This window comes from Hypanus sabinus, chromosome 22 (assembly GCF_030144855.1).
Source record: "Hypanus sabinus isolate sHypSab1 chromosome 22, sHypSab1.hap1, whole genome shotgun sequence".
In the NCBI taxonomy this organism is placed as follows: Eukaryota; Metazoa; Chordata; class Chondrichthyes; order Myliobatiformes; family Dasyatidae; genus Hypanus; species Hypanus sabinus.
In genome coordinates, this window is record NC_082727.1 from 11,262,734 (window position 1) to 11,546,983 (window position 284,250).

General features: G+C 44.5%; 2 protein-coding genes across 5 annotated transcripts; one reads left to right on the forward strand and one right to left on the reverse strand.

Moving 5' to 3' along the window:
• Nucleotides 1-88,222: 88,222 nt before the first annotated feature.
• Nucleotides 88,223-114,105, reverse strand: arl3b (ADP ribosylation factor like GTPase 3b). The gene is made up of 6 exons (XM_059947047.1): nucleotides 113,957-114,105; nucleotides 101,523-101,666; nucleotides 95,577-95,693; nucleotides 93,895-93,945; nucleotides 91,923-92,108; nucleotides 88,223-89,831 (listed from the first exon to the last, which is right to left on the reverse strand). The coding sequence occupies exons 1-6, from the start codon at nucleotides 113,957-113,959 to the stop codon at nucleotides 89,784-89,786; spliced, it is 549 nt and encodes a 182-aa protein (XP_059803030.1). The 5' UTR covers nucleotides 113,960-114,105; the 3' UTR covers nucleotides 88,223-89,783.
• Nucleotides 114,106-114,228: 123 nt separating this feature from the next.
• Nucleotides 114,229-240,146, forward strand: sfxn2 (sideroflexin 2). Of its 4 annotated transcripts, none has more exons than XM_059947050.1 (12): nucleotides 114,229-114,342; nucleotides 132,382-132,561; nucleotides 142,465-142,635; nucleotides 148,977-149,075; nucleotides 153,829-153,904; nucleotides 178,578-178,663; nucleotides 181,469-181,529; nucleotides 188,506-188,572; nucleotides 204,963-205,012; nucleotides 211,954-212,003; nucleotides 236,866-236,913; nucleotides 239,316-240,146. In XM_059947050.1, the coding sequence occupies exons 2-12, from the start codon at nucleotides 132,392-132,394 to the stop codon at nucleotides 239,413-239,415; spliced, it is 978 nt and encodes a 325-aa protein (XP_059803033.1). In that variant the 5' UTR covers nucleotides 114,229-114,342; nucleotides 132,382-132,391; the 3' UTR covers nucleotides 239,416-240,146. The 4 variants fall into 4 exon arrangements, 3 of the variants coding, with proteins under 3 accessions (XP_059803033.1, XP_059803032.1, XP_059803031.1); XM_059947049.1 differs by having other exon boundaries at nucleotides 114,247-114,364; XM_059947048.1 differs by lacking the exon at nucleotides 114,229-114,342 and adding an exon at nucleotides 130,164-131,089.
• The last annotated feature ends 44,104 nt before the right edge of the window (nucleotides 240,147-284,250 follow it).

Consider the following 284,250-nt stretch of genomic DNA (forward strand, 5'->3'; position numbering starts at 1 on the left):
TGGTAGTTTGCCTCCCTGGTGCCAGGGTCCAGGATGTTTCAGATCGCGTCTGAGATACCCTGAAGTGGGAGGGTGAGGAGCCAGAGGTCGTGGTACAGATAGGTACCAATGACATAGGTAGGAAAAGGGAAGAGGTCCTGAAAAAAGACTACAGGGAGTTGGGAAGGAAGTTGAGAAGCAGGACCGCAAAGGTAGTAATCTCGGGATTACTGCCTGTGCCACGCGACAGTGAGAATAGGAATAGAATGAGGTGGAGGATAAATGCGTGGCTGAGGGATTGGAGCAGGGGGCAGGGATTCAGATTTCTGGATCATTGGGACCTCTTTAGGGGCAGGTGTGACCTGTACAAAAAGGACAGGTTGCACTTGTATCCCAGGGGGACCAATATCCTGGCAGGGAGGTTTGCTAAGGCTACTGGGGAAAGTTTAGACTAGAATTGTTGGGGGTGGGGAACCAAACTGAAGAGACTGGGGAAGAGGAGGATGGCTCACAAATAGAGAAAGCTTGCAGACAGTGTGAGAGGGAATATAGACAGGTGAACGAGAAGGGACGCACTCAGACCGAATGCTTGAGATGTGTCTATTTTAACACAAGGAGTGTTGTGAACAAAGCGGATGAGCTTAGAGCGTGGATCAGGACTTGGAGATATGATGTGGTGGCCATTACAGAGATTTAGATGGCTCAGGGACAGGAATGGTTACTTCAAGTGCTGGGTTTTAGATGTATCAGAAAGGACAGGGAGGGAGGCAAAAGAGGTGGGGGTGTGGCACTGTTGATCAGAGATAGTGTCACGGCTGCAGAAAAGGAGGAGGTCATGGAGGGATTGTCTATGGAGTCTCTGTGAGTGGAAATTAGGAACAGGAAGGGGTCAATAACTTTACTGGGTGATTTTTATAGGCCGCCCAATAGTAACAAAGATATCGAGGAGCAGGTAGGAGAACAGATCCTGGAAAGGTGTAATAATAACACAGTTGTTGTGATGGGAGATTTTAATTTCCCAAATATTGATTGGCATCTCCCTAGAGCAAGGGGATTAGATGGGGTGGAGTTGGTTTGGTATGTTCAGGAAGGTTTCCTGACACAATATGTAGATAAGCCTACAAGAAGAGAGACTGTACTCAATCTGGTATTGGGAAATGAACCTGGTCAGGTGTCTGATCTCTCAGTGGGAGAGCATTTTGGAGATAGTGATCATAATTCTATCTCTTTTACCATAGCACTGGAGAGGGATAGGAACAGACAAGTTAGAAAAGCGTTTAATTGGAGTAAAGGGAATTATGAGGCTATTAGACAGGAAATTGGAAGCTTAAATTGGAAACAGATGTTCTCAGGGAAAAGTACAGAAGAAATGTGGCAAAAGTTCAGGGGATACTTGCGTAGGGTTCTGCATAGGTACATTCCAATGAGACAGAGAAAGGATGGTAGGGTACAGGAACTGTGGTGTACAAAGGCTGTAATAAATCTAGTCAAGAAGAAAAGAAAAGCTTACAAAAGGTTCGGAGAGCTAGGTAATGTTAGAGATCTAGAAGATTATAAAGCTACAAGGAAGGAGCTTAAGGATTAAATTAGGAGAGCCAGAGGGGCCATGAGAAGGCCTTGGTGGGCAGAATTAAGGAAAACCCCAAGGCATTCTACGAGTATGTGAAGAGCAAGAGGATAAGACGTGAAAGAGAATAGGATCAATCAAGTGTGACAGTGGAAAAGTGTGTATGGAACCGAAGGAAATAGCAGAGGTACTTAATGAATTCTTTACTTCAGTATTCACTATGGAAAAGGATTTTGGTGATTGTAGTGATGACTTGCAGCAGACTGAAAAGCTTGAGCATGTAGATATTAAGAAAGAGGATGTGCTGGAGCTTTTGGAAAACATCAAGTTGGATAAGTCGCTGGGACCGGATGAGATGTACCCCAGGCTACTGTGGGAGGCAAGGGAGGAGATTGCTGAGCCTCTGGCAATGATCTTTGTATCATCAATAGGGATGAGAGAGGTTCCTGAGGATTGGAGGGTGGCGGATGTTGTTCCTTTATTCAAGAAAGGGTGAAGAGATGGCCCAGGAAATTTTGGCCAGTGAGTCTTACCTCAGTGGTTGGTAAGTTGGTGGAGAAGATCCTGAGAGGCAGGATTTATGAACATTTGGAGAGGTATAATATGATTAGGAACAGTCAGCATGGCTTTGTCAAAGGCTGGTCGTGCCTTACGAGCCTGATTGAATTTTTTGAGCATGTGACTAAACACACTGATGAAGGAAGAGCAGTAGATATAGTGACTATGGATTTCAGCAAGGCATTTCATAAGGTATCCCATACAAGGCTTTTTGAGAAAGTAAGGAGGCATGGGATAATGTTGCAGCTATATAGGACCCTGGTGAAATCCCACTTGGAGTGCTGTGCTCAGTTCTGGTCGCCTCACTACAGGAAGGATGTGGAAGCCATAGAAAGAGTGCAGAGGAGATTTGCAAGGATGCTGCCTGGATTGGGGAGCATGCCTTAAGAGAATAGGTTGAGAGAACTTGGCCTTTTCTCCTTGGAGCGGAGGAGGATGAGAGGTGACCTGATCAAGGTGTACAAGGTGTTGAGAGGCATTGATCATGTGGATAGTCAGAGGCTTTTTCCCAGGGCTGAAGCGGCTGCCACAAGAGGACACAGGTTTAAGGTGCTGGGGAGTAGGTACAGAGGAGATGTCAGGGGTAAGTTTTTTACTCAGAGAGTGATGAGTACATGGAATGGGCTGCTGGAAATGGTGATGGAGGCGGATACGATAGGGTCTTTTAAGAGGCTTTTGGATAGGTACATGGAACTTAGAAAAATAGAGGGCTATGGGTAAGCCTAGTAATTCCTAAGGTAGGGACACGTTCGGCACAACTTTGTGGGCCAAAGGGCCTGTATTGTGCTGTAAGTTTTCTAGGTTTCTATGTTCCTACTAGTCACTGGCAGCCAACCAGAAAAGGCCCCGGTTAATCCCACTCGCTGCCCCCTGCCTGTCAGCCATTCCTCTATCCATGCCAGTATGTTTCCTGTACCACCATAAGATTTTACCTTATTCAGCAGCCTCACGTGTGGCACCTTATCAGATGCCTTCTGAAGATCCATTGCCCACCCTGCTTGTTCCTTCCTCAAAACTTCCCTTTACAGAAGCCGTCCTGAGTTTGACGTATTTTATCATTATTCTCCAAGCACCCCAAAACCTCATCCTTAATAATAGACTCCAACACGCCTCCAACCTCCGAGGTCAGGCTGACTGGCCTATGATTTTCTTCCTTTTGCCTTTCCCCCTTCTTCAAGAGTGGAGTGACATTTACAACCTTCCAGTCCTGTGGGAGCTTGCCAGAATCAAGTGATCCTTGAAAGATGATGACATCCAGATGGAGGGGTTCCATAACGATCGACGTCACCCTCTTGAGGCTCTCCGGGCTGGGAAATGCAAGAAATTATTTGGGTTTGGAAGGTGGTGAGCCAGGCTGGAAGTACAAAGGGAGAACTCCTGGGCAGAGGGACTGCAGGTCTCCAAGAATAAAGGGGGTATCTGGAATTCCCTGTTACCGAGGGTGGTGGAGGCCTGATCATTGGGTATATCAAAGGTAAAGATAGGAAATCAAGTGCTGTGGGCAGCTGCTCAGAAGAGGAAATGAAGATGGCAGGGAACGATGGTGGGGCAGGCTTGAGTGGGCTGGCATTCTACTCCTGAACCTATTGTGATACACACAAAATGCTAGGGAAGCTCAGCAGGTCAGGCAGCAGTTATGGAGAGGGATGAACTGTCAATGTTCTGCGTTTTAGCATCGATTTCTCCATTCCTCAACAGATGCGCCAACATTTTGAGAGTTTTACTCCAGTTTTCCAGCATCTGCAGGATCTCCTGTGTTCATCATTTCCTGCCCCTGTTGTGTCCCTGAGTTCAGTGAAACCTCAGCTCAAGACTAACTAAGGAATTGCAAATCCTCCACAGACTTTGATTCTGGCCAGATTATAAAGGTGATGTGGATATGCTTTGGTCAGAGTTTCAGTCGGCATATAAGGACTCAGTCCTCGGTTTGTCACTTTGGACTGGACAGCTATAATTAACTCAGCACACTATTCCCATGTGTGTTACATGAACCGGTACATCCAGAAATTATTTTTCACGCTGGAGTGAATCCAAGGCTCTTTTCCATGTAGGTCAGGTGAAACCAGCACAATCATCATGCCAACACACCGCTAGAAAAGGTAACCGATCACATTTTGAGTTCTGTTTCCCACTCAGAGAGGGAGAAAAGGGAGATTTAATGTGTCTTTAGAATTGAACAAGTTTCCTCTGTCAGTCTCTGTAAAATGTGGTGTGTCCGGCCCAAGAGATTGGGGCTATTTCATCTGAACGATAAATGCATTTTACCTGCCCGCTAGGGAATAAATGCATGTCATAGCTGCCACGATGAGGGATAACCCAGTTGTAATTAATGGCTTTGCCATAAATAAGATGGAAGTCCTGGATGTGGTGAAAAGAAAGCTTTGTTTCAAATGAATCCCTGGGTACTTGTGGAGTTTATTCCATGCTTGCGGAGAGTTGACTCATTGTGAGGGGCACTTGATGTGATAAGAGTCTAATCTAATCTTGTGAAAAAAAAAACTTTGTGGACGGCATCGGGAAAATAGGATGGAGGAAGAAAAACAAGGTTAGAAGCGGAGAACTGCACAGAAAGAAACCATAGGAACTTTTTTCTGTGCCAGGAAGCCAAGCCATTGTGAGACTTTCATATTCATGGGACGTTCGAGCAACATTAAAACACAGGATCAAATTTTCTCAACTCCCACCACTATTGAAGTGAGGCCTTCGTTTTTTCTGTTACCATGCCTTATGCTCATATGGATTTGGAGCCAGTGCCTACTCTGAGCCAGGGTCCCTGGCACTGTAAGCTGGCTGACTGGCTGGCATGCGTGGCTGGGATCCCTATTATACAATTACAAAGGCTGCAGGAAGGTGCATATTTCTCACATACCTCCACGCTGGAGTAAAAGCATGTGAGGTGAAACCCATGAGATTAGCTAGTTGAGCCTCACGACCATGCCTTAGGGCGGGCATCCCATTAATAACTCAATAAGACACCGTTTATTTAACAAGGGCTATTAAAACAAAAACTTCACACCAATTTGAAAGTCTCTTCCCCCAGGTACTTCATCCGAGCAACCACTCTAGTTAGCCCCAGCCCCTTGTTCCCCACCTATTCACCCCCTTCCTCCCATCACTGTACTCTAAACTCTTCAAACCACTCCTTACAATGCTGTTTATACTATAAATACATGCTGGTATTGATGTATTTAGGCACACTTTATCTGCACTTTAACCTCTAACTTTATGTTTGATAATTCTTTATACTTTATTACTGCCGAATGTTGTTTTTTATTACGGGTCACAGCAAATCCCAAATCCCTGTAAGTGGACGCAGCGAATAAGGTTGATTCTTGATCCTTTACCAGTGAGAGGGGAGAAGGATGAAAAACGTGTAAGAAAATAAGTGTTAATGAGACACAAGAGAAAATATTTTGTTAACATTCGATCACCCCATTTGATCTTACACGTGACGATAGTGTGTAACTTTATCTTCCAATCACGTGAGGACCTATCCTGAGCCCAAAACATTGATAAAATTACGAAGGAGGCACAGCACTTCATTAGGAGTTTAACCAGATTTGGGATGTCACCAAAGACTCTTGCATATTTCCATAGATGTAAGGGGGAGACCATCCTGACCAGTTCCATCGCAGCCTGGTATCCAAAGAGGGTTGTGCACTCAACCAGCACCATCACAGTCACAGTCACTTTAGGAGGTGGAGACTCACGAAGGCACCATCCATCACGAAGGGTCCTTATCATCTGGAGTATACCCTCTTCTTACTACTGCCATTGGGGAGGAGATACAGGAGCCTGAAGACCCACACTCAAGTGATTCAGGGACAGCTTTCTCCCCCCGTCATCAAATTCCTGACCATCAACGCTATCTCATAATTTCTCTTTCTTTGCACTATTTATTTATTTAGCAGCTTATAGTAATGATGTCTTTACACGGTACCGCCGTGTCACATGCTGAGGTTTATTTTCACTGGACAGTGAGAAACACCTTCAGGAGCATGCCAGACAGATTGCTCCATACGTAAGTTTCCTCCCTGCCGATCCAATCTCTTCCCACGTCTCAAGGACATGGTTGGCCGCTATAATTGTCTCTCGTATGCGGTAAAGCAGTGGAGAATGGGGGCGGAGATGATGGGAATGAGGGGGAGTACGATGGGAGTTGTGTAGGATTAGTACTAACGGGTGGCTGATGACCAGTGTGGAAACAAGACAAAGGACCAACCTGATGACTCTGCTACGATAGTAAAGAACTAGATAGCTGAGTTTTGTTGTAAATTCCACATGGAGTCACTCAGTATAGTCCCTTCAGCCCAACTCGTCTATACTGTACTGATCTAGAAACATTATCCAGGCTAGACCCTTTTCCATGTGGTTGGTCAATCTTCCAGTCAAGATGGTTTTTGCATACAACTGCCAGCGTCTGCTGGATTGACCGTGAAACAATATATTTCACTTCTTTTACGTTTGTTTTTCATCTCGGATGTGATTCTGGAACTGTTGGAGCCGGTGATTTGCAGTTTGGAGATGGTTTGGGTGTTTCAGCGCTCTGCAGTCTCAGAGATTCCAGGAGGCGGAGGCAGCTTGCGCAAACCTCACTGCAAGACTGCGGGGGGGGGGGGTACCCAATGTTCGGCCCCATTTTACTGATTAAAGCTTCCATTGTTTGCTGATTAAAGTGACAAGGGAGATTGAAACATCGAGGTGGATGTGGAATGTGAGCACCGGCTGCCTGCCTTTTGATCACTGGTGGGATCACTCTGATATCGGAGAGGGGAGACTGCCTTTTGATCACTGGTGGGATCGCTCTGCTACGGGAGAGGGGAGACTGCATTTTGATCACTGGTGGGATCACTCTGCTACGGAGAGGGGAGACTGCCTTTTGATCACTGGTGGGATCACTCTGATATCGGAGAGGGGAGACTGCCTTTTGATCACTGGTGGGATCACTCTGCTACGGTGAGGGGAGCCTGCCTTTTGATCACTGGTGGGATCGCTCTGCTACGGGAGAGGGGAGACTGCCTTTTGATCACTGGTGGGATCACTCTACTACGGGAGAGGGGATTCCTCTGCTGTCAGAGAGGGGAGACTGCCTTTTGATCACTGGTGGGATCGCTCTGCTACGGAGAGGGGAGACTGCCTTTTGATCACTGGTGGGATCGCTCTGCTACGGGAGAGGGGAGACTGCCTTTTGATCACTGGTGGGATCGCTCTGCTACGGAGAGGGGAGACTGCCTTTTGATCACTGGTGGGATCACTCTACTACGGGAGAGGGGATTCCTCTGCTGTCAGAGAGGGGAGACTGCCTTTTGATCACTGGTGGGATCGCTCTGCTACGGAGAGGGGAGACTGCCTTTTGATCACTGGTGGGATCGCTCTGCTACGGGAGAGGGGAGACTGCCTTTTGATCACTGGTGGGATCGCTCTGCTACGGAGAGGGGAGACTGCCTTTTGATCACTGGTGGGATCGCTCTGCTATGGAGAGGGGAGACTGCCTTTTGATCACTGGTGGGATCGCTCTGCTATGGAGAGGGGAGACTGCCTTTTGATCACTGGTGGGATCACTCTGCTACGGAGAGCGGAGACTGCCTTTTGATCACTGGTGGGATCGCTCTGCTACGGGAGAGGGGATTCCTCTGCTGACAGAGAGGGGAGACTGCCCTGTGATCACTGGTGGGATCGCTCTGCTACGCAGAGGGGATTCCTCTGCTGTCAGAGAGGGGAGACTGCCTTTTGATCACTGGTGGGATCGCTCTGCTACGGAGAGGGGAGACTGCCTTTTGATCACTGGTGGGATCGCTCTGCTACGGGAGAGGGGAGACTGCATTTTGATCGCTGGTGGGATCACTCTGCTATGGAGAGGGGAGACTACCTTTTGATCACTGGGGGATCACTCTGCTGCTGGAGAGGGGAGACTGCCTTTTGATCACTGGTGGGATCGCTCTGCTATGGAGAGGGGAGACTGCCTTTTGATCACTGGTGGGATCGCTCTGCTATGGAGAGGGGAGACTGCCTTTTGATCACTGGTGGGATCACTCTGCTACGGAGAGCGGAGACTGCCTTTTGATCACTGGTGGGATCACTCTACTACGGGAGAGGGGATTCCTCTGCTGTCAGAGAGGGGAGACTGCCTTTTGATCACTGGTGGGATCGCTCTGCTACGGAGAGGGGAGACTGCCTTTTGATCACTGGTGGGATCGCTCTGCTACGGGAGAGGGGAGACTGCCTTTTGATCACTGGTGGGATCGCTCTGCTACGGAGAGGGGAGACTGCCTTTTGATCACTGGTGGGATCGCTCTGCTATGGAGAGGGGAGACTGCCTTTTGATCACTGGTGGGATCACTCTGCTATGGAGAGGGGAGACTACCTTTTGATCACTGGTGGGATCACTCTGCTACGGAGAGCGGAGACTGCCTTTTGATCACTGGTGGGATCGCTCTGCTACGGGAGAGGGGATTCCTCTGCTGACAGAGAGGGGAGACTGCCCTGTGATCACTGGTGGGATCGCTCTGCTACGCAGAGGGGATTCCTCTGCTGTCAGAGAGGGGAGACTGCCTTTTGATCACTGGTGGGATCGCTCTGCTACGGAGAGGGGAGACTGCCTTTTGATCACTGGTGGGATCGCTCTGCTATGGAGAGGGGAGACTGCCTTTTGATCACTGGTGGGATCGCTCTGCTACGGAGAGGGGAGACTGCCTTTTGATCACTGGTGGGATCACTCTACTACGGGAGAGGGGATTCCTCTGCTGTCAGAGAGGGGAGACTGCCTTTTGATCACTGGTGGGATCGCTCTGCTACGGAGAGGGGAGACTGCCTTTTGATCACTGGTGGGATCGCTCTGCTACGGGAGAGGGGAGACTGCCTTTTGATCACTGGTGGGATCGCTCTGCTACGGAGAGGGGAGACTGCCTTTTGATCACTGGTGGGATCGCTCTGCTATGGAGAGGGGAGACTGCCTTTTGATCACTGGTGGGATCGCTCTGCTATGGAGAGGGGAGACTGCCTTTTGATCACTGGTGGGATCACTCTGCTACGGAGAGCGGAGACTGCCTTTTGATCACTGGTGGGATCGCTCTGCTATGGGAGAGGGGATTCCTCTGCTGACAGAGAGGGGAGACTGCCCTGTGATCACTGGTGGGATCGCTCTGCTACGCAGAGGGGATTCCTCTGCTGTCAGAGAGGGGAGACTGCCTTTTGATCACTGGTGGGATCGCTCTGCTACGGAGAGGGGAGACTGCCTTTTGATCACTGGTGGGATCGCTCTGCTACGGGAGAGGGGAGACTGCATTTTGATCGCTGGTGGGATCACTCTGCTATGGAGAGGGGAGACTACCTTTTGATCACTGGGGGATCACTCTGCTGCTGGAGAGGGGAGACTGCCTTTTGATCACTGGTGGGATCGCTCTGCTACGGGAGAGGGGAGACTGCCTTTTGATCACTGGTGGGATCGCTCTGCTACGGAGAGGGGAGACTGCCTTTTGATCACTGGTGGGATCACTCTACTACGGGAGAGGGGATTCCTCTGCTGTCGGAGAGGGGAGACTGCCTTTTGATCACTGGTGGGATCGCTCTGCTACGGAGAGGGGAGACTGCCTTTTGATCACTGGTGGGATCGCTCTGCTACGGGAGAGGGGAGACTGCCTTTTGATCACTGGTGGGATCGCTCTGCTACGGAGAGGGGAGACTGCCTTTTGATCACTGGTGGGATCGCTCTGCTATGGAGAGGGGAGACTGCCTTTTGATCACTGGTGGGATCACTCTGATACGGAGAGGGGAGACTGCCTTGTGATCTCTGGTGGGATCGCTCTGCTATGGAGAGGGGAGACTGCCTTTTGATCACTGGTGGGATCGCTCTGCTATGGAGAGGGGAGACTGCCTTTTGATCACTGGTGGGATCACTCTGCTACGGAGAGCGGAGACTGCCTTTTGATCACTGGTGGGATCGCTCTGCTACGGGAGAGGGGATTCCTCTGCTGACAGAGAGGGGAGACTGCCTTTTGATCACTGGTGGGATCGCTCTGCTACGCAGAGGGGATTCCTCTGCTGTCAGAGAGGGGAGACTGCCTTTTGATCACTGGTGGGATCGCTCTGCTACGCAGAGGGGATTCCTCTGCTGTCAGAGAGGGGAGACTGCCTTTTGATCACTGGTGGGATCGCTCTGCTACGGAGAGGGGAGACTACCTTTTGATCACTGGGGGATCACTCTGCTGCTGGAGAGGGGAGACTGCATTTTGATCGCTGGTGGGATCACTCTGCTATGGAGAGGGGAGACTACCTTTTGATCACTGGGGGATCACTCTGCTACGGAGAGGGGAGTGCCTTTTGATCACTGGTGGGATCGCTCTGCTACGGGAGAGGGGAGACTGCATTTTGATCACTGGTGGGATCACTCTGCTACGGAGAGGGGAGACTGCCTTTTGATCACTGGTGGGATCGCTCTGCTACGGAGAGGGGAGACTGCCTTTTGATCACTGGTGGGATCGCTCTGCTACGGAGAGGGGAGACTGCATTTTGATCACTGGTGGGATCACTCTGCTACGGAGAGGGGAGACTGCCTTTTGATCACTGGTGGGATTGCTCTGCTATGGAGAGGGGAGACTGCCTTTTGGTCGCTGGTGGGATCGCTCTGCTACGGGAGAGGGGAGACTGCATTTTGATTGCTGGTGGGATCGCTCTGCTACGGGAGAGGGGAGACTGCATTTTGATTGCTGGTGGGATCGCTCTGCTACGGAGAGGGGAGCCTGCCTTTTGATCGCTGGTGGGATCGCTCTGCTACGGAGAGGGGAGCCTGCCTTTTGGTCGCTGGTGGGATCGCTCTGCTATCGGAGAGGGGAGACTGCCTTTTGGTCGCTGGTGGGATTTCTCTGCTGTCAGAGAGGGGAGACTGCCCTGTGATCACTGGGGGATCGCTCTGTGTTTTTACCCAATCTTCTTGTTCTTTTATGTGTGGGGAGGGGGATTTGGGGGTCAATGTACCTGTTCCGTTTTTGTTTGGTTTTTTTGTGAGGGGGGGAGGGATTTGGGAGTCGATGTACCTGTTCCGTTTTTGTTTGGTTTTTTTGTGAGGGGGGGAGGGATTTGGGAGTCGATGTACCTGTTCCGTTTTTGTTTGGTTTTTTTGTGAGGGGGGAGGGATTTGGGAGTCGATGTACCTGTTCCGTTTTTGTTTGTTTTTTTTGTGGGGGTGGAGGAATTTGGGGGTCAGTGTACCTGTTCCATTTTTGTTTGTTTTTTTGTGAGGGGAGAAGGGATTTGGGGGGGGGGGCAATGACCGTCCTGCCGTCCTTTCCTTTCTTGTTTTCTTGGCTATCTGGAGAAGAAGAATTTCAGAGTGGTATACTTTGATAACAAGTGAACCTGTCTTAAACCAGGGGTTCTCACCCTTTTTTATGCCATGAACCCCTACCATTAACTGAGGGGTCCATGGAGCCCAGGTTGGGAACCTCTCCTTTGTGAAGGATCCTGTGATGGTGGGATTAAACTCAGGTCTCGTGGCGACTGCCACGATGAGGAACATCTCTTTTCCTGTTCCATCACTGGTGAAGTGGTGATGACCTCATGAGCTGTGCAATTTGACCCCAATTTTTTATTGGTTGCCGCTAGTCAATTAGCCAATCAACTATTTCATTAGCCAGAGGTGGTGATTATGTGGAATTCATTGCCACAGACAGCTGTGGAGGCCAAGTCATTGGGTATTTTTAAAGAAGTAGGTGACTGGTTCTTGATTAGTTAGGACATCAAAGGTTACAGGGAGAAAGCAGGAGAATGGTTTTGAGAGGGATAATAAATCAGCCATGATTGAGTATTGTGGCAGGCCGAACAGCCTAACTCTGTTACTATGTCTTATGGTCATATAGATTTAGGCCGAGGGCCTCCTCTGAGCCAGGGCCTCTGGTATTTGAAGCTGGGCTGGCATGCATGGGTGGGGTATTTTATTACCCTGTTCCCCATTATAAAAGCGTAAATGATGCGATCTGTAGGAAGGTGCATTTTTCAAATGTTCATGGGGAGATCGTACTGGAGACGAGAGCTGGAATTGGATCGGATTCAGTAGCTTGAACTGACAATTGGAAGGACTACTTGGCCACGGACCTGTCCTTGAAAGTTGATTTATGAACCCCAGGAAGGCAGAATAGCAAGTACTTCCAGCAGATTTGAACAAGTAAAATCTCCAGCTGCTTTACACGCCTGTTACCAGATAAATATTGATACTGCACCGTGTAAGGAGATTCAGGAGCCAAGAATCTGCCTGCAAGGAGGAAGCACGGTACAAAAGAACTGGGAGGGGAATTCTGAATCTTGACAGCTGCATCCACATCCAGCAATGTTAGAGTGACGAGAACGGGACTCGGGAATGGATTGCAAAGAGGACGATACCTCAGTGGAGCAAAAGGACATGCTGAAGGAACTCAGCAGGTCAGGCAGTGTCTATGGAGGAGAACAAACAGTTGACAGTTTAGGCTGAGACCCTTCATCAGGGCTGCTGATAGCAACAGAGGGGGAGCAGTGAGAGAGGGTCCCACTGAACTCCTGTTGAAGATGAAGATTTAAACATTTTCAGGGTAGGCATACCTTCGCAGTGGAGCAGCAGTCCTGATGAAGCCTGAAACATCGATTCCTCTCCATAGATGCTGCCTGACTTGCTGAGTTCCTCCAGTATTTTGTTTATGTTGCTCAGGTTTAAAACAAAAACTTCACACCATCTTAAAAGCTTCTTCCCCCATTCAGATAATCTGATCAACCATTTTAGTTAGCCCCGCCCCCTCTATCAATTACCTCAGTCACTGCATTCACTGTTAACACTTTAAACCACTGTTTACATTGTAAACACATGCTGGTATTTATGCACATTTTATTCCATATCCGGACTTTAACTAACTTTAATTTTATATAATTCTTTATCATTGTTTGAAATTGCTGATTTTTGTTGCCGCTCTGACCAATGCACCGCAGCAGATTCCTGACACAGGTAAATGTGTATGGCAAATCAGCATGTGCAGAATCCCTTGAGTTTCAGATAAGGGGATTTCGAGTAGCATGCACAGAGAAGGACCCAAACACAAGGATGTTCTGAGAGTACAGATAGATTTTGTTAGTAATGCATATTTTGCAGGAATGAATTAAAAACAAGCCATGGCCAGCAGCTGGTGAACAGCTGTCGACTGCCCAGCCCTTGGACAGAAATCTCTTCTCAGCTTGTCAGCACCTGACTTTACTTCCATAGTTATCAGAAGGGCTGGCAGGCGGCTGCACTCCGTCACGGGCAGGGGAGGGGAGTGCAGGACTGGGTGGGACACTGGCCCAGCTGCCCTGGAGCCAACATTCGGATCTAAACCCTACCGCAGGAGAATGTACATCCATTTAAATAAACAGACTCCAACATCAGCAACTGGCAAAAGTTCAAAGTTCAGAGCAGGTTATTATTGAAGTACGTATATGTCACCAAATTCAACCCCGAGGTTCATTTTATTGCAAACATTTACAGGGAAATAAAGAAACAATAAAATTTATGAAAGAGACTATACGTAATGAAGACTGACTCAAACAATAGCGAAATGGCCTACAGGGAAGAAGTCATCTCTCTGACACAGTGGTATCAAGAAAACAACCTCTCCCTCAATGTTGCAAAAACAAAGGAGCTGGTTGTGGAATACAGGAGGAATGGAGACGGGCTAACCCCTATTGACATCAATGGATTTGGGGTTGAGAGGGTAAACAGCTTCAAGTTCCTCAGCACCCACATCACCGAGGACCTCACGTGGTCTGTACACACCAGCTGTGTGGTGAAAAAGGCACAACAGCACCTCTTTCACCTCAGACGGTTGAGGAAGTTTGGTCTGGGCCCCCAAATCCTAAGAAATTTCTCCAGGAGCACGATTGAGAGCATCCTGTTAGGCTGCATCACTGCCTGGTATGGGAACTGTACCTCCCTTAATCACAGGACTCTGCAGACAGTGGTGCAGACAGCCCAGCACATCTGTAGATGTGAACTTCCCATGAGTCAGGACATTTACAAGGACAAGTGTGTACAAAGGGCCCAAAAGATCATTGGGGACCCAAGTCACCCCAACTACAAACTATTCCAGCTGCTACCATCCAGGAAGCGGTACCCCAGCATAAAAGCCGGGATCAACAGGCTCTGGGACAGCTTCTTCCACCAGGCCATCAGTTGATCTGAGTGTATTTCTATGTTATATTGACTGTTCTATTTATTATAAATTACTATGATTGCATATTGCACATTTAGACGGAGACGTAACACAAAGATTTTTACTCCTCGTATGCGTGAAGGATGTGAGAAATAAAGTCAACTCAATTCAACTTGCATATTGGTCATTTACACATTGCTTGTTTGTCTGTCTTTGATTGTGTGTAGTTTTAATTGATTCTATTGTGTTTCTTTGTTCTACTGTGAACGCCTGCGTGGAAACAGATCTCAGGGTGGTCTATTTTGATAATAGATTTACTTCAAAATTTCAACTTTGAAAAGCAACTTATGTCCAAAGGAATGACAGGGGAATGGTGTTGAGAGGGATAGTAAATCAGCCATGATGGAATGGCGGAGCTGATTCAATGGGCCGAATGGCCTAAATCTACTCCTATGTCATAGTCTTAAAAGAAGGTAAGTTTTGCAGATTGTGTGAAATTGAAACCGTTGCTGATACCATTGCTGTGGAGAAAATGAGGGGCATAATTTTAGGGTGATTGGAGGATGGCAGAAGTAGGTTTTTTACACAGACAGTGGTGAGTAGAACTCAGTACTGCGGTGGTGATACATTAGGGACATTTAAGAGACTCATATAGGCACATGGGTGAAGGTAAAAATGGAGGGCTATGTTGGAGGGAATGGTTACATTGATCCTAGAGAAGGTTAAAAGGTCGACATTGTGGGCCGAAGGGCCTATACTGTTCTATGTTTTATGCTCTAAAACGAAATGCCAGTTGCCACAGTGGAGAGATGGTGCAATTTTTCAACACATCGACAAGAAATCTTTCTTTATTTGGAGATGCAACAAAGTAACAGGCCCTTCTGGCCCACTCTGTCCATTTGCACCTTGTCACCAATTAACCTACACCTTTGGAATGTGGGTGGGATCCGGAGCACCCGGACGAAACCCACGTGGTCATGGTGAGAGCGGCGGATCTGTACCCACGTTGTGGGCGCAGTAATAGCAATACACTAATGGCTCCAGTACTGTGCCGTCAGAAAGGACAGCATCTGATAACTGATCCCCAGTCTTTCCATGTGACAGGCAGGGATACTAACCACTATACTAATGTTGTCTCTTAACCACCCTCTGAAAAGGCCTAGCAAACTTCTTGGTTCTCTCAAACTTTGTGAGACTAAATTTGGAGTATTGTGTGCAGTTTTGGTCACCGAATTACAGGAAGGATATTAATAAAGTTGAAAGAGTACAGAGAAGGTTTACAAGGATGTTGCCGGGACTTGAGAAACTGAGTTACATAGAAAGGTTGAATAGGTTAGGACTTTATTCCCTGGAGTGCAGAAGAATGAGGGGAGATTTGATAGAGGTATATAAAATTATGATGGGTATAGATAGAATGAATGCAAGCAGGCTTTTTCCACTGAGGCTAGGGGAGAAAAAAAACAGGACATGGGTTAAGGGTGAAGGGGGAAATGTTTAAAAGGAACATTAGGGAGGGGCTTCTTCACACAGAGAGTGGTGGGAGTGTGGAATGAGCTGCCAGATGAAGTGGTGAATGCGGGCTCACTTTTAACATTTAAGAAAAACTTGGACAGGTACATGGATGAGAGGTGTATGGAGGGATATGGGCCAGGTGCAGGTCAGTGGGACTAGGCAGAAAAATGGTTCGGCACAGCCAAGAAGGGCCAAAAGGCCTGTTTCTGTGCTGTAATGTTCTATGGTTCTATGGTTAAAATAGCCTAGCAAACTTCTTGGTTGAAAGATAATTGGAGATGAAGAATAAATCTTGGCCTTGCCAGCAGTTCCCATATCCTGCGAATGAAGAAAGTGAAACCAATTGTTGGTTGTTAATAGCTGTCCCAGCATCCTTTGTCTGAAACTTTATTTCCAGCTTGTCTGATCGATCTGTTCTTCTGAAGACATTAAACTATTTACATTAAAAATATCTTAATTTGGTGATTGTGATTGCAGATTGTGAGGAGGAACGTTTTTGTTTTCTTTAATCTTCCTGCCCATTTGTGCAAATCCCCTTCCAGCCATTTCTGATTGCAAAGTAAAAATACACAGGACGGGGTGAGGCCATTCCACCCATCAAAGTTATGATGGCTCTGAAAGAGAGTTCATCAGTTATTTCCATTCTCCCTTCCCCAATGGGCTTGGATATTTTCCTTGGAAAAGTGACCTGATTTCTGACACATTCCACAGTCTGCATTTCTCTGTGTTCCCTGCGAGCTTGCCGCCAGACTGCACTCTCTCTGTCGCTACTACTCTATTCTCGGCATTACGTTCCCTTTTTACACCACAATGGCGCTGTGCTGGGGCCGCTTCTTTTTGTCAATGCCTTGGATGATGGAATTGATGGCTTTGTGACAAAGTTTGCGGATGATAGGTCGAGGGGCAGGCATTTTTGAGGAAGCTGTGAGGCGACAGAAGGACTTGGACTGATTAGGAGAATTGGGAAAGAAGTGGCAGATGGAATAGAGAGTCGGGCAGTGAACAGTCACACACTTTGGTAGAAGAAATGAAAGGGTGGACTATTTTCTAAGTGAAGAGAAAATGCAAAATTCTGAGCTGCAAAGGGACTTGGGAGTCCTTGTTCATGATTCCCTAAAGGTTAATTTGCAGGTTGTGTCTGTGGTGAGGAAGGCAAATGCAATGTTGGTATTCTTTTCAAGAGGATTAGAATGTAAAAGCAAGGATGTAATGTTGAGACTTTATAAATCACTGGTGAGGCTTCACTCGGAGTATTGTGAGTGGGTTTGGGCCCCTCATCTTAGAAAGGATGTGCTGATGTTGGAGAGGGTTCAAAGGAGGTTCATGAAAATGATTGCAGGATTGAATGGCTTGTCATATGAAGAGTGTTTGATGGCTCTGGGCCAGTGGGGTGACCTCATTGAAACCTATTGAATGGTGATAGAGTGGATGTGGAGAGGATGTTTCTTATGGTGGGAGAGTCTAAGACCAGGGGACACAGTGTTAGAATAGAAGGGCATCATTTTAGGACGGAGATGAGAAGGAATTTCTTCCGTGAGAAGTTGGTGAATCTATGGAATTCATTGCCACGGGCAGCTGTGGAGGCCGAATCACTGGGTACAGTTAGGGCAGAGGATGGTAGATTCTTGGTTAGTCAGGGCTTGAAGAGATTCGGGGAGAAGGCAGGAGAATGAGGCTGAGAGGAAAATTGGATCAGCCACGATGAAATGGTGGAGCAGACTCAAAGGGCCAAATGGTCTAATTCTGCACCTATATCTTATGGGTTTATGGATACAGAGAGCAAGCAAAGAGAAATACTTCACAGTGTCTCGATATGTGTGACAACATAAACCAATACCAGGTATAACCCCGTTGTCTCAGGGAATCTCTGCAGTGCAAGTAGGTCAACAAATTATGAAGCAAAATCCTGATGCAGAGTCTTAGCCCAAAATGTCGCCAGTGGCTCCAGTAGTGGGATGCCCCAGCACATCCTTATGTCATGTTGATTGTTAACGCAAACAATGCGTTCAGCTAAGTTTCAACATGCATGCTATGTTATTAATAAATTAAAGAATTTGAATTATAATCCATAGATGATGTTCCCACGACAATTTGTCTGTGTCGATCAAGATTTTCATTTCTCTTTTGTCTCATTAGAAGGAAAGGTTGCCGCTATGTAGAAATTGTTCAGTATGTAGGACACTCCCACACACCAACACGTCACACTCCCACACACAGACACATCACACTCCCACACACCAACACGTTACACTCCCACACACAGACACATCACACTCCCACACACCGACACGTCACACTCCCACACACCGACACATCACACTCCCACACACAGACACATCACACTCCCACACACCGACACATCACACTCCCACACACAGACACGTCACACTCCCACACACAGACACATCACACTCCCACACACAGACACATCACACTCCCACACACCGACACGTCACACTCCCACACACCGACACGTCACACTCCCACACACAGACACGTCACACTCCCATACACAGACACGTCACACTCCCACACACCGACACATCACACTCCCACACACAGACACATCACACTCCCACACACCGACACATCACACTCCCACACACAGACACATCACACTCCCACACACCGACACGTCACACTCCCACACACCGACACGTCACACTCCCACACACAGACACGTCACACTCCCACACACAAACACGTCACACTCCCACACACCGACACGTCACACTCCCACACACAGACACGTCACACTCCCACACACCGACACGTCACACTCCCACACACCGACACGTCACACTCCCACACACCGACACGTCACACTCCCACACACAGACACGTCACACTCCCACACACAGACACGTCACACTCCCACACACAGACACGTCACACTCCCACACACAGACACGTCACACTCCCACACACCGACACGTCACACTCCCACACACCGACACGTCACACTCCCACACACAGACACGTCACAGTCCCACACACCGACACGTCACACTCCCACACACAGACACGTCACACTCCCACACACCGACACGTCACACTCCCACACACAGACATCACACTCCCACACACAGACATCACACTCCCACACACATACACGTCACACTCCCACACACAGACACATCACACTCCCACACACATACACGTCACACTCCCACACACCGACACGTCACACTCCCACACACAGACACATCACACTCCCACACACATACACGTCACACTCCCACACACCGACACGTCACACTCCCACACACAGACACATCACACTCCCACACACAGACATCACACTCCCACACACATACACGTCACACTCCCACACACAGACATCACACTCCCACACACATACACGTCACACTCCCACACACAGACACATCACACTCCCACACACAGACATCACACTCCCACACACATACACGTCACACTCCCACACACAGACATCACACTCCCACACACAGACACGTCACACTCCCACACACAGACATCACACTCCCACACACAGACATCACACTCCCACACACAGACACGTCACACTCCCACACACAGACATGACACTCCCACACACTGACACATCACACTCCCACACACTGACACATCACACTCCCACACACAGACACATCACACTCCCACACACTGACACATCACACTCCCACACACAGACACATCACACTCCCACACACAGACACGTCACACTCCCACACACCGACACGTCACAATCCCACACACAGACACATCACACTCCCACACACAGACATCACACTCCCACACACATACACGTCACACTCCCACACACAGACATCACACTCCCACACACAGACACGTCACACTCCCACACACAGACATGACACTCCCACACACTGACACATCACACTCCCACACACAGACACATCACACTCCCACACACAGACACATCACACTCCCACACACAGACACATCACACTCCCACACACCGACACGTCACACTCCCACACACCGACACGTCACACTCCCACACACAGACACGTCACACTCCCACACACCGACACGTCACACTCCCACACACAAACACGTCACACTCCCACACACCGACACGTCACACTCCCACACACAGACACGTCACACTCCCACACACCGACACGTCACACTCCCACACACCGACACGTCACACTCCCACACACAGACACGTCACACTCCCACACACCGACACGTCACACTCCCACACACAGACACGTCACACTCCCACACACAGACACATCACACTCCCACACACAGACACGTCACACTCCCACACACAGACACGTCACACTCCCACACACCGACACATCACACTCCCACACACCGACACGTCACACTCCCACACACAGACACGTCACAGTCCCACACACCGACACGTCACACTCCCACACACAGACACGTCACACTCCCACACACCGACACGTCACACTCCCACACACAGACATCACACTCCCACACACAGACATCACACTCCCACACACATACACGTCACACTCCCACACACCGACACGTCACACTCCCACACACAGACACATCACACTCCCACACACATACACGTCACACTCCCACACACCGACACGTCACACTCCCACACACAGACACATCACACTCCCACACACAGACATCACACTCCCACACACATACACGTCACACTCCCACACACAGACATCACACTCCCACACACAGACACGTCACACTCCCACACACAGACATCACACTCCCACACACAGACATCACACTCCCACACACAGACACGTCACACTCCCACACACAGACATGACACTCCCACACACTGACACATCACACTCCCACACACTGACACATCACACTCCCACACACAGACATCACACTCCCACACACAGACACGTCACACTCCCACACACTGACACATCACACTCCCACACACTGACACATCACACTCCCACACACAGACACATCACACTCCCACACACTGACACATCACACTCCCACACACAGACACATCACACTCCCACACACAGACACGTCACACTCCCACACACCGACACGTCACAATCCCACACACAGACACATCACACTCCCACACACAGACATCACACTCCCACACACATACACGTCACACTCCCACACACAGACATCACACTCCCACACACAGACACGTCACACTCCCACACACAGACATGACACTCCCACACACTGACACATCACACTCCCACACACAGACACATCACACTCCCACACACAGACACGTCACACTCCCACACACCGACACGTCACACTCCCACACACAGACACATCACACTCCCACACACCGACACGTCACACTCCCACACACAGACACGTCACAGTCCCACACACCGACACGTCACACTCCCACACACAGACACATCACACTCCCACACACCGACACGTCACACTCCCACACACAGACATCACACTCCCACACACAGACACATCACACTCCCAAACACTGACACGTCACACTCCCACACACAGACACTTCACACTCCCACACACCGACACATCACACTCCCACACACCGACACGTCACACTCCCACACACAGACATCACACTCCCACACATAGACACGTCACACTCCCACACACCGACACATCACACTCCCACACACAGACATCACACTCCCACACACAGACACGTCACACTCCCACAGACAGACACGTCACACTCCCACACACAGACACGTCACACTCCCACACACCGACACATCACACTCCCACACACAGACACATCACACTCCCACAGACAGACACGTCACACTCCCACACACAGACACGTCACACTCCCACACACCGACACATCACACTCCCACACACAGGCATCACACTCCCACAGACAGACACGTCACACTCCCACACACAGACACGTCACACTCCCACACACCGACACATCACACTCCCACACACAGACACATCACACTCCCACACACAGACACGTCACACTCCCACACACAGACACATCACACTCCCACACACAGACACGTCACACTCCCACACACCGACACATCACACTCCCACACACAGACACATCACACTCCCACACACAGACACGTCACACTCCCACAGACAGACACATCACACTCCCACACACAGACACGTCACACTCCCACACACCGACACATCACACTCCCACACACAGACACATCACACTCCCACACACAGACATGCCATACTCCCACACAGTTGCTACACTCCCACACACAGACATGTCAAAGATGCTGCCTCACACTTGTATCCAATATTTTCCACTTTAATTTCATGTTTACAACATTTGCATTTTACTCATTTTCATGCTGTAGAAAAGGGAATCAGATGATGAAGATATTCTGCACCAGGGACAGTTACTCTAGAGCAGGGGCCCCCAACTTTTATTTATGCCGTGGACCCCTACTATTGGGAACCCCTGTGCGACTCCCCAAACAGGTCCTTTACCCCCACTTAAAGGAATGTCAGTGATCCCCTGGTGGGCAAAGGAGATGCTTCAAATATAACATCAAAATTGGCCTGAAGAAATTCGACACTACATCTGAAAACTTTGCAGTCGATCAATACAGTCGAGGAAATCTGTTCAAGAGGGAGCTGCCCTACATGAGAACGGAAAGCAGAGCCAGCACCTACTCTTGTCCACACTGCACCAGAACGTGTGGGTGCTGGTTCAGCCTCCACACAACCTGAAGACCCACCAATAGACAACCCCTGAGGAGAACATTACACTCAACTCCAACCACTACACTGTTTAGTTGTAAAGTGTTCAACCTAGTTAACAAATTATCATTATTCTCTGGCATCCATTGTTCACATCTGGATGCATTACTGGTCAACTTGTTGTGTAGCTAACCTTGACGTGCTGAAGATCAAATCATTTATACATAAATACCAGAATGTACTTACAATGTAAACAGCATTATAACAAGTGGTTTCACATATTTGCAGTGCAGCAACTGATGTAAGATAGAGGAGGTGGCAGGTCGACTAGAGTGCTTGATAAAATTAATTGACTTTGGGAAGGAACTTAGTGTGAAGTTTTCATTTTAAACTTGAGCAATACAAAATGCTGGAGGGACTCAGCAGGTTGAGCAGGACCTATGGAGAGGAATAAACAGTCGATGTTTTGGGTCAAGACCGTTGATCAGGAATGGAAAGGCAGGGAGAAGAAGCCACACTAAGAATCACAGGAGTTTCTGCAGATCACAAAACAAGAGAAAATCTACAGATGCTGGAAATCCAAGGAACACACAAAAAATGCTGGAGGAGCTCAGCAGGCCAGGCTGCATCTATGGAAAAGAGTAAAGAGACAACATTTTGGGCCGAGACCCTTCGGCAGGTCTGATAGAAAAAAAATATGAGGAGTCAGCTTCTATGGAGGGGAATAAACAATCGCTGTTTTGGGCTGATGACGTCTCACCGATGGAGAAATGAAAGGATTCTGCAAAGTTCTTTCAGTAGTTTACGTGCTATAACTGAATAAGAATGTGAGGGAAGGGGGCAGGAGAGCAAGCTGATAGGTGATAGGTGAGGCCAGGTGAGGGGGAAGGTGGGTGAGGGGGGTGGGTGGAGGAGTACAAGCTGATAGGTGATAGGTGAGACCAGGTGAGGGGGAAGGTGGGTGAGGGGTGGGTGGAGGAGTACAAGCTGATAGGTGAGGCCAGGTGAGGGGGAAGGTGGGTGAGGGGGTGGGTGGAGTACAAGCTGATAGGTGAGGCCAGGTGAGGGGGAAGGTGGGTGAGGGGGTGGGTGGAGGAGTACAAGCTGATAGGTGAGGCCAGGTGAGGGGGAAGGTGGGTGAGGGGGTGGGTGGAGGAGTACAAGCTGATAGGTGATAGGTGAGGCCAGGTGAGGGGGAAGGTGGGTGAGGGGGTGGGTGGAGGAGTACAAGCTGATAGGTGAGGCCAGGTGAGGGGGAAGGTGGGTGAGGGGGTGGGTGGAGGAGTACAAGCTGATAGGTGATAGGTGAGGCCAGGTGAGGGGGAAGGTGGGTGAGGGGGTGGGTGGAGGAGTACAAGCTGATAGGTGATAGGTGAGGCCAGGTGAGGGGGAAGGTGGGTGAGGGGGTGGGTGGAGGAGTACAAGCTGATAGGTGATAGGTGAGGCCAGGTGAGGGGGAAGGTGGGTGAGGGGGTGGGTGGAGGAGTACAAGCTGATAGGTGATAGGTGAGACCAGGTGAGGGGGAAGGTGGGTGAGGGGGTGGGTGGAGGAGTACAAGCTGATAGGTGATAGGTGAGACCAGGTGAGGGGGAAGGTGGGTGAGGGGTGGGTGGAGGAGTACAAGCTGATAGGTGAGGCCAGGTGAGGGGGAAGGTGGGTGAGGGGGTGGGTGGAGGAGTACAAGCTGATAGGTGAGGCCAGGTGAGGGGGAAGGTGGGTGAGGGGGTGGGTGGAGGAGTACAAGCTGATAGGTGAGGCCAGGTGAGGGGGAAGGTGGGTGAGGGGGTGGGTGGAGGAGTACAAGCTGATAGGTGATAGGTGAGGCCAGGTGAGGGGGAAGGTGGGTGAGGGGGTGGGTGGAGGAGTACAAGCTGATAGGTGATAGGTGAGACCAGGTGAGGGGGAAGGTGGGTGAAGGGGTGGGAGGAGTACAAGCTGATAGGTGAGGCCAGGTGAGGGGGAAGGTGGGTGAGGGGGTGGGTGGAGGAGTACAAGCTGATAGGTGATAGGTGAGGCCAGGTGAGGGGGAAGGTGGGTGAGGGGGTGGGTGGAGGAATACAAGCTGATAGGTAAGGCCAGGTGAGGGGGAAGGTGGGTGAGGGGTGGGTGGAGGAGTACAAGCTGATAGGTGATAGGTGAGGCCAGGTGAGGGGGAAGGTGGGTGAGGGGGTGGAGGAGTACAAGCTGATAGGTGAGGCCAGGTGAGGGGGAAGGTGGGTGAGGGGGTGGGTGGAGTACAAGCTGATAGGTGATAAGTGAGACCAGGTGAGGGGGAAGGTGATAGGTGGGAGAGGGGAATGAAGTGAGAAGCTGGGAGAGGAGAGGTGGAAGAGATGAAGTCTGAAGAAGACAGAATCTGATAGGAGAGGCCAGTGGACCATTGAAGAAAGGGAAGGAGGTGAACCACAGGGAAATGATGGACAGATAGAGAGAAGGGGTGAGAGGGTAGCCAGATGGGGGGTATGAAAAAAAAGAGAAGGGAGAAACTACCAGAAGTTAGAGGAATCGATATTCCTGCAATTAGGTTGGAGGCTACCAGTACTCCTCCTCCAAGGTGAATTTGGCCTAATCATGGCAGTAGAGAAGGCCATGGACAGACATGTCAGAATGGGAGTGGGAAATTGACTTGAGTGATACAGAACAATACAAGCTCTTCGGCCCGACAAGCCCATGCTGACCACAGTATCAGTATTAAAGAGCCGGAAGTGTGGGGTATGAAGTTATGCAAAGCATGGATGCGCAACGGTATCCGTGTCTGTGTAATGGTTAGCACCAGCGATTGGATGATCAGGGTTCAAGTCCTGCTTCTGTCTGTGAGGAGTCTGTACATTTTCCCCCTGATCGCCTGGGTTTCCTCCTGGTGCTCTGATTTCCTCCCACATTCCAAAAACACAAGGTTAGGGTTGGCAAGTTTGGGTCACGCTACAGTGACACCAGAAGTGTGGTGGAACTTGCGGACTGCCCCCAGCACATCCTTGGATGGGATGGGTCGTTGACACAAACGACACATTTCACTGAATGCTTGGATTTTTCAATGTACATGTGACAAACAAAACTAACCTTTAACCTTTGAAGAAACGTCACACTGTGGAACAAAAGGAGTTACAATTAAACAGAAAATGCATTACAGAAGCACGTCATTCACCCAGTCAGCCATTACAGCCTCATTCTGTCTTTCCTCGAGTTAAGCCAGGTTTACCGTCGTGTACACAAATACGCCAAGCCACAGCCACGTTAATTGCTTGAACACAGTGTTGTAAGACCTCAGGCGTCTGTACCTCCTTCTCAACAGAAGTGGCAAGAAGACAGAGCGGCTGTGATAGTTGCCACCCTCTTGAGGCAGTGTCTCACGTCGGTGGCGGGGAGGGCTGTGCCTGTGGTGTCCTCTACTCTCTGAAGCCCCTGTACTCCTGTATATTGGAATTGCCATGAAGATACCGGTCAGAATACTCTTACCCAGAGCACGGGACTGCAAGAGGCTGCAGAGGGTTGTAGTCTCAGTCAGTTCCACCGTGGATACAACCCTGCCCATCACTGAGGACGTCTTTAAGAGGCCGTGCCTCAAGAAGGTGTGGTCCATCACTATCGACCCTCCCCATTCAGGGCATGTTCTTTTCTCATTACCATCATTGGCGAACGGCACAGGAGACTGAAGATCCTCACTCGACAATTCAACAGCCACCATTTTTCTGAATAGTCTTGTTATTCCCCTGTCTGCACCATTAATTTATATTTTAATAATATTTATGTCCTTTCATTGTACTGTTGCCGCAAAACTGTACGTTTCATGATATAAACGTCAGTGATAATAAACCTGATTTTAATTCCGTTTCTAAAAGTTGGCTCCAAAGTCGAGAACAAAATAATCTTTCTAAGATCGTGCACCAAGTCCAGGAGGGAAGCTGGCGAAGGGGGAAGTGAGAAAGAGTGGCGAGGAGGGTGGAATTTTGCCTGGCGTCCTGGCGGCTCTCGGCAGTTGTTCACCACACAGCTGTTCCTCTTTGCAAATGAACACCAGTTGTTGGTCAAAAGCTCTGGGCGGCTACAGAATCCATGGTACACGCATTGTACCTTCAAATGCAATGATGCACAAAGGAATTATTTCAAGATTTTGGCATTAGGGAAGAATTTCATCTAAATATTTCATAGTAGGAGCAAGGACCCAAGGGATCTCTGAAGGAATCTCAGAAAGTCTGAAGGGTTGTCAGTTTTATTTTGTGCACCTGTCCTCGATCCCTGTATTCTTCTATATTTGTCAATGAAGTGCTGTGTTATTTTTGTTGATGCACATATGGTTAGGGAATGAGTGAACACTGCATTAGTATTGTCATGTCTTTAGAATATCAAAACCAGAGAGAATATTGGAATGACTCACCAAGAAGGAATCAGGAATGACAGTGTTTAAGATATTAAAAATTAAGTCCAGATGAAGGGTCTTGATCCAAAACTTGCCCATTTCCTTCCATAGATGCTGTATGACCCATTGAGATCCTCCAGTGCTTTGTGTGTTGCTGGTACAGACTGACCATTTGGCACAGGCAATTAGAACAAGTTTCTGTACAGAGTGAAATCATCTCTGAGCTGATCTTCCATCTTGTGGAATTTAATTTCTGAATACTTAGAGATTGGACTGACACAGGGGTAAACAAGTCACCGCTTGACACCCCAAAGTGGATCCATTGCCTACAGGGCGGAGGTGAGGAATCTGATGGAAAAGCACAGAACATAGAGAAGTACAGGCCCTTTGGCCCACAATGTTGTGCTGACCTTGTAATCTCCTCCAGGATCAATCTAACCTTTCTTTCCTATATGATTTTTGTCATCCATGTTCCTGTGTTCAGCCTCCATTCCCACCCCCAGCAGTCAGCCCCAGGCTCCCACCACTCTCCATATAAAAAAAATCCCATCTCTGATAAATTGATTCCAAACTTCTCTCCCCTCACTTAAACAGATGTCTGTGGTATTGGCCATTGCCACCCTGGGGAAATGGAAATGGCTCACTACTCTGTCTAAGCTTCTTATAATCTTGTACACCTCTATTAATAGACAATAGACAATAGGTGCAGAAGTAGACCATTCGGCCCTTCGAGCCTGCACCGCCATTTTGAGATAATGGCTGATCATCTATTATCAATACTCAGTTCCTGCCTTGTCCCCATATCCCTTGATTCCCCTATCCAAAAGATACCTATCTAGATCCTTCTTGAAAGCATCCAGAGAATTGGCCTCCACTACCTTCTGAGGCAGTGCATTCCAGACCCCCACAACTCTCTGGGAGAAGAAGTTTTTCCTTAACTCTGTCCTAAATGATCTACCCTTTATTCTCAAACCATGCCCTCTGGTACTGGACTCTCCCAGCATCTGGAACATATTTCCTGCCTCTATCTTTTCCAATCCCTTAATAATCTTATATGTTTCAATCAGATCCCCTCTCAATCTCCTTAATTCCAGTGTGTACAAGTCCAGTCTCTCTAACCTCTCTGTGTAAGACAGTCCAGACATCCCAGGAATTAACCTCGTGAATCTACGCTGCACTTCCTCTACAGCCAGGATGTCCTTCCTTAACCCTGGAGACCAAAACTGTACACAATACTCCAGGTGTGGTCTCACCAGGGCTCTGTACAAATGCAAGAGGATTTCCTTGTTCTTGTACTCAATTCCCTTTGTAATAAAGGCCAACATTCCATTAGCCTTCTTCACTGCCTGCTGCACTTGCTCATTCACCTTCAGTGACTGATGAACAAGGAATCCTAGATCTCTTTGTATTTCTCCCTTACCTAACTCTACACAATTCAGATAATAATCTGCCTTCCTGTTCTTACTCCCAAAGTGGATAACCTCACACTTATTCACATTAAACATCATCTGCCAAGTATTTGCCCACTCACCCAGCCTATCCAAGTCACCCTGAATTCTCCTAACATCCTCATCACATGTCACACTGCCACCCAGCTTAGTATCATCAGCAAATTTGCTGATGTTATTCTCAATGCCTTCATCCAAATCGTTGACGTAAATTGTAAACAGCTGTGGTCCCAATACTGAGCCCTGTGGCACCCCACTAGTCACCACCTGCCATTCCAAGAAACACCCATTCACCGCTACCCTTTGCTTTCTAGCTGCCAACCAGTTTTCTATCCATGTCAATGTCTTCCCCCCGGTGCCATGAGCTTTGATTTTACCCACCAATCTCCTATGTGGGACCTTATCAAATGCCTTCTGAAAATCGAGGTACACTACATCCACTGGATCTCCCCCGTTTAACTTCCTGGTTACATCCGCGAAAAACTCCAACAGATTAGTCAAGCATGATTTGCCCTTGGTAAATCCATGCTGGCTTGGCCCAATCCTATCGCTGCTATCTAGATATGCCACTATTTCATCTTTAATAATGGACTCTAGCATCTTCCCCACCACCGATATCAGGCTGACAGGTCGATAGTTCTCTGTTTTCTCCCTCCCTCCTTTCTTAAAAAGTGGGATAACATTAGCCATTCTCCAATCCTCAGGAACTGATCCTGAATCTAAGGAACATTGGAAAATGATTACTAATGCATCCGCAATTTCCAGGGCCACCTCCTTTAGTACCCTAGGATGCAGACCATCTGGACCTGGGGATTTGTCAGCCTTCAGTCCCATCAGTCTATTCATCACCGTTTCCTTCCTAATGTCAATCTGTTCCATTTCCTCTGTTACCCTATGTCCTTGGCCCATCCATACATCTGGGAAATTGCTTGTGTCTTCCTTGGTGAAAACAGATCTAAAGTACTCATTAAATTCTTCTGACATTTCTCTGTTTCCCATAACAATTTCACCCAATTCATTCTTCAAGGGCCCAACATTGTTCTTAACTAACTTCTTTCTCTTCACATACCTAAAAAAGCTTTTGCTATCCTCCTTTATATTCCTGGCTAGCTTGCGTTCGTACCTCATTTTTTCTCCCTGTATTGCCTTTTTAGTTAAGTTCTGTTGTTCCTTAAAAATTTCCCAATCATCTGTCCTCCCACTCACCTTAGCTCTGTCATACTTCCTTTTTTTTAATGCTATGCAATCTCTGACTTCCTTTGTCAACAACTGTGGCCCCTTTCCCCCCTTTGAATCCTTCCTTCTCTGGGGGATGAAATGATTTTGCACCTTGTGCATTATTCCCAAGAATACCTGCCATTGCTGTTCCACTGTCTTTTCTGCTAGGCTATCTGTCCAGTTAACTTTGGCCAGCTCCTCCCTCACGGCTCCATAGTTTCCCCTGTTCAACTGCAACACTGACACCTCCGAGCTGCCCTTATCCTTCTCAAATTGTAGATAAAAACTTATCATATTATGATCACTACCTCCTAATGGCTTCTTTACTTCAAGATCGCTTATCAAATCCTGTTCATTACATAACACTAAATCCAGAATAGTCTTGTCCCTGGTCGGCTCTCGTACAAGCTATTCCAAGAATGCATCCCGTAGGCACTCTACAAACTCCCTATCCTGTGGTCCAGCACCAACTTGATTCTCCCAGTTCACCTGCATGTTGAAATCCCCCATAACTACTGCGACATTACCTTTGCCACATGCCAATGTTAACTCCCTATTCAACTTGCACCCAATATCCATGCTACTGTTTGGTGGCCAGTAGACAACACCCATTTGGGTCCTTTTGCCCTTACTGTTCCTCAGTTCTATCCACACAGACTCTACTTCTCCTGACCCTATGTCCCCCCTTGCAAAGGACTGAATCTCATTTGTCACCAGCAGGGCCACTCCACCCCCTCTGCCCACATTTTTGTCCCTACAATAGCTCGTATACCCTTGTACATTCATTTCCCAGGTCTGATCTCCCTGCAGCCATGTCTCCGTTATCCCAACAACATCATAGTTACCCATTCGCACCTGAGCTTCAAGTTCATCTGCCTTATTTCTGACACTTCGTGCATTCAGATATAGAATTTTTAGCCCATTTCTCCTCTCTCTGTTTGAATTGTTGCCTATTGTGCTTAACCCAGCACCCCAAACTCCCATCGGGCTATACACCCCTAGAATTTTGTTGTCCTTCCTAAATTTACTTATTCTTTCAACACATTTAACTCCATGTTCTGTCAGACCATCCCTCTGTACATGTGTCCTCCTTATCACTTGTTCCGCCTCACCTTTCTCTACTACACACTTAATATTCCGGAACCGTGTAGTCCCCACCTGTCCTTTATTCTTCCTCTCGCTATCCTCTCTCGCATTCTGGATCCCCGCCCCCTGCAAATTTAGTTTAAATCACCCCCCCCCCCCCCCCCGAGCAGCACTAGCAAACTTCCCTGCAAGAATGTTAGTACCGCTGTAGTTCAGGTGTAAACCATCCCTTCGGAACAGATCCCACCTTCCCTGAAACAAAGCCCAATTATCTAAAAACCTGAAGCCCTCCGTCCTGCACCATCCTCTCAGCCACGTATTAATCTGTATAATCTTTCTGTTCCTTGCCTCACTCGCACGTGGCACAGGTAGAAATCCTGAGATTGTTACCCTGGAGGTCCTGCTCTTCAGCTTCGCACCTAACTCCCTGAACTCCCTACGCAGGACCCCCTCACTCATCCTACCCACGTCATTGGTCCCTACATGGACCACAACATCTGGATTCTTGCCCCTCTCGAGAATAACCTGCACCCGATCTGAGATGTCTCAGACCCCAGCACCAGGGAAGCAACACACCATCCGAGACTCCCGATCTTCCCCACAAAATCTCCTATCCGCCCCCCTGACTATAGAATCCCCTATCACTACCGGTCTCTTCTCTTCCCTCCTCCCCTTCCTAGTCGAGGGTCCAACCTCAGTGCCAGAGACAGGACCACGGCAACTTGTTCCTGGTAGGTCATCCCCACCTCTTACCTTCCTTCACTCCAAGGGGAAAATCCTCAGCTCATTCAACCTTCCTTCATAAGGTGTACTACAGACAGCATCCTAGTAAATCTCCTCTAAAGCTTCCACATCCTTCCTGTAGCTAGATCTGAAGACGATACTCTTAAGTGTGGTCTAAATAGAGTCTTTTTGCAGCTGTGACATTACTTCAGGGACTAGAGTCTTATAGAAATGCAACATTACAAGAATATTGCCTGGATTGGGGAGCATGCCTTATGAGAATAGGTTGAGTGAACTCGGCCTTTTCTCCCCGGAGTGATGGAGGATGAGAGGTGACCTGATAGAGGTGTACAAGATGATGAGAGGCATTGATCATATGGATAGTCAGAGGCTTTTTCCCAGGGCTGAAATGGCTAACATGAGAGGGAACAGTTTTAAGGTGCTTGTAAGCAGGTACAGAGATGTCAGGGGTAAGTTTTTTACTCAGAGAGTGGTGAGTGTGGGGAATGGGCTGCTGGAAATGGTGGTGGAGGCGGATACGATAGGGCCTTTTAAGAGACTTTTGGATAGGTCCATGGAGTTTAGTAAAACAGGGAGCTTTAGGTGAGCCTAGTAATTTCTAAGGTAGGGACATGTTCGGCACAACTTTGTGGGCGAAGGGCCTGTGTTTGCTGTGGGTTTTCTATGTTTCTATTACCTTGCAGTTAGAGTTGCCAGCTTCAACAATGCAAGAGGCTTGAAGCTGCCCAGACAAAGGAAGCTGCCTGACTGACTTCCCTTCCGCCATCTGAAGCATTCGCTCTTTCTGCTGATGATCAACATGACGAACAGGAGACACAACAGGTGAGATTGTGTCACACCTGCTACGGAAACACTGACGCCCAGGAACGGAAATGTCTACAGAAGTGGTGGTTTCAGCTGAGTCCATCACAGGTAACGCCCCCCTCCCCATTACTGAGAGCATCTACAAGAAACCAGCTTCCATTATCAAAGACCCGCCGTCATCCAGACCATGCTCTCTTCTCACTACTACCATCAGGTTGGTAGTCCCAGGCTGAGGAACAGTTATTACCCTGCAACGATCAGGATAGGGTAAACCAGAGGGGGTAACTCCTGAACTGGTGTGGTTGACTTCACTCACCGTATTGCTGGACTGACTGCACGACCTATAGACTCGCTCTCGGGGACTCTACAACTCAATATTATTTATTTATTTTTATTATTTGCACGATTTGTCTTCCTTTGTACATTGGTTGTTTATCAACCTTTGCTATTTATCGTTTTTCATAAATTCTGTTGTATTTCTTTACTTCCCTGTAAATGCCTACAAGGAAACAAGTGACTTTGATAACAAGTTTATTTTGAACTTTGAACGTTGAACAAGCCACAGTGTGCAGCATCATTGGCAGTTCCTCGTCCCGGCCATTCCGAACCCGTGGCCTTTGCCACAGAGAAGGGACATGGGCCGAAAGCTCACTGTCACCACCAGCTGTCAGCTCCCCTGCAGACCGACCACCACCTCGACCTGGAAACCGAGATCCAGGAAACATTCCCAATTCAACAGCACTGTGGGAACACCTTCAAGACTCAAGGTTGCTTATTGTCTTCAGAACACAAGCGTAAAGGGTAACAAAACAATTGTTACTCGGGATCCAGTGCAACACGAGAAAAAGCACAACAAGCATGAGAAAACACAATAATTATGGATATAAAAGCAATCCTGTAAAAGAAATGTACAAGTAACCTGTGAGTGTGGTTCTACAGGCCAAAAGCATAGACTGATTGGACATAAAATGGTGCAGTGTTCTAGAGGGCAACTTCTCAAAGGCATTTAGAGCTGCTAAGATAATCAAAGGCCCAAATATAATTAATATATGGAGCTCTTCGACTCTACGAACTCCCCTTGTTATTCTCTCTTCTTCCTCCTTCCATCTCCCAGAAGATACAAGGGGCTGAAAACGAGCACCACCAGGGCGAAGGGCAGCTTCTACCCCACTGTTACAGGAATTGTGAATGGACATGAAGATGGACTCTACGCCCCTGCGCCTTATCGCCTGCCTGCACCCCACTTCCTCTCTACCTGTAACTGTGCTCTGAAACCTGTTCTTGTTTTCCCTTGCACTACCTCAAAGTACTTACGTTTCTGAATGGGAGGCACGCCAGGTTTTCCACTAAGTCTTGGCCCATGGGACAATGATAAACCCACTGCCATTAACACTCACACCCACCCAAATTAGTTAAAATAAGAACAGGGACGGAAAGAGGAATATTGACCTAGTGTGGTCCTCCAAGAAAAGCTGAGGAAGGAAGGCAGTGGCAGGGGTAAAAGAGGAGTGCAGGGTGACCATTCCAGTCCTGGTCCATACAGAGAGTTATAAAGAAAGAGCAGAGGACTGGGATTTCTTTTCTCTGGTTGAGGCAAGTACAATAACAACATTTAAAAGACTCTTGAACAGATAAAGATGAAAGAAAGATTAGCCATTTTCTGTCATCACCAAAGGGATCTTCCCACCCAACGTATCTGACTTCCCCCCTCCCCCCCGCTTTCCACAGCAAACACTGCTCCCATGATTCCCTTGTCCACTCACCCCTCCCAGCAGTTATCCCTGCTACACCTGCCCATTCACCTCCTCCCTCACCTCCATTCAGGGCCCCAAACCATCCTTCCAAGTGAGGCAACACGTCACTTCCTAATCCGCTGGGGCCCGGTGCTCCCGATGTGGATTCACCTGCATTGCTGAGACCCGTTGTAAATCGTGGGACCACTTCGTTGAGTGCGTCTGCACCATCTGCCAAAAGCAGAACTTCCCAGTGGCTAAACATTTTAATTCTGATTCCCATTCCCCATTTTGTCATGTTGGTCCATGGCCTCCTCTGGTGTCAAGATGAAGCCACCCGCAGGGTGGAGGAGCAACACCTTGTATTCCATCTGGGGACCTTCCAACTTAATGGCCTGAGTATTGATTTCTCCTTCTGGTAAAAAAAATCCCTCGTCCCCCCATCTTCTTCTATTCCTCACTCTGGCCCCTTTCTGTGTCTTCTCACCTGCCCATCACTTCCCCTGTGTCCCCTCCTCCTCCCTTTCTCCTGTGGTCCACTCTCCTCTCCTATCAGATTGCTTCCTCTGCAGTCCTCGACCTTTCCCACCCACCTGGCTTCACCTGTCACCTTCCAGTGAGCCTCCTTCCCTTCACCACCTTCTCATTCCACCGTCTTCCCAGTCCTGGAAAAGGGTTTCCGCCCAAAACATCCGCTGTTTAATCCTGTCTGATTTGCTGAGTTCCTTCTGTACTTTATGTGTGTTGCTCAAGAAAGTTTAGTTTTATTTGTCACATGTACACCGAAACATACAGTGAAATGCATCGTTCGTGTCATCCACTGACAAAGTCGGAGAATGTGCTGGGGGAAGCCCGACACTAACATCGCATGTGCACAGCTTACTAGCCCTGACTGGTGCAGCTTTGGCGTGTGGAAGGAAAACTGAGTGATTTATTTATTTGTTAGTTTGTTTGATTATTATCTATCTCAGCATTACATGCTGTGTTGTATGACATCATCATTACATGCCATGTTGTATGACATCATCGTTACATGCCATGTCATATGACATCATCGTTACATGCTGCATCATACAACCATTGCCTTCTTCGGGGCGGTGTCTTTACAAGGCAGGTGACCCCAGCCTTTATCAATACTCTTCAGAGATTGTCTGCCTGGTGTCAGTGGTCGCATAACCAGGACTGTGATCTGCACCGGCTGCTCATACAACCATCCACTGCCTCACTGCCTACTCCTACGGCTTCACATGGCCCTGATCAGGGGGCTAAGCAGGAGCTACACCCTGCCCGAGGGTGACCTGCAGGCTAGTGGAGGGAAGGAGCACCTCACACCTCCTTTGGTAGAGACGTATCTCCACCCCGACACCCAAATCTATCTTAATTATTTACGTATCTATTTATTTGTTTGATTATTTATTTATGTGCAATTTTTGTTACATATTTCACTGTACTACTGCCATGAAACAACAAATTTCATTGCTTATGCTAATGATATTGAGCCTGATTCTGATTCTGAAAATGCTTTAAAAATATTTTTTCCTTGAAACCCTCTGTGGCTGGGAAAGACACAATCCACCCAGCATTCTGTGGCTGCAACCTTTTACTTGCTTTTTTCAGTTAAAGGAGAAAGTCTTGATACCTTAGCACTTTACCTCTCCCCGAGTGATCTGTCGTTAAGATTGCTGTCTCCCGGGAGACAGGCGTACATCATGCTCTCTGCGATACACAACTGCTTCCCCTGCCGAGATCCTGAGGTCAGCAGGCTAAGTGCAAATCAAGATCACTTTTAAAAAAGGAAACTGTCTTCCAATCATTGCTCTTCACATCCTTTGGCCTCCAGCTCTAGTCAACCGCGACTCTGGAATCACAAATCCATATCACAAGGGGCAAAGGAATGGAAATTGGTTGGAGTTCTCCAGCACCGTGGACCTCCTGCACACTCAAAGGGAAGTTTAGTGGTGGGGTGGAGCTTGGTCCAAGGATTTGAGTAAGTTTTTTCACGCGCAGGCCTCTGATACCTGCGTGGCAGGAGTGAGGCCCTCTTGCCTCTGTGTGTCCTCTTACAGCCACCCCCAGGACAATATGATCCATGTTCTCTTACAATGCTCCAAAAGCACACACAGCTTCACTTGGGAGTGGCAGAGGCTGAGGGGAGATCGGGTAGAGATTTATAAGATTATGAGAGGCATAGTTAGGGTAGATAGCTGATATCTTTTACACAGGGTAAGAAAGTCTAATACCCAGAGGGTGTGCGTTTAAGGCGAGAAGGGATACGTTCAAAGGAGATGTGTGGAGCATGTAGTCTTTTTACAGAGAGAGTGGCAGGTGCCTAGAAGGTGCTGCCAGGGCTGGTGATGAAGACAGCTATGATGTAGGCATTCAAGAGGCTCTTTGATAGGCACATGAGTGTGCAGGAAATAGAGGGATATGGACATTGTGTAGGCAGAAGAGAGTAGTTAAGCATTTGTTTACTAATTTAATTAGTTCAGTACAACACTGTGGACCAAAGGACTTGTTCCTGTGCTATTGTGTTCTATGTTCTGAAGACCATAAGACATAGGAGCAGAATCAGGCCATTTGGCCCATCGAGTCTGCTCCACCATTTCATCGTGGCTGATCCATTTCCCTCTCTGCCCCAATCTCCTGCCTTCTCCAAGAATCCCTTTATGCCCTGAGTAATCAAGAATCTATCAACCTCTGCCTTAAATGAGACCAGTAGTTTCTTCCTGTGCATCCCTGATACAGAAATCTGAGTGGGATCTCAAGAACATCCCATGCCAGGATGTGCCTAGTCAAATTTCCTGACTGCCCCTGAATTGACCCAAAAATGGCCACAATTACTGAATATTCCTGGTTCAATGTATTCTCAAACCAGCAGCACTGTTCTATGAATCAATGTTGAGGCCAAGGCTTATTTTTCTATAAATAAGATTTGTTGTTGAATGTAAACTATTAAAAATTCATTTAAAAGTTTTGTTAAAAATATGCTTGAGTCAGCGAGAATCCAAACCCTATAATCTAATTATTTGTTCAATGAGAATTTTTGATGCCTTCAGGGGCCGTCATCTTTTGCTGCCGTGCTCTTGCTGGTAATGGTCACAGAGAATAATTTCGAAGATGAATGGTGTAGCTTTGAATAGTTCAGTGGCAGGAATCACTTTGCATGTTTTTTTTCACTCAGTCCCTAGTCAAAACATGATCAGTGCATTCTTCTTTTCCTCATCCACTGTGTAAGCAGTCACTTAAATTACCACAGGACTCTGGAGCCCTGTGAGAAGGCAAGGCGGCACTTCTATTTTGTTAGAAGTTTCTGTAGATTCAGCATGTCATCTAAAACTGATGCAAGGTGGAAAGTATTCCAGTATGGAAACATCAATACCCAAGAACAGAAAAGTCTGCAAAAACTGATGGATACAGCCTAAACCATCACATCCTCCCCACCACTGAGCACATCCGCAAGAAGCTCTTCCTCAACAAGGGCACATCCAGCATTAGGGACCCCCACCACCCAGTCCACACTCTCTTCATCAGGAAGAAGGTACAAGAGCCCCAGGAGTCACACCACCAGCTTCAGGAACAGTTACTACCTCTTGACTCAGGCTCTTGAACCAGTGGGGATAACTTCACTTGCTCCATCGTTGAACTGTCCGCACAATCTATAGACTCACTTTCTAAGGACTCGTCATCTCATCTTCTCAATAGTTATTTCTTCTTCTTGTTTATTTTATTTCGTATTTGCACAGTTTGCTATCTTTTGCACACTGGTTGCTTGTCCATCCTGTTGGGTGAGGTCTTTCATTGATTTTATTGTGTTTCCTGGATTTACTGAGTACGCCCACAAGAAAGCAAATCCCAAGTTTGTACATGGTGACGTCTATGAACTTCGATGATAAATTGACTCTGGACTTTGAGCTTTAAAAACCAATGATACTTTGAACTTAGTCAAGTAATGTCATCCGGGCGATGTTGCTTTCTCATTGTCACCATTGGGCAGGAGGTATGGGAGCCTTAGTTCCTACACTCCCAGGTTCAGGAACAATACCTGCACTATTACCCTGCCACCACCAGGCTGCTGAACCAACGCGGATGACTTCTCTTTCCTCAGGGATGAACTGATTCCACAACCCATGGACTCACTTTCACAGACCCTACAATTCATGTTCTCAGTGTTATTTATTTATATATTTTAAAAATGATTATTGGCACAATATTCCCTCTTTTTCACACTGGATGTTTGACAGTGTTTGTTATGTAAAGTTTTCATACAGGTATGACCTTGGATATCGTTGGGGGTGCGGGAATGACCTAGAAGAGGAAAGTCACAGTAGCCTGGTCTCCGGCATTGGGGAAAGGAAGAGGCGAGCTGTGGTGATAGGGGACTCGTTAGTTAGGGGAACAGAAAAGAGGTTCTCCGAACAAGAACATATTGCCTCCTGGGTGCCAGGGTTCAGAGCATCTTGGATTAAGTCCCCAACGTTCTTTTGTGGGAGGCTGAGCAGCCAGAGATCTGGTCCCAGTAACATGGGTAGGAAGAAAGACAAGGTTCTGCAAAGTGAGTTCAGGGAGATAGGTGCTACATGTCAGGACACTGGAGCAGGGATCCAATCGCAGACCCAGTACTGTGCACACAATGAGATTAATTAACAAATTTAAACCAGAGTTTCAATGGGACTGGAGCCAGAGTGCCAGAATAGATAGTGGAGGAGTTGTGGAGACATGTTGTTAAGACCTCAATGTCAGGAACCAACAGGTTGAGCATGGTGTGACTAGCGTCCTGAGCTGCGTACGTTTCAATGCAAGAGGTGCAGTATTGTAAGAAAGGTGGGTGAACTCAGGGCATGGATCAACTCCTGGAGTTACGATATTGTAGCCATTAGTGAGACCTGGCTGCAGGAGGGACAGGACTAGCAGCTCAATAATCTGGTGTTCTGTTGTTTTAGACATGACAGAGTGGGAGGGATTAAAGGAGGAAGGGTGGTGTTACTAGTCAGGGAAAATGTTATGGCAGTCATCAGCCAGGACAGACTGGAGAGCTCGTCTAGTGAGGCTTTACGAGTGGAACTGAGGAACGAGAATGGTACAAACACATTAATTATAGACCTCCCAACAGTCCGCAAGATTCGGAGGAACAAATATGTAGGGACATTGCAGACTGTTGCAAGAAACATATGGTCATTATTGTAGGCAATTTTAACCTTCCACGTATTGACTGGTACTCCCATACTGTCAAAGGACTAGATGGGGAAGAGTTTGTAAAAGAGTTCCTTAACCAATACACAGAGTTCCCAATGAGAGAGTGTGCGATATTTGTCTGCTGTTAGGGAATGAGACAGAAGATTGTCTAGGGGAACACTTTTCACCTAGTGATCATAATGCCATTAGTTTCAAAGTAAATATAGAAAAAGATAGGTCTGGTCAAGGGTTGAGATTCTAAATTGGAGAAAGGCCAATTTTGATTGTATCTGGCGAGTGTGGATTGAGGCAGGCTGTTTTCTGGCAAAAGTGTACTTGGTAAGTGGGAAGCCTTCAGAAGTGAAATTTTGAGTGTACAAAACTTGTACGTGCCCATCAGAATTAAAGGTAAAGATTATAGGTTTAGAGAACTTTGGTTTTCAAGAAGTTTTGAGGCCCTAGTTAAGAAAAAAAAGGAGGTGAATAGCAGGTCTAGGCAGGTAGGAATAAATGAGGTACTTATGGAGTATAAGAAACGCAAGCAAACGCATAATAAAGAAATCAGGAGGGCTAAAAGAAAGCATGAGATTGTCCCAACAGACAAGGTGAAGGAGAATCTTAAGTGATTCTACAAATATGTTAGGAGTAAAAGGGTTGCAAGGGTCAAAACTGGTCTTCTGCAAGACCAGAATTGTAATCTAAGCATAGAGACAAAGGAGATGGGGAGATCTTAAATAGATTTTTTGCATCTGTAGTTACTCAGGAGATGAGCACAGAGCTGCAGCAGTGAGGCAAAGCAGCAGCAAGGTCCTGGATCCTGCACGGATTACAGAAGCTGAGGCGTTTGCTGCCAAGTCGCAAATTAGGGTGAATAAATTCCCAGGGCCTGGCAAGGACTTCCTCAGACCATGTGGGAGGCAAGTGCATAAATCGCTGGGGCCCTCGCAGAGATACTTAAATCATTTTAAGCAACAGGTGAGGTACCGGAGGATTGGAGGATAGCTAATGTTGTTCAGCTGTTTAAGAAAGATTCTACCTCGAAAAAATTAATTATTCAGTTCTCAATTCGGATCTAAAGTTCCATAAGGTCTGGGGACCTTTTATCGAGTACTTTCATAACCTTCCTCTTGACTAGGGTTTTTTTTCTTTTCAGTCCCTTGCTTTCAGCTCCTTTTTTTTCCCGGTAGAAGGCATTATTACCCTCTATTGCTGAGTGTATTCACAGTCTGGGAGCTTGGCTGTCCTGACTTATACTCTCTATATTGTGTTGTGGTTGGTCTGGAGTTGCTGTTGTTTTCTCTTGTGTTGTGGGGCTTGGGGAGGACACTAAGCTTACTTGTCTTTAATTTAGGTGCTTTTTTTTTGCTAAATTCTCTTCCTTTGTAGCATATTGTTATTGTATGCTTAATTTTGCACTGTTTTAATGTTCCTCATTGGGATTTGGGGTTTTTAATTTGTAAAATGTTTTGAAAAACTAATTTAAAAAATTTTTTTTAAAAAAAAGATTCTAAAAATAAACCAGGAAATTATAGCCTGGTGAGTCTGACGTCAGCTGCAGGAAAGTTTCGGGAAGGTATTCCAAAGGAAAGGATATATGAATACTTGGATAGACAGGGATTGATTAGGATGTCAGCTTGGCTTTGTGTGTGGTAGGCCATCTCTACCAATCTTATAGAATTTTTCAAGCAAGTTACAAAGAAGGTTGATGAAGGCAAGGCAGTGGATGTTGTCTATATGGACTTTAGCAAGACATTTGACAAGGTCCCACATGGGAAGTTGGGCTAGAAGGTTCAGCTTCTTGGCAGTCAGGATGAAATAGTAAATTGGATTAGACATTGTCTTTGTGGGAGAAGTCAGAGAGTGGTAGTAGATGGTTGCCTCTCTGACTGGAGGCCTGGAACTAGTGAATTGCTGCAGGGATCGGTGCTGGGTCCATCGTTGTTTGTCATCTATATCAATGTTCTGGATGATAATATGATGAACTGGATCAGCAAATCTGAGATGACACCAGAGTTGGGAGTGTAATAGACTGCGAGGAAGACTATCAGAGCTTGCAGCGGGATCTGGACCAGCTGGAAAAATGGCAGATGGAATTTAATGTGGATAATTGTGAGGTTTTGCACATTGGTATGACCAGCCAGGGTAGGTTTCACACAGTGAGTGGTAGGGCACTGAGGCATGCAGCAGAACAAAGAAATCTGGGAATGCAGGTTCATAATTCATTGACAATGGCACCCCATGTAGTTAGGGCCATAAAGAGAGTTTTTGGCACATTGGCCTTCATAAATCAAAGTACTGAATACAAGAGATGGGATGTTATGTTGAAGTTGTATAAGATGTTGGTGAGGGCTAATTTGGAGTATTGTGTGCAGTTTTAGTCACCGACCTACAGAAAAGATGTAAATAAGATTAAAAGAGTGCAGAGGAAACTTACAAGGATATTGCCAAACTTGAGGATCTGACATTTTGAATAGGTTAGGGCTTTACTCATTGGAACATAGAAGATGGAGGGGAGATTTGATAGAGGTATACAAAATTATGAGGGTATAGATAGGGTAAACGCAAGCAGGATTTTTGCACTGAGGTTTGGTGGGACTACAATCAGAGGTCACTGGTTAAGGGTGTAATGTGAGAAGTTTAAGGGGCAAATGAGGAGAAACATCTTCACTCAAGAGGGTCGTGAGAGTGTGGAACAAGCTGCCAACACAAGTGGTACATGTGAGCTCGATTTCAATGTTTAAGAATATCTTGGATAAGTACATGGATGAGAAGGATATGGAGTGCTATGGTCTGGGTCCACGTCATTGGGACATGGTAGTTTTAACGGCTTGGCATGGACTAGACGGGCCAAAGGGCCTGTTTCTTTGCTGTACTTTTCTATGACTCTATAAATTCTATTGTACTTCTTTATTTTCCTGTAAATGCCTGCAAGAAAATGAATCTCAGGTTAGTACATAGCGGCATATATGCACTTGGTTCATAAATTCACTTGGTACTTTGCACTTTCAACTTGCCGTGCTGGCTGTGTAGATGTCTCTTATTTGGATTAATTGCTAAAGTACTTTGATCAGAAACTTACAATCAATTGATCCACGGTCAATACTTTGACTCTAACTTCCCGGCACCCTGAAGCACTTGTCTGGATCCTGGCAATTACTTCCCACTGAGATCTAATCTGACCCGACCACCGGACCAGAGAGAGACATCAGCTCTACCTATCACATGTACGCTGAGGCATAGAACAAAATGCGACAATCAACACAGTGCAAGGGTGTGCGAGGGGTGGGGGGCAGCCCGCAAGAGAGTAAACCCTTCATCAGGACTGGAATGAAGTGTTTATGGCTTCTGCCGCCTTTCTTTCCAGTCCTGATGAAGGTTGTCAGCCAAAACTTCGTCTCTTTATCCCTCCTCAAAGATGCTGCCCGACCTGCTGAGTCCCTCCAGTATTCTGAATCTGTTATTCTGCATTGCTGTGGTTTTACCATGTTCGAGCTCGGTGCACTTTGTAATGATCTAATCTGTATGCTGGACGGGCTTTTCAATGCATCTCAGTACATGTGACAATAATAAACCAATTGCAATGCTATTTCATGTTCAGACACTCTCTGGTATTAGTCCCTGGGCTAGAATCAGTCCCACACACAGCAACTGTTAGGAATGAGAGAAGAGAAACAGGATCTTGGCAAGTATATGCCCTGGGTGATGGAGATAAACTGGAAAAGCATCCACATCCAAGTCCCAATAACCAGCAGCACAGAACAGTTGACAGGAGACTGCAGATGCTGGAAACCGGAGCCAAGAACAGTCTGCTGGAGGAATGCAGTGGGTCAAGCAGAAACCATCTGCCAAATTGTACTCCCCCACCCACCACCCTTCTACACCCTTCCTCTCCTTTCCTGTCCTAATGAAGGGGCTCAACCCAAAACAAGGCAGAAGTAGGGGGAATGGGGGCAAATAGAGGTGCGGGAAATGACAGGGTTTTATTAAGGATGAGCATGACGCCACAATTGTAGAAGAGCAGGTGGTAAAGTTCGTAGACAGAGTGACAATCCATCTACTAACGTGGATCAGTTGGGCCGAAGGGCCTGTTCATCTTTCGTTGATACTTTTTTAACTTCGGCTAATTGGGGGACTGCTTAACTGGACCAGAATGTACTGGTCCCAATGTGTCCCAATGAACGGGAATCTTTGGTATACACAAGAGCCCCCAGCTCCCAAATTGTGGCATGGTATCTGTTCATTCAGTACACCGTGTGTCTATGTTTAGAGATACTTGCAACATTAACAGTGAGGATTGTTGCAAAAACAGCCCTGGTGCTGAAACCCGAACGTTAATTTTTCCCCAATTGGATCCACCACGTCATTCAAGCTCGTTCGACTTGCATTTGCTGTTAACATTTGTTTGCCTGAGGTTTCATTAATATTCATTGAACCCCTCACAGCTACATTTCTAATGTGGGCGATTAACTTGCATTTCCATGGTTACAGTAAATATGTTCAGCTGTCTATATACAGTATAACATTTATACAGGTACTAATCAATTATCCTTTAATTGCACATCGCAGTTCATCGCTATTTCTTGTTAAGGAACAAGTTTTACCATCATCTTTGGCTCCTTCTCCACCTAGTGCAATAATTCCCACGGGTGTATGCAGCCAGGTAATGGGAGAATGTGGTATTCAAAAGAGTCTGGAACTGAAGCATGGCGTCTGTGGGACTTAAATGCAGTGAGTTCAGCTATTATCAATGATGTTTGGCATGATGCAAATGCCACCAAGGGTCTGTCCTTCCTTGCCTCATCTGGCTCTACATGTGACTTCTGACCAATCAGAATCAGGTTTATTATCACTGATGTCATGATCTTTGTTTTGCAGCAGCAGTACAGTGCAAAGCACACACAAACTTGTAACCCAAATAAGAAATAGTCCCAGTGGTCACTTTATTAGGTACACCTTGTGATCTTCTGCTGTTGTACCCATCCACTTCAAGGTTCAACATGTTGTGCATTCAGAGACGCTCTGCACACCACTGTGGTTATTTGAGTTACTGTCACCTTCCTGTCAGCTTGAACCAGTCTGGCCACTGTCCTCCCAGGAGATCAGCAGTTTCTGCGACACTCAAGCCTGCCCATCTAGCATCAACAATCATTCCACACTCAAAGTCGCTTAGATCACATTTCTTCCCCCATTCTGACGTTTCGTCTGAACAACAACTGAACCTCTTGGTCGTGTCTGCATGCTTTTATGCATTGAGTTGCTGCCTCATGATTGGCTAATTTGATATTTGCATTTACAAGCAAATAGATGTACCTATTAAAGTGGTCAGTGAGTGCATAGACACGACATAGAAAAACACTAAATTAAATAAATGGGGCAAAAAAGGAGCAAAAGAAATCATGAGGTAGCGTTTATGGGTTGGTTCATTGTCCTTTCAGAAATCTGATGGCCAGAACAAGTCTAGTGAAAAGAAAGTTCTTGAACTGACCTGTACAACCCTAACAGCAGAACACTATGGGTCACCTCTTGCACTAACGTCTATGCAAAGGCAAACAGTTAATGTTGCAAGTTTGAGATCCTTTGCCAGAAGTGGGAATAAGAAAAATCTCCTGCTTCCGCCGGATCCTGAATGTTTCCAGCATTTTCTAGACACAAGACATTCTGCAGATGCTGGAAAACTTGAGCAACAGGCACAAAATGATGGAAGAACTCAGCAGATCAGGCAGCGTCTGTGGAGGGGAATGAACAGTCAGATCTCAGCCTAAAATGTTGACTGCATATTCCTTTTCATAGATGCTCCCTGACCTGTGATCCTCAGCATTTTGTGTGTGTTGCTCCAGAATTTTCAGAATCAGATTTAACATCACTGGCACATGTCATGAAAATTCATTAACTCTGCAGCAGCAGTACAATAAAATACATAATAACAGCAAAAATATGAATTACAATAAGTATATATATTAAATAATTAAATTAAATAAGGAGTGCAAAAAAAAAATAGTGAGGTAGTGTTCATGGGTTCAATGTCCATTCAGAAGTCGGATGGCGGAGGGGAAGAAGCTGTTCCTGAATCACTGAGTGTGTGTCTTCAGGCTCCTGTACCTCCTCCCTGATGGCGGAGGGGAAGAAGCTGTTCCTGAATCACTGAGTGTGTGTCTTCAGGCTCCTGTACCTCCTCCCTGATGGCGGAGGGGAAGAAGCTGTTCCTGAATCACTGAGTGTGTGTCTTCAGGCTCCTGTACCTCCTCCCTGATGGCAGAGGGGAAGAAGCTGTTCCTGAATCGCTGAGTGTGTGTCTTCAGGCTCCTGTACCTCCTCCCTGATGGCGGAGGGGAAGAAGCTGTTCCTGAATTGCTGAGTGTGTGTCTTCAGGCTCCTGTACCTCCTCCCTGATGGCGGAGGGGAAGAAGCTGTTCCTGAATCGCTGAGTGTGTGTCTTCAGGCTTCTGTTGCAATGAAAACAAGGCATGTCCTGCATGACGGGGGGGGGGGGGGGGCCTAAATGTTGAATGCCATCTTTCTGAGGCGCTCCTTGACGATGTCCTAGATACTACAGACTTTAGTTCCCATGATGGCGATGACTAAGTTTACAATGCTCTGAATTTTGATCCTGTGCAGTAGCACCACCCACCACCCCGCACCCCCCCACCTACCAGATAGTGATGCGGCCAGTTAGAATGCTCTCCATGGTGCATCTGTAGCAAATTGCGAGTGTCTTTGGTGACATACAAAACCTCTTCAAACTTCTAATGAAATATAGCCACTGTTGTGCCTTCTTTGTAGCCGCATCAATTATGTTGGGACCAGGTAAGATCCTCAGAGATCTTGACACGTGAAGTTGCTCACTCTCTCCACTTCTGATCCCTCTGTGAGGACTGGAATGTGTTCCCTTGCCTTACCCTTCCTGAAGTCCACAGTCAGTTCTTTGGTCTCCCTGATGTAGAGTGCAAGGTTGTTGCTGCAACACCACTTAGATAGCTGGTATATCTTGCTCTTGTACGCCCTTTTGTCACCATCTGAAATTCTGCCAACAATGATTTTATCATCAGCGACTTTATAGATAGCATTTGAGCTATGCCTAGCTACACAGTCATGGGTGCAGAGAGAGTAGAGCAGTGGGCTAAGCACACATCCCTGAGGTGTGCCAGTGTTGATTGTCAGCGAGGTGGAGATGATTTTTCCAATCCACAGAGACTGTAGTCTTCCAGTTAGGAGGTCCAGGATCCAGTTGCAGAAGGAGGTCCAGGGTCCCAGGTTCTGGAACTTTCCAGTCTGAACTCTAGGAAATGATTGTGTAAAACACTGAGCTATAAACAGCATCCTGACATGGGCGTTTGTGTTGTGCAGGTGATCCAAAGCTGCATGAAGAGTCAATGAGGTTGCATCTGCTGCAGATCTTTTGTGGGCCCAGTACTTTGCTGAGGCAGGGGTTGATTCTGTCCATAGCCAACCTCTCAAAGCACTTCATCACCATAGATGTCGGTGCCACTGGATGCTAGTTATTAAGACAGCTCAAGGTGATCTTCTTTGGCACTGGTATAATTGTTGCTCACTTGAAGCAGGTGGGAACTTCTGACTGTAGCAGTGAGAGATTGAAAATATCTTTGAACACCCCAGTCAGCTGGTTGGCACAGGTTTTCCAGAGTCTTATTCGTGATACTTCATCAGGGCCTGTCGCCTTGAAAGACAGTCTGAGAGGCCTGTCGTCCTCTGAGACAGAGGTCACAGGGTCACTGGGTTCTACACGGATCCTCAGCTGTGGTTTTATTCTCCCTTTCAAATCATGCAGAAAAGGCGTTGAACTCGTCTGGGAAGGAAGCATCCCTGCCTTTCATGGTGTTAGGTTTCACTTTGGATGGAGTAAAGGCCTGCAAAACCCTACCAGAGTTGACATGCATCCAACTTCACCTTAATCCCCCTCGGAATTGTTCCTTAGCTCTCCGCGAGTCAGACCTGATTCTCCTGTACGGGCCTGGGTCGCCAGACTAGAATACCACAGATCTACCCCTCAGCAGTCTCCGAAGCCCCTGGTTCATCCGCGGTTTTAGATTTGGTAAGTTCTTGTTGGCACATACTCACCCACACAGGTTTTAATGAAGTCGGCGACAGCTGTCAATACTTTAATTTCAGAATCTGCACCTTGAGAATTTTTCAGTGAATGATACTTGCAGAACAAGTTTGATGTATCTGACCTTCTGGTAACAAAAACCTCAGTAACAACACATTCATGAGCAAAAAAAAAGAGGTGGAGAAAATAGTTCAAGGGCTGGAAGGAAAAGAAATTAAGAATTTTCCATGCTTGAACCCGTTTTGTTTGACAAATAACGATTTGTACAATGTGCAGATTCCTGGCGTTGGCTTGCCGTTGTTTATTTAATGTGGAGGCTTTCCGCACAGTGTCTGCACTGTGCAATTTGTTTCCATTGATGTGGGGCCTCACAAGGTAAACCACAGCAGGCATTGTCAGCTAATAACTCACTGCTCTCACACGCACTGAAAACAAGAAGTACACCGATCCGATCATAACGCTTAGTTTCCAGTTATGAGTTAATACTGACAGAAGCTAAATGTTTCACAGAGCCGAGATTCTAAATTCAGGATTGTCTATTGTCTTTCTTCAGTAGACAAGGGTAAAGGGGAACAAAATGATCGTCACTGCGGATCCAGTGTAGCATAAAAAACACAGTAAGCATAAGAAACGCAGTAAATAAGAACAGCCAAGGTACACCTAACTGTTATATATATAACTGACTCCAGGTGATGTGTAGGTAGTCCGGGTGGGGGCTAGTGGCTGGAGCTGTTTATCAGCCTGATGGCTTAAGGGAAGTAACTGTTTTTGAGTGCCGTGGAGCCGATACTACCATTGCACAAGTGTTAACACTATTGATCAAAACTCGCAGTGTGTTGGACCAGGCTCGGCAGGAGCTGGTCTCGAAGAAGGGTCTCGGCACGAAACGTCCATAGATGCTGCCCGACCTGCTGAGCTCCTCCGCCACACTGTGGGTATTGCTCTAGATTCCCAGCATCTGCAGTCCCTCGTGTGTCCACAGTCCACCAAGGTAAGCTGACGACACCATTACAGACAGAGTTAACAATATGTAGTGCAGGGCACCGCAAACACTAGTTCGCAGTTCACCTTGAACAGATGCAAATAAGTGCACCATTTATTTATTTTTATATCTATTTCTTGTTGTAACTTTAACTCATCTTGAATGTATTGCTGTGCACGGCTGCTGCATTACATCTGTCAGTGATAATAAACCCGATCCGGATTCTGATTCTCTCCCCTCTGATTTCCTCTTGCAGGGAGTCGCTCTGTCACTTTATCATTTCCTGCCAATCGCCTTACGTCACTTTATGTACATACAACCAGTCTATGTGCAGTGTATAAACTATATTTTTTTAAATTTTTGTTATAGAGAGATACAGCACAGAACAGGTCCGTCCAGAGCAGTGCACTGCCCTGCCTAGCAACCCACCTATTTAACCCTAGCGTAATCACAGGACTACTTACAATGAACCTACTAGCTGGCTGTGGACTGTGGGGGGAAACCACCCCCGCACACGGGGAAGAACCAACAAACTTTCTTACAGAGGACACTGGAATTGAAATCCGAACTCCGATGACCCGCGTTAACCACTATGCTGCCGTGGCTCTCCTTATATCTCATGTATATACGGCCACAGAGTTTTATAGATTTGTTTTATATTTTTTCGTGTGTTTTATGCTTATTGTGCGTTTAATGCTGCAGCGGATCTGGAGTGACATTCTCCTTTCCACTGGTAGACTGAAGAGCGACAATAAGCGGTGCTAAATCTTGACGAGGAACGACTCTGCGAGGCCCCCTACTGGCCGGAGGTACTCGGTGTGTATTGCACTGCGTCACCCGGGCTGGGTCAGCTGGCTTTATCCGGACTCACGCTGCACCCACTGGAACTGGCATGTGCAGACAGCGACCTCTTTTAATACCCCGCTGAAACAGCTGCCCTGCCTCACCACAGCTCAGACTGTGATTCATAGACAGGTCTGTTGTGGTAATCCAGCACAGTCCCGAACTGGTGAGCAGGTACAAACCGCCGGAGGAACTCAGCAGGTCAGACATCTACCAAAAGGAATAAACAGTTTCCGGCCAAGACCCTTCATCAGGACTTCTGCTGGGAACATCCTGAGGGGAAATGAGGATTCCGAGAGGTTGTAACCCCTCTCTGATTATCTGAAGGGGCTCCTCCGCCCTCACTCAAAGACACGGCCAAGCTGGCCATTCACGGTCAAGGTAGCGGGGAGTCGAGGGTTTTTTTCCCGGCCAGTTGCCTGCTCCCCTTTCAGAGGGTTTTCTGTCCTCAGAGAATGAGCACATTAGCATTGATGGTTGGTACAATAGGATATTTCCATGGTGCTGGAGGGACTTGTGTGCACTCTAGATAGAGATGACTGTGTTATAATGTGAACCATGGAGTGAACCTCCTTTGGGAAAGGGAAATAAAATGAGGGATTGAAGAGTGTGAGAGGTTGCAAATTCTGACAGGCTGTAATCACTGTCTGATAGGGAGGCCCCAATGCACAGGATCGAAGGGGGCTGTAGATTCAGCCCCAGCTCCATCAGGGGCACAAGCCTCCCCCCCCCCCCATCCAGGACATCTTTGCGAGGTTGTGTCTTGCACTCTACAACTGCCTTGCATTGTACTACTGCCACAAAACAATAAATTTCATGGCATACAATATGCCTGTGTATTAAACTTGATTCTGTTTGGGCATCTGAAGGGCTACTTCTCGAGTTTTGGTTGCACTTTGCCTTTCGTTCCCCACCTTCCCCCCAACCCACCCCACCGCCGGATGCTTTACATTCACCATCCCTGCTGGGAAATCCAAACTCCACTGGACAGTGCCATAGCATTGGCAGGTGGGTCTGAATGCCAACAAAAATTTTGTGCATGCCATCTTCGATTGCCACCCCATTGGAAAATCAAATCTCAGTTGGACAGTGCCAGAGCACTTCATATACTCTACCTCCCTCCTTAATCTCACTTTCACCAGATACACACCACCATAAAACAGGATCAGAATTAGGCCATTCAGCCCATCAGGTTTGCGCTACCACTCCATCATGGCTGAATTTATTTACCCATCCCCCCAATCTCTTTCTTCTGCCTTCTCCCTGTACCGTTTAATGTCCTAACTAATCACTGAGGGATCAGCCATGGAAAGGGTGAGCAGTTTCAGGTTCCTGGGCATCAGCATCTCTGAGGATCTATCCTTGGCCCACATATTGATGCAATTACAAAGAAGGTACACCAGCAGCCATATTTCTTTAAGAGTTTGGGGAGAATTGGAAATTCACCAAAGACATGCTCAAATTTTTACAGATGTACCATGGAGAGCAGGTTGCTGCTGGTATGAGCAGCCCACTGCAGAGGACTGGAAAAAGCTGCAGAAAGTTGTAAACTCAGCCAGCTCCATCTTGGGCTCGAGCCTCTCCAGCAACCTGGACATCTACAATAGGTGATGCTTTATGAAGATGGCATCCATTATTATGGACCCCCATCTCCCAGCACATGCCCTCTTCTCATTGCTATCATCAAGGAGGCGGTACAAAAGCCTGAAGACACACACTCAGCATTTCAAGAACACCTCCTTCCCCTCCGCTATCAGATTTCTGAATGGACATTGAACCCCTGAACACCACCTCACTATTTTTTCTCTCTTTGTGCTCTACTTATTTAATTTTCTTTTATTATATATCTTTCTTATTGTAATTTATAGTTTTTATTATCATGCATTGCAATGTAGTGCTGTTGCAAAACCACACATTTCATGACACAAGCCGACGATATTAAACCTGATTCTGATTCTGAACTTATCAACTTCCTTAAATATACTGAATGACTCGACCTCCACAGCAATAAATTCCACAGATTCTCCACCCTCAGGCTAAATAAATTTCTCCTCATCTCTATTCTAAAGAGATGTCCTTCTATCCTGAGGCTATGTGCTCTGGTCTTAGACTCCTCCACTAAAGGCAACATCCTCTCCATGTCCTCCGTATCTAGGCCTTTCAATATGTGGTAACTTTTAATGAGATCCCCTCCCATTTTTCTAAACTCCAGTGAGTTCAGGCCCAGAGATATCCCTCTGCCCTCTCAGACAATTGAACTGACTGCCTTGTTGAGTATCTCCGTTCCATTTCCCACAACAAGCGTGTTTTCCTGGTGGCCTCCCATTTTAATTCCAGAATCCATTCCCATTCCATCATGTCAGTTCATGGCCTCATCTACTGCCACAACAGGGCCTCTCCCAGGCTGCACGAGCAACACTTCATGTTCCATCTGGATAGCTTCCAACCTGACACTATGAACATTGCTATCTCTAACTTCCAGCAATTTATCCCACACCTCTCCCTTCTTCAGCCCTTTACATTTCCCACTGATGTCCTCCCAGCTTCTCACTTCATACCCCACAACAACCACATTCCCTCTCACTTGGTCTCACCTACCGCCTGCCATCTTGTCTTCCTCCCACTCCCCCACGTTATTATTCCCGCTTCTGCTCCCTTCCTTTCCATTACTGATGAAGGGTCTCAGCCCCAAACATTGAATCTTTATTCCCCTGCATGGATGCTGCCTGACCTGCCGAGTACCTCCACCATTTTGTGTGTGTTGCTCTGGACTTCCAGCATCTCTAGAATCTCTTGTGTTTCTGACATTTCCCCCTCCAGCTGCAGCACTGAAAGAGATAAGTGTAGTGCTTTTTGTGGGAGCAAACAGTTTCTGTCTACGTTATGTTATGTTCCTGTCTATGTTAGCACAGGAACAGGCTCTTTGGCCCACAATCCTGTGCTGAACCAGCTGAAAAGTAAATAAAAAAAACAAAAACCTAATCCCTGTGACCTAAACAATGCCCATATCCCTCCATCTTCCTCATAACCATTTGCCTATCTAAACATCTCTTAAAAGCCTTTCATGCCTCTACCACCATACCAGGCAGCAGCATCCAGGCCATCCACCTACCCTCACATTCCCTTTGAACCTAGCCCTCACACGTTCAATGCATGCCCTCTGGTATCAGACATTTCAACTACGTCTCCCCTCTCGCTGTGAAACAGAGACGCCTCTTTTTCCCTTATTAGGGAGAGAGCCTGTGGTATGTCGAATACCGGGTGAACGACTAGCCTTTGGGGTAACTGCAAGTCTGTGTCTTTGCTGTTGCTTTGCTCATGCTTGAGGGAGGGAGGGGAGCTGGGCGGGGGGGGCACTTTGAGGTTCTAACATTTAACTGTCGCTCATTCCCTGGGGGCACTCCTCTGCATCTGGAGGGGAATAGTGGGAATGAAGAAGAATACTTTAGGACTGATGGAAGTTCTCGTGCCCCAGCTCCTCCCTCACAATTCTTCCCACCCCTCCATTATTCTTCGCCCTCTCTACCTGAATGTAGAGGTCTCGAGCTGTTTCAAACCACCTGGGGTAGATGCAGTGGCACTTCTGAATGGATGTCTGAGGACTTCATACTAAATGTGTTGAAGGGATGACGCTTCTGCCTCAACGGTGAAGCCCTTGTTTTGTTTGTAAATAATTAGCTTTGACGGCTCGGGCTAGTGACGGGCTGACGTCAGCATGCCTCTGGTCACGTCTCCACACCAAACGCTATGTATTTTGTACAGGCAAAATAATGCTGGGATTCTAAACAAAAAATAAATGCTTATTCTGCCTTGGTTTTGAATTGAAGGAAGTGAATGCAGCATAAAAATAATCGAACGGGCTAAATGGGTGGAAATCCTGAAAATAGGCAAGGGAATTGTCAGGGGATGCATTTTGAATAAAGAGTAAGGAATGTGGGGTAGACAGTCCTGTTGCAGGGTCTCTGTCCTAAGTATTGACCCTTTATGCCTCTCCATAGATGCTCCCTGACCTGCTGAGTTCTCAAGCGTTTTGTGTGCGTTCCTCAAGATCTCCAGTATCTGCAGAATCTCGCGCGTTTCTGATTTGCTGCTCTATCGTGAATTCTCTTCAAGGGATGTCTCTCCTGACAAAGTTAAAATCTTCTCCTTGATTGGAATTCAGTGAGGCAGAGACTCTCTCACGCCTCCCCTTCTGTGATCACTGTTGCATGCTGATTTTTACCGTGTCCTGATGGAAGATCTCAGCCTGAAACATCGACTGTTTATTCCTCTACACAGATGCTGCCTGACCCACTAGGCTCCTCTTGCACTTCCATTAGACAAGTCTAAATCATGGAGTCAAACTGTATCTACACTAACGATAAAACCTTATAAGGGATAAGGGAGAATGAAAGGCCAAAGTCAGAGATAAAGGTTAGAGGTTGAGCTGACGTCAAAGTATGTTTTGTTCACTAAGGTAGTGCAAGGCTCTGAACTTCCCCTTAGCAGTGAAAAAGCTCACTGATGCAGAATTAATCCAGCACCCCACAGCTGATCCCAGCCATGGTTCCATCACAGAGTTTAAAGGGAGGGGTGAGGAACTGTACTCATTCAAAGTGCTGTATCTTCACGGAAGTGATCGTTCCCCTGCTTGACACCTCCTACTAATCCCCACCCCTCATTTTGTTTCTGCAGAATGAAGAGTTTCCCAAGACATTGGGAATAGTTTGCAATTTCCTCCCCACTATCCTGACAGAGTCAGAAACAGATTTAATATCACTGGCATCATGTTATGAAGTTTGTTGTAATATGGCAACAATATAGTGTCATACATAAAAAAAACTATAAATTACAATATATATAATTAAATTAAGTAAGAAGCACAGAAAGAGAGCGAAGATATTTAAGTAGTGTTCATGGGTTCGCTTTCTGTTCAGAAATCGAATGGTGGAGGGGAAGAAACTATCCCAGAAACATTGAGGCTCCTGTCTCTCCTCCCTGACGGTAGCAATGAGAAGAGGGTGTGAACCATTGATGATTAAATCTCTTCCAAAAAGAACCTAGCTCTTTCAATCTGAGAGTCTTTTCCTCCTAAAACTTTAATGAACTTTTGCTTAAATTCAGCATTAAAAATAACGTTCTGAAAATCCACTTTCTTACTGAAATATTCTAACCATGCAAAGACCATGGAGAGGTCAAGAACACACAAGGACCAGAGTAGTGTAGAAGTCATCATTAAGGATCTTTATCCTTGACATGCCCTCTTCTCATTACTACCATCAGGGAGGAGGGACAGGAGTCTAAGGTCTCACACTCAACATTTTAAGAACATCTTCTTCCCCTCTGTCACCAGATTTCTGAATGATCCATGAACCCATGAACACTACCTCACTAATTTGCTCTCTTTTTGCATTATTTACTATTCATTAATTATCCATCCATCTTTATATATTTCTTTACACTGTACTGCTGCCATAAAACCACATACCTCATGACATATTATTGTTGTTCCTTTTCGTGCCTTGTGACGGGATATTTTCCCATTTCCGTAGCATTTGACCTTTTTTTTTACGAGACTGAGTTACTAGCTTGATGCTTAACCCAGCAAGGATGGAAAGTGTTTGAGGAGCTGGCTGGATTCGAACTTGGGACACTCACCTCAGAGTCCAGTGCTGATGCCTGTACACCTCCCACTGGTGAATTCACGACATGTATATCTGAATTTGATTGAATGTAATCAATGACCAAGGTGCAGGTAGATTGGTTGGGTTAGTTCTGATGCTGGGTTTTGAACTGAAACCTCAACAATTCTCTCCTCGCCCCACAGATGCCGCACAACCCACTGAGTTCCTCTAGCAAATGGTTTGCTGCTCCTCGTTCCAGCTTCTGCAGTCTCTAGTGTAGCTTATTCGAGTAATATCAGAGAACTTACTTACTGCCCATTATACCACTGGTGTTTCCGGCAGCAATGAAGGTAAAACAATTGTTACAGAAACAGCAATGAAGGTGGTGGACCTTCATTGCTGTTTCCATTACAATTCTTTTTCAACCTGTCAGGGTTGTTAGCCTGGAGCTGGACCCTTGAACCTGGAGGATGGTGGACCTCTCTTTAGCTGGCCTCTACCCTTTGACCTAATTGGCATAGGTGAGCCAAAACACAAGGCTCCTGCAACCTAACCCTCCGGGTCACTGAGGCACACAGACCTCCAGACCCTATGACAAGGTTGTTGTCCTCTAGGAGTAGTATCAGAGAGGGTGTAAGTTAATGAAAGATGAGCATTGGTTTTTGCTAACTAGTTGCTGACATAGACTCATTCAACATGGAAACAGGTTCTTTAGCCCTTTGAGTCTATGTTGACAATCCAGCATTTGGGTTCACCAAAGTTTGAAGTAAATTTATTATCTAAGTACATATATGTCGCCATATACAACCATGAGATTTGTTTTCTTGTAGGCATACTCAATAAAGCTATAGCTTAATAACCATAACAGAATCAATGAAAGGACATTCAACTTGGGCATTCAACCAGTGTGCAAAAGACAACAAACTGTTCAAATACAAAAATAAAGAAATAATCATAATAAATAAGCAATAAATATCAAGAACGTGAGATGAAGAGTCTTTGAAAGTGAGTCCATTGGTTGTGAGAACGGTCTGGTAACGGGGCAAGTGAAGTTGACTGAAGTGGTTCAAGAGCCTGATGGCTGGGGGATAATACTGTTCCTGAGCCTGGTGGTGTGAGTCCTGAGGCTCCTGAACATTCTTCCTGATTGGTAGTGGAGAGAAGAGAGTGTGACCTGGGTGGTGTGGGTCCTTGATGATGGATGCTGCTTTTCTGCGACAACGTTTCATGTAGATGTGCTCGGTTGTGGAGTAAGCTTCACCCGTGAAGGACTGGGCCGTATCTACTACTGTTTTGTAGGATTTTCCATTTAAGGGCATAGGTGTTATTGTACTAGGCTGTGATGCAGCCAACCACTACACATTTATAGAAGTTTGTCAAAGTTTTAGATCTCATGCCAAATCTTTGTAAACTCCGAAGGAAGTAGAGGCACTGTTGTGCTTTCTTTTTAATTGCACTTATGTGCTGGGCCCATACAGAGCCTCTGAAATAGGAAGTTGAAGCTGCTGACCTCTGATCCTCTGATGAGGATTCGTTTGTGGACCTCTGGTTTTCTCCTCCAGGCTCATGGTCGTCCTATACTAACCTATTTTATTCTTCCACAAACATCAAAGACCAGCCTGCTTCTCAGGTCAGGCAGCTTCTGTGGAGGTAGAGATTTTAGGTTGATCGGAGTCCTCAGGCAAGAACACTCATATTTATTGCCCAGTCCTTATTATCCATGAGGAAGGTAATGAGATGCCTTCTTGGACCATCACACTCCTTCTAACTCCATATTAGGTCAAGTAAAGCCCTTGCTAGTAACACACACAAAATGCTGGAGGAACTCAGCAGGCCAGACAGCATCTATGGAAAAGAGTACAGTCGGCGTTTTGGGCCAAGACCCTTCTTGCTAGTATACTCCACCCATTCTGGGTGATAAATTTCAGGAAGGGTGTGGAAGTCCTGAAGGTGTACATAGGTGACCCACCACAATAGTTACAGGGTCGCAGAATTTCAAGTATGTAGACTATTTTGTTCTTAAAGCAGAGAAGTTTGAAGAGTCAAAGTTCAAAGTAAAATTTATAATAACGTCACCACATGCAATGCTGAGATTCTTTTTCTGCTGGCATACTTAGCAAATCTATAGAACAGTGACTGTAAACATCAGGAACTATAAACTGTAAACCAACTGTGCAAATATAAATAAATAGCAATAAATAACAAGCATGAAATAACAATATGACAGAGTCCTTAAATGAGTGTAGTTATCCCCTTTTGTTCAAGAGCCTGACAGTTGAGGGGTAGTATCTGATCCTGAACCTGGTGGTGCAAGTCCTGAAGCTCCTGTACCTTCTGCCTGTTGGCAGTAGTAAGAAAAGAGCATGGCCTGGGTGGTGAGGATCTTTGACAATGGATGCTGTTTTTCTATGGCAATGTTTCATGTAGATGTGCTCAGTGGTTGGGAGGGTTTACCCATGATGTACTGGGTTGAATCCACTACCTACTCAAAGGCATCGGTGCTCCCATAATAGATCATAATGCAGCCGGTCTGCACACTTCCCACCACACATTTATAGAAGTTTGTCAAGGTTTTGATGACATGCCAAACCTCTGCAGACTTCTGAGGTGCTGTTGTGCTTTCTGTGGAATAATATTTATATGATGGGTCCGGGACAAGTCCTCTGAGATAGTGACACTCAGGAATTTAAAGTTACTGACACTCTCTTGCTCTGATCCTCTGGTGATTACTGGCTCATGGACCTCTGGTTTCCCTCTCCTGAAGTCTACAATCAATTCCTTGGTGTTATTGACACTGAGTGAGGGGCTGTTGTTATTACACCACTCAGCCAAGTTTTCAATCTATATCCTGTACTCTGCTTCATCACACCCTTTAATACAGCCCACAACAGTGGCATCATCAGCAAACTTGTATATGGTGCTGGAGCTGTAGTTAGAGGTGTAAAGCTACATAATGGAGATATTCAATACCATGAAGGGGGATACTTGCAGTGGGATCTGGACCAGCTTGAAAAATGTCAGGTGGAATTCAACGTAGACAAGTGCGAGGTGCAGTGCTTTGGGAGGACTCACACAGTGAGTGGTAGGGCACTGAGGACTGCAGCAGTACAGAGGGATCTGGAATTCATCAGCATCACAGGTAGGTAGAGCTATAAAGAAAGCTTTTGGCACCTTATAAATCAAAGCACTGAGTACAGAATTTGGGATGTAATGTTGAAGTTGTAGGCGAGGACTAATTTGGAGTATGGTGTGCAGTTCTTGTCACCTACCTACACAAAAGATGTCAATAAGATTGAAAAAGTGAGATAAAATTTACAAGGATATAGCCAGGAATTGAGGACCTGAATTATAGGAAAAGGTAGAGACTTTATTCCCTAGTGCGTAGGAGATGGAGGGGAGATTGCATAGATACATACAAAATTATGAAGAGTCTAGATGGAGTAAATGCAAGCAATTTTTTTCCCACTGGGTTCGGTGAGACTAGAGCTAGAGGTCGTGGGTTAATGGTGAAAGGAAAATACTTAAGGGGAACATGAGGGCAGCTTCTTCACCCAGATGGTGGTGTGAGTGTGGAATGAGCTGCCAGTGGAAGTGGTTAATGTGGGTTTGATTTCAACATTTAAGGTAAGTTCGGATAGCTACATGGATGGAAGAGGTATGGAAACACATGCTGTCACAGGGAAAACATACAAAACCTTTACAAGCAGTGGCAGGAGTTGAATCCAGGTTGCTGGTACTGTAAAGCATTGTGCTAACCACTACACTACTGCACTGCTCTTGGCATTGGTCACCTTGTCCTGGTATACACGTACTGTATGCTAGCCGATTTTAGAGCCCTTGAAAGTGAGTCTGTACGTTGTGAAATCAGTTCAGTGTTGAGGTGAGTTACCTATGTTGGTTCAGGAGCCTGACGGTCGAAGGGTAGTAACTGATCCTGAACCTGGTGACGTGGGACCTAAGGCTCCTGTACCTTCTTCCCAATGGTAGAAACGAGAGGTGAGCATGATCTGGATGATGGGGAACATTGACGATGGACGCTGTTTTCTTGTGGCAGTGCCCTTTGTAAATGTGCGTGGTGGTGGGGAGGGCTTTAACTGTGATGGACTGGGTTGTATCCACCTCTTTCGTTGTCATGTCCATTCCTGGCCATTCATATTTCCCTGCTAGGCTGTGATGACACCAGTCAGGATACCCTCAACAGTAGATCTATAGAAGTTTGTCAAAGCTTCAGATGACATACCAAACCTATGCAAACTTTTAAGAAAGTAGAGGCACTGTACTTTGTGCTGACACTTAACTTACTGCTGCCAGGCCAGATGCTCTGATATGAGCCCATTCATCTCTGCTCCCACAGGTTGCTACTAGCTCCCCATCTAGGAATGATTTGATTATAAAGAGTTCACCCTTTGTTCAGATCTTTCCATGACTTTGCTCCACTCCCACTCATTCCACCCTAGCTCTGTAACCTCCACTGGACCGCAGAACTCTGAAATATTTATGCAGCAAGCTGCTGTAATCTGTGCTATTGTATGGAGTGTAAGCAGAGTTAAACATAGCACCTAGAATGAACAGTAGGACACTGAGGTGCGCGGTAGACCCATTTAATTTATTGAAAATGGTGTTGTGGCTCAAAAGCGTTGGAAAGAGAGCTTCTAAGACATTAAGACATAGGTGTAGAATTAGGCCATTCGGCCCATCGAGTCTGCTCCACCATTCGATCATGGCTGACTTTATTTTCCTTCTGGACTCCTTTCTCCTGCCTCTCCCTTTGATGTCCCTATTAACCAACAACCTATCAATCTCCACTTTAAATATACCCAGTGACTTGGCCTCCACAGCTGTCCATGGCAATCAATTCCACAGAATCATCACCCTCTGGGCAAGGAAACTCTTGCTCATCTCATGCTCTGAAGGCACGTCCTTCTATTCTGAGGTTTGGCCTTGGTCCTACACTGCCCCACGATTGGAAACATTCTCTCCACATCTACTCTGTGTAGGCCTTTCAATGTCTGATTAGCTTCAATGAAAAACACTTGGCACATTGGCCTTAATAAATCAGAGTACTAAGAACTGCCGTTGCAATGTGATGCTGAAGTTGTACAAGACTTTGGAGAGACCAAATTTGGAGTATTGTGTGTAGTCTTGTCCCCTTAGCAGACCAGTCAGATTGAAAGAGTACAGAGGTTCCTGCTGCAGTCTGTTAGGGTGTTGTACATTCTTGATGTGACCATCTGGGTTTCCTCCCTCATTCCAAAGACGTACGGATTAGAGTTACTAAGGTGCCGACATGCTCTCCTCGTGCCTGAAACACGGGGACACTTGCGCACTGTGTTGGACATTGACACAAACGACTCTTTTCACTGGATGTTTCGATGTACATGTGACAATAAAACTGTTACCTTTCCCTCCACAGAGGCTGCCTGACCTGCCGAGTCCCTCCAGCGCTTTCTGTTACAATGGAACAGTTAGAGTGTTCTCGCCAACTTGACTTCGCTGGGAATAATTGTACCTCCTAGTCCATAGGTTGTGGATTCAAACCACATTCTGCGATGCACTGATGAGACAATGCATTATAATGAGGGGTAGTACGTAGGACAGTATCACACAGTAGAGATCCTTTGGTCCACAATGTCATATCAGCCCTTCAACCTACTCCAAATTCAATTTAACCCTTCATTCCCACATCCCATTCAATTTTACTTTCATACTAGAGTTGCAGGCGAATGGGAACCAGGGTGCCAGAACAGTTAGTGAAGTGGTTGTGGAGACAGATGTTGGTAAGAGCTCAGACAACGTCAGGAAGCAAAAGGTGCGACTAATATCCTGAGCTGTGGATATTCCAACACAAGAAATATTGTAGGAAAGGCAGGTGAGCTCAGGGCAGGGATCAGCGGCTAGAATTATGATATCATAGCCATTAGTGAGACTTGGTTGCGGGAGGGGCAGGACTAGCAGCTCCTTATTCCGGGGTTCAGTTAGACATGACAGAACAGGACTGAAGTAGGAGGGGTTGCGTTACTAATCAGAAAAAATGTCACAGCAGTGCTCAGTCAGGACAGACTGGAGAACTCATTTAGTGCGGCATTATGGGGGGAACTGAGTAATAAGAAAGGTGTGACCACGTTAATGGGGCTGTACTAAGAACAAATCTGTAGGAAGATCACAGACTATTGAAAAAAACCATAAGGTTGTTACAGTAGATGACTTGAACTTTCCACACATTGACTGGGAATCCCATATTGCAGAAGGACTGGATGGGATAGAGTTTGTCAAAGGTGTTCAGGAAAGTTTCCTTCATCAGTACGTGGAAGTCCCAATGAGAGACTGAGAGATACTGGATCTTCTATTAGGCAATGAGGCAGGGCAGGGCACAGAAGTTTGTGTAGGGGAACACTTTGTATCCAGTGATCACAGTGCCATTAGTTTCAAAGTCAATATGCTAAAAGGTAGGTCTGGTCCGCAGGTTGAGATTCTAAATTGGAGAAAGGCCAGTTTTGATGTTATCAGAAAGGATCTGGGAAGTGTGGAGTGGACAGATTGTTTTCTGACAAAGGCCTTCAAAGGTAAAATTTTGAGAGTATGAAGCTTGTATGTGTCTGTCAGAATAAATGGTAAAGATAACAAGTGTAGGGAATCTTGCTTCTTGAGAGATATTGAAGCCATGGTTAAGAAAAATAAGGAGGTGCAAAGCAGGAATAGGCGGGTAGGAACAAATGCTTATGGAGTGTAAGAAATGCAAGAGAACACCTAAGAAAGAAACCAGAAGGACTAAAAAAAGGCATGAGTTTGCCCAAGCAGACAACACGAAGGAGAATCCTAAGGAATTCTACAAATACATCAAGAGCAAGGGACAAAATTGGTCCTCTGGAAGATCAGAATGGTAATCCATGCATGGATCCAAAAGCGATTGTCAAGGTCTTAATTTAAATGACTCTTTTCTGCATCTGTATTTACCCTGGAGATTGACACAGAGCCTACAGAAGTGAGGCAAAGTGAGACTTCATGGACCCCAGAGGAGGAGGAGTTTGCTGTCTTGGTCAAGGTGGATAAGTCCCTCAGAGCCTGTAGGAGTCAAGTGCAGAAACTGCAGGGCCCTGGCAGAGATATTTAAATCACCCTTAGTGATACATGAGGTGCCAGGGCATTGGAGGATGGCCAAAGTTGTTGCACTGTTTAAGAAAAGTTCTAAAACTAAACCAGGAAGTTATAGGATGGTGAGCCTGACATCAGCAGTGGAAAAAATATTGAAAAGTATTCTAAGGGATGAAATATAAAAGTATCTGGATGGACGGACTGATTGGGGATAGTCAAGATAGCTTTGTGTGTGGTGGGTCATGTCCAACCAATCTTACAGAGCTTTATGAGGAAGTTACCAGGAAAGTGGATGGAGGAAAGGCAGTGGATGTTGTCTACATGAACTTTAGCAAGGCATTTGACAGGGTCCTGCATGGGAGGCTGGTCAAAAAGGTTCAGTTGCTTGGCATTCAAAATGAGGTAGTATTTTGCATTAAACATTGGCCTTGTGGGAGAAGGCAGAGAGTGGTTGTGGATGGTTGCCTCTCTGGCTGGAGGCCTGTGACTAATGGAGTGTCGCACGGATCAGTGCTGGGTCCTTTATTGCTTGCCATCTATATTAGTGCTCTGGATGATAATGTGGATAACTGGACCAGCAACTTTGCAGGTGACAGCAAGATTGGGGGTCAGCGAGGAGGACTATTATGGCTGCAGTGGGATATGGATCAGCTGGAAAACTGGGCTGAAAAAATGGCAGAAGGAACTTAATGCAGTCAAGTGCAAGGTGCTGAACATGGTAGGACCAGCCAAGGTAGGTCCTACACAGTGAATGGTAGGGCACTGAGCAGTGAGGTAGATCAAAGGGATCTGGGAATACGAGTCCATAATTTATTGAAAGTGAAGTCACAGGTAGATAGGGTCATAAAGACAGCTTTTGGCAGATTAGCCTTCATAAATCAAAATATTGAGTACAGGAGATGGGATGTTATGATGTGCTTGTATAAGACATTGGCAAGGACTAATTTGGAGTATTGTGGGCAGTTTTGGTCACCTACCTACAAGAAAAATGTAAATAAGGTTGAAAGAGTACAGAGAAAATTTACAAGGATGTTGTAAATTCTGGGTCTGGAGGACCTGAGTTATATGGAAAAATTGAATAGATTAGGACTTTATTCCCTGGAATGTAGAAGATTAGGAGATCTGATGGAGGTATACAAAATTCTGAAGGGTATAGATAGGGTAAATGCAGCAGTCTTTTCCACTGAGTTTGGGGTGGAACTAGAGGCCATGGGTTAAGGGAGAAGGGTGAAAACTTTAAGGAGAACCATGAGGGGAATCTTCTTCACTCAGAGGGTCGTGGGGTGGAACGAGCTGCCAGTGCAAATAGTGCATGTGATTTGGATTTCAACGTTCAAGATAAGTTTGGATAGGTACATGGATGGTAGGGTCATGGAGGGCTATGGTCATGATGCAGGTCGATGGGAGTAGGCAGTTTCGGCACAGACTAGTTGGGTCAAAGGGCTTGTTTCTGTGCTGTCCTTTTCTATGACTCTATCCATTTGCCTATCTAAAATCTCTAAAGTGTTGCTAATGTGTCTGCCTCTACTACCACCGTCTGGCAGCAGGATCATCTCACTTGCCTCTCACGGTGTAATAAAACTTACCCCTGACATCCCCCTTATCCTTCCCTCCATACACATTAACATTATGCCCTCTGGTATGAGCCATTTCCGCCCTGGGAAAAACCCTCTGGCTGTCCACTCTGCGCTGTCCATCGGGTCAAAGTTAAACCAAAGTCCTTGCTGATCTGTTCTGTGTCTCAAGTGAGCAAAGAGAAACCCATACTAAAGCACCGAGAATTTGGAGCAACATTTCTCCTTCAGCCAACACCTGTTTGGCCAAGAAGTAAAACATTAACTGTCTGCAGTCTACTATGTGGTAGAAGCAGGCAGGAAAAGTCATTTCAGACACTACACACCCTGCAAACTGCCTTTTCCAATAGCTCCCTTCGGGACAGTAATACAGAGCCATAACGACAAAAGCTTAAGGCCATCAGAAGGGTTTCTTTCACCAAGCAGTTACTATGATCAACTGTTCTAGTTAGCCACCCCAATTCTCTCTTTCGATTACCTCAATCTCTGCGATACACTGTTTAAAATGCTGCTTACATTGTAAATACATCGATGTATTTCTGTACATTGTATATTCTGTATCAATACTTTAACGTAATTCTTTACTCTTTATTATCGTTGAATGTTGTTGTTTATGTTACATGTTGTGCTGGTGATTATACTTCTGAAAGATAAAACAGAAAAATGCTGTTTTTTCTTTTTTTTGTTAAAAATTATAATTTTGTTTAAAAATTGCAAAATAATTTTGGATGCTAATAAGTTTGAAAGAGTGCGGAGAAGGTTTACAAGGATGTTGCCAGGACTTGAGAAACTGAGTTACAGAGAAAGGTTGAATAGGTTAGGGCTTTATTCCCTGGACTGTAGAAGAATGAGGGGAGATTTGATAGAGGTGTATAAAATTATAATGAGTAAAGATAGAGTGAATGCAAGCAGGCTTTTTCCACTGAGGCTAGGGGAGAAAAAAACCAGAGGACATGGGTGAAGGGTGAAGGGGGAAAAGTTTATAGGGAACATTGGGGGGGCTTCTTCACACAGAGAGTGGTGGGCGTGTGGAATGAGCTGCCAGATAAGTGGTAAATACAGGTTCACTTTTAACATGTAAGAAAAACTTGGACAGGTGTATGGAGGAATATGGTCCAGGTGCAGGTCAGTGGGACTAGGCAGAAAAATGGTTCGGCACAGCCAAGAAAGGCCAAAAGGCCTGTTTCTGTGCTGTAACGTTCTATGATTCTTTGGTTCTAGACTGAACTTCTGTGTCAAAATAGGGAGATATGAATAGCGATTTAATGCCAACTGACAAAGAAGAGAAATCTTCTAATTATATGGTTAAGCAAAAAAAACCAATGCAGATAGGAAGGATGCACAAGTGTACAGATTTAGGCTACCTTGCTATTTGAACATAATTCAAAAATTAAGTTACTGTGGGACAAAATATCTTGACTTTGCAATGTTAGATCTTATCTACGTTTTCAAGAATTTGTGTTAAATTTTTAATACATTTTACTCCATAAGTTGGACAAAACTTTAAAAGAGATCAAAAGGCTGAGTTAGAATGCTTCATATTGTTCTGAATCAGCAGATAGTTCAAAGTGCCGGGTGAGATCAAACGTAAGATGTCTCAGCAATGAAATCAGAACTCAGCCACGTAATCATTTCAGTGTTGGAACATTCTTGGATAAACTTGATTGCTGAAATTGGCCTCGTTGCAAAGCTTTTGAAAGGCAGTCTTACTGGTGACTAGTGGAAGTTTTTTTTAAATCACAGGCTTTGAGCAGCTTTTAGCAAAAAGGGAATCGTGGTCTCTCAGAAACTGAGACAGAGGAATCAATAAAGAGGAAAGAGGAAATGGCAGCAACGTTAAACAGATCTGTTGTTTCACTAAAAGCAGCTCAGAGATTGTAGACTACCAAAAGTGAGAGGAACTTGGATCGATTATTATCCCAAGAGGTAATCTTGGAGTAGGTTAAAGGGTAACAGCACAACATCATGGGCCAAAGAACCAGTACTGTGCTGCATTGTTCTATGTTTGATGTTCTGCTGATGATACCCGAGACACAAATGGGGCTACAGACTGACAAATCTCTATGCTAATGAACTGTATTCATACCAGAGCCTATACTCCATACAAACCTTCTCCATTTATCCATCTTCTCCCCTCTCTAGGTACAAAGAAGCTTTGCTTTTTAAAGATTAGCTGTATTTGTCAAATATACATTGAAACTTACAGCAAAATATATTATTAGTGTCAAATCAAACCAAGTCAAATCAGTGAGGGGTGTGCTGTCACGAAATGTAGACGAGAGTTGATCCAAAAACAGGGCAATGGAGACAGTGCAGCAGTGAACAATAGTAACAAGCCACAAGGGGCCACAAAACAAGAGAGATGAGCAGAGAGCAAAGCACATTTAGGCAGGGAGAGTGGAACTGAGGAGCAACTGGTTGAGGCTGACTGGTTCCATGAGTGAACAGGGACTGTGGGTGAGAGCTGAGGTTAAATAGGGTGCAAGTGATGAGAATGGCAGGCAAAACCTGCTAGCTGTGTAGAGACCGGGAGATGTCTACGCATGCAGGCTAGGAGGTGTCAGCAGGACCATGTCTGACACCCACAAAGTGTCACCGTGCTTCCAGTGCCAACATAGCATGCCCACAACTCGCTGTCCATAGCCTGTATGTTTTTGGAATGTGGGAGGACCCGAAGGAAACCCACATTGTCACAGAGACAATCTACAAATTTTTGAATTTCCAACTGCCTTTATCAATGACTATCCTACACTAGTGGGGGCTGATTCTGGTCTCACTTCCTTGAATTCATCTGATCAAAGCCTTTCCTAATCTTGATGCTCTCCATCAGGCCCTTCAGTTTGATAAATACAAGAGATTCTGCAGATGCTGGAAATCTTGAGCAACACACCACACACACACGAGGAACTGAACAGGTCAATGGAGGGGAATAAGTAGTCAGCGTATTGGGCTGAGACCCTTCATCAGGACTGGAAAGGAAGGGGGAAGAAGCCAGAATAAGGAGGTGGTGGATGGAAAGAGTACAAGCTGACAGGTGATAGGTTAGACTAGGTGAGGGGAAGATAGTTTGGTTGGAGGAATGAAGCAAGAGATTGGGAGGTGATAGGTATATGAGGCAAAGGCTGAAAATGAAGCAATCTGATAGGAGAGGAGGAGCGGTACTAAAGGAAGATGATGGGCTGGTGAGAGGGGAGCCAGAATGTTGAATGGAAAAAGAGTGAAAGGGGATGGGGATGGTTTGTTTAAGTTCTTTAAAGAGAACATGATAGGAAGCAGTGGGTGAGGGTGTAAAGTTTTTTTTAGACTAGAATCTTGTGATTAGCAGTGTGTCAGAAAGATTGGTACAGGGCCTGTAGTTGCTCATCATATATATGAAAGAGAGGTACAAAGCCAACGTACATTAATTATCAAAGTATATATTGACATCTTATACAACCCTAAGATTTGTTTTCATGTGGGCATATTCAATAAATCCATAATAGAATAATAACCATTATAGAATCAATGAAAGACTGCACCAACTTGGGCACTCAACCAGTTTAAACCCCAATGTGCAACATTAACAAACCTTCCTGCTAGGATATTATTCCCCCTCCAACTCAGGTGCAAACTGTTCCTTCTGTACAGGTCCCACCTTCCCTGGAAGAGAGCCCAATGATCTTATACCCTCCTTCCTACACCAATTCCTTAGTTACATATTAAACTATATAACCTTCCTAGTTCTGGCCTCATTTGCATGTGGCATGGTTGGCAATCCTGAGATCACCACTTGGGAGATCCTGCCCTTTAACACCTAACTCCCTGAGCTCCCTATGCAGAACCACTTCACTTGTCCTACTCATGTCATTGGTACCTACATGGACCATAACCTCTGGCTGTTCACCCTCCCACTTAAGAATGCTGAGGACTCGATCTGAGATATCCTGGACCCTGGCACCCAGGAGGCAACATATCATCTGGAAATCTTGTTCTCACCCACAGAACGTCCTGTCCGTTCCCCTAACGAATCACCTATCACCACAGCATGCCTCTTCTCCCCCCCACTTCCCTTCTGAGTCACAGAGGCAGACTCAGTGTCAAAGACCCAACCACTGTGACTTCCCTCTGTTAGGTCAACCCCTCCCAACAATATCCAAAGTGATATACCTATTGCTGGGGGGTATGATCACAAGGGCACTGACTCTGGCTCCTTAAACCAGCCTTTCTCAACCTTTTTACCCTGGAGGAACCCTTGAAATTATGTTCAGGTCTCAGGGAACCCCTGCCTAAAAATTACAATCCAATTGACAGTACTTTAGCGCGATCAGTAAGTTGTAGACATAATAATCCAAAATTAATTGTCAATACTCTTTAGAGTAGAGAATGAATTTTAGTCTATCTTTCTTGGGGAAAAAAGACAGGTAGTTAAGCTTACCTTACCTTTCTTGAAATTAATCTCTTTCTTTCCTTTCATAAATTTTAAAAACTCATAAGGCAAACATAATAAATTTCTGTTAAATAACTGGCTTAAGCCAAAATGGGATTTAATTTTTCTAAAGGTATGTTCATTAGATTTAATTTAAGGTTGTAACTTGATTTTAACTAATGCTATTTACAACATGAAAATTTATTGCAATGTTGAATGGTGAAGTTACCGAAAACCATAAGCCAAAGCAATATGAATAAAAATATAACTCAAGAAACAAGACTTTGAAAAAAACATTTTCTTGCTAAGTGGCATGATCAGGCTCAATATAGGCCTAGCACATGAATCCTATGCTGGTGTTTTGCTGCACAAATACTCAATTCTGGTTCGAACTTGAGATAAGCACTCACAAATTTCACCTTCAACTGAAATGTGCCAATTTCTATCCTTGCTCTTGATGCTTGTTAATCAAGTAAAAGCTTGCTCGCACATGTAAGAAGTTGAAAACTGCAGCAAAATGTTCATTGTTTCCCTATGCATGGTAGGATATCCAGAAATCCAGAACTTATCCAGGGGCAGGTCAGTAAATCTCATCTTGAGTGCAGCTCACCAAGTTCTTCCTCTTCTCTCAAAGTCAAGTTCTCAGGCTGAACAGAAGATTCAGAGAAAGGGTCCCTCACCCAGTCATAGACGTGTTGAAGGGAGGAAAAATATTGTTCAATTTTGTTCTGCAGTTCTTCCAGGTGGTTTTCAATAAGACTCGAGACTTTCTGATCCTTCCTCACTCTCAAGCCTAAGCAGCAGTGGAAACATTTCAAGATTTCCTTTTGCAACATGATTTTTTACAAAGAGAGTGTCCTTTTAAATCCAAGAATCTTATCACTTGAAGTCAAAATGTTTTCTCCAGGGCCTTGCAGAGACTTGTTCAACTGGTTCACATAATGAAAAATGTTTGCTAAGTAGGCTGGTTTCTGCAGCTGTTCTTCATCAGGTAAAGGCGGACTTTTTTGTGTCCATTGTAGCACTAGTGTAGTGAAATGACTCAGAAGATTGTAATTCTTCATCACTAACCTTATCAGAATTGTCTGTAAGCCTCAACCTAGAACCCTCCCCTTCCATCTCACACCTCCTCTTCAAACACTGGACCAACAGACATGTCTGTAAAACGTAGGGCTTAATAAAATACTCCTGCGTGTTTTACACAGGGAGAGACTGTCGTCACAGTCCAAGTTGGACGAATCCATTCAACGTTCGGAAAATGCACCTCTTGTTCCTCATCAGCTTACCGTCCTCCCCTCCATTAAATACAGTACTGACCAATTATCAATGGCCTCTCCTATGTCATGTCAAAAAACTGACAATGGACTCAACCAAATAAACATCGTCCTACTGCGCACTGCCTTACTGGGTTGAGAGACCTCTAACGAGATTGCTAACAGGGCTGCTTGGTCGCTGTCCATCTCTGTGAGCACTAGCATCACGCAAAATTCAAAAAACGATGTTTTTTAAAATCACGATCTCTTGCAGAACCCTGGTTGAGAAACCCTACCTTAACCTTTTTCTCATTTGTGACTGTTACGCAGTTTCCTGTGTCCTGCACCTTGGGTGTAACTGTCCTGTCTATCACCCGTCAGCCTCCCGAATGATCCAGAGTTCATCCAGTCCCAGCTCCAGCTCCCTAATGCCAGAAGCTGCAGCTGGATGCACTTCTCGCAGTTACAGTTGACAGCAACACTCCCTGCCTTCCCACATCCGGCAAGAGGAACATTTCACTATCCTGTCTGTCATCCCTACTGTCCTAGCCGAGCAGATACAAAGAAGAGAAGAAAGAGCTTGAGAAAGGAATGATAATAATCAATAAATATCAAAAACATGCGATGAAGAGTCCTTGAAAGTGAGTCCTTTGGTTGTGTGAGAATTTCAGTGATGGGGCAAGTGGAGATGAGTGAAGTTACATAGAAACATAGAAAATAGGTGTCCCCAACATCGGAACCAATCTTCCTGCATCTAGCCTGTCCAATCCCTTTAGAATTTTATACGTTTCAATAAGATCCCCCCTCAATCTTCTAAATTCCAGTGAGTATAAGCCTAGTCGATCCAGTCTTTCTTCATATGAAAGTTATCCCCACTGGTTCAAGAGCCTGATGGATGAGGGGTAATAATTGTCCCTGAACCTGGTGTGAGTCCTGAGGCCCCTGTGGACCTGGGTGGTGGGGTCTCTGATGATTGATGCTGCTTTCTTTGGACATTACTCCATGCAGATGTGCTCAGGGCTTTACCTGTGATGGACTTGGCTGTATCTAGTAACTTTTCATGGGATTCTCCATTAAAAAGCATTGGTAATTCCATACCAGGCTGTAATGCTGTCAGTCAATGCTCCACCACACATCTATAGAAATTTGTCAAAGTTTTAAATGTCATGCTGAATCTCCATAAACAAATAAGAAAGTATGGATGCTGCTATGCTTTCTTTGTAATTGCACTTATGTGCTGGGCATCTAGGAAAAGAATACAATGGATGTATCAGGCCGAAACTGAAAGGTCCTGCCAAAGGGTTTTGAGCCGAAACATTGACTGTACTCTTTTCCTAGATGCTGCCCGGCCTGCCGTGTTCCTCAGCGTTTTGTGTGTTTTATTCTGAATTCCAGTATCTGCAGATTTTCTCTTGTTGGTGAACTGTATCATTTGCGTTGGGGGCAGCCCACAAGTGAATGCCTCCAGCACCAACGTGGCATGCTTACAACTTGCTCACCCTAGACGTACCTGTTTGGACTGTGGGAGGAAACTGGAGCACCTGGAGGAAACCACACAGTCACAGGGATAACATACAAACTCATTACAGGCAGTGGTGTGATTCGTACTGTGTCCTTACAGCTGGTGTTGCAAAGCATTGCGCTAACTGCTACAGAGGTTTAGAGGGAGGTAGTCCTATCTGTACTCAGTGTAAATGGTCAGAATGGATGAGCTGAGCCAAAAGGCTTCTGTCCGTGTTATGTTACTCTATGATTCTGAAAGAACCCTTGGTCAGTTTTTTTCTTACAGCTTTGGCATTAGTCATTCTGGAATTAACACACATGTTTTTCATGGATGCTACAAAGATGGAAAACCTCCAAGACCAGCTTTCTGGCACGATCTTTATTCCCACACCAACGTTCTCCACAGCACTGCTGCTTTTCTGGAGAGCCGACAGCACTTTGAGCCAGAAGCCATGCCCCAGACCCAGAATCCTACACCGAGCAACAGCACCAGGTAATCCAGTGCTCATCCAGCTGCCGTTCGGTGCTGCCATTGTCACAGTCACTGCAAGAATGTCCCAGTACAGCTGAATTGCTACCTACAGTTCATGAAGGGTCCCAGTCAGATGGTGGAAGTACCTCAAGATTCAGATTTCTTTATCACATGTATATCTAACCACGAATATCGTCGCTGGCCTTCAAATACAAAATGGCTTAAACTCTGGCCTGACCTTTAATTCCTCCATATCTCTGTCCATAACCTCTGATCTGACTTCTAACTCCTCTCTGTCCTCAAGACATTCCTACAAAACTAAAAAAAAACGAAAAAAAGCAACTAAATCTGTGGTGCAAGCTTGGTGGGCAGTGAGGCATCTTGAACCTCAGTATTGCCTCGGTTTTCATTCAGGCACAACGGAGAAGGGATGTCTTTTCCAGCTGTTGTCAATGACCATTTCCACACTGAGATCGAGTTCTCAACAGAAAAACAGCTGTTACATCCATACAGGCAAGGGTACTATTGTTGCTCTGTATGATATGTGGCAGGAAGAGGAATTACTTCATCCAGGCTAACAACCTCTACAACTAAAAAAAAGCCAAAAGCAGAATAGCAGAGGCCAACCACAACATACTTATATATTAACACACACATAAAATGCTGGAGGAATTCAGCAGCACGGGCAGCATTTATGGAGGGAATAATAGTCAATGTTTCAGGCCAAGTCTCTCCCCCCTGAAAAGGCGGGGGGTGAGTCAGAAGGTCGAGGGGAGGGGAAGGAGCACAAGCTAGCAGGAGTTAGGTGAATCCAGATAAGGGGGAAGGTGGGGTGGGGGATGGAGTAAGAAGCTGGGAGATGATAGGTAGAAAAGGTAAAGGGCTGAAGAAGAAGGAATCTGATAGGAGAGGAGAGTGGACCATGTGAGGAAGGGAGGGAGGAGGGGCACCAGAGGAATGTGATGGTCCGGGAAGGAGAGGAGAAGGGGTGAGAGGGTTACCAGAGTGGGGAATGGGAAAAGAGAAGATGAGGAGGGGGGTAAGTAATTACCAGAGAAGTTAGAGAAATCAATGTTCATACCATCAAGTTAGAAACTACCCTCCATAGATGCTGCCTGACCTGCTGGGTTCCTCCAGCATTTTGTGTGAGTTGCCCTGGATTTCCAGCATCTGCAGATTCTCTTGTGTTTATGATTAGTATGTATATAGTACTCTTGGAACGATCCCAGGACTGTTCACTGGGGTTGTACCACACAGAAGTTGACAATGTGCCATTTGAGGAGATAATTAAAAGCTTGGCTGATATGGTTGGAAAAGTCCTTGTGCAGAAAAGGGAGGGGAAAGAGGCAAGCTAAAGGAGGGCAATCTAGGGGTAAGATAGACAACTGCTCCAGTGGTGGAGTGAGTGAACATAGCTCGCTAGCAACCCGTGGCATGCTTAAATGCTAAGCCTTTCCTTTAATGACAGAATTCAGCAGATTCAGGTCCGGGCAGTGTGTAACTGATGCACCATCAATAACTCACTCTGAGACGTAAAGGCGAGATATCAGCTTTTATTGACTGGAAGAAGGAACAAGCAGTGAGTGACCACCATACTACATCCTGGAGACTGAGAGGCCGGGCTCAGGCCTCGATCGCCTTTATACAGGGGTCTGTGGGAGGAGCCACAGGGGCAGTCAGCAGGGGGCGTGTCCAGACAGGTATATGTAGTTCACCACAGTAACTGACCCATATGGATCTGCAAGTACCAAGATCTGACTTCCATGTGGTGTGTCAGTATCCCTCCCTGTCCATGTGGCACCACAGAGCTCGGTAGGTGTGTGTTTTGCACAGTACTGTATTTGTCAATGTGGAGCAGGGAGTGACTTCGTAAATCTGGCAGGAGCAAAGGATTTTGGGAGTGGCGAGGGTGGAGCACTGTGGGAGGGGTGTGGGACAGGTGGCAGAGGAGTTCCAGGGGCAAGGGATGGTGTAGACACTCCCAGCCCTGAGACACCAAGCAAGGTCATTTGATTCCAAACAATTGGTTTATGACTATTACAGAATGTCTCACTGGTACTTCCCACTCCCTCCCCTTTTCCCAACTATGATTCCCCCCTCCCTGCCCCCTTCCCACTCTCAGTCCACAATAAAGACCCACATCAGAATCAGGTTTATCATCACTCACATATGTCATGAAATTTGTTTGTTTTTGTGGCAGCAGTACAGTGTGATACATAAAATTACTACAGTGCAGTGCAAAAGTCTTAGACACCCTGCATGCCTAAGATTTCTGCACAGTGGGCAGAATGGACACAATGGGTATAGAGAGCAATGGTCCAGGTGTGGATCAATGGACCTCGTCAGAATAACAATTCAGCATGGACTAGATGGGCCAAAGGGCCTGTTTCTGTGCTGTAATGCTCTGCGACTCTATGAATGATTCTCAATTTGCCGACTGCCACTACTTCCATCCACCACTGACAGTTGTGCAGCTAATCAACAAATCTTTATTCTGCCTTCTCCTCCCTTTCTTTCCTGTCCTGATGAAGGTCCTTGACCTGAAATGTCAATGGTTTATTCCGCTCTGTAGATGCTGCCTGACCTGTTGAGTTCCTCCAACATTTTGTGTGTGTTACACCAAGACCTTATGCTCTGTAACTCCCTCCCCAAATCTTTCTGGTTTGTCTTGCATCAAAATATTCCTTTCCGACCAAGCTTTTGATCAAGGGACAGCACAGCAGCACACCAGTTAGTTTAACACTTTACAGTGCCAACGATCCAGGATAATTTCCTGCCGCTGTCTACGCAATTTCTATGTTCTCCCTGTGAGCATGGGAGTTTCCTCTGGGTGCTCTGGTTTCCTCCCACATTCCAAAGGTTAGGGTTTGTAAGTTATGGGTAGGCCATGTTGGAGCTGTAACCATGGCGACACTTGCAGGCTGCCCCCAGCACATACCTGGACTGTGCTGGTCATTGACACAAATGATCCATTTCACTGTTTGTCTCAGTGTATATGTAACAAACAAAGTTTGTCTTTAATCTCCCTCGTGGTTTTTGTCCCAAATATGCAATGTATTATTGATCTTTGTGAGCTACCTTTTAGATTTAATCCGCAGTTTAAATTTGCATCTGAAGACTGGTGGCTGAAGTTAGTTACCGGCATTATTTGCTATGTGTGCTAATCCCAAAAAACACTCTAACACATACCACTCTGAGATTCATTTTCTTGCGGGCATACTCAGCAAGTCTACAGAATAGTAACTATAACAGGATCAATGAAAGGTCAACCAGAAGTTTCCACGTCCTTCCTGTCGTGAGGCGACCAGAACTGAGCACAGTACTCCAAATGGGGTCTGACCAGGGCCCTATAAAGCTGCAATATTACCTCTTGGCTCCTAAACTCAATCCCATGGTTGATGAAGGCCAATGCACCGTATGTCTTCTTAACCACAGAGTCAACCTGCTCAGCAACCTTGAGTTTCCTATGGACCCCAAGATCCCTCTGATCCTCCACACTACAAAGAGTCTTACCATTGATACTATAACCTGTCATCATATTTGACCTACGAAAATGAACCACCTCACACTTAACTGGGTTGAACTCCATCTGCCACTTCTCAGCCCAGTTTTTCATCCTATCAATTTCCCACTGTAACCCCTGACAGCCCTCCACACTATCCACAACACCTCCAATCTTTGTGTCATCAGCAAATTTACTAACCCATCCCTCCACTTCTTCATCCAGGTCACTTATAAAAATCACGAAGAATAAGGGTCCCAGAACAGATCCCTGAGGCACTCCACTGGTGACCGAACTCCATGCAGAACATTACCCGTCTACGACCACTCTTTGCCTTCTGTGGGCAAGCCAGTTCTGGATCCACAAAGTAACGTCCCCTTGGATCCCGTGCCTCCTTACTTTCTTTATATTTGTATTGAGCAGGTGTACAGGTGCACCTACTAAAGTGGCTGCTGAGTATCGTTTTCATGGTTTGGGAAAGTGGTGGCAAATTGTGTATTTTAAAAACTCAATGAGAACTTGAAGAACTGTGAATGAAGAACAGAGGAATGGGATGAACCTAAAATCATTCTTGGTCAGCACTGAGCTGATGGGCCAAAATCACCTCTCTGTGCACTGTTAACTTATATGATTTTCTAATTACCAGGAAGACACATCAGTGGCTAGATTGTATAAGGTGTTTGAAAAGATTTGGTATGCTAATGAAAATTCCAACATATTTGTACAGTTGCCCCATGGAGAGCATTCTAACTGGTTGATGTCCTATGGAGAGCAATCTAACTGGTTGCATCGCTGTCTGAATATGGACACATCAATGTACAGGATCGGAAAAAGCTGCAGAGGGTTGCAAACTCTGCCAGCTCCATCACGTGTGCTAGAGTCCCCAACGTGGAGGACATCTTCAAAAAGCAATGCTTCAAAAAGGCAGCATCTGTCATTAAGGACCTGCCCTCCTCTCGTTACTACCATCCAAGAGGAAATACAGGAGTCTGAGGACACACACTCAATGTCTGGGAACAGCTTCTTCCTTTCCACCATCAGATTTCTGAATGGATCTTGAACCCACGAAACTGTGATTTTTATTTATTTGATACATGTTCCATATTGTAATTTATAGCATTTTATATATTGTGCTGTACTGCTGCTACAAAAAGCAAATTTCCAGACATATGCTAGTAATATTAAATCTGACTCTGATTCTACCCTCAAAAATTGAGTCTTCATTTTAATTCACTCTTTTTAATACCATATCATATATTCCTTCCAAAATGCATCATCTTAAACTTTTCTGAACTGAATTTCATCCACCTTTCTTCCCAATAGCCAGCACCAGTCATCATGGGGGTCTATCAGATAGCTGAGGAGCTTCAAATGCCACAGCACCAGGTTCAGGAATAGTCAATCATCAAGCGTCTGAAGCAAAGGGGACAACTTCACTCACCCCAGCATTGAACTGATTCCACAACCTAAAGACTCAGTCTTAAGGACTCTACAAGTTGTATTCTCAATATTTATAGCTTTATTTATCATAATTTTTTTCTTTTTGCTTTATTTGCAGTTTGTTTTCACTTGCACATTGGTTGTTTTTGTTGTGTGTGGTTTTTCGGTGATTCTATTGTGCTTCTTTGTATTTACCATTAAGTCCATGCAAAAAATGTATCTCAGGATAGTATATGGTGATATATATATATATTATATATATATACACACACACACATACACTTATATATGTACTTATGTACTTTGTTAATAAATTTACTTTGAACATTGAACTTTGAATTTTCCTCAGTCTTTGCTAACCTTCTAAGTATAATGCCAACAGAAAGTTCCAAAAGTGTATTCTGTAAGCCCAGGACAGAATCTTTAAACTGTATTAAAAAGAGCTTCAGATTTTGTATTGAAACCCACAGAACTTATCACCGATGAAACAGCATAGAATTTGTCACTTGGTCCATCATTTGTCTGCCTTTAAAATTGTTCCAATTTCCCCCTTCCTTTCCCCTCGCACCCTCCAAATGCTTTCTGCTTAAGTTTATCTCCAATATAGATTAGATTTGATTAGCTTTATTGGTCACATGTACATCAAAATGAAGAATGAAATAAGTTGTATGTATTAAGGACCAACAGAGCCCAAGAATGTGCTGGGGGAAGGAAGGCCACAAGCATCACCATGCTTCCAGCACCGAAGAAGCATGACCATAGCTTACTAGCCCTAACCTATACGTACGGAGGGAGTATGGACAAACTGCTTACAGACAACAATGGGAATTGAACCCCTGTAAAGAATTATGCTAACCTCTAAGTTAACGTGCCACCTTTGGAAAGGTGTATAATCACTGAACCTGTTTTCAATCTCCTTTCGGGAAGCATATTCCAGGCCATACCAGCTCTTGTTAAAGATATAAAAAAATGTTTATAATTAGAGTTGTTCAGCATTCCTTGTGTTTAAACATGACCCTTCTATCACCCACTATGGAAATGTTCTCTCCAAGATATTGAAGGGTTGGTCTGGTGTTCATCCAGAAAGGGGAGATACACCTGTAGAAAACATACAGTAAATATTTAAAGTGACGGGGTTTGGATAGACACTTTAGTACATGCACACAATCCCTGGAGACAGATGAAGATGTTTGCCAGTGATCCTGGAACTGATTTTTCGGAGTATTGTATCCTGGACGGAATGATTTTAGATCCTAAAAGACACATGAAGTGGATGATCTTCCACTCTAATAAAATCCCCACTTTTACAATTCTAGTTAAGTACAGAAGATCTCCAAGTTTGCTTACCATTTTAAGAACAATGGGATAATAACCAGAACATCTGGTGGTTGAATAATAAATGAGTATGAAGCACTGATTTAGGCCAGTCACAGCCACGAGGTATGAAACAGACTACCTCAACCTCCACATTTTTCCAGCATGAGATAATCCTTACAAGTCTTCCTTTCTTTAACAGAAGCACAGTTGGTTTGGTTAACAGTTTTTTACACACTATGCACACCAGGTGTAGCAAAAATAATCACCATTGGGTTTTTTTTAAAATACGAGTGTTTTAATATTTTTAAAAAATATGTTGGCCAGTATGATGATCTGCGGCTGCCAGAGGCAGCTGTGGGTGGGTGGATGGGAGGTGCATATCAAACCAGTACCTGCTAGGAGCACAGTAAATATTTGGCAAGAGGCAAGAGTGCAGTATTACCTCAGTCGATGACAGGCCTCAACAAAGCCCTCATCAGTTTAAATCCATACTTGCAGGTGAGGGAGCAACACGTGGAGACAGTTTTACAGGCTGGATAAGTCAAAAAGCAGTCAAATCTGGAGATACTATAAACAGACAAATTCTTGTTATCCACTCTGACTACTTCAGACACAGCAAAGCCAGAGAGATTTAATTCCCAAGGGTTTGGTTGAGCTATTTGTCTTGTCTGCTTTTAATCCCACATCCACAGCCCATCCACCATCTCGAGACACTTTCTTTCATACATGTTCACCGCAAGAACAGTTCTCAGTTTTTGACTAAGCCTTCCCACTAAGTAATGTAAACATTCACAACCACATCCTATGGTCAGTCTTTTACTAAGCTGGCCCAGGCTCTTGACTTTTGGCATTCTCATGATGGCCAGCCTTCTCCTATAAAACTCCCAAGTCACTTTGCACTTTTGCCTCCAGAATTTTCTCCCCGTTTAGAAAATAGTTGACGCCTTTATTCTTTCTACCAAGGAGTATGCATACATACTTCCCTACACTATATTCCACCTGCCACCTCTTCGCTTCCTCAACACAACCTGCCCCTCCACCTATCTTTGTATTTTCTGTAAACCTAGCCACAAAGCCAACAATTCCATCAATAGCAGCTGGCACTGAGCCTGTGGGATATGGCTCATCCTTGACAAACAACAAAAAAAGGTCCCTTTAATTCCCACTCTCTGCCTTCAGCCAGCCAGCCAGCCAACCTTCTGTCCAGGCTGGTATCATTCCTGTAATACCATGGGCTCTTAACTTGTTTAACAGGCTCATGTGTGGCACCTTGTCAAAGGTCTTCTGAAAATCCAAGTATACAACATCCACAGACTCTCATTCATCTACCCTGGCTTTTATTTCAAGTTCGAGTTTAATTGTCATTCAACCATCCATGAAAACCCATGAATGCAGACAGAAAAGCACTGCAGCAACAGTCAAACAGAGCACAGGGCACATACAGCACATATAATTACAATGGCAGTAAACATAGTCACAAAAAAATACAGCCCAGGTCCCTGAGTATCATGATTGATTGAGGATGGGATGCTGACCAGGGGCTACGTTTCTGCAAGAGCAAGCCCGCAGCAGTCCAATCGTCACACAACCCAGCTTGTCTTCCACCATGCGAACACCAGAGGGTAACACCAACAGAAGGGGACAGCCCCCAACCTAGCATAGACGCCTGCCACTCCCCACTCCCTGCGGCGTCTCTTCACCTGGGGAACTGCAACAGGAAAACCCAGGGCATGAGGGTCTGGTCCACTCAACAACCAAGGCCATGCGGCTCTCTCGCCATCAGTCTCACCAATGAAGCAGCAGTGTCTTGCGATCATTAAAAAGATGTAAAAGACAAACAATTACACCCTTGTTTGGACCCAGAGAGGCCAATGCGACTGAGCGTGCCACCATCTTACTGGAAGATATTTCCACAAAGAATTAAAACAGAATTCTTTTGCTTATTTTATCATGTGCCTCCAAGTACCCTGAAACCTCATCTTTAATCTTGTGAACTAATAAAGTCTGCTAACTGGCCTATAATTTCCTGCCTTTTGTTTCCCTCTATAGTCCTAGTTGGCGAAGCTAGTGCTTTTATGTGAGAACCCAGAAGGCAATATGGATTTTGAGTGAAACTATTTATATGCAAGGATATCTGCACCACAAAGAAGATGCAAGGCAGTTGCAATATAAAAGTAACAGACTTGTTGCTTCTGTAATCATGTCCCTTTTCCCCCCAAGATCTTAGCTCCCTAACTCAAGAGCTTTGTGTCCTGGAACTACCTTTTTGAAACCAACACCCTTGCACTTGCAGTCAGGGCCAGTGGTTAGGAATATTAAGGTGAAATCTCTTGCTAATTTTCCCCACCCTTTACCCACCACCACCTGAGGTGCCTTCCTCTCCATTTGCTGACATGCTGGAAATACCACAAAGTCTTTTTCTTGGGTAAATATGACTGCAGGTGAGCATCCAGGAATATTCCAATTATATCTATTGACATGAATAACTAGATGATAATAATTTGAGAAAAATGCTGTATAAGCTTTTGAGATTCTCAAAATAATTATTATTTATGTGTATAGATAAAGTAATGCCAATGAGAACTTGGGTTAAACTGGATGCAAATATCATTCTTAGTTGTGAAAACTGGTACAGTACAGGGCCTTCAGTCCATGACATTGTGCTGACCTTCTAAGATCAAGGAGACTTGACAGAGGTGCACAGGATAAGAGACATGGATAGAGCGGAGAGCAGAAATGGTTTAATCTTAAATGTGATTGGAGGAAAGTATAGGAGTGATGTCAGAGGTAGTTTTCCACAGGGAGTGGTGGGTGCATGGAACACCCTGCCAGAAGTGGTGCTAGAGGCAGATACCTTAGGACATAAGTAACTTTTAGATAGGCACATAGATGATAGAAAAATGGAGCGTTATGTAGGAGGGAAAGGTTAGGTTGATCTTGCCACAACATCACGTGTCAAAGGGCCGGTAATGTGGCTACTTTATTTGATTCAGGTATTTAATACTGAGTGTATGTCCGCGATCCTCTGCTGTTGTAGCCCATCCACTTCAAGGTTTGACATGCTGTGGATTCAGGGATGCTCTTATACACACCACTGTTATAACATGTGGTCATTTGAGTTACTATCACCTTCCTGTCAGCTTGAACCATTCTCCCCTGACCTCTCTCATTTTGTCAGCATTTTTGACAACAGAATTACTGCTCACTGGATATTTTTTTTAATTTCTCACACAATTCTCTATAAACTCTAGAGACTTTTGTGTGTGAAATTCCCAGATCAGTAGATTCTGAGATACTCAGACCACCCTGTCTGGCATCGATAATCATTCCACGGTCAAAGTCACTTAGATCACATTTCTTCCCATTCTGATGTTCGGTCTGAACAACAATGAAACTTCTTCACCATGTCTGCATGCTTTTATGCATTGAGCTGCTGCCACGTAATTGGCTGATTAGGTATTTGCATTAATGAGGTGTACAGATTTCCCTAATAAAGTGGCCACTGGGTGTATGTTCTATGTAAGATGCAGAATACCTTATGTCTCCAACCTTCTAGTTTGGTTCTTTACTTGACTCCTGCAGTAAACTTTTTGTCATTTGATTATCTATACCCATCACAATCTTTCTCTTTTGTTGCCTCTAAATGTGTTATAAAGTTTAACAGACCTCAAGGTTCATTCAGGTTCTGGTGAAAATTCATCCACCAGTTATCTTCACTCAGTTTCTCTCTGCACAAACATTGCCTGTTCCTATTCAGTGCTTCAGCTTTAAGTATTTTAAACACTAATAATTTCAAACACGAGAGACTTTGGAAATATGCTGCTTATGAAAAAACCGCTAGAAAGAGAATCAGAAGCCGGAGCTTTTAGTACGTAGAACAGACCTTCAGACCATCAATGATCCCATCTATAACTTCCTGCTTTGTCCCTGTCACCCTTACGCAAAAAGAACAACATTGCAATCGGGGAGTCCCAATCAATATTGAGGAAGCTGCACACACCCACTACAATATCTTTAAGTTCAATGGCTCTGTTCCACTAACTGCTGCTGATGCCCTCACCGAATTTTCATTGTAAACCTTTGTTTACTAGTGTAGTGATTGAGTCAGATAGGCTGGTTAAATATCTTCATAAAAATTAAATCACTTGAGTCATGAAGTAAATACGATATACACATAAAGTAACACATTGTCCATGCCACCCCTTTCCCTAATCATTACCGAATACTGAATGACGACTGTAAACTCCAATCACTACCGAATTCTTAACAAAAACTATAAATTCCATCACTACCGAATACTGAATGAAGACCATAAACTCCAATCACCATCGAATACTGAACGAAGACCATAAACTCCAATCACTACCGAATACTGAACGAAGACCATAAACTCCAATCACTACCGAATATTGTATGAAGACAATAAACTCCAATCACTACCGAATTCTTAACAAAAACTATAAATTCCATCACTACCGAATACTGAATGAAGACCATAAACTCCAATCACCATCGAATACTGAACGAAGACCATAAACTCCAATCACTACCGAATACTGAACGAAGACCATAAACTCCAATCACTACCGAATATTGTATGAAGACAATAAACTCCAATCACTATCGAAAATTGAATGACCATAAGCTCCAATCACCACCGGATACTGAAAGAAGACCATAAACTCCAATCACTACTGAATACTGAACGAAGACCATAAACTCCAATCACTACCGAATACTGAACGAAGACCATAAACTCCAATCACTACCGAATACTGAATGAAGACCATAAACTCCAATCACTACTGAATACTGAACGAAGACCATAAACTCCAATCACTACCGAATACTGAACGAAGACCATAAACTCCAATCACTACCGAATACTGAATGAAGACCATAAACTCCAATCACTACCGAATATTGTATGAAGACCATAAACTCCAATCACTACTGAATATTGTATGAAGACAATAAACTCCAATCACTATCGAAAATTGAATGACCATAAACTCCAATCACTACCGAATACTGAACGAAGACCGTAAACTCCAATCACCACCGAATACTGAACGAAGACCGTAAACTCCAATCACTACCGACTACTGAAAGAAGACCATAAACTCCAATCACTACCGAATACTTAACAAAAACCATAAATTCCATCACTATCGAATACTGAACGAAGACCATAAACTCCAAATGCTCCTCCTACCTTTTTGCTCCAAGATGTTTCTTAAAACCTCTAGTTTGTTTCCTGCCCCAGTAAAACATGCAGTTCAGGTGACACTACATCTACAAAGCATGTGAGATGTTTCGTCATGCTAAAAGATGCTATACAAATGTAAGTTACTACTGATCTGTACACAATCTATCCACATACTGTACTATCTGTACACACAATTTTAGTTACCTTGATGAAAGATAGATACTATCCTGTGCCAAGAACTTCCTCCTCTGTTATGATGGCATACACTCCAAGTTAAATCCAACACCTAAATACAGTTCTAATTTCTGGAAAGGTTCCTCATAGCAAAATTTATTGAAAGAAGATTCTCAACTTTCAGTACTAATGTTCAATTTCATCATCAAATTGTGGCTGGTGCTTCATTGACATCACAGCACACTTCCTACTTAGCACTGCACCACACTTTGAGGAAATAAAACATTAAAGCAATTCTTTATCATTCTCTTCAATAACCCAAGAAATGTTTTTCATTTATGTAGATCAAGTTATTTCAAACTAATAACTCCTAAATTAAATGTTACTATACTTCTCACAAACATGAGAAAATCTGCAGATGCTGGAAATCCAAGCAAAGCACAGAGAATGCTGGAGGAACTCAGCAGACCAGGCAGCATCTATGGAAAAGAGTAAAGTCTCCAGCCTGAATAAAATTACTATACTTCTCACTGCTTTGGAATAACTAAAGATCAATCCCATTCTTTCTTTACCCTCTTTTTATCAGGCAAAGGCTTTTAAAACATGAACACAAGGCTCAGAGGAAACTTCTATCCCACTGTTATAAGGCTCATGACTGGACCTCCTGTACATTATTGATGCCTTCATAATCTACTCCGTCTTGGCTGCTGGCACTGTTCTTCCTCTGTAACCTCAACACAATATACAGTGTAAGAAAGTTTGCAAACTCTTTGCAATTCCCTGGCTTTCTGCATTAGTTACTCGTTTAAGTCACAACAATAGACAAGCACAAACTGCCTAAACAAATAACGCACAAACAGTTGCACTTCTCATCAATACTGTGTACACTGTTTAAACAATTACAGTCTAGTTCAGAAAAGTATGTGAACCTCTGGGGGTAATGCCTTCTACAAAAGCTATTTGGAGTCAGGTGTTCCGAACATTAAGATGAGACTGGAGGTGCGGGTTGTAGAGGTGCCTTGCCCTATAAAAAAGACACAAAGTCAGGTTACTGACAGCCTGCTCTTCTCAAGAAAGATCTGTTTATGTGCACCTTACCTAAATCAAAACAACTTTCAGAGAATCTTTGAAGCTGGTAAGAGGCTACAAACACATTTCTAAAGACCTGGGTGTTCATCAGTTCACAGTAAGAGAAATTGTCTACAGATGGAAGAAACTCAGTACTGTCGCTACTCTCCCTTGGAGTGGGCATCCTGAATGTGAAATGCTGAAGGTGGTGAAAAAGAACACAGGGGTAACAATAGAATAGGCAAACTCTAAAACTTGTTAAAGTTTCTATTCATGTATCCACTATAAGAAAAACAATGAACAAGAATGGTGTTCATGGAAGGACACCGCAGAAGAAACCACTGCTCTCAAAAAAAAAATTGCTGCATGTCTCAAGTTTGTGAAAGACCATCTGGATGTTGCACATTTCTGGGACAATGTTCTGTGGACAGATAAGACTAAAGTTAAACTTATTGACAGAAATGTACAACGCTATGTTTGGAGGAAAAAATATACTACACACCAATTCAAAGACCACATCCCAAATGCGAAAGATGGTGGAAGGAACATCATGGTTAGGGTCTGCCTCAGTCCCTGGACAGCTTGCAATCGAGGGAACAACGAATGCAAAATTGTATCAAGACATTTTACAGAATATCTGGGTAGTGGTCTGTCACCTGAAGCTTAATAGAAGTTGAATGATGCAACAAGACATAGATCCGAAACACGAGAATTAACAACAGAATGGTCCAAACAGAAGAAAATATGTTTTGGAATGGCCAAGTTAGAGTCCAGACCTTAACCTAAATGACCTGAAGAGGGCTGTTCAAGCAAGGTATCCCAGAAATATTGATATACTTAAAGTTTTGTATGGAGAAATGGTCTAAAATTCCTCCTCATCATTGTGCAAGTCTGATCACTAGCTACAGGAAATGTTTGGTGGAGGTCATTGCTGCTACCAGTTCTACCAGTTATTAAGTACAAGGATTCACATACTTTTTCCAGCCTGGACTGTGAATGATTAAACAATGTGTTCAATAAAGACATGAAAAGTACAATTGTTTGTGTATTACAAGTTTAGGCAGATTGTGTTTGTCTATTATTGTGACTTAGATGAAGATCAAACCACATTTTATGAGTAATTAATGCAGAAAACCAAAGGGTTCACATACCTTTTTTCTGCAACTGTATTCTGCATTTTGTTATTGCTTTGCCCTTGTACTATTTCAATGTACTGATGCGATGAAATGATCTACATGGCTTGCAAAACAATGTTTTTCACTGTATCTCAGTCCATGTGGCAACAATAAACCAATTCCAATTAAAATGCAATAACCTAGTTATTTAAAACAAAAAAAAAATTGCAATACACACACAATACTGGAGGAACTCAGCAAGTCAGGTAGCAAAAGTAGAGGGAAATGAACAGTCAACATTTCAGACCAAGCCCCTTCAACAGGTCTGGAAAAGCCAGGATAAGGTGGGTGGTGGTGGTGGTAGGGCAGAACAACAAGTTGGTAGGTGATAGGTGAGACCACATGAGGGGGAAGCTGCATATGTGGATCCCTCTCACCTGGTCTTGCCTATCACCTGCTAGCTTGTACTCTTCCTTTCCTCTCCCCCACCCACCTTATTTTGGTTTGGTTTTGGCCCAAAATATCAACCATTTATTCCCCTCCATAAATGCCACCTGACCTCCTGTGTTCCACCATTTTTTTGTCAGTTGCTCAAGATTTCCAGCATTTGCAGAATCTCTTGGATTTTTTAAAGCAGTGTTTTTTGTGAATTTAGTAATAAAATATTGGGGTGGGAATAAAGGTACTCTTAAGTTACAAAATATAACTGACAGCTTTCTTTACAGCTAAAGTGAATAGATAATCATAGCTATTGGTAATCAGCAGTGGGAGATCTAGTGGGGTAGTTTAAACTTCCTGGCAGATTTGGCAAACCTATTCATTCAGACTTTAAAACCCAAGCCTCACATCATTTAACCTCTTCTTTCTGATTCATATTATTATTGTAACTATGGTGCCAAGTTGGATCATTGGGACATCACTGTAGGTTTTTAAAAAAACAGAAAAAGCAATGGGTGAACTAGAATGAAATCAATGCGATATCGTGATTTTTATTAAATAGTCTTTATTTCATGAACAAGACATTCTGCATTTGAATTACATGTACCGTGTGATCTATGACAAAATACCACATTCTTTATCTTTCAACAACTGTAAAGCTGGAAACAGTTGATAACACAGGAACAATATGAATTCAACCATGGAATATCTACAGCCAATGAAGAATGCAATGCTGACTGCATGTGAAAGGACTACAGGCATTTATACATTATTAACACAGACAAAAATAAAACACATGCTGTGTAAACTCCAGGGGGTGGGGGCAAGTTTAACAAGCACATATTGTATTTTCTTAAAAACTGTGGATAGGAAGGAACTGCATGAAAAAGAGAGGGTCTTTTAAATTGACTGCAATGTGATTTTGTATAGCTTTAAAAGTACAATATCACTCACAGAAAATACATTGTGCAAAAAAAACCCCAAAAAATTATCCTCTTCAGAAAAATTTAATGTTCAATAATATCCATTCCTCTTCTACCATCTTCACGATGACAAAATTTACAAATGTAAATTGGACAGAATATCAGTAAAAGGATAAATGGCAATCATGGAATTGGATCTGGAACCTGAATTTGATTGATTAGGGAGACTTCAACCATTAACCCTGATGGAGAATGCCAGTAGAAATCATCATAATTTTTTTTTTAGGCAAAAAAAGCATTTTCCCAGTTCAAAATTTGAGACCAACAGACTGCTGATTATTTATGCCGTCTGTAAATGGCTAGTAATTGATTAAAATTGATTTGAATGGACAGGTCAAAGACTTTCTTCTGTTAATATTGAGATGGCTTCTTTGAACACAGATGTAAAGAAATTGTTGTGTATATTAGAACCTTAATTAACAGAACAGTTCAGTGACACAGATTCCCTTTCACTATAGCAGGACATGAGGGCTGTTCTCAGTTGCTATTTAAAACAAATTTAACTGTTCAGATTGGACAAACTAAAACAAATGTCCTGAGGTTCAGCAGCTTCTGGGGTGCAAAAGGTCACTGAACACCATTTAATGTAAAGCATTTTGTAGATGCTTCTACAAGGAGTGAAATCCACTAAATTAAACATTTATATTATGTGGATAAACTACGTTTTCATATGTCATCTAGGTGGGTATTAACTTTACAAATTCCAAACTTCTAAATCATACTTGTGTAAGTGAACGTGGACATCTTCACAGACTCTCCCATTAAGCTTAGCAGCTACGTGATTGTGTACAGCTGAGAGTTATTAATAATTATTAGTCATGCTTTCAATTTGCAGAATGAAAAATAATAGTTTGAAATGAACAAAAGGTCACTAACTTCCTAGAGTAAAGAAATCACTAATCAAATGCTCTTGCCATTTTTTAAAGCAATGGTCTGGCCTGGTGTTCAATTCCAGTTTAAAGGTTTTCAGGTTTTGGACATTTACAGGTTAATCTTAATCTAAGAAGCTTTAATCTCAAAAACCACTTTGTCATTGCCAAAGGAAGGCTGATTACTGAATTTAATCAGTGAAATTAGCACTTCAGCCTTCAAAGGACAGCTTGTCAGTGAACTATTGCTATTTTAATCCAATGACAGACATATTACCATTGGTGTTTTAATGTCATTGATAACATTGGTATATGCCAATTTCTAGAACTATGTGATCCATTTATTATGAAAACCTTTCACCATTGAACGGATCAAAACCTGCAAATAATTATGTCACTAAAGGATTTGATTTTCATAAAACAGCTGTGTTCCACTGTGAAAAATAAGTTCCTTCTCAGTGAGACGGAGAGAAGATTTGCCTTTGAATAATTTTGAGTAGCACGAAAAGCAACTATAAAAACTTATGTATGAAACATTCAGTGAGACAAACTATGGAACATAGGATGGACTTTGATTAGAAAGTCAAGGAAGGTGCAAAACAGCATACTAGTAACAGGCCAAGGAACATGGTTAAATTCAGGTCCCATGAAGAAAGTCATCTCTGAATTAAGCCCATTTCCATGGGAACAACCTTTTCTTTTAAATCATAACTAACTTAATACTGATAGGAAAAAATCAATTTAAAGCTTAGACTGCTTTGCTACAAGATACATCTCCAGGTGTTGCGCAACCATATAAAAACGTAACAGGTTTGACTTTTGATAATCAATGTCACTGTAATCTACATGCTGAGAAACTAGGTTGAACTGACTCATGACACAGATTGCAAGCTCTTAGAGATCTGTGACATCAACAACCATTTCCCATAGGATAAAAAGACAACTTGAACAATTTCTGGCACCACCTCAGGCGTCTTCAACTCTGCCAAGCTACACCATTCCAAGGATTCATTAAAAAAAATCATATATAGAAATATATTGGAGTCAGAACAGATTTGCACAGTTAAGGAGATGAAATTTGGTGAGTGCTTTCATTTGCAATGTTAAGGCAGTCTAGGGATCAGTGTCCAGATAGATTTTTGGCTCCCACAGTTTAGGATGATGTCGCTCAGCACATACAGAGTAGTGTAATTCAGTCAGTTATAAACATGTTGAGAGAACAAACAGGATATTCTTGCCCACTGGGACAGACTAGGAAGCATTCCCAGTGAATAGTAGTAATTAAAATCCAGAAAAATAATCTTAAGAGGTCTGATGAAGATATCCAGCACATACACAGAACAACTGGTTCCTTTATTTTATTGAACACAACCATAATAATCTCATTTTTATTATTGTTCCTTTAATGGTTGCTTGACACTGCACCAAGGGTCAGTTTTCAGCTTCATGACTGCTAAGATTTATTCATGGATGGTGAGCTGTTTAATTACTAGCAAAAAAAATAATAATGTGAGTTCTTATTTGCAGGCAGGCTATCTGTTATAATCCAAGACTTGGTCTTGCTGGAAGTGCTCATTCTACTTCTCTAGTGTTAAATGCCCCAACTCTCCTCCTAACCCCATCATTTAAAATGCAACAACATTTTCTGGAAAGCTGGTTTCACTTATTGCAATAAATCTGCATTTAAACAAACCAGCACTAATGCAGGAAGAATACTCCAGACATATACACGTTAGTGTTGTGCCTCAAGTAACCAAAAGAATGGTCAAAATTAAAGCAAATAAATAATGTCGAACTATGCAGGTACCTCCATTGATAGAACACAACAGACAATCACAATGGTAACACACCAAGCACTTGCCTTTTGCCAGGGACCATTCCCCTAGGCCCTTGGCAGCAGCTCCAATCTACTATATTTCTATGGTTGGGCAGCTGCTTCCTCTCCAGCCTTTTAATGGCAAATCTGCTTGCAGCTCATTAATGAGGATTTAAAGCAGCCAAGCTGCAACGCTACAGATCTGCGAATCACTTGCTTTGCTGCTTCCTTATCTGTGAGAGGTGAAAATAAAATTCTCCTACGAAAGTGATTCCGTAAACTTTATTTGTGAAAGAAAATCAAGATAACTAAGGCAATTTATCAGTTGCATGTGGCCTAAAAATGCTTTGTAAATTTGGATAGTTTCTAGTTAAACTCATTGTAAAAAGAGCTTTTGATAAATTTTACTGCAGTTCTTTTGCCTACATAATAAGCCTGAATTACGCACACCAGCCCAAGCTAAAACCCTCATCTGTCTTGCACTTCTCCAGCTTTAAGTTTAAACTACTAGTGCACCAGAGCTCTGTGCATCCACAGAAGAAACAGAGAGGAAAGTAATTCTTCTAAAAGCTGCATGGCAAACCATTCCAATTAAAATATATATTTAATTGTATATTACAAAGTGGAAAAAGTTCCCTATAAAGGGCAAAAGTCAGCAGAATCTGAAATAGAGGACAATGGTTCATCTGCACAGATGTCTTATAAAAAGAAATGTTAAGTTTGGAGGAGAGAAAACAGCCAACAACTGTGTTTTATTTTTTTCTTAAAGCTTCTAGCAAAGAAAATGAGGGCATGTCCCACAAGAGTTATCACACATCAGTCCATGCAGCTTACAGCACACTGCATTCAGAAGGATCGTTTGAAATGCATGGATGTATTGCAGCGACATTCACAGAACATGTACAGTATTTATAAAAGGATTCAAAAATTCAGGTAGTGTACTGGAGATACATGACTCCCAATGCCACTTCTGGCTTCATAGCTAAAATTGTGAATAGTGGAGGAGAATTTGGTCAGGAACAATTAATTATCATCATCAAATCGGAAATGGTCCATCTTGTTCCTTCCATGGTGCTTGAAGGGGTTTTTATTTCTTCTTTGAATTGACATTTTTGCAGACCCAATTCATCCCATCCTGGAACAAAATTGCAAAATTTTAACAAACAACATGCACACTTCACACATTGGAACCAAGGCTCGAGATCTGACAGTACTTTTCATGTCTCCTAATTTTAGCAATATAGATGTTGTGCGTAGCGGAAGCATGACGGGGAACAAGCTGATCAAAATTCTGCTCCTTTTCATACCTTCATGCCATGAATTTGCATTGTTGCATATTTGAGTTATAAACATATTTTAATTTGGAAGTAATCCGTAAGAGTTTTAAAGTCATTGAATAGAAGACAAACTTAAAAAAAAATTGTTGATCGTTATGAGTTAACATTCAGGTCAACGATCTATTATTGAAACCAAGAAGTGCTAAAGATAAATAGGTAATAAGATGCAAAGATAGACAGCAGGGAAGAAAAGAACAAAGGAAACATTTGTAATTGGAAGAAAGCAGAATTGAACCATTTAGAGTCATAGAGTTTTGGAGCAAATACAGCATGGATAAATCCCTTCGGCCCAACTAGTACATGCAAACCAGAGTGCTCACCCAAATAGTCTCTATTTCTCTCCAAGTTCTACCATTCCACATACCTATCCAAGAGTTTATTTAATAATAATATTGCATCTGTGTCAACCACTTCTCCACCATGGCTTGTTTCATATACTCACCACTCTCCAAGTTGAACATTTCCCCTCATACCCTAATCTATGCCCTCACACAAAATGCTGGAGTAACTCAGCAGGCCAGGCAGCATCTATGGATAAGAGTGCAGTCAACCTTCAAAACCTTCAAAAGAGTCCTGCTGAAAGGTCTCAGCCTGGAATGTTGACTGCACTCTTTTCCATGGATGCTGCCTGGCCTGCTGAGTTCCTCCAGCATTTTGTGTCTGTTGCTTGGATTTCTAGCATCTGCAGGTTTTCTCTAATCTATGCTCCCAAGATTTGGACTCCTGTACCCTGTGGTAAAGACTATCATTGTCCACCTATCTAAACCTCTCATTATTTTAAATATTCTATACGGTTGCCCCTCTTTCTTCAACTTTCCAAGAAATGAAGACCTAGCCTGGCCATTCTCTCCCTAAATGTGCTCTCTAGTCCTCGCAACATCCTTATACATCTTTTCTGCATTCTTTCTGGTTTCACCATGCCTTTCCCTGTAACAGAGTAACCAAACTGTACACAGTACTCTTAGTGACTTGTACACCTACAACATAAGTTCTCCAATTCAAAGATAATGAAATCTACAGCTCAGTATCTGAGTGTTCCAGAGTGAGGAAGTAAACTACCTGGTTCACTGACTCTTGCCCAAAATGCTTCCCAGGGCTAGAGGGTCATACACAAAGGTTATACACATAGCAAGAGGGGCAAAGTTCTTTAGCCAGAGGATGGTGAATCTGTGGAATTCATTGCGACTGTTGAGGCCAGGTCATTGGATGTATTTAAAGCAGAGATTGATAGGTTCTTGATTAGTCAGGGTGTGAGATGTTATAGGGAAAAGGAGTTGAGGAGAAAATGTATCAGCCATGATGAAATGGCGGAGCAGACTTAATGACTGAATGATCCAATTCTGCTCCTACATGTTATGGTAATATTGTCCAGGAAAAGACACAAACATTAGACTCCAAAATGTTAAATGTCCAATAATGGATACAGATCTCAATTTATACTGGAATTGAAAATGCCTTGTAATCAGTCAAGCCAATGTTGCACTCTACAGACCCAATTTGTTCTGTCCAGGATTTAACAAATGAAAAGCTTTTTCAATTGCTATCCCAACAAGGACTATTGCAGTGGGGAAAGAGAGCCAACTTACTCAGTATGGATATGCAGCATAACCAACCTGATGGATTAGTAATTGTAAACCACCAAGGCAATAATGAGTACAATAAATAGTTAATTTTTCACATATACTGCTTAATATCAATGAATAATAGTAAAAAAATAAATCAGGAAATTCACATCCTTAGGGTCAAGAAAGTTGAATTATCTAAGGTTTGTTATCTGTAAGAAACCCTCACTAACCTGACAAAGTAATTCAGGATTAACAAAGAAAAGGGATTACACATTTAGTTCAACAAAATAAAGAATCTATTTAATACAAGTGATGATGGCACACCTGTACACCTTCTCCTGTGAGTGCAGAACAAGACTGGATTTGCCAAACACGGTCACGAATTGTATGCAGGTTCAGCCCCTCAGCTATCTCAGATGCTGGGGCAGCTGTCAGCAAATCTTGCTTGTTGGCAAAAACAAGAACAGCGACACCACTCAGTTTTTCTTCATCTAGTAGCTCAGCCAGCTCCTGAATACCAATTCAAATGAAAAAAACATTATCTTAGGTCTTTAATCCTATTTCAAACAATGGAATTCAGAAAGTTAAGGAAAAGCTAAAAACTAGGAGTTCCGTCCCTAACATTCCGAAGTCTCAAGAATCCCATTCCGATTGCCAATAGAATCTTTGAAGCCAATTACCCTACATAAACAAAGAGATTGGGGTTTGATCTTTTGAAACAGTGTGTTATATGCATATATGTGCTGAAATACCTCAATGTATGCAAGAAATTCTTAAGCTATTTAGTGAAAATAGCCAGCTCCATCTTGGGTACTAGTCTACAAAGTACCCAGGACATTTTCCAGGAGTGGTGTCTCAGAAAGGCAGCATCCATTATTGAAGACTTCCAGCACCCAGGGCATGCCCTTTTCTCACTGTTACCATCAGGTAGGAGGTACAGAAGCCTGGAGGCACACATTCAGCACTTCAGGAACAGCTTCTTCCTAAATCCGATTCCTAAATAGACATTGAACCCTTGAACACTACCTCACTTTTTAAATATATATTATTTGTTTTTTGTACAATTTTTAATCTATTCAGTATACATACTGTAATTTATTTATTATTATTAATTTTTTTTTCTATATTATGTATTGCATTGAACTGCTGTTGCTAAGTTAACAAATTTCACAACACATGCCGGTTATAATAAACCTGATTCTGATTTTGAAAATGAAGTTAGAATCAGTCTATATTTAATACATTGGCTATGGGTGCAGATATACATTAAAACCCTAATTTATTTTTCTGATTGAGACATTTGCTTGATTATACAATATGATAAATTTACATTTTGAACTGATCTTATTTTCATCTTTACCCTCCCTTGCTTGGTGTTAACTCCTGAAAATTTTTTTGCCATTCTTACCAGACTTCAAAATTTTTGTTTTTTTAAAAAAATAAATTCTTCCTCCTCAATCATGTTAAAATCTTTGTATTTTTACTATAGTGTATATTTGTCTAATTATTAATGTGGAAAAATGTACCAGGTACCTCAAAGATCCTTTACTTTATTGATGCGTTTCACAGAAATAAAAGAAGTGTCAGCTAGTCTTTCAAAATCTGTTCTATCATTCAATATTATCACAGCTAATCATTTCTCCCAATACTATGTTCCCTCTCTCTTCCTGTACCCCTTGACACAGTTCTGGTTAGAAATTCATCAACAGCCTGTTTTTGACAGTCAAGCAAATTTTAAAGGTTCACCACCTTCTAGAGTCAAGAAGTTTCCCCTCATCTCAGTTTTCTGTCTTTTGTCCTTAACCAGTTGTAGTTACTCCAACCAGAGAAAATATCCATTTCACAATCAAGTCAATCTAGCCCTGTTCAGAGTCTTCTAAATTTCAGTTAAATTCCTCTCATTCTGCTAAACCAGTTGACTTAATTTTTTTAAAATGTCTTCTGATATGGCAGTTCGACCACCCCAGAAATCAGTACGGTTAAAAGAACATGAACCTAGTCTCTTGGCATCCAGAGGTGAATTGGCTCTGAAGATCACAGAAGCTTTGGGAATGGGATCCTTGGTGTGCTAGGATATTGCAAAGTAAATTTCTTAGTTAAAATTCTGCATCAATACATAGCCATGATGATCAAAAGAGAATCAAGAATTTCTTGGTGACTGATTATTACTGTATATCCACTGTCACTGTAGGCTAGTTTTCAGAACAGCTACAGTAGTACAGAGTAAATGCGTGACATATCATGGATTGATGTAGCTTGTGTATAACTTTGCAGGAGGAAAATTAAAGCCAGTTACCTGTCCCGTTTCCTCAAATCTTTTGCGGTCTGCGCTGTCAATGACATAGATCTGGGAAGAAAAGTGCAATTAGCAAACATTAAAAACCTGCATACCTCAGGAACTTTTCAGGACATTCCAAAGCTACTCGTGGATAATGAAGTACTTTTGAGATGTAATCTCTGTTGTAAAGTAGGAAACATAGCAATTGATTGCTCACAGTAAAAACCACTCTTGCATGGAGGACTTTGGCATATGAAACCTCCAATGCCCTTAGATCTACAATGAAGCAGAGGTCAACTTATTTTTAACATGTTTCTGGAGTGGGAAGCCACAACCAAATTGCTGATTGAAGCGTAAATTAGCTGCCATAACATTCATAAATATATATTCCTAGGTAACATAATCATAGATGCTCCTAAGCAAAAAGCTGGTGATTAAAATTTCCAAATTTGATGTGATAAAATTGGAAATTATTTGCTCCAGTAGGTAGTGTTGCAAAAATCAGCTTTGGGTATATTTTAAATTCTATTGTGACCAATCCTATACATTAGAAAATTGGACTAGACAATGCTGAGTTTAACCCCCAATCAATGATGTCACTTACTGTCACCAAACTCTGAGAAAAGAAGCTTCCCCCCACCCCCCCTTTCCCATTAAACATTTCACCTTTCACCATTATCCATGACCTCTCATGGAAAAAGACTCCATCTATACGCTTCATAATTTCATATACCCCTAGCAAATCTCCATTCATTCTCCTAAACTCCAGAGAACAACTGATCCCTACAACCCAGGTCCTCAAGTACCAGAAACATCCTTGTAAATTTTCTCTATACGCTTTTAATCCTATTGATATCTTTCCTGCAGGTAGGTGACCAGAACTGCACACAGTACTCTACATTTGGCCTCACCAATGTCTTCAACATCCCAACTCCTGTACTTGATTTATGAAGGCCAATGAGCCAAAAACTCTCCTTGCAACTCGATCTAACCTGTGATCTTATTTGTGCCTGTAGTGTTCTATTGGAAAATACATTGGTTTAACAAATAAAGTTACAAAGCACTAGTGTGTTTATTTTGCACTTCTCTGATTGGACATTAGAGTGAAAAACAGCAAGTCATTCAGAGCAACAACATTAAAGTGGGAGAAATCCAATTTCCAGACAAACAAGTTGCTAACTGTGGAAGTAGCAATAGCACTGCAATGTGCCTATCGCCACAATAGGTCTAAGGCAGCCACAATCTCAATGGCTCTTCACATGGCCTTAGATCACCTGGACAATACAAACCCTATGTCAGGATGTTGTTCATCGACTACAGGTCAGCATATAACATCATCATTCCCACAGTCCTGTTCCATAAGCTACAGAATCTGGGCCTCTGTACCTCCCTCTGCAACTGGATCCTCAACTTCCTAACCAGAAGACCACAATCTGTGCAGATTGGTAAAAATATCTCCTCCTCACTGATAATTCTGACTATGTTTCTGAAATGTTGCCAAAGCACTTTCAGTCACTGTTTGGAATAATCAGTGATAGATTCAATTGTTCTTCAAAGCCATTATCACTTAACTAGTTGACAAATAAAGATCAAGAACTTGTAAATGGAGTTGATAGGAAGAGGAAAGGAATGGAAGCTCTATGGAATGAGTAGAATTTAAAAGGACGTATAGAAAGATGTAATAAATATGTGCTACTCACAAGAACATCAGTATTTTCAAAGTAGTTCCTCCAGTATGGTCTAATTTTTCGCTGTCCTCCGATGTCCCACACATTTAATTTGAAACCTTGCGACTGCACACTTTTGATATTAAATCCCTAAGAAAGCAACAATGGTTTGTTTTTGGAGTCTGTTCTTGTGCAGGTTTCAAGTGCATCACATAAATTTCATAACAAAAATGCCTTCTGCCATTATACCAGGGTTTTTAAACAGAAAGGAATCCAAACATGTTTCTCTCACATGCAAGCAATAAATTGGATACCAAGTCAAAAGAGCTATTAGAAGACATAATCTAAAGCATTGTCAAAGCAGTGAGAGAAAGATGAAAAGGCAGATGGCAATCAAAGGAATTCCAGAATTCCTGTGTGCTTTATGAAAGCAAAATCACCAAGAATGTTAAAAAAAATGGAGAGCAGCTGGTGGGAATGGGCAGGCACATGAGACAGGAATTAAAAAACTGCAACGAGGATAAAGTTACAGATAAGACAGAACAACACTGGGAGCCAATGCAAACGAAAACAAAAAAGAAATAATTTCAAAAACTGGCAAAACAAGAGCCAATAGGAATAGCAGTAAAAAGTGAACAAGTCACAATGCACGAGTGTTTTGGGTTAACTAAAACTAACAGAAGGCACTGATAGGGTAGAAGGCTTTGTGGCCAGGTCTACAGATGATGAAAAGATAGGTGAAGGGGCAGGTAGTGCTGAGGAAACAAGGAGTCTGCCGAAGATCTTAGAAAGACTGGGAGACTAGGCAACAAAATAGCAGAACAGAGTGCGGTCACGCATTTTGGTGGAAGTTATGAAGGCTTAGACTATTTTCTAAACAGGGAGAGGATTAAAAAAAGATCAGAGCCACAAAAGTCTTGGAAGTCATTGTGCAGGATTCCCCAAAGGTTAACTTGCAGGTTGAGTTGGTGGAAAGGAAGCCAAATGCAAGGCTAGCATTCATTTCACACACACTGCAATAAAAAAAAGCAAGTATTTGATGCTGAGGCATTATAACACATTGGTCAGACAACACTTGAAGAGTATTGTTAGCAGTTTTGGGCCCCATATCTAAGAAAAGATGTGCTGTCAATGGAGGAGTTCACAAGAATGATTTCAAAATGAAAGGGTTAATGAGGACCATTTAATGTCAATGTACTTGCTGGAGTTTAGAAGAAAGGTGTGGGGGGGGTGGGGAGAAGGTATCTCACTGAAACCTATTGAACACTGAATGGCTTAGATAGAGTGGATTAGAGAGGATCTAGAACAAAAAGACACAGTCTCAAAATAGAGAGACATCCGTTTAGAACAGATAAGAGGAGGAATTTCTTAAACCAGAGCGTGGTGAATCTGTGGAATTTGTTGCCACACATGGCTGTGGAGACCAAATCAATGGATAAAATGGGGGTTACAAGGATAAGACAGAAGAGTGGGGTTCAGTGGGAAAGATCAGCCAAAATGGAATGGCAGAGAAGAGTCAATTGGCCGATTGATCTAACTCTGCTTCTGTCTCATGGCTTTATGGTGTTATGATAGCTGGACTAAAGGTACTAATCTGCTTATTGTTATGTTGGTGCATATATGGTGGCACTTGCAGCCTGGCCTTAGCAATGAATTACTACAAGTAAAATACTTATTTTGACAGGAATTATTCAGTGCCAATGATATATTAAAAGGTTCACACATTCTAATTTGGATTGCAAAGACTCCACAATCTGAACTATAACAATTACATCCACCTCAAATACATTTAAAATGTAATACAAACAGAATGAAGAGAATCTGTACTGCATTGCATAACCCAAGTTATCTAAACAGCTTACTTAAAATTAGAATTGGTTTAGTATTAGCACATACTTCAAGATACAGTGAAAATCCTTTGTCAGTGTGCCATCCAGACAGATCATTCTATATTCAGTTCATTAAGGTTGTATAAAAGAAAAAAACAAAATGCAGAATATAGATCTTATAGTTAGAGGGACAGCAGTACAAATTGACTAATAAAGTGTAAGGGCCATGTTGAGGTAGACTGAGAGATCAAGAGTCATCAGGACTGTAACAGAGGCTGCTGGGACACAAGCTGAGGTCTGATCAACCCTGACTGAGTTGTCTGAGTGAGGGTGTCTGATGTTGAAACACCCAGATTTACATCACTCTTGCTGTGCCCCAGCACATCCTAGGATATAACTCAACATCTCATATAAGAGATCAGCTCATCTTAAAGTAGCAGGATAGGTACGTGTTCTTAAGCTTTTGAATCTTCTGCCAGATTGGAAGGTGGTAGCAGGGTTGGGATGGGGGAGGGTGAGAAAAAAGATTATACAATGTAATTTGCAACCTGCAGTTCATCGTATATATGTGTAATCTTTATGTTTTGTGGGAACAGACAATCACACAAATAAATATCAGAACAAGTTCATTGTTTATCTAGGCCATTTTCAGCACCAATATACGATATGAAATTATCTTGAGGCAGGGTACTCTGTATGACTTCTCTGTACAAGGGGAGTCATAAATGATGCATGATTAATCTGAGGCTGTAGATTAATCATTTCTGGAATGAAAGTTTATGGTATTTGATAAAATGATTATCTGCTTAATACAGTAGCTGGTAGGTTGTGGAAAAGATTCTACCCAGCTGAGTTGCAAAATTGCTCTCCTTACACCAGAGAACCTCAGCACAGAACATACTTTCTACTTTGAAATAGCAATTTTAGAATTATTTGAATTGTCATCAATCAACTTTAAAATGGCAATTTAGCCCTTCACACTAAAGTTCCAAGAAAAATGAAATTATTAGTACTTATTTTAATCTACAGAACGCTTTAAAATAGAGATTTAATATAAACTTAAAGATCTCACAGTAATGAAAGTATCTTTCTCCCACTGCACAACTAACTGATCCAAGACCATAACCATTACCCAGCTCTAAATTCTGTCCATAAAGAAAGATTGTGGCACCATGTTCCTTTCTTTTCAGCTCTCATTTAAGATTCTTAAATATGAAATTGTTGTAGCTGCATATTACATGCCAAGTAACACTGAACCACTTGGAATATTACGTGGTATGGGGCAGGAGTGGTATAGAAAGGATAGAGTCAGGAGACCAGTCAAGGTAAGAGATTGCTAGTGTAGAGGAACTCTTGAGGATAGGGAGAGAGCAAAGACCCATTTTGAACATTTTAGGGACAGGCTGAATGAGCTAGCACTTTTCTCTTTGGAGTGAAGGAAGATGAGATATGACTTGAAAAAGGTTTTCAAGATGATTAGAGGCATTGTTCAAGTGGATAATCACAGACATTTCCCCAAGGTGAAAATGGCTAATAGCAAGGGACGGACATAAGATTAAGGTGAATGAAGGAAAATATAAGGGTATATGCTGGGGGCAATTCTGTGTGTTGTTTCTTTTTTACAGCGAATGGCGAGTGCATAAAATGCCTGTCAGAGGTGCCAGACACTTTAGGGGCATTTAATTAACTTGTAGAGAGGCACAAGGATGATTAAAAAAAAAAGGGTGGCTATGTAGGAAGGAAGGTTGGATTGATATTAAAGTTAAGAGGTAGAAAGGAAGAATATCATGGTGAACATGAACAAAGGAGGACAAAACTAGTTAAAATAATAAAGGTTTGAATCACATAAAGAAATTTGATATTATCAACAGAGTGATCACCAGAAGAACAAAGTCATACAGCAGAGAAGCAGACCCTCCAGTCCATGATGTCCACATTAACCATCAACTACCTGTCTATAACTATCTCATTTATCACTGCTTGGTCTGTAATTGTAACCATGAACAGTTTGGATAACATCCAATGTGAAGGAAACACTGCCACTGCCTGTAACAAGTTTGTACATTCTCCCTGTGACTGCATGGGTTTTCTGCAGGTGCTCCAGTTTCCTCCAACTTACTGGTTGGTAGGTTTATCGGTCATTATAAGTTGTCCCGTGATTAGGCTAGGATTAAATTGGAGGAATTGCTGGGCAGTGCAGCTCAAAGATCTGGAAGAGACTACTCTATGTTGAATTTCAATAAGTAAATAAGTTATTTGCAATCCTTCTTATACCAAAATGCAGCTTTGCTCTCTTTGGACCCCTGTAGAGGAAAACACATCCATGATATGTTACCCCAAAGTAGAAACAAAGGCCCAGTAAATCATCCCTCAGTCCAGGATTCATCTAATGCTACAGATATATCTGCAGTAAGGAAGCAGATGTTGGAAGTGAGGCTAGCAATGGTGCAAGTTGTCATGTAACACTAACATTATGCTGTGTTCAGTTTATTTTTCTGGCAGGATTCTTTGGTCCTCCAAGCACATGATAAATAATAAACATAAAAAGAAAAACAGGAAAATAATTTTTAAAAAGCATCTAAAATAAGCAGCACCAATGAGCAAATCTGTGTAACTTAAGATATTACAAAAATACAGAATTCAATTGCTAGTTACAGATTTTTAAATAATCGTGAGGTGGTTATCAAATAACAGCTTTCCAAAAAAGGCATTATAGTTACTTGGGCTTGCCAACTGAGCTCAAGAATTGAAAACACCACAAATGACCTTCAGAGTATAAATATCGAACGGCCCAGTATAATAAATCATATTGGCTCAGTGCTGTTTGTTCACAGGGATCCAATTAATTCCATTTTCAATTAGATATTGTTAAAAGCTAAAGCAGCAGTATTACAAACAGCAATGCCTCAGAAAATAGAGAGGATGGGACAGTTATGGAAGAGACATAGGGGTATGAGGAAATTATATTCCTCTGTTGCTGAGGGTGTAGATTAAGCAAATTATGGCACACAATGAAGCTATCTTTCTACCATTGGCTTTCTCATTAAAAATTTCAGCTCTCAAAATCAGTATTCATAAAGCATAATGCAGCCAGTTCAAGACAGACTCACCAGATTCACTAACATAGAACACCACCGAAAAGTGCAGACTGTTTGGCACACACAGTTGTGCAGACCTTTTAACTTGCTCTAAGATCAATCATTTTTCTATCATCCATGTGCCAATCTAAGAATTTTTTAAATGCCCATAACGTATCTGCCTCTACCATCACCCATGGCAGGGCATTCCACGCAGCCACCTCTGCGTAAAAAAAAATCAACCTCTGACATCCACCCTATACTCTTGTCTAATCACCTTAAAATTGTGCCCTTTCAGTCAAATATTTGATCAAATACTTAATATTTAATATAATGAAAGACCTTGATCAAATAATTCAGCAGATAGTATTTTCTGTGCTTCTAGCTATAGTGAACATCAGGAGCACACATGGGAACACAGCAGGGAACAAATCCATTCCAGCATACTGCACAAAGCTTTTTCTGCTCCCTCTCTTGATGCTTAGGATACTGAGAAAATGCAAATTACTTAAGTATTAAAATGCATTAGATGGATGCCAGTAGCACCGAAAACAGTACTTGTATGACAGAAAATAACTCCAAATCATATATTTTAATGAATGTTTAAAAGAATTAATTTCATCACAGTGAAGGATATTGCTGTTGCAGTCATTGCTGTTAGCATGGTTGCAGATAGGTATAATATGGTCAGATCTCAGTTTAATCTTCAAATATTCTGCCTTAATAATATTGAAATACATGCAGATTAATTTAAAATTTTCACACCTACGATTCAATGGTACTTATTCAGTGGGTGCTCACACCTATGATTCATTATCCCTAATGAAGTAACCAATCTAATACTGAAACAGTCCAATTTTCTGCATTAGCCTCTTGCCTTGAAGTGCTCAACCAAGGTGGCTAAAATGGATACACACTGGACCTTCCTTCCCATCAGCAAGGGGTAACGAATTTCTATTTCACCAGTCCGAGCTGTATTTTAACCCAGGTCCCAACCCTTTGTAACATTTAATTTGCTCTTTTTATACATTCAAAATATGAAATTTGTGAATGTGTCTCAATGGAAATATTACCTGTGTAGGTGTGATGTGACTAATGTCTTCTGAAGCCAACTGTTTGAGTAATGTTGTTTTCCCTGCATTGTCCAAACCTAGTAGGAGTATTCTAACCTCCTGATCAGGGGCACTCTTCAATTTCCGTAGTATTGACAGCAAACCCTAAAAGAGGAAACAGCATTGGTCACTGTATCTACAGCTGTAGATTTCCACCACCCCACAGTTCCCCTCCCAACTAAGGAAGTTCATATATTGCTGAGTAAGCTGCTGTTGATTTTTGTTTCAGTTATTTGACAATCTCTTATTCATCAGATAGCAGTAGATAAGTCAAAAACTGTAGATACTGGATATCTGAAATAAAGAGGAAATACTGAAAGCACTCAGCAGATCAAGCCGTACCTATGGAGAGAAAATCATTTTATAACAAAGACATTTTTCTACACTTGGCATGCAATCATGCCGTTTAGTTTAAAATTTCCACCATGATGTAAATTACACATGAACAAACGCTTGGGTGAATACACGTTACTCACCTGCTTTTCCTTCAAAGTCAGTGTTATGATAAACACTCACTGCTATAGACTCCCACTAATTCTTTCCCAAAGACAAAGCACGTCCTCATCCCTAGTCTTCGTTGCCAACTAAAAACTATGCTTTAAGGCAGGGGTTTTTTAAATGCCGCCTACCTTTACCATTAATCAATGAGTCTGTAGACCCCAGATTGGGAATCATTAAGGCAAAGTAGCAGCATTATTTATGTGGTTTTATGATCAGCATCATTTTTTCATTCTAGAAGTTGAAACTTGTGCAATGATCTGGCTTCTCAATTTTTAAGTGACGTATTTTAGAATATTTACCTGAAGAGGCATTACACTATTGAAGTATGGAAAGAAGGACTTGGGCATGTTTGAGGAAAACTTTATCAGCCACGCATTGCCGGGGACTTGGACTGTTTGTCTAAGATGGCAGTAAAGGTACAGTAGAATAAGGAAGCGGATAAGGAGGGCCGACTGTACATACATGTTACCATATACAAATCTGAGATGCGTTTTCTTGCAAGCATACTCAGTAAATCCAATAACCATAATAGAATCAATTAAAGACTCCACTCAACAGAGCAGACAACCAGTGTACAAAAGCCAACAAAGTGTGCAAATACAAAAGAAAAAAAATAACAAAGCAATATTGTGAACATGAGATGAAGAGACCTTGAAAGTGAATCCATAGGTTGTGGGAACAGTTTGCTGATGGGGCAAATGAAATTGAGTGACGTTATCACCTTTGGTTCAAGAGCCTGATGGTAAAGCAGTAATAACTGTTCCTGAAGCTTGTGATGCACGTCCTGAGGACCCTGTACCTTGTTCCTGATGGCAGCAGTGACAAGAGAGTGTGACCTGGGTGGTGGGGCCTCTGATGATGGATCAGTATCAGGCACAATCTCACCAGCACATGCCGTGAAACTTGTTAACTTAGTGGCAGCAGTACAATGCAATACATGATAGTATAGAAAAGGAAAAAACTGTATATCAATTACTAAATATATATTAAATACTTAAATTAAAAATTGTGCAAAAACAGAAATAATAAGTGAGGAGTGTTCATGGAGTTTTTAGGAATCAAATGGCAAGGGAAGAACTGTTTCTGAATTGCTGAGTGTGTGCCTTCAGGCTTCTATATCTCCTTCCTCTCAGTAACAATGAGAAGAGCACATTTCCTGGGTGTTGGAGGTCCTTAGTAATGGATACCACCTATCTGAAGCATCACTCTTTTAAAATGTCTTGGATATTACAGAAGCTAGTACCCAAGATGGAGCTGACTAATTTTACAACTTTCTGCAGCTTCTTTCAATCCTGTGCAGTAACCACCCCCCGCCCCCCCAGCATCCCCATATCAGACAGTGATGCAGCCAGTCAGAATGCTCTCAAGGTACATCTTAGAAGGTTTTGAGAGTTTTAGGTGACAAACCAAATCTCCTCAAATTCCTAAAGAAATATAGCCACTGTCTTGCCTTCTTCATAGCTGTATCATTATGTTGGGACCAGGTTAGATCCTCTGAGATCTTGACACCCAGGAACTTGCAACTGCTCACCTCTATGAGAATTGGTTCATGTTCTACTTGTCCTAACCTTTTTGAAGTCCACAATCAGCTCTTTGGTCTTACTAATGTTGAGTGCAAGGTTGTTGCTGCAACATCACTCAACCAGCTGGCATAACTCGTTCCTGCACGCCCTCTTGTCTCCATCTGTGATTCTGCCGACAATGGTTATCATCAGTAAACTTATAGATAGCATTTGAGTTATGCCTAACCACATTGTCATGGGCATAGAAAGAGTAGAGCAGTGGGCTAAGCACACATCCCTGAGGCACTAATGTTGATTGTGTGCAAGGAGATATTCTTACCAATATGCACAAATTGTGGTCTTCCAGTTAGGAAGTCGAGGATCCAATTGCAGAGTGAAGTACAGAGGTCAAGGTTCTGTAACTAATCGATCAGGTCTGTAGGAATAATGGTGTTAAATACTGAGCTATAGTCAACAAACAGCATCTTGACGTAGGTGTTTGTATTGTCCAGGTGATCTAAGGCATAGACCTATTGTGGCGATAGGCAAATTGCAGTGGGTCCAGATCCTTGCTGAGGGAGGAATTCATTCTAGCCATAACCAATCTCTCAAAGCATTTCATCACCATAGATGTGAATGCTACTGGACAATCATCCAGTACTCTTCACACTACTCTTCTTGACCACTGGGATAATTGTTGCCCTTTTGAACTCACGACTGTAGCAGTGAGAGGTTGAAAATGTCCTTAAATATACCCGTCAGTTGGTTTGCACTATTTTTTAGACCGTTCTCCATCGAGGCCTGCTGTCTTATGAGGGTTCACCTTCCAAGACAGAGATCACAGGGTCACTGGGTGCAGCAGGTATCTTCACAGCTGTAGTTACATTCTCCCTTTCAAGTGGGCGCAAAAAGCGTTGAGCTCGTCTGGTAGTGAAGCATTGCTGCCATTCATGTTATTGGGTTTCATTTTGTAGGAAGTAACATCCTGCAAACCCTGCCAGAGTTGACATGGGTCCGATGAAGCCTTTAACCTTGCTTGGAATTGGTTCTTCACTCTTGAAATAGCCCTCTACAAATCGTAACTGGTTTTCTTGTACAGTTCTGGATTGCCGGATTTAAATGCCACAGATCTAGTCCTCAGCAGAATATGAACCTCCTGGTTCATCCACAGTTTCTGGTTTGGAAATGTACAGTAAGTTTTCGTAGGCACATACTCATCCACAGAGGTTTTAATGAAGTCAGTAACAACTGTAGCATAGTCAACCAGATTCGAAGACAGATCAACTGAATACAGTCCAGCTCACAGATTCAAAGAAGTCCTGTCAGTGCTCCTGTGCTTCACTTGTCCATACCTTCTTGCTGTTTTCCTGCGACAACACTCTGTGTAGATGTGCTTAATGGTGAGGAGAGCTTTACCCATGATGGACTGAGTAGTGTGCACTACTTTTTGTAGGATTTTCCATTCAACGGCGACGATGTTTCCATACCAGGCAGTGGTGCAGCCAGTCAATATACTCTACATCACACATCTATAGAAGTTTGTCAAAGTTTTAGATGTCATGCTGAATCTTCACAAACTTCTAAGGAAGCAGATGCACTGCATGCTTTATTCGTAGTCATACTTATGAAGTATAAGTACGCACATACCGAATTTCTTTAATGTCTTGAGAAAGTAGAAGGATCGGTGCGCTTTTTTGGCCATGACATCAACATGATTGAACTAGGACAAGCTATTGGCCATGTTCACACCTAGGAACATGAAGTCCTCAACCCTCTCAATGTCAACACCGTGAATGTAGACACGAGCATGTGCACTACACCACCCTTATGAAGACAACAAGAAGCCAGCTTGTTTTGTTGACTTTGAGGGAAAGGTGTTACCATGTCCCTAAGGTCTCTATCTCCTTCCTGTATTCTGACTCATTGTTATTTGAGATGCAGCCCACTACAGTGGTATCATCTGTGAACTTGTAGATGGAGATAGAGCAGAATTTTGCCTTGCAGTCATTAGTATAGAGACTTTAACAAACTTCCATCGATGTGGGGTGGAGAGAATATTGACTGGGTGCATCACAACCTGGTATGGAAACACCAATGCCCTTGAATTGAAAATACTACACAAAGTAGTGGATTATGGCTCACTCCATCACAGGTAAAGCCCTACGTCCTATTGAACACATCTACACGGAGTACTGCCACAGGAAAGCAGCATCCAACATCAGGAACCCCCAGTACTCAAGACATGCTCTCTTCTCACTACTGCCATCAGGAAGAAGGTATGGGGACTTGGGACTCACACCACCAGGCTCAGGAACAGTATTACCCCTCAACAATCAGGCTTTTGAACCAGAGGGGAAACTTCACTTGCCCCATCGCTGAACTGTTCCCATAACCCATAGACTCACTTTCAATGTCTCTTCATCTCCTGTTCTTGATACTTATTTGTAATAATAAGTGTTTTTATTTATTTTTGTATTTGCACAGTTTGTTGATTTTACACACTGGTTATCTGCCCTGTTGCTGTGGACTTTTGTTGATTCTATAATGATTTTTAGGTCTACTGAGTATGCCCACAAGAACATGAATCTCAGGGTTGTACATGGTGACGTATATGCACTGACAATAAACTTATTATGAAATGTATTATGAGGATGCAGCTGAGGACTCAACCTGATGGAGCAATGCTACCTATCCTTAATGACTGTGGTCTGCTGATCAGAAAGCCAAGGATCTAATAGCAGAAGGAAGCTATAACAATATTACAGCCTTTTGAAAAGGTGTTCATTTGTATTACTTTAGATACAGGTCAAAAGACGATCGGACAACACTACAAATGTGATTTTAAATTTAGGACTTTTATGGTGCATTTTTTAATATTTCATACCAATAATTTCACTGGCCAAATGGTTACACATAGCCTTTCTGGCACCATCTACCAGCTTTTGACTAATGAGCCAGTAAAATACACAATATCCTGAATATTTACACCAACATCAATACTTCCAGAGTACATTCCCATTCAATACATCTTTCATTTCCCATTCTCTTTTGGCAAAATTAAAGCACATCTGCTTTTACCAGCTTGATATTTCAGCACCTACAAAATGAAGCCATTTTATTTTGTAATTTGCACTTTCAGACACACAAAAAATCTTAATTTCCATAAGCAAACAGCACTTGGCTCTGTGATATCTTATAAACTGATGTAAATCTCAAAATCTCATGGGAAAATGTGTAATCATTACTCCATTGTTCTATACTTCAAGTTTTACTCAAGTGTGCCTCATCTTTCCAATTTTAATTGCCGATTCAACATGTTCTTGCAACTGTGAACGTAATCTTATTCATTATATCCATAGCTATACTACTTAGAGGCAAGAATACTTCACTGAAGTTAGTAATGAGTTTACTTTAATGCAAATAATAATTTCAATGTTCTCACAGACTGTGATAGATTTCAAATAAATTTAAGATGAAAATTGAAATGTTAATGGCTGTACGTTAAGATTGCAGCAATGCAAAACAACCCCTGTAAACCCCAACAGGTTCAAAAATTGGAACTAGTTAACTGACTGCATCCATGCTGAATTATTTCATTAGCGGAGAAGTTCCAAGCGAAAAATGGATACCAAAGCCAATCAGAGTCAGGGGTTTCAATGAGCACCAGGAAAATAAAAATATCAACACGAATTGGGCTGGACAAGTCCCAAAGAAGACTGAAATCAAATTGATCATGACATCAAACCAATAATGACCTAATTTATCTGTTGCAAGCCCATCTGTTCATAACAGAACTTAGAAGCAGAGAATACAATTGTACAGTCTTGTTGAAACATCTTCAGTAAAAAATATTATCTGGTGGTGGAACTGGTTTAAGGACAAATCTAGTTACCTGAAACAAAGTAGTCATGAGCTTTATTAGACCATCACCAGAAGAACGTCTTTAAGAATCTGTCTGAGTGGTATCACAACAACTTTTCACTCAATGTCATCTAAACCAAAGAGCTGATTATAGGAGGAAGAAGTTGGAGGTCCATGAGGCAGTTCTCATAGCTGAATTAGAGGTGGAGAGGGACAGTAAATGCCATTAAAAAGCAGGCATGAATGAACAACCTTGTGATAAAGTAGTGGTTTATCACAGCCTATCACAGGCAAAGCCGTCCCTAACACTGAGCACATTTACATGCAGTACTGTCATAAGAAAACGGCATCCATCAAGGACCCTAACAATCCCGACTACACACTCCTCACTATCACCATCGGGCAGGAAGCAGAAGAGCCTTGTGTCCCACACCACCAGGTTCAGGAACAATTATTACCTTACAATCATCAGGCTCTTGGACTAGTGTGGATAACTTCACTCACCATAACTCTAAATTGATTCTACAAACTCATTTTCAAAGACTCATCGTAAGTCATTTTCTCTGTATTTTGTTTTGCACAGTTTGTCTTTTGCACATTGGTTGTTTGACTTTATGTATAATTTTTTCATTATTTCTATTGTATTTCTTTATTTCCTGTAAATGCCTGCAAGAAAATGAATCTGCAGGTAGTAGCCAGTAGAACAATAACAAATTTTGCTTTGGCTTGTCATGAACACCATTAAATATGGAAACAAACCTTGATTCAACACAGGGATCACCTTGCCAGGAGCAGTACTAACCACATCTTGGAAAACATCTGAAGCTGGTGTTGCAATTACATAAACAGTTTTAATTTAAACTTCAAAACAATGGACAACAAATGAGACTTTATTGCTTGCAAACTATATTTTAACTACAAAACTCTACAGTCCCTAAAACCTAGCTGATAATTCTGTTAACAAATAAAAAGGATAAGACTCCAACACATTCCAAGTTTTAAACTGTTGGGATCACAGCATGTAGAAGCGATATGCAAAGGGAATTTACAAACTCAGTCAGTTTAATGCACATAGCTCAATAATTCCATTTAATGTCAGAGAATGTGTACAATATACAACATGAAGTTCTTACTCTCCGCAGACATCCTTGAAACAGATGAATGTATGCTGGCAATATGGCAATCTTCCTCCAAGTTTTATGAGGAAATTATTAAGTGTACTAGACTCAACAGAACTGTAAGCCCAAAACCATCCTAGCAAAATTTCATGGCATCAGAAGCAGCTGGCCATAACTTGCACCTTCAACCCACAATTTCAGTACAGTCAGGGTGATGACATCTAACTAATTGTACAAGTAATGTTTATCCACCGCTGTCCAAATTTAATTTAATGAACTGCACTGTACGAATGAATAAACCACAGCTAAACCATTTTGTCGCTGGATGTTTTCCATTTGTCAGACAAGCTGTTTCTAAATGTGAGTGTTTGCAATCCAATAAATATTTTTATAAGAGTCCAGCGAAGTTTACACCTCATTTTGTATCCATAAATTTGTTTTATTGTTCATCGCTGAGTGCAAAGAAAGACTTCAAACATCATGTTCTCTGTAATAAAGATGACAAATTAAATTTTGAAATCATTTGGTGGGTTGGAGTTGTAAATTAGTCTAATGATTAAATTGAAACTGCTAACCTCCCTGTCCAAACAATAATTGAACTGAGGGCAATGCAATGCTCAAGATTGTTTAACGTCATTTTCTGTACACAAGTGGAATGGAGAATGAAATAATTGTTACTCCGGATCCGATGCACCCACAAAGAAAAGATAAAGGACACAATGAAAATTAAAAAACACAATAAATATAAATACATAAGATAGCTTATAGACATAGTTTGATTGTAATCCATAAAGCGATGCTAGGCTGTATATAAGGTGACTGACAGGAAATAATAAAGTAATAATGGAGTTAGTGGGTGGAGGATTGACCAGCCCTACTGTTTGGGAAAAGTAACTGTTTTTGAGTCTGGTAGTCTTGGCACAGATGCTGCATAGCCTCCTCCCTGATGGGAGTGGGACAAACAAACCATGAGCAGGGTGAGTGGGATCCTTCATGATGTTACTGGTCATTTTCTGGCACCTTTCTATATATAGTGTAGGCCCTAGATAGCAGGTAGGCTGGACTGGCGATGAGTTAGGCAGTTTTGACTAACCCCTTGTAGAGCCCGTCAGAATGACATATGGATGTGCAAAGTCCAACTTCCTCATAAAGTAGTTATTGGTGAGCTTTCTTAGCTGTGTAGGATGTGTTCTGGGACCATGAGAGGTTGTGTGTGATGTGCGCTCCCAGGAATTTGAAATTGCCCTGATACACTTCTATCTCTCTTCAAGGCCTTAAAGCTGTACTTCTTTCTCAATACCAGAACCAACACAATCAACAATTTTTCCTTTGGCTCCTCCAACTTCAAGGGATAATCATGGGTGTCCACATGGGCCCCAGCTATGCTTGCCTTTTTGTTGGCTATGTAGAACAGTCCATGTTCCAAGCCTTCCTCACTAATGCTCCTCAACTCTTCCTCTGCTACAATGACAACTGTACTGGCACTACTGTTTACCGAGCTTGACAATTTCATCAGTTTTGCCCCAACTTCTATCCTGCCGTTAAATTAATTTGGTCCATTTCTGACACCTCTTTCCCCTTTCTCGATCTCCCCGCCTCCAGCTGTCAACCGATGTCTTTTATAAACCTATCCATTTCCACAATTACCTGACTCTACCTCTTCCCACTCCATTTCCTGTAACAATGACACTCCCTTTTCTCAGTTCTTTCTCCTCCATCAATCTGTTCCCAGGACAACACTTTCCTCTCCAGGACATCATAGAACAGGGTTTTCCTTGCTCCACCATTGATGCTGTCCTCTCCCCGTTTCCCAAACATTTGTGCTCACCCCATCTTCCCACTCCCTTAACAGTGATAAGTTCCTCTTGTCCTTACCTACCACCACATCACTCTTCATAACTTCTGGCATCTCCAAAAGGATCCTTGTGCCAAACATATATTTACTTCCACTTTCTGTAGGAATCATTCCCTCCATGATTCCCTTGTCCATTTGTCCCTCCCCACTAATCACCCCCCGGCACTTATCCTTATAAGCTACACCTGTCCGTTCACTTCCTACCTCAAATCCATTCAGAGCTGCAAACAGACCTTCCAGGTGAGGCAACATTTTACCTGTGAATCTGCTGGTGGGGTTGTGTGGTGCCTGGCCAAGTGGCTAAGGCGTTGGACTAGTGATCTGAAGGTTGTGAGTTCGAACCCCAGCCGAGGCAGCGTATTGCTCAAGTGCCTTGCTCAAGGACACACACTGCTTCAGTCCACCCAGCTGAAAAGAGCCCACAAGGCTCGGGACAAGACTTTAACTTAACTTAACTGCTGGGGGTTAACTATTTTGCCTGGTGCTTCTAAAGCAGCCGCCTCTACATTGGTGAAACACACTGTACATTGGAGGACCGCTTCGTCAAGCACCTCTTCTCCATCTGCCAAAAGAGGGACTTCCCAGTTGCCAAATATTTTCATTCCCATTCTGATATGTCAGTCCACAATGAGGCCACCCTTAGGATATGGAAGCAACACCTCATATTCAGTCTGCATAGCCTCCAACCTGATAACATGAATGAGGATTTCTCCTTTTGGTAAACAAAAATTCCCTCCCCTGTTCTTCTATTCCCCAGTCTGGCCCCTTACCTCCTCTCACCTGCCTATTACTTCCTCCTGGGCCCCCTCCTCCGTCCCTTCCTCATTTTGTCCATTCTCCTCTCACGAGATTCCTTCTTCTCCAGCCCTATACCTTTCCTGCCCACCTGGCTTCATTTATCACTTTCTAGCTACCTTCCCTCTACCTTTTCATTCTGTTGTCTTCCCTCTTCCTTTCTGGCATGAAATGTCATTTCCATAGATGATGCCTGACCTGTTGAATTTGCACTTTTAAAACATTAGGATAACTTAAATATAGAACCCAGACATAGAACAAAGTACTGTTCATTTCAATGTGTAACACTTCCAACATTTAAAACAAAGATATCATTCAACTTACCTCAAAAGAGTAAAGCAGATTCCTTTAACCATGCTCAGATTTACTTGCTGCAGACCCATAGTAGTGTTAGATTAACCAGTAGAAGAAATGGATATTTAATTTAAGTTTAATACGTAAAATGCTGCACTATGTGGGTGTACTGAAGTACAACCATTTTTAATCAGACTGTACATGAAGCTGACTTATTCTTCCAGCGAACAGTGAAATCTAATTAATTAGGATTCCAGCAAAACAGATTAGCAACAATAATCAACAGAGAGAGATTAACATTTTATTTTATTGATTAATTAGCCACTGAGCATCCAGTGAGGTTAGGACAATAAACTGCATAAATCTAAAGAGAAGCTTGATGTTTAGAAACATAAGAACACGTGTAGAGAGGCTCCTTTTAGATGCCGGAATTCAACAAGGGGCGTGAAGCCTAATCTCAGAAAGCAGCCGCAAGAAAATACTCCAGCTAAATAAGCTTACCTGGATGCTGCCAGACCTCTATCCTTTGCTAAATCATGAATCAGTTTACTTCTGATTGCTACTAGGCTTAAACACTGAGCTGTGAACTTGAGATTTCCATGCCTGTTCATTCTGCTTCCACCAACCCCTCAGCTTAAAACTGAGATCAATAAAAATCTAAAATGAGACTTGGCAAGAAAAAAACTCCTCATAGATGCTGCCCAACCAGCTGAGTATTTTCAGCATTTTCTGTTTTTATTGGGGGAAATGTTTAATTAGAACTAACATTCATTAATAGCTCATTTTAAAAAAAGTCCCTTTACAGTTCATTGGACCATACAATATAGGGCCAGAGTTAAGCCATTTTGGCCCATCAAGTCTGCTCTGCCATTTCGTCATGGCTGATCTATTTTTCCTCTCAGTCCTAAACTCCTGTGTTCTACACTATCCCTTCATGACCTGACTAATCAAGAATCTATCAGCCGCTGCCTTAAATATACCCAATGACTTGGTTTCTACAGCTGCCTGAGGCAATGAATTCCACACAGATTTATCACTACCTGGCTAAAGAAATTCCTCATCTCCATTCTAATTGGACATTCCTGTATTCTAAGGCAGGCCCGAGACTCCTCCACCATAGGAAACATCCTCTCCACATCCACTCTATCAAGACCTTTCGACATTGGATTCAATGAGGTTTCAATGAGGTCACCCCTCATTCTTCTGAATTCCACTGGAGTACAGGCCCAGAGCCATCAAACACTCCTCTAAGCCTTTCAATTCAGGAATCATTTTCAAAGGTTTATCTTGGCTAGAAAATTAAAACGATAAGAGATGAAGTATGTTAAACAATTCATGTTACTCTTCAGAGAACAAAGCCACTATTTCAGTACACTGACTAATATTCTCTTTACCTCCAAACCATTCAAGAATAACTAAATTATTACGTTGTCATCTGTGGGCATTCTGCAGACAATGTGGTCAGTTTGTCTAACTAAACAAGTTACTCAACTTAAAACTGAGTAATTGTTTAAGAGGCATAATGACAGGTTTTCAAAAAATTTAGTGGATTATGATCAGGCGAAACTAGATGAAACTCTTCTGCTTAACTAAGGTTTAAATTTAGTTCTTACTAAAAGTCATAAATCTTAAAAAATAATATTGCTTTACTTTTCACAGCTACTGGAATGTTTCTGGCACTCTGTTTGGATTTGCAACTTCTGGACTCAATTCCATGTAATGTTAATTTTGAATCAAGATATATACACACACACACACACACACACACACACACGCACACGCACACAATCATTACAATTAAGTTAGCAATCAGAATTGAGAAATTCAGTATGAAGTGAATTTTAAATCCAGACAATTATGTAGAAAAAAATCATGACAATCAAAATTGAGGAATTAACTGCCTTTCCCTTCAGATCATCCAGAGGGAAATTTTACTGGGATGAGTTAATGAACGCAACTAAGTCTGCAGATGTTGGAAATCTTGAGTAACACACCAAACGCTGGAGGAACCCAGCAAGGTAAAGAAAATCGACGTTTCGGGCCGAGACTATTTACTCCTCCCTCGATGCTGCCGGATTTGCCGAGTTTGTCTGGCATGAATTAAGTTAGGCGATGATCCTTACTGTTGCGGCGCGGGAGAAGACGTGTGGCGGTAATGTTCGCAATGCAAAAGGCTTTGCTTTATGTAAGCAGCGGGGAGAGACGGTCGTGGAAACAGAAGATTACGCAGAAATGCCCGGGTGTAAATCGCTGGCTAATCTTCCACACGTTGCAGCTCCATCTCCACAGCCATGGCGTCACGGCAACCACTGACCTAACAACACAGGAGGGCTGCCCGGGGAGGGGAAGGGAAGGGAACCCCGCCACCGGGGAAAGCGTTCAGTATTCCCCGCCCGCTCGGCGATCGCCGGCCGACCGCCCCGCAACCAGCCCGGCCGAGCCCGTCCGCCCTCTCGGCCCCTCACTCACCATCTTCTCCTCACGTCGCCGGGTAACTATGGGCAGCGGCGTCACTTCGCAACCTACGTCAGGCGACACGTGCCCCGCGGCCCCGCCTCCGCCGCGCGCCCCTCTTTCGCGACGTCATCGGCGACGGCGCGCAGCGAGTCGGCCGCCGCCGTCCCTGCGGGAGGGGGGCGGAGTGGGGGAAGCATCGAGCTTCCGCCGGCGCAGCTTCCGATGACGTACTCCGCACCGAAGTGACGTCGCGTCTCGGAGGGGGAGGGGGATGGGGTGTTGGGCGGGAGGCGGTGTCGGTCGTCGCCCGCTGATTGGTCGGAGACTTTGCTACAGTGGGAAACGCAACCAAGTTGAGACTTTATTTTACCGCCTAGCCCAAGCTGTAACAAGTAGGGGTAAGAATTTGTCAATGGTCAGGTACGTCGGGAAATTATGTTGCAATGCTCCGGTTACTTTAAACATTTAGGGCCAGACTGTGATTTTTCTGCAATGATTGTCCGCCTTACGCTGCGAGCCCCTCGGGTGGGCAGTCACTCCTGCCTCAGTCATTTTGTATTCGTGTCAGAGCACCTGTACCTCTTTACGGTTTTTAGTGGATTCAATACATTTTGAACGGCATTGTTGCTGATGCAATCACAATTGCAGAAGTGCATTCAGTCCCAAGGCTTTCAAACAATTCCTGAAGCCGTTTGTCTCATGGTGATTATTGCCACGTCTCAGTTCATTTGCCTTTGAAGGGACTGTGAAAGGTCACTAATCAATGGTGCTCAGTGTATATAAAGCTGTAGCCTATATTGTATTAATCAATAATAACTTGCAGGCTGCCCAGAACAGAGTGATTGTCAAAGTGGACAGTCCATTGATTCCAAGTTCAAAGCTGAAATATTGCCATTTGCACAAGTGCACAAAACTTGTAGCAGCATTCACAAGAATAGCAAAAAGAATACACAATTTTGTAACAAAACACAATTAAAACAAAAAAAGTCAATTTTAGTGCAGAGTGTTCTTAGTTTTGTTAGTCTCTGCCATCCGATTTCTGAATGAACATTGAACCCAGAAGTACAACCTCACTACTTCTTTATTTCTGTTATTTTGAACTACTTATTTTAACTTAACTATTTAATAGCTAATGTATGGTTAATGTAACTTAGTTTTACTCTATTTATTTATCACATATTTCATTGCACTGCTTCCGTAAAGTTAACAAAATTCATGACATAATAATTCTGATTCTGATCTGGAATAATCAGGGTTTGCTGGTTGGTTCCAGATGGTTGAAGGGAAGTAGTTGTTTTTCAGCCGGGTGGTATGCCCGATGGTATCTGTGAAAAATGGCAAGGCCCAAATGGTGGATCCTTGCAGATACTATTGATGCTGGGATGTATTGGACAGAGTCCACGACTCCGCTGTTTCCTGTTTGTGGACATTTGAATTGCTGTAGCGGACTATTATGCAACAGGCAGGATACAATCAACAGTACATTTGCAGGTTTGTTAGAGTGCTTGGTGACAAACTGAACTTCCTTCACCTCCTAAGGAAGTAAAGATTCTGGTGCGCTTCCCCTGTGATTGGAACTGAGTGCTGAGCATCCGATAAATCGGCTGACCCTCTCCACCACTGATCCCCCAATGTAGACTGGCACATGTTCAACCTTCGCCTCCTTCCTGAAGTCAATAAACAACTCTTTAATTTTCCTGCCATTGCGTGAGTTTTTTTGTGGCACCACTCAACCAGGTGACCTATCACACTCCTGTGAGCAGACTTGATACTAGCTGTGATTTACCCAACAACATTAGTGTCCTCAGCAAATATGACGATGGCATCAGAGCTGTGCTTCATCACTGAGTTCTGACGAAGTGTCTTGGCCTGAAACATCCACTCTTTATTCCTCTCTGTAGATGCTGCCTGACCTGGTGAGCTCCTCCATATATTTTGTGTGTGTTACTCTGGATCAATGTTTCCCAGCCTTTTCTAAGCCCAAAGCAACTTCATTCTTGCCAACAACCCCTTGGGCACAATATACTTTCCAACACCCCATAGTGTAAAAGCATGTCTACCATATGTTAACGTGAGAAAAATGATTCTGCTTTGTCTTTAAACCTAGCTTACACAGTGCTTCTGCACTGTACAGCAGGTTTGATATCAATGTGATCCTTGAGCTCGATAGTTTTTAGCAAGAGTTGAAATATCTGGTTCAAGTTAAGACGACAAAAACATTAAGATCCCATGCATAACAATGTCCAAGCAGTTTCTGTGTTTTGTATGTGGTTCTCTGCACTGAAGTCTCTTTCAACAAGGTAGGATGATAGCAATGCAATGAAGAGCAGTTTGGCTCTTTTCCAACAACCAGGCAATTTCATATGACAGAGTAGCCACATACCATAAAAGCTGACATTTTTGGGAAGTATTTTTGCTGCTGCTTCATTTTGAATTTCGATAATTTCTTCTTGCAAGCCCTCTTCCTGTTTTTCCACCTTGCAAGGAAAGGGTTAATTACCCAGCCCAGAATTTCCAGATCATTCAAATCCTTGAATCAAGTTTGAAAATCCTTCAGTGACTGCAGGTGTAAGCAGTACTCTAGCAAATCACCATCTGTGAAAGAGAGTGCCGTACTTTCCATGCAGGGAAGCTGTGAGAATATTTTTCTCCCAATGTTTTGCTTAGATATTATCAATTTTCCAATTAAAGTGGACACTGCACTTATGGCCTAAATTTAATTGAAATTCTCACCCTGCAATTTCATATTAGAATGTTCATCTTGTCATACAGATTGGCTTGGTATGCCACATCTCCATGTAGAAGTTCAATCTTGTTTCCCAAACTCTTGACAACTTTGAGCAAAAATTCAGCCACAGTGTCAAAATAATCAAAGAAAAGTTTTAAGCAGCAGTCTTTTGGCAGCCAAAGCACTTCAGTGTGAAGAGGCAAGTGTTCAATCTCTTCATCATTATCTTGGCATAACTCGTGAAATATTCTGCTATTTAATGGATGTGCTTTGATTTTGTTGATAACACATATTACAAGAGTCATGCTTGATAAAAGTTTCTGGCTAAGATTTTTGGTTGCAAGATTTTGACAATGAATTACACAATGGATTGCAAACAGACTTGGAATTTCTTTCTTCATAAATCCCACTAAACCAGCCAGGTGACCTAGCAACATGGTGCTCCATCTGTTGCACAAGAAATCGTGTTCCTAATCAGAATACAGTTGGCCCTCCTTATCCGCAGATTCCGTATGCGCGGATTCAACCAACCACGGATTGGGAAAACCTGGAAGTTCTCTCTCCAGCACTAGTTATTTGAGCATGTACAAACTATTTTTTCTCGTCATTATTCCCTAAACAATACAGTATGACAACTATTTACATAGCATTTACATTGTGTTAGATATAAGTAATCTAGAAATGACTTAAAAGTACAGGCAGTCCCCATTATGAATGAGTTCCGTTCCCGAGTCCGTCTTTAAGTCGGATTTGAAGTCGGAACAGGTACATCCGGTATTATTTAGTGTCAGTTAGTCAAGCGTTTTTCTTAGTATATAGCACATATTTTACCTTTCTCTGCATATAAAACACTTAAGAAACATATGTGTTATATGTATTTCAATAATTAAACCATTGTGTTGCTTAGTAATAATTGTAGCTTTCATTGGGGCAGGGCCTTTCACATGCTCCATTAAAATTGTTCGGATTGTTGACTGACTGTAGCCTAACGCTTTTCCAATGACCGATGGCGTTTCACCTCTTTCTGATTGCTTTATTACTTCCACCTTATTTTTAATCGTGGTAGTGATTATTTTTGTGAACAGAAACACTGCGGATTCAGAGCTGCACCGCCAGGTCCTAATGTCTACCGTACTGAGCATGTTAAATAAAGTCCGGGGTTCTGCTGGGTCCTAAAGACAATCACACTGAGTCAGGTTAAATAAGGGACGAGCATCCGCGATTTTTGGTATCTGCAGGAGGTCTCAGAACCATTCCCCTGTGGATAAGGAGGGCCAACTGTACTTTTATCCTCAGTATACATTTTGAGCTCATCATAGATTGATTTTCTGTTGATATTTGTTTTTAACTTTTTGTAAAAGAGAACCTCATAAACTTTTCCATTTTTTTAAACCACGCATATGCCATCAGCAATGCCTTGTTGTCTTGCTCAGTTGACTCACCCAGTTGTATCTCAAATTTTGTTTTTGTAGCTCTGTGATATTCAATGTCTTCATTCACTTTGTCAATACGACGAGTTACAGAGTTATTACTTAGTGGAAATGATTTTAAAATACTGGTATCTATTTTGAGAACAGTAATGAGCACTTCTGATACAGCAGGCATTATTAATTTTCACCGATAGTATGAGATTTTCCACACTTTGCTATCATTTTGGAAATGTTATAAGAAGCAATGACACCACTATTAAGATCGTTTTTAGCTTTCTTGGCAAATGAATCAAGTGTGCTTCTTTCATCTTCTGGAACTGAGTAATACCATAAGTAGCCTTTTCAGGGTGTCTCTTACAGAAATGATCCTGCAATCTTTATGGTTTCATTAGACAGTACAATATTACAAATAAGACACGTGGGGCATTGCTAATCTGATGGAAATGGAATAAAAGGGTACTGCAGGTATGTAACGTTGTATTGACACATTCTCCGTGGCTTCTGTTTCTTAGAAGGATTAGAATACAAGGCTTCACCACCTTCAGACTCAGAGATCGTGCTGTACGTATTTATCCATCATTAATGGAGCTAAATTAAAAATTAACACAAACTGGGAATGTCTGTTGGATGTTGATGACCGCACCAAATTGACATGGTCAGTCAGGCCTTGTGCCTCAAGTTAGGGTGCCGATTACCAACCCCCCCCCCCCCAACAACTTCTATTTCCCCTAATGCCCCCCCTTAGGATACGTTTGGTATCTGCAGATGTGTTTGTAACTCCCTGAGGGGGCAGGTGTCAAAAGCAAACAAACCTGAATTATCCACATTTCTATTGCAAACACACAGAGGTAAGAAAAATGATATGGATAGCAACACACGCAAAATGCTGGAGGAACTCAGCAGGCCAGGCAGCATCCATGGAAAAGAGTACAGTCGACATTTCAGGCTGAGACCCTTTGTCAGGATTCCCAGCATAAGACTGTGAGACATAGAAGCAGAAATTAGGCCATTTGGTCCATCAAGTCTGTTCCGTCATTCAATCATGGCTGATCCATTTCCCGTAACCTTTGATGTCGTGTCCAATCAAGAACCTATCAAGCTCTGCCTTAAATACACCCAATGACCCGGCCTCCACAGCTGCACATGGCAACAAATTCCACAGATTCACCACCCTCTGGCTAAAGAAGTTTCTCCATGTCTATGTTTTAAATAGACACCAATCTATCTAGAGATTTTTTCTTGTAAATGATATGCCTATGTATTTTCGTTCAGTAATAGCCAGGTCACTAATTCTTAAGCACTATTGAATAACCAGTATTGTCACAGTGAGACAATATGCTTGCCACATCAAATCCATTTTAAAAGAGGCTCAAAGTTTTTTTTGTGTTCGAGAGTTACAAAGTAGTTGGCAGGGTAGCCATCTGAGATGATGCTCATGAGAAACTGTTGGGTAACGTAGAACACGGTGGAATTAAAGACAGTTTAATGACCTAGTAAGGAAAATGGCTGTCATTGCAAGTGAAAATGAGGAGATGACTGATGTGTTGAGTAATGGTGTCGTGTTTGTATTTAAAGCATGGACAGTGGCTTTCTACTGAGATTGTCAGGATATCGTCATCCAGCAACTTTGGCATGAATTTATTTTGGGGGAAACAACTATTCATTACAGTCATAAATAATTTAAGTGATGCAATATTGAAGATCATTAATGGAATGATAGTTGATCTTATAAGCAGTCTGACCTGCTTGTTGAGGGCATTCAATAAGTTTCACCAAATAGTCTCAAAGAGCAAATAGTGGTGGCATTAGCATACAAACATATTCGGTCAAATATTCACCATTTGTTTTACAGTTTCCTGCTTGCAATGTAAATATTAGATGTGTTTAGGATCTGGAAACTGTGCCTGTTTTTATGAATTAGTGAGTCATTATTAGTGGAGCCAATGAGACACATTGAAAAGGCTATTGACTTGAGAAATTATACTTGCCATATAAAATATTTTTTAAAAGAGGCCCATAGTATTTTCTTTTTGTAGAAAAGTTACAAAGGCAAATACGTAGTTGGCAGTATCTCCATCGCCGATGATGCATTCCAATCACAGGTAATGTTAATAAACTATTTAACAGGCAATCACAACTGCTCGCTTGAATTACCCTTTGCAACTCTATACTAACCATCTGTTAAGCTTCGAGTGTCCAGATAATATTCCTTTGGAGCTACTGGTCAACTCACAAGTTGCATTTCTGAAAGATGTGGTTTTTTTTCTCTTAGAGCAGGGGTTCTTAACCTTCCTTCACCTTTTTATTTTGGTGAAGCTTATGGACCCCATTAGAGAATAACATATAAAATAAAATTCACAGAATTATAAAAGAAACCAATTCTATTGAAATGCCATTATCAAAAATTGTGATTAGTATATGTGCTTCTTTACTAATGCATTCATAAAACGATGCTACATTTGTTGCCTACAATTTAAAGTAATACTGTGGCGACTCATTTCCTAGCGTATCCGAACCGACTCACAATTAGATAGCCTACGGGGGTTTGCGAGCACAGAGCTTTGGAGCCTCTTCGCCATGGGGGGCCGGTTGACAGAGGCTTAAAAGTGAGGCTGAAGATTTCGAATAAAGTTTTTCCTTCGACTGCAGTTACCGACTCCGTGTCGTAATTTTAGTGCTGCGTGTAGCACACCGCTACAATACTAAGTTTCAGTCATAAATACTGTAGGTAAATATTTTCACAGCCCCCATGGAATTTATCCATGGACACTCAAGGTCCATTGATCTGAGGTTAAGAACCCCTGGCTTAGAAGCATAGAGTTATGCAACAAGAAAATGGGCCCCTCAGACCAACACTTTACCACCTATGCTGTCTCATCTGATACAAGACACATCTGCAGACAACTTGTTCACACTCAGTGTATGGTGCTCCGAATCTTGAAAGGCAGAAATGCTCAAGGACTGCTTTTGTTACTATTATTATCTTTGTTTTGTATTTGCACCGCCTGCTTGTTTTTGTACATTAGCTGCTTATTGGACTTGGATCGTGAAGTAGTTTTTCATTGATTCTGGTATGTTTTGTAAACTCCAGAACATTAAACTAGCTGCAAGAAAGAGATGAGTTGCACACGTACACATGGTAACATCATGATATATGCAGCTCACCTATTTTTATATAGAATTTATGATGGATTATTTAAACAACAAAGCTGCATAATCAAACAATATATTCACAATATTACTGAACTATTCAATACGCAATACTCTGCTGTAAGCTTCAACTCAATATAAAATGCATCTCAGCTTGGATATATGACAAGGGGTCAGTCCGCTTGGCAGGTGTGCCTTGTGGCTGTGAAGCCGTCTCAGGTTCTGCAGCTTGCTCCATGCTGGTTGTAGGAGTTGAACCTGGGACTGCAGGAAATGGTTCTGACAGCTCTGGACAGCTTTCTTCTCTAACCGTTATCTCTCTCTCCACAACTGATCAACGTGTTGTCTCCAGACGACATCAATGCAATCTCCACTGTGCAGGAGAGAGGTCCAATTTTGCCCTTGATCTTTTCAAGTATCCACTTTTGGTCACCTCAGTAGACCCTCACCAGGACTACTTGTCCAGGAGTGAAACACTGAACCCCCTTGTAGAGGTGCCTTCAATTTTCTCGGCTGTTTGTCCTTCATACGCCTTCTGAGATTGGGTTTGAGGAGATCCAAGCATAAATGTGGGGGACAATCCAACAACAACATAGCTGGTGAGCTGTTGGTTGTGGTGTGTGCTACGTTATGATATGCACGGAGGAAATTGGTGAGCTTCTGAGATTTGGCGTTAGTGTAGTGTGTTCTGCTGGCATTGCTCACAGTGTGTTCTTTAGACTCTGGACAAACCTTTCTGCCAACCATTTGTAGCTGGGTGGTATGGTGCAGATGGTATATGCCTTCTTCCATTCATTTTCAGGAATGACTGAAACTGTTCCACCACAGACTGTGCTCCATTGTCACTGAGTGTTCTGGAACACCAGGCCTTGCAAAGAAGTTTCTCAACACATCAGCAGTGCTCAAGGCCTTAGTGGAGGCATCCACAACTACCAGGAAATCTGTACTCATGAATGGTTTGTCAAAATCCCCATGAATCCTCTGCCAGGGCAATGCAAGCCATTCACAGGGATGAGGAGACACTGCTCTTGGCATCTTCTGGATGTGCTGGCATTCCACACAGTGTGTGGCAAACTGCTCGATCTGCTGATCTATCCCAGGTCACCAGGCAGAGCTTCGAAATAACACTTTCATTTTGACCGCGCCTAGATGACTGGCATGTAGCTCATCCATCAATTTAGTTCTCAGTTTGGATGGTACAACAACTCTCAATCTTCACATTAGACAATCTCTGACAAGGGCAAGTTCACCTCAACGTTGGTAACAGTGGGGGAAATTGAATTTCTTCTGCACCTTCCAGCCATTCTGGATGACCGTATAGACCTGAGAGAGTGTGGGGTCTTTAGAAGTTACCCTTCGGATCATCTCTGCCATAATAGGGAACACCCTTCTGTGGATTGAAAATGGACACCAGTGGTTGATGATCAGTAATGAGGGTAAACTCTCTCCCATATAGGTATTGATTGAAACATTTTCCACCCCAAAGCAGATGCAAGAGCTCTCTGTCAATCTGTGTGTAATTTTTCTGTGCGGCGATAAGGAAATGTGATACAAAGTCTTCGGGGCATTCACTTCCATCACTCATAACATGTGAAGTGGCTGCACCTAGACCAGAAGGCGAAATGTCATTGGCAAGCTTCACTGGACAATGTGTGAGTTGCCATCTCCTTTGTCTTTTTGAAAGCCACCTCGCACTGCTTTGTCCGTAGTGATGAGTTCAAGGGGCAGAGCACAGTAGCCAGGTTTGGCAGGAAATTCTTACAGTAATTGACAAATCCTAAAAATGGCCACAACCGTGACATGTCCTTTGGTTTTGGGGCATCCATCACTGCTTGAATTTTCTCAGCACACTTGTGTAATCCTTGTGTGTTGATGGTATGACCACAGTAAGTGGTGTTTGGTTTAAAGAATTCACACTTGATGCATCAGTCTCTGAGTCCATAATCTACTAATCTTTTTAAAACTGTCTTGAGATTTTGGGGATGTTACTTGTCATCCTTACCGGTAACAATCCAGGTAACACTGAGTGCCTGGGCAACCTTGCAGCACCAGGTCCATAGCTTTCTGCCAGAGTACAAGTGCCGATACTACTCCAAAAATAATGACAAAACCCTTTGTGTGGGTTTATGGTGAGAAACACTTTGGACTCTTCTTCCCTCGCCATCTATAGGTAGGCCTCAGCTGTCCACTTTGCTGAAGTGTTTTCCCACAGAAAGGTTTGCAAAAATATCCTCTATTCTGGACAAGGGATATTGATCTACTTTCGGCACTGGGTTGATGGTGACCTTAAAGTCACCACAGATACCAACAGTCCCATTCTTCTTGGCTATTGGGATCACTGGCGTTGTCTATCGGCTCCACTCTACCTTGGAAAGAATTCCTTCAGCCTCCACACCATTTAGTCCTGGCTATTTTATCACAGATAGTATAAGGAACTGGACAGGCTTTGCAAAACTTGGCATTTTCATTTAATACTATTTTGCACTTAATTGTAAGAGTCCACAAACTTCTCTCACGATCTCTCACTGCATCATTACCCCATCACTGAATTGACGATGCTCAGACAATCTCTTCAGTTCAGACACGTGCACTGAAATGGAATCTGCTTATGAAACCTGAAGTGTTCTGTAATCAACAAAGGTTTCAATTCTAAATGTTCCTGTGTCACTTTTACAATATTATCAACGCTCATTTTGGCTGGTTTGGTCAAACTTCTATTCAAACTGTATGCCTTCAAATTCAAAGCACTCAGCAAAACTGGCAATCGCTTCTCACCAGCTATTTCAAATACTCCTCGATTCGCTCCATATATAATATGCAGTTACCTGTGACATAATTAAATGTGTCAATCTTAATAGGTCATTATAACTTGTCGTGATTAGGCTAGGGTTAAATAGGTGGTTTGCTGGAAGGTGTGACTTGTTGGGCTGGAAGAACCTGTCCCATGGTATACCTAAATAAAATAAAGAAATATACATACTTTGATCATACATTTACTTTGAACTTTATTCTGCTGTTCTAAGACCACATAATGGTTCTATAGTATGGATAAGACACAATGCAAGGTTGTTGAAACAATAGCCTTGCACTCAATGTCAGTAAGACCAAGGAAATGATTGTGGACTTCAGGAAAGGGAAGTTGGGAGACCATCAAGGGGACAGCAGTGGAAAGGATGAACAGCTTCAAATTACTGGAGATGAATACATTTGAAGATCTATCCTGAGCTCAACATATTGATGCAGTTATGAAGAAGGCATGACATCGGCTCTAATTCTTTAGCATTTGAGGAGACACCAATGAGTCGAGCAAATTTCTAAAGATGTGTTTTGGAGAACATTCTAATTGGTTACATCACCGTCTGCTATAGAAACACAAATACACAGGACTGGAAAAAGAGTTCTCATAAAGACACTGATATTACTACAGCAACTGAAAGCAATATGTCTGTGGAAAGGTACAGCAGACCAAAAAGGATGGTCAGGCCACCTCAGAGACATTGGAAGTTGATGAGTGAAAATGTGTTATTATGTGTATAGACAATAAAGAACTTCAGTTCCCAGTGGCAATGTAGGCAAGACAATGGTGAGTTGGTTGGAGTGTGGAGCTGAAGCCATTCTATAAATAAAAATGTTCTAATGTTTACCTACGTAAAGTTTGTCTTTATTAAGAATGAAGATAACAGTACAGTGCCAGCAGACAAAAGTGCAAGGCCGTGGCAGTGTGGATTGTGAAGTCAAGAATCATAATCAGAACGTAATTCCGATGCCCTGAGCTGCAATAGGGAATGTAATGGGGCACCACGGTATCTTAGCGTTCAGCGCAATTCTGTTCAGTTCAGTGGGGTGGGGGGGGGCTTCAGATTTCAGTGTCGGTCCCCTCTGTGAGTACATTCCCTACCGTGTGTATATGGGTTTTCCCTGGGTGCTCCGTTTTCCTCCCACAGTTCAAAGACGTACCAGTCATTGGTCATTGGAAATTGTCCAGTGATTAGGCTAGGATTAAATCGGGGTGGGGGGGGCAGCTCAGTGGGCCAGATTGGCCTGTTCTGCACAGTATCTCTAAATAAATGAATAGAATAATGGAGGAGAAATTATGGAAATTATCACACAAAGTCTTGAGGCAGAAAGCTGAAAGCAATAGGTGCTGCTGGCTCAGTTTTAATGTGGAATTGAGGACCTTATTTCTGCCAACCAGTGCACGTGGTTTGATTTAATACAGGTCTCACTGGTTGTCATTGAATGATTTATTCTTGTGTGGTGTTTCTGAGCTTTTGCAGGGATGTAGTTACCTTCAATATGGGCACTGCACATCTGTCATTTTCCCCCCAAGGACAATAGGGAATAGGTAATAAATTCTGGCCTTATTACAAAAATCTTTAAAAAAAAGTCTTGCTTAAGAAATAAAAGCCCTTCTTACTAATATGAGACATGAGATTCTGCAGATGCTATAAGTCCAGAGCGACACTCACACGAAATGCTGGAGGAACTCAGCAGGTCAGGCAGTATCTATGGAGGAGAATAAGCAGTCAATATTTCAGGCTGAGCCCCTTCATTAGGTCTCGGCCTGAAACATCAGCTGTTAATCTCCATCCACAGATGCTGATTGCCCTGCTGAGTTCCTCCAGTATTTGTGTGTGAGTGTTACAAATCTGAAACCAAACTCTCCGCAAGAGATAGATAGGTATTTGATGTTAGATAGTTATAGACCGTCAGTGGCTGCATGCAGTGTCCTGTCAAACACTTGTGGGCTGCCCCAGCACATCCTTAGTCTGTGTTGGTTGTTAATGCAAACAACGCATTTCACTGTATGTTTCAATATGTGGTAAATAAATGAATGTTGTTCTGTTTCTGTCCATGAAGATAAAGGATCAGTAAGTGTCAACTGATGTTCAACCAATAAAGGCAACACTGCTCGTACACAATGGCTGCAAAATCAGCCATGTATCATTCTCCAGCCCAGGGGTCCCCAACCTGGTGTCCACGACCCTCGGTTAATGGTAAGAGTGCATAGTAAAAAAAAGTGGTTGGGAGCCCCTGCTCCAGTCATGAAAAGTACACATGCTGAAGTTTTGAGAGCACCATCTGGTTCCTTCATCAGGCTGACAATGCCATTTCACAGGATGAATGTTTTCAAGAAAATCAAAACAGAATATTGTAGTTTGTCACTCAAAATGTCTCGTCTGTGTATCTTTCCATAAAATTTTATGTAATGATTTTTAAGAATCCTAACCTACTGTTTTAATAGTTCCGGTTTGGTGTGAGAATCTTTAATATGATAGGGTACCAGAACGTTTGTTTTAGATTGGGATTTAAATTCAGTGCAAGATCTTAGAATGTAAATCTTCTTGCTGCCAGCTATAATGCGATGGGAATATTTAAGTGAGAGACAGTTAACCTTGTGTGAACTCATGGCTAAAATAAGCAGCTCCTCCAGCAATGAGGCCACAGGGTTGATGGTGTGTGTGGGGGGGGGGGGGGAAACATATTTTACTCAGGGTTGGGAGGAAAAGATTTGCATTCCTGATGCATTACTGAAGTATCTTTGTCTCCTAAATTCAGCAATGGCTGGAATTGGTTGTTGCTGGCATCGAGTCGTATCGTAGTTCTGAAATTCTTCGTGTTGCTAGTCCAGTTAAGAATAACAACCCTCAAAATTGTCGACTCAAGAGTGTCTGCAAATGCTGGAAATCTAGAGCAGTTCACACGGTCAGTGCTGGAGGAGCTCAGCAGGTCAGGCAGCATCTATGGATGGGAATAAACAGTGGATGTTTTGGGCTAAGGCCCTTCTTCAGGACTGGAATGTTGAAGGATCTTGGCTAGAAATGTCAGCTATTTATCACCATCCATAGATGCTGCCTGACCTGCTGAGCTCCTCCAGCATTTTGCGTGCATTGCAACGAAATTGGCACTGTATTTCCCACAATGTTGAACACAGTGCACTGAGATTTGGTACATACTGAGCTTGTGAAAGAGGGAACCCTATAAGTGAAAAGGTACCCTCTTCCCTTTCACTCTTTCCCCTGCCTATCACCTTCCTCTGGTGCCTCTCCTTCGTCCCCTTCTTTTATGGTTCATTTTCCTCCCCTATCAGACTCTCTCTTCTGCCCTTTACCTCTTCCACGAGAGGCTACACCTGGAGTACTGTGTGTATTTCAGATCGTTACTCTATAGGAAGGCTACGGAGAGAGTGGAGGACAGGTTCACCAGAATGTTGTCTGAATTAGGGAGTATTAGCTATATGGAAGGGTTGGACTACCTTGGATTGTTTTCTCTGGAACACTGGAGGCTGAGGAGAGATCTGAGGGGCACATGGCGACCCACCAAGCACATCACATAGAGAAGGAACTCTGTTCAAACCCTAGTTTCTCCCATTCCTACCAGCACATTGAAAGTAGATGCAGAATTTAGAACTTACCAAATCTAGAAATTCAAGTCAAAGTAAATATATTATCAAAGTTACTATTTACTAGCTTGAGATTCACTTTCTTGTAGGCATTTACAGGAAAATAAAATACTGCAGACTTTATGAAAAAGCTATACATAAATAATGATCGAGTAACAGCTAATGTGCAAAAGAAGACAAATTGAGCAAATAATAATAAAATAATACTGAGAACGTGAGCGGTGGAGTCCTTGAAGGTGGGTCTGTAGGTTGCAGAATCTGTCCAGAGTTGAGGCGAGTGAAGTTATCCGCACTGATTTAGAAGCCTGTTGATTGTAGGGTAATAACTTGTCCTGAACCCGTTGGTGTAGGACCTCAAGGCTCCTGTACCTCCTGCTCGATGGTGGTAGCAAGAAGAGAGCATGTCCTGGATGACGGAAGCCTTTGATGATGTCTGTTGCTTTCTTCTGCCAGCGTTCCATGTAGGTGTGTTCAATGGTGGGAGGGATTTTACCTGTGATGGACTGAGCAGTTTCCACTAATTTCTGCAGCCTTTTCCATTCCTGGGCATTGGTGTTTCTTTGATAGGCCACGATGCAACCAGTCAGGATTTTCTTCACTGAATCTGTAGCAGTTTGTCAGTTTTAGATGACAAACTTAATGCATTTTCTTTTCTTGAGCACTGGACCATGTAGCTATATTTCCAAGTTAGGCATACAATAGGAAGGCTTTCAGGTAATTCTAACAGTCCATGCAGACCCGGTGTCATTCCTGGCTGATATGGTTGTGGAAACCAGAATAAGGTCATTTGGCCCATCGAGTCTGCTACACCATTTCTTCATTTCCCCTCTCAGCCCCAGTCTCTTGCCTCCCTTCATGCCCTGACCAATCAAAAATCTATCAACCCTCTGCCTTAAATATCCATACAGACACAGCTACCTGTGCCAACAACTTCCACAGATTCACCACTCTCTGGCTAAAGAAATTCTAGCTCATCTCCATTCTAAAAGGACCCTTCTATTCTGAGGCTGTGTCCTCTGGTCTTAGACTCCCCCACATCCTCTCCACATCCACTCTATGAAAGCCTTTCCACATTTTATTGTAAACATCTCTTTATCGCTTTTTCAGAATGAAAAGAAAACACATTAAATAATCCATAGGTTTGAAAGTGCAACAAAGTTAAAGAAAAGGGAAAAATGAAATATATAAGAAATCAAAAGAAAAACACACAAAAAAATCAAACACCTCACCATTTTTTAAAAAAAGCAGTTATCATCCTGAATATTGTTCTCCAGAAACAAAATGTCCCAAATTTCCCGAAATTTGTCAAGTTTGTCTTTTGTAATTTAGCTTATCTTTTCTACAGCAAGATAAGAAGTCATTCCTTTCAGCCATTGTGAGAGTCCACATGACTTCCATGAATAGGGTATACACCATTTGGCTTCCAAAAAACAAATATAAAGCAGAGACCTTACATTTTTGAAGGTTACAAAATCCTTTGGATAACTGTTCAGAATAAATAATTATGTGCCCGCCACCCTCTCCTACAATTTAAAGTGGTCCATAGGCCCATATGACCAAGGATAAGTTGTCTCGTTTTTCTTTTGATATATCTCCCTATTGTGATAAATGTCCTGTTTATTATTTATTGTAATGCCTGCAAGGTTTTGTGCACTTTATGCAGTCCTGGTTAGGTCTGTAGTCTAGTGTAGTTGTGTTTTTTTTTCCTTTGTGTTGTTTTCTACGTAGTTCAGTCTAGTTTTTGTACTGTGTCATGTAACACCATGGTCCTGAAAAACATCTCATTTTTGCTATGTACTGTACCAGCAGTTATGGTCGAAATGACAATAAAAGTGACTTGACTTGATAATGGAGAAACTTCACTCATTCTTATGTTTTGGAAATGTCCAAGTCTTGGAAAATATTGGAAGAAGTATTTCAAACTTCCTTGATACTTTTCAAAGTAAACTTTAAGCCTAATCCTTTGACAGCTTTATTTGGTATTGTTGGAGGAAAGGATATTATTTTGGAGTCATCTGACTTGCACATTTTGGCTTTTATTTCTCTTATGGCCAGAAGGATGCTCTTGCTTAAATTGGAAAGATGTGGCCCCTCCTACTCACGCCCGATGGTTACGTGATGTGAAGTCGTGTTTAAATTTAGAGAAGATTTGATGTTCAATCTCTGAATCTAGCCAAGACTTTCAAACACTGTGGGGACCTTTTTTGAATTATTTTCAAAACCCTTGATTTGCTATTAAAGCACAGATGATGACTAATGATTTTTTTTCCTTTTTTCTTTACTAATTAGCTTTGGTTTTGGTAGTGGGTTAGTTTTTTTATATAATAAAATTACTATATTTCAATGTTACCAATTAATTAATCTGTATGAATATAGGGTAAGGAGTCATTATATGCAATTTAGTATAATATATTGGTATATATATATATATTTCTTGTACTCTGTATTCTTATATGTAAATTAATAAAAATATTGGAAAGAGAATACATAATTTAGGATCAAGGGGCACCTTTTTTCCAATAACCTGACTAATCAACTCCAGCACCACCTTCTTCCAGAAGAAGATTATCTGGGGACACTCCCACATACAATGGAACAGAGACTCCTTTTGGTGATTACATTTAATGCATGCGTCTGGAACGTTGGGGTTATATCTGAATGTGCGCAGTATGTGGAATAAGGTAGATGATCTTCTAACACAGTTACAGATTGGCATATATGACACTGTGGACATCACTGAATTGTGGCTGAAAGAAGATTATAGCTGGGAGCTTAACGTCCGAGGATACAGATTGTTTCGAAAGGACTGACAGGAAGGCAGAGAGGGGTGGCTCTGTCAGTAAGACACGAAATCAAATCATTAGAAAAAGCATCGGACTCGTGGGTAGAGCTAAGGAACTTCAAGGGTACAAAGACCCTTGTGGGGTTATATGCAGACCCCCAAACAGTTGTTGTTGTTTGTCCTTTGGAGTCGAAGACGACCACGACTTCTTAGCGGAATGGGTTTGGAGTCGTGACTTGCGCTTGACTTGGATTAAAGTGAGGGAGAGTTGCGCAAATCGTCAGCCTCACTCTCTCGTCCCGACCTATCTGTATCCAGTTGCAAGACAGAGTCGAGACGGCTGGAGATAAGTCGGGATGCAGTGGATGGTCAGCAGTGTCCTACGTGTCTCACTGTGCCCTGATTGCGCTCCACAACGCTTTGCTGGGTCCGCCTTTCTACTCGTTGGACCGCCAAGTGGTGGTCTCCTCCACGTAGTCCGCCGAATTCAGTCTTCGCATGCGAAGGTAGACAAGCCCTAACTCACCGAGGGTTTGAGGCCCATCGGCTACCCTCACCAGGTTTTGCCGGCCAATCGCAGCCGTTGCCAGGGGTGTGGCTGCTGTTGCATGCAAACAGCTACGAGGAACCACTGATGAGAGCTGAGTGTCAGGTGAGGACCAATGCAGACGAACTACTCAGAGGAGCACGACGTGTTCCCCGTCAGAGGTACTACCTCTCCCTGACACCCCGTAAACCCCAAGCAGTAGTAAGGATGTGGTCTACGAATTACAATGGGAGACAGAAAATACATGTCTAAAGGGCAATGTTACACTAGTCATTGAGGATTTCAATATGCAGGTGGATTGGGAAAATCAGGCTGGTGCTGGATCTCGAGGAGGAGTTTCTAGAATGCCTGCGAGATGGGTTTTTAGAGCAGCTCGTGGTTGAGCCCTCTAGGGGATCAGCTGTCATAGATTAGGTGCTGTGCAATGAACCAGAATTGATCAGAGAGCTTAAAGTAGCGGAACCCTTAGGGGTAGATGATCATAAGATAGGAGCATTAGGAAGGTGCAGGATAGATACATCTCAAAAGAGGAAGAAGTATTCTAAAGGCAGGATGACACAACCATGGCTGACAAGAAAAGTCAAAGCCAACATAAAAGCAGAAGAGGGGGGCATGTAATAGAGCAAATATCAGCAAGGATTGGGAGGGTTTTAAAAACCAACAGGCAACTAAAAAGTCATAAAGGACGAAAAGATGGAATATAGAAATAAGCTAACGAATATTATTAAATGTTAAAATAATATAAAAGTTTCTTCAGATATATAGAGTGTAAATGAGAGGCGAGAGTAACCATATAACAATTACAGCACGGAAACAGGCCATCTCAGCCCTTCTAGTAGACCCTTGAGAAATGATGCTGGAGAGGTCATCATTGTGGGGGGGGGGGGGGGGGGAGAGAGAGGAAATAGTGGATCAACTGAGCCAGCAGAGCAAGTGGTTGAAGCAGGTACATTAACAACATCTAAAGACACTTGGACAGGTATACAGGTAGAAAAGGTTTAGAGCAGGGGTTCCCAACCTGGGGTCCCTGGACCCCTTGGTTAACGGTAGGGGTCCGTGGCATTAAGGAGGTTGGGTACCCCTTGTTTAGAGGGATTTGATCCAAATGCAGGCAAATGGGACTAATTTAGATGGGAATCTTGACTGGCATAGAGCAGCTGTGCTGAAGGCTATGTTCCCTTGCACAATGACTCTATGAGCCTCCAGTAGTACCTGGAATGTAGCGAGGGAGAGAACATTAGTAATTATTGTAGTACTTCCAGTGTACTAGGAGCAGTACGGGTCCTTCTGTCCAGCGCAAAGCTAAATGTACTTTTGGGAAGGCCACCCTTCTTTCTAGCATTAATTTATTTGATGTTATCATCTCTATTGATCTTGGAAAACATTTTCTCTTCCAGATTTTGAAAGATGGCAGGAAACAGAGTGGATCTACCTAAATTTAACATCGATGCTCCGCGATGGGACCAGAGCACGTTCGTGGGACGGTTAAAACACTTCTTCAACATCACAGACCCACGCACAGTGGTATTATCCAATGCAAGGCTCGATAAAGCAAAGGATCTGGTCGACAGATGCAGGTACACAACTTACCACTCCAGCTGAGGAGGCATGTGCTTTGTCACTGCCAGATCCCAGCTTTGGTAGACAAACGAGACTGCGCGAGTGGGAATTCATTTCCTACCGCAGATGCTGCTCGAGCCACCGAGTTCTTCCAGCAGGTTGCTTGTTTGCTCCCTCAGCACTAAGAAGTGAAGTATAATCGTGGAAATGCAAAAAGAGCTGGAAGAACTCAGTGGGTCAGGCAGCATCTGTGGAGGGCGATGGGCAATCGATATTTCAGGTCGAGACCCTTCATCTGGACTGAAAAGAAAAATGGGAGGCAGTCAGCATAAAAAAGATGGAGGGAGAGCTGGCAAGCAGGTGGATCCAGGTGAGGGGGTGATAGACAGGTATGTTGGACTCTGAGAGGCGATAGATGGAAGTGGCAAAGGATTGAAGGTGATGCAATCACAAATGTATTTATGCATTTTATTAGTGTTACATTCTTAAATAGACTTAATCAGAAGGAGCCTTAGGAGGAATAATTATGCACTGAAAGTAAGAAATCAGTAGTAAATCACTGGCCATTCGGTCCATCTAGAAAGCCCCAGCCCTTCTTCACAGAGCTTGTAGTGCCTCTCTTGATTGTTTCTTGTCCAAAGTCCATTGGTTTCCCACTTGGTGGGCAGCACAGTGCTGTAACAAATAGTGTAACGCTATTGCAGAACCATGACCCGGGTTCAGTTCCAACCCTGTCTGGAGGTCCGTGTGTTCTCCTTCTGACTGAGTGGGTTTCCTCTGGGTGCTCTGGTTTCCTCCCACATTCCTAAGGCGTACGGCTAGGGTTAGTAAGATGTGCATCTGCTAAGGTGGCACTGGGAATATGGCGACATCTACGAGCTTCCTCGAACTGCGTTTATTGTTGATTCAGACAACACATTTCACTGAACGCTTGATACCTGTGACAAATAAAACTAATTTCTCATCTTTATATCTTTTTAATGTTTCATCCCCAAAAAAAACTCCACCAACTCATTAGCAAAGCCTCTGTTTTATTGACCCTCAGTAGTATCACCCTAATTCCTGTTCAGTGGGCTTTATTTAATTTATCTTTCTAGATAAAACACAATTCTTTTCAAATTAAATATGCTAAGGCAGCATGCTTTTGGTTGCCTTGATAATATTTCTAAAACTTTTGGAACAGTATTTGCTTTCCGCTGCACTGCCCCCCCCCCCCCCCCACCATTAATCTCTCTTGAAAGCAAAATCTTGCAAATTCACACAGCTGTTTATATGCACTGTCATCATGACCTCATCACCCCATCCTTTCCTCCGGGATCAAGTCTCCAACTGGTTTCCCACGCCGTACCAGTAAATAAACTTAAAAATCTAGAGAAGAGTAAATTCCAGTCAAGACAAACACATTTAAAGGCTGTTAAAATACCAGAAGCTTGATAAGGATGCAAATCAGACACCACAGTTTCCAAGGGCATGTCTGAATCACTCAAGAAAATACAGTCCTGAAAAAAGTGACTTTTAGCAAAGCTACTGAAATATTTTGGAATCTGAGCTTTTAGGAGGTAGGAGGGCATTCAGCCCATTGAACCTATGCAAGCTTCTGGGCAACAATAATCCAGTCAGTCCTGTTCCCCCTCCCCTCCCTTCCACCTTCTCGCTCTCTCTCTTCCCCCACTCTCTCTTTCCCCTCTCTCTCTTAACCCCCTCTCTCTCGCCGCCTCTCTCTCTTGCCCCCTCTCTCTCTTGCCCCCTCTCTCTCTCGCCCCCTCTCTCTCTTGCCCCCTCTCTCCCTCACCCCCTCTCTCGACCCCCTCTCTCTTGCCCCCCTCTCTCTTGCCCCCTCTCCCTTGCCCCCTCTCCCTTGCCCCCTCTCCCTTGCCCTCTCTCTCTTGCCCTCTCCCTTGCCCCCTCTCTCTTACCCCCTCTCTTGCCCCTCTCTCTTGCCCCCTCTCTCTTGCCCCCTTCTCTTTCCCCCTGTCTTCCCCTCTCTCTCTTTCCCCTGTCTCTTCCCCTCTCTCTCTTCCCCTCTCTCTCTTCCCCTCTCTCTCTTCCCCTCTCTCTCTTCCCCTCTCTCTCTTCCCCTCTCTCTCTTCCCCTCTCTCACTACCTCTCTCTCTCCCCCTCTCTCTCCCCCTCTCTCCCTCCTCTCTCTCCCCCTCTCTCTCCCCCTCTCTCTCCCCCTCTCTCTCTCCCCCTCTCTCTCTCCCCCTCTCTCTCTCCCCCCTCTCTCTCCCCTTCTCTCCCCCTCTCTCTCTCCCCTCTCTCTCTTCCCCCTCTCTCTCGCTCCCCCTCTCTCTTCCCCCTCTCTCTCTTCCCCCCTCTCCCCCTCTCTCTCCCCTCACTTTCCTCTCTTTTTCCCTCCTCTCTCTTTCCCCCTCACTCTTCCCCCCTCTCTCTTGCCCCCTCTCTGTCTTTCCCCTCTCTCTTGCCCCCCTCTCGCTCCCCCCCTCTCTCTCTTCCCCCTCTCTCTCTTTCCCCCCCTTTCTCCCCCCTCTCTCGCTCCCCCCTCTCGCTCCCCCTCTCTCACCCCTCTCTCTCTCCCAGTCTCTCTCCCCTCTCTTCCCCTCTCTCTCTTCCCCTCTCTCTCTTCCCCCTCTCTCTTCCCCCTTTCTCTCTCCCCCTCTCTCTCTTCTCTCTCTCTTCCCCCCTCTCTCCCCTCTCTCTTCCCCCTCTCTCTCCTCCCCCTCTCTCCCCCCTTCCCCCTCTCTCCCCCCTTCCCCCTCTCTCCCCCCCTCTCTCCACCTCTTCCCCCCTCTCTCCCCCTCTTCCCCCTCTCTCCCCCCTCTCTCTCTCCACCTCTCTCTCTCCCCCTCCCCCTCTCCCCCTCCCCCTCTCTTTCCCCCCTCTCTCCCCCTCTCTCTCCCCCCCTCTCTCTCCCCCTCTCTCTCCCCCTCTCTCTCCCCTCTCTCTCTCCCCTCTCTCTCTCCACCTCTCTCTCTCCCCCTCCCCCTCTCTTTCCCCTCTCTCTCTCCCCCTCTCTCTCCCCCTCTCTCTCCCCTCTCTCTCCACCCCCTCCCCCTCTCTTTCCCCTCTCTTCCCCCTCCCCTCTCTTCCTCCTTCTCTTCCCCCTCTCTTCCCCCCTCTCCCCCTCTCTCTTCCCCCCCTCTCTCTTCCCCCCCTCTCTCTTCCCCCCTCTCTCTTCCCCCCTCTCTCTTCCCCCCCTCTCTCCCCTCTCTCTCTCCACCTCTCTCTCTCCCCCTCCCCCTCTCTTTCCCCCCCCTCTCTCCCCCTCTCTCTCCCCCTCTCTCTCTCCCCCTCTCTCTCCCCCTCTCCCCTCTCTCTCCCCTCTCTCTCCCCCTCTCTCTCCCCCTCTCTCTCTCCCCCTCTCTCTCCCCCTCTCTCTCCCCTCTCTCTCTCCACCTCTCTCTCTCCCCCTCCCCCTCTCTTTCCCCTCTCTCTCTTCCCCTCTCTCTCTTCCCCTCTCTCTCTTCCCCCTCTCTCTTCCCCCTTTCTCTCTTCCCCCTCTCTTCCCCCCTCTCTCTCCCCCCTCTCCCTCCCCCCTCTCCCTCTCTCTCTCCCCCTCTCTCCCCTTTCTCTCTTCCCCCCTCTCTTCCCCCCTCTCTCTCTCCCCCCTCTCTCCCTCCCCCCTCTCTCCCCCCCTCTCTCCCTCCCCCCTCTCTCCCTCCCCCTCTCTCCCTCCCCCCTCTCTCCCCCCTCTCTCTCCCCCTCTTCCCCCTCTCTCTCTTCTCTCTCTCTTCCCCCCCTCTCTCCCCTCTCTCCCCCCCTCTCTCCACCTCTTCCTCCCTCTCTCCCCCTCTTCCCCCTCTCTCCCCCCTCTTCCCCCTCTCTTCTCTCTCCCCCTCTCTTTCCCCTCTCTTCCCCCTCTCCCCTCTCTTCCTCCTTCTCTTCCCCCTCTCTTCCCCCCTCTCCCCCTCTCTTCCCCCCTCTCTCTCGCTCCCCCTCTCTCTTCCCCCTCTCTCTCTTCCCCCCTCTCCCCCTCTCTCTCCCCCCTCACTTTCCTCTCTTTTTCCCTCCTCTCTCTTTCCCCCTCACTCTTTCCCCCTCTCTCTTGCCCCCTCTCTGTCTTTCCCCTCTCTCTTGCCCCCCTCCCCCTCTCTTTCCCCTCTCTCTCTTCCCCCTCTCTCTTCCCCCTCTCTTCCCCCCTCTCTCTCCCCCCTCTCCCTCCCCCCTCTCTCCCTCTCTCTCTTCCCCCTCTCTCTCTTTCCCCCCCTTTCTCCCCCCTCTCTCACTCCCCCCTCTCGCTCCCCCTCTCTCCCCCTCTCTCACCCCTCTCTCTCTCCCAGTCTCTCCCCTCTCTCCCCCTCTCTCTCTTCCCCTCTCTCTCCCCCCACTCTCTCTCCCCCTCTCTCTCCCCCTCTCTCTCTCCCCACTCTCTCTCCCCCTCTCTCTCCCCCTCTCTCTCCCCTCTCTCTCTCCACCTCTCTCTCTCCCCCCTCCCCCTCTCTTTCCCCTCCCCCTCTCTCTCCCCCCTCTCTCTTCCCCCTCTCTCTTCCCCCCTCTCTCTTCCCCCCTCTCTCTTCCCCCCTCTCTCTTCCCCCCTCTCTCTCTTCCCCCCTCTCTCTTCCCCCCTCTCTCTCTTCCCCCCTCTCTCTCTTCCCCTCTCTCTCTCCCCCCCCTCTCTTCCCCCTCTCTCTTCCCCTTCTCTCTTCCCCCTCTCTCTCTTCCCCCTCTCTCTTCCCCCTCTCTCCCTCCTCTCTCTCTTCCCCCCCTCTCTCTCCCCTCTCTCTCTCCCCCTCTCTCCCCCTCCCTCCCCCCCTCTCCCCCCTCTCTCCCCCCTTTTCCCCTCCCCCCTCTCTTCCCCCTTCCCACTCTCTCTCTCCCCCTCTACCACCCCCCCACATAACCGTGCCAATTCAGGTAATGCACTCAAGATAACACCAGTTTGCTGCTCAAACAAATTCTCAATTTGCTTTCAGTCCTTTCCCTTTTACCCTTTACTTTGTGTTATTGACCTTCCAGCTGAATTTCAGTTGGATATATTTATTGATGTTAGATTATTCACTCAATACATTTTCAGAATCAGGTTTATTGTCACTGACATATGTCTTGAAATTCGTTGTTTTGTGGCAGCAGTAATATATAACATGTACTGTAAATTACAATAAGAAGTGAAAAATATACATTAAGCTAAATAACTAGTTCAAAACAGGATCAAAAATAGTGAAGTAGTGTTCATGTTGGAGTAGTGTTTAAGTTGGCCAGCAAGAAGGTCCAACTAGTCCATACTTGAAGAAATACAACCAGACTGCTCACTAGGAGGCTGGATTATGAGACAAAAGTTCAAATATTTTGGCCACCATGAGAATACAGGGTTCCTTGGAAAAGACTCATGTTAGGTAAAAGAGAAGGTAGAAGAAGGAGAGGATGGATAATATTACTCAGACAATGAGTATGACCTTGGGGATCTTAGAGAGGCAGTTTCCAGAAGAAGGCTTGGTGAGCAGGAGCCCATGAGGTCACGAAGAGTCAGACTCGACTTAATGAGTGGACAACAACAAGAAGTGTTCACGGGTCCATGGACTGTTCAGAAACCTGATGGCAGAGGAGGTGAAGCCATTCCTAAAATGTTCAGTGTGTGTCTGATGGTAGCAGTGAGAGTAAATCCTGTGTAATGGGGTTATTAATGTTGGATGGCATCTTTTTGAGGCATCGCCCTTTGAAGGTGTCCTTGAATTCTTGAATTTGAATTTTAAGTCTGGTAACCAAGGCTATCAGAAATTTTAGGTTGGTGCTGTTAACTGGCTGGCTCGCCATTGGGGAAAACTCTTTAATGTGTCTCTTACAGTGTTTTAACTGCAAGTTGTAGTATTTAATTGGGGGAAAAGGATTTGTCATTACTCAAATCCAACTTGGCAACCAGCATATTGTTCACTGTTTTAATAGCTTTGATTCATGTATGCTTCAGCATAAAGTACGACTAGCTCAGTAGATAATCTAATGATGGAGAGATGACCAGCATAGAACACCAAGAGAAATAACTCCTAAACCAAGGTTATGAAGTCACAGAACACTACAGCACAGAAACGGGCCCTTCTGCCCATCTAGTTTAATTAACAGCTCTCCATACCCCTCCCATCCATGTACTTGTCCAAATTTCTCTTAAATGCTGAAATCAAGCCCACATCCACCACTTCCACTAGCAGCTCGTTCCACACTCTTACGCCACCCTCCAAGTTAAAAAGTTTCCCCTAATGCTCCCCTTAAGCATTGGCCTTTCACCTTTAATCCATATCCTTTAGTTCTGGTGTCACCCAACCTCAGCGGGGGAGAAAAGCCTGCTTGCAGTAACCATAGTGTAAAATTATACCCATAATTTTATATATCTCTATGAAATCTTTCCTCATTATCCTACACTCCAGGGAATAAAGTCCTATTCTATTCAGCCATTCCCTGTCCCTCTGGTTCCTTAAAGTTGTTATAGCTGGGTGTGGTGATGGGAATAAGCTCCCAATACCTATTAAACGCTCCCAATGGTGTGTGTCTCAAATAGCCTCTGACGACCAAGTCCAGCTCCTGGCCTTCACGTGTGGCTTAGCTACTATGCCCAGCAGAACAATTTCTACTGACAGGAGAAGAGGCAAAGGCAGGTTATTGGCACCTTAAAACCAGTTGCTTCCGGCAGATGGGACTCATTAGCAGCTCATCTAGGAGAAGGAAAACTCTGATCTCAAACCTCTACTGCCTTGCAGCTATGCCCACTCATGGGGGAGGCTTTGGGAGTAAACTCCGAAGGAAAGATCCGAAGCTGAAGTCCCTAAGGCAGTCCTACGTTGAGTCCAATGTTGACTGGCAACTCCTGCTGGTACCAAACTGCATCGGTCTCTGGCGTTCCTTTGGGTTCATCAGACACGTGGAGAGGGGGAGCTTGCTACATGGGCAACAGCTTGCTCTCCATGTCGTACTGCCCAGGCTTGCAGATCTAGACAGTAGGACACAACATCTATGGTTGACCCTGACCGACTGAGGCCCTCACCTCACATAATCAGGTCCTTGAGTCCAGGCAACATCCTTGTAAATTTTCTCTGTACTCTTTCAATCATATTGATATCCTTCCTGTAGGTGAGTGAGCAAAACTGCACCAAATTACAACACTCCTCGATAAGCAGTCTACTCTTATTGCAGTGTTTCAAATGGCCCTGTTCTTATGTGGTAGTGAAAACATTCAAGGCTTATTTTCAAACTTACAAAATAATTATGAATGAGGGGGAATATTGACTCGTAGTGGCTTATCCATTCAGTGATAACACTCATATCCCTTCTCAGCATTCAACTGTCTGCTAAATAATTCTTTCTTGAAAATCAATTTGTGCTTCTGCTTCCTAATCTAGAAGTTCATTTCCTATGTTCATTTTGCCTTGGATGAAGAATTTCCGAACACTTGCCCACACTTCAGTTCTTTACATCATTGTCAAAGATTAATGAGAAATTGTGTTCCAGAATTAACTTTTCTGTAAACTTTACCATCTCATATGCTTCTCATTTCAAGGTCAACATTCTTGTGCTTTCCCCCCAGTACTTGGAAGCATTGTATGATTGCAGCACAGAAGGAGGCCATTTGGCCCATTGTCTCCATGCCAACTCTTTGATGATGTCACATCATTTCAGTGATGAAAACTATACAGTTACCTCAAGGACAGCCTTGACAGGGTCTTGAATGTCGAAAGTCCGCAAACTGGCTTCTTATAAATAGCGGTTGTCCAACAAAGACAAGAAATCTGTGTTAGGGAGTTTTTAAAGAGGAAAAACCATTGCATTGGGACAGTTCCACTCTCTTGACCTCAAACGTCCAGATTCAGTGGTACGAGTATTTGTCACTAACTAGGGTTCCCTTGTTTGCCGTGGCTGACTTCCCATGCTGGGACAGGCACGTCCCTATTTCACCGGGGTATGAGGCCTGATGGCTCCAAGTAGCTGTTTGCATGTGACAGCGGCCACACCCCGGTACACCGCTTTGACAGGCGGACTGAACCAGGTGGGGGTAGCCAGCGGCCTCGTACCCCGGTGAGACGGAGACATGGCGTGTGAAGCCAGCTCCGGTGGACTGGGCAAGAGATCCGACGGCCAGGAAGGCGGTTCTTTGTGGAGAGCGAAGGGCACAGAAGACTTCATGGTTATCCACTGCAGCCAAGGAAGACCGTGATTAGTGATGCTTGTTTGTATCACTGGGCGTGAACTTCTGAGCTCAAGAGAGTAGAACTGCCCCAGGACAATGGCTTTTCCTTTCTCTCACAGAGGTTTCCTGTCATCGTCCCACACAATGGACAACCAACAAAATGGCCTTTTTCCTGTGATGCCATGGGATTTTATCTTGATTAGCAGCCTCATGTGGCACTTTACCAAATGTCTTGTGAAAATTCAAGTAAATGACATCCACTGCCTCTCATTTCTCCACTCTGCTTGTTGCCCCCTCGAAGAACTCTAACAGATTTGTCAGGCAAGATTTCCCTTTACAGAAACCATGCTGACTTTGACTTATTTTATCATTAGCCTCCAAGTACCCCGAAACTTCATCCTTAATAATAGACTCCAACACTTTCGCAACCACTGAGGTGAGGCTGACGAAGGGTCTCAGCCCGAAATGTGGACTGCTCATTTCAACGGATGCTGCCCAACCTGCTGAGTTCATCCAGCGTGTTTGTATGTGTTGATTCATGTTCGTTCATTCTCTCTCTTCCCCTCTCTCTCTCTTCCCCCCTCTCTTCCTCTCTCTCTCTCTTCCCCTTTCTCTCCCCCTCTCCCTCCTCCCCCCCACATTGGGTATTTGATCTTTTTTTTAAGATAAACTTTATTAAGTCTAGAATGCTTACCATTCCATAGATAGGATAAAACAATAGAACCCTTTTTTAAAGGGTTTGTTCAGGTTTCTTGTTTTGTGGCTGCCAGTAAGCAGCGGAATCTCAAGGTTGTATAATTTATACGTACTTTGATAATAGATGTACTTTAAACTTTCTACTTTGCAACCAATGACCATTTCTGCTACCCTGACTCTTTGCTATCACTGTTTTATACTGTGAGAAGATGCTGCAGCAACCAAACAGAAATGGCTGACATGAGGATGTTTCTATGATAGTAGCGAAGAATTGCACCAGGATATTCTAGAGAAGACAGAATTTTACCAATTACTGCAAGAAACACATCCTCTGCCAAGCCTTTTTGTTACTGAAGGAGATATGTTTCTCCCACAGAGGATCCTGGGAAATAATGAAGCCCAGGAGCCTGAACGTTGAAACGTTAACTGTAGAGTTGCTGATGTTGAGTGAGTGGAGAGGATGCACATTGTACCTGCACATATTACAATAAATTTGACTGGAAGTTTCAATCTGTGAACTACTGGTGGCCCCCCGTTTTTCGAGTGTTCGCTTTACGACAGCTCGCTGTTACGAAAGACCTACGTTAGTACCTGTTTTCGCTAACCAAAGAGGATTTTCACTTTTATGAAAAAAAGACACCCGCTTTATACATGTTTACACCCCGAGAGTGTCTACCATGACTGTGAAGCCTTATGCGGGCAGTTGTGTGCACATGCGTGCACGTGCGTAGGTGTGTACATGCACATGCGTGTATGTGCCTATTTTTTTTTCCTCCCAAGTTGATTTTGGCTGGCTGTTTTCTTGATTCTGATAAGTGAAACGACACCGTACATACAATATTTCTACTTTATATAGGCTGTATATTTATCATATCATTCCTGCTTTTACTATATGTTCGTGTTATTTTAGGTTTTATGTGTTATTTGGTATGATTTGGTAGGTTATTTTTTGGGTCTGGGAACGCTCAAATATTTTTCCCATATAAATTAATGGTAATTGCTTCTCCGCTTTATGACATTTCGGCTTACAAACGGTGTCATAGGAACACTCTACCTTCGGATAACGGGGGAAACCTGTACTTAAGTTTTTGCTCGGCTGAAGAGACAGAAAGAGAATTTGATGATGTACATGGCTCCTTATTTTACTTTCCAGAGCTGGTACTCTGCCTCCAGGAACGACCGAGGAGCAGCTCCTGTACGCAAAGAAACTCTACGACTCTGCATTCCACCCGGACAGTGGGGAGAGGATGAATTTGATCGGGCGAATGTCATTTCAGGTCCCTGGCGGGATGGCGATAACTGGCTTCATGCTGCAGTTTTACAGGTAGTGGTGCTCAGATCCATCTTCCCTTTACGGCAATCCCAGGGGAAGGTCAAACGTAACTTGCTCTCACTCCTGGCGTATGGGTTCAGTGCTGGCAGATGCGCAGTCTCTGTGTGACCCACAGGTAACGCTGTCCTCTCGAGGAAGGCTCGTGAGGTTTTCAAAGACAGCCTAAATGCTCCTTCTGCATCTTAGGAGAAAGAGAGCGAGAACGATGGAGTGGTAGAGAAGGGTGAGGGTGAGAGAGAGGGGAAGAGGGGATAGAGTGGAGTTGGGGAAGGAGTGGGGTAAGGAGAGAGGGAGAGAGAGGTTAAGTTGGGAGGAAGAGAGCGAGGGAGAGGGTGAGTTGAGAAGGAGAGAGTGGGAGTGTGAGAGAAGAAGAGAAGACAGTAACAGGAGCTCATGCCGCCCAATTACACCCAGGTGACTATTCAACCTATTGAAAGATGTCTTTGGAATGTGAGAGGAAACTGGAACACCTGGATGAGACCCACCTGTTCACAGGTGTCACACCTACAAATCAGTGCATGACATGAACTGCTGAACCCCTCCAGCAGGCTGGTCAGTGTTTCAGATTCCAGCTTGTGTGCTCTCGGACTACATACATCTTTTTAATGGTAAAATGTTAACCACTAACCTCAAGGGAAGGAGATCTGGGAAAACTGTCGAAAAGAGAGCTTTTGAGACATTGGCTTTCATAGATCCAGGTTTTGAGTATATGAATTAGGATGATATGTTGAAGTTGTCTAAGACCTGGGTGAGGCTAAATTTGGATTGTTGTCTACAGTTCTGGTCACCTGTCTACAGAAAAGATATCAATAAGATTGCAAGAGTATTTGAACTATGAGAGGAAGCTGGCGACTAATATCGAAGAAAATACTAAATGCTTTTTTTTAATTATATAAAGGGTAAAAGAGAGTCGAGGGTAGACATAAGACCAATACAAAATTACTCTGAAGATATTGTAATGAGAAATGCAGAGATGGCAAAGGAACTGAATGCATATTTTGTATCAGTCTTCACAGTGGAAGACGTCTGCAGAATACCAGACATTCAAGAGTGTCAGGGAAGTGAAGTTTGTGCATTGAGAATTATGACTGAGAAGGTGCTCAGGAGGCTTAATGGTCTGAGGGTGGATAAATCTCCTGGACCTGATGGAATGCACCCTCGGGTTCTGAAGGAAGTAGCTGGAGAGATTGCGGAGGCATTAACGATGATCTTTCTAGAATCGATAGATTCTGGCATGTCTGGAAAATTGCAAATGTTACTCTGTTATTTAAGAAGGGTGGGAGGCAGCAGAGAGGAAACTATAGACCTGTTAGCCTGACATCAGTGGTTGGGAAGTTGTTGGAATCGATTGTTAGGGATGAGATTACGGAGTACCTGGAGGCACATGACAAGATAGGCCAAAATCAGCATGGTTTCCCGAAAGGAAAATCCTGCCTGACTAACCTACTGCAATTCTTTGAGGAAATTACAAGCAGGGTCGACAAAGGAGATGCCATAGACATGGTGTACTTGGATTTTCAGACCAAGTACAAGGTGACAAGGTGCCACACATGAGGCTGCTTAGCAAGATAAGAGCCCATGGAATTACAGGGAAGTTACTAGTATGGGTGAAGCATTGGCTGATTGGCAGAAGGAAGAGGGTGGGAATAAAGGGATCCTATTCTGGCTGGCTGCCAGTTACCGGTGGAGTTCCACAGGGGTCGATATTGGGACCACTGATTTTTATGATGTATGTCAATGATTTGGACTATGGTATTAATGGATTTGTGGCTAAATTTGCCAATGATCCAAAGATAGGTGGGGGAGTGGGTAGTGCTGAGGAAAGAAAGAACCTGCAAAGAGACTTAGATACTTTAGGGGAATGGGCAAAGAAGTGGCAAATGTAATACAGTCCACGTTGTTACGAACCCCGTAACTGGGTCACCTACCAGCAAAGATGGAGATGTTCGTTAAAGTCTGATGATAATATTTTAACAGTATTTATTAATAAAAATACACAAAAATAATATCAATGCAAATATACAGATAATAGATGTCATCAATACTAAATCTAAAAGTGTGGGTATAATAATAATCAATAAGAAATAAGTTCTATTGTTGTCTAGGGGATAATGTATTGTCCGATGGAAATATAACATTCACTCAGTTCATGCAGGCTGCAGCCTTTGGTTGGAGAGAGAGAGAGATTTGGAGAAAAACTTGCCGACTTTCCTTTTATGGTTTCAATCCGTCAGGAGTCTCGTTGTCGTGGCCGTTCACTTGTGGCCTCTCCTTTTGCTAGAGCCGTTCTTCCGTGGTGAGCCCGCCAATCCCAGGCAAGGGAAGGACGCACACGAACCCCCTACCGGCTGTCGCTATTAAACGGTCACGGGATCTCTAGGGTTTCTCCTGGTGCGTCTGAAGGGGTTGTTCCCCAGACCCTCTTTTATCCTTACTCACGGGGTCTCAGATGTCAATCAGGTTGGGATGATGCAATCCCTCAACCAGCCCACTCTGGTTGTCCCCTGAGGGGCTTCAATGAATAGTACAGTACTCAATACACAATTCCGTCTCCAAGAGACAATGGCTGTTATCAGTGGTTCCGTTTCGCTGAGGTCAGGACACATTCCAAACCTTGTGTATTCTGGGCGTCTCTCTCTCATTTCCTGGGTCTCAGACCTGAATTAATAGCAATCTTGCGATTCTCAAAAAGGAGGGGGCGACTTTGTACCCTTCGGCCCCTCAGAGTTGCGTCACATTCGTAACAATGGTCATGCACTTTGGTGGAAGAAATAAACGGGCAGACTATTATTTATATTGGGAGAGAATTCAAAATCCAGAGATGTAGAGGGACTTGGGAGTCCTCGTGCAGGATACCCTAAAGGTTAACCTCAAGGTTGAATTGGTGGTGAAGAACACGAATGCAATGTTGGCACTCATTTCTAGAGGTATAGAGCAGGGATGTGATGATGAGGCTCTATAAGGCACTTGTGAGACCATACTTGAAGTATTGTGTGTAGTTTTGGGCTCCTTATTTTAGGAATACTGGAGAGGGTTCAAAGAAGATTCACAAGACTGATTCCAAGAATGAAAGGGTTACTGTATGAGGAATGTCTGACAGCTCTTGGACTGTATTCCCTGGAGTTTAGGAGAATAGGAGGGATCTCATAAAAACATTCCAAATGTTAAAAGGTCTGAACAGATTGGATATGGCAAAGTTATTTCCATGGTAAATGAGGGCACGACTTCAGGATTGAAGGGTGTCCTTTTAAAACTGAGATGCAGAGAAATTCAGTGGAATTTGTTGCTACAAGTGGTTGTGGAGGCCAAGTCATTGGGTGCATCTAAGGCAGAGATAGATAGGTTCTTGATTAGCCAGGACATCAAAGGGTACGGGGAGAAGGCAAGGGAGTGGGGATGACTGGAAGAATTGGATCAGCCCATGATTGAATGGCGGAGTAGACTCGATGGGTTGAATGGCCTACTTCTGCTCATACATCTTATGGTCTTAAGATAACTTGAGTCTGAACACGAGATTCCAGAAATCCAGAACAACACACACAAAATGTTGGAAGAACTCAGCAGGTCAGGCAACACCTATGGAAAGCAATAAGGAGTCGACGTTTCGAGCGGAGAGCCTTCATCAGGAAGAAGCCTTCCTTTCCAGTCTCGATGAAGGGTTTTGGCCCAAAACGCCAAATCTGCAGTGGGGGGGGGGGGGGGTGTGTGTCTCTCTCTCTCTCTCTCTCTCTCAAGATTTCCAGCATCTGCAGAATCTCTTGTATTTATCAAACTGAAGGGGCCTGATTTAAAAAAAAGACAAAAAAGCACACGCTTTTGTCTGAAATGGCAGATAATCTGCTGTGGAATAAAGCCAGGGACACACAGGATGTTACTGGGACTTGAGGACCTGAATTATAGCCAAATATTGTATAGACTAGGCCTTTTTTCCTGGAGTGTAGGAGAATGAGGGGAAATTTGATAGAGGGATACAAAAAAAATTGATATTGGTATGGTAAATGCAAACTTGCTTGTTCCACTGAGGTTGGGTAAGATTAGAACCTGAGGTCATAGGTTAAGGGTAACAGGTGAAATATTTAAGGGGCACATGCAAGAAAATCCAAAGCAAAACACACAAAATGCAGGCCAGGCAGCATCTATGGAAAAGAGTAAACAGTCAAGGTTTTGGGTTGAAACTCTTCATCAGGACTATTCAAGGGGTACCTAAGGTAAAACTACTTCACTCAGAGGGCGGTTAGAGTGTGGAATGAGCTGCCAGCACAAGTGGTGGAGGTGAATTCCATTAATCCTGTTTATGGTTACTGTTCTATAGAGAAAGAATCTCAGAGTTGTATGTGGTGAGATGTATGTACTTTAACAATAAATTTACTTAGAACTTTGAGTTTGATTGTAAGATTTAAGGGAAGTTTGGATAAGAACCTGGATGGGAGGGGTATGAGTTGATGGGACTAGGCAGAATACGGTTTGGTGTGGACTAGACAGGTAAAGGACCTGTTTTTGTTCTGTGACTCCCTCGGAGCTGATGATGATGCAAAGCTTGTGATAACTAAACAGAAGCCACTTGTAGATTTCTCTCTTGGAGCAGTTGCAGTGTCTTGGGCTGCGAACCTCCTCTTGCTTAAATGACATTTTCACCCTCTAATTTTAAGAAAACCCTTTCAGTCAATTAAACACTCAGTTTTATGCCCCTGGAATTCTCATGGATTACTGCTGGGTTATAGCAGCGTAACCTAACCTGGTATCTACACACATCAATAAACCCAAGTCTATAATCATTGGAGCAAAAATTATTAAACAAGTTCCAACACAACTGTTCTGAGCAAATTTAAGGGGAGATAAAGGAAGATAATTTGCAGTCATTAACTTTGGAATATAACTTTACTGTTAGTACACAAACTGTGAAGATGCAAAGGATTTTATTTTTGCACAAAAGGTTATTAGTGCACATGGCACTTTGCCATAAATGACTATTAAAAGTTAAGTCAAGTGCAAGAAGGAATGGGAGAATAAATATTAAAGGCACAGAGACTGAGGCAGAGATTTGTGAGTTTTTTTTGTAGACAATTAAGTTTGTACGTTGGAGTCTTGGAGGTCAAGTATGAACTTTAAATTCATGTTACGTAACACAGTCTGATCGGATCAGATTCAGATTTATTTATCATATGTACATTGAAACATACAGTGAAAGGTGCCGTTTACATGAACAACCAACACACACAGGTCTATAATGTGGGCAGCTGCAAATGTCTCCAGCCATTTCAGTGCCAACATAGCTGTCCACAATGTTCAGCAGAACAACACAAGCAGTGACAACAGCAACAAAACCAGACACACACACAAACATACACCTACACCTCCAACCTCAGGACAGGCCACCTCCGGGCCTCCAGTCCTTGGCTCCAGACTCGCAGTCATCAGACCTTCAACTTCACCCTTCACTGCGTGACTCACTGATCACGGGTTTGACGTTTGTGCCTTGACTTCCAGACTCACAATCGACCTCTGACCCCAGTGACTCGGGCCATTGTGACTCTTTCGGGCCTCTACCTTCGGTCTTCCACACAGAAAGATTTTGGGCTAATACATCAATAGCTCTTTCTAAATCTCTAGGCCCACACAACTGAATCATGAAGTTGTACTGCAGAGCAAGATGCAAACTATCCCATTAGGCCCTTTGAAAGAGCTTTCCATTTCTTCCCCATAGTGTTTCAGACTTTTTCCTCTGAACTCCAGTTATTCTTGAAAATTAGAATCAAATCTTGATCCATTCTGCTATTTGGTCAGTGTGTTCGTGTTCTTAATGTGTGTACAAATATAAAAGACTTTTTCTCACCTCCCTGTTATAAAATAAATCAAGGAATAAGAGATAATAGAAGTGGAATTGAAATTTGGGAGGAACGTATTAGACAGCAGTTGTACACGCTCAGAACTCCACTGAAATCCCCTTCATTAATTTTCCCAACCATTGCAAGGATATCTGATACGATAGGCTCTCCTCTCAGCCTCACCACTGAGATTTCTCAAAGGGCACGAATTTGCCTTTGGACAACGAAGTTTAAATTTCCATGGTATCATCTTCTGAAGTCTGGCTATTTGTCCTTCAACAAAAGCAACAAACATACCCTTCAAAGATCAGCAAGTCTCTGATTAGTCCAAGTCAACAATCAAATACCCGTTTGTAATAATGCCTGTTCATTTCACTACAGCTCCCTGCAGTTTATACCACTCGCATACATTTTACGGCCAGTTTATAGTGTAATGACTTTGATAATCTATTTACTCTGACTTTGAAGCTCATTTCACCACTGGTACGTCGCTCTGCTTCCTTTCAGAACAGTTCCAGCAGTGGTATTCTGGCAATGGGTCAATCAGTCGTTCAATGCCCTGGTCAACTACACCAACAGGAATGCTGCGTCGCCAATAAGCGCAAAGTAAGTGCTTTTCCTGTCCTCTCGAGCACAGAGTTAAGTCCTTGGTACTGATTCTAAACGCGAGATTCTGCAGATGCTGGAAATCTTGAGCAACTCACACAAAATGCTGGCAGGACTCAGCAAGTCAGGCAGCATCTATAGAGGGGAATGAACAGTCGATGTTTCAGGCTGAGACCCTTCATCTGACCTAAAAATGGATGGGCTTAACTAAACGAGCACTCAGCCAGGGTCTGGTTTCTATTAGACTGAGCTGTATAAATACACCTGGATGGGTGGTTGTTCTGTTACGCACATTCATTTCCAGTTCTGATGAAGGGTCTTGGCCTGAAACGGTGACTGTTCATTCTCCTTCATTGGTGCTACCTGACCCGCTGAGTTCTTCCAACAACTTGTGTGTGTTGTCTTGCTCCTCCATTGTTCGTCCATAGGCAACGAGCTACCAATGCTGGCAGCAAGTTAACTGATTTTATTCATTGAAAGTAGGGCATTTTGTGTAGCTGTTATTGGACTTGGCAGCTCTGTTTGGCTTTTTCAGTGCAGCTGTCAAGTTCTTTGTTAAATTAAGAGTTTTCCACCGTCTTCTTCCATTTTCTGTTCTGGGTGGCCCCAGATGCCAGGATTCTTGACTGGTCACCCACTCTTCCTATTGAAGCTGCACAGTGAACGGGAGCTTTGGCAAGGAATGCCTCGCACGGGAAATATAATGCACTTCTCCTCCGCAAGCCCCCTCTCCCTCCTCTCCAAAATAGTATCCACGCTCAGAGTGGAAGTGCTGGAAACTGTGGAAGGAACATGACCAACTTCAGGAACGCCGGAGTCATTTGTCAGTTGGTCAGACCGCACTTGGTATCGTGAGCAGTTTTGGGCCCCGTATCTGAGAAGGGATGTGCTGGAACTGGAGAGGTACAGAGGAAGTTCACAAGAACAATGTATGAGGAGCTTTTGATGACTCTGGGCCTGAACTCGCTGGAGTTAAGAGTGGATGTGAAGAAGGTGTTTCCTATAATGAGGGAGTCTAGGGCCAGAGGGCACAACCTCAGTTGTCCCTTTAGAACAGAGAAGAGGAGGAATTTCTTTAACCAGTGGGTGAAATTCATTGCCACAGATGACTATAAAGGCCAAATCACTGGGTATGTTGAAAGCACAGTTTGATAGGTTCTTGATTAGTAAGGGTGTCAAAGGTTACAGGGAGAAGGCAGGAGAACGAGTTGAGAGGGAAAAAAAATCAGCCATGATCGAATGGCAGAGCGGACTTGATGGGCCAAATGAGCTAATTCTGCTCCTGTGTTTCATGGTCTTATAGACTAATATAACTGTCGAAAGAATTAAAAGGGATGAGAAGAGGCAAGAAGTTTAGCAGTGACATGCTCAAAGTTCAAAGTATGTATACATTATACAACCTTGAGCTTTGTCTCCTAACAGGCAGTCACGAAACAAAGAAACCCAAAATCAAACTATGTATTGCGTTAGACTGTCTAACACCCAATGTACAGAGAATAAAAAACACATTATGCCCATAACAAAAATAAAATAGAAAAACCCATAAAAAAGACCAATGTACAATAAAAAAAAACCAAACATCATGCAAACAGCAACCGCAAGCAAATAGCATTTCTCAACTAAAGTCCATAAAGAGAGTCCACAGTTCAGCACAGAGCTGAGTAAATGTCTCGGAGCAGCAATCCAAACCGGCCCATACCTCAGCTCAGTCCCAAAACCCTGACCTTTTCAATCTGGCCTGGCACTTAACTCTCCATCCAAACAATGGGTTCTGCAGCTTCTAGCAGTGATTTGAACCGACCCATAACTTGCATTGAGCCTCGACACCCTAACCTTTTCAATCTGGCCCGGCACTTAACTCTCCGTAAGAACAATGGGTTCTGCTGCATAGATGCGCCAGACTTCAGCACCTCGATCCAGCCTGTAAATCTCCATCGGCACATCACATTCAGTTGCGTCGGTAAACTCTGGGTCCAGGACTCCGTGGTTTTGATTTGGCCCGTGCCCAAACTTTTACCCTCCTGGCGATGGGCCCGCCACACCACCTCGCCTCAGTTCTGCCATATTGGATTACCTCCAAGTCCAAAGGAAAGCTACAGACTATCACTTGCGATGATCGCTTGCCAGAAAACGCGTGGTTATTTGGTACGTGCTATGAGATAATTAAAGAACAATTATGTTGCGCAAGTCAGATAAAGGAAAAACTTCCTCAACATCTTTCATTCTGGTCACCGAATCCTGTAGATTCCGATTCCAATTTATTTATCACATGTACATCGAAGCGTACAGTGAAATGTATCATTTGTGTCAACAGTCTAGGCATACGGACATGAGCTAGGGGGGAGTCAACAAGTGTCGTCACACATTCTTGTGCCAACATACCATAGCCAGCGTGTTCACAGAATAACACAAGGAACAGGAACAACAGAAAAACAAGCCCCCTTCCCATCCTCTCACAAACACAGACAGATCAACGACCCAGCACAGGTTGCCTCACACCTGTCTCACTTCTCAGAGCATTAAATGAAGATCTTAAAGATCTCCTGACACCATTAGGCGGCATGAAAAGGTCACAGGGTGACTCATCAAAGATTACCTTGTCTTGGATCGAGTGCCGCAGACTTTATGCTGTTAAATAGCAGCCACATAATGGCAGTGAGGGAGAGTAGTACTGGGGCAAATTCAGCTCTCGGCTCCAGTCAGCCTTAGTTTTACTGTTTTGGGTTGTTGGAAGGGACGAGGATGCAGATTTTGGAGGGAATTGGAAAGTGAACATTACAAGCTTGTGTAGAATGAGCTGGGACAGTAGATGGGCCCGGTAAGGGGGAATCACAATAGGTCCACTCCTGTGGCTTGTTTTAGCAGCAGAGTCTGTTCAGATGATCAGATAGAACCCAGGGAAGAGAATGCTGGATCATTTTGGCTTCTTTCTGTTGGGAAAGGAGTGCTGTGATGAGTTTGTTCCCCAAGCTGGTATAACCAATCTGAGATAGACCGGAGTCCAGATCTCAATCTGTCGCATTACTCTCCACTCTTTAACCACCTTGCCGCTGTGTGATAGGAGTTAACCTTATAAGAGGATTTTGTGACCACAGTGAAATCTTTGGAGGAAGATCTTTGCACCTGGTTTGTGCAACATTCCAATTCTTTACTTACTTGGGACTTCCATCCATGGCATTCATTTCCAAAAAAAATAGCCACCCATTCCCATTCCCAATCTGACACATCCGTCCATGGTCTCACCTACCCACGATAAGGCTACATTCAGGTTGGAGGAGCAATACCTCGTGTTCTTTTTGGGTAGCCTCAAACCTAATGGCACGAACATTTATTTCTCTTAACTTCCAGTAATTTCTTCCCCCTTTGCCTTCTGTCCTTTTCTGTTCCCCTCTTACCCCTCACTTGTCCATCACATCCTTGTGATGTCCCTCTTCCCTCCCTTGCTTCCATGGTGCATTGTCCTCTTCTGTCAGATTCCCTTGTCAGCCCTTATCTTTTCCAACTATCCCCTCCCAGTATCTAACTTCCTCCCCTCCCCTCCCACACACCCACCTTTACCCTCACTTGGTCTCACCTATCACACGGTAGCTTGTACTCCTTCCCTTCTCTCCACTTCCTTATTCTGGCTTCTGCCATCTTCCTTTCCAGTCCTGATGAAGGACCTTGGCCGGAAACATTGACTGTTTATTCCTCTCCATAGATGCTGCCTGACCTGCATTAAGTTGCTCCGGCATTTTGTACCCAGAGCTGGTTATAGTCCTGGAAAATGAAATGTTCCTCCAACATTTTGAGTACAGTCCCTCACGGATACCAAAATTCACTGATGCTCAACCTGGCTTAATGCGGTGGACCTTAGGACCCAGAGGAACCCCAGACCTTATTTAACCTGTCTCAGTGCGGTGGTCTTTAGGACCAGGCAGAGCTCTGAATCTGCAGTGTTTCTGTTCACGAAAATAATCACGATCACGATTGAAAATAAAGTGGAAATAATAAAGTGATCGGAAAGAGGTGAAACACTATCGGTTATTGGAAAAGCATTAGGCTATGTCGGTTAACAATCGGAACAATTTTAAAGGATAAAGTGAGAAAGGCTGTGCCCCGATGCCCTTATTACTAAGCAACGCAGTGGTTTAGTTGTTGGGTTTTTGATCCTCCACATCAACCCGGCACAGTGGAGAGCGCGCTGGGGAGTGGTCTGTCACTGGACCAAACTCAGGAAATTCCGTTCCCGAGCCCAGTGCTGAAACATACGTTCTTAAGTGTTTTATATGCATAGAAAGGTAAAATATATACTATATACTAAGACAATCGTTTGACTAACTGATGCTAAATAATACCGGATGTACCTGTTCCGACTTACTTAGTAAGAGAATTTCTGATTTTTTTCGATCTCAATCCACGATAACCCACGCACATTCTCCCGTATACTTTAAATCATCTCTAGATTACTTATAATACCTAATACAATGTAAATGCTATGTAAAATGGTTGTTATACTGCATTGTTTAGGGAATAATGACAAGAAAAAAAAGTCTGTACATGTTCGAACAACAAGTGCTGGAAGAGCACTTCTGGGCTTTCGAGATTCGTGGTTGGTTGAATTCACGGATGCGGAATTCGTGGATAAGGAGGGATAAGGATATGTTTCTCTGGATTTCCAGCATCCGCTGATCTTTTGTGTTTGAGATGTATGTCATTTGTTCCAAAGTGAGGTTCATTACTGAACAAATGTTCTTTCCTTTTCATTGTTCAGACAAATAGGAGTGGCGTACCTGACAGCAACGAGCACTGCGCTGGCAACTGCAGTTGGACTAAACCTCTACACAAAGGTACGGTGATGAGGTGGAGGTTTACCTTCTGTAGTCTCAAAGAGTCGTAGTTTTCCATTTTGCCTTTCCCCACTGAAAGTGCAGGACCACAAATGATTCAGGTGCACCGCAGACTGTGATTCGTAGCTGCGGACTTTAATTTTTTTTTCTAGCTGTGTGCTTTTTAGAATAGAGATGAGGAGGAAGTCTTAGCCAGAGGGTTGTGAATCTGTGGAATTCATTGCCACAGGCAGCTGTGGAGGAAAAGTCATTGGGTACATTTAAAGTTGATGTTCTTAATTAATAAGGGTGTCAGAAGTTATGGGGAGAAGGCAGGAGCGTGGGATTGAAATGGAAAATAAATCAGCCATGATGAAACAGTGGAGCAGACTCGGAGGGCTGAATGGCCTCATTCTGCTGCTGTGTCTTACGGTCATTTCAGAGGTTCATTGTATTGTCTAAGTACGCTTGCACAATACAACTCTGATGCTCATCTTCTCCAGTTAGCCATGAAGTACAGAAAAAAACCACAGGGATCGTTGAAAGAAAGGACATTAAATCCGTCACCACATGAAAAGGAAAAACAAGAACTCGCAAACCCCCCCACCCCCCCACCGCTCCCTCGCTAACAGATCGCTCACGTAGAAAACAGCGGCTGGAACATCAAACCCCAAACCCCCCCCACCCCACCCCTCCCTCGCTAACAGATCGCTCACATAGAAAACAGCGGCTGGAACATCAAACCCCAAACACCCCCCACCCCTCCCTCGCTAACAGATCGCTCACGTAGAAAACAGCGGCTGGAACATCAAACCCCAAACCCCAAACCCCACCCACCCCTCCCTCGCTAACAGATCGCTCACATAGAAAACAGCGGCTGGAACATCAAACCCCCCCCCCACCCCCACCCCACCCCTCCCTCGCTAACAGATCGCTCACATAGAAAACAGCGGCTGGAACATCAAACCCCACCCCCACCCCCACCCCACCCCTCCCTCGCTAACAGATCGCTCACGTAGAAAACAGCGGCTGGAACATCAAACCCCCCCTCCCCACCCCTCCCTCGCTAACAGATCGCTCACATAGAAAACAGCGGCTGGAACATCAAACCCCCCCTCCACCCCACCCCACCCCTCCCTCGCTAACAGATCGCTCACGTAGAAAACAGCGGCTGGAACATCAAACCCCAAACCCCCCCTCCCCACCCCTCCCTCGCTAACAGATCGCTCACATAGAAAACAGCGGCTGGAACATCAAACCCCCCCCCCCACCCCCACCCCACCCCTCCCTCGCTAACAGATCGCTCACATAGAAAACAGCAGCTGGAACATCAAACCCCCCCCCCCACCCCTCCCTCGCAAACAGATCACTCACATAGAAAACAGCAGCTGGAACATCAAACCCCAAACCCCCCCACCCCTCCCTCGCTAACAGATCGCTCACATAGAAAACAGCGGCTGGAACATCAAACCCCACCCACCCCACCCCTCCCTCGCTAACAGATCGCTCACATAGAAAACAGCGGCTGGAACATCAAACCCCAAACCCCAAACCCCCCCCCACCCCTCCCTCGCTAACAGATCGCTCACATAGAAAACAGCGGCTGGAACATCAAACCCCAAACCCCCCCCTCCCCACCCCTCCCTCGCTAACAGATCGCTCACATAGAAAACAGCGGCTGGAACATCAAACCCCAAACACCCCCCACCCCTCCCTCGCTAACAGATCGCTCACATAGAAAACAGCGGCTGGAACATCAAACCCCAAACCCCCCCCCCACCCCTCCCTCGCTAACAGATCGTTCACATAGAAAACAGCGGCTGGAACATCAAACCCCCCCCCCCACCCCCACCCCACCCCTCCCTCGCTAACAGATCGCTCACGTAGAAAACAGCGGCTGGAACATCAAACCCCAGACCCCCCCTCCCCACCCCTCCCTCGCTAACAGATCGCTCACGTAGAAAACAGCGGCTGGAACATCAAACCCCAGACCCCCCCACCCCACCCCTCCCTCGCTAACAGATCGCTCACATAGAAAACAGCGGCTGGAACATCAAACCCCAAACCCCCCCCACCCCACCCCACCCCTCCCTCGCTAACAGATCGCTCACATAGAAAACAGCGGCTGGAACATCAAACCCCCCCCCCACCCCCACCCCACCCCTCCCTCGCTAACAGATCGCTCACATAGAAAACAGCGGCTGGAACATCAAACCCCACCCACCCCACCCCTCCCTCGCTAACAGATCGCTCACGTAGAAAACAGCGGCTGGAACATCAAACCCCCCCTCCCCACCCCTCCCTCGCTAACAGATCGCTCACATAGAAAACAGCGGCTGGAACATCAAACCCCAAACCCCCCCTCCCCACCCCTCCCTCGCTAACAGATCGCTCACGTAGAAAACAGCGGCTGGAACATCAAACCCCACCCACCCCACCCCTCCCTCGCTAACAGATCGCTCACGTAGAAAACAGCGGCTGGAACATCAAACCCCAAACCCCCCCCACCCCACCCCTCCCTCGCTAACAGATCGCTCACATAGAAAACAGCGGCTGGAACATCAAACCCCAAACACCCCCCACCCCTCCCTCGCTAACAGATCGCTCACGTAGAAAACAGCGGCTGGAACATCAAACCCCAAACCCCAAACCCCACCCACCCCTCCCTCGCTAACAGATCGCTCACATAGAAAACAGCGGCTGGAACATCAAACCCCCCCCCCACCCCCACCCCACCCCTCCCTCGCTAACAGATCGCTCACATAGAAAACAGCGGCTGGAACATCAAACCCCACCCCCACCCCCACCCCACCCCTCCCTCGCTAACAGTTCGCTCACGTAGAAAACAGCGGCTGGAACATCAAACCCCACCCACCCCACCCCTCCCTCGCTAACAGATCGCTCACATACAAAACAGCGGCTGGAACATCAAACCCCCCCCCCCACCCCCACCCCACCCCTCCCTCGCTAACAGATCGCTCACATAGAAAACAGCGGCTGGAACATCAAACCCCAAACCCCAAACCCCCCCTCCCCACCCCTCCCTCGCTAACAGATCGCTCACGTAGAAAACAGCGGCTGGAACATCAAACCCCAAACCCCCCCTCCCCACCCCTCCCTCGCTAACAGATCGCTCACATAGAAAACAGTGGCTGGAACATCAAACCCCAAACCACCCCACCCCTCCCTCGCTAACAGATCGCTCACATAGAAAACAGCGGCTGGAACATCAAACCCCACCCACCCCACCCCTCCCTCGCTAACAGATCGCTCACATAGAAAACAGCGGCTGGAACATCAAACCCCACCCACCCCACCCCTCCCTCGCTAACAGATCGCTCACATAGAAAACAGCAGCTGGAACATCAAACCCCACCCACCCCACCCCTCCCTCGCTAACAGATCGCTCACGTAGAAAACAGCGGCTGGAACATCAAACCCCAAACCCCCCCCACCCCTCCCTCGCTAACAGATCGCTCACATAGAAAACAGCAGCTGGAACATCAAACCCCCCCCCCACCCCCACCCCACCCCTCCCTCGCTAACAGATCGCTCACGTAGAAAACAGCGGCTGGAACATCAAACCCCAAACCCCCCCACCCCTCCCTCGCTAACAGATCGCTCACATAGAAAACAGCGGCTGGAACATCAAACCCCAAACCCCCCCCCACCCCCACCCCACCCCTCCCTCGCTAACAGATCGCTCACATAGAAAACAGCGGCTGGAACATCAAACCCCCCCCCCACCCCCACCCCACCCCTCCCTCGCTAACAGATCGCTCACATAGAAAACAGCGGCTGGAACATCAAACCCCAAACCCCAAACCTCCCCCACCCCTCCCTCGCTAACAGATCGCTCACATAGAAAACAGCGGCTGGAACATCAAACCCCACCCACCCCACCCCTCCCTCGCTAACAGATCGCTCACATAGAAAACAGCAGCTGGAACATCAAACCCCACCCACCCCACCCCTCCCTCGCTAACAGATCGCTCACATAGAAAACAGCAGCTGGAACATCAAACCCCACCCACCCCACCCCTCCCTCGCTAACAGATCGCTCACGTAGAAAACAGCGGCTGGAACATCAAACCCCAAACCCCCCCACCCCACTCCTCCCTCGCTAACAGATCGCTCACATAGAAAACAGCAGCTGGAACATCAAACCCCCCCCCCACCCCCACCCCACCCCTCCCTCGCTAACAGATCGCTCACGTAGAAAACAGCGGCTGGAACATCAAACCCCCCCCCCACCCCCACCCCACCCCTCCCTCGCTAACAGATCGCTCACGTAGAAAACAGCGGCTGGAACATCAAACCCCACCCACCCCACCCCTCCCTCGCTAACAGATCGCTCACATAGAAAACAGCGGCTGGAACATCAAACCCCAAACCCCAAACCTCCCCCACCCCTCGCTAACAGATCGCTCACATAGAAAACAGCGGCTGGAACATCAAACCCCAAACCCCAAACCTCCCCCACCCCTCGCTAACAGATCGCTCACATAGAAAACAGCAGCTGGAACATCAAACCCCACCCACCCCACCCCTCCCTCGCTAACAGATCGCTCACGTAGAAAACAGCGGCTGGAACATCAAACCCCAAACCCCCCCCACCCCTCCCTCGCTAACAGATCGCTCACATAGAAAACAGCAGCTGGAACATCAAACCCCCCCCCCACCCCCACCCCACCCCTCCCTCGCTAACAGATCGCTCACGTAGAAAACAGCGGCTGGAACATCAAACCCCCCCCCCACCCCCACCCCACCCCTCCCTCGCTAACAGATCGCTCACGTAGAAAACAGCGGCTGGAACATCAAACCCCACCCACCCCACCCCTCCCTCGCTAACAGATCGCTCACATAGAAAACAGCGGCTGGAACATCAAACCCCAAACCCCAAACCTCCCCCACCCCTCGCTAACAGATCGCTCACATAGAAAACAGCGGCTGGAACATCAAACCCCCCCCACCCCACCCCACCCCTCCCTCGCTAACAGATCGCTCACATAGAAAACAGCGGCTGGAACATCAAACCCCCCCCACCCCACCCCACCCCTCCCTCGCTAACAGATCGCTCACATAGAAAACAGCGGCTGGAACATCAAACCCCCCCTCCCCACCCCTCCCTCGCTAACAGATCGCTCACATAGAAAACAGCGGCTGGAACATCAAACCCCAAACCCCAAACCTCCCCCACCCCTCCCTCGCTAACAGATCGCTCACATAGAAAACAGCGGCTGGAACAACAAACCCCAAACCACCCCACCCCACCCCTCCCTCGCTAACAGATCGCTCACATAGAAAACAGCGGCTGGAACATCAAACCCCAAACCCCCCCCACCCCCCCACCCCTCCCTCGCTAACAGATCGCTCACGTAGAAAACAGCGGCTGGAACATCAAACCCCAAACCCCCCCTCCCCACCCCTCCCTCGCTAACAGATCGCTCACATAGAAAACAGCGGCTGGAACATCAAACCCCAAACCCCAAACCTCCCCCACCCCTCCCTCGCTAACAGATCGCTCACATAGAAAACAGCGGCTGGAACATCAAACCCCCCCCCACCCCACCCCACCCCTCCCTCGCTAACAGATCGCTCACATAGAAAACAGCGGCTGGAACATCAAACCCCAAACCCCCCCCCACCCCACCCCTCCCTCGCTAACAGATCGCTCACGTAGAAAACAGCGGCTGGAACATTAAACCCCAATACTTGCCTCGCAAAAAAATCAGTGACAATAACATCAAGCCCCCAACCCAAAAAACAACAAGAACATCAGGAAACATTGAATAGAGGTTACGGGACTTCTACCTCAGCTCATGAATGAGATTGTGCCTGATGTGTGGCGTGGACCTTTATATTTGATGTTTATACCTTTAACCATCACTAATCTTTCACAACAACAATAGATCAACCTGCTGTTGAAATACTAGTTACTGTCCATAACACTGCTGGTGTTTAGGGCAGCAATGAAGGTTCTCCATTTCTGTCTGTCCTTGGTCCTTTTTTCTATTGTTCCCCAGATTAGGTTAACGGTCCACATTTCTGCCTCTACAGTTTGGTGCCCAGTTGTCTTTGTCTCCTGTTTTTAAACCGCCCCATCAAGGGTCCAGTGAAGGGCTGTCTTGATGATGGAGTTGGCCTCTCGTCTCATCATGTGCCCAATCCGTCTCCAGCATTTCCTCATGATGATGGTGTCCGTGTCCTCTTGGTGACACTGAAGGAGTAGGGTGTGGATGGAGATCTTTCGAGGCCAGAATATACGAAGGATCTTCTGGTGGCTTATAGTGTGGAATGACAACAGCTTGGCAAAATCATTCTGACCCTTGTAAGAGTGTGGACGGAACACAGCTCTGGTACAATTTCACCTTGATGTGGACGCCGCACTTGGTTGATCCCCATATGTTGCTCATTGATCATTTCTAGCTTTGCTGAGTCTGCCCTGAATATCATCCTTGGTCTCACCATCCTGCCCAGATAGGTGAATCTGCCAGTGTGGGTAAGTTGATGCTATGTGCCCTGAGAGGAGGAGGAGGAGACTCTGTATTGAGGGTCATGGTCTCGGTCTTTCTCTGGCTGACTGTCCACCAAAGGTACACAGGCTCTGGGCTTCCTCTTGCATGTGCTGGTATATACAGTATGTGTTAGTAATGCAAAGTCATCCACAAAGTCAAGCTCTTCTAAAGTAGAGAACAGTCCACTAATGCCTCTCTGCTTATCTTTCATTGTTGGCCTCATAACTCAGTCAATCACCAGGTTAAATATTATCACCGACATCACACAGCCTCGCCTGATTCTTGTCTTGACTTCAAAGCTCAAACTGCAGCTCCAACTGTGCAGGTAAAATTAGCATGGAAACCCTGGATAAGGTGTTTCGTGGAAGCAGGTTCATGGGTTTGGTGTGTGAGACAGAAGACACTGACTACGAGCAGGCATGTTAAGCATTTATGTAAAAACAGTAAAAAAATAATTCGACCAAATATTCAAGTTCCTCCAACTTACACAAACTATAGAACTAAACATTCAACAGATACTTAGTTAAAAAGTGTTGCACGGAGCAAACCTTCCAGATGGTTCTATGAAGCATGAATTAGAGACAAAGGAGAGTGAGGAAAGCTGCCACCTGTGCTTTCTTTATGTTTGGGGTGTTTGATACCAGACACTAGACCTGTGGCATACAAGGCAACCAATGGGAAGAGCTGCTACAGATTTCAGATGCGCCAATCACAGCAGAAGCAGCTCTCGACCAGCAAAAAAGCCACACCCTCACACTCCACTCCACCCTTCGAAAGTCGCGACAACATGACAATTCAACCCTCAGGCTAGTGTGATCCTTGCACACTCCCTGCTAAGCTACACACAGAACACAATACCCAGTACTGTAAATCAAATAGTCACCCCCCCCCCCCCCCCCACCATGTTCTGCAGTGGTCCACCAGCCTCCCTGTGGCTAAAAGGCCACAGGCCGCCTCTGGAGTGTGCTCACGAGGAAATCTGCAGATGCTGGAAATTCAAACAACACACACAAAATGCTGGTGGAACACAGCAGGCCAGGCAGCATCTACAGGGAGAAGCGCTGTCGACGTTTTGGGCCGAGACCCTTCGTCGACAGTGCTTCTCCCTATAGATGCTGCCTGACCTGCTGTGTTCCACCAGCATTTTGTGTGTGTTGTCTGGAGTGTAATGGCCACTGAGCTGGGTTTCCCTCGTCACCTTATGCTCCAACTCTCAGATGTGGTCAGCTAGTTGAGTGATGCCTCCCGACTCATCAGGAATGTAGGTGCAGCATTCTTGACCAATAACGGCATTTGCCACCTTTCCTTGTGAGCAGGAAATCTAAGGCCATCAAAATCAGTTCCCGGGAAACTGTGGCTGTACCATGCTGGGAACGGCTATCATTCAAAGCCTTCCTTCCTCTGGAATAGCCCTCTCACTATGCCGACCAGCATGGGCACGGTGCTAATCCAGGCAGTGGGGTGGTAGATGCACGGCACCACATATCAGCTGCAGCAGCCTGCGCGGAGTCGCGGGTAGGCCTAGGGACTGCTTTTCCAATAAGTGCCAGTCAGTGTCCGGGGGGTGCCCACCTTCACAACACCATCCCAGGTTACTGTTCCTGTTCACACTTGCCATCTCCACTGACTTGCACCTGAGCTCATCGTACCGCCTACACCAGCGTTCCCTGTCAGGTGGGGAAATCACTTTAAGGGTCAAGACCTTCCAATTAAACAAGTAATTCACAAAGAAACACCGGCCCTCAATGTACTCACTCGACCCGGGCTATAAGGCTTAAATTCTTCCAGGCTGATGCCATACTGCGGGTTGAGTTTGGCTGGAATAGACCCTCCTGCCCCCCCTCCCCCAACACAGAATGCCAAAACCCAAGAGGCCAGATAATTACCCCAACAGTCTTTTTCCTTCACATCAAAAGGGATTGATATTAGCTGCATCCCTTCCGTGATGTAGTAAGGAGTACTTGTACAAGTGCAGCAATTGGACCCATTGGTCCAGTGTGCAAACTCAAACGTCTTTCTCGGGACCGTATCACAGGATCTCCCACCACTGCCATTCTGTAATGCAGGGAGATACAAATGCACTTGTTCCTGATTAGTCACTGGGTATTTAGAAAGCACAAATAAGCAAAAACTTCTAGAGTTGTTCCCCAAATGCTTCTGTCTATCTGAAATGCAGGCATCTCGCATCCAGAATAAAGTTGCCCAAATTTCACATGGCCAGTATGAAATGTGGGTTATCCCTAAAACAGATTGCATGGGAAACAAGTAACAGACTAAAAAGAACAAAGTAAAAGATTAAAAACACAACAAGGAAGAATCCAGGCTTGTACTTCTCTGCCTTAGAAACTTTGCCTGGTACTCCACAACTTAAAGCAAACAGTAAATTCCCACGGGGAAAATACACTTATCAAAGAACAAAAGGGAAGGGAAAAAAACAACTGGGTGGGGCCCAACACATTCACACAGTTTCTTAAAGGCAAGTCTCTTAAAGGTAAACACATGCACTCTTACGCACACACACGCGCACTCTCATGCACACACGCACTTGCGCACACACACACACACACACACGCACTCGCGTGCGCACACACACACTCAAACTGATACATGTGGCCACACCTCACACATTTCTCTGCGCAAATCATTGGTACTCTATTTATGTGTGTGTGCGCATTCATCATGAGTGATGACGACCACAGACATCCTCGGGAGGGTGTGTTTGCTATTTGTGTGTAGGGAGATGATTGATGAGTCCACTCCTGGCTAGGAAACACCTCTCACACATGTAGTTGAGGTGCTTGCCACTCATTCTTTCCACTGTTGCCGTTTCGTTTCTGCTTCCACGTTAAGATGCTTTAATGAAGCTTTGGTGGCACCTTCATTGAGAAGACTAACGCAGGATGAGCGATTCAAGGCTGCACATTCCCAAGAAGAGTGATCCATCTCAAGGGCCTTGAGACGTTTTCGTTCACCACAACGAGATCGCTTCCCTGTAGACAGTCCCCCGAAGAACAACTGCTTAGGGGACGCGATCGTCTGATGACATGACCTGCCCATCTGACTTGATGTTTTGTCAGCAGTGTGTGAACGGTGGGCACGTCTGCTGCAGACAGCACTCCCGTGTCGGGAATTCTGTCATGCCAGTTGATTTCCATGATCTACCGTAAGTGACAAGTGGAAGTGGTCCAGTCTACGCACACGTCTCACGGACATAGAGGATGGTGGGTAGGATGAAGGCATGGTAAACTTTCAGCTTGGTCGTCAGAGTAATTCCCCTTCGCCCCCTGACAGTGTCACGTAGTCTCCCAAAACCGGCACTAGCCTTGGCGATCCTGCAGCTGGCATCATCGTCAAGCTCTCTTATCAACTCTGGATCATTGCACACTGCGCAATCCAGCACAGCCGATCCCCTCGTGGGCTCCTGCGAGGGTGCTGCCAAGATACGTGAACTTGTCGACTGCCTGGAGCTGCTGGCCGTTCACCGAGATGGACGGCTCCACCTCGAGTTCATCTGGGGCTACGTGGTATGTCACTTCAGTTTTCTTGGTGCTGATGGTGAGACCGAAGTTGTCACATGCAGCGGAAAATTTGCTGCTGATGTCCTGCATGTCAGACTCGGAGTTTGTATTGGGAGTCAGCGAATAGGAAATCTCTCAGCACCGTCTCTTTGACCTTTGTAACGGCTTGAAGTCTGGGCAGGTTGAACAGCTTGCCATCCGTCCTGTATTCGATTTGGATTCCAGGATTGATGCCCCGGAATGTGGATTGCAAATTACAGCGGGAGATAGAAAAGCTGTGTCAGAAAGGCAATGTAATGATAATCGTTGGAGATTTTAACATGAAATTCAGTTGGGAAAACTAGACCAGTACTGGACCTCAAGAGAGAGAATTTGTAGAATATCTAAGAGAAGGCTTTTTAGAACAGCTTGTTGTTGAGCCCACTAGGGGATCAGCTGAGCTGGATTGGGTATTGTGCAATAATCCGGAGGTGATAAGAGAGCTTAAGGTTAAGGAAATTGAGTGTATTAGCCACTTATAAGTGACTTATAATTGACATCACCTATATTCCGGTCATGATTAACACCTCCACCCCCCCCCCCTCCACCTGTCAGCCGGTCCGCAAGAATATTGTCAATATCAAACCGGTCCACGGTGCAAAGAAGGTTGGTGACCCCTGCCCTAAAGGTTAACCTCCAGGTTGAGTTGGTGGTGAAGAAGGTGAATGCAATGTTGGCATTCATTTCTAGAGGTATAGAGTATAAGTGGAGGGATGTGGTGTTGAGGCTCTATAAGGTATAAGGCACTTGTGACACCATACTTGAAGTGTGTAGTTTTGGTCTCCTTATTTTAGGAAGGATACTGACATTGGCGAGGGTTTAGAGTAGATTCACAAGAATGATTCCAGGAATGAAAGGGTATGAGGAACATATGGCAGCCCTTGGGCTGTATTCCAGGAGAACGGGGGGGGAGAGGTGGATTTCTTAAGAACATTCCAAATGTTAGAATGCCTGAACAGATTAGATGTGGCAAGGTTATTTCCCATGGTAGGGAAATAGAATAGAATCTAGGACAAGAGGGCATGACTTGAGGATTGAAGGATGTCCACTTAGAACAGAGATGTGGAAAAATTACTTTAGTCAGAGGTGGTAAATCTGTGGAATTTGTTGCCACGAGCAGCTGTGGAGGCCAAGTCATTGGGTGTATTTAAGACAGAGATAGATAGGTTCTTGATTAGCCAGGGCATCAAAGGGTTTGGGGTGAAAGCAGGGGAGTGAGGATGACTGGAAGAATTGGATCAGTCCATGATTGAATGGTGGAGCAGACTCGATGGGCTGAATGGCCTACTCCTGTTCTTATATCCTATGGTGTCATGGAATGCACCAGTGAACACCGCACTGAACATCATGCTGAAGAGGGTGGGTGCCTGCACTCATCCCTGCCTGACCCCGTTTGTGACTGAGAAAGCAACAGAACAGTCATCTTCATCGAGCACACGGGCTTACATCCTGTCACAAAACTGCTTGATCATCTTGAAGAATCCACAAGGGCTACCAAACTTTGCCATGATCTTCCAGAATCCCTCTCGGCTCACGGTGTCGAAGGCCTTGGCAAGGGTGTTGTACGGCTGTCTGTTCTGCTCCTGGCACGTTCCTGGAGTTGTCTCGCAGCAAAGATCATGTCAGCAGATCCTCTTCCTTTCCTGAAGCTGCACTGACTTTACAGGAGATAACCTTGTTCCAAGTGAGCACTTAGCCTGTCTAACAGGCCTGAGACTTTCCCAGCTGCTAAGAGCAAAGAGAGGCCTCTGTGGTTGTCACATGCTTGGCGGCTTGCCTTCCTCTTGTACGGGTGCACAATGAACGCATCTTTGATTTCTTGTGGAATGTGACCTTTCTCCTAGAAGGACTGGAAGAGCTCTGTCAGTTCGCTGGTGATGAACGGACCACCTGCTTTTTAAACCTCAGTTCGTGTAGCATCTACTCCTGGAGCTTTGCTACTTGACAGCTGGCTTATTGCTTTCTTGTCTTCTTCTCCTTGGGGAAGAGAGTCCATCTCATGGTTGATGTCTACTTGATCAAAGTGATCAGTTGCTTCCTCAGTTATGGAGGATGGTCTGTTCAGCACAGATTCAAAATGTTTTGCCCATCCGTCCAGAATCTTGGCCTTCTCAGTGATGAGTGTGGTGCCCTTTATACATAGGAGGGGCAAGGTCCCAGAAGGCTGAGGGCCACACAGTGTTTAGTTAGCATCAAAGAATCTCTTCAAGTCATGTCTATCGGTGTAGCCCTGAATCTCGTCAGCCTTTTTGCAGAGCCAAGAGTCTTGCATCTTTCTGAGTTTGGCTTGAACTATTCTGCGCTTAGCAAATGCTGTCTTCTTGGAGATGGGGAGTTCTTATCTCCTCATCATTCTTGTCAAACCAGTCTTGGTTCCTCTTTTTTGTATTTACATGGAAGAGGGATGCAGGTCGAATGACACCCCCTCCCTACGAGGATGAGGTGTGAAGGCCCTAACCACTCCCCCAAGTCTGCTGCTGCCAGCGCGGGATTTAGGGATTCCTGAATGGAAGGTGAGGAACCCAGCAGAGGACAAAAGGAGCCCTTATCGGGAGAGGGCTTAGACAGACAGACTTTATTGATCCCGAGGAAAACTGGGTTTCGTTACCAAGAATAGTGAAGAAATATAGCAATATAAAACCATGAATAATTAAATAATAATAAGTTAATCATGCCAAGTGGAAATAAATCCAGGACCAGCCTATTGGCTCAGGATGTCTGACACTCCGAGGGAGGAGTTGTAAAGTTTGATGGCCACAAGTAGGAATGAGTTCCTATGACGCTCAGTATTACATCTCGGTGGAATGAGTCTCTGGCTGAATGTACTCCTGTGCCTAACCAGTACATTATGGAGTGGATGGGAGTCATTGTCCAAGTTGGCATGCAAATTGGACAGCATCCTCTTTTCAGACACCACCGCCAGAGAGTCTAGTTCCATCCCCACAACATCACTGACCTTGTGCATGAGTTTGTTGATTCTGTTGGTGTCTGCTACCCTCAGCCTGCTGCCCCAGCACACAACAGCAAAGATGATAGCACTGGCCACCACAGCCTCGTAGAACATCCTCAGCATCGTTCAGCAGATGTTAAAGGACCTCAGTCTCCTCAGGAAAAAGAGACAGCTTTGACTCTTCTTGTAGACAGCCTCAGTCCAGTTTATTGTTCATTCGTATCCCCAGGTATTTGTAATCCTCTACTATGTCCACACTGACCCCTTGGATGGAAACAGGGGTCACCGGTGCCTTAGCCCTCCTCAGGTCCACCACCAGCTCCTTAGTCTTTTTTACATTAAGCTGCAGATGATTCTGCTTGCACCATGTGACAAAGTTTCCCACCGTAGCCCTGTACTCAGCCTCATCTCCCTTGCTGATGCATCCAACTATGGCAGAGTCATCAGAAAACTTCTGAAGCTGGCAAGACTCTGTGTTGTAGTTGAAGTCCGAGGTGTAGATGGTGAAGAGAAAGGGAGACAGGACAGTCCCCTGTGGAGCCCCAGAGCTGCTGACCACTCTGTCTGACGCACAGTGTTGCAAGCACACGTACTGTGGTCTGTCAGTCAGGTAATCAATAATCCATGACACCAGGGAAGCATCCACCTGCATCACTGTCAGCTTCTCACCCAGCACAGCAGGGCAGATGGTGTTGAACGCACTGGAGAAGTCAAAAAACATGACCTTCACAGTGCTCGCCATCTTGTCCAGGCGACACGGTTCAGCAGGTAGACGATGGCATCCTCAACTCCTAGTCGGGGCTGATAGGCGAACTGGAGGGGGTCTAAGTATGGCCTAACCATAGGCCGGAGCTGCTCTAGAACAAGTCCCTCCAGGGTCTTCATGATGTGGGAGGTCAATGCCAACGGTCTGTAGTCATTGGAGCCACTGGGGAGCAGCGTCTTTGGTACAGGAACGAGGCAGGACGTCTTCCACAGCACAGGAACCCTCTGGAGATTGAAGACATGGTGAAGAACTCCACATAGCTGGGGGGCACGGGCTTTGATCATCCTGGGGCTGACACCATCCGGGCCTGCAGCCTTGCTTGGGTGGAGACGTTTCAGCTGTCTTCTCACCTGTTCAGCTGTGAAGCACACCGTGGTGGTTTCAGGTGAGGGAGGGGTGTAGGGGTGTAGAGAGAGCGATCATTTTAAGGGATAAACCGAGGGGTTCACGCCATATTCTTTTCTCTCTCGCTCTCTTGCTCCAGGCAGACATCCCCATCCCTCATCCCTACAGTAGGATCATTGCCCTGTTGCATTAAAGCTTGAACCTTAACAGGATCGGGCTGCCAATTAACCCAGCGAGCGGCCTCTAACTGCTGCACCTTCATTAGCTGACAAGCCATCTCTGCATTCTTCTAGTTTTGTAGCCCAGGTCTGGGCCATCAACAGTGATACTCTCACAATGATACTGCACTGACTTAGGTCCACCACCTCATTCTTAAGACTCACAATAATCTTGTGCTGGTATCTTACAATTGCTGCAAAGAACCTGAAGGCATCCCCAGCTATAATTTTTCCTTGGAAAACCCTGCAATTTAGGTATGGGCACAATGTGTTGTCTGGTTTGCAACCCTGGAAAAATCTAACTGATTTGACCTATCTACTGGCATCCCATAACCCATCAGTAAGTTAGCAAGACTTCCAAAGCCCTCGCTGTTATCAGTCCACCCTGGGACTCGACATTACTCATACGAGGGGCCCTCTCTCTCTCTATTAACCTTCTAAAGAAATGCATTTCTGTCCCAGATCAGCCAAGCCCTGCTCACAGCACCAAAATGTAATGTAGAAGCAGATTTACAGGTTGGGTGAGCGAGACAAAAAACACTGATTGCGAATAAGCATGTTAATCAGTTATTTACAAACAGTAAAAACTCAACCAAACATTCAAGTTCCCTCAACTTACACAAACTACAAAACTAAATACACAGCAAACAGATACTTAGTTAAACAGTGTGTGGGGCATACCTTGCTGATCGATGGTTCTATGAAGCATGCTTTAGAGTCAAGAGAGAGGGAAAACGTCCCACACTTACTATTCTTTATACTCATGGTGTTTGATGCCAGATATCAGACCGATGGGAAGAGCTGCTTCAGATTTCAAACACACCAATCACAATCGATACGGCAGAAACAACTTTCAACTGGCAGATAAGCCACACCTCCACACTATCTAAGCTGGACAATTTTGGAAAAGGTCTCATATGTTCTGAGAATTGGCCAGAGGCTCTCTTCTGTGGATGCTATCAAAAGCCCTTTCAGCACCCACAAAATTCAAATACAGTTGTCTCTGCCACTCTATGCACTGTTCTAGGTTGTTACGCTGCGTGAAGATCCAGTGACACAGCCTCTGTTCCCCCTGAAGCCAGATAGCTCTTTCCTCAAGCACAAATCGACAGCATCCGTAATCCGTTGGACAATGTCTTTGGCGAGATGTTGAAATGTTGCCAAGAATTAACTGACGGTTCAGTATCAGCGAATGAGTTGGGAGGCATAACTCAGTACAGTCATTCTTCTAACACTGAGTGCGAATTGACTTCCTTTTCTCTGGTGATACAGAGTTGTACAGTGTAGAAACTGATCAGTGGAGACGGAAACCACAGCTCCTATGTTTCATTTATTTAGAGCGAGAGAGGGCAGAACGGGTTCTCCCGGCCGAATGAGCCAGACCCTCCTATTTCATCGTATCCTAATCAGAGGACAAGTTACAATGACCAGTTAACCTACTAACCTGAACAGCTCAGACTGTGGGGTAAACAGGAGCACCTGGAGGAAACCCAGGCATTCACTGGGAGGACGTACAGAAGACACCGGGACTGAAATCCAAACTCTGATGCCCTGAGTGGTAGTAGCCTTGCTGTATCATGGTGTACCATCTGATGGTCTTTGTTCATATTGATCCTACACACTCTCAGAACTGGGGCACAGAAGGCCAGAATCACACCAAGCAAAGTTTACTGGATTTTAATTCTTTCTCACTCCTTTTAGATAGTTCCCTCTCCTTCACTGGCCAGGCAGAGGAGATTTACCAAGATGTTGCCTGGATTAGAGAGCATGTCTTTTGATAGGTTGAGTGAGGTAGGGCTTTTCTCTTTGGAGTGAAAGAGAGTGAAAGGTGACTTGCTAGAGGTGTACAAGATGATAAGAGGCTTGTACAGAGCCAGTATCTTTTCCTCAGGGCTGCAGTGGCTAGTACCAGAGGACGTAACTTGAAAATGACTGGAGGAAAGTTTACAGAGAGATGCCAGAGGGAGGTTTTTAACCATCGAAGGTGTGGGGGCCTGGAATGCACTGATTGGGTTGGTGGCAGACGTTGATGCACTCGGGCCATTTAAGAGACTCGTAGATAGGCACGTGGATGAAAGGAAAGTTGCAAGCTAATGTTTATGCTGTAAAACCCTGGTTAGACCACATTTGGAATGTTAAACTCCATTCTGATTGCCTCATTATAGGAAGGATATGGAGGCTTTAGAGAGAGCACCGAGGAGAATTACCAGATGCTGCCTGGATTGCAGGGTATGTCTTATGGGGATAGGTTGAGCGAGCTTGGGCTTTTCTCTTTGCAGTGACTTGTGATGGAGGTGTACAAGATGATCAGAGGCATAGATCAAACAGACAACTAGAGTCTTCTCTGGGTGGAAATGGCTAAAATGAGAGGGCACAATTTAAAAATAATTGGAAGAAAGTACTGGGGGATGTCAGAGGTAAGTTCTTTACACAGTGCTTTGTGCCAGAAGTGGTAGCAGCTGCAGGTACATTAGGGACATTTAAGAAACTCTTAGTTAGGAACATGAATGAATTGAAAATAGAGGACTATGTGGGCAGGAAGGATTAGATTGATCTTAGAATAGGTTAAAAGGTTTGACACAACATCATGGGCTGAAGGGCCTGTACTGTTCTGTAATGTTTTATATTCTGAGCAGGCTCCTGTCACAAGCTTCCACATCATTTACTTACCAGTTTCTAAACCAGTGACAGGTGTGACCTCCTCAACCTCTCAAGCCTCAAATCCACTGTCCCATCTGCCCCCAGCACCTTTTAACACACGCAAAATGCGGGAGGAGTCCGGCAGGTCAAGCAGCTTCCATGGAGAGGATTAAAGAGTCGTCGTTTCGGTCTGAGACCCTTAGTCGGGACACGTGGCCCGAAACATAAAGTCTTTATCCTCTCCTGACTGCTGCCTGACCTGTAGAATTCCACCAGCATCTTGAGTGGGTTAATCTGGACCTCCAGCTTCTGCAGAACATCTTAGGCTCTGAACCTACCTACCTCTTCCTTAAGTATATTGAGAGACTCTAGTTATTAATGGGTTGCTTAACTTTCCTTCTGCATTGTCCTACCCGTCCTGATGTATATTTGACACTCCTTTGCAGTATCTGATCAAAGGGGACGGCAGGGAATGTTCAGAGCCTGAAAGAAAGGAATAAGTTAATTGGGTAACTTAGGCTATAATGGTTTAACAGTTACCTGCCCAAACTCGTTATCGGGAGACCTGGATAAATGATCCAGAGAGAATTACAAATCTAACCATGCATGCTTGAAAGTTTAAATCTAAATGAGTAGAACCGGGAATGTGGAACACCGAAGAGTACCACACAGAAACAGGCTCCTTGTGCCAAGCTAAAGAGATAAAGATAAGATTAGTTTTATTTGTCACATATACATCGGCACAGTGAAATTTGCTGAAGGGTCCCGGTCTGAAACATCAACTGTTTACTCTTTTCAATAGAAGCAGTCCAGCCTGCTGAGTTCCTCCAGAATCGTTGCTCTGGATTTCCGGCATCTGCAGATTTTCTTGTCTCAGTGAAATGTTACGTTTGCGTCAACAGGGGCAGTCAGCAAGTGTCGCTGTGCTTCTGGGGCCAGTCTAGCATGCCAGAACCTTAACTTGCACATCTACAGGATGTGGGAAGAAGCAAAGCACCTGGAGGAAACCCACAGACCCGTGGGGAGAGCATGCTGACAGTAGTGGCAACTGGACCCTTGTTTTACAGCTGGCTCTGTAGAGTGTTATGCTAGCTATTGATTATTTTTTCAGCATCTTCAGTTTGTATTTCGGATTTCCAGCCTCCGTATTTTGTTATTTTCATTGAACATATTGAAGGCTGAGGTGGAGTTTTGGTCTAAAGGAGAACCAGGGGTAAAACACACAAAATGGTAGAGGGACCCAGGCAGCGTCTTATTGACCTGCTGAGTTCCTTCGCATTTGTGTCTGTTCCGGTGGATTTACAGTATTTTCAGAAGCTGTTGTGTTTGCGAGAATCAAAGGCTCTATGAGACAGGTAGGCAGGTGGGGGGAAGTCAGCCGTGATCTTACGGAATGTTGGAGCAGCCTCCAGGCTTTCTCCCTGCTCTTGCTTATTCCAAGAAATTCATGTTCCAAAACTCCGAATTCTTCAAGGACTGACACTACATAAACAAACAATATAAAAATCTCACAGAAGTAGAGTGGAATCGCATCAGCTTTGAAAGCAGCTCCCTTAAAGCAACATCAAAGCAATGTGGGAAGATTTTAAAGCGGTGTGTGGTTAGGCTGGATGAGCTCAATGCTTTCAGTTTAATGTGCTGAATATATTATCAACAAGGAATGGTCTGGGTAGATTGAAGATTAAAGCAACAAAGCCATTAATGGATCAATAAGCAAAACAAACTAAAATAAGGAAGAAAAACAAACGTAACAAAGCTTGTGAAGAAAACCACTGTTAAAGTTTGAAAAACTCGTGAAAAAGATGATGATGAAAGGTGAAGTACAAAGGAAGCCTAAGGGGCCACTTTTTCTCTCAGAGTGTGGTGTGAGTGTAGAATGAGCAGCCAGTGGATTTGATTGCAACGTTTAAGAGAAGTTTGGATGAGTACATGGACTGGAGGGGTATGGAGGGCTGTGGTCAAGGTGCAGATTGATGGGACTGGGCAGGCTACCTGTTCAGGATGGCCTAGAACGGTCGAAGGGCCTGTTCTGTGCTTTGTGGAACTACGACGCTAAAGCAATTGAATAACCGGCAAGATAATTTCAGAAGCAACTATTCTCATGCTACTAATTTTCTCTGATATTTCGAGGCTGTGAGATGTTTCAGGCACTCCTTTAGGTTAACTTCCAACTATTCTTTGTGATACTCTCAAATGAAAAACACGCTTAAGGCAATGATCATCCCACCTATAGAGAGTGACAGCTATGGAGAAGATTGAGAAACGATAAAGCACAGCGGCTTTGATTGGGGTGAGTCAATGCACTGTTGGTGAGATTTCCCAACTCAAGGGCTCCACAGTGGGCAAACAGAAGCATAATTGAATCTGTGCCTCTCTGTTTTAAGCAGCTCTGCCTGGCATTCCTGTGAATTTTATCCAAGTTATTTATTAACTAGATTAACTTTAGAAAAGGAAAGCCTCTTAAACATCTTTGTTGTATCTGCCTGCACCATCACCCCAGGCAGGTGCATTTCCAGGCACCCACTTGTGAAAGAAAACATAAACTTACCATGCGCATCCGCTTTGAACTTACCCTCTCTCACCCTCAAGTAGTAGACGTCTTCAGCCTGGGAGAAAGATGCTGACTGTATACTCTACCTATGCTCCTCGTGACCTTAAATATCAGACTTCCTCTGCTGCTCTGGAGAAGACAACCCAAGTGAGTCCAACCTCTCCTTATAGCAGGTGCCGTCTGATCTAGGCAGCATCCTGGCAAAGTGACTGTCTGAATGAAAGCTGTGGTGTGAAAAATCTGAAATAAAAATCCAAAACGTACTCAACGTCTGAGAGGAGAGAGATGGAGATAACTTGTCGGATTGACCCTGCCTGTGCTTCACTTGCATCTTGAGCGACCTCGCTGACCTCTTTCTGCCATCTGGCTGGAGTGGAGAAGCCCCAGGCAGCAAGTGGGCCTCAGGTCACCCTGAGGATTCTCCGACAGGTTTACACCACTGCTTATTGTGTGGCTGGCACAATAACGGAGAGGCTATTCCAGCAATCACCAATCCAGGTTCGATTCCCTCTGCGATCTGTGAAGAGTAAGGACGTTTTCCACATGGGTTTCTTCAGGGTCGAAAACCATTCTGATTGAATCTTAGCTTAGGGTCAGTGGCGGTGCGAATCCTGTTCAAGACCACCTGATTGTATAGCTTTACTAAGATGCAGTTCAAGTTGATACTGCGGTAGTTATCTGTCTTCGTGAGGGATCCGGACTTGAGGACTGGGATAATGTTTGAGAGTGACCACTGTTCTGGTTTGTTGCCTTTCATCAGTGCCGTATTACACATGTCCAGCAAGATGTCGTCTAGGTCGCAGTTCTTCAGGACATCTGGTGGGATCCCCTCTGGTCCAGTGCTGGCCTTCTTCAGTTCCTCAATGGCGAATGGGCCATCATCGATGTCGACTTGCATTAGTATCGTGGGTATGTCCCTTACCTCTTCCGTGATGATTGGAGGGCTGCCCAACAGGTACTTGAAGTGGGTAAACCATGTCTGGACATGGTCCTGTGCTGTTTTACCACTTATTTGACCTGATGGGGACTTCTTGCATCTGCTGATCTCGTTGACTAGGTGCCATGCTTCTCCATACTGCTTGTCTTCATTAGCAGCCTCTACCCCTGAAATCCTCTCTGCTAGTTCCTCTTCCTTCAGTGGGTCGTAAGTGGCAAAGGGATTCTTCTTTCCTGTCTTGAGCTTGTCTCTTAGCTCTTCTGTTTTGCTCCTTCTAAGTTCGGCATGACAAGCATTGACAAGCTGTACAATCAGATGATCTTGAATAGGATTCACACCACCATTGATCCTAAGCTAAGATTCATCAGAATGGTTTTTGGCAGAAGTGCTGAAAATACTTGCTGTCTGTAGAATCATCGAGAAAGTCAAGAAGAACAGCCTATCGGTCATGCTTACTTTCACCCGATTTTCACAAAGCTTTTGACTCCATTCACCGAGGTAAAATGCTGAAGATCCTGAAAGCTTACGGAGTGCCGGACTGTCTACTGAGAGCAATAGAGTCCAGCTACACCGAGACCACGGTGAAAGTTGTATCACCACACGGAGAAACAGCAGTGTTCGAGCTCCTAGCTGGTGTGCTGCAAGGAGACACTCTGGCACCCTACATCTTTATAATCGTCCTTGATTACGCTCTACATCAAGCTACCAAGGATCATGACAAGCTTGGTTTTACCATAAAACCAGGACGAACCAAAAGGGTCAGACCAGTTACGCTCACAGATCTCAATTTTGCAGATGACATAGTCCTGCTCTCTGACTAGATTGAGGAAACACAGCAATTACTGACAAAAGTGGAAATTGAGTGTAATAAAGTTGGACTTCACCTTAAACGCTAAAAAGACAGAGTATATGGTGTTCAACTGCGACGAAGGTACTCTCAAGACTGTAAAGAATGATGCCATTATATTAAGAAAGTCTTAGACTTCGAGTATCTTGGGTCAAGAATGACGAGTTCAGAGAAGGACATAAAGATATGGAAGCCGCTGGCATGGAGGGCTATGAACGGCGTGGAGGGCTATGAACGGCGTGGAGGGCTATGAACGACATGAAGGAAATCTGGAGGTTGAACCCGACCAGAGAGCTCAAAAAGAGGATCTTCACAGCGTCATACAGTCCATTCTCACGTACGGATGTGAGACGTGGACACTCACCAAGACCATGAGAAAGTCATTAGATGGTTGCTCTACACAAATGTTCCAGATGGCTCTTGACGTGAGTTGGCAACAGCACATGACGAACATCAAGCTGTATGACAACCTACCGATGTTCACTACTAAAATCGAGGCGAGAAGACTGCAACTAGCTGGGCACTGTCTACGCCACCCTGAGCTACCTGCCAGCCTAGTCATCACATGGGAGCCCAAGCATGGGAGGATGAGCCCTGGGCGCCCTCCCAAGACTACGGTCAACACGCTCCCAGAAGATAGCGGCGCGGCTAATGTAGACGAACTGAACACACTGATGAGGGAGAGGGAGGAGTGGAGAGTCCGTCATCGTGCCCGATGCCGGCCCCCTAGGCTTGAGTCGACATAGTAGTAGTAGTTCTTCTTCAGGGTGTTTTGATTTGGGGTGGTAAGCTGTGGGTGTGTTAGGTTGGCACCAGCAGCAGAATGACAATGTGGGCTGTCCCCAGCATTGTGGGCACAAACGACACACTGCACTGTACGTTCTGAGGGTCATTGGCACAAACGACACACTGCACTGTACGTTCTGAGGGTCATTGGTACAAACGACACACTGCACTGTACGTTCTGAGGGTCATTGGTACAAACGACACACTGCACTGTACGTTCTGAGGGTCATTGGCACAAACGACACACTGCACTGTACGTTCTGAGGGTCATTGGTACAAACGACACACTGCACTGTACGTTCTGAGGGTCATTGGTACAAACGACACACTGCACACTTGATTAGTCAGGGTGTGAAAGGTTACAGGAGAATGGGGTTGAGAGGGAAATGGATCAGCCATGATGAAATGGCAAAGGAGACTCAATGGGATGAATGGCCTAACTCTGCTCATACGTCTTGTGATCTTGTGCAAAACCGGTCCGCATACTGTTCAAACAGCAAATCTGCAGTAGTACTGTTCGTACAGATTAAATCACTACACAAGATTCATTACAATTACAGTATTTATTTTAAATTGGGCAAAGAAAGAAACCTGACTACACATGGCTTTTCAATGAAGTCATCAACACCATTAAAGCAGAGTAGCTCTGAGGGGCTGGGCTCTTGGCTCCGTACCGCGAGGAGCAGCACACTGGACTCTGTTCTGTTCTTCCATCTGTCTGCCGCAGAAAATCAGTGCCATCCACTTCATTCCTTCATTTCGTTAATTTTTTTTTACCAGAACTGAGATAAGCAAGCTCACTGGCCCTTTAATAAGCATAAAAGATTCTGCAGATGTTGAAAATCTTGAGCGGCACACAAAACATAGAACACAGCAGTACAGCACTGGAACAGGCCATTCAGCCCACAATATCATGCTGTACCAGCTAAAAAGCAAATCGATATCCAAACACGAATCCCTCCTGCCTACACCATGTCCATATCCCTCTATCTTCCTCACATCCATAAGAACATTAGAAACAGGAGCAGGAGTCGGCCATCTGGCCCATCGAGCCTGCTCCCCTATTCAATAAGATCATGGCTGATCTGGCCATGGACTCATCTCCACCAACCTGACTTTTCCCCATAATCCTTAATTCCCCTACTATGCAAAAACCTATCCAACCTTATCTTAAATATAGTTACTGAGGTAGCCTCCACTGCTTCATTGGGCAGAGAATTCCACAGATTCACCACCCTCTGGGAAAAGCAGCTTCTCCTCATCTCCATCCTAAATCTACTCCCCCGAATCTAGAGGTTATGTCCCCTGGCTCTAGTTTCATCTACCAGTGGAAACAACTTTCCTGCCTCTATCATAACTATCCCTTTCATAAGTTTATACTCCTCTCGTTCATCTGAATTCCAGCGAGTACAGTCCCAGGTGACTCAAACTCTCCTCATAATCTAACCCCCTCATTTCTGATCAACCTGGTGAACCTCCAAAGCACCACCTCCAGAGCCCTCAAGAAGGGAGACTAAAACTGCAGGCAGAACTCGAGGTGCGGCCTCACCAGTACCCTGTCCAGTTGTAGCATAACCTCCCTGCTCTGAGCTTCAATCCCTCCAGCAGTGAAGGCCATCGTTCCATTTGCCTTCTTGATAGCCTGATGCGATGGCAAACCAACCTTTTGTGATTCATGCACAAGCACTCCCGAGTCCCTCGGCACAGTAGCGTGCTGCAATTCTTTTACCGTTTAAATAATAATAATCATAGTTATTAATATTTAGTAATTATCCATGTGCCTATCCGTACGTCTCTTATGAGCCTCTAATGCATTTGCCTCTATCACCATACCGGGCAGCTCATTCCAGGCATCCACGACGCCGAATAAAAAAAACTTACCCCTCACGTCCCTCTTGAACCTACCCCCCTCTCATTTTCAGTGCATGCCCTCTGATATTAGACATTTCAACCCTGGAAAACAGATACTCTCTGACCACTCTATATAAGCCTCTCATAATCCTGTAAACCTCTATCAGATCTCCCCTCCGCCTCTGGCGCTAATCTAAGTTTATCCAGTCTGTCATGATAGCACATGCCATCTAAACCAGGCATTATCCTAGTAAACCTTTTCTAAACCCTCTCCAAAGCCTCAACATCCTCCCTGTAGCGAGGCAACCAGAACTGTATGCAACACGCCAGACGTGGCCTAAAACTCAGCAGGTCGGGCAGCATCTGTGGAGGCAAAGAAACAATCAATGTTTCAGGCTGGAAGCCCTTCATCAGGACTGTCTATGTGACAGTTGTTATTCAAAATGTATCCCCTGACAGTTCCCCTCAGCAGGACTGGAAGGGAAGGGGGCAGAATGAGAAGGTGAGGGAAGGGGGGGGTGGAATGCAAGCTGGGAGGTGATAGGTGACACCAGGTGAGGGAAAAGATTAGTGAGTGGGGAAGGGTGGATGAAATAAGAAGCTGGGAGGTGATAGATGGAAGAGATCGAGGGCTGAAGAAGAAGGAATCTGATTGGAGAGGAAAGTAGACCATGATAGTTAACTGAAGAGATTCATGCTTAGGTTTGCCGTTGATTTTCTTTCCCCAGAAAGCTCCACCTTTACTGGCCCGCTGGGTCCCTTTTGTTGCCGTGGCAGCTGCTAACTGTGTAAACATTCCAATGATGAGACAGCAGTAAGTCCAGTTCTTTGTTTCATCCAGTGTTTTTTTTTGTCATTAAATGTTGTAACATATTTGAGAGGGGCCCTTTAGAGAGCCTCATTAATGATGAGAAATCTTGGGTTAACTTTATGTAACATGTTGTGCAGCAGTGTAGCGTAGTGGTTAGAGCAATTGTTTTACAGCATCGGCAATCCAGACAAGGTTCGATTCCCAGCGCTGTCTGTAAAGAAACTGAACTCTCTTCCTGTGACCATGTGGGTTTCCTCCCACAGTCCGCAGATGTACAGGTTAGGGTTAAGAAGTTGTGACCATGCTCCCTTGTCAACACATTGAGGGCTGCCCCCGCACACTCCTCACTGACTTGATTTTACGCAAATGACGCATTTCGATGTGAGAAATAAAACTAATTTCTTTAATGTGTTTGTGCCAGTCCTGCCTGGAATAGTTGAGAGCCTGTGGAGCTACTGGTGTAGCTCATCATGCAATGTGTCTTCATTTCCATGGAAGCAAAAATAGCAACCGTGTGCCATATGTGACCGTTCACCTTCTCCAACATTCAGTTCTTCAGCCTGGTTGACTGTCCACCTTCCCCACTTTCCAGACTAGTGCTCATATCCCATGATTCCATCGGTCCAAAGCCCTATCAGTCCCTACAGTTGAGCATTCACAGTCCACTGAATACTTCATAACAACGAAAAAGTATTCCCCCCCTGCCAATGGTAAATAGCTGCCTTGTACCCAGTGTTATCCCTGCAGCCCCCTCCTTTTTGAGAGTCGCAGGATCACTATTGATTTGGGTCAGGAGACCCAGGAAATGAGAGAGAGACATGCGGAATGTCTTGACCCCCCCCCCCCCCCCCGGCGATATAAAAGCTACGGGAAACGGTCATTGTCTCTTGGAGACGGCCTGTGTATTACAATACTGTGCTACGTGGAAGCCCTCAGGCAAAGTGGGCTGGTTGGTGGAGGGATTGCATCATCCCAACCTGATTGACATCTGCGACCCTGTGAGTCAGGATAAAAGAGGGTCTGTGGGACCAGCCCCTCGGACGCACCAGAAGAAACGCTAGCGATCCCGTAATAGCGAAAGCCGGTGGGAGGAGGCCACGTGCGTTCGGTTCCATTTGCCCCAGAACTGGTGGCTTTTACCACGAGAGAATGGCTTTTAGCTAACAATGGGGAACCCAACTCCCAACGACTCTCGAAGGGTTGACATCATAAAAGGACTGGGCAAGTTTTAACCCGTCTTTCTCTCAAACCAAAATGCTGCAGCTTGAAAGAACTAACAGTGACTTTTATATTTCCATCGGACAATACATTATCCCCTAGACAACAATAGAGCTATTTCTTATTGATTATTATTATTATTATTATACCTGCGCTTTTAGATTTAGTATTGACGACGTATATTATCTGTATGTTTGCATTGATATTATTTTGTGTATTTTTACTAATAAACACTGTTAAAAATAGTATCTTCAGACTTCAACGGACCTCTCTATCTTTGCTGGTAAGTGACCCAGTTACGGGGTTCGTAACACCAGAGACCCTAATTCCCGGTCAAAGATAAGAACCCCTCGATGTCTATCTTAGTAACTTTTCCAAGAATCTTGTTTCATCTTGATCACTCTGTACTCTTTTAAACTTGTGTGAGGATTAGTCCAGTGCATTGAAACTTCCCTCATCGGGCAGACCTCACACCCCAGGAATCAAATTAGTGAATCACTGTGGGGCTTCTTCGAGGATATTCTCAATCAGATATGGACCAAATGGTGCATCCTCATTATTGAGGAAGGGAGGAGAACCTATACTTGAACTGAGAAAAAATTGAGGCAGAGAAATCCAGAGACTGGTAATTATTTATTTAGAGAGGACCACAGGCCCATCAGACCCAATGAGTTCCCCTCGGCCCAATTACACCCATGTGACCGGTTACTTTGTTAATCCGTAGGTCTTTGGAGTGTGCGAGGGAACTGGAGCACCAGAAAAAACCCAGGCAGGGAAAACATAGAAATGTCTTCAAAGGTTTCAAAGGTACAATTAATGTCAGAGAAATGTATACAACATACATCCTGAAATTCTTTTTCTTCAGACAGCGGCAGTAACTGTACCTGACCACTGTCACGGTGCTTGCTTACACTAACTGCTGCCAACCGGCATAATATCAGTTGAGGAACAGAGAAAGGCAAGAAGAAATGCAACCGACAGATTTCTAAGGGCATTAAAATGTCCTGTATACCTGTTTCTCTAAAAGATCATCAATTTTTCCAGTGATCTGAGGCTTTTTAAAGCAAGGACAAAGAAGGCTGAAGTAAAGGTAACACAATAGATCTTAGCAAGTTAGCAAATAGAAAATGAAGTCCTTGTTTTCATGAACCAACCTAACCACTTGTAAGGTATCAAATAACTTAAAAATCTTTGTGACCAGTTCTGATCAGTCAGGTCAGAATTTATAAACTTAGGGCAGAAATGGCAAATCTTTTTGAGAGCATGTTTGGGGATGACAGGAGCATGTTAAGCTATCCACTTAGAGTTAGATAGACTTCTAACAGAGTGTCTCAGCGTCTTGATTAAGACAACTTCTGGAACAAGGTAAGGTACAAGTTGGTCTGTTTCTTGAGACATGCCAGCACCCTCAGTTGGGGAAGGGTTGAAACCTGATGAATTCGATGGGAAGACTCCATCTCTGTAAAATAATCAATTCACAGCCTACGGCATCTGGGAAGCTATTTCTGGCCAGCCACTCAGGCTCAAATGGATGCAGTTAAACAGGAGTTGATATTCAGTGTTTGAATTAAGTTTTCTTCTGTGTTTTAGAGAAATTATAAATGGAATCACCGTGACTGATGAAAATGAGAACAAGCTGGGAGAATCCAGGGTAAATAAATGCATTTTAGTAAACCAATATGACAATGTAGAAATGCTTTTTTTTCCGTGGAAATCTGTTCTATCATTAATTTGATGGGCCAAGTGGCAGTAAGCAAAGTGCAATATATAAACCCTGCAATATTGTGCCCCATTCATGAATATACAGTAATATTGTTGAGTGTGTTTTATTTGAAACAATATTATCTACGCATTTTTTAAATAGTATTTCATCATGAATTGAAGACATGGATTCCTGCCGTTTGTTATTGACCTTGCACGGAGTAAGATCAGTGAGAGTGAACCAAATGACCATTTAATGCATTTGCTGCCAGAAAGAGTTGTGGCTACAAAATGCCATTGAGTAGTATTTAACTTCTATCTGAAAGGAAGGGGAGCTCTTTGTTCCAGTGCATTGGATTTTCAATCTAGATTATATGCTGAAATATTGGGATGGCTCTTGAATTTCCTGATTAAAGAAAATAATAAGCTGAATAAAGCTGACACCTGTATGTATCAGTGAGACACCTTCATCAGCTTTGATCAACTTAATTCACAGTGTCAAACATGAAATGAATCCATATACAGGTATCAAACCTCTGCCTACACCAGATCTTGCTGATGAATGAGATTGTGGCCTGACTTCAAGAGCCACAAGGTAACATTGGAGTTTTGTAGAACTCTGGTTAGATCACACGTAGAGAATCTGGTGGTCTCGTTATAGTTAGGTTGTGGAAACTTTAGAGAGGGTGCAGAGGACGTTGTCTGGATTAGAGAGCATGTCTTACGAGGATAGGTTGAGCAAGCTGGGGCTTTTCGCTCTGGAATGAAGGAGGATGAGAGGTGACCTGATAAAGGTGTACAAGGTGAAAAGAGGCATAGTGGATGGCCAGAGACACTTTCCCAGGGCAGAAATGGCTACTACGAGAGGGCAACATTTTTAAGCTGTTTGAAGGAACAGGGCTGTGGATGTCAGATTTCTCTTTAACAGAGAGCAGTAGGTGTGTGGAATGAACTGCCAGAGGCAATGGTTGAGGGAGATTTAAGAAACTCTTCAATAGGATGAAAGGAAAATGGAGACTATGTGAGATCGATCTAAATGGAGGTTAAAGTGTCAGCACAACATTGTGGGCTGAAGGGCCTGTACTGTTCTGTGCTCTATAACCTGCTTTAATTTACTTTCACAGGTTTACCCTGTGGTGCAGTCAGTGTTTACCTGCTTAGGCCATGGGATGTATGAGCAGAATTAGGCCGTTCTGCCCATCAAGTCCATTCTGCCATTCGATTGTGGTTGATTTAATTTTCCTCTCCGCCCCATTCTAATGCCTTTTGACACCTTTACTTTTAAAGAACCTATCAATCTCCACTTTACATATACATAACTACTTGACCTCCAAAGCTGTCTGTGACAATGAATCCCATGATCCACTTCCCACTGGCTAAAGAAATTCCTCCTCGTCTCTATTGTAAAGGAGCACCCTTCAGCTTTGAGGATGTGCCCTCTGGTCCTAGACTATCGCACTGAAGGAAGCAAACTCTCCATGTCCTCTCCATCTACCTTCAATATTCGGTGGCTTCAATGAGGTTCCCCCCCCCCCCCCCATTCTCCAAAACTCCAGTGAGTACAAACCCAGAGTTGTCAAAGGGTGGTTGGGAAGTTGATGGAAAAGATCCTGAGAGGCAGGATTTTGAACATTTGGAGAGGCATAATATGATTAGCATGGCTTTGTGAAAGGCAGGTCATGTGTTACGAGCCTGATTGAATTTTTTGAGGATGTGACTAAACACATTGATGATGGTAGAGCTGTAGATGTAGTGTATATGGATTTCAGCAAGGCATTTGATAAGGTACCCCATGCAAGGCTTATTGGGAAAGAAGGGAAGCATGAGTTCTAAGGGGAAATTACTTTTGTGGATCCAGAACTGGCTTGCCCACAGAAGGCAAAGAGTGGTTGTAGACGGGCATATTCTGCATAGAGGTCGGTGACCAGTGGGGTGCCTCAGGGATCTGTTCTGGGACCACCACTCATGGTGATTTTTATAAATGACCTGGATGAAGAAGTGTGGGGGGATGGGTTAGTAAGTTTGCTGATGACATAAAGGTTAGAGGTGTTGTGGACAGTGTGGAGGGTTGTCAGAAGTGATGGTGGGACATTGATAGGATGCAAAAATGGGCTGAGAAGTGACAGATGTTAGTTCAACCCAGATAAGTGTGAGGTAGTTCATTTTAGTAGCTCAAATATGATGACAGAATATAGTATTAATGGTAAGACTGTTGGCAGTGTGGAGGATCAGAGGGATCATGGGGTCCGAGTCCATAGGACGCTCAAAGCTGCTGTGCAGGTTGACTCTGTGGTTAAGAAAGCATAAGGTGCATTGGCCTTCATCAATCATGGGATTGAGTTTAGGAGCTGAGAGGGAATGTTGCAGCTATAGAGGACCCTGGTCAGATCCCACTTGGAGTACTGTGCTCAGTTCTGGTTGCCTCACTACAGGAACAATGTGGAAACCATAGAAAGGGTGCAGAGGAGATTTACAAGGATGTTGCCTGGATTGGGGAGCATCCCTTATGAAAATAGGTTGAGTGAACTCAGCCTTTTTTCCTTGGAGTGATGGAGGATGAGAGGTGACCTGATAGAGGTGTACAAGATGATGAGAGGCATTGATCGTGTGGATAGTCAGAGGCTTTTTCCCAGGGCTGAAGTGGCTAGCACAAAAGGGCACAGTTTTAAGGTGGTAGGAGGTAGGTTTCGAGGAGATATCAGGGGTAAGTTTTTTACACAGAGACTGGTGAATGTGTGGAACGGGCTGCCGGTGACGATGGTGGAGGCAGATATGATAGGGTCTTTTAAGAGACTCCTGGACAGGTATATGGAGCTTAGGAAAAGAGGGCTATGGGTAACCCTTGGTAATTTCTCGGGTAAGGACATGTTCGGCACAGCTTTGTGGGCCAAAGGGCCTGTATTGTGCTGTAGGTTTTCTATGTTACAAACACTCCTCATAGTTTTAACCCTTTCATTCTCGTGAATCTCCTCTGGACCCTCTCCAATGCCAGCACTTCTCTTCTCAGATAAGGGGCCCAAAACTGCTCACAATACTCCAAATATGGTCCAACCAACTCCTTTCCAAAGTCTCTGTATTACATCCTTGCTTTTATATTCTAGTCCTCTGGAAATGAATGCCAACATTGCATTTGCCTTCCTCACCACGGACTCAACCTGCAGGCTGCTCTTTAGAGAATCCTGCACGAGGACTCCCAAGTCCCTTTGCACGTCGAATTTCTGGATCTGTACCCCATTTTAAAAAAGTCTACATCTTTATTCCTTCTACCGATGATTCAACCTGCAAATTAATCTTTAGAGAATCCTACACGAGGGCTCCCAAATCCCTTTGCATCTCGGATTTTTGAATTTCCTCTCTGCTTAGAAAATAGTCTATGCTTTAATTCCTTCTTGCAAAGTACATGACCATACTCTTCCCTACACTGTACCCACGTGTCACTTCTTTGCCCATTCTCCCAGTCTGTATATTACTCAATGGTCAATGTTGTCCTGTTTTGTTTTTTTTCAGTTTTAGAACCCGCAGTGATGTCAGAGTCAGTTGCTCAGGTTATAGTACAATGCAGTTTGGACCATCGTCTTACTCTGAGAAATCCCACGTGGTAAAAAAGGAGCTGCTGTTGTGCCAATGACCGAGCAGACAGTGAGGAGTTTAATTTGGGCCCAAGTGCATTAACTGGGAAATCAGCAGATGTATTGGCGGGAAGCATTGTGAAGCTGAAACAGTGAAGGAGCTGCTCGGGGCTGCCTTATTAACTAAATCACAGCAGCAACACACTGCCCCACGAAAGGCCCCAGAGCTGCTGATTTACAGCTTGTTCAGGGGGCAGGCGATGAACCAGCAAACAGATAATCGCTGTTGCTCTTGAGAATAGCCACTAGGAGGGGCACCAGACTGTTCCTACACGTTGCTTTTTAACCCTCCCTCGTGTGGAATGCAGCCTAGTTTCCGATTTGCCCTCGGGAAATATTCGGAATATAATTAGCTGTTCCCAGAATCAAACACAAATTACTGACATTGAATTCAACAGAGGAAGTGCTCCTGAGTTAATACAAAGGCAAAACTTTCCAGCAATGTCTGATTCCAGTGTGAATATGTCTTGAAAATTTGAGTGAGCTAGGCCTTTTTGCTTTGGAGCCAAGGACAGTGAGAGGTGACTCGATAGAGGTGTACAAGATGATCAGCATAGATCGAGTAGACAGCCAGAGGCATTTTCCCAGGATGGAAATGCCTAATACGAGAAGGTATAAGGTGAATGGAGGGAAGTATGGGAGAGGGAATGTCAGAAGTATGTTTTTTACAGAGAGAATGGTGGGTGTGTGGAGTGCACTACCTGGGGTGCTGGTAGAGACAGATACATTTAAGAAACTCCTATATAGACTCATGGATGATAGAAAAATGGAGGGCTGTGTAGGAGGAAAGTGTTAGAGTGATCTTAGAGTAAGTTAAAAGGTCAGCACAATATGGTGGGCCGAAGGGCCTGTACTGTGCCCGAACTATTCTATGTTCTGTATGTCCTAATAATGATGTATTGCTTCAAAAATATCTTCCTTCTTTTGAAAATGTTCTCAGCACCCAGAAACTACTTAAGATCATCTACTGTTCACTAACCATACTCTATCCCGATTTCTGCAGCAGTTCTTTTAAGACGGTTTGCTGGTAATGGGTTGAAGATTCTCCTTAGAATCTGTCAGCTTCTTTACGTGCTATTTCAGATACTAGATTAATGGTGCTGTCCTACCAGTACACCCCCCCCAGAGTTTTCCTACCAGTATACCCCCCCACCGGAGTTTTCCTACCAGTACACCCCCCCGAAGTTTTCCTACCAGTATACCCCCCCCGGGGGGTTTTCCTACCAGTATACCCCCCCCCCGGGGGTTTTCCTACCAGTACACCCCCCCCAGAGTTTTCCTACCAGTATACCCCCCCACTGGAGTTTTCCTACCAGTACACCCCCCCGGAGTTTTCCTACCAGTATCCCCCCCCGGAGTTTTCCAACCAGTATTCCCCCCCCCCCGGAGTTTTCCTACCAGTATCCCCCCCCCCCCCGGAGTTTTCCTACCAGTATCCCCCCCCCCCGGAGTTTTCCTACCAGTATCCCCCCCCCCCCGGAGTTTTCCTACCAGTATACCCCCCCCCCCGGAGTTTTCCTACCAGTATACCCCCCCCCCCCCGGAGTTTTCCTACCAGTATACCTCACTGGAGTTGTGGTCATAGTTTCTGATTGAAGTATTCACAACCTGGCGCAGAAACTGTGGGGAAAATTTACCTAAATGTGCATTAAGTCTTCAGAATTCTGTAACCCAGAGGGTTGTGCAGTGGAGATTCGTCATGATCTCAGTGGGAGGGAAGTGGGGCACCCGGAGGAAAGGCACATGGTCACAGGGCGAGTATACAAACTCCTTGCAGACAGCAGAACCCCAATTGTGATAGCTGCTGGTTTAAGATGTCACCATACTGTGCTACCCTTACTGGTTAAATAGTCTCCTGCTGCTTCTGTTTCTAATTTCTTGTCCCCACCTAATTCTTATATTTTTAAAATGTTCATGTAGTTTGCCTTCTCATTGTTTGTAGCATAAATCAGGGAATGATGAATGAATTTAAACTATTGTTCCTTTTTGCTTTTCTGCCAACCTGCTGACAGGGGTGAGGTGCCAAAAGAACCAGTGTGCTTGCCCTGTAGTAGTGTGTAATGGCCAGGCCTTCCCAGTGGTTGAGTCAGTGAGAACATGGGGACCCCCCCCCACCACCCTCAGGGTTTACCGGTCAGCTCTCTCCCCATGGTGAAGAACAGCCAAGTTCAGGTCAGAGTGTGTTCCCAGTTGGATATGGACGCCTGGGAGGAGTCCTTTCACGTGAAGAACGGCATCCATAGATAAAGGATCATATCTCAGACCGTCCCTCCAGAGGTAGGAGGGGTTTGGGGTTTGTGCTTTAAGTGGTCATTGTACCCTAATTCCTACCTCCACGTTTTGGCTGCAGCTGTTGCACGTGGTGGGTTCTGGCTGCATCTCCCAGTCACTCTTGGAGAGGTGTGAGTGGAAGAAGAGAGCAGTTCGGGCCAGCATGGTGACGTAGCGGTCAGCTCGGTGATGTTACAGAGTCACCAAGCCAGGGTTTAAATCTGTCCACCGCCTGCGAGCAGCTTGTATGTCCCCCCACGAGCTCCAGGTGTTCCGTTTTCCTTCCACACTCAGCGGGTTAGTGTGCCGCATGGGTGTAGTTGGGCGTTGTGAGCTAATTGGACTGGAAGGATCTGTTACCGTGCTGTCTCTCCAAATTAAAGATCGTTTAGCTACACACGCCGAATGCTGGAGGAACTCAGCATCCCTGGAGAGGAATAGACTGTCAATATTTTGGGTGGAGACCCTTCACAGGACCTACCTGCCTGCAGTGTTTCCTGTAGCCTGATAGTTGCAGGACAGTCCTCTGGGCAAGCTGCTGCTAACACACTTATGCTACAGTTAAAAGCTTGCATCAAGGATTTTAACATGACTGAACAAATAAACCACCAGCAGAATCATTGCTCTACTTTCATAATAATTGTCTACTGTTTCAAGATCTGTAACCTGCTTCCTTGCATTAGAAAACAAACACCAGTGCTTTGAAATGCCATAGATCCTTGAAATAAGGCACCCATTACCTGTCTGAGCGTAGCGTTAAGTCTCCTTCAGCTCTTTATATATTTTCATGTTATGCCAGTGTTTATAGAGTTAACACTAGCGTCCCTTCTTCCTTGTTCTGCCAGCTCACTTGTTTATAGGTAAGGTCACGTTGTCCACTGTGGGGAGAAAACCTCTGAGGCAATTGTTTTGTAAATGATGATTTGGGGGTTACAAATAAACTGCAAATCCTTGTCAACTGATTCCTCCCTCCCCCCCCCCCCACCTCCTACTGATATGCCTCTTACGTGCACGTTTGTGTTTCAGATTGCAGCTGTGAAGGGTATCATGCAAGTGGTGATCTCTAGAGTTACCATGGCCGCTCCAGGAATGAGTAAGTATCTAAATAAACAACATCCGAGTCCGTAGATAGCTCAGAACCATCTTTGGTTAGACAAGAAGATAGTCCGCCAATGATGTAATGGACCAAGATGGCAGCCTAGACAGTTAGTGAGATAAAAATCTCCAGTCCCATTGGCCCACTCTTGTTTACGTATTGCCTCCTCCATCCTTCTTAGTCCATTTCTAAATCTGGAATATTGACTCGCCCTCTGAATGCCTCAACCAATTTAGTAATGCATTGGTATGTAATTATTTGCAAGCAATTGAGTCCTCGAATAGCTTGGGGTCACCGTGCCCCAATCTTGCTCTCTCACGTCTATTCCCTTCTAGTTGGAATTGTTTAGGTCACTGCTAGTACTCTCACCATCATCTTTTCTGGTTTTGCTCCATTAAGCTTAGATCTTCTCATAGGTTCATCTGTTGGGTTGTTTCACGAGGTTAAAGATCATACATTAGTGCAGATCCATTACCTTTTATTGTGTTGTTGGCTGTCCACGTTCTTTCATCCCCAAACTCCTCCGTCCTTAGATGCCTACCTTTCTGTAATACCTTGATAATTATGGTGCGGGGCCACTAGCCCATGAGTCGAAGTCCCAATGTGAAACTGACGTAATAGATTTCATCACTTATTTGATGACCCTTGGCAAAAAGGAAGTGAAATGGTGGGGGGGGGGGTGCTTTGGGGTCCTAACCCTTAACTGTTATTCATTCTTTGGGGCAACCCTCTGTTTTTGTGGATGGTTGTGAAGAAAAAGCATTTCAGGGTGTATATTGTATACATTTATCTGACATTAAATGTATCTTTGAAACCGTGGACAGTGTTGAGTACTGCAGTGGCTACAGGGGATGGAAAGTTGCTGCCCCTGTCTCTGGTTCATCCTCACAGCTTGTTTGACTTCAGATGCTGCCTGAAATGCTCTGGCATCTCAAATGCATTGAGCAACATTCAAATTCTGGTTAGTTTGTTGTCATACACACCCGGGGTGCAATAAAATTCCTTGCTTGTGTGAATCTTGCAGAGTAAATGGGACGTATGGTAATAATGAAAGCTTTATGTAGAACAATGAGCACAATCCAAGGCAGTGTGGAAATAAAATAATGGAAGAGATAGAATTAAAGGTTCAGGAACTTGGGAGGACCACCAGGAATGGATGTGAAAAAGGTTTTTGTTTCGGAAGTCTGATAGCAATGGGGAAGAAGCTGTTCCTGGGTCTGGTCTTTCAAGCTCCTGTATATTCCCCCAGAAGATAGAAGAGAGAAAACGGAATGGCCAGAGTGGCAGCTCTTCTTCTTGATGCTTTTATCCTTCCTGAAGCAATGCACCGTGAAGATGGACTGGATGGAAGGAAGTCACAAGTCTGAAACGGAATGAGCTTTTGTGCTCTGTCGTACCAGGGTAACAGTTCCTGTACCAGGCTGAAAGGCAGCACCTGGATACTTCCAGTAGTGGACCTGTTGAAGTTCAAGTGAGTCCTCATGGACAAGCCACATCCTCTCAGATGCTTAAGGAAGTATATACGCTGATATGCTTTCTTGATTGGTGCATATGGAGGGAGCAGGAAAGGTTGCTGGTGAAGTGAATGCCGAGGAATGTGGACAAGATTGTGTTCAGCCACAACCCCAGTCCAGCTGTACCTGCACAACCCATCTGGCAGCCTCTTCCTGCACGCCTGATGCTACCTGTGTGTGTCTCCCTCCAACTAGTGGCCCTGAATTGCGATTAGAAATGAGGATCTCATCGGGCCACCTAGAAGAATTGGTAACTCTGTGCAGTAGAAACAACAAATAAACCAGACAAGATCTAGATTTTTTCAACTCCTGACACAGACCTTTCTCAGTCACGTTAATATGGCAGCTTTAAAATTGCCAATTTGCCCCAGGGTGTTTCACAGAAGCATTATCAACCCAAAGGAAAAGAGGATCCATCCCACAAGAGGAACTGTTAGGGCAACTGACCAAGAGGTTCAAACTCCAAGTTCAAAGTAAATTTATTATCAAAGTACATATTTGTCACCATATACAGCCCTGAGATTCATTTTCTTGTGGGCATACTCAATAATTCTTCAGAATAGTAACTATAACAGAATCAATGAAAAACCATGCCAACTTGGGTGTTCAACAGAGTGCAGAAGACAACAAACTGCGCAAAGAAAGAAAGAATACTAATAATTATAATAAATAGGCAATAAGTATTGAGAACATGAGATGAAGAATCCTTGAAAGTGAGTCCATTGGTCGTGTGAACATTTGAATGATGGGGCAAGTGAAGTTGAGTGAAGTTATCCCTTTTGTTCAAGAGTGTGATGTTTGAGTGCTAACAACTGTTCCTGAACTTGGTGGTGTGAGTCCTGAGGCTCCTGTACCTTCTACCTGATGACGGCAGTGAGAAGAGAGCACGGCCTGGGTGGTGGAGGTCCCTGATGATGGATGCTACTTTCCTGCGACAGCGCTCCATGTACATACCTTAGTGGTTGGGAGGGTTTTATCCGTAATGGACAGGGCCATATCCACTGCTTTTTGTAGTAGTTTCCATTCAACCATACCTGGTTTCCGTACCAGGCTGTGAGGTAGCCAGTCAACATGCTTCCCTCTACACATGAAGTTTGTCAAAGTTTTAGACAGACTCCTAAGGAAGTAGAGAGGCTGCAGTGCCTTCTTCGTGGTTGCACTTACTCGCTGGATTGCTTAATATGCAAGGATCAAAGCGACAGATTGGAAGAGGAAAGAATTCCAAAGCTTCTGCACTTGTTGGCTTCTGACGTTGCCACTGATGGCAAAGTGATTACATTTGGGAATGCTTCCTGGCAGTCTGGAGGAGCATAGATATCTCAGAGAGTAGGCAAGCTGGAAGAGATTGAGGAAAAGTGAGGATAACATTTTAAAACTAAGGCATTCTTAAATACGTGAGTGAGTGAGGAGGCTTTATGGGTGAATGGGATTCAGACTCATACAGCAAAGAAACAGGCCCTTCAGCTCAACCAGTCTGTGCTGACCACAGCTTCCTACCTGCTAGACCCAGTTGTCTGCATTTTTTTCTGGGCACAAAGAATCATAACAGAATCAATGTAAAACTACACACAAAGACAGACAACCAACCAATGTGCAAAAGATGACAAATTGTGAAAATATGAAAATGTAGCCATGAGAAGGAAGTAAGAAGTTTCTAAGATCTGTGGTACTGTACCCCATATTAAGCTGCTCTTGTAGTCTTGTCACAAAATGTGAGAAACAATTGTCTATTTGATGGAAATTTCCATGAAAAACAAGCTTCTAATGTTCTCAAAAGTGGACTGACTTCTTAACTATAAAACTCTCTTCTTTTAAAAGAAAAATGTCATTTCCTCATCAGAACTGGCTACTCCAGTTAAACACACTGCAAAACAGGTGAATCTGGCTGCACGCCCAGAAATTCCCGTCAGCATATAGTCGTGAGCCCTGCCTCAGAAGCTGCTGGCCTTTGGAAAGCCCCCCACCCTCCACTCAGTATAAACTCAGGGAGCTGGTGCTTCACTGGTCAGTTAGCAAATCTATTCTACAGCTTTCAAAATCATGTTGACCTTTGACTTCATTCCATCGACCTCACTTTGCATTCCTTGATACACTTTTAGTTGTCACAGTCAATCGCTCAAACTCAGAATCTGAATTGACCTCAAAGTTTCAGCTGCGCTTCGTGGTTTCAAATTTCCAATATTGTCCTTATCAGAACATCTCCTAGCCGCTTTGCAGAGGGCTGGCTCTAATTTTTGAATCATGCCAGCTGTTCCTAGACTTCCCAAACAACTGAAGTGGTTTCTCCGGCTTTTAATAATAATCTTTATCAATTGTCAGCATTGTCCCACGAGCCATAGTATTGGTGAAGGACGTAAATGCTAACAGTGTTTTTCCCAGGGAGAGGGAACAAAAAACTAGAGGGTATAGGTTGAAGATGAGAAGGGAAATATTTAACAGGGAGCCAAGAGACAACTTCTTCTCACAGCAGGTGCTGCTTATATGGGATGAGCTGCCAGAAAATACGGATGAAGCGTATACAAAAGCAACATTCAAAAGACATTTGGATAAACTCATTGACAGGAAATGTTTAAACCAGGGGTTCCCAACCTGGGGTCCACAGACCCCCTTGGTTAACGGTAGGGGTCCGTGGCATAAAAAAACTTCGGAATGTTAAGAACCCTGTAACTGGGTCACTTACCAGCAAAGATAGAGAGGTCCATTGAAGTCTGATGATACTATTTTTAACAGTATTTATTAGTAAAAATACACAAAAATAATATCAATGCAAATATACAGATAATATACATCGTCAATACTAAATCTAAAAGTGCGGGTATAATAATAATCGATAAGAAATAAGTATCGCTGTCTGGGGGATAATGTATTGTCCGATGGAAATATAAAGTTCACTCAGTTCATGCAGGCTGCAGCCTTTGGAGACCGCTGGGTTGCAATGGTTGGAGAGAGAGAGAGAGATTTGGGAGAAAAACTTGCAGATTTTCCTTTTATGATTTCGATCCGTCAGAGTCTCGTTGGTGTGGCCGTTCACTTGTGGCCTCTCCTTTAGCTAAACCGTTCTTCCGTGGTGAGCCCGCCAATCCCAGGCAAGGGAGGACGCACACGAGCCCCCACCGGCTGTCGCTATTAAACGCTGTCACGGGATCGTTAGCGTTTCTCCTGATGCGTCTAAAGGGGTTGTTCCCCAGACCCTCTTTTATCCTTACTCACGGGGTCTCAGATGTCAATCAGGTTGGGATGATGCAATCCCTCAACCAGCCCACTCTGGTTGTCCCCTGAGGGGTTTCAATGAATAGTACAGTACTCAATACACAATTCCGTCTCCAAGAGACAATGGCCATTATCAGTGGTTCCGTTTCACTGAGGTCAGGACACATTCCAAACCTTGTGTATTCTGGGCGTCTCTCTCTCATTTCCTGGGTCTCAGACCTGAATTAATAGTGATCTTGCGATTCTCAAAAAGGAGGGGGCGACTTTGTACCCTTCGGCCCCTCAGTGTTGCGTCACATTCGTAACAGGACCACCTATTTTAAAGCGATATGGGCCAATTACAGGCAATTGAGATGTTGGTCAGTATGGAGAAGATGGGCCAAAGGGCCTGTGTAAAAAGAAAAGAATGCTGTATTACTCCTTGTTTACACTAGGAATTTCACGGCAGCTGATGGGACTACCAGAAGGTCAGAACTTAAGTATCCGTTTTACCAGCCGTAGGTTTCTGCGATCATTTTGGTAGCAGTGTACGCTCCACCTCAGTACAATGTCAAACAGGCTGTGGGTGATCTGAGCTACAGGATAAACATACGCAGAACAGCACACCCTGACACCTTCACTATCATTTTGGGGGATTTTAACCAGGCCAGCCTGAAAAAAGTCACTAAACAATCACCATCAACAAATCACCTGCAGTACCAGAGGAAATAACACGCGGGTCCACTGTTACACCACCGTCAAGAGCACTTACTGTGCTGTTCCCCTCCCACACTTTGGAAAGTCTGCCCACCTGGCTGTACTTCTACACCCTGAGTATAGGCAGAGACTGAAGACTGCAGCATCAGAGGTGAGGACCAAGAAGGTATGAACAAGGGATGCACAGGAGCGCCAACAGGGCAGCTTTGAATCAGTGGACTGGACTGTATTCAGGGATTCATCATCAAATCTGGATGAGTATGCTGCAGTTGTTACCCACTCCATTAAAGCTTGTGTGGATGAGTGTGTGCCTACAAAAACTTGCTGTACAATCCCAAACCAAAAGTCGTGGATGAACCAGGGGGTTTGACGTCTGCTGAGATCTAGTCAGAATTTCCACCTGCTGCAAAAAGGGCAACAATTATACCAGTGCCTAAGAAGAGTAGTGTGGGCTGCATGAATGACTATCATCCAGTAGCACTCACACCTAGTGATGAAATGCCTTTGAGAGGTTGGTCACTGCTCAGCTGAACTCCTGCCTCAGCAAGGACCTGCACCCACTGCAATTTGCCTATCGCCACAATAGGTCAGCTGCAGATGCAATCTCAATGGCTTTTCACACCGCCTTAAATCACCTGGACAATACAAACACCTGTGTCAGGATGCTGTACATTGACAATAGCTCAGCATTTAACACCATCTTTCCCGCAGTCCTGATCGGTAACTACAGAGCTTGGGCCTCTGTACCTCCCTCTGTATTTGGATCTTTGACTTCCTAACAAAAGAGCACAATCTGTGCTGATTGGTTCGCTACCTCCTCCTGCAACTGGATCCTCGACTTCCTAACTGGAAGACCACAGTCTGTGCAGATTGGTAATACTATCTCCTCCTCGCTGGCCATCAACACTGGCGCACCTCAGGGGGGTGTGCTTAGCCCGCTGCTCTACTCTCTCTACACCCATGAATGTTTGGCTAGGTATAGCTCATATGCCTTCTATAAATTTGTTGATGATACAAGCATTTTTGATAAAATTTCAAATGGAGATGGGAGGGCATACAGGAGAGAGATATACCAGCTAGTTGAGTGGTGTCGCAGCAACAACCTGGCGCTCAATGCCAGTATGACAAAAGAGCTGATTGTGGACTTCAGGAAGGGTAAGTCGAGGGAACACGAACCAATCCTCAGAGAGGAATCAGAAGTGGAGAGAGTGACAGTTTCATGTTCCTGGGTGGCAATATCTCTGAGGATCTAACCCATTCTCAGTAGATTAATGGAGCCATGAAGAAGACAAGACAGTAGCTATACTTCATTTGGAGTTTGAAGAGATTTTGTTTGTCACTAAAACATTCAAATTTATATAGATGTACCATGGAGAGCATTCTGACAGGCTGCATCACCGTCTGGAATGGGGGAGGGTGGGGAGGCTACTGCACAGCACCGAACAAAGCGACAGAACATCATAAAATTTGTCGGCTCCATCTTGGGCACTAGCTTCAATGATACCCAAGACATCTTGAAGGTGCGTCAGAAAGGCAGTGTCCAAGACATGTCCTCTTCTCACTGTTGCCATCAGGAAGGAGGTACAGGAGCCTGAAGGCACACATTCAGCAATTCAGGAACAGCTTCTTCCCCTCTGCCTTCCGATTCCTAAATGGACGTTGAACCCATGAACAACACCTCACTTTTTTTTATTACATATTTCTGTTTTTGCACTCTTTTTAATTAAACTATACAGTATACATATATGTACTTCTGTACATAAACAAGAGAATATCTGCAGACGCTGGAAATCCGAGCAACACACACAAACTAATTTGCAAGGGGGATGGGACTCGGAGCGATAGAGCAGTGAAAGAAGTGCATGGAGTAAAGCCAGATCTAACATAGAGAGGCTTTGAGGAAAGAACAGAATAAAGGGTGTAAAGGTAGTAAGGTAGAAGGGCTAAAGTGTGTGTACTTCAATGCAAGAAGCATCAGGAACAAAGGTGATGAACTGAGAGCTTGGATACATACATGGAATTATGATGTAGTGGCCATTACGGAGACTTGGCTGGCACCAGGGCAGGAATGGATTCTCAATATTCCTGGATTTCAGTGCTTTGAAAGGGATAGAGAGAGGGTGAGAGGGGAGGAGGGGTGGCATTACTGATCAGGGATACTATTACAGCTGCAGAAAGGGTGGGTAATGTAGCAGGATCCTCGTTTTGTGTCAGTATGGGTAGAAGTCAGGAACAGGAAGGGAGCAGTTACTCTGCTGGGGGTATTCTATAGGCCCCCTGGTAGCAGCAGAGATACCGAGGAGCAGATTGGGAGGCAGACTTAGGAAAGGTGCAAAAATAACAGGGTTGTTATCATGGGTGACTTTTACTTCCTTAATATTGATTGACACTTGATTAGTTCCAAGGGTTTAGATGGGGCAGAGTTTGTTAAGTGTGTCCAGGATGGATTCCTGTCACAGTATGTTGACAGGCTGACTAGGGGGAATGCCATACTAGATCTAGTATTAGGTAACGAACCGGGTCAGGTCACAGATCTGTCAGTGGGTGAGCATCTGGGGGACAGTGATCACCGCTCCCTGACCTTTAGCATTATCATGGAAAAGGATAGAATCAGAGAGGACAGGAAAATTTTTAATTGGGGAAGGGCAAATTATGAGGCTAGAAGCCCAAACTGGGATGATGTTTTTTCAGGGAAATGTACTATGGACATGTGGTCAATGTTTAAGAATCTTTTGCAGGATGTTAGGGATAAATTTGTCCTGGTGAGGAGGATAAAGAATGGTAGGGTGAGGGAACCATGGGTGACAAGTGAAGTGGAAAATCTAGTCAGGTGGAAAAAGGCAGCATACATGAGGTTTAGGAAGCAAGGATCAGATGGGTCTATTGAGGAATATAGGGTAGCAAGAAAGGAGCTTAAGAAGGGGCTGAGAAGAGCAAGAAGGGGGCATGAGAAGGCCTTGGCGAGTAGGGTAAAGGAAAACCCCAAGGCATTCTTCAATTATGTGAAGAACAAAAGGATGACAGGAGTGAAGGTAGGACCGATTAGAGATAAAAGTGGGAAGATGTGCCTAGAGGCTGTGGAAGTGAGCAAGGTCCTCAATGAATACTTCTCTTCGGTATTCACCACTGAGAGGGAACTTGATGACAGTGAGGACAATATGAGTGAGGTTGATGTTCTGGAGCATGTTGATATTAAGGGAGAGGAGGTGTTGGAGTTGTTAAAATACATTAGGACTGATAAGTCCCCGGGGCCTGACGGAATATTCCCCAGGCTGCTCCACGAGGCAAAGGAAGAGATTGCTGAGCCTCTGGCTAGGATCTTTATGTCCTCGTTGTCCACGAGAATGGTACCAGAGGATTGGAGGGAGGCGAATGTTGTCCCCTTGTTCAAAAAAGGTAGTAGGGATAGTTCAGGTAATTACAGACCAGTGAACCTTACGTCTGTGGTGGGAAAGCTGTTGGAAAAGATTCTTAGAGATAGGATCTATGGGCATTTAGAGAATCATGGTCTGATCAGGGACACCAGTATGGCTTTGTGAAATGCAGATCGTGCCTAACAAGCCTGATAGAGTTCTTTGAGGAGGTGCCCAGGCATATAGATGAGGGTAGTGCAGTGGATGTGATCTACATGGATTTTAGTAAGGCATTTGACGAGGTTCCACAAGGCATGGGATCCAGGGAAGTTTGGCCAGGTGGATTCAGAATTGGTTTGCCTGCAGAAGACAGAGGGTTATGGTGGAGGGAGTACATTCAGATTGGAGGGTTGTGACTAGTGGTGTCCCACAAGAATCTGTTCTGGGACCTCTACTTTTTGTGATTTTTATTAACGACCTGGATGTGGGGGTAGAAGGGTGGGTTGGCAAGTTTGCAGATGACACAAAGGTTGGTGGTGTTGTAGATAGTGTAGAGGATTGTCGAAGATTGCAGAGAGACATTGATAGGATGCAGAAGTGGGCTGAGAAGTGGCAGATGGAGTTCAACCCGGAGAAATGTGAGGTGGTACACTTTGGAAGGACAAACTCCAAGGCAGAGTACAAAGTAAATGGCAGGATACTTGGTAGTGTGGAGGAGCAGAAGGATCTGGGGGTACATGTCCACAGATCCCTGAAAGTTGCTTCACAGGTAGATAGGGTAGTTAAGAAAGCTTATGGGGTGTTAGCTTTCATAAGTCGAGGGATAGAGTTTAAGAGACGCAATGTAATGATGCAGTTCTATAAAACTCTAGTTAGGCCACACTTGGAGTACTGTGCCCAGTTCTGGTTGCCTCACGATAGGAAGGATGTAGAAGCACTGGAAAGGGTACAGAGGAGATTTAGCAGGATGCTGCCTGATTTAGAGAGTATGGATTATGATCAGAGATTAAGGGAGCTAGGGCTTTACTCTTTGGAGAGGAGGAAGATGAGAGGAGACATGATAGAGGTGTACAAGATATTAAGAGGTATAGACAGTGTGGACAGCCAGCACCTCTTCCCCAGGGCACCACTGCTCAGTGCAAGAGGAATGGCTTTAAGGTAAGGGGTGGAAAGTTCAAGGGGGATATTAAAGGAAGGTTTTTCACTCTGAGAGTGGTTGATGTGTGGAATGCACTGACTGAGTCAGTGATGGAAGCAGTTACACTAGTGAAATTTAAGAGACTACTAGACAAGTATATGGAGGAATTTAAGGTGGAGGGTTATATGGGAGACAGGGTTTGAGGGTCGGCACAACATTGTGGGCTGAAGGGCCTGTAATGTGCTGTACTATTCTATGTTAAAATGCTGGAGGAACTCAGCAGGCCCAAATCATCGACAATACTCTTTTGCATAGATGCTGCCTGGCCTGCTGAGTTACTCCAGCACTTTGTGTGGGTTGTTGTCTACTTACTGTAACTGATATACATATTTATATTTTCTTTCTATATTACGTACACCGTATTGCATTGAACTGCTGCAGCTAAGTTAACCCATGCCAGAGATAATAAACCTGATTCTGAGATTCTGAACTTTTCTGCTATGTACTCTGTGATTACTCACTGGTTATCTCTTACAGTGGCTGAGATATCTGATGTTTGATGCTGCCTTTGGCAAGAATTTACAAGCACAATGTCCTCCTGGTGATGATGTTAATAAGCATTTTAGAGCAATACAGCTGCTGTTACCATGGAATGAATATATCTCAAGAGATTTTTTTTTGCAGTCTGACTGTGAGGAAAATTGTTCAGCCTGCGGGAAGGGCAACTTTGTTTTTCAAGGAGCATTGTTCAAACAAGTCAGGAATCCAGCCGCACCCACTGATTGCTCTGCGACTCTTGGCAGACAAAGTCCTTAAGTGTTGCTATGCAGACATCAGCTTTGTCTCCAGAAATAACTATGTAGTCACTCTGGAGCTAACTGTACTAATACAAAACGTTCAGTCAGGTGTGGCCTTCCCCTCAGGCTAAAATGCTGGGACAGGAAAGTACTGCTGATGTGTCTATTGCCAACATCCAGTTAACCAGCTGCTCCCAACAATGTCATCTTCTCTTCCGTCTTCACTGTGAGTCGGCCGATGGCACCTGACTCCATAGAGGACTGAAGAGCAGATTAGGAACGTTGTAAGGAGGCATAATGGAGAACACGACTCAAAGCAGACTCTTATAACTTCCTATACATAAATCCTCATTAGATCTCACTCAGAATATTGTGTTCAGTTCTGGTCGTCTCATTATGGGAAGGATCTGGAAGCTTTAGAGAGGGTGCAGAGGAGATTTACCAGGATGCTGCCTGAATTAGAAAGCATTGTCTAATGAGCATAGATTGAGCAGGCTAAGGATTTTCTCTTTGGAGTGAAGGAGGATGAGAAATGACTTGATCAAGATGATAAGAGGCATAGATTGAGTGGATGGCCAGAGACCTTTTCCCAAGGAAGAAATAACTAATATGAGGAAGCGTGATTTTAAGGTGATTGGAAGAATTACAGAAGAGAAGTCGGAGCTAAGTTTTTTTTACACAGAGCATGGTGAGTATGCAACATCTTGCAGGGCTGGTGGCAAAAGGCTAATGTATCAGGACCATTTAAGAAACTGTAGATAGGCACATGGATGACATAATAGTGGAAGGCTATATGGGAAGAAGGATTTGATAGATCTTAAAGTGAGTTATGAGGCCACGGCAACATCATGCCGGTGCTGTGCTGCAGTGTTCTGTGTATGATGAGGGGCATTCTGGCTCATTGCGTCACAGGCTCGATTAGATGCCACAAAGGGCTGCAGAGGGTTGTGGACTCAGACAGTTCCATCACGTCACAGCCCTCCCCACTGTCAGGGGCAAGAGAAAATCTGCACGTTGACTGGTTACTCCTTTCCATAGATGCTGCCTGGCTTGCTGAGCTCCTCCTGCATTTTGTGTGTGTTGCTTGGATTTCCAATCTGCTGATTGTCTCTTCTTTGTGACTGGAGTACTACACGGCGAAGTCTCTTCCAGGGATGCCTATCCTGGAGAAATTTAAATCTTTCCTTCGACGGGAATTCAGTGAAACTCTCTTTCACTGCTCCCCCTCTGTGATCCAACCATCATGGATATCTTTTAGAGGCAGTTCCTCAGGAAGGTGACATCTATCACTAAGGGACATGTCCTTTTCTGATTACACTTATCAGGGAGGAGGAACAGGAGCTGAAGACCCACACTCAGTGATTCAATAGGGTCTTTTAGAGGCTCCTAGATAGGTACATAGAGCTTAGAAAAATAGAGGGCAATGGGTAACCTGAGGTAATTTCTAAAGTAAGTACATGTTCAGCACAGCGTAGTTTTTCTATTTTTCTAAAAACAAGTTCTTCCCTCCACCATCAGATTTCTGAATGGTCCAGGAACCCATGAACACCACCTCGTTATTCCTCATTTACACTATTAATTTATTTATTTTATCATTTAAGGCAGTTATTATGTCGTTGCACTTCACTGTTGTTACAATAAACTGCACATCTTTTAAGTGAGTGGTAATGTAGAGCTGATACTGAGTGCTACTCTCCGAGTGTGCCTCAGAGTACTGAGGCAAGTCATTGAAGGTATGTTAGATGACAACTTGTGAGGGCGGATCTGGCTCATTCGAAGGCTCCCCCTAATTAAGTCCGATCACCAACAATTCCATAATTGCCTTCCCTTTATCCGAAGTTTCCTGAACAACATGAGCTGCCTTGTTTATGGATTCCCTGGATGTGCCAGCCCTAATTATCCTTGAACCACAAGCGTGTCAGAGGACGCTTACAAGTTCACCCCTGCTCTAGGTCTGAGTTAAATAAATGTCAAACTAAATAAACAATCTCCTTCCAATGGACCGCTCCGGGAGTCTGGAGTCGCCATTCCAGATGGTGACATTTTATTGCTGAAGTCATTTAACTAACGAGACTTAGTAAATTGGTATGTTAGTGTCAGATGTACTGCGGTATAATGAAAAGCTTGTCTTGCAGACCGAATGTAAGGTCATTTCGTTACAACAGTGTATTGAAGTCGTACGAGGTAAAACAAGAGAGTGAGGAATGGCTTGTTACAGAGTGAGTGCAGTGCAGACAGTAAGGTGCAAAGGCCACCATAGGGTGGATTGTGAGGACAAGAGCCCATTTTATCGAACAAGGGGATCATTCACTAATCTTCTAACAGTGGGATAGAGTGTCTGTGGACATTACTGTTGCTCTTGGAATTAATGTTAAAGGATATTTAGTCTCTAATCAGTGCGGGTGGGCTCTATCACATGTAAGAGTGATGCATGAAATAATCTTATGCTTTTGTTTAATTTTGCTGGGAGTTCCCTTCTTCTGGGTCTCAAAATTCTGTTCCTGCCACCAATGTTTTCCTCTGTTGAACTATGAGCTGATTGGCTTTTCTCCGAGATTTGACGTCAGTGTTCTTGGCAAATGGTGGAAAGCAAGCATTACTGGGGAATGAATGATGACCTTTGATGTTATTTAGCATAACAGAATGGAGATCCCACAGACTCAGAACGTTTTCAAGTTATTTTCTGTTCTCCCTGCCCAGTTTGTGGTAGAGGCAATGATTCTCGGTATCCCGAAGTCAGAGTCTAGTTCTCCTAAGAAGAACATAAGAAATAGGAGCAGGAGTAGGCCACCTGCCCCGTCGAGCCCACTCTGCTGACCTGACCATGGACTCACCTGCAGAGAAGTCCACAGATTCACTACTGTCTGGGAAAAGCAGTTCCTCCTCATATCCATCCTAAACTTACTCCCCTGAATCTTGAGTTTATTTCCCCTAGTTCTAGTCTCACCTACCAGTGGAAACAACTATCCTGCCTCTATCTTATCTATCCCTTTCACCTCGCGAACCTGGTGGCCCCTGGGGTCGTTCTGGGATCCACACATTCTGGTGCAGTGTGGGCACATGGAAGTGGTGGTTGTGGTTAGTGGTCGGTCTCCCCTTTCGCAGCTGCTGGTACATACTCTTTGCCTGCTCCCATCCATTCAATGTGACCTGTGTGTTCAAGAAAAACTTGTACCAGTGGACTTGGCAAACTGATGCTAGTGCAGTGGATCAGCAGGATTAAAGTTTGTCACTGGTGTCCTCCAAGATGGCGCCAGTATACATCGGAGACTCTCTGCGAGCTGCAGGAAGTTGAACCGGTTTTCCTCTTAAATATACTCCTTCAGAACTACTTTTGCTGCAACCTGCAGCGTGTGAATTTCCTCCTAACAGTGGACTACAAAATTGCTTCAGTGATCTTCAGAACTCACGGTTGTCGGTTAAATGCGGAGTGGCTAAACGTGTTGCCTTTAAGGGTTAACGCCAAGGCCAAGACCATGGCCGAATATGCAGCAGGAGAGGTGGGATTCAAAGCAGGATGAAACCCAGGGAATGAGGCCTCCTCTTCCGGGTATCTTGTTGCCGAATGTACAAAATAAAATTGACGATCTCAGGGCAAGGCTGGTGTATGAGAGGCAGATTTCAGGTTTTGCAGTGAAGCTCGGTTAACAGCAAACACGCCGGACGCAGCTTTCTGACCAGATGGTTTTGCTATTTTCAGAATTGATCAAACCTCAAATTCTGGGAAGGAAAGAAATGGCAATGTATGGTCATTAGTCTATTCTCATTGGTACACGGACATTATGCCAGCTACTTGTTCCCCTGATTTAGAACAAATAACAATTAAATGTAGACCACTCTGTTTACCTCGAGAGTTCTCATCCGTGATCCTGACTGTGGTTTACATACCACCAGTGGCCGATTATAAGCAAGCATTTGCAAAACTGCACAATGTTGGCTGTAAACAAGAAATGGCCCGACTCATTTCAAACTATAGTCAGCAACTTTAACCAGGTCTTCTTGAAGAAAACCCTGTCCAATTATCACCAGCGTGTAGCCTGTTGAGCCAGAGGTCCGAACACACCAGACCACTCTACACTACGATAAGGAATGCCCTTTGTTCCTTTCCTAGACCACATTTTGGCAAGTCGGATCATTTGGCTGTACTCCTGCTACTTGCTCACAGACAGAGTCTGAAGAACAAGGCTCCAGAGGTCAAGACAACTAAGTGGTGGTCACGGGAGGCTGAGGAATGCATACCGGGTTGCCTTGACCACACCAGGGTCATTACAGGCCTTATTAAAACATCTGTGGACGAGTGTGCCCCCATGGAATCGTTCAGGGTTTTCCCCAATCAGAAGCCCTGGATGAACAATGAAATCCAGAATCTGCTGACAGCCAGATCAGAGGCACTGGAGATCAAATTTGCTACTAGAGGTGCTGCTTGAATCTCCAGAAAGCCCTCTCACAGGTGAAGTGGATATTCACGACTAGACTGGAATCAATGGAGGACACTCAACAGCCGTGGCAAGGTTTGAACGCCAGAACCATCTACAGAGATAAATCTTGTGACAAAGGAAATGGCCTCTTGCTCTACATTGAAAGAGAGCAGAACATTACAGCAACAGAGCAGGCCATTTGGCCCATGAGTTAGTGCTGGACTAATTGAACAAATCATTAAAAGCCAAACTAAACTAGTCCCTTCTGCCTGCTGAAGCCCATATCCCTCTGCATGTTATAAACATGAGGGATCCTGCAGGTGCTGGAAATCCAGAGTGATACTCTGTACGGAAATGAGTAAATAGTCGACGTTTCAGGCTGAAATCCTTCATCACCACTATTATAGGGTCTTAGCCCGAAATGTCGACTGTTTATTGATTTGATTGTTTATTGATCAGGATGCTGCCTGATCTGCTGAGTTCCTCCAGCTTTTTTGTGTGTGGGTTGCTTTGCATATTTATGTGCCTGTTTAAGAGACTCTTAAATGCTCTATCACCTTTGCCTGGTAAGTCATGTCAAACACCCATTATTCTCTGTGTTAAAAACAAAACTTGCCCCTCACATCTCCTTGGAACTTACCCCTCAACACCACAGAAGCATGCCCTCTAGTATTAGACATTTGACCCTGGGAAGAAAGATGTTTGCAGTGTTCACCCCTCAGAATCTACAGGCTCACTTCTGTTTCTAAATTCTAGAGTGTTGACCCATTGGACTTGATAATTGTTCACAAGGCAGCCCTTCCATTTTAGTAATCAATGTAATTAGCGCTCTCTGTGTTGCTTCCAAGACAAATTTATTCTTAAATAGGGAAATCAAGCCTGCATGCAGTACCATGCATGTCCCCAACACCCCGTACAATCTGCTTAGTAAAAAACAGCACCCCATTTGCCTTCCCATTCTCTGTGGTTCGACACGGGTACAGGAGGTGAATTGTATCCCTGGCTAAATTCTTCCAGGAGAAGAAAGCTACCATTCTTGTCTAGTCAGGCCCCTGTGTGACTTCAGACCCACCGATGTAGGCCGACTCTTCATTGCATCCTGAAGAGACCCAGGAAGCCACTCAATTCGAGGGGAATGGAGGACGGGCAATAAACGCTAACAATTCCTGTCGCCAGCTTTTGATTATTTCTTTTTGTCTGGTAGCTAAAACCCATCAAATAGAAATTGGTTGACTTTTGTTTACCTATTTCTCATTTCTAGTTATTCTCCCCATCATAATGGAAAAGCTGGAGAAGTATCCTTTCATGCAAGTAAGTGGATCTTGTGTACTGGTAAAAATCCAAAGGAAGTAAAATTTGTGCTGAAGTGGTTGTTAACTCCATTAACCTACTGATGAAATGAATTCTATTACTTGTCTGCACAGCAGTGCTGACCTCACCTTGTCACAGATGTTTCCTATGTCCTGTCCATCTCTCTGTTCGAACTTGTTTTGCATTTTTCAGTTTTTGCACTTTATTTTTAATTTCCTTAACAGTCCTTTATAGTTGTCTAAAGCCACAACTTCCCAGTGCTAGAATGCCCAACTTTCTGCAGCTTTTCCTATTAAGTCAGAATCCATAAGGAGTTTACTTCTGTAAAGAATCTGTACAGTTTGAAGCCCATAATCACCCTTGCTCAGTGTCTGTGTATCTAAGGGTGTACTCAGCCAGACGGGGGTTAACTTTGCTGACTCTCTGACGTGCGTTACGTTGACTGGTTTGACATTCTGTTGATCATTGCTCATGCTTACTCAGGTCCAGTGCAACTTAGCAGCATTCAGCAAACATCTGATGCTTTTTGCCGTCATCAAAGGTAAATTTAAGACAACGCCCACAAAATGCTGGATGGTCTCAGCGGGTCAGGCAGCATCCATGGAAATGAATAAACAGTCGATGTTGTGGGCTGTGACCCTTCATCAAGCAGGAAGAAGGTCTCAGCCTGGAGTGTCGACTGTTTATTCATTTCCACGGATGATGCCTGACCTGCTGAGATCCTCCAGCATTTTGTGTGTGTTACTCAGCTCCAAAATGTGTCTTAAACACAAGAGATTCTGCAGATGCTAGAAAACCAAAGATGACCTAGCTGGGAAAAGTGGGCAGTGATTATCCATTTATGAAAATGTTTGGTTTCAACTGATTGCATCATTGAATGAAACGCCTTAGAATCAAAAACATGTTACTGGACAGAGAAGACTACTGGGGCCGAAAGCAATGCCAAGTACAATTATCATTGGAAGTCCAAAGAAGCTGAAGAAAATTCTCATAAGCAGTTAGGGAAAGAGTTGTAAGGACATGCAAGGTAAGGTATCTAATGAAAGAGAAGATTAGCTGTGTATTGATGAGTTTATTAGTTTAACGCTTCACTTCAGAAACTAGCTGTCAAGACCAGCAGGTTCTCCTTTGTCTTTGGCCATGATTTTAAAAGGCAATACTGAATGCAGGTAAGTTCCACCAGGTTCTGCTTTTGTTTCAAGCTGGACCTGTGCCAGATCAGCTTGTCAGATTCACAAAGGACCCTAGGTTGCCTTAGGGAGATATTTGACCTAAGTTTAGATCGACAACAACAGCATTACATCAGTCGACCCACCTGTGACCGCGTGGGTTTCCTCCCAAATTTCAAAGAAGTTAGCAAGTTGTGAGCATGCTACATTGGTGACATTTGCGGGCAGCCCCCAGCACATATTCGAACTGGTTTAATCATTGAAGCAAAGAATGCATTTCACTGTATGTTTCCATGTTCGTACTTGTGACAAATAAAGTCAATCTTATGTTTATTTCTTCCTGAAGCCTTGGAGACTCCAGGTCTACTTTAGTATCACTAATATTAGATGCACAGGGACAACAGGTCAAGATTAGTGTCACTTGCAGTAAGTTGGCAATGTATCTTTTTTTTGTTTTATTTAAGGATAGCAGGCTCTTTGGCCCAATGAGCCCGGGCCTCCCAATTACACTCATGTGTCCAATTAACCTACTAACCCATACATCTTTGGAGTGTGGGAGGAAATGAGAGCACCCGGAAGAAACCCATGTGGTCATGAGGAGAACATACAAACTCGGTGGGGGAAAGGAACTTGTGTAACTCGTGCTGTAATAGTGTTGTGCTAATCTGGAGTAACACACACAGAATGCTGGAGGAACTCAACAGGTCAGGCAGCATCTACGGAATAAACAGATGTTTTGGGCCGAGACCCTTCATCAGGACCGCTGAATAATTTGGCAGCTATTTTGTTGAAAGATTTGAGTTTAGAGCGAGCAACAGGAGGAGAGATGAACTGAGATGATTCAAGAGAGTGGCTAAGATTACAAAATCTTACAAAATATGAAGACTATCTTTTGAAAACACTTACTATTAGGGAATCAGCAAGTCTGGATTTAAATCTTAGGACATGGAAATACAGGGCTTTAGGTTTTAAATCCAGACTTATTGATTTCCTAATACACAAAATTCTGGAGAACTCTGCAGGTCAGGCAGCATTTATGGAGAGGAATAAAGAGACAACATTTTGGGCTGAGACCCTTTATCAGGATCAAGTCTTAATGACTTATTCCTGTCCATAGATGCTGCCTGACCTGCTGAGTTCCTCCAGCATTTTGTGTGTGTTACTCTGGATTTCCAGCATCTGCAGAATCTCCTGTGTTTATGATTCCCAGTTGGTTGCTGCTTTAGGCAATCAGCAAGTCAGGAGTTAAAAACTAGGACACTGGAATATAGGGACCAGACTTGCTGATTCCCTACAGAAACAACAGTTTAGGGCAACACACAAAATGCTGGAAGAACTCGGCAGGTCATGCAGCATCTGCGGAGGAGACTGGACAATCACCAATTTGGGTCGAGACGCTTCGACTGGACTGAAAGACCACTGTCCAGTTCATTCTCACTAACTGATAACACCTGACTGAACATCTCTCCTGACCTTTGCTCATTCTCTCTTAACCCCTGCACCCTATCTCAAAATGGCAAACGTATCGCAGACTGCTGGCACCTGCTCTGTGTCCAAGCCCAAAACCTGATGCAGGATCTGGGAGGCAGCTGGATCACCCAGGGTGCAGCCAGAGGGGGAAATATTCACAGCAATAATGGAGATCAGGATGGAAACCAGTCCACAAAGTGTAACATGCACAAAATGCTGATGGAACGTAGCAGGCCAGGCAGCATCTATAGGGAGAGGCGCTGTCGACGTTTCGGGCCAAGACCCTTCTTCCTACATTAACTCATAATGAGACAGCACAAAAAATGGATTTAGGAATGTGTACATTGTTATGAAAAGATTGAACAAGTTGGGAGGAGGAGGACAGTTAAAGAAGATCAAAGAGATTAGCTTTGTCACGTGTACATTAAAATAGAGTGGAATGTATTGTATACGTCAACAATCAACACAATCAGGAAGTGCTGAGGGCAGCTTGCAAGTCCCACTTTTCTTCCAGGGCCAACGTAGCATGGCCACAAGTCAATAGCCCTAACCTGTAGGTCTCTGGAACTTGGAAGGAAACCAGAGCACCTGAACGAAACCCATGCGGACCAAAGGAGAACATGAGAACTCCTTGCGGGCAGCAGCGGAATTGAAGCCAGACTGGACATTGTAATAGTTTTATGCCAATCGCTGATCTGCTGTGCCACCCAAGAGGACCAGGGATCTGGGCATTAAATATTAAATTCTAGGCTGAACACAAGAGGTTTCACGTTGAGAACAGGAAGAACGGGAGATGCAAGTTTGTGCTTTCACCTTAAGCAAGTATTGCATCAATGTAGAGCTGAGGTTGGCTGAGAGCATAAAGGAAGAGATGCAGAATAGATGTGATACAAGATGGGTAAATGTGTTCAGAACTATTCACTGACATGGTACGACACACTCTAGTAGGACTAACTGTTAACAAGTAAGTCACCGGGACCGGACGAGATGTACCCTAGGCTCCTGTGGGAGGCGAGGGAGGAGATTCCTGAGCCTCTGGCAGGAGAGCTTCTGGAGGATTGGAGGGTTGTGGATGTTGTTCCTTTATTCAAGAAAGGCAGTAGGGATGGCCCAGGAAATTATAGACCAGTGAGTCTTACTCCCGTGGTTGGTTGATGGAGTTGATGGAGAAGATCCTGAGAGGCAGGATTTATGAACATTTAGAGAGGTATAATATGATTAGGAATAGTCAGCATGGCTTTGTCAAGGGCAAGTCGTGCCTTACAAGCTTGATTGAATTTTTTGAAGATGTGGCTAAACATATTGATGAAAGAAGAGCAGTAGATGTAGTGTATATGGATTTCAGCAAGACATTTGATAAGGTATCCCACGCAAGGCTTATTGAGAAAGTAAGGAGGCATGGGATCCAAGGGAACATTACTTTGTGGATCCAGAACAGGCTTGGTCAAAGAACGCAAAGAGTGGTTGTAGATGGGTCATACTGTGCACGGTGACCAGTGGAGTGCCTCAGGGATCTGTTCTGGGACCTCTACTCTTTGTGATTTTTATAAATGACCTGGATGGGGAAGTGGAGGGATGGGTTAGTAAATTTGCAGATGACACAAAAGTTGTGGGTGTTGTGGATAGTGTGGAGGGTTGTCAGAGGTTACAACGGGACATTGATAGGATGCAAAACTGGGCTGAGAAGTGGCAGATGGAGTTCAACCCAGATAAGTGTGAGGTGGTTCATTTTGGTAGGTCAAATATGATGGCAGAATAGGATCAGAGGGATCTTGGGGTCTGAGTCCATAGGACACTCAAAGCAGCTTTGCAGGTTGACTCTGTGGTTAACAAGGCATACGGTGCATTGGCCTTCATCAAGAGGTAATGCTGCAGCTATATAGGATCCTGGTCACACCCCACTTGGAGTACTGCGCTCAGTTCTGGTCGCTTCACTTACAGGAAGGATGTGGAAACCATAGAAAGAGTGCCGAGGAGATTTACAAGGATGTTGCCTGGATTGGGGAGCATGCCTTATGAGAATAGGTTGAGTGAACTCAGCCTTTTCTCCTTGGAGCGACAGAGGATGAGAGGTGACCTGGTAGAGGTGTACAAGATGATGAGAGGCATTGATCATGTGGATAGTCAGAGGCTTCTTCCCAGGGCTGAAATGGCTAGCACAAGAGGGCATAGTGTTAAGGTGCTTGGAAGTAGGTACTGAGGAGATGTCAGGGGTGTCTTACACAGAGTGGTGTGTGCATGGAATGGGTTGCTGGCGACATTGGTGGAGGCAGATAGGATAGGGTCTTTTAAGAGACTCCTCGATAGGTACATGGAGCTTAGAAAAATAAAAGGCTATGGGTAACCTTAGGTAATTTCTAAGGAAAGGACATGTTCAGCACAGCTTTGTGGGCTGAAGGGCCTGTATTGTGTTGTAGGTTTTCTTTGTTTCTAAATGTTTATCTTTTTGTGCTCTATGTTCTCCAGTTCAGGTTGGTCTTTCTTAAGTTAATTAGTTGTAATTGGGTGACATGGGTTCATTGGCCCATAAGGACCTGTTACTGCACTGTATCTTAAATAAAAGGTTCATTTATTGTCAAAGTTACAACCCAGAAGAAGAGTTTCAGAATTGTATACTCTGATAATAAATGAACCTTTTATTTAAGATACAACACGGTAACAGGTCCTTATGGCCCAACAAACCCACGTCACCCAATTACACCCATGGGACCAGTTAATATAGAATAATAAAACCAAACCCTTGAGCTTGTCTCACTGCAACTACTCCCTGATCATCACAACTCAACATGTGACCACTGTCCAATTCATTGATAACACCTGATATCCTTCCTGACCACTGAAACCCCTTTGATCATACTTGTTTACCCCCTCCCACCCCACTCCAAATGACAATCACTGACCCCTGGCCATTCACAATATCGCTCCTGGACTTAGCGACCCAAGAGAAGGTCCAACTGAAGGGTCTCAACCTGAACTGTTAGGTATTTCCCTTCACAGACGTTGCCTGACCACCCGAGTTCCTCCAGACTCTTGTGTGTTCTGGATCTCGGTCTGTGCAGTCTCTTGCATCTCTAAGAGAAGGTCATACCTGATAGGAGGCTTGTTTACTGGGTATTGTCACTGCCCAGTTTCTAAACAATCAGCTTACGGACAAGAGCATCTCATGTTCTCTCCTTGGGAAAGAAACTGGGTTACTTCCTTCTGTAACCGATCCAGCGCGAGATGAGGAACTGCTGTGTGCTTATTCTTACAGAAACCTAGCTGCAGGACGACATCTCATGCAGCATCAAACTTCAGGCCGTGCTGCTCAGGGGCTTGTGTTCATATTATTGGTCACTGCATGTGCTGCAACGTGTGACTGTATGTACTGTGGTTTTCACCTTGGCCCCAAAGGAAGGATGTTTGGTTTAGCTGTATAACATTCATGACAATAGACTTGAACTTGAACTGTTTATCTTTGCAAGTGGTAGTCAGATTCCAAGCCAGTGTATTTGCTTCCAGCCAAATGACATTTCCTGAATCATCATCCTACAACACCTCCTCCCTCCATTCCTGCAAACACCAATGATCCAGTCATCAGTTTCCTTCCACTGGGTTCCTGAACTCCACAAGTTCAGGATTCTATCAGTAATATACAACCATCACGTTCGCAGCCTCCGCGTCAGTGTGTTCTACTTTTTTAGTAACAACTACTTCCCCCCCACCCAAGCGTTCGACTTCCTAACACCCTACTCCCACCCAACACACATACACACCCTATCTGAATAACCTGCCACCCCCCCCCCCCCCACTCCCCAACTCTCAGGCACACCTTCCATCTTTTATCGCTGCTCTTTCACCTATTTATACGACTGTTTGTTTCATTATAGTAGTGTCAGTAACATTATCCTGTCTTACATAAACATACACCTCACACTTTACATCAACTTGTCAATCTTAGGCCAGGCCACTCAGGGACTTGTTCATGTTATTTTGTGACTGTATGTGGATTGTAACTATATATGCTGTGTGTGACTATATATACTGTGTTTTGCACCTTGTCCCCGGAGGTAGGATGTTTCGTTTAGCTGTATACATATCTATCATTGAATGACAAGAAACATGAACTTTGAAGTTCACAGCCTCTACATCAACATGTTTTGCTATCCTTAGGGAATCTGAGGACAGTAAAATGAGCTTTTTTCATTTTTGCACAGCAACTACCAGTGAGATCATTATACTTCATTTTTGATTCATGTGCCTGTCAGCTTTGACCCTTTGCATTTTTAATCTCCCATTTATCTTTATGCTTTCTGTTTGCAGAGGATTAAGTTCCTTCATGCCCCACTGCAAGTGACGCTGGTTGGATGCTTGTAAGTAAATGTGTTGTTCTTTAAATTCTTTGATGCTTTTTGTTTGGCAAGTATATTCTCCCTCTTACGTTCTCTCAAACTGATCGCTTATCAGAAAATCTGCCAGGTATCAGCACAATTGGGCAATTTGTTTTTTAAAACTTTATTTTAGTCAAAGCTATTTTGTTATTACAGCAGAAAATGAGCTTTATTACAGTAATCAATATAATCGCCTAATCAAACCTGTTGTAGTTTTGAAGATTTTTTTGAATAATCTACACATAATCATTTTGCTAATAATTTTAGGATATGGTAATCTTAAATGTTTACAAAGTGTACACAAAAGATAAGTAATGACTCTTAAGCCTAAAACATAAGACATTTAAAACTAGACATTGTAGGTTTAAGCTGAGAGGTTTCATAGGTTCTCAGGGAAAGATTTAAAAAGTACTACAGTACAGAAAGAGGCTGTTTGGCCCATCTAGTCCATGCAAAACTGTTATACTGCCTAATCCCATCAACCCACACCTGAACCTTTGCCCTCCATACCTCTATATCTTTGTACCTCCCAAATTTCTGTTAAATGTTGCAATCAAACCGGCGCTACTTCCTCTGGCAGCTCATTCTCTTTGAATGCAGAAGTTCCCCATCATGTTCCCCTTAAATATTTCCCCACCCTTAACCTATGTCGTCCAGTTCTAGTCTCACGCAACCGCAGTGGAATAAACCTGTTTGTGTTTACCCTCTCTATGCCCCTCATAATTATGCACACCTCTCTCAAATCTCCTACGCTTCGGGGAATAAAGTCCTGATCTATTCAACTTTTCCCTATGACTCGGGTCCTCAAGACTTCAAGCAACATCCTTGTGAATCTCCTCCTGACTCTTTCAGTCCTGAAACTTGAGGGGCAAGTGTTTTGCAGAGACGGTGGTGGGTATGTGGAATCAGCAGTTGGAGGAAATGGTAGAGGCAGGTATAGTTTTGGCATCTAAGAGACAATTGGACAGGGATGGATGGGAAAGGATGAGAGGCTTGTGGGTAGGTGAGACTGGCTCAGATCCCTTGGATGGTATGAAAGAGCTGGACCTTTATGACCCCATATGAACAATTTTGACATTAATCTGGGAGTGTGATTAAGCCACAGTCCTTTACTAGCTCAACTTTTTCACTGCTGTAAAATTTTATTTGTGATGTAACTTAAAGTTTGACCAACAATTGTGCAGGTAATGGTAGTTATTGGTTTTGTCTGCAGAAACTTTTTCCTCTTCCCACCTCACTTCTAGTATGGTGAGAAAAAGCAAGGCCCACGGCCTCCCTGGTGTCACTTGTTCCCCATTCAGCATGTTGAAAGGTTTTAATTCTCCGTGTGCGCCCTCAGTCAGGTGACGGTAGAGGATTCAACACATCTGAACCTGGTCCTAAATTTGCCAGCTGTCAACAGCTAAAAAACTCTTATCTTTCTGTTCAGACTGATCCTCCTGCACCAAGCTGTGCCAGAGTGATGTTGGAAGCTTTCATCATTTACCCTGTCTCAGACTCTAATTCTCTTCCCATTGACTGCAGGTTTACCCTATCATCAGCATCTCCTTGCTAACAGTCTCACTACACTCTGACTCTGTTTGCAAACCAACTGCCCCATCCTCAGCCCCTATCACTCCAGTTCCCAGCAGGTAGGGAGATAGGACTGATCACAAACGAGGGGAAATCTGCAGATGCTAGAAATCCGAGCAAAACACACGCCCCCCCCCCACCCCCACCCCCAGGAGGAACTCAGCAGGTCTGGCAGCATTGATGGAAAAGAGTACAGTTGACGTTTTGACAGTTGACGTTTTGGGCCGAGACCCTTCAGCAGGACGTCCTGAGGATGGGGTAATTGGTTTACAGAGGCAGTGTGTAGTGAGACCGCTAGGAAGGACAGGCTGACGATGGGGCAAAATTGTAGTCAACAAGATGAGTTGCATTGTAAAAGGCAGACAAAATCGAAAAGAGTGTTATATTTGAATGCACACAGTATAAAGAGTAAGGTCGCTGAATTTGTAGCACAGTTAGAGATTGGCAGGGTTGGTGTTGCGGGCATCACTGAATGGTGGCTGAAGGAAGTTTATAGCTGGGAACTTCCAACCATACACATTGTATCAAAAGGACAGAGGGGGTGGCATGGATCTATCGGTAAAAGATTAAGTCAAATCATTAGAAAGAGGTGACATAGGATTGGGAGGAGTAGAATTATTGTGGTTAACACTAAGAAACTGCAAGGGTAAAAAGACCCTGTGATGGAGTCACATCAGACTTCCGAACGGTAGCAAAGATGTGGTCTACAAATTACAATGGGAGATAGAAAATGCATGTCCAAAGGGCAGTGGTACCATAGTCATACGGGACTTCAGTATACAGGTAGATTGAGGAAATCAAGTTAGTGCTGGACCCCAAAAGGGGGAGTTTGTGGAATGCCTGTGAAATGGCTTTTTGGAGCAGCTCATGGTTGAGCCCACTAGGGGATCAGCTTTTCTGGACCGGGTGTTGTCCAATGAACTGGAATTCACAAGAGAGCTTAAGGTAAAGGAAACCTTAGGGGAAATAGATCATGATAAAATATGACAGAATTCACCCTGCAGTTTGAGAAGGGGAAGCTAGCGTCAGTTGTATCAGTACTACAATGGAGTAAAGGGAATTTCAGAGGCAATGAAGAGGAGTTGGCAAAAATTGATTGGAAGGAAACAGTAGCTGGAATGATGGCAGAGCAGTAATAGCTGGTGTTTCTGGGAGCAATTCAGAAGGTGCAGGATAGATACATCCCAAGGATGAAGAAGCATTCTAAAGAAAGAATGACACAACTGTGGCTGACAAGAGAAGTCAAAACTAACATAAAAGCCAAAGAGAAGGCATATAATAGAGTAAAACTTAGTGGGAAGTTAAAGGATTGGGAGGCTTATAAAAGACAACAGAAGGCAACTAAAAAAGTGATAAAGAAGGAAAAGATGGAATATGAAGGTAAGCTAGCCAGTAATATTGAACAAGATACAACGATAAATAAGCGGAGACAAGAGGAGATATTGGACCACTGGAAAATGATGCGGAGAGTTAGTAATGGGGGACGAGGAAATGGCGAAAGAAGTATTTTGCATCAGTCTTCATTGTGGAAGACACAAGCAGAATGCTGGAAGATCCAGAGTGTCCGGAGGCAGAAGTAATTGAAGCTGCAAGAAGAAGGTGCTTGGGACATTGAAAGGTCGGAATCTACCAGGATGCCATAGTGAAGGGTGACTCAGCCGGCAGCACCAATAGAAATGATGGAAACCGTCAATCACTCCCATTTCAGCCTGCTGCAGCTAGGAACCATAACTACGTCTGAGGCATGTACAGTTAGTAATTACATTTTAATGTGATTAAGCAATCTATCACTACTCTAAACTGGCAGAATGGATCGGAGCAAGCATGAGGAAATCTGCAGATGCTGGAAATTCAAACAACACACACAAAATGCTGGTGGAACACAGCAGGCCAGGCAGCATCTATAGAGAGAAGCGCTGTCGACATTTCGGGCTGAGACCCTTCGTCAGGACTAACCGAAAGGAAAGGTAGTAAAAGATTTGAAAGTAGTGGTGGGGGATGGGGAAATGCAAAATGATAGGAGAAGACTGGAGGGGGTGGGATGAAGCTAAAAGTTGGAAAGGTGATTGGCAAAAGTGATACAGAGCTGGAGAAGGGAAAGGATCATGGGACGGGAGGCCTCAGGAGAAAGAAAGGGGGAGGGGGGAGCACCAGAGGGAGATGGAGAACAGGCAAAGAGTGATGGGCAGAGAGAGAGAAAAAAAACAAACAACTAAGTATGTCAGGGATGGGGTAAGAAGGGGAGGAGGGGCATTAACAGAAGTTAGAGAAACCAATGTTCATGCCATCAGGTTGGAGGCTACCCAGCCAGTATATAAGGTGTTGTTCCTCCAACCTGAGTGTGGCTTCATCTCGACAATAGAGGAGGCCGTGGACTGACATATCAGAATGGGAATGGGACGTGGAATTAAAATGTGTGGCCACTGGGAGATCCTGCTTTCTCTGGCAGACAGAGCGCAAGTGTTCAGCGAAACGGTCTCCCAGTCTGCGTCGGGTCTCACCAATATATAAAAGGCCACACCAGGAGCACCGGACGCAGTATACCACACCAGCCGACTCACAGGTGAAGTGTCGCCTCACCTGGAAGGACTGTCTGGGGCCCTGAATGGTGGTGAGGGAGGAAATGTAAGGGCAGGTGTTCCCAACACTCTTCCTGTTCTCCATCTCCCTCTGGTGCTCCCCTCCCCCTTTCTCCCTAGACCTCCTGTCCCATGATCCTTTCCCTTCTCCAGCTCTGTATCACTTTTGCCAATCACCTTCCCAGCTCTTAGCTTCATCCCACCCCCTCCGGTCTTCTCCTATCATTTCGCATTTCCTCCTCCCCCCACTACTTGCAAATCTCTTAGTATCTCTCCTTTCAGTTAGTCCTGACGAAGGGTCTCAGCCTGAAACGTCGACAGTGCTTCTCCCTATAGATGCTGCCTGGCCTGCTGGGTTCCACCAGCATTTTGTGTGTGTAGAATGGATCGGAGTCTGGTCAACACACTGCCCCTTTAAGATGGCAAAAGAAGAGAGGTCATCGGGCTGGGCTAAAAGGATGCTTAAAAAATTAAGTTTTTGACAATATGGACTATCTTGCTGGTGAATGTACGGTCTCTGGTAAATAAAAATGAAGATCTCAGAGCTAGGGTGCTGTATCAGAGGGACATTAGAACCACTTGGGTCTTTGTTTCACAGAACCTTGGTTAACCCTTCCAATCCAGACATAGCAATTCAGATTGACAGGTTCACAATACGCTGCCAAGATGGGACTTAAAGCCAAGGGTGGTGGAGAGATTGAACCCGGCAGTGCTGTCCCAGTCCTGTTCACCAGACCTGGAACATCTCGGGATCAAGTGCCAGCCATTTTACCTGCCGTGGGAGATTTTAGGAATTATTTTGGTGGTAGTGTACATCCCACCTCATGCCGGTGTCAAACAGGGTCTAGACGAACCGAGCAACGTAACCAATAAGCAAGAAGCAGCACACCCTGATGCCTTCCCCATCGTTTTGAGGGATTTTAAGCAGGCCAGCTTGGAAAAGTCTCTAAGTAATTATTATCAGCAAATCACCTGTAGCGCCGGCTGAAACAACACACTGAACCACTGTTACATCACCACCAAGAGCGCTTATTGTGCTACCTCACACCCACACTGAAAAATCTGATCACCCGGCTGTACTGCTGCACCCTGAGCATAGGCAGAGATTGAAGACTGCAGCACCAGTAGTGAGGACCAAGAAGGTATGGACAAGGGAGGCACAGGAGCGCCTACAGGGCAGCTTTGAATTGGTGGACTGGACTGTATTCAGGGATTCATCTTCGAGCCTAGATGAGTTGACACCGACTTCATTAAAACCTGTGTGGATGAGTGTAACCCTGCAAAAACTTACTGTACATTTCCAAACCAAAAGCCATGGGTGAACCAGCAGGTTCGACGTCTGCTGAGAGCTAGATCTGTAGCATTTAAGTCTGGCGATCCAGGTCTGTACGAGAAGACCAGGTATGACCTGCAGAGGGATAACTCAAGAATGAAAAGACAGTTCTGAGTGAGGTTGGAGGCGACATCGGACGCATGTCAACTCTGGCAGAATGTTGCTTCCTACAAAGTGAAACTCAATAGCATGAATGGCAGCAGCACTTCACTACCAGATGACCTCAACGCCTTCTATTCCAGCTTTGAAAGGGAGAATAAAACCCCACAGCTGTGCTCAGTGATCCTGAGATCTCTGTCTCAGAGGCTGACATCAGGCTGTCTATCAGGACGGTGAACCCTCGCAGGGCAGCAAGCCCAGTGGAGTACCTGGTAAGACTCTGAGAATTTGTGGGTGTGTTCAAAGACATTTTCAATCTTTCACTGGGTATGGTCAGAAGTTCCCACCTGCTTCAAAAAGGCAACAATTATATCAGAGCCCAAGAAGAGTGGTGTGAGCTGCCTTAACGACTGTCACCCAGTTGCACTCACATTTACAGTATTGAAATGCTTTGAGAGGTTGGTCATGGCTAGAATTAGCTCCTGCCTCAGGAAGGACCTGGACCCACTAATTTGCCTATCACCACAATAGGTAAACAGCAAACGCGATCTTAATGGCTGGCCACGTAGCCTTGGATCACCTGGGCAATGCAAATACCTATGTCAGGATGTAGTTCATTGACTACAGGTCAGCAGTTAACACCATCATTCCCACAGTCCTGATTGAAAAGCTATAGAACCTGGGCCTCTGTACCTCCCTCTGCAATTCGATCCTCAGCTTCCTCACTGGAATCCCAGTGTGGATTGGAAATAACATCTCCACCTTGCTGACGATCAACACTGGTGCAGTTCAGGGGTGTGTGCTTAGCCCACTGCTCTACTCTTTCTACACCCATGACTGTATGACCAGGCACAGCTCAAATGTCATCTATAAATTTGCTGGCAATGTAACCGTTGTTGGCAGAATCTCAGATGGAGACGAGAGGGCGTACAGGAGTGAGATATATCAGCTGGTTGAGTGGTTTCACAGCAACAACTTTGCACTCAACGTCAGAATCAGGTTTATTATCACCAGCATCTGTCGTGAAATTTGTTAGCAGCAGGTCTACAGTGACAATATAGAAAGAAAATAAATAAATAAACAAATCAATTGACGTAAATGTATACAGTACATGTATATTGAATTGATTGAAAATAGTGCAAAATCAGAAATAAGATATATATTTTTTTAAAAAATTAAGGTAGTGTTCATGGGTTCAATGTCCATTCAGAAATCAAATGGAGAGCGCGAGCAAGTTCAAGGTCCTGGGTGTGTGTCAAGATCTCTGAGGATCTAACCTGGTACCAACGTATCGATACAGCATAAAGCAGGCAAGACAGTGACTATATGTCATTAAGAGTTTGAGGAGATTTGGTATGCCACCCACAACACTCAAACATTTCTGTAGGTGTACTATGGAGAGCATTCTAACTGGCTGCAACAGCATCTGGTAGGGGAAGTAAGTTGCAGAGGATTGTAAGGTTAGTCAGCTCCATCATGGGTACTAGCCTCCGTAGTATCCAAGATGTCTTCAAGGAGTGGTGCCTCAAAAAGGTGGCGTCCATCATTAAGGACCCCCTCCACCCAGGACATGCCTACCTCTCATTGCTCCCATCACGAAGGAGGTACAGAAACCTAAAAGAACACTCAAAGATAAACACGAGGAAGTCTGCAGATGCTGGAAATTCAAGCAACACACACAAAATGCTGGTGGAACACAGCAGGCCAGGCAGCATCTATAGGGAGAAGCGCTGTCGACGTTTCGGGCTGAGACCCTCTGCCAGGACTTCTCCCTATAGAACACTCAATGATCAGGAACAGCTTCTTCCCCTCACAAAGTTAACAAATTTCATTACACGTTCTGGTGATATTAAACCTGACTTTGATTCTGAAGCTAGATTAGTCATCTGGACCACACAGTCTACGCCCCAGGGTTCCAAAAGAGATGGCTGAGGAGATTATGGAGACATTAGTATTGACATTTTAAGAATCACTGGATTCTGACATGGTTCCAAAGGACAGGAAAATTGCAAATGTCACTTAACTCTTCAAGAAGCAAGAGAGACAGAAGAAAGGAAATTATAGGCCAGTTATTCTGACCCAGTGGTTGTGAAGATGTTGGAGTTGATTGTTAAGGATGTGGGTTCAGGGTATTTGGAGGCACATGATAAACTAAGCTGAAGTCAGCATGGTTTCCTTAAAGGAAAATCTTGCCTGACAAATCTGTTGGAATCCTTTGAAAAAATAAGCAATTTCGACAAAGGAGAATTGGTGGATGTTGTGTACTTGGATTTTCAGGAAAGTCTTTGACAAGAGGCTTGACAAGTTAAGAGCCCGGGGTATTACAGGAAAGATTCTAGCATGGATAAAGCACTGGCTAATTGGCAGGAAGCAAAGAGTGGGTTGGTTGCCGGTGACTAGCAGTGTTGCCCAAGGGTCTGTTTGGGATCAAATCTTTTCATGTTATATGTCAGTGATTTAGATAACAGAAATGATGACTTTGTGGCCAAGTTTGTTGTTGATACAAAGATACGTAAAGGGACAGATAGTGTTTGAGAGGCTACAGAAGGATTAGGAGAATGGGCTAAGAAGTGGCAGGAAGTGTATGGTCATGTACTTTGGTGGAAGGAATTAAAGTATAGTCGATTTTCTAAAAGGATAGAGAAATTAAAAACTCAGAAGTGCACAGGGACTTGGGAGTTCCTGAAGGTTAGTTTGCAGGTTGAGGTGGTGAGGAAGGAAAATGCAATGTTAGCATTCATTTTGAGAGGACTAGAATATAAAAGCAAGGATGTAATGTTCAGGCTTTATAAAGCACTGTAATGCCTCATGGAGTATTTTAAGCCATTTTGGGCCCTTTATCTGAGAAAGGATAAGCCAACATTGGAGAGGGTTCAAAGGAGGTTCAAAGAGATGATTCCATGACTGAATGGTTTGTCATTATGATGAGTGTTTGGTGTTTCTGGGCCTGTACTCACTGGAATTCAGTAGAGAGTGGGGAATCTCAGTGAAACGTATCAACTGTTGAAAGCCTTGATGGAGTGGATGTGGAGAAGATGTTTCCTATGGTGAGAAGTCTAAGACCAGAGGACATAGCCTCAAAATAGAAGGAAGTCCATTTAGAAAGGAGATGAGGAATTTCTTTAGCCAGAGAGTGGTGAATCTGTGGTATTCATTGCCACCGGTGACTGTCAAGGCCAAGTCATTGGGTATATTTAAGGCAGGGGATTCTTGATTAGCCAGGGCAAAAAGGGTTACGGGGAGAAGGCAGGAGATTGGGGCTGAAAGGAATTGGATCAGCCATGATGAAATGGCGGAGCAGACTCGATGGGCCAAATGGCCTAATTCTGCTCCTATATCTTATGGTCTTAAACTGTTCCTATCTGCCCTCCCCATCTGCCTTGTTTTTACCATGCTCCCGTCAGATTCCACCATCTGCTGACTTTTGCCCGTCTTTATTTATGTATAGTTTTTTGTAAGTTCTATTGTATTTTCCTGTAAATGTCTGCAAGAAAATGAATCTCAGGTTAGTATTTGGTAACATACACCATATATAGTTTGATAATAAATTTACTCTGATTCCATCGCTCTATCACCCATCCTCACATCCTCCTCAGGAGCCTGTTGGTTGTCGGTAATAACTGTTCCTGAATCTACACTCAACTCCTTCAAGAAACTAGCTGCCAAGTTATTCTGCAGCCACAGTCACATAAGAACATTAGAAATAGGAGCAGGAGTCGGCCATCTGGCCCATCGAGCCTGTTCCAGCATTCAGTAAGATCATGGCTGATCTGGCCATGGACTCATCTCCACCCAGCTGCCTTTTCCCCATAATCCTTAATTCCCCTACTATGCAAAAATTTATCCAACCTTATCTTAAATATAGTTACTGAGGTAGCCTCCACTGCTTCATTGGGCAGAGAATTCCACAGATTCACCACTCTTTTGGAAAAACAGTTCCTCCTCATCTCCATCCTAAACTTACTCCCCCAAATTTTGAGGCAATGTCCCCTAGTTTTAGTCAGATCACATAAATCATCTGTTCTGCCCTGAAAACCAAAAGGCATTTAGTCAAATAATAGTCAAATAGTTTTATTTGACTATTATTTTCATTGTGCATCTGCAGTTGTAAGCTGGGATCTTCCCATTTACACCATTCAGTGCTGTTTAGCTGTTGAGAATTTACCTTAAGCTGACTTGCCCTGTCTTAAATTCTAGTCTGGACGCCCCAGCCACTGAACATTTCAATGATCTAGGTGTTGGCAGCCAGGTACAGAAAGGATTTGTAGATTGGGACACAGTGAAAGGTTGTTCTTCATTGCAAGGGGCTGGAAGTTACTGACAGAAGATTGTTTCAATGGCACAGGGTATTGGTGACCTCGAGCACTGTGTACGGTTCTGCACTGTTCATTTCGGAGAGGATATATTGACATAGCAGGCAGCCCTGAAGAGATAACACAAGAGATGTTGCAGATGCTGGAAGTCTTGAGCAACTCACACTAAATACTGGAGGAACTCTGCAGGTAAAGCAGGATCCGTGGAGGGGAATAAACAGGCAATGTTTCAGGCCGAGACCTTCCACCGGGACTGGATAGAAAGGGAGCACAAGCCAGAATAGGTGGGTGGGGGGCAGGGGAAGGAGTACAAGCTGGTAGGGGGAAGGTGGGTGGGTGAGGGAGGGGGAATGCTGGTAAAGGGTTGGTAGAAGAGGTACAGGACTGAAGAATAAGGAATTTGATAGGAGAGGACAGTGGATCCTGGAAGAAAGGTGAGGAGGAGAAAACGAGAGGGAGGTCTTGGGTGGATAAGGAGGGGAGAAAGGCTGAGAGGGGAATGGAAGAAAAAGAGAGGGGGAGAGATTGTCCTGTCATGAATGATGAAAGATTTTGGATCTGTATTCCTTGGTAGCAGAATGAGGGGTGATCTTACTGAAACAAAATCCTCTGGGAACATGACAGGACAAGAATTGAGATAAACTTGTCTCGGGCTGCCAGCTGGATATCTGGCCATTGTGAATGCAGCTGATTTGTGTGGAGCACAGGAGGTGGGTCCTTCTGGATTACCCGGAGAAATAGTTGATAGCTGAATATTACATTTGCAATGGCCATAGGATTGACTTCGATGGCACATCGAATGCCGTGCCAGTGGATTTTGGGACCACCTGGTAAAGGAAGCCATTGAAATAAAGCTAGAGGAAAAGAACTTTAACAAAGACAAAAGTCTCACTCTAAGTAAGAACTAGAATTTGATTGTAAACAAGGTGGGAGGGCAGAAACGTGATGAGGGACAGACTATGGGGGTATAAATACCAGCAGACTGGACGTGCCCAGGCATCATCCCTGATAAAGATGTCAGAGTTTGCCATCAAAGTGTTGTTTATAATCGATACCTGTACCCGGCTGGAAGCCCGAGAAGAGTTTATTCATCATATACGATGGGAAAGCACTAGATCCTTTTTCAAAATTGAGGTATTTTCCACCAGTGAGAGAGACTCAAACGAGGGGGTGCTGGTATAGGGAAAAAATGGTCATAAACATAAAGCTGCATGTGAACTACTTCTTGGAGAAGGTGCTGAATCTGTGGAATTTTCTGTCCTGGTGGGTTGGGTTGGCCAGATCATTGTATTAGAGTTAGGTTTATCATCACTGACATACTGTAGGTCATGAAATTGGCTGATTTGTGGCAGCAGCACAGTGTAATGCATAAAAACCACTATAAGTTTCAATAAGAAATATTTTAAAAATAAATGTGTAAAAAGAGAAAAATAGAGAGGTAGCATTCATGAGTTAATGGACCTTTGAGAAATCTGATGGCAGAGGGAAGACACTTCTGATAAGATGTTGAGTGTGGATCTTAAGGCTTCTGAACGTCCTTATTGGTACTAATGAGAAATGGTGTGTCCTGGGTGGTGAGGGACCTCAAAGAGGCATCGCCTTTTGGTGATGTCCTCGATGTTGGGGAGGCCAGTGCCCTTGATGGAGCTGGCTGAGTTTCCATTTTGGAAGATTGGGTGGATTGAGGGCAATGACACCAGTGCAGCTCACTCTTGATGGTATTGAATTCCCAGGCCAGGCTTGAGGTGTCAGGTGACCTACTATTGCCCCCGAGTTCTTGGAGTGAGTGGACAATCTTCATTAATATGTAAGATGTTCTGTGATTCACTCTGACTACAGACAGAGTTATAGCAGGGTTTTCAAACCATTTCATGCCGTGGACCTCCACCATTAACTGAAGACCCCTCAGTTTTAGCAGAGCAACAGCAGTGAAGATTGGCTACACACAGCCCTTGGTTTATCCTAAATCCATCGCATGGGGTTCACAATCGACGTGTGATGGTTACAGCTACATCAGGCATGTTTATGCTCAATATGGATAATTTTTCGCTTTTAACTTGCCACTCGACCTGACATTTGCTTCCAACTACTATCTGCTTATTCATCCGGTTTGCGAAGTTTTTAATCGAAAATCCCCTGCAGTCAGGGAATGTTCCAACAGAGTGGAAAAAGAACAAATGTTGCTCTTTTATTCAGAAAGGGGGTGGGGGGGGAGACTGGAAACAACAGGCCATTTAGCTCGATATCTGGTGTACGAAAAATATTAGAAGATAGAGCAGGGCACATAAAAGATCAAAGAAAGAAATTGGGCAACGTCTGAACGATCTTATGAAAAGAAAATCAAGTTTGGCCAGTTTGAGGTCTTTGAAGAAATAAAATGCATTGGATGAAGGGGACTTGGTGGTAGTATGAGATTAGATTTCAAGAAAGCATCTGATAAATTGCTGCATCAAAGTTTCAGGCAGAAATGAAAGCTCATGCTGTAAGAAGTAACCTTGTGGTGTGGATAGAGTTTTGGCTGGCTTACAGAAAACTGAGCAGCTTTGAACGGGTCTTTCACTATTTAGCAAGAGCAGAGTGCATGAGCAATCAGTGCTGGAATTCGATGTTTTACAAATTGTATGATTGATTTGGGAGCAGATTACAAAGGTAGGATTGCTAAATTTGCTGATACTGGAAAAACAGATAAGGCAGAAGAAGATATGAGGAGAGTACAAAGGGATATGAATAGTTACACGAGTGGGCAAAGCTGTGGCAAATGGAGTGTTAAATGGAAAGAATGTGAAACTCCATTTTTTGGTTCATATTTTCATAAAACGTACAAGTTGACCATTTGCCCCCTGGTTTCGTGAGCAGTCTCAACCCCCACCGCTCCCCCCCCCACTAATTTTCACTTGTTATCTATTCTCCCCTGTCCCCTCAAATGATCACCTACTGTACACTGCCGGCAATGTACAATAGCCAGTCAGCCAATCAATGTACATGCCTTTGTGACGTGAGAGGAAAGCTCACAGGGGGGATCTGCCTGGACGCCTACAACACCAGAAGCTAGGATCGAGCCTGAGATGGGTGTATTCGTGTTTGGGAAGATGCTGAAAGATTACCACAGATATATTGAGATCCCACTGGGATCTTATGAAATTAAACAGCGGGTTTAAGAAGCTGAGTTGTCTACTGCTTTCTTTCTTTCTCTCTGGCTCTGTACGAGGGGAGAGCCTGCCGCTGCACCCGGAAAGTGTTGCCCAGGTTTTTTCTGTGTTTGGGATGTGGACTTTGGACTATAGACTCTTTTTTTCCAGTCTCATACTTTTTATATTCTGTGTTTTTTCACCCAATCCTCTCGGGGGGGGTTTTGTGCACAGAGGGGGATTTGGGGTTCGATGAGCCTGATATGTTTCGTTCATTTATTTTTGTGTAGGTGGAGGGATTTTGGAGCTCATGTACCTGTGTTGTTTTTGTTTTTTTTTGCGGGGAGGTGGGATTCAGGGGTTGATGATTGTGCTGCCTTTCTTTTTCACAGCTACCCCGAGAATTGAAGAATTTTGGAGTTGTATACTTTGATAATCAATGAACCTTTGAGCCTTTCTCTATTTTCTTTTCTCCCTCCCCCTCCCCCTCTCCCTCCCCCTCCTCCTCTCTCCCCCTCTCCCTCTCCCAGACATCAATAGGGCAGATGATTTGAAGTGAATTCAAAATATTGTCAGAATATCAGATTTTCCACATAGGGGTGGAATTGATATGGTAGTTGTCATGCATGTCCAATGATGATAGAAGACCTCTGCGGGAGAGCGTTTAATGTGGAAAATCTGTTGCACTGGGACAGTTCCACTCTCTCAACCTCGTAAGTCCAGGTCTAGAGGTGCAAACAAGTGTCACGAACTGGGGTCTTCCTAGTGGATGACCATGACATCTTCTGTGCCTTGTCGTGCCCTTCAGTCTCCATGGAGCTTTGCAGAACCATCTTCCTGGCCATTGAATCTCACTGTAATCTCATCCGCTCAGTCTGCCAGAGCTGATGTCGCGTGCTAGGACTGGCATGCCTCTGTCTCACTGGGTACCAGGTTGCTGGCTACCCTCACCTGGTTCAGCCCACCTGTTGGAAGCAGTGCACCAGGATTTTTGACATTTTCACATAAAAACACTGACAGGGATGACAGCATAGCAGCAACAGCTGGAATTGCTGGAAGCAATTTGGAAGGCTCAGTATGTATACCTTCCAAAGAAGAGAAGTACTCTAAAGGGAAGGTGACACAACCCTGCTGAACAAGAGAATTCAAAGCCAACATAAAAGCCAAAGAAAGGGCATATAATACAGCAAAGATTACTAGGAAGTCAGATGATTGGGAATCTTTTAAAAACCAACAGAAGGCAACTTAAAAAAGTAATTAAGAAGGAAAAGATGGAATACAAAGATAAGCTAACCAATAGCCAGTAATATCAAAGAGGATAAAAAGTTTCTTCAGATACATAAAGTGTTATAGAGAGGTGAGAGCGGACTTTGGACCATTGAGAAATGATGCTGGAGAGGTAGTAATGGGAGACCAGGAAATGGCGGATGAACTGAATAAGTATTTTACACCAGTCTTCACTGTGGAAGACACAAGCAGTATTCCAGAAGTTCAAGAGTGCCAGAGGGGAGAAGTGTGTGAAGTGGTTATTACCAGGGAGGAGGTTCTTGGGAAACTGAAAGGTCTGAAGGCAGGTAGGTCCCTTGACCAGATAGTATACACCTTGGGGTTCTGAAAGAAGTGGCTGAAGGAATTGTGGAGGCATTAGTAATGATCTATCAAGAATCAATTGGTTGTGGTATGGTTCCAGAGGACTGGAGAATTGCAAATGTCATTCCAGTCTTCAAGAAGCGAGAGGGGCAGATGAAAGGAAATTATAGGCCAGTTAGACTGATCTCAGTGGTTGGGAAGATGTTGGAATCGATTTTAAAGATGTGGTTTTGGGGCACTTGGAGGCACATGATAAAATAGGCCATAGTCAGCATGGTTTCCTTGCCTGACTAATCAATTGGAATTCTTTGAAGAAATAAGAAGCAGGATAGACAAAGGAGAATCGGTGGAAGTTGGGTCACTTAGATTTTCAGAAGGCCTTTGACAGGTGCTACACATGAAGCTTCTTAACAAATTAAGAAGCCATGGTACTGCAGGAAAGATATTAGCATGGATAAGAAAATGGTTGATTGGCAGGAGACAACAAGTGGGATTAAGGGAACCTTTTCTGGTTGGCTGCTGGCATTCCATGGCGGTCTGAGTTGGAAACACTTCTTTTTACTGACTTAGATGATGGAATTGAAGGCTCCATGTCAAAGTTTGTGGATAATACAAAAATAGGTGGAGGGGTGGGTAGTTTTGAGGAAGTTGAGAGGCTAAAGAAGGATTTAGACAAATTAGAAGAATGGGCAAAGAAGTGGCGATTGTAATATAGTGTCGGGGAGTGTATGGTCATGCACTTTGGTAGATGAAATAAAAGGGTAGACTATTTTCTAAATGGAGATAAAATTCAAAACTCTGAGGTGCAAAGGGACTTGGGAGTCCTTGTGCAGGGTTCCCTGATGGTTAATTTGCAGATTGAGTCTGGTGAGGGAGGCGAATGTGATGTTAGCAATCGTTTCAAGATGACTAGAATATAAAAACAAGGATGTAATGTTGAGGCCTCATTTGGAGTATTGTGAGCAGGTTTTTTCAAGAAAGAATGTGCTGACATTGGAAAGGGGTCACAAAAATGATTCTGGGATTGAATGGCTTGTCATATGAAGAGTGTTTGATGGCTCTGGACCTGCATTCACTTGAATTCAGAAGAATGAGGCATTGAAACCTATGAAATGGTTATTGAAATGGTGAAAGGCCTTGATAGTGTAGATGTGGAGAAGATGTTTCTTTTGGAGGGGAATCTAAGACCCGAGGACACAACCTCAGTATAGAGCAGAGGTCGGCAACCTGCGGCTCCGGAGCCACATGCGGCTCTTTCATCTCTGTGATGCGGCTCCCCGTGGTTTGTTAGCTTTTGAAATGTAATTTGAAATTTGAAGATTATGGTGATCTTGTACAATCTAAAAACTTTGTGGAGACCCCATTTCCTGGCACATCCGAACCGGCTCACAATTAGCCACCGTTCCAGCTAAGGGAGATAGCCTACGGGGGTTTGTGAGTACGTGTCTTTTGGAGCATCCGCGCCCACGGGGACGGGTTGAGGGAGGCTTTAAAGCAAGGCTGTTTAGTTCGAATAAAGTTACCTTTGACTGCAGTGTCTTTATTTTAGCGCTGCGTATAGCACACCGCTACAACGTGTTTTTTATCGCTATTAATATACGTCACCACTGCCAATGCCTGACACCCGCCAGTGCGTGCTTTCTTTTAATACTTCGATCCAAGGTAGGCTAACTATGGAGTAACCTTCAACCCAACCCAAAGTCTTTTTTTCGGAGTTCAAAATGTTTTTGTTGCATGCAGAAATGTAATTTCGTTTTCTCTGCAGGAGTTCATCAATTTCATAAATGCAACACATTATAGTTTGTTTATACATAGCATAAAGGCAAAAAAACCCATTGTATGCAGTGTTATTTCACTTTAAATGTCAAACGGGTTTTGTGGCTCCCAGTGTTTTCTTTTCTGTGGGAGATGGGTCCATATTGGCTCTTTCAGTGGTAAACGTTGCCGACCCCTGGTATAGAGGGATGTACTTTTAGAGTGGAGATGAGGAATTTCTTTAGCCAGAGTTTGGTAAATCTGGAGAATTCATTGCCGAAGGCCGCTGTGGAGGCCAAGCCATTAGATATATTTAAGAGTGAGGTTGACAGATTCTTGGTTAGTCAGGGCAGGAAGGGATGTGGGGAGAAGGCAGGAGATTGGGGCTGAGGGGGAAATTGGATCAGCCACAATGAAATGGCGGAGCAGACTCGATGGTGCAAGTGGCCTAGTTTTGCTCCTGTCTTATTTCTGAGTTCCTGTGCTGTTCAGCTATTGTTTGGCAAACAGCAGTACCAGGCTACAGTGCATTTATTTATAAAGAGCCCGGCTGGTCACGTTCATCCTGAAAATGCTGGAATACCTGAAGACCCACACTCAGCAGTTCAAAAATGCCCTGTTGGGGGTGGATGTTGAGGCAGATCCGTTACAGATATTTAAGAAGCTCTTAGAAAGATAGTAAAACAGAGAGCTATGTAAGAGGCAAGGTTAGATTGATCTTAGAGTAAGTCATAAGGTTGACACAGCAACATAAACCAATGGGCCTGTATTGTGTTGCAGTGTTCTATGTTCTAAACAGCTACCCTTCCACTATCAGATTTTGAACGGACCATGAACAACACCGTGTTATTCCTCTGTTTTTTTGCACAGTTGATTTATTTCAGTGATTTTATGTCTTTGCACCGTACTTTCATGTCATCCAAGTCAGTGATAAGCTGATTCAGGTTTTGACTCTCAGCCTCAGCAGGGATAGGCCACATCCATGGGAAGACAAACAGAATCGATTCTTCAGGTCCACCTGGAACATTAACTCTGTTTTGCTTTCGCATTTTCTGTTTTTTTTTTGTTTTAGATTTCCGTCATTTGCGCTCTTTTTTGATTCCCGTCCAACCTGCACTAGGGGACTTGTGAAAATTGTTGACACTCGATCCAATCCAAAACTAACACGATCGTGCTCTGTGAGGCGTGGATTGGATTCTCTATCACTATGAGACCGTGAGAAATAGGAGCAGTAATGGGCCATTCAGCCCACTGAGTTCTCAATCATCCTATCATGGCTGATTTATTATCCCTTTCAACCCCACTCTTCTCCCTTCTCTCCGTAACCTTTGATGCCTTTAACTAATCAGGAACCTATCAATCACTACTTTAAATTTACCCAATGACTTGGCCACCATGGCCATTTGTGGCAATGAATTCACTACCCTCTGCTTAAGACAGTCCTCCTCATCTTTGTTCTAAAGGGACGCTCTTTAATTCTGATGCTGTGCCCTCTGGTCCTAGACTGCCCACTACAGAAAACATCCTCACCACATCCACTCTATCTAATCCCTTCAATATTCAATAGAATTCTATGAAATCCCCCCCCCCCACCACCACCACCACACTTTTAAACTCTAGCCATCAAAATTTTCTCATATATTAACCCTTTCATTCCTGGTTTCATCCTTGTGAACTTCCGCTCGACCCTCTCCAGTGCCTGCACGTCCATTCTTAGATAAGGGGCCCAGAACTGCTCACAGTGCTCCGAGTGCCCTCTGACCAGAGTGGTACAGGTACATAAGTTTAAATTAGTTGCAAGACAAGGTTACTTGACCTTTCAAGCCTGCTCTGTCATTCATTGAGATTATGGCTGACCCAAACGTAATCTCATCTCTTTACTCCTGCCTCTCCACAGTGACCTTTCACCCTCCTGCTCATCAAGAATCTACACATCTTGGCCTGAAGGATATTCAGAGACTTTGCTTGACCTTCCTTTTAGGAGGAAATTTCCAAATGTCTCATGACATTCTGAGAGACAGTCATCACCCCAGTTCTAGATCTTCCCACAGGAGGAAACATCCTTTCCAAAACTTCCCTATTGAGAATACTCACTGACAATGAATACAGGCACAATTTAAGGTTACATGCTTGGCCCACTGCTCTAACCACTCGTGACTGTACAACTAGTCACAGCTCAAATACCATCTGTACATTTGCTAATGACACTACTGTTCCTTCTTCCCCTTTGCCATCTGGTTTCTGAATAGTCCCTGAAACCACAAACACTATAGTACCTCTTTGTTCGTCTTTTCCACTATTTATTTGTTCTGTTAACTGATAGTAATGTTCCTTGCCTTGCACTACAGTGCTGCCGCAAAACAACAAATTTCCCTGTATATATCAGTGATAGTAAATCTGATTCTGGAATGTTTCAGTGAAGTTAGTTTGTTCTCCCTCTCCCTCTCCCTCTCCCTCTCCCTCTCCCTCTCCCTCTCCCTCTCCCCCTCCCCCTCCCCCTCCCCCTCCCCCTCCCCCTCCCCCTCCCCTCCCCCTCCCCCTCCCCCTCCCCCTCTCCCTCCCCCTCTCCCTCCCCCTCCCCCTCTCCCTCTCCCTCTCCCTCTCCCTCCCTCTCTCTCCCTCTCTCCCCCCCTCTCTCTCCCTCTTTCTCCCTCGCTCTCTCTCCCTCTCTCTCTCTCCCTCCCTCCCAACTCTAGGATAGGCTGGCTTTGGCCTCCAGCATATTTGCAGACATTGGACCTATGACTTTACCAATGGGCCTGGGATCCAGGGCTCCGATCATAGGGCCTTGAATCAACTCCCTATACTTGAAGAGTCAGTTTTTTTTTTACTAGTGTTTATGCACATCACCAGAAACTCTGAAGAAGGGTCTCAGCCCGAAACGTCGACTGTTTACTCTTTTCCATGGGCGCAGCCTGGCCTGCTGAGTTCCTCCACATTTTGTGTGTATTGCTTTGGATTTCCAGCATCTGCAGGTTTTCTCTTGTTTATGGAAAAACAACAAACTCTGCAAAATAGAAAAAGAAAAGAAAAACAAATAATCAGCATTCGAATCACTTTGTTGCCAATATGTGAAACATACCAGAATTGACTGTGGTGCCAAGTGTAAAACACAGGACAATACCATAATGGACGACATAATAGCAACCAACACTTTACAAGTCAATAGTGCAATCAGCCAAGAGCAGTCAACAATTAGCAGAACAGTCACATGTGCTAGCATCAATAATCAAACTTAAATGAATATATGAGCAAACTCAGTAATTATCAACAGAACAAGGACAGCAGGAAAGGCCATTTAATGGATGTTGTGCAGGGACAGTTACCTGAGTGAGTTGTGTTGAGAAACTGGATAGCTACAGGAAAGAATCCTTGGAGATGACGTGTGGTGCTGGTGGTGATGGGCTTGTAGCGTCTCCCTGATGTCAATTTGGTGAATAGGTGACCGCTCTGGTGAGTGGAGTCAGCAGTAATTTTTCCAGCTCTTTTCTTCGCTCTGGCGATGAACGGGTCTCTTAATGTCAGTACCTGACAGCCAATGATCTTCTCCACTGAGTGGACTACCCGTGCAACCTGGACTTGGAGAGAGAGGAAGCAGTAGAGAATTAAACGTTGATAGAGGTGGTCTCAACACTCTCAATGATGGCTAAAGATTCATTAGGAAATGCCCTGAGATGTGAAATCTCCTAAGCTGGTGTAGGAAAAACCGATCTCTGCTGGGCTTTCCTAGTGATGAGCGTGAAGTGCTTGTCTGACTTCAAGTAGACCCCAGACACTGCCTGACAATGAATTTCCAAGCAAGGACAGGTAGGGGGTTGCCAGCACAAGACAGCTCTCAGTTTCACTGTCTTGATAGCATTGAGCACCGAGTTGTTACAAGCACACCATGCTGCAGGATGTTCTACCTCTCCTGGATACCAGGTCAGATCATTATTAGAGATGAGATCAACTACAGTCACGTCATCCGTGAACTTTAGCATTTTAATGGATTTGTCTGTGGACGTACAGTCATTTGTATAAAGTGTGAAAGAACACAGGTCTGGGGAGAGCCCATGCTTATGGACATTGGATTGGACTAGTAGGAGTCCTGCCTTACATACGGCTTCTTTTCTGTCAGGAAGTTTGTAATCAGATGCTGTCGGGTACAGCTGGCTGTGGAGCAAATCTGGAGCAGTAGCATTGAAGGCGGAGCTAAAATCCACAAACAAGATCCTCATATAGGTGTTGGGGGAGTCCACATATCGAAGTCTGCAATGAAGGCACAAGTTAGCAGCATCGTCAACTGAGCAATAAGCAAACTGTAGTGGGTCAAGAAGAGGATCAGCAACTAGCATCAGATGTGCTGAGGTTTTCATAACTACTGAAGTCAGAGCAACTGGCCTATAATCGTTAAGTCCAGTGAGTTTGTCTTTATTGGGAACTGGAATGATTGTGGCAGCTTCAAAGCAGTCCAGAACCCTGCACAATTGCAGGGAGGTGCTAAAAATCTCAGTGAAGATAGGGGCTAACTGATCCACAGTATGCCGTGGATATCAAGTGAGACGTCGTCAGGGCATGCAGTTTTTCTCATGCTCTGTTTTACAAATAGTTAGTGGACGTATTCTTGCTTCACAGAAAATAGAGGGAGGGGGTGGGGGTGTTGGGGGAAAAAGGTTGAAGAAGGTGAAGGGGGATGATGACATTGGAATCACTGTGAAAAGGAGGGGGGGGTGGCAGCTCAGCATATCAGAGGAAGTGAGAAGAGATAGAATTTGATTGTACTTATCAATAAAACTAATTGATCTGATTGCCAAGGTAGGGGAGGAGGAGACTTGGCAGCACTTCTGTTTGAAGTTGATAAGACTTTGCAAAGAACTCCAAATTGAACAGATTTTGTTGGTGAAGTCTCTGTCTAGCTGAGCCTTTTAAGTGTCTTCCACCATTTTCAGAGCTTAATTAAACTGTCTTTTGTAGAGCTCTCCGTTTCCAGACGTGTGCACGATCCTTTACAGATCTGAGAGTCAACTCCTTGGTGAACCAAGGCTTGTCAGTGTTATACCTCATAATGATCTTTTTAGGAAGACACATCTTCATAGAAGAATACGTAGGATGTTACAGTGTCAGAATGAGGTTTATTATCACCGGCATACATCGTGAGATTTATTAACTTTATGGCAGCACTACAATGAAATACATGATCAATAAATATAGAGGAAAAAAGTTACATTAAGTGTGTGTGTATATATATATATATATAAAATAGTTGAATTAAATAAATAGGGCAAAAAAAAACAGAAATAAGAAAGTAGTGAGGAGGAGTTTATGGGTTCAATGTCCATTGAGAAATCAGGTGGCTGGAGAAAGAATTTGTCCCTGGATCGCAGAGTGTGTGCCTTCAGGTTTCTGTACCTCCTACCTGATAGGAGCAATGAAAACAAGGCATGACCTGGGTGGTTAGGGTCCTTAATAATGGACACTGCCTTCCTAAGGCACCACTCCTTGATGATGTCTTGGATACTATGGAGGCTGGTACCCACCATGGAGCTGACTAACTTTACAAGTTTCTGCAACTTCCTTCACTCTGTGCAGTAGACCCGTTCCTCACACCAGGTGGTAATGCAGCCAGTCCATGGTCAAGTCAAGTCACTTTTATTGTCATTTCGACCATAACTGCTGGCACAGTACACAGTAAAAATGATACAACGTTTTTCAGGACCATGGTGTCACATGACACCATACAAAAACTAGGCTGAACTACGTAAAAAACAACACAGAGAAAAAAACACACAACAACTACACTGGACTACAGACCTACCCAGGACTGCATAAAGCGCACAAAACAGTGCAGGCATTACAATAAATAATAAACAGGACAATAGGGCAAGGTGTCAATCCAGGCTCTGGATATTGAGGAGTCTGATAGCTGGGGGGAAGAAACTGTTACATAGTCTGGTCGTGAGAGCCCAAATGCTTCAGTGCCTTTTCCCAGATGGCAGAAGGGAGAAGAGTTTGTATGAGGGGTGCGTGGGGTCCTTCATAATGCTGTTTGGCTTTGTGGATGCAGCGTGTAGTGTAAATGTCCGTGATGGCGGGAAGAGAGACCCCGATGATCTTCTCAGCTGACCTCACTATCCGCTGCAGGGTCTTGTGATCTGAGATGATGCATTTACCGTACCAGGCAATGATGCAGTTGCTCAGGATGCTCTCAATACAACCCCTGTAGAATGTGATGAGGATGGGAGGGGTGGGAGATGGACTTTCCTCAGCCTTGGCAGAAAGTAGAGGCACTGCTGGGCTTTCTTTGCTATGGAGCTGGTGTTGAGGGACCAGGTGAGATTCTCCGCTAGGTGAACACCAAGAAATTTGGTGCTCTTTACGATCTCTACCGAGGGGCCATCGATGTTCCGCGGGGAGTGGTCGCTCCGTGCCCTCCTGAAGTCAACAACCATCTCTTTTGTTTTGTTCACATTCAGAGACAGGTTGTTGGCTCTGCATCAGTTCATTAGCTGCTGCACCTCCTCTCTGTAAGCTGACTTGTCAATCTCCTCAAACTCCTAATGAAACAGCTGCACCACGTGTGGGGCAACTAATTATCTGGTATTTGGGCAGAGCAAATTTCATGTTACAATGGGTAAAGTTCTCTAAAAGAAAATGACAGATTGGTAAATTGCACAATATAGAGAGACTGTGTTGGTACAGCACCCATCATAAAGAATTCTTTATGAACAACTTAATGAATAACTCTGTGAATAACTCCTTGAGGTGTGGTCTCCTGTCATAATACCCAACAGCCAGCTTGTGCATAGAAAACGCTCACAATCAAGTGATGAGGTGACATTGACAGTGTTGGTTTCAGTGCCCAGCATATCAAGGTCTCCCCCGGTTCTCTGAAAAGGGGTCAATGCATATCCGATACAAGACTGTAACAACTGTCGTGCAAGTGACACCTGGTTTCTGATATGTAAAATCCAGTGAACAGAACCTTCCAGCCAATTCAAAGTTCAAAGTAAATGTATTATCCAAGTGTGTGTATGTCGCCACATACAGCTCTGAGATTCATTTTCCTGCGGGCATTCACAGTAGGACAAAGAAATTGGGCACAATCAATGAAAAGCTACACACAATGACTGTTAAACAAGCAATGTACAAACGAAAAGCCAACAAGCCTATTCCCCTCATTCTGTCAGTTTCAGAGTACCAGCTCTGACACCTTCCTCTAAGAACATAACTGCTCCCTTTAAGAAGTCTCATGAATTCCAGCTTGTAATCACCCTCTACGTTAGGACATACTTTCTGGCAACTGTACTAAGCTTCCCCTGTATTCAAGGTACTGCATCGTCCTTCCTGCGCTGTAAAATTCCGTCAGGGAGTGGTATAAACTTCTCCGTCCCTTTGGACTTCACTTCCAGGATGCCACTTACCCTAGATCTTAAAGTTCTTTTAGCCATTGCCCTAGACGTTTGGTCAAAAGAGAAGAAAAATGAATTCAAGAGTAGTGGGATTACTCAAGTCCAGTATAACGTCTGCCCAGGGGGTGACTGTCGGTGGGTCCTCAGGTGCTGTAGAGGCCAATATGGGATCCGCATATTCTGGTGCAGTGTAGGGTGGGCAAGACTGAGTGGTGGTTATGATTAGTGGTTGGGGCTTTAGGTTGTCTCCTAGTAAGTCTCCTAGGAGTCTTTAGAAAGTCTCCTTTCGCAGCTGTAACTGCAACTGTATGTATTTTGAAACTGTATAGTTTCAAAAGAAAATACTGTATGTTTCATTAAAGGACAAGGGATTCTTCAGATGTGTACATCTTGAGGAATGCACACGAAGTGCCGGAGGAACTCAGCAGGTCAGGCAGTATCTATGGAGAGGAATAAACAGTCGACGTTTCAGGCTGTGAAGCGTTGACTGGTTTGCTCCTCTCCAAAGATGCTGCCTGACCTGCTGAGTTCCTCCAGCGTTTTGTGTGTGTGTTCCATTGATAATTTCAAGTATAGTAAGTCCTCAAAGGAGGATACGAGGTGACTTGATGGAGGTGAACAAGATTATAACAGGCATAGATCGTGGATAGCCAGAGATTTTTTCTTAAATCAGAAATGGCTAATACAGTTTTAAGATGATTAGAGGAAAGGAAAAGGGGATGTTCGAGGTAAGTTTTTACACAGAAAATGGTGGGTGTAAAGAATGCCCTGCCAGAGGTGGTGGTAGAGGCACATACATTAGGGGCATTTAGAAATTTGGATGTTATAACAATGACAGGCTATGCAGGAGGGAAGGGTAGGTTGATGCAACATTGTGGGCTGAAGGGCCTGTACTGTGCTGTAATGTTCTGTGTTTAAACTACATGCAAAAGTACCAATTTGTTTAGAAGAGCACGCTGGGGTATATTTGCATTTATAGCCTCAGTAACCTAGAAAGCTGGCTTTTGCAACAGTATTTACAAATATGTTATTATTCCAAGTGAACTTAGCATTCGAGATTAGAAAGCTTTTTCGTTTCTCTCCACAGCTTGATCTTCATGGTGCCCGCTGCTTGTTCACTGTTTCCTCAGTGGTGGTGAGTTTACTGTATAAAGTTCTGCAGGCTGGCAGTTAAACATTGTTGCTTATCAAACTCCAGTGTTGTGTTTGCTAACAGTGCTAGCTAAAAAGAAGCACCTGTACCAGGTGAGAAGGTGAGAGCACGTAGAGGACGATTTGAGAGTATTAGAACATGATCCATCATTGTTTTTGGAGATCCTTCTCTGCCAGCGCTCAGGTTGTGTTGCACATTTGAAATTAACACCAGGCACTTAAGTGGAGTTGTAGGCAGTATGACTCCTTTCTTTGTATTACATCAGATGCAAATTCCTTTCGAGAGTATCAGCATTACAGACATGACAGGTATCTGTCAAGCAAACAGGAATGTGCGGATTCCTTGTTTCATGGCTATGAACTCTACATATTAGTTCAGGAGTCTGGGATTCTTATTAATCCATATCTCTCGGTAAGTGGAACAGAACTCATAGATTCTACAATCTGGAGCTGGACCAGCCTGGCAGTCAGTTTCAGAGGGAACTGCACAGTAGCGTAGTGGTGGCACAAAGCGTTACAAGCATTACAAAGAGCAAGGAAATCCTCTTGCATTTGTACAGGGCCCTGGTGAGACCACACCTGGAGTATTGTGTACAGTTTTGGTCTCCAGGGTTAAGGAAGGACATCCTGGCTATAGAGGAAGTGCAGCATAGATTCACGAGGTTAATTCCTGGGATGTCCGGACTGTCTTACACAGAGAGGTTAGAGAGACTGGGCTTGTACACTCTGGAATTAAGGAGATTGAGAGGGGATCTGATTGAAACATATGAGATTATTAAGGGACTGGACAAGATAGAGGCAGGAAATATGTTCCAGATGCTGGGAGAGTCCAGTACCAGAGGGCATGGTTTGAGAATAAGGGGTAGGTCATTTAGGACAGAGTTAAGGAAAAACTTCTTCTCCCAGAGAGTTGTGGGGGTCTGGAATGCACTGCCTCGGAAGGTAGTGGAGGCCAATTCTCTGGATGCTTTCAAGAAGGCTATTGCAGTTACTTGGAAATCGGATACATATTTAAGTATAGATTGTTGGAAGAAAGAAATTTATGGCTGTATTCCATTAGAAAAAATCACTTATAATTTAAGAGATAAATATGAAACATTTCTGAAAATTTGGTGCCCTTATTTACAAAAGACAGGACTAAATATATAGGTGCTCTGAAGATGAAACAATTGGTTACTTGGGGAAAGAAATAAATATATATACTAAAGTTATTACGAACTCCATGGAGCCTGTGGGGATCTTCCAACAACCAGGCACTCTTTCTTTTTTTTTCTTTCTTTCTTTCTCTTTTTTTCCTATAAGGAAGTTAGGGGGGAGGGGGGGGAAGGGTTATATACATTTTTTTCCACTTTACTCTGTAATCACTTAAAAACACAATAAAAAAAAGTTTTCAAAAAAAAAGAAGGAGCTAGATAGGTATCTTATGGATAGGGGAATCAAGGGATATGGGGACAAGGCAGGAACCGGGTATTGATAGTAGATGATCAGCCATGATCTCAGAATGGTGGTGCAGGCTCGAAGGGCCGAATGGTCTACTTCTGCACCTATTGTCTATTGTCTAATACAGGCAACCTGGATTCAATTCCCACAGCTGCCTGTAAGAAGTTTGTATGTTCTCCCCGTGACCGCATGGGTTTCCTCCCATAGTCCAAAGATGCACCGGTTGGTAGATTAATTGGTCATTGTAAACTGGCCTGTGATTAGATTTGGATTAAATCAGGGGATTTCTGGGCAGTGTGGCTGGAAGGGCGGATTCTGTGTTGTCTTAATAAATAAAAATGGGGTTGAGTAACTGTAGGGTTTGCATGAGCAGGTGTCTGAATAGTCTGCAGGACATTGGGAATAGATTCAAGATCATTCATTGTCAATCTTTAGTACACGAGTATAAAGGAGAATAAAATAATTGTTACTCCAGATCCAATGCAGCATTAAAAAACACAATAAACACAGAGAGCACAATAAATGTAAAAAGAAATCCTATAAAACACAATGCACAGGTAACTGTTAGAGTGTGGGTTCGTCTACATAAGTGATGCAAGCTGCAGGAGGAGCGGAAGCAATTGGGAATGCATGTTAATGGGTGATTGGGCTTATGAGAGTGAATGTGTATGTGAGCCAATGAGTACGTGCGCAGAAGAGTTTGGATGAGTGTGTACTGGGGACTGGGGAGGAATGGGATCTGGAGAATTGAGTTGTACTTGGGATGAGAGTGAAAAAAATCCTTTCAGAGGCTACACAATAGGAGTGCTTTATGTTTGGGATGAAATATTGATCTGTTGCTGAATAACCAATAATACTGGTGCACTTTATAGACCACTCGGATGGTGGAAACTTTGCCATTGTAGCTGCTTTCTCAAAATATTTTCTTTTTCCACTTTTCCACAGTTGTATGCCAACTTCTAAATTGGACCCAGAGCTGAGGGATTCAATAGCCACCAAGTACGGAGATAAAGTGAAATACGTCTACTTCAACAAGGGGCTGTAGACTTTAGCAGCTGATGTCCTACAAAGAGCTGAGGACTCCTTTAAACTTTATGACAGAATCAATGTTACCAAAGAGAATTAGAAAACAGAGGAACAAACACAAAACACTGGAGGAACTCAGTAGGTCAGGCAGCATCTACGGAGAGGAATAAGCGGTCAATGTTTCAGGCCACGACCCTTCATCCGGACTGGGAAGGTTGGCCTTCCCCCACCACCTTATTCTGGCTTCCTCTCCAGTCCTGACGAAGGGTCTCGGCCCAAAAACATCAACTGCCTATTCCTCTCCATAGGTGCTGCCGGACCTGCAGTTCATGTGTGTTCCTCTGGGTTTCCAACATCTGCAAAACGTCTTGTGTTTACAGTTAGAAAACAGCCATGCACAGTATCTCACTACCACTGTGTCCCGGAGTGTCCCATCACAATGAAGTGTTTGGGTCTCTCACTCTAATGTGTTTACCATCTGTTAATGTTTTTCAACTTCATAGCTTGGCAGGGGAAAAACTTCACACGCACAAGAAAGATGAGGAACTTCAGACTGAACTGTGGCAGATTATGACTTGTATATGCAGAAGTGTACATATTCACTTCTTGGAAATGAAAATCTGCCTACTGGCTTTTTCCCAATTCAAAGTTGAAAGGAGGACTGTAACTTTGTTTTTAGACACTGCAGGGAGATGGAAAAGGGGTGGGCTAGGTACAGTTATCCAACTCTCATTAAATTAAAGAAAAGTATTCTTTTGTGAATTTTAAGTGCATGAAAATGGAATTTCAGTTGCGATGAATGGGAAGACTTGTTTACCCAGTGTCCACATCAAGCCTCCCTGTGTTAGATGACACTCAGTCAGGAAATAACATCTAACTTTGAACCTCAGGAAGTACATTTACTGAATATGTGAGATATTTGACTCACATTTCCAGTATCCCTGGATTAGAATTAAAAGCAAAGAATGCTGGAAACTTACAACATTTTGTGGATCTGTGACAAATGATGCGGAAGTACCTTATCAACAGAACTGGAAGAAGTTAAGAGATTTAAACTTCAAAAGAAACGTTTAGAAATTTTGTTTGTGTCAAAGTCAAGACTGGAATTGATACATAATTCTTTGATATTTTTATTGAGTGGGGTACTTAAATATACGGTGATAGGAGTGGGGTTGCTGAGGCCAGTTCTTGTATGGTACAGTAGCTTTCTCTACTGCCCAATAGAACCCTGGGTGCTCCACCTTTTCTCAACTCTTTTATGTTCAGTCACCTTCCATTGAAAACCATGTCTAGCATCTGCCAACCCACCAACTTTCTCCTAACTCTTTTCCACCTTGTCCCACCTCACTGCCAGCAACTCCTGTTGGATCCACTCGTGCCTCTTTGACTGCAGCCGTTCCTCACACTGCTGCCTCCAAAGTCGACCAAGTTTACTCTTTTGTTGTAACCTACACGTTGATTCTCAGAGTCAGCATGCACCAGTCTCTTGGTTTTCTTCAGAGCTGCCTAGACTCCAACCTCCAAAGCCAAGTGACTGCACTTCCCTCTTCTACAAAGGTCACTCATCAACCATCTGCTACGTTGGCCTCGATCCACTACACTTCCATGGAAAGCTCAGAACATAGAACAATACAGCACAGTACCGGCCCTTCGCCCAACTTGTTCCAACTTTTTAACCTACTCTAATAATCTAACCCCTCCTAAATAGTACTCCATGTACTTATCTAAGAGTCTCTTAAATGCCCCTAATGTATTTATCTCTACTGCCACCCCTTGCAGGGTGTTCAACACAATGTGGTAAACTATGTATTCCTGTCTGCATAGGCCCCTCTGCTGTGTAAAAAAAACTTACCTCTGACATGCCCCCTATACTTTCCTCCAATCACCTTAAAATTTTGCCCTCTCATATTAGCCACTTTGGCCCTCAAGAAAAAGCTCTAGCTCTCCACTCAATCTGTGCCTCATCATTTTATAGACCTGTATCAAGACGCCTCTCATCTCCCTTCGCTCCAAAGAGAACAGACCTAGCTCACACAGCATATCCTCATAAGACATGCTCTCCATAATACAGGTACCCCGTGAAGAAATAAATCTCTGCAGGAAGTGGAAATTTGAAATAAAATACAAAATGCTGGAAGCTCTCTTCAGTCCAGACAGCATCTGTAAAAGATCCACTTTCAGGTTCACTTATTTATTATAGGTGCATGGAAACATACAGTGAAATGGGTTGTTTCTGTTGTTCCTGGGATGTGCTGGGTAAGTTGTGCCACACATTCTGACACCAACACGGTATGCCTGCCGTCTTCAGCAAGCATCTCCAGTGCAGAACTCCTCAGCAGAACTTTATCAGCATTTTCCAAGTCCTCTGTTCAGCATTTCATCATGCTCCAATAAAACGTCTTGGGCCAGAAACATTAATTGTTTCTACAGATGTCGACCCTCTTGCTGAGTGTTTCTAGCATTTTCTGTTTTTATTACCCCTACAGATAAATGTTTACTTGGACTGTAAAGCTTACTACTTTTATCCTCTATTTTCCCTTATTTTTGATGAAATGGTTTTGTATTAATGCCTCAAGTATATCTTAAGTTCTAAGTTTTCTACTCTGCACCACTTTAAAACTAAGATAGTGCCTGATTTAGTTGCTGGAAAGGGTGGCCCAGCGGTTGTCATGAGTACACGGCAGGCACCCTGTGCATTCAGAGCTGTTGCATGCACCAGACAACGGCTACGTCATCTGCCCGCAGGCGGCCCTTCAGTCACAAATGCCCTTGAACCTACGTCAGTCACAGAAGCTGATGGCCCAGACTGTGCTGTGTGGCGACACGATACTGAGATGCTGTTTTCCGTGCTACTAGAGGTGGGAGGTGCTGTAATCCGAAGCAAAAAGCAAGTTGCTGCTGGAGCTGGGTGCCAACAGCAGGATGGACGGTCAGGCTGAACTCTGCACCAGTTCCCTGCTTCCACAATTCCAGCTTCGTTCTCCCTCCACGTTAAGTGCTGTTTGTTTTTGCCACAAAAGACTAAGATAAAGGAGCCTAATCAGGCCATTCACCTCATCAAGCTGATCTATCACAGCTGATTTATTATCTCTCTCAACCCCATTCTCTTGCCTTCTCCCTCTAACCTTTGACAAACTTACTAATCAAGAATCTATCGACCTGTGCGTTAAATACACCCGATGACCTGGCCTCCACAGCCACTTGTGGCAATTAATTCCACCCATTCACTCCCCTTTGGCTCAGCAATTCCTCCTCATCTCTGTTCTAAAGGGACAACGTGCTTCTATTCTGAACTTGTGCCCTCTGGTCCTACATACTCCCACAACTGAGAACATCCTCTGTATGTATGCCCAATCTATCAATACTTTTCAACATTTAGAGGGCTTTAATGAGATTGCCCCCCCCCCACCCTCCACCTCGTTCTTCTAAACTCCAGCAAGTACAGGCCAGGAGAATTTATAATGCTGCTTCATGAAAAAAATGCTCTAGTTCTTACAAACACGTGTTTGTCCACATTTTAAGTAGGAATGGGCAACCTAGCCCCTCCACTCTGCTTTATCATTAAATATAAACATTGATCAAACTCCCACATGCCCCCTTTACCTCTAACCTTTGACCCTCTTGATCTTCAATAATCCATCCACTTCTGCCTTAAAAAGTATTAAGAGGTTATTTTGCTGCTCTTTGGTGTGAGGAAGCGGGTTCAGAAGACTCTGCAACTTCCAGAAGGAAAGAGTTTCCCTTACGCAGTCAGCTGCTCGTATTGAAATGTGCACACCCCCCTCCAGAGGGTAGTTCCCTCCACCAGAGGAAATAATCTCTCTTCGGCCACCCTGTCAAGACCTCGTGGGATCAGTTGGTTACTGGCTGAGGAGAGGGAAGAGGAGGAAACAGAGGACGATGAGTGTCACGGTAGCATGGTGGTTAGCAGAATAATATTGCAGCACCTGTGACTCGAGTTCAATTCCTGCCGCTGTCTTTAAGGAGTTTGTATGTTCTCTCCGTGACTGAGCATGTTGCCACCACATTTCAAAGACACACCAATTAGCGAGTTAACTGGTCTAATGGGTATATTTGGGCAGTATAGACTCGTCAGGCTGAAAGGGCCTGTTACTGTGCTGTATCTCTGAATAAGAGTAAAATAGGAAACAGTGACTGAATGGACAGTGCTGATATCAGGACACGGAGAAAATCTTCAGAGACTGCTCTGGTACTCTTCGTTTCATTCTGTGTGCCTGTAGTAGATGCTAACTACTTTGAAAGGCCAAGCTCTCAATGGTGCTAATGTCACGGGGACCAGTTAGTAGGAGTAAACTTGCAAGCCTATGCTGGTCACTGGATAAAAATAGAATATTTCTATGAGGGCAATGGGGGACTGTTGCAAAACAAAATAAGCTGGAAAATTACATTGAAAATAAAAGCTCTTTTACAAGAAAACAAACATGCAGACTTGGTGTCTTGTCACTGTTACCACCCAATGCCAACCTGTCACTTAATAATTTCAAACTCTTTATATACAAATTCTACTATCTATTTAAGTACATACCTATTATCTGATGAATGCTCCAGAGTTTAATGCCATAATAAGGCTTTATGAATTGTAACTCAGTCTGTTCAAAACAAAATATAAGTCCGTCAGAATTGGGTTAGGCGAAATTTTAAACCTTTATTTACTTGACAATAACATTGGTTGAATGTTTGAGGTGTTGGCATCTGCTGCTTAGGCTTTTGTGTCTTGGCTTCCATGCCGGTGATTTTTGCCTTTCACTTTACACTTTGGCCTTCGTCCAGATCTTGGCGACGGGTGCGACCAACAAAGGCAGTAGCTCGAGCTTCTGGAATCAAACCCAAGTGCATGCACAAGTCTGTTCATAATGAGCAGGGTTTCAACAACAACTAATCTGACTTTTGCTAATTGTCGGTTTTGGTCTTGCTTTGTCCAACTTTCTTGCAGCAGGACTGGGTGGAACCCACTTTTTGTTTCTCTCCACCCCATTGTGTACACGTACACCCCCCCCCCCCCACACACACACACCACAATAATAGGGACAATTTTAATTATCATGCTGATTTGATGAGTTTGTTATATACGAGGGGTGATTGATAAGCTTGTGGCCTAAGGTAGGCCACAAACATTTACACACTTAGTCTAGCGGTCGTGGAGCGTACGGATCCCTTCTTTGTAGAACTCGGCATCTTGGACCTGCATGGGGTGATTGATAAGTTTGTGGCCTAGGGTAGACGGAGATGAGTTATTAACTTCAAACTTTCTGCATAATCACTCAAAGAGTTGAACTGCATGTGCGTGTAATGAGAGCTGTATAACTCATCTCCTTCTCCCTTAGGCCACAAACTTATCAATCGCCCCTCGTATTAAGAGTAGTGTAGTTCCTAATAGAAACCTTCTGACTTGTATACTTGAACAGGGTACTAGGCTTTGAAAGTGTTTGATAGGATGGATGGATGCTGTGAAAGACGTTACTGTATATAAATGCATGCTTTTCTCTGACTACCTGCCTATGGATCTGTTAACGCATTAAAATAGAATCGATTGTTCTATTCTAGGCCATTCTGTCCCTCCAGCCAGCTTCTATCATTTTGTCGGTTCATTGCTAATCTAAATGTTAACTCCATTTACTCAACTTGTGTTTAATAACCTTACGCTGTTAAAACCTATGGAGCTCCATTTTGTATTTTTAATCTCATTCTCAGTCCCTGCATCTTTTAAGGGAGAGAATTCCATGATTCTGGGTCAGATTGCCAAGCAGGTTGGGGAGCTAACTCCAATTTCCTGCTACACCTTGGGCTTCACGTGAAGTTAACGAAGTGGAAATCTAAAAGTGGTTGAACTGTGTCGAGTGAAAATGTACTTTGAATTTTTTTTCTCTCAATCTCCAAGGCTGTGTAGCCCTTGGCAAGTTGTTTTGTTGACCTACAGAAACTAGTTGGACCTTAAACAAATTCCATAACTTTTTAGTCATATAGATTCATCGGTCTAACGAGGCGTTAACAAAATGAGGCAAGCATAATTACAGAAAAGAAAATTAAATGTAAAAGCCAGTGACTCTCAGGATAGGTATCTGAAAACAATCAATCTTTAACAGATCAGTAGGCAGGAAGCATGTGTTTATATAATGTTTTTCAAAGTCTCTACCCAATAACAGCTGACTAGAAATTATCATAGTACGTGCTTCTGTTTCTTCTGCCTGATGGAAGAGGGAAGAAGGGAGAATCGGGCTGGGTGGGGTCTTCAATCTGCTGCCTTTCTGCTCAGCCAGCCTCTGTGCAAAGAAAAGGGCAGTCCACTGGGTCGAGTCCCAGATCTGGACTGACGGGGTAGAGGGGAAGGTGGCTAATATAAGAATGTTCCACGTCTTCCCTTCACCTTTTTTATAATGGCTATCTCCCCAATGAAGGGTCTCGAGCTGAAATATCAGCTGTCAAATTCCGTCCACAATTGCTGTCTGACCCCCTGAGTTGTTCCAGCATCTTGTGTGTTGGCCCATCTACTAGAATCCAGACAGTAGAAGGGACCAAGGAGAAGGGTACGTTTCAGGGGGGTTTTCTTTCTCAACTGACGGCTAAGCATAGAGGCACCCGCATGACACCGACAGAGCCAATGGATGTAGCGATCTTAATAGACAAATTTCATTAGCAGCTTGACAAGTGAACTTCCGCAATGCAGGCCGTCTGACTCTCTGGAAACTTTAACCCTTAATGCCGGTAATCGGCTGGGAGACTTTAAAGAAAGATAAAAGATTAGCTTTATTTGTCACATGTACATTGATTTTTAAAGAACAGTGAAATGTGTTGTTAGTTCATTGACCAACACAGTCCGAGGATGTGCTGGGACCAGCCCACGAGTGCTGCATGTTTCGAGTACCAATGCAGCGTGCCCACAGCTTACTAGCCCTAACCCGTAAATCTTTTGGAATGTGGGAAGGAACCAGAGAGTCCAAAGGGGTCCCACACAGACACGACAGGGAAAATGTACAAATTCCTTACATACAGCAGTGGGAATCGGTTTTCTCCAGCACTGTAAAAGGTACCTCCAAGAGCACCATAACCGTGCTGCGGCTTGGGGTATTGCGTGCCTCAATGTCCCGGGGAGCGATGCCGGCTGGAGTCAGGGCTTTATGCTTTGGCTCTTGGTCAGGTCACCCGTGCCAAGTAGGTCTAAGGATAGAGGCCTCCAGGTTCGGGGGTTCAACTCAGGGCTAACAACCCTGACTGGTAAGACAAAATAGTTAAGGAAACAGCAATGAGCAATCAGAGTGAGACGGTACAGTATTCCGAAGTCTCGCCCGACTGACAGCAGTGAAAACTGAAAGGAAGCTACTGACGTGATGAAGGAAGCCCTGAACCTTCATTGCTGCCATAACTACCAGTGGTGTAAGTAAGCAAGTGTCATAGCGTACCATCACGCTGGAAAAGCCCAGAGCTCTATATATACAAATGTGTCAATTCTTTGCCTTGAACATGACATATCACTCAATGATACCCTGGTCCTGTAATATCCAAGTGTGGCAATCCATTGCATTGAATATAACACCTGGTCCGATAATCTCAGTAGCTTGTGGCATAACCTGTGCAGAAAATGCGCTCAGGTCCGCTCTACGCTACACTCGGCCAACACCTCGAGTCCTTTGGATTACCGTTCTGCATTGATAATGGCAGCTCTGCAGCCGAGGGTGCCCTTCGTCCAATCCAGGGTAAAAATTGCAGATTTCTAATTCATACGCAGCCCCCAGCACATTGACGTAATCACAAAGAAGGCACACCAGCGGCTCTTCTGTTAGGTGTTTGAGAAGATTTAGTATGTCACCAAAGAACCTTATAGATTTCTACAGAGCATTCTTACTGGTGGCATCACAGCCTGGTGTGGAGGGTCCAACGCACAGCATCGCATGGGTTGTAGATTCAGCCAGCTGCATCGCTGGAATAACTCTCCCCACCATCGAGGACACCTGCAAGAGGTGGTGTCTCAAAAAGGTGGCATCCATCATTAAAGACCCCTCCATCCAGGACACGGCATCTTCTCATTACTACCAATTGGACAGGAGCCTGAAGACCCACACTCAATATTTGAAGAACAGCTTCTTCCCCTCTGCCATCAGATTTCGAACCAGTCCATGAATCCATGACCACTATCTCATTATTTGTCTTTCACACTCCTTATTTACTTTTTGTAGCTGATAGTACTTCTTATGTCGTGCACGGTACAAAATAACAGATTTTACTACATATTGTATGTCAGGGACAAGAAACCTGATTGATTCTGGATATAATAGCGACACAAGGTGCTTGTAGCCCGACGCTGAGCAATTCGGAAACGACTTCTTCCCCTCTGCCACCAGATTCTGACTGTTCCATGAAACCTACCCCATTATCCCATTTTTTCGCACCACTTAATTATTTTGTAATTTATTGTGATTTCACGTCTTTGCGCTGGGCTGCTGCTGCAAAGCATCAAATTTCACGTTATAAGACAGTAATCATAATCCTCATTCTGAGATCAGTGGCGATCTGAAAAATCCTTAGGTGGGGAGAGGACCCTCACAGTCCTCATCTCCTTTCCTTTATTCCATGGTCACTGTCCTCTCCCCTCAGATTTCATCTTCTGCAGTGTTTTGTCAGCTACACCTATTACCTCCCAGCTGTTTGCACCATTTCCTGCTTGTCAACCCCCAACTCCCAACTTGGATCCTCCTATCACAATGCCACCCCTTCCCCTCACCTTTTTATATTGCCTCCCTCCCCTCTTTCTTTCCAGTCCAGATGAAGGATCTCGACCTGAAATGTCGACTGTCCAAATTCCCCCCACAGATGCTTCTTGAAGAAGCGTCCTGGCTTGAAACATCGACTGTTTATTCATTTCCGGAGACGCTGCCTGACCTGCTGAGTTCCTCCGGCATTTTGTGTGAGTCGCTCTGGATTTCCAGTGTCTGCAGAATCTCTCGTGTTTCTCAACCTCCAGCGTTTTCTGTGTTGCTGTTATTCCCAGAATCTGAATCAGGTTTATTATCACTGACACAAAGCACGACATTTGTTGTTTTTTAGCGGCAGCAGTATAGTGCAAGACGTAGAAATTACTATAAGTTACAAAAAAAATTAATAAATAGTGCAAAAGGGAAATAACGAGCAAGAGTTCATAGGTTTGTGAACTCAGGAACTCATGAAAAAGCTGTTCTTAAAATGTTGAGTGTGTTCCTGTGCATCCTGTCTCGTGGTAGCAATGAGAAGAGGGCGTGTCCCAGATGGTGAGGATCTTTATGACGAATGTCATCTCCTTGAGGCATCTCCCTTTGAAGACGCTTTCGATGGTGGGGAGGGATGTGCCATGGTGGAGCTGACTGACTCTACAACACCCTGCAGCCTTTTGTGATCTTTTGCCCTGGTGCCTCCATATCAGACAAGTGACTGTTGCAACCAGTCAGAACTGTACAACTTAAAGTTCAAATAAATTTCTTATGAGAGTATCTACATGAGACCATATACCACCCTCTGGGCATTCACAGGAAAATATGGGAGGATTTAACCAGAATTCACAGAATCAGAATCAGGGTTATTACCACCAACATGTGATGTGAAATTCGTTAACTTAGCAGCAGCAGTTCAATGCAATACATAAAAAATAATAGTAATAAATAAAATTAAAATAATAATAATAAATGGACAAGTAAATCAATTACATATATTGAATAGATTTTAAAAAACGTGCAAAAACAGTAATACTGTATAGTAAAAAAAAAGTGAGGTAATATCCGAAGATCCAATGATTGTTCCTTAATCACTGAGTGTGCGTCTTTAGGCCTCAGTGAGAAAAGGGCATGAAAAACTGCAAGCAAGATGAAAAAACAACTAATGTGTAAAAGACAGCAAGCTGTGCAAATAGAGAAATAAATAATAATAAATAAGCAATAAATACTGAAAAGATGAGATAAAGAGTCCTTGAAAGTGATGAAGGGTCTTGGCCCGAAACGTCGACTGTACTTCTTCCCACAGATGCTGCCTGGCCCGTTGCATTCCACCAGCATTGTGTGTGTGTTCCTTAAAAGTGAGCCTTTAGTTTGTGGGAACAGTTCAGTGATGGGGCAAGTGGAGATGAGTGAAGGTATCCCCTTTGGTTCAAGAGCCTGATGGTTGAAGGGTAATAAGTGTTCCTGACCTGGTAGTGCAGGTCCTACGGCTCCTGTACCTCATTCCTGATGGCAGGAGTGAGGAGAGCATGACCTGGGTGGTGGAGGTCCCTGATGATGGATGCTGCTTTCCTGTGTCAGCGCTCTGTGTAGATGTGTGCAATGCTGAGGAGAGCTTTACCTGTGATGGCCTGAGCTGTAGCCACTACTTTTTGTAGGCCTTCCCATTCATGGGCGTTGGTGTTTCCATATGGTGCAAGTGGTTAGTGAACTCCCCACTGTGCAGACTTTCTGAAAGTCTGAGATCTTATGCTGAGTCTTCACAAACTTCTAAGACAGTAGATGTTCTGCTGTGCTTTCTTTGTAATGGCTGATCGTCTGAAATGATAACACAGGAATTTAAAGTTGCTGACCCTCCCCACCTCTGATCCCTCGATGAGGACTGGCTCAAGGACCTCCAGTTTCATAGAAACATAGAAAACCTACAGCACAATACAGGCCCTTCAGCCCACAAAGTTGTGCTGAACATGTTCTTACCTGAGAAATTACCTAAGGTTACCCATAGCCCTCTATTTTTCTGAGCTCCATGTACCTGCCCAGGAGCCTCTTAAAAGACCCTATTGCATCTGACTCCACCACCGCCGCCAGCAGCCCATTCCACGCACTCACCACTCTCTGTGTAAAAATCACCCCAACATCTCCTCTGTACCTACTTCCAAGCACCTTAAAACTGTGCTCTCTCGTGCTAGTCATTTCAGCCCTGGGAAAAAGCCTCTGACTATCCACACAATCAATGCCTCTCATCATCTTATACACCTCTATCAGGTCACCTCTCATCCTCCATCGCTCCAAGGAGTAAGGCCAAGCTATTCTCGTAAGGCATGCTCCCCAATCCAGGCCACATCCTTGTAAATCTCCTCTGCACCCTTTCTATGGCTTCCACATCCTTCCTACAGTGAGGAGACCAGAATTGAGCACAGTACTCCAAGTGGGGTCTGACCAGGGTCTTATATAGCTGCAACATTACTTCTCGGACCCTAAACACAATCCCGCGATTGATGAAGGCCAATGCACCGTATGCCTTCTTAACCACAGAGTCAACCTGCGTAGCAACTTTGAGTGTCCTGTGGACTCAGACCCCAAGATCCCTCTGATCCTCTACTGACTCCTGAAGTCAATAATCAGCTCTTTGGTTTTGCTGACACTGAGTGTGAGTTTGTTGTAAAACCACTCAGCCAGATTTCAATCTCTCTCCTATATGCTGGTTCATCACCACTGTTGAGTTGGCCAATGAATCAAATTGGCTTTGCTTACTCCACCAGCCAGTGGTCTGAGTAAAGGGAGGCATCACTTAATGTCTAATGTTACTTATTCCAGCAGATTTATCCTGCTTGGGCCACACACTGAACTTATTGATGAAATGAGTACAGAATGGAGAGTGCTATGAGATGAGGAAGGGTGGGGATGAGGAACAACAGGGGAGGAAAGGGAAGCAGAACTGGGATGAATCTGAAATGGAGCTAGGCCATACTCCGTGATAAGAGAATATGGTACAGGTGAAAGGGGATTCTGTTTGAATGGATATAAGAGTGTAGCTGCTAAATAAATGTTGATTTTTCTAATTTCCTGATCAAAGTCTTTCCCTCACCATGTACAGGTTGGTACTAGTTGGGTTTATTGTTGTGTGTGCAAATACAGTGAGGTATAGGTGCATTGAAAACACGTCTGCAGCACCAACATTGGCCAGTAAGTACAGACAACGCCAAGTATAAATTATACACAAATTATACTGAATAGTGAAGAGAGAGAAAAAGACCTGACAACAGTAGTTATTATCTATTTAGAATACAGACAAGGTATGCGTGTGAGGCCAGTTTACCGCGCTCGGTGTCAGATGTGGGAGGTCCTGGAGACTCACAGTCTCCCGACGGCCACACCTGCACCAGGCGTGTCGACCTGCAGCTCCTGAGGGACCAAGTTAGGGAACTGGAGCTGCAGCTCGACGACCTTCGTCTGGTCAGGGAAAGTGAGGAGGTGATAGGGAGGAGCTATGGGCAGGTGGCCACACCGGGGCCTGGGGGAGACAGATAAGTGGGTAACAGTCAGGAGGGGGAAGGGCAGAAGTCAGACGCTAGAGAGTATCCCTGTGGCTGTCCCCCTTAACAATAAGTACTCCTCCTTGAGTACTGTTGGGGGGGGGGACAGCCTACTTGGGGAAAGCAACAGTGGCCGTGCCTCTGGCACAGAGTCCAGCCCTGTGGGTCAGAAGGGTAGGGAAAGGAAGAAGAAGGCAGCAGTGATAGGGGACTCCATAGTTAGTGGGTCAGATAGGCAACTCTGTGGACGCAGGAAAGAAGCATGGATGATAGTTTGCCTCCCAGGAGCCAGGGTCCGGGATGTTTCAGATCGCATCCACGATATCCTGCAGTGGGAGGAAGAACAGCCGGAGGTCGTGGTACATATTGGTACCAACGACATAGGTAGGGGGTCCTGAAAACAGACTACAGGGAGTTAGGAAAGAAGTTGAGGAGCAGGACCTTAAAGGTAGTAATCTTGGGATTACTGGCTATGCCACGTGACAGTGAGTATTGGGATAGAATGAGGTGGAGGATAAATGCGTGGCTGAGGGATTGGAGCAGGTTGCACTTAAATCCCAGGTGGACCAACATCCTGGTGGGGAGGTTTGCAAAGGCTATTGGGGAGAGTTTAAACTAGAATTGCTGGGGAGTGGGAACCAAACTGAAGTGACGGAGGAAAGAGAGGTTGGGTCACAAATAGAGAAAGCCTAGAGACAGTGCGAAAAGGAGGATAGGCAGGTGATAGAGAAGGGATGCGCTCAGACTGATGGTTTGAGATGTGTCTATTTTAATACGACGAGTATTATGAATAAAACAGATGAGCTTAGAACATGGATCAGCACTTGGAGCTATGATGTTGTGACCATTACAGAGACTTGGATGGTGCAGAGATAGGAATGGCTACTTCAAGTGCCAGGCTTTAGAGGGAGGGAAGCAAAAGAGGTGGGGGTGTGGAACTGTTGATCAGGGATAGTGTCACGGCTGCAGAAAAGGAGGAAGTCATGGAGGGGTTGCCTATGGAGTCTCTGTGGGTGGAAGTTAGGAATAGGAAGGGATGAATAACTCTACTGGGTGTTTTTTATAGACTCCCCCCCCCAATAGTAACAGGGACATCAAGGAGCAGATAGGGAGACAGATTCTGGAAAGGAGTGATAATAACAGGGTTGTTGGAGTGGAAGATTTTAATTTCCCAAATACCAATTGGCATCTCCCTAGAGTGAGGGGTTTAGATGGGGCAGAGTTTGTTAGGTGTGTTCAGGAAGGTATCTTGACACAATATGTAGATAAGCCTACAAGAGGAGAGGCTGTACGTGTTACGGTATTGGGAAATGAACCTGGTCAGGTGTCAGGTCTCTGAGTGGGAGAGCATTTTGGAGATAGTGATCACAATTCTATCTCCTTCACCATAGCATTGGAGAGAGATAGGAACAGATAAGTTAGGGAAACGTTTATTTGGAGTAAGGGGAAATATGAGGCTATCAGGCAGGAACGTAGAAGCATAAATTGGAAACAGATGTTCTCAAGGAAACATACTGAAGAAATGTGGCAAATGTTCAGGGGATATTCATGTGGGGTTCTGAGTAGGTACGTTCCAATGAGACATGGAAAGGATGGTAGGGTACAAGATCCGTGGTGCACAAAGGCTGTTGTAAATCTAGTCAAGAAGAAAAGAAGTGCTTATGAAAGGTTCAAAAAACTAGGTAATGATGGGAATCTAGAAGATTATAAGGCTAGCAAGAAGGAGCTTAAGAATGAAATTAGGAGAGCCAGAAAGGGCCATGAGAAGGCCTTGGCGGGCAGGATTAAGGAAAACCCCAAGGCATTCTACAAGTACGTGAAGAGCAAGAGGCTAAGACGTGAGAGAATAGGACCAATGAAGTGTGACAGTGGAAATGTGTGTATGGAACCAGAGGAAATAGCAGAGATACTTAATGAATACTTTGCTTCAGTATTCATTACAGAAAAGGATCTTGGCGATTGTAGGGATGACTTATAGTGGACTGAAAAGCTTGAACATGTAGCTATTAAGGAAGAGGATGTGCTGGAGCTTTTGGAAAGCATCAAGTTGGATAAGTTACTGGGACCAGACGGGATGTATCCCAGGCTACTGTGGGAGGTGAGGGAGGAGATTGCTGAGCCTCTGGCAATGATCTCTTCATCATCAATGGGGACTGGAGCGGTTACGGAGGATTGGAAGGTTGCGGATGTTGTTCCTTTATTCAAGAAAGGGAGTAGGGATGGCCCAGGAAATTATAGACCAGTGAGTCTTACTTCAGTGGTTGGTAAGTTGATGGAAAAGATCCTGAGAAGCAGGATTTATGAACGTTTGGAGAGGCATAATATGATTAGGAATAGTCAGCATGGCTTTGTCAAAGGCAGGTCGTGCCCTACGAGCCTGATTGAATTTTTTGAGGATGTGACTAACACATTGATGAAGGAAGAGCAGTAGATGTAGTGTATATGGATTTCAGCAAGGCATTTGTTAAGGTATCCCATGCAAGGCTGATTGGGAAAGTAAGGAGGCATGGGATCCAAGGGGATATTGATTTGTACATCCAGAACTGGCTTGCCCACAGAAGGCAAAGAGTGGTTGTAGATGGGTCATATTCTGCATGGAGGTTGGTGACAGTGGTGTGCCTCAGGGATCTGTTCTGGGACCCCTTGTACTTCGTGATTTTTATAAATGACCTGGATGGGGAAGTGGAGGAATGGGTCAGTAAGTTTGCTGATGACACAAAGCTTGGGGGTGTTGTGGATAGTGTAGAGGGCTGTCAGAGGTTACAGCGGGACATTAATAGGATGCAAAATTGGGCTGAGAAGATGGAGTTCAACCCAGATAAGTGTAAAGTGGTTCATTTTGGTTGGTCAAATATGATGGCAGAATATAGTATTAATGGTAAGACTCTTGGCAGTGTGGAGGATCAGAGGGATCTTGGGGTCCGAGTCCACAGGACTCTCAAAGCTGCTGTGCAGGTTGACTCTGTGGTTAAGAAGGCATACGGTGCATTGGCCTTCATCAATCGTGGGATTGAGTTTAAGAGCCGAGAGGTAATGTTGCAGCTATATAGGACCCTGGTCAGACCCCACTTGGAGTGCTGTGCTTGGTTCTGGTCGCCTCACTACAGGAAGGATGTGGAAGCTATAGAAAGGGTGCAGAGGAGATTTACAAGGATGTTGCTTGCATCGCATGCCTTATGAGAATAGGTTGAGTGAACTTGGCTTTTTCTCCTTGGAGCGATGGAGAATGAGAGGTGACCTGATCAAGGTGTACAATATAATGAGAGGCATTGATCATGTGGATAGTTAGAGGCTTTTCCCCAGGGCTAGCACCAGAAAGCACAGTTTTAAGGTATTTGAAAGTAGGTACAGAGGAGATGTCAGGGGTACTCAGAGAGTGGAGAGTGTGTGGAATGGGCTGCCGGTGGCAGTGGTGGAGGTGGAAATGACAGGGTCTTTAAAGAGACTCCTGGATGGCTGCATGGAGCTTAGAAAAATAAAGGGCTGTGGGTAAAGCCTAGGTAGTTCTGAGGTAGGGATATTTTCGGCACAGTTTTGTGGGCCTGTATTGTGCTGTGGGCTTTCTATGTTTCTATTAGTGAAAAACAATCAGAGACAAGTCCATATTTGTGCTAGAGGCAGTTCGTTGTGTTCCATTACTGGTCGGGTTCTAGGTATCTAATGGTTCTCGAACTTGATGGTTGTAGGAAGGTAGCTATTTCTGAACCTGGTGGTATGGGGCCTTAGGTTTCTGTACCTTCTTCCTGATGGTAGCAGTGAGAAGGAGCCAGATGGAGGGGATTCTTGATGACAGAGGCGGCCTATTTGAGGTAACAGCTCCTGGAGATACCTGTGTAACAGCAAATAACTCAAATAAGCTATTTGAAAAGCCCTGATAAAATATTGTTTTCTACTTACTATACTTACTACTTATTCATACTTACTATGAATTCTATCTATAATAGATGCTGTACTGAGCTGTTCTTGATTTCTACACTACATGTCCGTTTGTCCGTGAGTGAGAGTTATATAAGATTAAGAACAGTTTAGGCCAGTAAGGAAGAACAGAGGTTACTTCAATAGTTTGTTTAAACACAATGGAATGACCAGCTGTTAATCCAAGTTTTACCTACTGATTTATTTTTTCCACCGCTGTACTTAAAACCCTGAGGTTAATTAATCAAATATTGTTGAAAATTTAATTTTACTTTGTTACCATTAGGAAATATCATTGAACATTTAGGTAATTAATAAGCAACACACTCAAAATGCTGGAGGAACTCAGCAGGTCAGGCAGTATCTGTGGGAATGAATAAACAGTTGAGACCATTCTTCAGGACTGAGAAAGAAGGGGGAAGATGCCAGAATAAAAAGGGAGGGGAAGGGGATTAGCTGGAATGTGATAGGTGAACCCAGGTGGGTGGGAAAGGTCAAGGACTGGAGAAGAACCTGACAGGAGAGGGGAGTGGACCATAGGAGAAAGGATAGAAGAGAAGAGTTAAGAGGTCAGAGTGGGGAATAAATGAAGATGGGGTGGGGGGGACCCTGTTTACTGGAGGAAGAAATAAGTATTCATGCCATCAGGTTGGAGGGTACCCAGATGGAATATAAGATGTTGTTCCTCCACCCTGATGGTGTTCTCATCTTGGCACAAGAGGAGACCATGGACTGACATCTTGGAACGGGAATGGGAATTGGAATTAAGATGTTCGGCCACTAGCAAGTCCCACTTGTAGCAGATGGAGCAGAGGTGCTTGCCGAAGCAGCCCCCGATTTACGACAGGTCTCACCAATGTAGAGGAGGTCGTATTAGGAGCACTGGACACAATAGACGAACCCAGCAGGTTCGAGGGTGAAGTGTTGCCTCACCTGGAAGGGCTGTTTGGGGTCCTGAACGGAAGTCGGGGAGGAGGTGTATGGGCCTGGAGTAGCACTGATAAACCAGGAGGGAGATTAGTGAGGCGGGCGGGTTGGATATTACAAGGGAGGCAGTAATTAATAAAATCTTTTTGAAAAGAAAGATAATTTTTTTGTTTTTTTTAAAAGACAGTGAAATGTGGCATTTTGTGTTAATGTCCAACACAGTCAAGGAGGTGCTGTGGGCAGCCTGCACTTTGGGCGCAGATATAGCATGCCCACAACTTGCCAGCCCCAACCCGCACCTGTTCGGAATGTGGGAGGAAAGTGGATCCCCCAGATGTGATCACGGGGGAGACGCAGCAACACCCTGAAATGTGGAGGAATTCAGCAAGTCAGGCACCATCTGTAGAGGGAATAAACAATCACCATTCTACAGATGCTCTGCGGAGAGCGTCCTAACGAGCTCACATCACTGTTTGGTAGAGGAGCTGCACTACAGGGGACAGGAAGCCTTACAACAGCTCAGTAGAACCGCCCAGTGCTTCACTGGCCCAGTCGACCCACCAGCAAGGACATCCATACAGGAAGGTGCTGAAAACAACATGAATGTTCCCACAAACCCTGCTCACGGGCTGTTGGTCCCACTTCCATCAGGGAGGAGGCTACATGGCATCCACACCAGGACCACCAGACACAAAACAGTAAGGCTGATCAACACATCCACCTACTAACCCACCACTACTCTATTATTTCCTGCTAGTCACCTTGTGGACAATCTGGCGTCACTTTATGGACATACGCTCAATCGACTTACATAAGTTGACTGATGTATTTGTATTTATTTTGTTCTTTACCTTTTATGTTTTTTTGTGCTGCATCAGATCCAGAGTAATAATGATTTTGATCGCCTTTACACTTTTGTACTGGACGTGACATTAGACAATCTCGACACTTTGGGCTGAGACACTTCATCAGGACTGGGTAGGAAGGGAACAGAAGGCAGAATAAGAAGGTGGTGGGGGCGGTGGAGGAAGAATACACGCTGGCAGGTGATCTGTGAGACCAGGTGAGGGAGAAGGTGGGAGAGCGGAGGAGGGGAGATGAATGGAGAAGCTGGGAGGTGATAGGTGGAAGATGTAAAGGGCTGAAGAAGAAGGAATCTGATAGGAGAGGACAGTAAGCCATGGAAGAAAGTGAAGGAGAGGGGAAACAGACACATGATGGGCAGATGAGCAGAAGATAATGTGTGAGTGGGGAGCCAGAATGCTCTCAACTATCGCCTGTTAGTGTCCCAGATCAAACTTCATTCAGGAACCCCTCCCACCATCTCCAATTTCCATTTGAAGAATGAACATTAAGTTTAAAAGCAAAGAATTGCTGATGTTGAAAAATGAAAGTACAGTATTGCAAATATCAGTACAAATACATTCTATGTTCTAAATGAACCAGTAGAAAGAAAACAGAATAGAAAATACAAAAAAATCGTGCTAAACATTTTGAAAAGATCACCCCTCAGAATTCACCGGTCGAGAAAAAACAAGTGGAACTGATTCAATCTCTCTCCATAAATGAAGCTTTCCAATCCAGCCAACATCCCAGTGAATCTCCTCTGCACACTCTCCAGTATAAAAACATTCTTCTCATTGCATAGGTTATCAGAAATGCACACAATCTTCTCTTCTCCGTTCTCTCACTCACTTCAGACAGAAGATCGTGACAGCATTATAGAGTCATAGAAAATTGCAGCACAGAAACAAGCTCTTTGTCCATCCAGATCATTCAAACCATTTAAACTGCCAAGGCCCATCGATCTGCACCCAGTCCATATCCCTTCATAACCCTCCCATCCATGTACCTAACTAAACTTCTCCTGAAATCAAAATTGCATCCATTACTTGCACTGGTAGCTCATTCTACATTCCCGCCACATTCTGAATGAAGAAGTTTCTCTTCCCTTTAAACTTTATATCTTTTGCCTTTAACCTATGACCTATAGTAAACTTTCCTCTGTGAACTTTCAGTCTTATTTGCATCTTTCCTGTAGGTAGGTGACCAAGACTTCAAATTAGGCCTCACCAATGTCTTATACAGCTTCAATGTAACATCCCATCTCCTGTACTCAGTATTTTGGTCTATGAAGACCAATTTGACTAAAGTGTTCTTTATGACCCTATCAACCTGTGAGAACACTTTCAATGAATTCTGGACTTGTATCTCCAGATCCCTTTGCTCTACGGCAACCCTCAGTGACCTCCCCTTCACTGTGTAAGTCCGACCCTGGCTGGCCCTACACCTCATACTTGACTGAATTAAATTCCTTCTGCCACTTTACCAGCTGGTCCAGATCCCACTGCAAGCTCTGATAGTCTGCCTCTCTGTCCACTACACCCCCAATCTTGATGTCATTCACAAATTTGTTGATCCAGTTGATCACATTATTAACCAGATAATTGATATAGATGACAAACAACAGACCAAGCAGCGATCCCTGCAGGCTCCACTAGTCACTGGCCTCCGGTCAGAGAGGCAACCATCTACTACCACTCTCTGACTTCTCCCAAAAGTTAATGTCTAGTCCAAGTTATTCCTCATCTTGAATACCAAGCAACTGACCTTGACCAATGTCCCATGTGGGATCTTGTTCATGTAGGCAACATCCATTGCTTTGCCTCCATCAACTTTCCTGGTAACTTCCTGAAAAAACCCTATGATTGCTTAGAAATAACCTACCATGCACAGAGCCATGCTGACTGTCCCTAATTAAATGCTCTCTATTCAAATACTCATATGTTTGACTATGTAGAACACCTTGCAGTAATTTTTCCACAAATGATGTCAGGCTCATCGGCCTATAATTTCCTGGTTTACTCTTAGAGCCTTTCTTAAACAGCAGAACAACATTAGCTATCCTCCGATCCTGCAGTATTTCACCTGTAATTAAGGATGATTTAAATATCTCTGCTAGGTCCCAGCAATTTCTGCACTTACCTCCCAAAGGGTCCGGGGAAACACCTCGTCAGGTCTATGGGATTTGTCCACCCTAATGTGTCACAAGTCAGCAAACAAACAAGCAAACAGAGGAGTTAACAGAGGTACTTAATGAATACTTCAGGATTCACTCCGGAAAAGGCTCTTGGTGATTGTAGGGATGACTTACAGCAGACTGAAAAGCTTGAGCATGTTGATATTAAGGAAGAGGATGTGCTGGAGCTTTTGGAAAGTATCAAGTTGGATAGGTTACTGGGACTGGACGAGATGTACCCCAGGCTACAGTGGGAGGTGAGGGAGGAGATTGCTGAGTCTCTGGTGATGATCTTTGCATCATTAATGGGGATGGGAGAGGTTCCAGTGGATTGGAGGGTTGCGGATGTTGTTCCCTTATTCAAGAACTGGAGCAGAGGTAGCCCAGGAAATTATAGACCACTGAGTCTTACTTCAGTGGTTAGTAAGTTGATGGAGAAGATCCAGAGAGGCAGGATTATTGAACATTTGGAGATGCATAATATGATGAGGAATAGTGCTGGCTTTGTCAAAGGCAGGTCGTGTCTTACGAGCATGATGGAATTTTTTGAGGATGTGACTAAACACATTGATGAAGGCAGAGCAGTAGATGTAATGTATATGGATTTCAGCAAGGCATTTGATAAGGTACCCCATGCAAGGCTTATTGAAAAAGTAAGGAGGTATGAGATCCAAGGGAAAATTGCTCTGTAGATCCAGAACTGGCTTGCCCACAGAAGGCAAAGAGTTGTGGGAGACGGGTCATATTCTGCAAGGAGTTCGGTGATCAGTAGAGTGCCTCAGGGATCTGTTCTAGGACCCCTACTCTTTGAGATTTTTATGAATGACCTGGATCAGGAAGTGGAAGGATGGGTTAGTAAATTTGCTGATGACTCAAAGGTTGGGGGTGTTGTGGATAGTGTGGGGGGCTGTCAGAGCTTACAGCGGGACATTGATAGGATGCAAAACTGGGCTGAGAAGTGGCAGATGGAGTTCAACCCAGATAAGTGTGAGGTGGTTCATTTTGGTAGGTCAAATATGATGGCAGAATATAGTATTAATGGTAAGACTCTTGGCAGTGTGGAGGATCAGAGGGATCTTGGGGTCCGAGACCACAGGACTCTCAAAGCTGCTGTGCAGGTTGACTCTGTGGTTAAGAAGGCATACGGTGCATTGGCCTTCATCAATCGTGGGATTGAATATAAGAGCTGAGAAGTAATGTTGCAGCTATATAGGACCCTGGTCAGACCCCACTCGGAGTACTGTGCTCAATTCTAGTCACCTCACTACAGGAAGGATGTGGAAGCTATAGAAAGGGTGCAGAGGAGATTTACAAGGATGTTGCTTGCATTGCATGCCTTATGAGAATAGGTTGAGTGAACTTGGCTTTTTCTCCTTGGAGCGATGGAGGATGAGAGGTGACCTGATCAAGGTGTACAATATAATGAGAGGCATTGATCATGTGGATAGTTAGAGGCTTTTTCCCAGGTGCTGAAATGGCTAGCATGAGAGGGTACAGTTTTAAGGTGCTTGGATGTAGGGACAGAGGAGATGTCAGGGGTAAGTTTTTTATGCAGAGAGTGGTGAGTGTGTGGAATGGGCTGCCGGTGATGGTGGTGGAGGCGGTTATGATAGGGTCTTTTAAGAATCTCTTGGATAAGTACATGGAGCTTAGAAAAATAGAGGGCTATGAATAACCCTGGGTAATTTCTAAGGTAAGGACATGGTTGGTACAGTTTTGTGGGCTGACGGCCTGTATTGTGCAGTAGGTTTTCTATGTTTCCAAACCCTCCTCTGAAACCTGTAGGGTCTGTGACCTTGCTGCTCACTTCTATAGACTCTGTGTCTCTCTCCCGAGTAAATTCAGATGCAAAAAATCCATTTTAAATCTGCCCCACTTATTTTGGATTCACGCTTCGATTACCATCCTGATCTTCCAGGGGACCAGTTTTGTCCCTTACAGTCCTTTGCCTTAACATATCTGTAGAATCCCTTAGGATTCCCCTTCACCTTGTCTGCTAGCACAACGTCATGCCTTCTTTCAGCCCTCCTGAGTTTTTTCTCTGACTCTTAACACAGGAGCCCCTCAGGGTTGTGTACTAAGTCCCCTCCTTAACCGCCTGTATACCGATGACTGTGTTGCCACCCACAGCTCTAATCTGCTAATTATATTTGCCAATGACACTGCATTGATTCGCCTAATCTCAAACAATAACGAGGTGGCCTACAGGACGGGGTCTTCACTCTGACACAGTGGTGTCAAAAAAACAACCTCTCCCTCAATGTCGCAAAAACAGAGGAGCTGGTTGTGGATTATAGGAGGAATGGAGATGGGCTAACCCCTACTGACATCAATGGATCTGAGTTTGAGAGGGTAAACAGCATTCACATCACTAAGGACTTCATGTGGTCTGTACACACCAGCTGTCTCAGACGGTTCAGGAAATTTGGTGTGAACCCCCCCCCCCCCCCCCCCAGTCCTAAGAACTTTCTACAAGGCACAATTGAGAGCATCCTGACTGGCTGCTTCACTGCCTGTTATAGGAACTGTATCTCCCTCAATCACAGGACTCTGCAGAGAGTGGTGTGGAGAGCCCAGCGCATCTGTAGATATCAACTTCCCACTATTCAGGACATTTACAAAGACAGGTGTGAAAAAAGGGCACGAAGGATCATTGGGGACCCGAGTCACCCCAACCATAAACTGTTCCAGCTGCTACCATCCAGGAAACGGTATCACAGCATAAAAGCCGGGACCAACGGGCTTCAGGACAGCTTCTTCCACCAGGCCATCAGACTGATGGACTCAAGTTGACCTGAGTGTATTTCTATGTTATATTGACTGTTTTATTTATGATAAATTACTACGATTGCACATTGCACATTGCTGACATTGAATGAGCAGTTGTTGTTGTGACACCACTCAGCCAGATTTTCCTGGATGCTGATCATCACCATCTTTGATTCAGCTAATGACAGTGATGTCATTAACAAATTTAAATATGGGATTGGAGCTGTGCTTATCCTCACAGTCATAAATATAAAGCAAGATCTCCATTAAAGATATGCAAAATCACCAGGAAATGAATGACAAAAAAATTGCATCAACCTGTATCTGGTGAGGGCCACACCTTCTGAAGTGACCAGGTTTGGCCTATCATAAATAATAAGGTGGACATCGGTAGAAACAAAGAAAATCTTGAATGTTATCTTTTGGAGCAAAATTCTTGGTCAAAATTGTCAACTGATTATTCCTGCTGAGTTCCTCCAGCACTTCCTGTGCATTGCTCAAGGTTTCAGCATCTGCATCATCTCTTGTGTTCTTGAAATTTACCTTCTGTATCCCACAACCACAGAATATCTTCACACATCTCAAAACCAATGAAGATGATTAATGATGTGAAAAAACACAGAACAAACTTAGAACATTACAGTACAGGCCCTTCAGCCCACAATGTTGTGCTGACCTTTGAACCTACTGTAAGATCAGTCTGACCCATCCTACATAGCCCTTCGTTTTTCTATCGTCCATAAACAACAATTTCAACAAAACAAGCTCCCATGAACACCAATGTGAGAAAACAAAGTTTTTGAAACGTGAATATTGTTCATTACTGTGGGCATCTCTGTCCATTAAATTGATGGCATGAGATCTTCCACAAGGTGTAAGGCATGATTCCTAGAGTTAAGGAGTCATAGAACACTACTGCACAGAAACGGGCCCTTCAGTCCATCTCGTCCATGCCTACTCCCATTGACCTGCACCCAGATCATAGCCCTGAATACCCCTCCCATCCATGTTCCTATTCAAATCTCTCCTAAATTTTGACATCAAACCCAATCCACTACTGCTGGCAGCTGTTTCCACACTCACACCACCCTCTGAGTGAAAACATTCCCCCTCAAGTTCCCCTTAAATGTGTTATTGTTCACCCTTAACCCACAATCTCTAGTTCGAATCACACCCAACCTCAGAGGAAAAAACCTGAGATTCTGACTTAATAATTCTCAGCTGAATGGACTTTGGACCAATGAACATTACCTCACTACTTTTTAATGTCTATTTTTGCACTACTTATTTAATTTAACTATTTATAGATATGTATATTTATTGTAATTCACAGTTTTATGGTTATGTATTGCAATATACCGCTGCTGTAAACACAAATTTCATGACATATGCCAGTGATATTAAATCTGATCTAATTCTGAATAATGGATCTTCTGAGAGTGCAGCAGTCCCTCAGTTCATTACCTGCTCGATTATATGCTCATTGATGGAATGTGGAAACTCAAACCCACCTCCAGTGTACTCAAAGGAAGAACACTGTTGCCAAGTGAACCTTCGCTGATAAATGCACGTGCAATGGAGATTCTGGTTTCCTTTCTAAATCTAGCAGTTCTTGCAAACCTTACAGCCAGGACAGTATTTCACACGCTAAGACTGCTGGGAGTAATGGACTCTGCCCAGTGCATCACAGATACATTCCTCTCCACTCTCAGCAGCATCTACAGCAGGTGATTCCTCAAGAAGGCAAAATCAGTCATTAAATATCTATATTAGGGCCAAACCACCTCCTCACAGCTACCGTGGGGCAGGAGATACACAAGCCTAAAATCCCATGCCGCCAAAGTTCAGGTTCAAAGTTCAATATAAAATTATAATCAAAGTACATTTATGTCACCATAATTAATTTTCTTGCAGGCATACACAGTAATTCCAAGGAACATAATGGAATAAATGAAAGACCATATACAATAGGATGGGCAAATAACAAATGTGGAAAATGCAAAAAACTGTACAAATACCAAAGGAAAAAAACCAAATAAACTACCAATAAATAACAAGAAGATGAGATGAAGAATTCTTGAAAGTGAGTTTATAGGTTGTGGGAACAGTTCAGTGATGGGTGAGGAAAGTTGAGTGAAGGGATACCTTCACTCAACTATGTAAGATACCTCTGGATCTGGAGCCTGATGGTTCAGGGGTAAATGTTCCTGAGCCTGTGGTGGGTCTGCCACCCTCCTGATGGCAGCAGTGAGAGGAGAACATGGCCTGGGTGGTGGGAGGTTCTTGATGAAGGATGCTGGTTTTGTACAAAGCTGGTAGATGTGCTCAGTGGTGGGGAGGGCTTTACCTACGTAGGGCTGGGCTGCAGCTCTTACTTTTTTGTAGGATTTTCCATTCAAAGGAATTGGTGTTTCCATACCAGGCCATGATGCAGCCAGACAACATACTCTTCTCCACACATCTATAGAAGTTTGTCAAAGTTTTAGATGTCATGCCGAATCTTGCAAACTTCCAAGGAAGTAGAGGCGCTGCCGTGCTTTCTTCATAGTTGCACTTACGTGCTGGGTCCAGGATAATAATCTGTTCCTTGGTCTGGCTGACATTGAGTGAGAGGCCAGCTGGTTCTGTTTAACCATTTGGTTCTTGAACCAGTCTGCACAACCCTGATCACCACCTCAGTACAGCAACACTGGAAGCACTACGCACTGCAACAAGTCCTAATGACCATCTTTGTTGCATCATTTATGGAATTTATACCTTTCTTGTGTGTCAGATCTTATGTGCCTGCAATGCTGCTGCAAGTAAGTTTATAATGATAAAGATTACCTTTGTCGCATGTCCTTCAAAACAAACAGTGAAATGCATCGTTTATGTCAACAACAACACAAGCTGAGTGGGGGTATGCTGTCTGAAAGGAGTTTGTACCTTCTCCCTGTAACCACATGGGTTACCTCCGGCTGCTCTGGTTTCCTCCCACAGTCCAAAGATGTACGGGTTAGAGGTGAATTGGTCATTGTAAATTGGCCCGTGATTAGGCCTGGGTTAAATCGGGGCCTGCTGGACGACGCAGCTCCAAGGGCAGGAAGCGCCTACTCCACACTGAATGTCAATAGAATAAGTGTCGCTGTGTTCCCAGCACCAGCATAACATGTCCACAACTAACTCGAACTGGACGCCTTTTGAATGTGGGAGGAAAGTCTCGCATTCACAGGGAGAAGGTACATTGACACCAGCAGGAATTGAAGCCCAATTGCTGGCATAGTTGTGTAAACTGGGCGTTGATTCCTGACCGATGCTACATTGTGCTCCCTGACACTGGGAGCATTCCAACACCTGCCAGAATGGTGAGAGCCAGATAAAGCTGGAATAGTCAATATGAAAGCAGAATTGCAGAGGGATCTTACACGTGAAACACTGTGCGAGTGCAGTTAAATGCAGGCTTATGCTACTCTCACAATCGACTGGGGACTATTGATCTGGTGAGCTGAGAATGATGAAGGAGATGCATCGCTTTTGGTGGATGGTGCAATAGATTTGTGCTTCCATGTGACATAAGAGCAGAATTAGGCCATTCGACCCATCGAGTTTGCCCCACCATTCCATCATGGCTGATTCATTATACCCCTCATCCCCACTTTTCTGCCTTTACCCTGTAACTTTTGACACCCTTGCTAATCAAGAACCTATTAACCCGCACTTCAAAAATACCCAATGATGTGGCCTCCACAGCCATCCGTGGCAATGAATTCCACAGATTCACCACTCTCTGGCTAAAGAAATTCGTCCTCATCTCCGCTCTAAAAGGTGTCTGTGAGTTTTGAGTCTGTGTCCTCTGGTTCTAGACCCTCCCACTATAGGAAACATCTTCTCCATGTCCACTCAGTCTAGGCCTTTCAATTTTCACCAAGTTTCAATGAGATCCCTCCACATTTTTCTAAACTCCAGCAAGTACAGGCCCAGAGCCATACATTAACCCTTTCAACCTGAGTGTCATTCTCTGGACTGCCTCCAGTGGTAGTGTGTTCTCTTAAATAAGGACCCAAATCTTTTCACAATATTCTAAGTGTGGTTTGATCAATGGCTCACAAAGCCTCAGCATTACATCCTTGCTTTCACAGACACGACAGAGCGGGAGGGATTAAAGAAGGAGGGGTTGCGTTAATAGCCAGGGAAAACGTCACGTCAGTGTTCAGTCAGGACAGACTGAAGAGCTTATCTAGTGAAGCATTATGGTTGGGCCTGGGGAATAAGAAAGGTATGACCACATTAATGGGGTTATATTACCAACAGTCCTTGGGATTTAAAGAAACACATTTGTAGGAAGATCGTTGATTGTTGAAAGAAACATAAGGTTGTTACAGTAGGCGATTTTATCTTTCCACGTATTGACTGGGAATCTCATACTTTAAAAGGACAAGATGAGATAGAGTTTGTCAAAGGTGTTCAGGAAAGTTTCCTTCATCAGTACTTGGAAGTCCCAATGACAGAGTGTGAGATACTGGATCTGCTATTAGGGAATGAGACTGGGCAAGTGACGTAAGTTTGTGGGAACACTTTATATCCAGTGACCACAAAGTCATTAGTTTCAAACTAAATATGCAAAAAGATAGGTCTGGTCTGCCGGTTGAGTTTCTAAGAAGGCAATTTTGATGGTATCAGAAAGGATCTGGCAAGGGTGGATTGGAACAGGCTGTTTTCTGGCAATGGTGTACTTGGCGTGGGAGGCCTTCAAAAGTGAAATATTGAGAGTATAGAACTTGTATGTGCCTGTCAGCATAAAAAGAAAAGATGACAGATTTAGGGAGATTGAGTTTTCAAGAGATATTGAGGCCCTGATTAAGAAAAAAAGGACAGGCAGGTAGGAACAAATGAGGTGCTTATGGAGTACAAGAAATGCAAGAGAACACTTAAAGAGAAAAATTAGGAGAGCTAAAAGAAGGCATTAGGTTTAAGAGCAAAAGAATAGCAAGGGTCAAAATTGGTCCTCTGGAAGATCAGAATGGTAATCCATGTGTGGAGCCGAAACAGATGCAGAAGATCTTAATCAAGAGATGGATATGAGTCTATAAAAGTGAGGCAGAGCAGCATCGACTTCATGGACCCTGTGCAGATTACAGAGGAGGAGCTGCCTGCTGTCTGGAGGCAGATCAGAGCGGACAAATCTCCAGAGCCTGACAACATGTTCCCTCTGTGGGAGGCAAGTGCAGAAATTGCAGGGCCCCGAGCAGAGATATTTAAATCATCCCTAGCAACAGGTGAGGCACAGAAGGATTAGAGAGTAGCTAATAATGTTTAGGAAGGACTCTAAAAATAAACCACAAAATTACAGGCTGGTGAGCCTGTCATCAGCAGTGGGAAAGTTATTGGAAGGTATTCTAAGGGACTGGATAAGTAAGTATTTGGATTGACATGGACTGATTAGGGAATGTCAGCATGGCTTTGTGCATAATAGGTCATATCTAACCAATCTGTTAGAGCTTTTCAAGGAAGTTACCAGGAAAGTGGATGTAAGGCATGGACTTTAGCAAAGCATTTGACAGTGTCTCACATGGGAGGTTGCTTAAGAAGGTTCAGTCACTCGGCATTCAAGATGGGGTAGGAAATTGGATTAGACATTGGCTTTGTGGGAGAAGCCAGAGAGTGGTCGTATGTGGTTGCCTCTCTGACTGGAGGCCTGTGACTCGTGGAGTGCCACAGGGGTTGGTGCTGGATCTGTTGTTGTTTGTCATTTATATCAATGATCTGAATGATAATGTGGTTAACTGGATCAGCAAATTTGTGGATGACACCAAGACTGGGGGTGTAGTGGACAGTGAGGAACGCTATCAGAGCTTGCAGCAGTACCTGGACCAGCTGGAAAAATGGACTGAAAAATGGCAGATGGAATTTAGTGCAGACAAGTGTGAGGCTTTGCACTTTGGTAGGACCAGCCAGGGTAGGTCTCCCACAGTGAACAGTAGGGCACAGAGTAGTGTGGCAGAATAAAGGGATCTGGGAATACAGGAAAGTAATTCATTGAAAGTGGCATCACAGGTCGATAGGATCGTGAAGAAAGCTTTTGGCACACTGGCCTTCATAGATCAATGTGTCGAGTACAGGAGATGGGATGCTATGTTGAAGTTGTGTAAGATGTCGGTGAGGCCTAATTTGGAGTATTGTGTGCAGTTTTGGTCACCGACCTACAGGAAAGATGTAAATAAGGTTGAAAGAGAACAGAGAAGGATGTTGTTGGGTCTTGGGGACCTGAGTTATGAGGAAAGATTGAATAAGTTAGGACTGTATTCCTTAGAATGTGGAAGATTGAGAGGAAATTTGATAGAGGGATACAAAATTCTGATGGGTATAGGTAGGGATAAATGTTAGCAGGCTCTCCCACTGAAGCTGGGTGGGATGACAACCAGAGGTCATGCATTAAGGGTGAAAGGAGAAAAGTTTAACGTGAACCTGAGGGGAAATTTCCTCAGAGGGTCATCGAATCATAGAGGAGTACAGCTCAGAAACAGGCCCTTTGGCCCATCTAGTCCATGCTAAAACTATTTAGACTGCCAACTCCCATCGACCTGCGCTGGAACAGAACCCTCCATATCCCTACCATCCATGTACCTATGCAAATTCTCTTAAGAGCTGCGAGAGTGTGGAACGAGCTGGCAGCACAAGAAGTACATGGAAGTTCAGTTTCAATGTATAAGCAAAATTTGATGGATGGTAGGAATAGGGAGTGCAATGGTCCCAGTGCAGGGCGATGGGAGTAGGCAGTTCAAATGGTTTGGCACAGACTAGATGGTCTGAAGGGCATGTTTCTGTGCTGTACTTGTTTCTATGACTCTATTGTAGTCCTTTCAAAATGAAGGCTAACTATTCTGTCTGTGCACAACCACATAACAATTAAATAAAAGGATGCACATGTAATAGCACTAAAACCTGTGTGGATGAGCGTGTGCCTACAAAGATTTACTGTACATTCCCAAACCAAAAGTATATCATCTGCTGAAGGCTAGGTCTGTGGCATTCAAGTCTGGCGGCCCAGGCCCATACCAGAAAAGCAGGTATGATTTGCAGAGGGCTATTTCAAGGACAAAGAGACAATTTCGAATGAGGTTGGAGGTGATATCAGATGCATGGCAACTCTGGCAGGGTCTGCAAGACATTACTTCCTGCTGAACGAAACCCAATAGTATGAATGGCAGCGATGCTTCACTACCTGATAAACTCAATGCCTCTATGCCCACTTTGAAAGGGAGAATATAATTACAGCTGTGAAGATCCCTGCTGCACCTGATGACCCTGTGATCTCTGTCTCAGAGGCCGATGTTAGACTGTCTTTAAAGAGAGTGAACACTCGCAAGGCGGAAGGTCCCGATGGAGTACCTGGTAAGGCTCTGAAAACCTGTGCCAACCAACTGGCAGGAGTATTCAAGGACATTTTCAACCTCTCACTGCTACGAGCGTAAGTTCCCACTTGCTTCAAAAAGGCAACAATTATACCAGTGCCTAAGAAGAATAATGTGGGCTGCCTTAATGACTATCACCTGGTAGCGCTCACATCTACAGTGATGAAATGCTTTCAGAGGTTGGTTATGACTAGACTGAACTCCTGCCTCAGCAAGGACCTGGACCCATTGCAATTTGCCTATCGCCACAATAGGCCAATGGCAGACGCAATCTCAATGGCTCTCCACGTGGCTTTAGACCACTTGGACAGCACAAACGTCTATGTCAGGATGCTGTTCATCAACTATAGCTCAGCATTTAATACCATCATTCCCACAATCCTGATTGAGAAGTTGCAGAACCTGGGCCTCTGTACCCCCCTCTGCAACTGGATCCTTGATTTCCTAACTGGAAGACCATAGTCTGTGGGGATTGGTGATAACATATCCTCCTCACTGACAATCAACACTGGCGCACCTCAGGGGTGTGTGCTTAGCCCACTGCTCTACTCTCTATATACATGTGACTGTGTGGCTAGGCATAGCTCAAATACCATCTACAAATTTGCTGATGATACAACCTTTGTTGGTAGAATCTCAGGTGGTGATGAGAGGGCGTACAGGACTGAGGTATACCAACTAGTGGAATGGTGCCGTAGCAACAACCTGGCACTCAACGTCAGTAAGACAAAAGAGCTGATTGTGGACTTCAGGAAGGGTAAGACGAGGGAACACATACCAATCCCCATAGAGGGATCAGAAGCGGAGATAGTGAGCAGCTTCAAGTTCCTGGGTGTCAAGATCTCTGAGGATCTAACCTGATCCCAACATATCGATGTAGTTATAAAGAAGGCAAGACAGCGGCTATACTTTATTAGGAGTTTGAAGCAGTTTGGCATGTCAACAAATACACTCAAAAACTTCTACAATTGTACCGTGGAGTGCATTCTGACAGCATCACTGTCTGGTATGGAGGGGCTACTGCACAGGACCGAAAGAAGCTGCAGAAGGTTGTAAATCTAGTCAGCTCCATCTTGGGCACTAGCCTACATAGTACCCAGGACATCTTTAGGGAGCCGTGTCTCAGAAAGGCAGTGACAATTACTAAGTACTTCCAGCACCCAGGGCATGCCCTTTTCTCACTGTTACCATCAGGTAGGAGGTACAGGAGCCTGAAGGCACACACTCAGCGATTCAGGAACAGCTTCTTCCCCTCTGCTATCCGATTCCTAAATGGACATTGAAGCTTGAGACACTACCTCACTCTTTTTAATATGCAGTATTTCTGTTTTTGCACATTTTAATAATCTATTCAATGTACGTAATTGATTTATTTATTTATTTATTATTATGTTTATTTTACGTATTATTTTTCACTCTTTGCTAGATTATGTATTGCATTAAACTGCTGCTGCTAGGTTAACACATTTCACGTCACATGTCGGTGATAATAAACCTGATTCTGATTCTGAACTGGTGTATTCACACTGCAGCGAGAGTGCAAACAATGCACACGTGTACGCAACAGATCACTACATAGTGCTGGGGGGGTGTCAATGTATTAAAAGAAATAGATTCATACGTTACACTTCCTCCCCCTTTAGATTAATGCAACATAAACTGTACATGTACGAAATATTCAATCACCCTTTCATGAATCCATATTCCAAATAAACATGCTTTCACAATAACTAACCACAGTTCTAACGCCTCTGAGCCTGTGGAGTGGCATCAGGTTTGGCAGACGTCTTGTCAACAATAACATAGTTGTTGAGCCTCTGGACCTTTGGAGTGGCATCGGGTTTGGTGGGTGTCTTGTCCAAGACAATGTTCTCAGATTCCATTGTCATGTTGCTGTCGGTGACATGGTCATCACTGTGAGGTAAGTCCAGTGACTGTAATGCGTCCGTCTTGATGGATGCAGTCGACTCAGGTGTGTTCTTCAGTTGAGTTCATCCAGTTTCTGGTCCACATGCTATCTCTTTGTCTGATCTCCAACATCCACCATGTACATCAGTGGTCCAGTTCTAGTGGTCCATTTGCCTTCTTGGTAATCACATGCAAGGACCTCCTGTCCAATCGTGAAGCTCCTTGCTGCTTCACTTGGCAACTGACTGAACTGTTCATTCTGCACTTACCTCCATAGGTCTGGTTTCAGGAGGTCTATGCAGGATCACAGATTCCTGTTCATGAACACCAGTGCAGGTGTTTGATTTTGTTGTTTCATGAACAGAGTTCCAATACACAAAAAGTAAGTTGTCCACCATACGGTGTAGAGAAATGTCCTCCTTGTCCATAGCTTTAATAGACTTCTTGAAGGTTTGGAAAATCTTTCAGCTAACCCATTCATTGCTGGTTGGTGAGGAGCTGACTTGAAGTACTTGATGCCATTTTTCTTCACGAACAGTTGGAATAATTCTGACGTGTGTGGTGGTACGTTGTTCCTCACAATTTGTTCTGGTAAGCCATTTCTGGCAAAGATAGAGCTGAGACAGTCTTTGCTGAGGTGGTTGACTTCATTGGTATAGCCTCTGGCCACTTCAAATGAGCATCTACAGTAATGAGAAACATGAAGTCCATGAATGGCCCAGCAAAGTCAATATGGACTCTTTACCATGGTAATGACAACCACTCCCACGGGTGTAATGGTGCCTGTGGGGGTGTATTTTGAACTTTTTGGCATCCCAAACAGCTTTTGGTCAAGTCTACAATCTGTTTATCTATTCCCAGCCATGACACGTAGCTCTGGGCGAGACCCTTCATCTCGACTGTACCAGGTGTCCTTCATGCAGATTCTCTAGCCACAACATGAGATCCACACATAACGTTCTGTGACATACTAACAGTTGGTCTCGTCTTGCTGAGAACTCTAGAAACAGAGGGTCACCATGAACTGGCCATCCTTGCATGGTGGTTTCATAGACTTTTGACAATGTTGGGTCATTTCTTATTTCTGTTTGTATTTCAGAATGTGTTACCAGCAACTGGCCCACCAATGGGGTGTGGAACATTTCTGCTGGGTCACAGTATGAAGACTTTTCCATTGCCAATAGCGGAAGGTGTGACAAGCCATCAGCATTGCTGTGTTGTTTGCTACCCTTGAACTCCATGTCATAAGAGTGGACTCCTAGGAATATGCCCAATATTGTAACCGGTTAGCAGTCATCACTGGAATTCCCTTCCTGGGGTTGAAGATGGACACAACAGGCTGGTGATCTGTCACTAGAGTAATTTTTTTCTGTAGAGGTAGTGGTGGAACTTCTTTATTCCCCATACTAGACTAAAGATCTCTCAGTCGATCTGTGTGTAGTTGCATTCTGCACTCATCACTGATCTTGAAGCAAATGCAATTGGGTTTCAGATCCATCATTCATAATGTGTGACAAAATGGCTTGCCAGTCTGATGGGCAGCGATGGGTCATATTGGGTGAGCAGTTCATCTAATGTTATTAGTCTCTTTGTTTCCTTGAACACTCTTTCACATCTTTCTGACCATTCCCACTTTTCACCTTTCTGCAACAGTGAACTTAATGGATGCACTGTAGCAATGTTTGGGAGAAACCGGTGGTAGTAGTTTACAAGGTCCAAGTATGACCTGAGTGTTGACACATTTTTCAGTCTGGGTGCGTGTAGCACGGTTTCAATCTTCTCTTGTGGCTTATGTAAGCCATGCTTGTCAATGACATGTCCACAATAAGAAATTTCATCCTTGAAAAACTCAATTTGTCTCTCTTTGCACGCACTCTGCCTGTTAAGCACTTTTCCAAGGTTCTGCAGTTGCTGTTCATCATTTTTGCCAGTCACGATGATGTCATCAAGGTTACATTGTGTTCTTGGGATATTTTGCTCTTTGCCAATTTGCTGGAGCTGATGCAATGCCAAAGATGAGAAGATTACACTGGAACAATCCCTCGTAAGTGTTGATTGCGAGGAAGTTCCTGCTTGACTCCTCACTCTCCATTTGCAGATAGGCTTCTGTCAAGTGAATCTTTGAAAACCTCTCCCCCTCTGCCAAAGTTGCAAAAATGTCCTCTATTTGTGGCAGGGGATACCTCACGGTATGCAGCACTGGGATGCTCACATTGAAATCCCCACATATGCAAATGGCACTGACCTTCCCTTTCTTGTTCACCGGGACAATGAGCGTGACCCAGTTGCTCCAATCAATGTTGGAGAAAATTTAAGGTGCCCCCAGGCTCTGTAGTTTAGCATCCACTTTAGGACATGGACACTGGATGTGCTTTGTGGAATCTAAGTGTTGCTGCTTCATTCAATTCAATTCCAGCCTTCATGCCTTTGAGTTTACCGATCAATCCCCTTCTCAAACACCTTCTCATTAGCATTGAGCAGCTGTGCCAGTCTCTGGTTCGTGCTACCATCTGGGCTGCCGTTGCCTTGTTGATGCCACACTGAGAGCTTTGATTGAGTGCCAGTCTAGTTGGATTTGTCTCAACCATTCAAGTCGAAAAAGTGCTGGCCCTCCACTTTTCAATGCATAAAGCTCTAACTGTTGTGCTTGGCCTCCACACATCACATCTACTTTCAGTTTGCCTTTGGGAGACAATGTTTTCACCTTTTCTAAGTCTTTAGCATCACTGAGGCCTTCTCTAACGGTGTCTTAGAAAACAATCTGTTGTAGTCAGCCCCTGGAATTGGGGACAAAGCTGACCCTGTATCCAGCTTAATTTTCAGTTTTACACCGGACACACATATTGTGATCCAGATGATTTTGTGATCTGCTCCATTTATACTCTGCAGTTTTAAGCAGAACAGTTCTCCTTTATCAGACTCTATGTTGTCTGATTCAGTTTTACAATTGCTAACTGTCTGCATTTGCTTAGTTTTGTTTGAGACTTTTCAGTCAGTTGTGCTTTTTGTCTGCCTCACACTTTCTCGCGACGTGGCCTTGTCTGTCACACATCCTGCAAACTTTTTCTTTGAACCAACAGTCGTTGGCGTCATGGGAGGATTTGCCACATCAATAACATTTTTGGCTTTTTGCACCATTCAGGGACATTCCTGTCACGCTGCTGCATCCTTTACAGCAGTCTCTAACAATATTGCAATGGTCAATGACCATTCTACGCTCGGGGTTCTTTTGTATAATAGTCTCTGTTGAGTGCTTTGACTATACAAGCCTGTCCCTTAATGTACCACAAAGTTCATCTCTAAAGTCACAGTACTGGGAAAGTTTGCACAGTTCTACAATGTATTCAGAAAGGCTTTCCTCCTTTGACTGGCTCTTTTTGTAAAATCTAAATGTCTCAGCTATTACCAGCGGTTTAGAGCTCAAGTGATTTTGTAAAATTGTAACATTTTCATCAAAGTCTTGCTTGCTGGCTTTACAAGGGTTACTAGGTTACGTAAGAGACTGTCCACTCACGGACCCATTAACCTAAGAAGTATAAGGGCTTTCTTTTGCTCCTCCACATTGCTTGTGCTACAATACAGTTCAACCGTCTCGATATTCGACGCCCAGTCTTCATTAGTTCAATCAAATTCATCAACTTTCCCGACCACATTACTTTCACTTTAAATTCAGTGCATCTTTCACTGTCACTCATGCATTCATTTGTTAGCATTTGTGACGGCCTTCTCGTGCTGTTTCTGTTGGTGCAGTTCGGGATATTTTCTGCCATTCAGGATCATACTCTTTGTCAATATGTTGTGGTTTTGCACAACTACATACATAGTAAGTAAAAGCATGCAAGTGGGAGACGGCTTTAACCGGGGTATTCACATTGTAATGAGAGAGAGCAATGCACATGTATAGACAGCAGATTAATACTTAGTGCTAAGGTCATTGCTCTAAAAGAAATAGATCCACACGTTACACTAACATCACGTTTGCCTTCCTTGTCACCAACCCAATAAGGACGTCAGTGGTTACGGGTGGAAGGCAGAGAATGGTGTTGAGAGGCATAATAAATAAGTCTTGATGGAAAGGCAGAGCAAACTCAAAGGGCCGAATGGCCTAACTCTGCTCCTATGTCGTATGGTCTTATATTCTAGACTTCTTGTATTAAATGCATTAAATGTGATTGATATTAAAGAGACGTTCTACAGTGTGTAAATTTCCTAAGAATTTGGAAGCGATGAAGTAAAAACAAGAATAATTGTAGGAACATGGGTTACCTCTCTAGTACTTGCATCACCACATCAAAGCACGGTACAGGAACATTATCGTAAACGGGCCTAATTTAAGAATGGAGAAGAGCAAAGCTCATGTTATTCCATTCCCAGGAGTTACATTCCAAGTTGGGATCCAGTTCTGCCACAATTCAATCAGCAGGTACTACTTCTGTAAATCTGGAAGCACCTTCAGGAAAATACAATTTGCCCCTAGGCACAGGATTATAATTCTGTTCCACTTCCTCCAACACTAAAGTGATAAAGATTTTGATTTAAAAAGTAACACGCAGAAATTGCTGGAGGAACTCAGCATCTATGGAGGAGAATAAAGAGTCGATGTTTTGGGCTGAGATCCTCATCAGGTAATTGTCTTGGTGAAGGGTTTCCCCCAGCACTTTGTGTGTGTTGATCAGGCTTTAAAGCGTCTGTAAATTCTCTTGTGTTTATGATTTTAACATTGATTACAAAATGCATATCAGAATTATTGATTGTCCCACTACAAAGAAGAGTGAGCACATCCATCCAGCAGATCTAAGGTGCACAAAATGTCCCCCAGAGTTTCAGAGTTAATCAGTTACTTTTGAAGTGTTATTCCATGGAAAGCAACAAGTGAACACTTGTTTGTTAAAGAATGCATTCCTACTATTAGGAAAACCTGCTTAACCTTATTTAAATAATTGTTACCCATATGAATGTCACCACTTGCAGGTTTCCCTCTAGGTCACAAGCTTTCCTGATTTAGTTCTCACACCTCTGGTATAAATACTATTGTATTTACTATCAACAAAACAAGAGATTCTGTAGATGCTGCAAATAGAACGTAGAACAAACAGTACAGTACACCACAGGAACTGGCCATTCAGCCCACAATGTTGTGCTGAGCTAATTAAACTAGTAATTAAATGCCTAACTAAACTAATCCCATCTGAGTATACAAAGTCCATATCACTCCATTCCATAAGACCATAAGACATAGGCCATCGAGTCTGCTCCGCCATTTCATTGTGGCTGGTCTAATTTTCCTCTCTGTCCCATTCTCCTGCTTTCTCCCTGTATCCCTTTGTTCCCTGACCAGTCAAGAATCTATCAACCCCTGCCTTAAATATACATAAAGACTTCACCTCCACAGCTCCCTCTGGCAAAAAATTCACCACTCTCTGGCTAAAGAATTTCCTCCTCATCTCTGTTCTAAAAAGATGCCCATCTATTCTAACACTGTGTCCTCTGGTTTTAGACTCTCGCACCATACAAAACGTCCTCTCCACATCCAATCTATCAAGGCCTTTCATAGGTTTTAATTAGGTCATCCCTCATTTTTCTGATTTCTAGTGAATATAGGCCGAGAGCCATCAAACACTCTTCATGTGACAAGCCATTCAATCCTGGAATCATTTTTGTGAACCTCCTTTGAATTCTTTCCAGTTTCAACACATCCTTTCTAATATAAGAAGCCCAAACCTGCTCACAGTACTCCAAGTGAAGCCTCACCAGTGCTTTATACAGTCTCAACATTACATCCTTTAGTTCTCTTGAAATGAACGATAACATCATATTTGTCTTCCTCACCACAGACTCAACTTCCAAGTTAACCTTTAGGGATTCCTTTGCAAGATCTCCCATTCTTTGTATGTTCATGTACATCTTCTCCCTGGTGCCCCTCCTCCTTCCCTTTCTCCAATGGTCCACTCTCCTCTCCTGTCAGATTCCTTCCTCTCCAGTCCTTTACCTTTCCCACCCACCTGGCTTCACCTATCACTTTCTAGCTATCCACCTCCCCCTCCCTCCTTCCCGCCACCATTTTCTTCTAGCATCTTCCCCCTTCCTTTCCAGTTGTGAAGAAGAGTCTCGGTACAAAATGTCGAATGTTTATTCATTTCCATAGATGCTGTCAGACCTGCTGATTTTCTCCCGTGTTTTGCGTGTGTTGCTCTGGATTTCCAGGATCTGCAGAATCTCTTGGGTTTTCAACAGCGTCTTAAATGCCTATAGTATCTGCCTCCAGCACCACCTCTGACAATTCGTACTAGGCATCCACCACTCTGTGTAACCTTATAAAATTCTATCAGATCTCCCTTCAGCCTCCACCTCTCTAGAGAAAATAATCGAAACTTGTCTTAACCTCTCTCCACAGTATGTGTTACCTGATCCATAAACTAAATATTCTAATATAGATTTTAACAACAGAAATGTGTGACTTCATCCGCTTAAAAGCCCACACAAATCATCATGAAGGAAACCTAGCTGCTGGAAAACCTGGGGCTAGCCCCTGAAATCTTGAGCAAGACACAATTCAATTCAATTCAAAATACACAAAGGGCTGGAGGAACACAGCAAGTACTGAGATCCCCCCAGCACTTTATATTTCCTCCCGATGGGACTGTGTCCTGGAGCGGCCCATACATCTGTGTGAGTACCTTCACCAGATGGACTCATTCCTTGAAGAAAGGGCCCAACACTGTCTTGTCAAGGACATTTACGGACCTGATCCCATTGACTTAAACGCAGAACGTAGACCAGTACAGCACAGGAACAGGTCCTCCAGCCCACAATGTCGTGCCAAACCCATTAAATTGGTAACCAAATGAGCTGATTAACCAAGTCAATGTTAGTGCAAAGTTCGGAATGGTCACAGTTCTGTTGTACTGTAGGCCTTGTGTTAGTGCCATTTATTTATTTATTGAGATACAGTGTAGAGTAGGCCATCCAAGTCCCACTCCACCCAGCAATCCCCCGGTTTAACCGTAGACTAATCATGGGACAATTTACAATGACCAATTAACCTACCAACTGGGAAGGTAACAAAGCACCCCTGTGGTCATGTGGAGAATGTAAAAACTCCTTACAGGCAGTGGCAGAAACTGAACGCAGGTCTCCTGTAGTGTAAAGCACTGTGCTGACCACAATGATACTCCTGTACCTCCTTCCAATAGCAGCTGTGAGAAGATGGCATGGCCTGGATGGTGGGGATCTTTGATGATCGATGTTACTTTCTTGAGGCAATGGCCCCTGTAGGTACTACCAATGGTGGGGAGGGGTGTACCCCTAATGAATTCAGCTCAGTCCACTACTCCACAGCTTTTTATGAGACAAACATTGATGTCTGATGAAATATTATCAGTTTGATGAAAGACACACTTTTGTCTGCCTAAAACATGCTGACATTCCAGGCCAAGGAAACATTCACAGCTGAATTCTGTGCAAGTCCAGAATTCAAGGCCTGAATTGAAAGTTTGCAATCAGTGAATCCTGGGGTCAATACCAAAGGTCAAATTCAGAAGTCAGCGAGTCCAGAAATTGAGGCCAAAAGGTCAAAGCCCCTAGATTGGCTTGTCCAAAGACGTAGGCTCAAGGTCTCTGAGTCTGCAAATCCAGGCGAGAAAATGGAAGTTGGAGGCCAGGCGGTGGCCTGCCCTGGAGTTGGAGGCCTGTAGGAAGCTGCGAGGAAGGAAAAAGGCTTGTTTTGTTGTTGCTTGTGTTGTTCTGCTGAACAATGTGGGCATGCTGGAATCTGTGGCAATGTTTGCAGGCTGCCCCTAGCACATCCTCCGGTTGTGTTGGTTGTTAACACAAATGATACATTTCATTGTAGGCTTCAATGTACGTGGGACAAATAAATAAAGCAGAATCTGACTCCAAAGGGCAGGATTATCTGTGAAGAGACGTACTGGAACTCATCTGGGACTCTGTGGGGACATGACACAAAATATATGACCCCTCACCTCTGGATGTAAAGAGGTTCGGTTCTGTGTGATAAATAACTTGTCAATTTTATCACTGTTGGAATATTTGGGAATGAAATATTGATGAAACCAGAGGCCCATGAGCCAGTCCTCATCAGTAAATCAGAGGTGGAAGGGACAGCAACTTTAAATTGCTCAGGGTTATTATTTCAGAGGATCTGTCCTGGGCCCAGCATGTAAGAGCAATTCAAGGTAAGCACAGCAGCACCTCTACTTCCTTGGAAGTTTGTAAAGATTTGCCATGATATCTAAAACTCTGACAAATTTCTGTGTATTTGTAGTGGAGAGTATATTGACTGGCTGCGTCACAGCCTGGTATGGAAACACCAAAGCCCTTGAATGAAAAATTCCCACATAAAGTAGTGGCAATGGCCCAGGCCACCATTGGAAAAGCCCTCCCCACCATGGAGCACATCTACATGAAACACTTTTGCAGGAAATCAGCATCCATCATCAGTGAACACCACCACCCAGTCCGTGCTCTCTTCTCATTGCTGCCATCAGGAAGAAGGTACAAGAGCCTCAGGACTCACACCACCAGTTCACAAACAGTAATTACTCCTCAACCATCAGGCTCTTGAACCAAAGGGGATAACTTCACTCAACTTCACTTGACCCATCATTAAAATGTTCCCACAACCAATGGACTCACTTTCAAGGTCTTTTCATCTCATGCTCTTGAGAGTTATTGCTTATTTATTTATTATTATTATTCCTTATTTTTATTTTACTCAGTGTGTTCTTTTGCACGCTGGTTGAACGTATAAGTGGGTGCAGTTTTTCATGGATTCTTTTATGTTTATTACTCTGTTTTGGATTTATTGAGTATGCCTGCAAGAAAATGGATCCCAGGGCTGTATATGATAATTAATATGTACATTGATAATAAATTTACTTTGAACTTTGATGCTATAAACACTGAAAACAAATGCAATTATACGTTTGGTACAGTGAATGAAAACGATATTGTGTACCTGGGGTCGAAGGTGAGCTGGCTCATGGCTTTGTGATAGGAGGCGAAGAGTGATGGTAGCAGGATATTTCTCCAAATGTAAGTTTTGAAGACCAGCCACAGCCTCAGTCAGATCACCAGCTGGTCGTTCGCCACAGCGTCCAACAGGCAAAGCTGATCTGAGCAAGCAGTTAAAGTTCCCTAACTTCATTGTACCATCATCACTGAGGCCTGACATGATCATACCATCAGAAACTTCGAAGTTACAGTTCCCTGTACCATCATCACTGAGGCCTGACATGATCATACCATCAGAAACTTCGAAGTTACAGTTCCCTGTACCATCATCACTGAGGCCTGACATGATCATACCATCAGAAACTTCGAAGTTACAGTTCCCTGTACCATCATCACTGAGGCCTGACATGATCATTCTGTCAGAAACCTCGAAACAGGTGGTCATGGTAGAACTGACAGTGCCTTGGGAAGATCCGATTGAGGAGGCTTTCGAACGTAAGAAAGCCAAGCACCAAGGGATGGTAGAGCAGCGCCAGAGATGGGGGTGGAGGACATGATGTGAGCCTATAGAGGTGGGGTCTGGAGGTTTTGCTGGCTGCTCGCTCCACAGAACCTCCTCTTTATAACTGGCATTATGGGGCTGCAAAGAAAAGAGCCATCAGGACAGTCACACAGGCTGCTGAGCAAGTCTCCAGATAGCAGTAGATCGAGGTGTGACCTGTGGACCAGTGCCCCTGGGACACAAGCTGGGGCCTGATCAATCCTGACTGGGTCACCTGGGTGAACACCTGATGACCCCAGGTTACATCACTGATTTTACCTCAGCTTCAAATCCAGTGGTATGTCACATGGATTAATAAAAGGTTAAAGATTAGCTTTATTTGATACATGTACATTGAAACATACAGTGAAATGTGTCATTTTGTGTGATGTCATGATCTTTATTGACACTCAGTGGCGGCTTTGTCAGGTACCACCCAATGGATCCGCTATGCATTTTGAGACAAAGTACTTTTAAAATCATAAATGCACAGAGATTCTTCAGATGCTAGAAATACAGAGTAACACACATCAAATGCAGGAGAGACTCAGCAGGTCAGGCACATCCCTGGAGAGGAATAAAAAGTTGATGTTTTAAGCCGAGACTCTTCATTAGAACCATTTCCAGATGAAGATCTCAGCCAGAAATGTCCACTCTTTCTTCCTTTCCATAGATGCTGCCTGACCTGCTGAGTTCCTTCGTGTTTTGATGTGGTGATGCAAGCACTTGTGAGATAAGTTATATAACCATATAACAATTACAGCATGGAAACAGGCCATCTCGGCCCTTCTAGTCCGTGCCGAACGCTTACTCTCACCTAGTCCCACCGACCTGCACTCCGCCCATAACCCTCCAATCCTTTCCTGTCCATATACCTATCCAATTTTACTTTAAATGACAATACCGAACCTGCTTCTACCACTTCTACTGGAAGCTTGTCCCACACAGCTACCACTCTGAGTAAAGAAATTCTCCCTCGTGTTACCCTTAAACTTTTGTCCCCTAACTCTCAACTCATGTCCTCCTGTTTGAAACTCCCCTACTCTCAATGGGAAAAGCCTATCCACGTCAACTCTATCTATCCCCCTCATAAATTTAAATACCTCTATCGTCCCCCCCTCAATCTTCTACACTCCAAAGAATAAAGTCCTAACTTATGCTCCTACAATTATTCTTGTTTTTACTTCATCACTTGCAAATTCTTTGGGAAATTTACAACCTGTAGAACTTTTTTTTAATGTCTTGGTGTCTAAATTTCAATCACATTCAGTACAAATTTAGAATGTAAAACCATAAGACATAGGGGCAGAACTAGTCCATTCAGCCCATAGTTTGCTCTGCCTTCCCATCATGGTTTATTTATTAGCCCTCTCAACACCATTCTCTGCCTTCCACCCGTAACCACTGATGTCCTTGCTAGATTGGTGGCAAGGAAGGCAAATGTAATGTTAGCATTCATTTTGAGAGGGCTAGATTATGAAAGCAAGGATTTACTGGGCAGAGTCCAATACTCTCTGCAATCTCAATGCTTGAAGTGCTGTCCTCTGCTGCTAGCTTGTTATTCTCACTGTAAGGTTCTTGAACTGCAAAATTTATAAAGGAAACTGGAATCTCCATTGCATGTGCAGTTATCAGTGAAGACTCACTTGGCAACGGTCTTCTTCCTCTGAGTTCGCTGAAGGTGCTTCTGAGTTTCCACACTCTATCAATGAGCATATAATCTAGTACCTGATGGACTGATGGAAGAGCCATCATCCATTTGAGAATTATTCAATCAGAATTTCAGTCTTTTACCATTGAGGTTGGGTGTGACTCAAACTAGAGATCATGGGTTAAGGGTGAAAGATGAAATGTTTAAGGGGAACATGAGGGGGAGCGTTTTCACTCAGAGGGTGGTGTGAGTGTGGAACAAGCTTCCAGCAGTAGTGGAATGGGTTTGATGTCAAAATTTAGGAGAAATTTGAATAGGTACATGGATGGGAGGGGTATGAAGGGTTGTGGTCTGGGTTCAGGTCAATGGGAGTAGGCATGGACGAGATGGACCGAAGGGCCTGTTTCCGTGCTGTAGTGTTCTATGACTCCTTGACTCTAGGAATCATGCCTTACGCCTTGTGGAAGATCTCATGCCATCAATTTAGTGGACAGAGATCCCCATAGTAATGAACAATATTCACGTTTCAAAAACTTTGTTTTTCTCACATTGGTGTTCATGGGAGCATGTTCTGTTGAAATTGTTGTTTATGGACGATAGAAAAACAAACGGCTACGTAGGATGGGTCAGACTGATCTTACAGTAGGTTCAAAGGTCAGCACAACATTGTGGGCTGAAGGGCCTGTACTGTAATGTTCTAAGTTTGTTCTGTGATTTTTCACATCATTAATCACCTTCACTGGCTTTGAGATGTGTGAAGATATTCTGTGGTTGTGGGATACAGAAGGTAAATTTCAAGAACACAAGAGGTGATGCAGATGCTGAAACCTTGAGCAATGCACAGGAAGTGCTGGAGGAACTCAGCAGGAATAATCAGTTGACAATTTTGACCAAGAATTTTGCTCCAAAAGATAACATTCAAGATTTTCTTTGTTTCTACTGAGGTCCAGCTTATTATTTATGATAAGCCAAACCTGGTCACTTCAGAAGGTGTGGCCCTCACCAGATACAGGTTGATGCAATTTTTTTTGTCATTCATTTCCTGGTGATTTTGCATATCTTAAGTGGAGATCTTGCTTTATATTTATGACTGTGAGGATAAGCACAGCACCAGGTCCAGGAACAATGATTACCTCAACCACCAGACACTTGAATTAGAGGGGATAACTTCACTTGCCCCATCTCACAACCAGTGGACTCACTTTCAAGGACTCTTCATCTCACATTCTCGATATTTATTGCTTGTACGTTTGTATATTTATTTGTTATTATTTCCTTTTTTTGGTATTTGCACATTGTTGCCATTGCACATGGGTTGTTGGCTGGGCCTGCTGGGTGCCGTCTTTCATTGCTTTCGATGAGTTTCTTGTATCTATTGTGAATGCCTGCAAGAAAATGCATCTCATGTGACATTAGGTGACATATATGTACTCTGATAATGAATTTTGAACCTATTGGTAGATCAAGGCCCTTCATCTGGACTGAAAGTCAGAAGGGAGAGCAGCCAGTATCAAAAGGTGAAGGG

What these genes read in the sequence shown, in the direction of transcription:
- arl3b (XM_059947047.1), bottom strand. An exon ending in GATTTGAGGAAACGGGACAG is followed by an intron (nt 92,109 to 93,894) that starts GTAACTGGCTTT and finishes ATTGGTATTCAG; the next exon opens with GAGCTGGCTGAGCTACTAGA. An exon ending in TCACAGGAGAAGGTGTACAG is followed by an intron (nt 89,832 to 91,922) that starts GTGTGCCATCAT and finishes ATTTTGTTCCAG; the next exon opens with GATGGGATGAATTGGGTCTG.
- sfxn2 (XM_059947050.1), top strand. Translation starts at nt 132,392, where the DNA reads ATGGCAGGAAACAGAGTGGATCTACCTAAATTTAACATCGATGCTCCG. An exon ending in ACAAGCTGGGAGAATCCAGG is followed by an intron (nt 181,530 to 188,505) that starts GTAAATAAATGC and finishes TTTGTGTTTCAG; the next exon opens with ATTGCAGCTGTGAAGGGTAT. An exon ending in TCACTGTTTCCTCAGTGGTG is followed by an intron (nt 236,914 to 239,315) that starts GTGAGTTTACTG and finishes ACTTTTCCACAG; the next exon opens with TTGTATGCCAACTTCTAAAT.